A 251272-nucleotide genomic window follows, 5' to 3' on the forward strand; every position below is an offset into this window, starting at 1 on the left:
GGCCTATGTACACATATGTAGATATTCCATAAAAAATCTGCCGTTTCCAGCTACAATAGTAATTTACAACATTAACAATATCTTCACTGTATTTCTGATTAATTTGATGTTATTTTAATGAACAAAAAAAATGTGCTTTTCTTTCAAAAATCATAGTCGCACACCTCATGTAGCCTAGCCCATAGGCCTATATGTTTTGTATCACAACTAAAGTTGCAAAATAACTTCTTAAAATTAAGCACATTAATCCACTTTATACGGGGTTTAGAGACTAACTGGCATCCATAAGTAGCGCATGAGTTTCAAGTTTGGGGACGATAATTCTCACCGTAAAAAATGCACCTTTTATAATAAAAGCATTACATGCATAATTGCATTTGGTGTCACTTTTGATAATGGTGTTTTCCTGCTAATGGAACATTTGCGCTTATAGCCTACTGCCATTTGTGCATTGCTGCACTAATAATTTGAAGAAATAGTTTAGCAACATTTTAAGCTAAATGTTCTGATCTGTTGCGTCAGCCACATTGCGTAAAAAAGTTGAATGCTAGTGGTTGTATTAATTTGGGATCTATTGCATCCCACAACTGTCCCAGACTGTTTGGAATATTTATTTCTCGTACAGAATAGAATAGGTCGACTTTTGTACAATGGGGGATCGTAGATTGATATAGGCTAGTGCTTCTGCTGTTTGTTAGGCCTACTCATCTTGTTGGCTGTCGAAAGTAAATGTGGACAGTTCTTCCAATATCTTCAATATCCACCTAGGTATTGCATAAGGACGCGCATAGTCTTCACTTGTAGCCTGTGAGAAAGATCCGATTACGTGATGGAGAGCCATGTGAGTGAGTGGCAGCACTCAGGGAGAAGGGCATAACGCAGCAATCCGGGCCAGGAGCACAACGGCCAATGGCCGCAAAAGGCATGGATTTTCTTTAGGGTGGATTATAGTGACAAAGGGGATGCAGTCGGGAAATTCGAGGCATTATCAAGTGCTTGTCAAATTGTGAATGAGAGACTAATGAAGTGTGTACAGCCTGGCAAAAAAACAAAGCTGAGCTCATGCCTTTCTAGCAACTTTTTTCAAATCATCATTGGAGTCACATCATGCAGCCTTACAGTGTATTAAATATCAAAACATATAGCCCAACGTTTGTAGAACAGCTAACGTTACATTAATAACTCTAAATTAAGCAAATAGAATTAGCTATTTATGTGTTAACCTCTCAACACAGAATAGCTGCATGTGCGCACTCCCTCAAATCCTTTGGAGAAAATATTTATATTGTATTCTTCATACTATAAAATAATGCCATGGGATTATGAGCAAATCTTGTCTGCTAAAATAACTAATGTAGCCCACAGCCATTTGGCAAAGCCCAGACCTCAGGACAACTCAGAGTATGCTATTCTGTTCTTCTGAAATAGACTACATTTTTCTCATATCATGCTTCTTTAGACCGGTCTAAAATAAATAATGGATTTATTGGGAAGGTGTAGGCTATACTACATGGATTTATTACTTTTTAAAATGTAGATGTTCCAAAAGGTCTGCATCAGTGGCTTGTAGTGTGTGTGGAAGCCAGGAGATGCTAAATGTATTTATGTTAATTAACGGTAAATTACTGTGAGTCTGACAGTTACTGTATTTGCTTGACAATCACCGGCTGACGAAATTTCGTGACAACCACAGCCCTAGGCACGCCTTTTTCTTCATTCACAATTGGTGATTACATAATTATGCATCGTTTGCCTCCCCCCGCTCATCAACTCATCCATTCTCCCCATCATACTTTACTTCATTTATTTAATATGTTTTATGTATAAAATAATTTTTTGGTTAGGTTCAGTTTCAAGGCACTTATTGAGGTGATTATCAACTGGGCACAGCACAATCCACTGTTTCGAAAAGGAGTGGAGCAGGCCCTACTGTCAGGAGAAAGAGGGGCAAATGTGGATAACCATAAAAAAATGTACCTCATTAAACTGGTTATAACTCCAGTTTGTGATATTAAGATTCGAACAATGGCAGTGTGTCATAGACTTATTTAGGAAAAGTTAAGGACGGAGGGGGTGATGACTTTAAAAATGACAGAGCAATAAAAACGTTCAATTCATGAGCAGTCAAAATGACTGCTTTAGCAGTTCTAGTGTTAAGAGCACATTAATATTGCAATATGAAAGGAAAGGGGATATCTTATCAGTTGCACAACTCAATGCATTCAACCAAAATGTGTCTTCTGCATTGAACCCAACCCGTCTGAATCAGGGAGACACTCATGGCTCATCCATCGATTGATCTATTAATTCACAGGAACACAAACACTTATTCCTGTCACTTGTCGCACTACATACAAGACAAGATACTTATCCAGAAACTGTGGGTTTGCACAACCAAAGAATTTCTGCTCAGACTGTCAGAAACCGTCTCAGGGAAGCTCATCTGCGTGCTCATTGTTCTCACCAGGGTCTTGACCTGACTGCATATCGACTTCGTAGCCAACTTCAGTGGGCAAATGCTCCCCTTCAATGGCCACTGGCATGCAGGATAAGTGTGCTCATCACAGATGAATCCTGGTTTCAACTGTACTGGGCAGATGGCAGATAGTGTGTATGACGTCGTGTGGTGCCCCATGGTGGCGGTTGGGGTTATGGTATGAGCAGGCATAAGCTACGGACAACAAACACAATTGCATTTTATCGATGGCAATTTGAATGCACAGAGATACCGTGACGAGATCCTGAGACACATTGTCGTGCCCTTTATCCGCCGCCAACACCTCATGTTTCAGCATGATAATGCATGGCCCCATGTCGCAAGGATCTGTACACAATTCTTCCACGGCCTGCATACTCACCAGACATGTCACCCATTGAGCATGTTTGGGATGCTCTGGATCGACGTGTACGACAGCGTATTCCAATTGCTGCCAATATCCAGCAACTTTACACAGCCATTAAAGAGGAATGTGACAAGGAGGCCACAAACAACAGCCTCATCAAAACATTCCACAGGCCACAATCAACAGCCTGATCAACTCTATGTGAAGATATCTCGCTGCATGAGGCAAATGGTTGTCACACCAAATACTGACTTGTTTTCTGATCCACGCCCCTACCTAAGTTATCTGTGACCAACAGATGCATATCTGTATCTCCAGTCATGTGAAATCCATAAATTAGGGACAAATGCATTTTTTTTTAATTGACTGATTTCCTTATATGAACTGTAACTCTGTAAAATCTTTGAAATTGTTGCCGTTGCGTTTATATTTTTGTTTTTGCCATTTACACATCAATATAAACACCCAATCGCTGTTTGATGCCTACATCTTCCATTCATTTGGGCCTGAGGCTCATAGGTTCATTTACACAACAATGTATTGGAGTGTGCAGTTATGCATAACATATTTTGGAATGCTGGTCTTTTGATTCAAGGTTTACAAATGGTATCATCTAATTTCCCTATCAATCTCTCTATGCCAATCCACTATTTAAATGTACAGGCTGCAAGTCAATGAAGGACTTTCTGGTCTTTTGGAATCTGGGTCGGAATGTCTTCCTGCCAATCTTGTACACTGGTGTTGAGAGGACTACTGGCAGAAGTCTTAAAGCGATGTCACCTTGTGTATCTGGAGAGAAGATGTTTAGGGAATAACTTGATTGTTTCAGACTAAAAATGAATGATCGTCTGAGGCACCACCAGCAGGGTGACTTCAAACTATACCTGCACTTCCTAGACAAGATCTTGGGCCTTGTTCTCTCGGCTGGCGAGGCAAAGTTTTTTGTCCTTGAAGACCGCGATCCAATTCACAGTGAGTTTCCCCGAGCAGTCTGGGTGTAAAATGGAGAAGTCCTGTGCAATCTGAAATAAAGCAGACAAACAATTACTTTTCCATTGCAGTTAATTGTTATTTTAGCTAACACCTAACTCTCGAAGTCCCCCTAACCTCATTCTGGAATGGCTCTTTGATGTTGTCGGCATAATGAAGGGGGCTGTGCTTACTGCTTGGCTCTCCTCTGTCTTTCTCACTCAAACACCCACACACAGAGCCACACTCAGCCTCCGAGCACCACCCCCTTCTATTATAATGTTTGGATTTTCAAATCCAAACAATGAGAGGTCTGAGACGTCTCAACCTCTGAGGAAAAAAAAACATTTGAGAGAACCAATCAAACCCTGTCTCACAATCTAGGAGTGAATATTGCATTAACAAACAGCCTCCTTTCCAGACAGGTGAGGTCAGCCCTCTCACATTTGACTCTGTTGTGAGCACAAAGTACTCAGTTAATTATTTTTAACAATCAGTTTTCAAAATACACAACCAATCTTTCAACATATACCTAGCAAGACCCGGCTACTGCTCAAGCTTGGTGTGTCCAGGGTCCTATGTATTAATATATGGGTCCTGAGGACCTCCTTTTGTGTATAAAAAAAGGTGGCGTTAACAGAATAGTGAAGTTTAAGTTATTTTTATTGTCCCAATTGGGAAATGTGTTGTGCAGTCATGGTTCAACAATTGAATCCTACAGACGAAGAACCATATATGTGACATTAAAAAAAAAAAGAGAGAGATATACATGAAAAATCATTATTGGACACCCTTTTTCTATAGTGAACCGGTTTCACAAGCTTTCCACGCGCTAATTAACAATCATTTTAAAAGATAGGCTCTCGTGGAATAACCGTTTATGTGCACCACTCAGAATGGACGGACAAGCGTACAACTTTTCTGCTGCTGATGAAAATCGCCGAAATGTGGGAAAAAAACGTAAAACAAAACTAAAAGAATGGAAAGACAGGCAAAGGAAGATCTTACGGGATGCGGGAAAACCCTATACAAATCGTAAGGGTCAAGAAATGCGGAAGAACCGTATATCAAACAATCAAACAATAGCTAGCTATAGAGTACAGTAACTAACATGTATGTTCTGGGTTGTCTAATTTGTAACTATAGAGAAAACATATTAGCTAAAGTTCGTCGGCTACTAATTTATACATTATCGTTACAAATGTTATTGCTAGATTCTAGAAGAAACATAGCTAGGTACTTTTTCTCCATCCACCAGATGATTCGACATGGCTACAGTAGCTAGCTAGTTATATGTAACGTTACACTCTATCCTGCAGGGAAGAGCGTGTTCCACGACGTGCAGAAAGGATTGTGGAAAGTTGACTGATGAGCGCAAGCTGCATCTGTTCAACAGTTTCTACACTGTCCCATACGAGAAACAACAAGCGTTGATTCTCTCCGGCTTAGAACAGGTTAGAAATAAGACAAAACGCCTATTATTATAATAGCTATATTGAACACTTGCATAGTTTAACTTTGACAGTAATGATACGTACATGAACTCTAAAAGTGCAGTGTTACACAATGGTGCAATACAAAGTCATTTTGTGTATAGGTTGGGAGTGTGTGAAAGATGGAGGTCCTGATCAAGCAATACCCTGAATGTGCTACAGTATTGTAATGACCTGACTAGATCATGAAGGAACAATTGTCCAGACAGAGGATGGAGTTCACGAATGGACGGTTTATTAACCCAACTTAACACAGGCTACTGTTTGGCCGTAGCCCACGCCAAATAAATGAAAGGTACATTACAAAACGAACCGTGACCTTCTCTTGTGAAGCCCAGACGTAAGAGAGAGAACAATGGCTTAACATGGTCTTAACTTCCAATGCTCCATCCCCCTGCCCAACCCCCCTTCACGCCACTCCGCCAACCACCAGGCTGCCCGGTATCCGAACATTCCAGGCAATCCCGTGATTGGCAGATAGCAGGTTGATTGGCATGACCCCGCGAACACTGGTAAGTATGACACAACCCACTAATAGCCTAACACATAACCCACAGCTGTCTGTGCGGGTTGCTACACAGCCCCCCCACCACAAAGTCCCTCGTCCCCGAGGGAACAAACAAAGTCTCTGAAGCGACCCGGAGGTCTCCTTTGCCTGCGTGGCCGTGATGGTCACAGAGTGTCCAGATGTGAAACAGGGGGCTCCATCCGTGGCAGGGAGCTGCCCCTCTGGGACCCAGGGGATGAAGGAAGGGATATGGGGGACAAGGAAGCGGGAACGGGGAATACAGTCCGTGGCACCGGGGAACCACGCGGTGACACAGGGAGGGAGACAGGGGGAGTGGGCCGTCTGGAGCCTTGTCGACGGCCCCTGGGGGTGGGTGCCTGGAGAATGTCCTTGCCAGAGAGGGGAATTGTGGGGGTCCCTGCGGTTTGGGGAGAAGCGGCCCCTCTGTATGGGGCTAACCTGTCCCGGTGCAGTGCCACCTTTCTCCCCCTGGAAGGAAGCTGCACCCGGTACACAACCTCCCCTACCCTCTCCAGGATGCTGCAGGGCCCCACCCAGTGACTGTCCAACTTGGGGCATCTGCCTTTTTTCCTTAGGGGGCTGTAGACCCAGACCAGCTCCCCAGCCACAAAGTGCCTTCCTCGGGTGTGCACGTCATAGTTCCTCTTCTGCCTCACACCTGCATTCACCAGCTGCTCTCTGGCGAAGTTGTGGGCTGTCTCCAGGCGGTCCTGGAGTCTCCGGGCATACTCCGGCCCCGGGGGAACATGAGGGCTATCCAGGGGACGACCAAACGCCATCTCCGCAGGGGTGCGGATCTCTCTCCCCAGCATGAGGAGGGCAGGCGTGCAGGAGGTGGAGTCTTGGACAGCGGAACGGCATGCCATGAGGACCATAGGTAGGTGCTTGTCCCAGTCACGCTGGTGTTTGGCAGAGACGATGGCCAGCTGCTGTCCAAGCGTTTTGTTGAAGCGCTCCACAAGGCCATCACTTTGAGGATGGAGAGGAGTAGTGCGGGTCTTGTGCATACCCAGCCTCTCACACATGGTGGCGAACACACGGGACTCAAAGTTTCTGCCTTGGTCGCTGTGGATGGACACCGCAGCTCCAAACCTGCTGAACATCCCCGCTGTCAGGGCGTCGACGATGGTCTCTGCCTCCTGGTCAGGCAGAGCATAGGCCTCAGGCCATTTTGTGAAATAGTCCATAGCTGTGAGCACCCAGCGGTTTCCACTGTCTGTGGTGGGGAACAGCCCAACTACATCCACTCCCACCCTCTCCATGGGAGCCCCCACTGGGAACTGTTGGAGCTGAGCATGAGAGCGGCCTGGGGGGCCCTTTCTCGCTGTGCAGTTGTCTCAGCGGCGGCAAAAGTCCTCCACATCCCTCTTGTGCTGCCCCCAGTAAAAGCCCTGACGGAGGCGGCGGAGTGTTTTTGTGACCCCAAAGTGTCCAGTCCCCACCCCCCCATGAGTACTCTGGAGCACCGCCTCCCGCAGTGCTTTTGGGACCACCACCTGCCACCTCTCCTCTCCCGTAGCTGACTCCTTCCATGCCCGCTGTAGCACGCCATCAGCCAGCCGCAGTCTCTCAAACTTTGACCACAACCCTTTGGTCGCGAGTGAGAGCGCTGTCACCTCTTCCCATGGTGGCCTCACTTGTGCCTCTACCCACTGTAGCACTGGCTGTAGGTCTGTGTCCCGTCCCTGCTGCTGCCCCCATTCAGCCACGTCGACAGTCTGCAGCTCACTGCAGACAGGGCCGCTCACCCGACACACTGTGGCACAGACCCCCTCCTCTGCACTCAGCGCTCTCTCCCGTCCCTCTCTCTGTTCACAGTGGCGGCAGCCATCCGCAGTACAGGGCCGACGGGACATGGCGTCGGCGTTGGAGTGGCGTGCCACCTGCCCCTCTGGTTCTCTGAACGACATGAGCCACTGGAGAGCAGAGTGGTCAGTCCTCACAGTAAATGGCAGGCCACCCAGGTAGTACTTGAAGTGTTTGATGGAAGCCACAACAGCCAAGAGCTCCCGCCGGGTGACACAGTAGCGGCGCTCATGTTTGTTAAATGTTCTGCTGAAGTACGCCACCACTCTCTCCCCCTCTGGCCCCACCTGGGCCAGCACCCCACCCATGCCCACATTGCTCGCGTCTGTGTCCAGGATAAAGGGCAAGGTGAGGTCAGGGGGGGCGAGCACAGGGGCCTCGATCAGTGCACATTTGAGGGTGTTGAAGGCCTCCTCACACTCCCCTGTCCAAGTGAAGGCCTTGTCCTTCGGCAGCAGGCGGTTCAGGGGAGCAGCGACGCTTGAGAAGCCCCGTACAAACCTCCTGTAGTACGAGGCCAGGCCCAGGAAGCTCTTCAGCTGACGCTGGTCGGTGGGGGTGGGCCAGTCCCCACCTTATCCTCCATGGTGCTGATCCCCTCCTTCCCCACTCGGTGGCCCAGGAAGGACACCTCTCTCCTCATGAAGTGGCACTTCTCGGGGTGGAGCTTCAGACCTGCAGCAGCCACCCGCTCCAGCACACTCCGTAGCGCCACCAGAGCTGACTGGAAGGAGCTGCCATGGGCCAGGATGTCATCGAGGTATACCAGACACTGCTGTCGGGGGATGCCATCCAGCACCCTGTCCATCAAACGCTCAAAAGTAGCTGGAGCGTTGCACAGGCCGAAGCACAGGACCTTGAACTGCCAGTGTCCTCTGTTAGTGGAGAACGCAGTTTTGGCTCTGGCCTCTGGGGAGAGGGGCACCTGCCAGTAGCCACTGCGGAGGTCTAGTGAGGAGAACCAGGAGGACCCCCTAACCAGGTCCAGCGACTCATCGATACGTGGTATGGGGTATGAGTCCTTCCTGGTTACCTCATTCAGCCGCCTGTAGTCCGCACAGAACCTCAGCTTGCCCCCCTTCTTAGGAACCATGACAACCGGCGCCGCCCAGGGGCTGTCTGAGGGCTCGATGAAGTCTGCCCGCTGCATCTCCAACACAGCCTTGTCTGCCGCCTCCTGGCGTGCCAGCGGGATACGGCGGGGACGCATCTTGATGGGTCGAGCATCACCTGTGTCGATCTCATGCTGCACCAGATGAGTCTGACCCACCTCTCCCTCACTCAGCGCAAAGCTGTCTCTGAATTAAACAGCAACTGCCACAACCGTTCCTGCTGCTCAGGGTCAAGACCAACACAGTTCCTCCCCCATATCTCCCTCACTGCAGACAGTGTCCTCTCCTCTCCCATCTGGGGTAGCTGGGCTGGGGGGGTGCGGCCCGGGCTCACGGAGGGCTGTGTCGTGGGGGTAGCTGGGGGAATGTAACACACAGCCGTAGGTGACAGGGGGGCTGGGGAAAAGTCACACACAGATGTGGAGGAGGGGGGGGCAGCCATGAGTCTCTGCTGCTTTAACTGTTGGAGTAAAGGGTTTGTTGGGTTGAGTGTATGTGATATTAGGGGGGGCCATGATGACTGCAGGCCCTCCCTGGAAGCTCAGTGTGCCCCCATTTAGGTCTAACTGGCAGCCTGTGCTCCTAAGAAAGTCCAACCCCAGGATACAAGGGTCCTGCACAGCCGCCACCCACACGGGATGACGCACAGTCCTGCCCCCTACTGTCAGAGTCATTATTCCCTTCCCTTTCATGGGTGCCAGCTCACCTGTGACTGTGCGGAGCTGCACAGTTGTGGGCTCACACTGAATCCAACCTGGTACAATATCTGGCCTCACCAGGGTTACTGTGGACCCAGTGTCCACCAGGGCAGAGCAGGGCACCCCCTCCACAGTGACAGGGACATGACAAAAGTCCCCAACACAGGTCCGGCCCACCACGACAACAGGCTCCGTCCGCTTGCCCACGTCTGCTTCTGGGGGAAGTGGAGCCTTGCTTCCCCGTCTGGGCCGGTGGGCTCCTCCTGAAGAAGATGGTGGTGGTTTGGATAGAAAGCCAGGGGTCCGCACTACCCGGTCAATGCGGACCCCGAGCCGTTTCCCTGAGCTCCGGGGAACTTGGGGCAATCTCGACGCAGATGGCCTGTCTGGCCACAACCCCAGCAGACCCGGGGACACCGGCGCGTGTTTCGTTCCACCTGTAGCAACACAGCACGAATGAGTTCTGTCATATCAGCCACGCATGCAGGCTTTTCCGGCTCTGGGCTGCTCTGCCCCCCAGCTCTCCCAGAGGGTCTGCCTCCCTGCGCCCCCACCAAAGACCCAGCTGAAGCCCCAGCCCACACCAGCCCCCTCCGCCTCTCCAAGGCTATCTGCAATGACTCAGGATGAGCCAGCTGGGTCTGTATGCGCAGCTCCGTAGGAGAAAGCGCCTGTATGAACTGGTCCCGTGCTAGCTCGCTCTGCACGTAGGGGGGCATGTGAGCATATGCCCGCCGAGAGAGGCTCTCAATGTCATTAGCTAGCACCCGTAGAGGCTCTCCAGGCTGCCTGCGTCTATTACTCAGTTCGGAGCGCAGCAGCCCGGGCTGTACACACTGTCCATAGCGCCTCCTCAGTGCTCCCACTAAGGCACCATAATCGCGTCTGTCCCTCGGGGCTAATCAATAACAAACAGGCCAGAGCATCATCCGTCAGGCATAAAGCCAACTGCAGTGCCCTATCTTCATTCGACCACCCCCTAAAATGAGCTAACAGTTCAAACTGAGCATGAAAAGCTTCCCAATCCGCCTTACCGGAATACTTTGGGGTCTTAACGGATACGGACGCAGCCGGGGGCTGGGCGCCGCCATGTTTGTTTACATTCCGAGCCCCAGATTCCTCGTCCCGCCGCGTCGACGTCACCCCTTCGGTCCGCCCACCAGAATCCGCGCGAAACACGTTAGACGAAGCACGCATGCCCGCTTCAGCCGCCATCACTCTAACGTCCTCCCTCAAGCGGCCTCTGGGATCCGACGCCCTGGCGATCTCCTCAGCCAGATCCTCCGACGTCCATGCACACGCACCTCCTTGGCCATAACCGTCCCCTACCTCCACCGTCACTTTTGGATTCCCTTGAAGCATTTTCAACCCCGTTCTCACCCACGATAGCTAGCCACCGACGTCAGCTAGCTGGCTAACTTCTATACACGTTTTTACTTCTGACACCAGTGTAATGACCTGACTAGATCATGAAGGAACAATTGTCCAGACAGAGGATGGAGTTCACGAATGGACGGTTTATTAACCCAACTTAACACAGGCTACTGTTTGGCCGTAGCCCACGCCAAATAAATGAAAGGTACATTACAAAACGAACCGTGACCTTCTCTTGTGAAGCCCAGACGTAAGAGAGAGAACAATGGCTAAACCCGGTCTTAACTTCCAATGCTCCATCCCCCTGCCCAACCCCCCTTCACGCCACTCCGCCAACCACCAGGCTGCCCGGTATCCGAACATTCCAGGCAATCCCGTGATTGGCAGATATCAGGTTGATTGGCATGACCCCGCGAACACTGGTAAGTACGACACAACCCACTAATAGCCTAACACATAACCCACAACTGTCTGTGCGGGTCGCTACAGTATATTAAATTCTGAATTTATCATTGTCAATTTGTATTGCAGCATGAGGTGAAACGGAGACGTAAACCTGAGGATACAAAGGAGAATAAACGACGGAAACAAACCTTCAAATACCATGTTTCAGCAAGCAGGCCAGAGATTGAATGTGTGCAAGGGCACTTTCATTAAGTTATTTACATGAAGGGCATCTGTACTTGAAAGTACTTAAAACATCATATCAGGTGTTAAAAAAGGACATCTTACAAGTGACATGCAAAATGTCACATATACTCTTCTTCCACAAACTGAAATCATCACTGGAGATATACTGTTTTTCCACATTCTAAAAATTAAAACAGCAATAAAAAAAGTATTTTTTGAAATAACAAAAAAATATCAATTGTTGTTGGAAGATATGAGTATGGTGAATTATTTGTCAACCATAAAACACCTAATGTGGTACACACAATTATATAAAAATAATTGATTATCTTAAAATTGAAAAATTGTCACATATATGGTTCTTCGTCTGTAGGATTCAATTAAAAACAGTGAAAACCATACAAGATCGATAAAAAGGAGCAAACATTGTGCAAAAGTGCAGCAATAAATAGACATTTCATTTCATGTGCAGATTCAGAAAGTTTATGACCTGTGGGATAAAAGAGTTCTTGTATCTGTTGCTATTGAGTTTGGAAAGTCTAAAACAACGATCTGTGTAAGTCTGATGTTCTTTAATTTCAGGCTTAGGGTTGGGCGATTTGGCCCAAATATCATTTCAACCTATTAAACCAATGTTAATTTTTTTTTAAATAAACAACCAAAGTGAGTGTTGATAAGTATTTCCTAGGTGACCCTAGGATTAGCATTAGCGGCTAACAACATTTAGGCCCAACTTGCTGAGAAAATAAACTAGCTGCATGGGGAGAGCGGAGAGAGATGACTCAAGTAGCAAAGTGAACTATAAAAATGTATGTTACACACAGCGTATCACATTTAACAAACCAAATATTCTAATACCATTATAGAACGTAAAGTAAAAACCCAAACCGCATTAACACCGGTATATCGTAAAATATATGGTATTTTTTTTAACCTTTATTTAACTAGGCAAGTCAGTTAACAACAAATTATTATTTTCAATGACGGCCTAGGAACAGTGGGTTGTTCAGGGGCAGAACAACAGATTTTTATCTTGTCAGCTCGGGGATTCGATCTTGCAACCTTTCGGTTACTAGTCTAACGCTCTAACCACTAGGCTACCTGCCACCCCGGTATACCGCCCAGCCCTATGAATCAGGCTATAGTGGAGTCATCCAAAAGCAAGAGCGTTTCCTGGTCTATCTCATCCACTGCAAAATAGAAAGGGGATACCTAGTCAGTTGCACAACTGAATGCATTCAACCAAAATGTGTCTTCCACATTTCACCCAACCCCTTTGAATCAGAGGAGCGGAGGGCTGCCTTTATCGACATTCACGTCTTCCGGGCATCTGTGGAGCAGTTGTTGTTGGGGGTTAACTGCTTTTTCCACCTTGCTGACTTTAACCGCTACACTTAACCGCTCGGGAGGAGATTTTAAGGGATAGTTTCACCCATATTTCTACAATAAATTACATACTTTGAGGGGCGAAGGGTTCATAAGAAAGGTCAAATAGTTGAGCAAAGGAGTGAGGAAAGAGCAAAAGTAATAGGGGCGGCAGTAGCTTCGAGGTTAGAAAGGGAGACCAATAACCGTCGGGTTATCGGTTCAAACCCCAAGCTGCCTGCGGGGAAATCTGCAGGGAGTGATCCAGAGGGTAACCAGCTATAACTATTGTTCTCTCCTGCAAGTTTGTATAACTGTACATGCATGGGCTTGGTCTCACGAGTACAAGGTGTTGACATAGGCAGTTACATCACTAGGGGTTGACTGCAAGCATATTAAAGCAACTTGGACCTAATTTTATTTTGCAGAACTTACTCGGAAACATGCGTGCTATGTTTCCGTTGTCAACTTCTGTCTGCAATTGCATTAATAATTCCTTTCCCAAGATGGCGTAGCAGTTCAGACGTCCTTTGTCTTCCTCTTGTCGTGTCCCGTGTGTATGTATATATATATATAATATATATATATATATATATATATATACCGCTCAAAAAAATAAAGGGAACACTTAAACAACACATCCTAGATCTGAATGAAAGAAATAATCTTATTAAATACTTTTTTCTTTACATAGTTGAATGTGCTGACAACAAAATCACACAAAAATAATCAATGGAAATCCAATTTATCAACCCATGGAGGTCTGGATTTGGAGTCACACTCAAAATTAAAGTGGAAAACCACACTACAGGCTGATCCAACTTTGATGTAATGTCCTTAAAACAAGTCAAAATCAGGCTCAGTAGTATGTGTGGCCTCCACGTGCCTGTATGACCTCCCTACAACGCCTGGGCATGCTCCTGATGAGGTGGCGGATGGTCTCCTGAGGGATCTCCTCCCAGACCTGGACTAAAGCATCCGCCAACTCCTGGACAGTCTGTGGTGCAACGTGGCGTTGGTGGATGGAGCGAGACATGATGTCCCAGATGTGCTCAATTGGATTCAGGTCTGGGGAACGGGCTGGCCAGTCCATAGCATCAATGCCTTCCTCTTGCAGGAACTGCTGACACACTCCAGCCACATGAGGTCTAGCATTGTCTTGCATTAGGAGGAACCCAGGGCCAACCGCACCAGCATATGGTCTCACAAGGGGTCTGAGGATCTCATCTCAGTACCTAATGGCAGTCAGGCTACCTCTGGCAAGCACATGGAGGGCTGTGCGGCCCCCCAAAGAAATGCCACCCCACACCATGACTGACCCACCGCCAAACCGGTCATGCTGGAGGATGTTGCAGGCAGCAGAACGTTCTCCACGGCGTCTCCAGACTCTGTCACGTCTGTCACGTGCTCAGTGTGAACCTGCTTTCATCTGTGAAGAGCACAGGGTGCCAGTGGTGAATTTGCCAATCTTGGTGTTCTCTGGCAAATGCCAAACGTCCTGCACGGTGTTGGGCTGTAAGCACAACCCCCACCTGTGGACGTCGGGCCCTCATACCACCCTCATGGAGTCTGTTTCTGACCGTTTGAGCAGACACATGCACATTTGTGGCCTGCAGGAGGTCATTTTGCAGGGCTCTGGCAGTGCTCCTCCTGCTCCTCCTTGCACAAAGGCGGAGGTAGCGGTCCTGCTGCTGGGTTGTTGCCCTCCTACGGCCTCCTCCACGTCTCCTGATGTACTGGCCTGTCTCCTGGTAGCGCCTCCATGCTCTGGACACTACGCTGACAGACACAGCAAACCTTCTTGCCACAACTCGCATTGATGTGCCATCCTGGATGAGCTGCACTACCTGAGCCACTTGTGTGGGTTGTAGACTCCGTCTCATGCTACCACTAGAGTGAAAGCACCGCCAGCATTCAAAAGTGACCAAAACATCAGCCAGGAAGCATAGGAACTGAGAAGTGGTCTGTGGTCCCCACCTGCAGAACCAGTCCTTTATTGGGGGTGTCTTGCTAATTGCCTATAATTTCCACCTGTTGTCTATTCCATTTGAACAACAGCATGTGAAATGTATTGTCAATCAGTGTTGCTTCCTAAGTGGACAGTTTGATTTCACAGAAGTGTGATTGACTTGGAGTTACATTGTGTTGTTTAAGTGTTCCCTTTATTTTTTTGAGCAGTGTATATATTTACATATTTTCTTCGCATATCTTTTTACATATTTTTTTTCTAAAAACTCAACTTCAAAACACTCTCCTGCAACCCGCCTCACCAATTTAAAAAATAAAAGTATTATTTACCTCAAATCTTAAATCCACAACAGAAGCTAGCCAGAGGTTAGCCAGTTCACTGGCTAACGTTGGAGTTCAGCTAGCCACGGTTAGCGGTCCTCAGCTATCCATTAGCTCGAAAAGCTATTGGCAATTTTTGTACATCGCGACTCAGACCAGAGCTTACCGGACCTATTCTCTCTCCATATCCCCGGATTTCTACCGCAGGCTCTGGACGTTTACACCTGGATCTTGCAGCTAGCTAGCTGCTACCTGAGTGACTATTGGCAACGTTGGTCCCGGAGTTAACATAAATTATTCCGGAGCTAGCCAGCTGAAGAGTTCCATCAGCCACTCCTGGGTTATTCCGGAGCTAGCCAGCTGAAGAGTTCCATCAGCCACTCCTGGGCTACAATCACCTATCCGGACCCGTTTTACTGACGATGCGGAACCCCATCGGGCCTTCACGACTGGACCACCGACGTTATCTGCCCGAGGGAGTTATCCAACTGGCCCCTCCGTCGCGACTTAACCCGAATGCCCATCTGCGGCCTGCTAATCGTTAGCTGTCTTATCGGCTGCTATCTGAATAGGTCTATCGGACAATTTTCTTGGGCCACTATAACTAACTATTTTGCCAATTGGACTGGTCCCCCCCTACCACACGGAACCCCACTAATCTACAGACGGAATCGCACGAGGTGGCTAAAAACAGACCTCCTCCATCTTCTACCAGCTTGCTACCTATGGCTCGGCTAGCTATCTAACTGGACCCTTTGATCACTCGGCTAAGCATGCCTCTCCTTAATGTCAATATGCCTTGTCCATTGCTGTTCTGGTTAGTGTTTATTGGCTTATTTCACTGAAGAGCCTCTAGCCCTGCTCATTATACCTTATCCAACCTCTCAGTTCCTCCACCCACACATGCTATGATATCTTCTGGTTTCAATGATGTTTCTAGAGACAATATCTCTCTCATCATCACTAAATGCCTAGGTTTACCTCCACTGTACTCACATCCTACCATACCTTTGTCTGTACATTATACCATGAAGCTATTTTATCGCCCCCAGAAACCTGCTCCTTTTTCTCTCTATTCCAGACGTCACAGACGACCAATTCTTATAGCTTTTAGCCGTACCCTTATCCTCATACTTCTCTGTTCCTCTGGTGATGTAGAGGTGAATCCAGGCCCTGCAGTGCCTAGCTCCACTCCTACTCCCCAGGCGCTCTCTTTTGATGACTTCTGTAACCGTAATAGCCTTGGTTTCATGCATGTTAACATTAGAAGCCTCCTCCCTAAGTTTGTTTTATTCACTGCTTTAGCACACTCTGCCAACCCGAATGTCCTAGCCGTGTCTGAATCCTGGCTTAGGAAGTCCACCAAAAACTCTGAAATCTTCATCCCTAACTACAACCTTTTCAGACAAGATAGAACGGCCAAAGGGGGCGGTGTTGCAATCTACTGCAGAGATAGCCTGCAGAGTTCTGTCCTACTATCCAGGTCTGTACCCAAACAATTTGAACTTCTACTTTTAAAAATCCATCTCTCTAAAAACAAGTCTCTCACCGTTGCCGCCTGCTATAGACCACCCTCGGCCCCCAGCTGTGCTCTGGACACCATATGTGAACTGATTGCCCCCCATCTATCTTCAGAGCTCGTGCTACTAGGTGACCTAAACTGGGACATGCTTAACACCCCAGCCATCCTACAATCCAAGCTTGACGCCCTCAATCTCACACAAATTATTAATGAACCCACCAGGTACCACCCCAAAGCCGTAAACACTGGCACCCTCATAGATATCATCCTAACCAATTTGCCCTCTAAATACACCTCTGCTGTTTTCAACCAAGATCTCAGCGATCACTGCCTCATTGCCTGCATCCGTAATGGGTCTACGGTTAAATGACCTCCACTTATCACTGTTAAACGCTCCCTGAAACATTTCAGCGAGCAAGCCTTTCTAATCAACCTGGCCCTGGTATCCTGTAAGGATATTGACCTCATCCCGTCAGTAGAGGATGCCTGGTTATTTTTTTTAAATGCCTTCCTCACCATCTTAAATAAGCATGCCCCATTCAAGAAATTTAGAACCAGGAACAGATATAGCCCTTGGTTCTCCCCAGACCTGACTGCCCTTAACCAACACAAAAACATCCTATGGCGTTCTGCATTAGCATCAAACAGCCCCCGTGATATGCAACTTTTCAGGGAAGTTAGAAACCAATATACACAGGCAGTTAGAAAAGCTAAGGCTAACTTTTTCAAGCAGAAATTTGCTTCCTGCAACACACATTCAAAAAAGTTCTGGGACATTGTAAAGTCCATGGAGAATAAGAACACCTCCTCCCAACTGCCCAGTGCACTGAGGATAGGAAACTCTGTCACCACCGATAAACCCACTATAATTGAGAATTTCAATAAGCATTTTTCTACGGCTGGCCATGCTTTCCACCTGGCTACCCCTACTGCAGTCAACAGCACTGCACCCCCCACAGCTACTCGCCCAAGCCTTCCCCATTTCTCCTTCTCCCAAATCCATTCAGCTGATGTTCTGAAAGAGCTGCAAAATCTGGACCCCTACAAATCAGCCGGGCTAGACAATCTGGACCCTTTCTTTCTAAAATTATCTGCCAAAATTATTGCAACCCCTATTACTAGCCTGTTCAACCTCTCTTTCGTGTCGTCTGAGATTCCCATAGATTGGAAAGCAGCTGCTGTCATCCCCCTCTTCAAAGGAGGGGACACTCTTGACCCAAATTGCTATAGACCTATATCCATCCTACCCTGACTTTCTAAGGTCTTCGAAAGCCAAGTCAACAAACAGATTACCAACCATTTAGAATCCCACCGCACCTTCTCCGCTATGCAATCTGGTTTCAGAGCTGGTCATGGGTGCACCTCAGCCACGCTCAAGGTCCTAAACGATATCGTAACCGCCATCGTTAAGAAACAATACTGTGCTGCCGTTTTCATTGACCTGGCCAAAGCTTTCGACTCTGTCAATCACCACATCCTCATCGGCAGACTCAATAGCCTTGGTTTCTCTAATGATTGCATTTCCTGGTTCACCAACTACTTCTCTGATAGAGTTCAGTGTGTCAAATCGGAGGGCCTGTTGTCCGAACCTCTGGCAGTCTCTATGGGGGTGCCACAGGGTTCAATTCTTGGGCCAACTCTTTTCTCTGTATACATCAATGATGTCGCTCTCACTGCTGGTGAGTCTCTGATCCACCTCTGCGCAGACGACACCATTCTGTATACTTCTGGCCCTTCTTTGGACACTGTGTTAACAACCCTCCAGACGAGCTTCAATGCCATACAACTCTCCTTCCGTGGCCTCCAACTGCTCCTAAATACAAGTAAAACTAAATGCATGCTCTTCAACCGATCGCTGCCTGCACCTGCCCGCCCGTCCAGCATCACTACTCTGGACGGTTCTGACTTAGAATATGCGGACAACTACAAATACCTAGGTGTCTGGTTAGACTGTAAACTTTCCTTCCAGACTCACATCAAACATCTCCAATCCAAAGTTAAATCAAGAATTGGCTTCCTATTTCGCAACAAAGCAGCCTTCACTCATGCTGGCAAACATGAGTGAAGGATGCTTTGGCGATGTCATTTACAAAATAGCCTCCAATACCCTACTCAACAAACTGGATGCAGTCTATCACAGTGCCATCCGTTTTGTCACCAAAGCCCCATATACTACCCACCACTGCGACCTGTACGCTCTCATTGGCTGGCCTTCGCTTCATAATCGTCGCCAAACCCACTGGCTCCAGGTCATCTACAAGACCCTGCTAGGACCCCCTTATCTCCGCTCACTGGTCACCATAGCAGCACCCACCCGTAGCACGCGCTCCAGCAGGTATATCTCTCTGGTCACCCCCAAAGCCAATTCCTCCTTTGGCCGTCTCTCTTTCCAGTTCTCTGCTGCCAATGACTGGAACGAACTACAAAAATCTCTGAAACTGGAAACACTTATCTCCCTCACTAGCTTTAAGCACCAGCTGTCAGAGCAGCTCACAGATCACTGCACCTGTACATAGCCCATCTATAATTTAGCCCAAACAACTACCCCTTCCCCTACTGTATTTATTTTATTTTGCTCCTTTGCACCCCATTAACTCTATTTCTACTTTGCACTTTCTTCTACTACAAATCTACCATTCCAGTGTTTTACTTGCTATATTGTATTTACTTTGCCACCATGGACTTTTTTTTGCCTTTACCTCCCTTATCTCACCTCATTTGCTCACATTGTACATAGACTTATTTTTCTACTGTATTATTGACTGTATATTTGTTTTACTCCATGTGTAACTCTGTGTTGTTGTATGATGTCGAACTGCTTTGCTTTATCTTGGCGAGGTCGCAATTGTAAATGAGAACTTGTTCTCAACTTGCCTACCTGGTTAAATAAAGGTGAAATAAAATAAAAAATAAATAAAGGTTTGATTGATTTACTTAAAGATATTGTCTGATTGCTGATTTCACCAATAAGCCAATGACTGACAAGGAACCTACCCCAACAACCCCTAAGTGCCCATGAGCTGCTCCCAGCCTGTGATGCGTGTCAGGTTGGTCACTGTGACAGAATATCTGTGCAAATGACCTAAAAAGAAAGTCTAGCCTTCATTTTACCATACTATCTATGGTAGCTGTGCATGTAATGTATCTAGTCCCAAAGTGGCTTCATGGTTCTAAGATGCTATGGTGAAGTTAAAGTCTTTCAAGTTTCCATTAAGGTTGTACTATTGGTTATCGATGACAATGTGGAAGACGTAGATGCTGTTTTATACCGGGTCAATGAAAATCTGTGTTTTTTTACCCCTCTGTCCCCACTCTCAAAAAGGAATTTCTCTGTTTTACTTACCCTCAAACTATGGAATCAAAGAGGCCAGGTTCCATTCATTCAGCATACCCTTTACAAAGCTGTCAATTGGCCTTGACCCCTCTGCATTTAAGTACATAAATTAAGAAATGTAACCCAGTTAGTATAGCTAGATAGCTGTTTCTAACATCACATTTAAGGTAAACGTTAGCCTGCTAACAGAATTGGCATCCATCCTCAACTTCACAAGTCTGACTAAACGTCACTGTTAGAAACCATTGAAAACCAGTACAGTAACGCTAGCTAACTCAATCAATCACCATGCAAGCATGAGATAAGCCCGCCAAATAGCTTGGTTAAATTAACCCAGATGGAGATTATGTAAAATCGAACTATGGTAATTTAGCTAGCAAGCTAACTTAGCTAACGTTAACTAATGAGTGAAACAGTGTCCGAGACAGTCCAGAAGAAGTGTCAGACTTACAGTAGCTAGCTAAGGTAGCTAACTATTTAACTTTAGCTAGCTACAAATAGACACTGACATAGTTACCTACCAAAAAAAACATACATTTAGCATTTAGCAATATTCCAGAACAACGTTACCACAGCCAGAGATATTAGCACAGAAAAGGGCTAGCTAGCTAACGGTCATTAGCTAACGCTCAAGCTAACATTAGCTAGCTACCTAATTATGATAGGACAACCTATTTAACCTGCATGACCATCAAATGTTTAATTCGTAATGTTTGTTAATTACCGTTTTCAGTCAGCCAAAACAGCCTTAGTCTGTCGAAATAACATCATCCATTTTCCACTCAGTCACACTAGAACTAGAAGACTTGCAAGTTGCCACATACTATAGAGGCACTTAATAGGTTAGAGGACAAACAAAATTAATTGGAGATACTTATTCAAGAATGATGAAGTGTAATTTATTACAAAAGAAAGCGAATTTGATGGAAAATTTTGAAAAATTCACAATATTTATTGAATCTTCAACATAGTAATGCTACCAAAAAGAATTTACATAAAAACTCCTTACAAATGGAGTCATCCATGATTCATGAAATTATATTTTGAAAGGGAAAGCAAAATATTTGAAGTATGTATGTTTTATTTTCAGTCTCCTCTATTTCCACTGAAGGATGTTAACTGTATGGATTCCTTCCTAATAATAAATGTAAAATTAACACATTTACAGAACGATCTGTGTGAAGGCCAACTTACAGAGGAGGAACTTTTTGAGGCAATTCAATCTTTTCAGTCTGGAAAAACACCAGGGCTTGATGGTATACCAGTAGAGGTATGTCAGACCTTCTTTGATGTACTCAAATATCCATTATTAGCATGTTTTAATTACTCCTATAAAAGTGGTAGACTTTCAGGTTCTCAACAAGGTCTGATTTAATTACTACTGAAACAGGAGCCAAGTGGTAAGTATAAAGATCTAATCCATTTAAGGTTTCTTACACTTCAATGTTGTGATGCAGAAATCCTGGCAAAATGCATAGCACATAGAATAAAAAATGGTTTTACCAGATATTGTTTTACATGGAAGATATATTGTAGATAATATACAACAATTACTTGAAACAATTGAACATTATGAAACATCAAAAGATACCAGGCCTGGTCTTCATAGCAGATTTTGAAAAGGTGTTTAATAAAGTACGACTAATTTTGTATATAAATGCCTGGATTACTTACATTTCGGTGAATCTCTTATACAATGGGTTAAAGTTATGTACAGCAACCCCAGGTGTAAAATAGTAAATAATGGTTACTTCTCAGAAGAAAGTATTGAACTTTTAAGAGGAGTAAAACAAGGCTGTCTGTTGTCTCCATATCTATTTATTATGGCCATTCAAATGCTAGCTATTAAATAAGAAAAAACTTGAGTCATCGGCATACATTGACACTTTTGTTTTTATCCCCTGGATTTCTAACCCCTTGATGTTCTTGTTGGATCTAAGTCCGCAATCTGGATCCCTGCACATTCTTATTGAAGATCTTGATCACTTTTCTAGCCTCTCTGGACTAAAACCCAATTATGACAAGTGTACCATATTACGTATTGGATCGTTAAAAGACAGTGTTTACACTACCTTGTAGTTTACCAATAAAATGGGCGGATGATGAAGTAGACATACTTAGTATTCATAGCTCAAAAAACATAAATTAACTTACCACAATCAATTTCAATAGAAAGTTTGCAGAAATAGACAAGATTCTGCAACCATGGAGAGGTAAATACTTGTCTATTTATGGAAACATCACATTTACTTTTTTAAATCATATGAGAAAAAAAGATTTCATTTTATTTGGAATGCTAAGCCAGACAAAATGAAACATGCCTATTTACAGTTGAAGTCGGACGTTTACATACACTTAGGTTGGAGTCATTAAAACTCGTTTTTCAACCACTCCACAAATTTCTTGTTAAACAACTATAGTTTTGGCAAGTCGGTTAGGACATCTACTTTGTGCATGACACAAGTAATTTTGGCAACAATTGTTTACAGACAGATTATTTCACTTAATCACAATTCCAGTGGGTCAGAAGTTTACATACACTAAATTGACTGTGCCTTTAAACAGCTTATAAAATTCCAGATAATGATGCTATGGCTTTAGAAGCTTCTGATAGGCTAATTGACATTTTTGAGTCAATTGGAGGTGTACCTGTGGATGTATTTCAAGGCCTACCTTCAAACTCAGTGCCTCTTTGCTTGACATCATGGGAAAATCAAATGAAATCAGCCAAGACCTCAGAAAAATTTTTGTAGACCTCCACAAGTCTGGTTCATCCTTGGGAGCAATTTCCAAATGCCTGAAGGTAACATGTTCGTCTGTACAAACAATAGTATTGTTGTGTCTTTGGGGTACCATTAAACTGAAGACATGTTTATCAATTAACGCCCTGTAATTATTATCACGCGATCAAACTGATTCATCGTTTAATTGTAATTAACTAGGAGATCGGGGCACCAAGGAAAATATTCAGATTACAAAGTTATAATTTTCCTAATATAACTTTCCTATATTATAACATTATATATTATATTCTATTATAGTATAGGCCGATTATCTTCTGGTTTAAATGGTGTATTTTACCTCGCGTCCAGTCTCATTCCAAACGTCGTAAATTGTTGTATCTGCACGAACCCAGTCTTTACTAAGAGTCAATACATCAATTGTCTTAAAATCATTTATTTACTAAACTAATTAATTCACAGAAAGTATACAAACAGTAATTATCATCACAAATAATTGGTAGAGTAATGTGCCCTAGTGGGCTAAAACAGGCATGGCTGGTGTCTTGTTAACAATGGGTCATAAAGGGCAGCTGAGAAGGTACACAGAGTTCATTAATATTAACAATTGACAATTGAACGCTCACTCATTCGGGAACAATTGCAATCAATATATATTTACGCTCAGTGTGTCGTCGGAATCCTTGTTGGAGCGTCGTTCGGTTGGAGAGTTTTGTCCTTGTTCTCTCGCTCTCTTGCTCTCTCGCTCTCTCGCTCTCGCTCTCTCTCTCTCGCTCTGTCTCGCTCTCTCTCGCTCTGTCTCGCTCTCTCTCTCTCTCGGTTAGAATGGATCTTTCAAAGCGACATTCATTAATGTCGTCATAGAATGGATGTTTCGTTGGTCTTCGCGTTCAATGATATAATTTACTTAGCTGCAGACTAATAATTAATATCAAAGACTTGTTCTTATTCTGTCGGTATCAATAGTCTAAAAGTTAACCACGTGGTATAGTTCACTTTCAGTAGAGTACTTGGATGGTCAAACCTATTGGCCAACTCGCAATGGAGTGGAGGCCGGGTCTGAAGCAAGTAGATCAGGCTATGGTTTTATAGTGAACATGTCACATGACACCTGGTTCTGTCTGTGTCCCTGGGGCGTGCCGATGACTGAGTTAAGCCTGGTACAGAAATATAATTATATCACATTAACATCAGTACATAGCATCTCAATGTATTACAAATAGCTTTATCCTTATTAATACATTCTATACAACCATGTTGATGCAAGTCTCATCGCTGAGGCTATTATATAAACAGTTTTATGGTAATATGGCTATATTGTCTCTTCTGAGTATCACAAAATTGTACCAAGCGGACCAGTTCGTAGCTGGATTCTTCACCAGTCTTCCATACCTTCTCCAGAACACAAATGTCGCTTGGCTCCCCAATTCTGTGAGTTGGAAGAATTTCCTGTGTCTCTCTATGGACCATGTGGCCAGAGACTCTCCTGGAATTTTACCACTCCTTCACACAGGGACTGGGTGGGGGATGGTGCAAAGGGGGGGAGGGGGTCAACTGTCCTCCCTGTACTCAAAGAGGCCAACGTCATGACATACCCCCCCCCCCCCTGGTGGTTTGGATCTTGTTTATCCTGCAAGTTACAAATCAACATAAAATCATGACCACGTGATGTCCCGTTGGTAGATCATCGTTGCAGTCCCCTCTGGTGGTTGAACTGTTATAGGCTCTCTGGAAGCGGAGCAGTCCACCACAAGGATGGGCAGTTGATGTCCGGTTGGTGATCGCCGTTGCGGTCTCCTCTAGTGGTGTACCTTGGTAGGTTCCCTGGAAGCTGCAGAGTACCCCATGAAGGGCCAGGGGATGTCCTGATTGTTGATCGCCGTTGCGGTCCCCCCCTCTGGTGGTTTACCTTGGTAGTCTCTCTGACAGCGGGCATGCCGCCACAAGGCTAGGCCGTGGGTGTCCGGATTTGGGGTCGCCGTTCCGGACCCGTCGTCCAGACTGGAAGATCTGGGCAGTAACTTAGGCAGATGTTAACAACGCACACACACTCATGAAATATATATAATTACATTCATTCCCCAATGAGCGGCGTTGTGGCACTAAGTGATGGTTGTATGGGGACTTTGTTTATGGCTCTATCACTTCCTAAGTGTCAAAGGAACTGAACCGAAAAGGAATGAAAGCATAAACAAAAAATATACAAAATATAGTTCTCACACAAAAATCATCTAATTGGACTGTATTCTATATACGTCCAATGTTCTGGCAAAATGATTATCATGGCATTGTCTCTAATGCCATATCTAGGGTTTTTCCTACTTGGTGTGTTGCTTAGGCGCTATCCTAAGTTGATAACTATATGATAAGTCTACAGCTGTAATGCACTAGTTTTGGGCAGTCTACAGGGATGACCTATGGACTTCTGGGAAGAAAACTGGTGAGTGCTGTAGAGTCAAAGGCCTAGAAGTAAATGTTCAACTTTACTAAGGCTGGTATATTGCTTGGGCCCTTAAGTGGTCCTAGCATAAATCCTAATTGGATGTTCCGTTGTGCATGTGCGCTTATGCTTACACAAGCGCGCATGTCAAGGGAAGAAAACCAATTATCCGGGCAGATTACAACTTGTTCAGAATGAGTCTGACGTAGTCAGGTAATTTTCAGGTCAATGCCTGGAGGTCAGTCAGAATTGGTGTCAAGGGAGTCTGTAGTAGTTTTCTACAAGTCACTGTGTCTTCCACTTTTGTAGTGGCGATAGGTATGAAGTCTATTTCATAGCTATGTTATCCACGGAGGAGCTAACCTCACGACGGAAGTACTCTTTAAGTATTGGACCAGTCATACGTGGTGTGATCATGGTTCATGACTTCTAATAATTTTCCTCCTGAATGGAGGGTCCTATTTATTAGTGACATGTGTGTTAACCATTGGAAGAGTGCACTGGAGATTCCCCTCCACGTGTTGCACTCTGAGTGACTCCTATGTCGCTGTTGTCAATGGTAATTTGATTGGTTAAGTCTCTAACATTCTTACTGATTGTAGCTGGACTGACTGTTGCTAGTATTGGTACTGGTACTCAAGGGGACCAGTTATCCTACCGATTTATTCTGAAATATTATCTACCGGAACACATGATTGGAGCATTTTACTAGTTGTATTGTAGTTGAACCTACACATGGCAAAGAATAACTATTGTTGCCATTTGTTTTGGAGGTGGACAAGTCCACTGGACTTCCTTTACGACCAGTGTGGTACACCTCAGTACTATCTTAGATGTCTTCTAAGATAATCCCCGTCTAGGGGCCTGTCTGCTCCTCACTGTTCTCATAGGAGAGTTTACAACTAGATTTGATTTATGCTCTGGCGGCCTCGTACGGTGTTGTCCGTAGTCTCGACCCCCCCACCGGCCTCGATGAGGCTCATCATGGGTCTGGGCTACTATTCCCCCCCTTTGTGCCTCGGGACGCCCCCACCAGCGGGTGGTGTTGGTGTCCGATGCGCAAATGAAAAGGTCGGACCCTATGTACGAGTTGTCAGCGGCCGCGTTTTTATGAGAGTGGCTGTAACCTTTCAACCAAATCTCCTGGTGTTTGTGCTTCAAAACGCTCAGTGGCTGTCGAGGCATGTCAGTCACCACCGCGTCCGCGTGTGGCAACCTCTTCATTACCTGCGAACTGAGACGAGGATATCGGTCTGTGATATCGCAAAGTGTTTCACCAGTGGGAGTCATCGGGTCAGTTGCTGGACTGACGCCATTAGTGTCATTGTAAGGGGTGACAGTCCCCAACAAAGCGGAAGGTGTATTATCGGAAACAGAGTATACTCTGCGCATCAATGTTTTTCTTGCTGAGACGGCCGCAGTGCTTGCGGAAGTGTCCAAAGGGCAAGAGAAGTTCATCTCAACTATCGTATTGCACGACTGCAAGGAGGAGGGAAGTTGCTTATTCACAGAGACAGCTGGCTCGAAATCATGAAAAGAATGGTCAATCAGGTTGGCTGATGGAATGTGTCGAGATATCGTACTATCTCCGTGGATCGGATTTTGTACCAAGAGGTTTCTAAACGTCTTTTTCTCAAGGGGTGCTTTCGACAGATACCCCTCGTGAAGGACTGCGTTGCAGCTAGCGTTAGGGGGAGACGGTGTGGTCAGTGGAGAAGGCACTGTGGCCTGTGACCATACCTGGTTGGTTTTCCAATCCATCAATGGGAGTAACCGATCCATCAAGTCTGCTCCAAGTAGCAGGGTTACAGTTTCGAGGCTGGTAACATACACAGGGTGAACGAGCGATACGTCCTGGAAGTGTAGTTTCAGCATGACTCTCAATGTGAGAGGCGAGGTAGTCTGAGTGACCCCTCGAAATTTAGTGTCGCATCGTTCCACTTTTAACCAACAACCAGCTTCAAAGCCCTTTTGAGATCATCAAACAATGTTTGAGAGATGAGTGATATTGTCGCACCCGAATCAATTAGCGCATGACAAGCTAAGCAGTCCTCCAGGACTGTTTCCAGGTATGGCCGTTTAGATTCGTGGTTAGTGGACATATTCCCCACAAAGTGGAGTGGTCGTTCGCAACGACGTGATGTGCCATGTCTGTTCAAGATGGAAGCAGATTGACTTTTCCGATTTTGAGAGGGCTTGGCTTTAACGAAGCGTTTGACCTTTATCTTCGCAACTTTTGTATCGGAGTCTATAGTCTATTGTTTCTTGATCAAGCCGGCCCTGGATAGGGTCTTGAATGAGAGCGGGAGAAATTTGAACTTTAACGTCCATGCTATGGGTGTTAATTCCTGCGGACCTGGTGTCCGGTAATTCCCCGTCTAGTCCTTGTGACTTATCTTTTACCCTTTTCTCAAATTGTTCTCGCTTAAGTTCTTCCCGTAGTGGGACTTCTGGAAAACATTGGTCTACGTTTTGGTCGTCCTTCAACCCTTTGTTACCCTTGTGCTCTGACACTTTTTGTGGTTGGGTGCAGGAACGTAGCGAACGGGTCGATTGTAGCGGTAGTCATGTTGATGGCTACGTACTTTACAGTTATTTCGACCGCGGAGGTTATTGGAATCATGGTTTCGTGGTAGAAACTGTTGTTGTGCGTCATCTCTAGACGCTCCAATACCTGATAATGCACCCTCTAACTGGAGTGAGTGCTCCTGGTTAAACTTCAAAACTGAGTGGTCAGGGCTCTTAGCGTTGTGAACTTTTGATGCCTCAAAAGCTGTGCTTGCAAGCTCTCTGAGTTGTAAGATAGGCAAGCCAACGTGGGCTGCAGGGCCCAAGTAGGTAATGAAGGTGGGATACATGTTCGACAGAAACATTTGTTTGAATGGTAACAGCTCTTCCATTCCTGTTTCTGTGAGTAGGCCAAAGTAAGCTGAACGAAGCCTATGATAGAAATCTTGTGGGTGTTCGTTCCGAGCTTGTTTGACGGTGTTAGCCAGTGAGCTATCGTGTTTGCGAGTCGCAGAACCACTGAATTCTAATTTCAAAGCTGTGGCAAGTTTAGCATAGTCATTTAGCACGTGTTGCTGTTGTAGACGAATGAACCTCGTCACGTGTCTATTCGACGTTCGCTTCAACAGGTAAACCCTGTCAGAACCCGTAGCGTTCGGGTAGCCACCCAACGCGTCCTATGTCAGCTAGGAACGTCTCAGTATTGTTTGGCTGACCTGGAACGGGGTCAAAGGTGGGGAAATTCTTGACGAGTTTGTCAAGGTATTCTGCGCCAAGCGGGCGGAGAGGGTTGGCTTCATCCTGTGGAGAAATTGGGGCCGAAAGGCCAAGAGAAGAAGCCAAGCCTTGTTGTTGTTGGCCAAGAGGCGCCATATTACTCAGTGCCGAAGGGCCAAGAGGAGAAGGCTGATGGACACATGAGGGAGGCAAGGTCTGAAACCTATTGTCTTCACTCCTGTGAGTACAGGGCTCCGGTTGCTTGGATGGGAAGTCGCGCTGTAGAGCGTGACCATTCTGGATTTCCTCCAGATGGTACCTAAGGGTGGAATTCTGCTGCATTGCAGAGTCCACTTGAGCGCTTAGAGTACTGATTTTGGACATGTGAGTGTCACACCTGCTCCTTTCGGTCTCAAACTTATCTGTCATGGTTTGCAGATATGTGAGTAACCGATCCATCAAGTCTGCTCCAAGTAGCAGGGTTACAGTTTCGAGGCTGGTAACATACACAGGGTGAACGAGCGATACGTCCTGGAAGTGTAGTTTCAGCATGACTCTCAATGTGAGAGGCGAGGTAGTCTGAGTGAACCCTCGAAATTTAGTGTCGCATCGTTCCACTTTTAACCAACGTTTAGTTGGCTTCAAAGCCCTTTTGAGATCATCAAACAATGTTTGAGAGATGAGTGATATTGTCGCACCCGAATCAATTAGCGCATGACAAGCTAAGCAGTCCTCCAGGACTGTTTCCAGGTATGGCCGTTTAGATTCGTGGTTAGTGGACATATTCCCCACAAAGTGGAGTGGTCGTTCGCAACGACGTGATGTGCCATGTCTGTTCAAGATGGAAGCAGATTGACTTTTCCGATTTTGAGAGGGCTTGGCTTTAACGAAGCGTTTGACCTTTATCTTCGCAACTTTTGTATCGGAGTCTATAGTCTATTGTTTCTTGATCAAGCCGGCCCTGGATAGGGTCTTGAATGAGAGCGGGAGAAATTTGAACTTTAACGTCCATGCTATGGGTGTTAATTCCTGCGGACCTGGTGTCCGGTAATTCCCCGTCTAATCCTTGTGACTTATCTTTTACCCTTTTCTCAAATTGTTCTCGCTTAAGTTCTTCCCGTAGTGGGACTTCTGGAGAACATTGGTCTACGTTTTGATCGTCCTTCAACCCTTTGTTACCCTTGTGCTCTGACACTTTTTGTGGGTTGGGTGCAGGAACGTAGCGAACAGGTCGATTGTAGCGGTAGTCATGTTGATGGCTACTGTCATGACGTTGGCCTCTTTTGGTACAATTTTGTGATACTCAGAAGAGACAATATAGCCATATTACCATAAAACTGTTTATATAATAGTCTCAGTTTAAGACTTGCCTCATATGGGTGTATGGAATGTATTAATAAGGATAAAGCTTTTGTAAGACATTGAGATGCTATGTACTGATGTAATGTGATAGAATTGTATTTCTGTAACCAAATCTAACTCAGTCATAGGCACGCCCCAGGGACATATACAGGACCAGGCGTCATTTGACCAGCCTGTTCGATGGGCACTATAAAACACTCCCTGATTTACATTTCTGGAGACCAGGTCTACACTCCGTTGGCCAAATAGGTTCTATCATCTAATTCCTCTACTGAAAGTGAACCATACCACGTGGTTAAAAGTGTGGGCAGACCGTATGCGTATTTGTAGTTAAGTACCATGTCGCTCCGGTCAACATAAACGCTAGCAGAATATGCTGAATGGGGTTAAGGTGAGACGTCACTAGAAAACCCACCCTTTCCATAAGTGAAAGGATCCTATTTTGGTGCTTGGAAGGATACTCCTGAACCAAGTAGCAATAGCTTAGCATTACGGGTAAGCTAACAGAGAGGGAACATTTTACCCTCCACCGTAACACGTTTAAAATTTCTCCGCTAGCGCGACGGAAGTCCGACCTTTGTACTTCCGTTTAAATTTCAGCATTCTGCACCCTGGTGGTGAAGAATTGCCAGTACATCTCTAGGGGAAATTCAAACGTGGAGCACGTCTCATTCAATTTAACTAACAAGTGAAATTGCCAGATTTACCTTTTCAAGTGGATCTTTCAAATAATATCCAAAATTGATTGGGCGTCTACAATGAGACATGATTAACTTTTTCCAAACTTAACTTAGATGAAGCAATGCTCTCAGGTTAATTGAAAGTTAATTCCAAGATAGCCTATACAGGTTTGATATATCATAAATAGATTAATCAGTAAAATCTGCTTTAGCAAGGCACAGTCAGTAAAACCCCTTTACGGACGTTCAGCCCCAGGGAGGTGCGTACCCTAGTGGTGAAGGGTCCCAACATTTGAACTACGGTTTACACTTATGATATCCAATCAATGGAGATTGTATGGATTATCGTCTCATTCAATTTATTTAGTTAAATTGTCGAACATACCTTTCTAGGTTCTTCCAATTAAATGAGACAACTTAAACTTTGCATATTAACCTGGATGAAGCAACCTCTCAGGTAATTCAAGTTTAATACCCAGATAGCCTACCCAGGTAGGACTAATCATTGGCATTGATTAATTCAATTTGCTTTTGCAAATTCATTCACGTCCAACTTCCACAGTACTGTACAGTACTGATGGTTCATTAACGTCTATAAATAGATTAAAATCGTCTTTGCAGTTTTCCACATTCCAAAACCAAATTTTGGAAAATTAGGAAAAACAATTTTTTCCTTTCAAATGTTCTAATAATGTGCAAGCTATCAGAGGGGGTGGTTCCCACTCGCCCGCTAATTAGTGAACCTCCACCCGTAAATGGATTTATCTCTGACCTCAGCAGCGATAACAACCCTAATTATGCCATTAGTGGAAAAACAGACAACAATGTTTTCCAAAATCAACCATCGGGCGCAGGCCTCGTAAAGGTTCTCTCCAGTCTAGCTCTGATGTCTTGCCATCCGAGATTGCCATCTGTCCAATACCGCAGTGCACAGCTGAAGCACGAGCAGGTAGCGGTAGACATAAAGGGACAGGTGGAGAGTCTATCTGCAAACCATGACAGATAAGTTTGAGACCGAAAGGAGCAGGTGTGACACTCACATGTCCAAAATCAGTACTCTAAGCGCTCAAGTGGACTCTGCAATGCAGCAGAATTCCACCCTTAGGTACCATCTGGAGGAAATCCAGAATGGTCACGCTCTACAGCGCGACTTCCCATCCAAGCAACCGGAGCCCTGTACTCACAGGAGTGAAGACAATAGGTTTCAGACCTTGCCTCCCTCATGTGTCCATCAGCCTTCTCCTCTTGGCCCTTCGGCACTGAGTAATATGGCGCCTCTTGGTCAACAACAACAAGGCTTGGCTTCTTCTCTTGGCCTTTCGGCCCCAATTTCTCCACAGGATGAAGCCAACCCTCTCCGCCCGCTTGGCGCAGAATACCTTGACAAACTCGTCAAGAATTTCCCCACCTTTGACCCCGTTCCAGGTCAGCCAAACAATACTGAGACGTTCCTAGCTGACATAGGACGCGTTGGGTGGCTACCCGAACGCTACGGGTTCTGACAGGGTTTACCTGTTGAAGCGAACGTCGAATAGACACGTGACGAGGTTCATTCGTCTACAACAGCAACACGTGCTAAATGACTATGCTAAACTTGCCACAGCTTTGAAATTAGAATTCAGTGGTTCTGCGTCTCGCAAACACGATAGCTCACTGGCTAACACCGTCAAACAAGCTCGGAACGAACACCCACAAGATTTCTATCATAGGCTTCGTTCAGCTTACTTTGGCCTACTCACAGAAACAGGAATGGAAGAGCTGTTACCATTCAAACAAATGTTTCTGTCGAACATGTATCCCACCTTCATTACCTACTTGGGCCCTGCAGCCCACGTTGGCTTGCCTATCTTACAACTCAGAGAGCTTGCAAGCACAGCTTTTGAGGCATCAAAAGTTCACAACGCTAAGAGCCCTGACCACTCAGTTTTGAAGTTTAACCAGGAGCACTCACTCCAGTTAGAGGGTGCATTATCAGGTATTGGAGCGTCTAGAGATGACGCACAACAACAGTTTCTACCACGAAACCATGATTCCAATAACCTCCGCGGTCGAAATAACTGTAAAGTACGTAGCCATCAACATGACTACCGCTACAATCGACCCGTTCGCTACGTTCCTGCACCCAACCCACAAAAAGTGTCAGAGCACAAGGGTAACAAAGGGTTGAAGGACGACCAAAACGTAGACCAATGTTTTCCAGAAGTCCCACTACGGGAAGAACTTAAGCGAGAACAATTTGAGAAAAGGGTAAAAGATAAGTCACAAGGACTAGACGGGGAATTACCGGACACCAGGTCCGCAGGAATTAACACCCATAGCATGGACGTTAAAGTTCAAATTTCTCCCGCTCTCATTCAAGACCCTATCCAGGGCCCGCTTGATCAAGAAACAAGCCCCCGGGCTCTGTCTATAGACTCTGATACAAAAGTTGCGAAGAAAAAGGTAAAACGCTTCGTTAAAGCCAAGCCCACTCAAAATCAGAAAAGTCAATCTGCTTCCATCTTGAACAGACATGGCACATCACGTCGTTGCGAACGACCACTCCACTTTGTGGGGAATATGTCCACTAACCACGAATCTAAACGGCCATACCTGGAAACAGTCCTGGAGGACTGCTTAGCTTGTCATGCGCTAATTGATTCGGGTGCAACAATATCACTCATCTCTCAAACATTGTTTGATGATCTCAAAAGGGCTTTGAAGCCAACTAAACGTTGGTTAAAAGTGGAACGATGCGACACTAAACTTCGAGGGGTCACTCAGACTAACTCGCCTCTCACATTGAGAGTCATGCTGAAACTACACTTCCAGGACGTATCGCTCGTTCACCCTGTGTTTGTTACCAGCCTTGAAACTGTAACCCTGCTACTTGGAGCAGACTTGATGGATCGGTTACTCCCATTGATGGATTGGAAAACCAACCAGGTATGGTCACAGGCCACAGTGCCTTCTCCACTGACCACACCGTCTCCCCCTAACGCTAGCTGCAACGCAGTCCTTCACGAGGGGTATCTGTCGAAAGCACCCCTTGAGAAAAAAACGTTTAGAAACCTCTTGGTACAAAATCCGATCCACGGAGATAGTACGATATCTCGACACATTCCATCAGCCAACCTGATTGACCATTCTTTTCATGATTTCGAGCCAGCTGTCTCTGTGAATAAGCAACTTCCCTCCTCCTTGCAGTCATGTAATACGGTAGTTGAGATGAACTTTTCTTTCCCTTTGGACACTTCCGCAAGCACTGCGGCCGTCCCAGCAAGAAAAACATTGATGCGCAGAGTATACTCTGCTTCCGATGATACACCTTCCGCTTTGTTGGGGACTGTCACCCCTTACAATGACACTAATGTCGTCAGTCCAGCAACTGACCCGATGACTCCCACTTGTGAAACACTTTGCGATATCACAGACCGATATCCTCGTCTCAGTTCACAGGTAATGAAGAGGTTGCCACACGCAGACGCGGTGGTGACTGACATGCCTCGACAGCCACTGAGCGTTTTGAAGCACAAACACCAGGAGATTTGGTTGAAAGGTTACAGCCACTCTCATAAAAACACGGCCGCTGACAACTCGTACATAGGGTCCGACCTTTTCATTTGCGCATCGGACACCAACACCACCCGCTGGTGGGGGGGTCCCGAGGCACAAAGGGGGGGAATAGTAGCCCAGACCCATGATGAGCCTCATCGAGGCCGGTGGGGGGGTCGAGACTACGAACAACACCGTACGAGGCCGCCAGAGCATAAATCAAATCTAGTTGTAAACTCTCCTATGAGAACAGTGAGGAGCAGACAGGCCCCTAGACGGGGATTATCTTAGAAGACATCTAAGATAGTACTGAGGTGTACCACACTGGTCGTAAAGGAAGTCCAGTGGACTTGTCCACCTCCAAAACTAATGGCATCAATAATCATTCTTTGCCATGCGTAGGTTCAACTACAATACAACTAGTAAAATGCTCCAATCATGTGTTCCGGTAGATAATATTTCAGAATAAATCGGTAGGATAACTGGTCCCCTTGAGTACCAGTACCAATACCAGCTACAATCAGTAAGAAGGTTAGAGACTTAACAAATCAAATTACCATTGACAACAGCGACATAGGAGTCACTCAGAGTGCAACACGTGGAGGGGAATCTCCAGTGCCCTCTTCCAATGGTTAACACACATGTCACTAATAAATAGGACCCTCCATTCAGGAGTAAAATTATTAGAAGTCATGAACCATGATCACACCACGTATGACTGGTCCAATACTTAAAGAGTACTTCCGTCGTGAGGTTAGCTCCTCCGTGGATAACATAGCTATGAAATAGACTTCATACCTATCGCCACTACAATAGTGGAAGACAGTGACTTGTAGAAAACTACTACAGACTCCCTTGACAGCAATTCTGACTGACCTCCAGGCATTGACCTGAAAATTACCTGACTACGTCAGACTCATTCTGAACAAGTTATAATCTGCCCGGATACTTGTTTTTCTTCCCTTGACATGCGCGCTTGTGTAAGCATAAACGCACATGCACAACGGAACATCCAATTAGGATTTATGCTAGGACCACTTAAGGGCCCAAGCAATATACCAGCCTTAGTAAAGTTGAACATTTACTTCTAGGCCTTTGACTCTACAGCACTCACCAGTTTTCTTCCCAGAAGTCCGTAGGTCATACCTGTAGACTGCCCAAAACTAGTGCATTACAGCTGTAGACTTATCATATAGTTATCAACTTAGGATAGCGCCTAAGCAACACACCAAGTAGGAAAACCCTAGATATGGCATTAGAGACAATGCCATGATAATAATTTTGCCAGAACATTGGACGTATATAGAATACAGTCCAATTAGATGATTTTTTTTGTGTGAACTATATTTTGTATATTTTTGTTTTGTTTATGCTTTCATTCCTTTTCGGTTCAGTTCCTTTGACACTTAGGAAGTGATAGAGCCATAAACAAAGTCCCCATACAACCATCACTTAGTGCCACAACGCCGCTCATTGGGGAATGAATGTAATTATATATATTTCATGAGTGTGTGTGCGTTGTTAACATCTGCCTAAGTTACTGCCCAGATCTTCCAGTCTGGACGACGGGTCCGGAACGGCGACCCCAAATCCGGACACCCACAGCCTATCCTTGTGGCGGCATGCCCGCTGTCAGAGAGACTACCAAGGTAAACCACCAGAGGGGGGGACCGCAACGGCGATCACCAACCAGGACATCCCCTGGCCCTTCCTGGGGTACTTTACAGCTTCCAGGGAACCTACCAAGGTACACCAATTGAGGAGACCGCAACGGCGATCACCAACCGGACATCAACTGCCCATCCTTGTGGTGGACGGCTCCGCTTTCAGAGAGCCTACCAAGTTCAACCACCAGAGAGGACTGCAACGATGATCTACCAATGGGACATCACGTGGTCATGATTTTATGTTGATTTGTAACTTGCAGGATAAACAAGATCCAAACCACCAGGGGGGGGGGGTATGTCATGACATTGGCCTCTTTTGGTACAATTTTGTGATACTCAGAAGAGACAATATAGCCATATTACCATAAAACTGTTTATATAATAGACTCAGTTTAAGACTTGCCTCATATGGGTGTATGGAATGTATTAATAAGGATAAAGCTTTTGTAAGACATTGAGATGCTATGTACTGATGTAATGTGATAGAATTGTATTTCTGTAACCAAATCTAACTCAGTCATAGGCACGCCCCAGGGACATATACAGGACCAGGCGTCATTTGACCAGCCTGTTCGATGGGCACTATAAAACACTCCCTGATTTACATTTCTGGAGACCAGGCCTACACTCCGTTGGCCAAATAGGTTCTATCATCTAATTCCTCTACTGAAAGTGAACCATACCACGTGGTTAACTTTTAGACTATCGATACTGACAGAATAAGAACAAGTCTTTGATATTAATTATTAGTCTGCAGCTAAGTAAATTATATCATTGAACGCGAAGACCAACGAAGCAACCATTCGATGACGACATTAATGAAGGTCGCTCTGAAAGATCCATTCTAACCGAGAGAGAGAGAGAGAGAACGCGGACAAAACTCCCCAACAGAACTACTCTCCAACAAGAATCAGAACGACACACTGAGCGTAAATATATATTGATTGCAATTGTTCCCGAATGAGTGAGCCTTCAATTGTTAATATTAAATCACCCTGTGTAACTTCTCAGCCGACCTTTTATGACCCATTGTTCAACAGGCCGACCTGACTGTTTAGCCAGTAGGGCACATTCCGATACCAATCCTTTGTTGACGATAATTACTGTTTGTATGTTTTTCTGTTAATTACTTAGTGTAGTAAATAAATGATTTTAAGACAATTGATGTATGGATGATTTTAGTAAAGACTGGGTTCGTGCAGATACAACAATTTACGACGTTTGGAATGAGACTGGACTAGAGGTAAATACACCATTTAAACTAGGAGATAATCGGCCTATACTATAATAGAATATAATATTATAGTATAGGAAAGTTATATTAGGAAAATTATAGCTTTGTAATCTGAATATTCTCCTTGGTGCCCCAACCTCCTAGTTAATTACAATTAAACGATTAATCAGTTTAATCGCGTGATAATAATTACAGGGAGCTAATTGATAAACATATCTTAAGTTTAATGGTACCCCCAAAGACACTACACTACGTACTTTACAGTTATTTCGACCGCGGAGGTTATTGGAATCATGGTTTCGTGGTAGAAACTGTCGTTGTGCGTCATCTCTCGACGCTCCTATACCTGATAATGTACCCTCTAACTGGAGTGAGTGCTCCTGGTCAAACTTCAAAACCGAGTGGTCAGGGCTCTTAGCGTTGTGAACTTTTGATGCCTCAAAAGCTGTGCTTGCAAGCTCTCTGAGTTGTAAGATAGGCATGCCAACGTGGGCTGCAGGGCCCAAGTAGGTAATGAAGGTGGGATACATGTTCGACAGAAACATTTGTTTGAATGGTAACAGCTCTTCCATTCCTCTTTCAGTGAGTAGGCCAAAGTAAGCTGAACGAAGCCTATGATAGTAAGCTTGTGGGTGTTCGTTTCGAGCTTGTTTGATGGTGTTAGCCAGTGAGCTATCGTGTTTGCGAGTCGCAGAACCACTGAATTCTAATTTCAAAGCTGTGGCAAGTTTAGCATAGTCATTTAGCACGTGTTGCTGTTGTAGACGAATGAACCTCGTCACGTGTCTATTCGACGTTCGCTTCAACAGGTAAACCCTGTCAGAACCCGTAGCGTTCGGGTAGCCATCCAACGCGTCCTCTATGTCAGCTAGGAACGTCTCAGTATCGTTTGGCTGACCTGGAACGGGGTCAAAGGTGGGGAAATTCTTGACGAGTTTGTCAAGGTATTCCGCGCCAATCGGGCGGAGAGGGTTGGCTTCATCCTGTGGAGAGACTGGGGCCGAAAGGCCAAGAGAGGAAGCCAAGCCTTGTTGTTGTTGGCCAAGAGGCGCCATATTACTCAGTGCCGAAGGGCCAAGAAGAGAAGACTGAGGGACACATGAGGGAGGCAAGGTCTGAAACCTATTGTCTTCACTCCTGTGAGTACAGGGCTCCGGTTGCTTGGATGGGTAGTCGCACTGTAGAGCGTGACCATTCTGGATTTCCTCCAGATGGTACCTAAGGGTGGAATTCTGCTGCATTGCAGAGTCCACTTGAGCGCTTAGAGTACTGATTTTGGACACATGAGTGTTACACCTGCTCCTTTCGGTCTCAAACTTATCTGTCATGGTTTGTAGATAGAGGTCTGAGCGAGAGTACGGAGCGAGAGATTGAGTGATGAGATTTCCTCTGCTTGCTTAGAAATCAATATTTCCATCCTCATCACCTGAATTCTCCCATCATTCATTTGGTCAGCGACTTCAATAAGTTCTGCTGATTTATCATCCAACTTTGTCACTGTGTTCATTAACTGATCGTCTTTGGTCTGCAGCGCTTTGAGGAGAACTGTGTTATTTTGAGTAACATTCAACACAACAGCATGCATGTTGTCAAGTTGAGCGCTCTTGTTTGTAGATAACGCTTCAGATTTATCTAGTTTGCCGTGGACATCATCGTATTTAGTTTTGGCTAAATCGAGTTGTTCCTGTAGCATATGATTTTGTTCCTGTAGAAAACGATTTTGTTGAAGAGCTTGTGCTTGTTCATCGTCATACGGATTTGCAATTACATTTACTTGTTCAGTTTTCGAACGCAGTTCCATAGCTAGCAGAATTTTTCCCTTGTCTGCATTGGTCATTGGTTTCCCGGTTCTCTCCACCTGTCCCTTTATGTCTACCGTTACCTGCTCGTGCTTCAGCTGTGCACTGTGGTATTGGACAGATGGCAATCTCGGATGGCAAGACATCAGAGCTAGACTGGAGAGAACCTTTACGAGGCCTGCGCCCGATGGTTGATTTTGGAAAACATTGTTGTCTGCTTTTCCACTAATGGCATAATTAGGGTTGTTATCGCTGCTGAGGTCAGAGATCAATCCATTTACGGGTGGAGGTTTGTTGATGCAAGTCTCATCGCTGAGGCTATTATATAAACAGTTTTATGGTAATATGGCTATATTGTCTCTTCTGAGTATCACAAAATTGTACCAAGCGGACCAGTTCGTAGCTGGATTCTTCACCAGTCTTCCATACCTTCTCCAGAACACAAATGTCGCTTGGCTCCCCAATTCTGTGAGTTGGAAGAATTTCCTGTGTCTCTCTATGGGCCATGTGGCCAGAGACTCTCCTGGAATTTTACCACTCCTTCACACAGGGACTGGGTGGGGGAAGGTAGGTTGGGTGATGGTGCAAAGGGGGGGAGGGGGTCAACTGTCCTCCCTGTACTCAAAGAGGCCAACGTCATGACAGTATGCAAGTATAAACACCATGGGACCACGCAGCCGTCATACCACTTAGGAAGGTGACGCGTTCGGTCTCCTAGAGATGAACGCACTTTCGTTTGAAAAGTGCAAATCAATCCTAGAACAACAGCAAAGGACCCTGTGAAGAGTGCTGGAGTAAACAGGTACAAAAGTATCTATATCCACAGTAAAACGAGTCCTATATCGACATAACCTGAAAGGCCGCTCAGCAAGGAAGAAGCCACTGCTCCAAAACCGCCATAAAAAAAGCCAGACTACGTTTTGCAACTGCACATGGGGAAAAATATAGTTATTTTTGGAGAAATTACCGTCCTTATGTTTGGTGGAAAAAGGGGGAGGCTTGCAAGCCAAAGAACACCATCTCAACTGTGAAGCACAGGGGTGGCAGCATCATGTTGTGGGGGTGCTTTGCTGCAGGAGGGACTGGTGCACTTCACAAAATAGATGGCATCATGAGGTAGGAAAATTATGTGGATATATTGAAGCAACATCTCAAGACATCAGTCAGGAAGTTAAAGCTTGGTCACAAATGGGTCTTCCAAATGGACAATGACCCCAAGCATACTTCCAAAGTTGTGGCAAAATGGCTTAAGGACAACAAAGTCAAGGTATTGGAGTGGCCATCACAAAGCCCTGACCTCAGTCCTATAGAAAATGTGTGGGTAGAACTGAAGAAGGTTGTGCGAGCTAGGAGGCCTACAAACCTGACTCAGTTACACCAGCTCTGTCAGGAGGAATGGGCCAAGATTCACCCAACTTATTGTGGGAAGCTTGTGGAAGGCTACCCAAAACGTTTGACCCAAGTTAAACAATTTAAAGGCAATGCTACCAAATACTAATTGAGTAAATGTAAACTTCTGACCCACTGGGAATGTGATGAAAGAAAAAAAGCTTAAATAAATCATTCTCTCTAATATTATTCTGACATTTCACATTCTTAAAATAAAGTGGTGATCCTAACTGACCTAAGACAGGGAATTTTTACTAGGATTAAATGTCAGGAATTGTGAAAAACTGAGTTTAAATGTATTTGGCTAAGGTGTATGTAAACTTCCGACTTCAACTGTATATAATGAATATGAGTTTGGGGGGCTACAGTTAATAAATGTTAAAGCTTTAAACCTCTCACTAAAAGCTTCACTCATACATAAGTTATACTTAAACCCAAAATGGTTCTCCAGTGGAATATAAGAAAGGCTCATCCTATAATGACACAGGAGAGACCCAAATGCAGACACAAAGGGCAGATGATTTGAGTCTCTGATATTTATTAATAGACAAGAGGCAGGTCGAGGACAGGCTTAAGTTCGTAAACCAGGTCAGAGTCAGGTGCAGGCGGGCTCAGGGCAGGCAGAAAAAGTCAGAACTAGAAGGACTAGAAAACAGGAGTACGGGAAAAACACGGTGGTATGCTTGGCACAGACAACCAGAAACCACCAGTATAAATACACAGGGGATAGTGGGAACAAATTGGAGACACCTGGTGGGGGTGGAGACAAGCACTAGACAGGTGAAACAGATCAGGGTGTGACACATCCTTTGTTCAAAAATTGCCTTTTTGCCTTTATACAGATTACAACTTCTCATTTCTGATGAATTGAAACTGAAATTTTGTTTAACCTCTCTGGGCTAGGCGGGACGAATTCGTCCCACCTACGCAACAGCCAGTTGAATCCCGTGGCGCGATTTTCAAATACCTTAGAAATCCTATTACTTCAATTTCTCAAACATATGACTATTTTACAGCATTTTAAAGACAAGACTCTCGTTAATCTAACCACACTGTCCGATTTCAAAAAGGCTTTACAACGAAAGCAAAACATTAGATTATGTCAGCAGAGTACCCAGCCAGAAATAATCAGACACCCATTTTTCAAGCTAGCATATAATGTCACCTAAACCCAGAAGACAGCTAAATGCAGCACTAACCTTTGATCTTCATCAGATGACACACCTAGGACATTGTTATACAATACATGCATGTTTTGTTCAATCAAGTTCATATTTATATCAAAATCCAGCTTTTTACATTAGCATGTGACGTTCAGAACTAGCATACCCCCCGCAAACTTCCGGGGAATTTACTAACAATTTACTAAATTACTCACGATAAACGTTCACAAAAAACATAACAATTATTTTAAGAATTATAGATACAGAACTCCTTTGTGCAATCGAGGTGTCCGATTTTAAAATAGCTTTTCGGTGAAAGCACATTTTGCAATATTCTCAGTAGATAGCCCAGCCATCACGGCTAGCCATTTAGACACTGACCAAGTTTAGCCCTGACCAAAGTCAGATTTACTATTACAAAAGTTTGATTACCTTTGTTGTCTTCGTCAGAATGCACTCCCAGGACTGCTACTTCAATAACAAATGTTGGTTTGGTCCAAAATAATCCATCGTTATATCCAAATAGCGGCGTTTTGTTCGTGCGTTCCAGACACTATCCGAAATGGTAAATCAGGGTTACGAGCATGGCGCAATTCGTGACAAAAAAATTCTAAATATTCCATTACCGTACTTCGAAGCATGTGAACCGCTGTTTAAAATCAATTTTTATGCAATTTTTCTCATAAAAAAGCGATAATATTCCGACCGGGAATCTCCGTTTAGGTAAACAGAGGAAAGAAAACAAAGCTTTCGGTCGACGCGGGCACAAGCCTGAGTCTCACAGTACTGTAACCAGCCACTACCCAAACGCGCTACTTTTTTTCAGCCAGAGCCTGCAAAGCCACGATTCAGCTTTTTGCCGCCTTCTGAGAGCCCATGGCAGCCGTAGGAAGTGTCACGTAACAGCAGAGATCCTTTGTAATGGATAGAGATGGAAAAGAAGGCCAAGAAATGGTCAGACAGGGTACTTCCTGTACAGAATCTTCTCAGGTTTTGACCTGCCATTTGAGTTCTGTTATACTCACAGACACCATTCAAACAGTTTTAGAAACTTTGGAGTGTTTTCTATCCAAAGCCAATAATTATATGCATATTCTAGTTACTGGGCAGGAGTAGTAACCAGATTAAATCGGGTACGTTTTTTATCCAGCCATGTCAATACTGCCCCCTAGCCCTAACAGGTTAAAGTATTGCCCTTTTTTAAACAAGCCATACAAAGCTGGTTACAATCTGTTTTTTTCCTCCAGAAAAGATAACAAATATCTATGGTTAAGCTCAAATATACTGATTAAAAACATTCTTTCTGGATTTTTTAATTTTTTAAATGGTATATTTATTAATGATATTATGAATAGAATATGCAGCTAATGGAAATAAATGGGAACGTCTGCTATATCCAAACTTATAACCAACTGATTGCAGCATTACCACAAAAATGGAGGAGGCAAGTGGAAGAGGGAGAAGGTAGGGAACTTGTTTGTCTGCCATTATTTAAAGATACAAATTGGCTGAAAAGAACTGGCATAAATAGAAAAATATACCAGTTTAATTTGAGGACAAAAGTGTTGACAGCTGCGCCTTACAGATTGCAAAATAAATGATGTACCAATTCCATGGCACATGGTCTATGAACTGATACAAAAAAACAACACTTGATTCAACACTTCGAGTTTTTCAATTTAAATTATTATACAAAATTCTTGCCACCAACAGAATGCTACATACAACAATCTCAGCTCTGTAGATTTTACTATGAAGAGACAGAATCACTATATCATTTATTATGTAGCTTGTTTCTGGTCACAGATTCAGGAATGGATAAAACGTCACAACATTCACTTAAAATTAACCTTACAAATAGCAGTGTTAGGCGATTTGGAAAGCCATAGTAAGTCAATAAATAATACTCATAGGAAAGGTTTTCATCTTTGGCTCACAATCTGTGGATACTATACGATTATAAAGTTTAAAAATGTATGTAAAACATCACAGCACAATTGAAAAATATATGGCACATGGAAACCAAACGAGGGTGGTCTATGGTGATGGGTGGGATGGGCTGAGAGTGGCTGAGGGGTGAGATGAAGGAGCTTATGTTCAGTAATGTATTATTGTTATATGATTTCTGTATATAAAAGTACCATGTATGTAAAATGTGTATGCAAAATGTATATGTAAAATGTATGTATAAGTAGCAGAAAAGCTGTAAAAAAAAAAAAGATGTGTCCTCCAAAGAGGGGGGGTGGTAGATGGATTAATAAAAAATAAATACAAAAATAAAAAGTTGCCACGTCTTCACAATTGCTCACATTCTGGTGGACTTCACGAGCTGGTGGCGGGAGAATTAACCCATTGGCTGGGTTAAATATCCATAACACAACCTTAATAACCCAGCACCAACAATCCAACCTTGTTGTTTTTACAGAAAACAACCAAACTATTGACCCAATGCCAGCAACTGGGTCATCCAAACAACCAAGCATTTTTTTTAAATGTAACTTCAATTTTAAAGCCATGCATACATATTTCTCTGTCCTTAGTTAGATTGGAGGCCTCAATCTGTATTTTTACCTTGTAACTGATTTGATTCTAAAACGAGATAAGGAACAACACATGATCAAGATGAGCTAGCTACTAGTTTAAATAAATGAAAGATCTAATTGTTACAAAGAATGAATGTATGGGCTACATTTATGAGAATTATACATGCATTTGCTTACCTTATCAATGTTGAAGAAGATACACTAATTTATCACTCAAAAAGGTGTTATGAGTGCACCGCAAATATATTTCAAGGGTGTTGTGCAAAAATATGGTTGTTAACATTAGCTAGCTAAGCACTAGCCAGTCAGTGGCACTGACAGATTGAAATTGGTATCAACAAAATGTTTCACTCTCTCATAAAACATGACAATGCTAACTAGGCATCATTTAGCTAATAAGATGTTAAAGTTTATTAGCATGTTTAATTAATAAGTTAGACACTCACTGGGCAACTTTTGTAGGTAGCTAGCTAGATAGCTTGGTTTCCATTTTTCTAATCCCCCTGATTGGTCATCAATGGTTACTGGTCTTGGAACTCGTGTTCACCAGAAACAACTTCTGGTAAACTGTTTTGTAAGGAATCTCTCTAGGAGCTGATGTTATTATTGTGAAATAATTGTAATGTTAAGGTAAGATTGGAATTGAGAAAGCTTAGCGACAGGTGTTTTGGGAAACGCGTGTTACATCTTCGGCCATTGTAGGGAAGATGACTCCTTAAAACACACATCAGCCTAAATTCCATTGCTATGGGGAAACCTGGCACTGAATGTGAAAACGCCTTGTGCATGTTTACCTTAAGTGTGTGTGTGGAGTCAAAGGTCAATTCCATCAAGACACTAGTGAGTACGTCAAAACTAGACAGTTATAGATTCAGTCAAAGGTTACCTTGGTTTTATGACAAATGGCATTAAGGTCATAAACAACTTAAATGAGTACCAAACTCTTACTATGGTGATAGGATGTCATCTGTATGTGTTCCATTGTTGTACTACTATGTACTGTTTAGTCTTTTAGTAGACATCCCAGACTTTTACACAGTAAATGCACCAATCCGTCCCCTTTGCTGATTGTAGGCATGGGAGTAATGGAGGGACAGTCTATCCAAAGGCACACAGGAATTCAAAGACAAGTTCTGGGAGTTCTATAAGCTAAGTACTACAGTCTTGTATGATGTGTAGAATGTGTTTGTTGTTTAATTATGTAACATCCGGTTATTTAGATTGCTTATGTTTATAAGAACTGAGGTCCGGGCATTCGTATACTTTAGTTTAACTTTACTCAGAAGTATGCTGGCATTACATAGTTCACATATCATATCCCTCCCACCGTCTGGCTGCAGTAAAACATGGAACTGGAACACCACAGTACAAATGCATGGACTGGATTATGGCATAAAGTTCACTACATTACAAATAATACCACTTTATATGTGATATTGTATCTGATGACAGAGAATATAGAGGGTTGATTTGACTGAGATTGTGACATATGGAATCCTGGGGTCTGATTGTAACCGTTTGTTTGTTATGTCTAACTATAGGCTGATTGGTGAGGTCTGATTGCCCTAGTACTGAACTCAATACTGAACTCCAAAGAGTTGAAGATCAATGTTTCATTCTTGGAACAGTTGTCTCTTGCACACTGCAGGGTGTATAATTTAAATGTGTGTATGATTATATGTGCATTTTTATGTATTGCAGAACTTTTCTGGTGTAATATTCACATAATGGTATCCTACTGGTTAAGATACCAATCTTGCCCTTGACCCGTCTTTCAGAGCCCCAGCTGTTTTAAGCCCCACATTTTTGGCTTGCCTGATTTGCATGTTAATTTGGCATTAATATGTGTCACATATCAGTTTGAAAACAATGTAAAATATATATATATATATATATATCGTTGAGTTAATAAAGAATACAACATGGTCTCTTTTTTGTTTTCTTGAGTAAGGCAGCTCCAAAATGCAGTTGTTTCAGCCTAGCTCAGTGCTTTCTGTGGTGTTGGGGAAAGCCAACAGAAAATACAGAGCACTGCGCCGTGATTGGCTCAGTGTTCTGTCGCTCATGGGGACACTACGTCACCGCCAAGTCTTAGGTTAGACCTCGAAAATTCTAGCCCCTTGGATGCTGCCATAGAGTTACATTAGAAGTTCCCATCCAAGAAGGCTCAAGGTCATTGGCCACAGATAATATGATGTCAAATCACGTTATATGTACAGTAGCTTTGATTGGACTGATCATGTCAACATCATACTTTCAAAATCTTAGCTAGCAGTCATCATCATGAATCAATTCGACAATCTACTGGCAAATCCTTGTTAATCCTTGTCATATGAAGAGAAATTATAGATAAAACATATCAGTGCTCATCGGCCATTGGACACAAACATTACACAACAAGTTGGAAATCACAAATTCAACAATGAGCGGTTTGGAAGGAATCAGTGATAGTGGCTGTGTGGTCCAAAATCTGGGATTAAGGGGCTCTTGAAAATTATAAACGATCAACATTGGCCATGCTGTCAATGAAGCATGATTTGTGCCGTGCACAAAACAACTGATTGAATATGCCAGGGAGATATGTATACTGTAGCTAAGAAAGTGTATGTTGTGCAGTAAGATGTTAGTAGCCCATGTGCCTCACCCTAATAATTTGATATATTTACCCCTCTTAATTTCACCTACTGTTCTGACTTGGTGGTGCACATGTAGCCTATAACCTGTTTTAGAGAAATGTAATCATCGAATATTTACATTTACATTTTTTTTTTACATTGTAAGAGCTTTCATTGTCTGCTTATATGCCCCATTTATTTATCCTACGGTTCGGACTTGGTGTACAGGGAGAACACTGTAAGAACGGCCCATGTTCTGAATTCTGTCGCTGTACATTTCAAAACTGTTAAACAAATAGTCATATAGACTACGTCTGTCCTAGCTCACTCATTAATGTCTTAAATCGAAATTACAGATTGCCTCATCCACTTGTCGCCTGCCTAATGCCATAGTTTGTACATCTCAATTGTCATTAAAAACCACATTTGTTTAAGCAAGTCAACAATATCAGCTATGTTTTTTTAAAGGCAGTAAATGCGGCTGAATGAATTGTTTCGCTGCCAGACAAGGCTCCGCTGATAGCCAGGTGTAGCAGTGGTAAGATGTTGGGACTGCTGTTGAGACAGCTTTATGTAGGCCCTGACAGTTTGTGGGCGTGTTATTGTGCAATTCATGTATTGTTTAGTGTTGTGTAGTGGCTTTGCTGGCATGCATTCCACTTTTCTTTTTTTGTTTGCTCCCACCGAGATTTACATGCTAAAATCGACACTGGAAAGGATTTACAGAATCAAAAGTTAAAGGAGGAATGTGATGTATTTATTACATAGTTGGTCATTTATGGCAAATGTGTTGAAGAATGGAAATTATAGATTATGCACAGTCCGTCCATAATACATATAATTTGATGATCTTGTATTAGCGTAGGAACATGGAAAAAGTTCAAGTTAAATGCTGTAATTAACATTTTAAACATGAATAACATGTAATGTTATTTTTGGGAGAAAATACATAATTGAAAAAATATATGTGAAGTTGTCGTACCTTCATAATACATTGCACTTCTACTTATATGAATTTGTATGCGTCACGACTTCCGCCGAAGTCGGCTCCTCTCTTTGTTCGGGCGGCGTTCGGCAATCGACGTCACCGGCTTTATAGCCATCGTCGCTCCATTTCTCATATGTCCATTTGTTTTGTCTTGTTCCATACACACCTGGTTTTCATTCCCCAATCAATCTACATGTATTTAGTCCTCTGTTCCCCATCATGTCTTTGTGTGTAATTGTTTATTGTTACGTGATTATTTTTGTCAGGCGCTGCATTTTTGGATTAGACCGTGTTTGTGGCACTACTATGTTTTATGTGCTGTCGTTGTTGACCGGTATTAAAGTGCACCTGTTTATCATACTCCGCTCTCCTGCACTTGACTTCGCCTCCCATATACACACACCTAACAGTATAAAAGGGATCAAAGGGTCGATGTGACACAGATTTAAAACCCCACATTTTTGGTATGACCAGGGGTTATAGATTCAGTATAACATTTAATCCATAAACACCCTTGTGTAGTGAGGAATTCCTCCGCCTGTTGACTAAGAATCCTAAAACAACGTTCAACTTCCTTATCCACTAAACCAGTGTATTTCAAACAGGAAGGACCCAAGAAGCCTGTGAAATCCTACGCAAGTAGTTTCTCTGATTACTCAATCATTTACTTTTGTCAATGTTCTACTAATCTACGTACACTGTTGTGGGATGAGCAGAATAAATGTAATCAGTAAGAAGGGACAGCAAATTATGTTAAGGGTCCTCATGTTTAACTGTGATTATCTTCTCAGACAATGCAATGCTGCTTTATTTTTGTGTGTTTTACTTTTATTTTTAGGAAATCAAGTGGCTTTATATTTTTTCTAATCATTTTAGAACGGTAGATATTAAATAATAGGTGACGGAACTAAATATTCATTAAGAAAGTTATCCTGTGAATGGTTGCTTGAAGGATATGAATTGTTTTGTGGAAAAATGTATCCCACTTTAATGCCTCTTGACTGTAGGCTGCCATTCAACTCCCTCAGCTCTAAGGGTGGTTAGCTTCAGCGGACCATTTCATTATTGAGCAAACATACTTGTTCAAACAGTGACTCACCAGCTCCATGCATTGAATATGCACTGAATAAAAGATGCAGACCTCCCTGGCCATTCACCAACATCCTGCTTTCAAGGATGTATTGTTGTGGGCATGCTGTCAAGTTAACCATCACGTCTACACCTCTAGGGAAACATGGCGGGAGCAATGAGTGTCACTATATTTCTATCTTTTGTTTTGGTAGCCGTCACTGTAGGTAAGTCAATATTTAACATTTTGTTCGTAAAACCTATTCCCTTAGAGAATAACTTACCTAAACCATATGGAGAGCTCCATTGTGCCTGCAAAATTATGCAAAACAGGGAGGTTATGGTCACACCGTAAAACAACCATGACCAGGAAATATGTGTTTCACACAATACAGGAGGACATGGTGGTTTCAAGTCAAGTGATATAGATTTATTTTTGTATATTGCACATACAAGCAGCTACAAAGTATTATATTAAAGATCTGAATTGAATCAATGGATTTTCTTACGCCATAGAACATTAGGTCACTAATGAAGAAAGTTGCAGCAAAAACTAAAGGGCCAGTGGTGTGTCTCCAAGCAAATATGAGTATGGGATGAGTTGAATCGATGGTTGTCTGTTAAAGTCCTGCTCCAGAACTTTGGCACTCACTAAGTATTTTTTTAAACATCTTACTGTTTTAAATCAAATCAAATGTAATTTGTCACATGCGCCGAATACAACAGGTGTAGACCTTATAATGAAATGCTTACTTACAAGCCCTTAACCAACAATGCAGTTAAGAAAAATAAGTGTTAAAGTATTTACTAAAATAAACTGAAGTAAAAAAAATTAAAATACTAATAATTAAAGAGGAACAATAAAATAACAGTAGCGAGGCTATATACAGGGGGTACCGGTACAGAGTCAAGGTGCGGGGGCACAGGTTAGTCAAGGTAGTTGAGGAAATATGCACATGTAGGTAGAGGTAAAGTGACTATGCATAGACAATAAACAGAGAGTAGCAGCAGCGTAAAAATGGGGGTGGGGGGGTCTCCTGAGGGGAAATAGGCATTGTTGTGCCCTCTTCACGACTGTCTTGGTGTGTTTCGACCATGATAGTTTGTTGGTGATGTGGACACCAAGGAACTTGAAGCTCTCAACCTGCTCCACTACAGCCTCGTCGATGAGAATGGGTGCGTGCTCGGTCTTCCTTTTCCTGTAGTCCACAATCATCTCCTTTGTCTTGATCACATTGAGAGAGAGGTTGATATCCTGGCAACACAGGTCTCTGACCTCCTCCCTAAAGTCTGTCTCATCGTTGTCGGTAATCAGACTTACCACTGTTGTGTCGTCTGCAAACTTAATGATGGTGTTGGAGTTGTGCTTGGCTATGCAGTCATGGGTGAACAGGAAGTACATGAGTGGACTGAGCACGCACCCCTGAGGGGCCCTGTGTTGAGGATCAGCGTGGCAGATATGTTGTTACCTTCCCTTACCACCTGGGGGGCGGCCCGTCAGGAAGTCCAGGATCTAGTTGCAGAGGGAAGTGATTAGTCTCAGTATCCTTAGCTTAGTGATGAGCTTTGAGGGCACTATGGTGTTGAAAGCTGAGCTGTAGTCAATGAATAGCATTCACACATAGGTGTTCCTTTGGTCCAGGTGGGAAAGGGCAGTGTGGAGGGCAATAGAAATTGCATTATCTGTTGGGGCGGTATGCAAATCGGAGTGAGTCTAGGGTTTCTGGGATAATGGTGGTGATGTGATCCATGACCAGTCTACAGACGTGAGTGCTATGGGTCAATAGTTATTTAGGCAGGTTACCTTGGTGTTCTTGGGCACAGGTACTATGGTGGTCTGCTTGAAACATGTTGGTATTACAGACTCGGTCAGGGACAGGTTGAAAATGTCAGTGAAGACACTTGCCAGTTGGTCAGCGCATGCTCAGAGTACACGTCCTGGTATTATGTCTGGCCCTGCGGCCTTGTGAATGTTGACCTGTTTAAAGGTCTTACTCATATTGGCTACGGAAAGTGTGATCACACAGTCGTCTGGAACAGCTGATGCTCTCATGCATGCTTCAGTGTTGCTTGCCTTGAAGCGACCATAGAAGTAATTTCGCTCGAATGGTAGGCTTGTGTCACTGGGCAGCTCATGGCTGTGCTTCCCTTTGTAGTCCGTAATATTTTGCAAGCCCTGCCACATCCCACGAGCGTCGGAGCCGGTGTAGTACAATTCAATCTTAGTCTTGTATTGACGCTTTGCCTGTTTGATGGTTTGTCGGATGACATAGAGGGATTTCTTAAGTGTACGGGTTAGAGTCCCGCTCCTTGAAAGCGGCAGCTCTACCCTTTAGCTCCGTGCGGATGTTGCCTGTAATCCATGGCTTCTGGATGGGGTATGTACATACGGTCACTGTGGGGACGATGTCATCGATGCACTTATTGATGAAGCCAGTGACTGATGTGGTGTACCCCTTAATGCCATAGTAATTTAGTTTTAGTTTTTGCTTGTAAGCAGGAATCAGGAGGATAGAGTTATGGTCAGATTTGCCAAATGGAGGGCGAGGGAGAGCTTTGTACACTTCTCTGTGAGTGGAATAAAGGTGGTCTACAGTTTTTTTTCCTCTGGTTGCACATGCAATATGCTGGTAGAAATGAGGTAAAACAGATTTAAGTTTCCCTGCATCAAAGTCCCCGGGCCACTAGGAGTGCCGCCTTTGAATGAGCATTTTCTTGTTTGCTTATACAGCTTGTTGAGTGCGGTCTTAGTGCCAGCATCAGTTTGTGGTGGTAAATAGACAGCTACGAAAAATATTGATGAAAAATTCCTTGGTAAATAGTGTGGTCTACAGCTTATCATTAGATACTTTACCTCATGCAAGCAAAACCTTGAGAGCTCCTTAATACTAGAGTTCATGCAACAGCTGTTATTTACAAATAGACATAGACCGCCACCCTTTGTCTTTCTGGAGGCAGCTGTTCTATCTTGCCGATGCACCAAAAACCTAGCCAGCTCTATGTTATACATGGTTTCGTTCAGCCACGACTCAGTGAAACATAAGATATTACAGTATTTAATGTCCCGTTGGTAGGATAATCTTGATCGGACTTCATCCATTTTATTATCCAATGATTGCATGTTAGCTAATAGGACTGATGGTAGAGTCGGATTACTCACTCGCCGTCGGATCCTTACAAGGCACCCCGACCTAAGGTCCCCGATATCTCCGTCTCTTCTTCAATGCAAATGACGGGGATATTACTTTCATTATATGCAAATCATGTGAAGTGTTGTTCTTCATTAGAAAAACAGAAGGGAGCTAGACTTTTCCACATTACATTTCTTTTTGACACCCCAGATCCACCCAATTGTGCTACTCAAATGCTAATCTCAGCACCAAGTACAGAACCAAATGTTGCTTTTGCGCTGGCCAGTAACAGTCTATCACGAGAGACTACCCAAATGCATACCAGGTTTTGTTTCAATGTGTTTAACAACAAAATAATTGTCTCAAAACATTGAATTCCGATACAGATTTGTTATCAGGGATGACCAAGTTACAGAGCATAACTAAAAATGATAAATAAATGTATGCATGCCTAGTTTGTAAATGTGAAATGATCCAATAATAACACTCCTTTAATGCAGGGTCCACTGAATCCCCAACCTTGTCTTCATCGAAGGCTACCACCAAGACTACCCCAACATTGCCTGTCACCACCACAGTGGTCCCCACCTCAAAAGCCAGTAAAACAAGTCTCATAGTCAGTGAAACACCTGATTCAGCTCCTACTGGTAACACTGGAGTCTCATTGGAATCATCACCAACAACTGAGCCTTCCCAATCCTCTCAGACACTGACTCCATCACAAGCATCCGATGGCAGCACCACCACTACAGGTTTTACAGCTGACACTTCTACAAATCAGACCCTAACTGGAACAACTTCTCGTGACTCCACATCCTCAAACTTCTTGTCAACTTTGTCACCAAACTCTGATTTTACCTCAGGGAACATGAGCTCAAGCACAGGTGTGTGTTTCAGATTCAAATAATATATTATTGAATTCATCAAATGAATCCCTGCAGACAGTGAGTCTTAGCGGTAAAGCTGTTACTAATGGGCACCTAGGTTCTATTATAATTAAGCTTTCAAGAGAACAGCATTTTCCTGTTTTGTAAATGCCACCGGATTAATCAATTCAGTTGACTTTTAAGACAACTGAATCATATATTTGCGTAACTATACTTTTTCACTGTAGCTTTACAAAGTGATGGGAGCCATGACTTATCAAGGAGCCCGGGTCTTGTAGCAGTCCTATGCATATTTTGCATCTGTCTGGGTCTTCTACTGGCTGTTGGGATTGCAAAGTTCATCACTTCCAGAGGTTCAAAGTTTGAGAGGCTCGAAGATGTGCCAATGGTGAGTAGATTTTTCTGTGAGGATAGCATACGACAGATATTGCCTTGCAAAAGAGCTTTCTGTTGAATGTACAGGACATTCAGATATGGAAGTGATATAGAAGAAATGCTGTGTAACACACAGGAAACCAAACCAAAAAGGATTTTAACACATGAGAATTAGGAGAACTTATCAGATAAATGTAATTCTATGCAAAGATGGTTTCCTTTTCTATATGTTGTGCTTTAAGAACTTTTTATGCTCCAAGTCCTTTTTCTCTCTCATACAATGTGTTCAAAAGGTAGAAATCTTTGAATCCAAATGAATTCTAACTCCTTTTTATTCCTATTGTCAGGGCAAGATGAATGAAGAGTCTCCGTTTGCCCGTTATCCAACAAAACAATCCTGAAAGATAACACATCATAAGACAAAGCCATTGACCCAGAAGTGATAGATTGTAAATCAGTCTTTCGTTTGGGTTCAGATGGTGTCGTTTATGACATGTCATCCACCATCATGTTTTTTCCTGTTTTTGTTTGTTTTGTCTGGCTGCTGGAAAGTGACATATGTTTGAAAGAAATCAGTATAGCCCAAGGGCTAAAAGCAACCCTGTAATTTAGTACGAAATATCTACTCTGAGGTTGATCAGCAGCATACTAAAGTCGATCATTGACCCAAGGTGAAGTACTATTCTATCACAGATGGATGGATGCGTCAAGAACCATAATGTAGAAGATGCACAGACAATGGCTGCGTTTACACAGGCAGCCCAATTCTGATCTTTTGTCCAATTATTGCAAAAAGATCTGATCTGATTGGTCAAAAGCCCAATTATTGGCAAATGTACATAATTGGGTTATCTGGAATTCTACGTTGAGCAGAAACTGTTTGGATAAGGAAAGTTTCCTCTCACAACCTCTACAAGCCAGCATGTTAAATAAAACAACATTTAAATATACTCAAACTAGGGGTCACGGCCAGATTAGAAAATGGGGTCCTGAGAGAAACTCAAATGTTTTATTTTTTTTAATTGGGCTTGGTACATAGAACCATGGTTATGTCAGTAACCTCCAGTAGCCACTAGATGCGTTTCTAATAAACAGAGCGGTTTCTGTTTTCTTCCTACAAATGTGGCTCTTTTGAACCGTTTAAGTTACAAAACATTATCACCCATCACTGAAAGATAACACTCTAACCTATATGTCTTTGCTTTCCCTCTACAATGGCCACAAGCAGGACTCATTAGAACACAGTTGACAAGACTATGCACTAAATCAGACTGGGGGAAAAAGAGCATCAATGAGTGTTATTTTTTACACAGAAGAGCATATTGCCCAATGGTCTTCTGAACTTCCCAATACCTTTTTGATGCATTCCAGTCACTTCAAACCATACTTCCTTCAGATTTGAATAATGTCAAAAGCACTGTCCAACTGATTTGTAATAGACTGTCATAACTCCAATTAAAAAAGTAAACATTGGCTGTTTTCTTTCTTTTTTTAAACATTACCTTTTTTCTTTCTTTTTTTACAAAATGGGGTAAGCAGCCTAAAAAGTTTGGGAACCCATACTCTACCCGTTGTTACCGCTGTTGGTTCTTCTGACTTTAGGAATGCGAGTATAATCCAATAAATTTGCCAACGGACTGGTAGTGCGTTCTGATTTATATCATCCTGAAGCATGCACCGATCTATGTAAACGCGTGCATGAGCTTGGCAAGTATCATGCATGTATTTGCATCTTGTGGCATGCTTCAAGTGATTATAGAATACTTAACGCTCTACCAGCGCTTTGAAACGTTTATTTAATTATACTTTACTGTGGATGTCTCACAGTCCTACCTGCAAAAAGACCACCGGTAAAGTATTTTAAAATATCATTTTATTCACCAATCTAGCTTGTAGAGGTCGTGAGAGGAAACTTTCCTAATTCAAACGCTCATTCAATACAATTCAACGTCAGGTTTCCAGGCAAACGCCTCAAACACACCGACTGTGTTCCCACGTTTTGGTACACCTGAAGTAGGTTAATTTCTAACGGAACGCTGCGTTTTCCCTTGCAGCGGCAGTTGCAGTGCGTTTTGTGTGGAGCATACTTTGGATTTATCGAACGTAACTGTATGAGTTGACTGCTTGACAGAAATGGTGGTAGAATGTTGAACTGTTGTTGACCACATAGCCAGATGACGCTGGGTACTATTTGACGCAAGAACACTATCGGTGTGATCAAGGCGAAAGGACTGCCTGGGGTGTGTGTAAACATTATGCCGATTCTGTTGCAAAACATTTCGCAACAGAAACCGTTTACTCCAAACGGAAGACGCAAACGATAGTTTCTATCGGAAAATTCGGGTATTCGTTTCGTTCCTTTTGCACTGTTTGCTACCGTTTGGTTTTAAATGGTAAACGGTTTCTATAATGAATACGCCCCTGTGTAAATGCAGCCAATGTGTCAGGTATCACTAGAAATAAAGCTGCTCCAAATACTCTGCTTCTTGAAATACTCCATGACCAATAGGCCTAATTTTTGTATGGTTTGAATTAAATAAATCATTGAATTATGTTTTCTGTTCTCCAGATGTGTTTATATATTGCATAAAGACATGCTTTTTAATTCAGCTTGTAAATTAATGATTATATTACCATTCATTATGATTAGGGGTAGGGTTATAGAATAATGTCTTAGAATAACAATTATAAGTGACCCACAAACAGCTAGTCAATAGCCCTATTTTTTTTTTACCTGTTTGTTTACCTGCGTTAACTAAAGTAATGCTATGACAACAACCCGAGAAAACTGACAATAATAGGCCACTTTCTCAATAACCTCCAGGCTTGTTGTCATTGACAAGACGCTGAAGTTAGAGCGTAGAAAAGAAAACGATTTAGCTGCTCACTGTTCAGCTACCAGCCTCCCATAATTTGACTGAACTGAGTGTCCTGCTTGGTTGCACGCGAACATTGTTTACAGCCACAAACATTTCCTGGCATGTGACTGAACGCCATTCGCAACGAAAGCAGTACGGACAGAGTTTCAAGTCTAAAAAGCAATAAAAAAAATGTTACGGTGAAAAGACAACGAACTTCAATGAAGAAACAGAACTACATTTTCCTTCATAACCTGCAGTTGTGGTGTCTTTCTTATCTGAAATATTAAAGTCGACCAAAGGTAAGAAAGTGAAACTTTTCAAATAACGTTACATGGTGACGGCAGGAGACTTTTAAAAAGGAACACTACATTTCGAAAACAGGCAGTGAAATGTGTGATTACATTTGTCAAGGAATTAAATAAAGTATGTTTTGATTGTAATTGGCTATATCCTACAATGCAGGGGGAATAACTCAATAATGGCTCTCTTAAACTCTTTTAATTTCCAAAATGTGTCTTCCACTAACTGGAAATCTTAAAGTTTAGCCTACGTGCCTTACTCAATTCTGGCAGGTGTGTCACTTGTGTCTTGTCTTTATCCAGTTGTTTATACAGGGTTGGGAAGGTTACGCAATCCGTTTGTTACAAGTTACCTGTCCAAAATTGTAATCCGTTGTGGAAAAAGTCCCCAAATGTCATACTTTAGTAAAAGTAAATAGAAAATGACTCAAGTAAAAGTGGAATTCGCCCAGTAAAATACTACTTGAGTAAATGTCTAGAAGTGTTTGGTTTTAAATATACTTAAGAATCAAATGTAAATGTAATTGCTAAAAAATACTGAAGTATAAAAAGTAAAAGTATGATAATTTCATATTCCTTAAATTAAACAAACCAGATGGCACAATTGTCTTGTTTTTATTTATTTATGGATAGCCTGGGGCACACTCCAACACTCGGACATAATTTACAAATTGAAGCATTTGTGTTTATTTACTCCGGCAGAAGAGATGCAGTAGGGATGACCAGGGATGTTATCTTGATAAGTGTGTGAATTTGACCATTTCTATCCTGCTAAGCATTCAAATTGTAACAAGTACTTTTGGGTGGCAGAGAAAATGTTTGGAGTAAAAAGTACATTATTTTCTTTAGGAATGTAGTGGAGTAAAAGTTGTCAACAATATAAATAGTAAAGTACAGATACCCAAAAAACGACTTAAGTAGTACTTTAAAGTATGTTTACTGAAGTACTTTACGCCACTGGTAATCAGTAAAGTAAATGTTGGATTACCCAAACTCAGTAACGTAATCTGATTACTTTCAGTTACTTGTGGATTAATTTATTCTTAAAGCATTAGAGGAAGACAAAGGATCCATCAAACACATTTGGTGTGTCATCATAGTGGTCCCTGACTTGTGTTCAGACTCGCTCAGGTGGAACATACTTAAACTTGTGCCTTTTTTCAGTGTTTAATTGAATATCATTGAGAAAACTGAAAGGTGTCATAATGTGTTTTTTAGAAAACATCCTTTCTGAATTTAAACATAATCATCTAGTTTGTCAAAAGTATCTGTAATCTGATTACAATATATTTGCTGGAAATTTAACTGATTACAGTTAATTTTCTTGTAATCAGAATACTCCCCAAACTTGTTTGTCAATATTCTCTTGGTATTTTAATAGGATTGTAATATAGACCTATCTATTGGTCCAATAATTGTATTTTTATTTCTAGGTAATCTTGTTCTATTATTTATGTAGCCTACATGGTGTAGGCCTAGCTATAAATGAATTAGGCATCAGTGTAATTGATCATATATTAACTGTAGCTAGTGAAGTTAACACATTTCGGACTAGTTGTTCAGGAAACTTCTGAAGAGTTTTTCTGAATGTCCTTTCGTATCTGTTCCTTCATTGTAACTTGGGCCACATTATTGTTCAGGCTATTCCAATTTACAAAATTGCTAAGAAGTTCAGAGACTTTAGATTGTGCAAGCATGATTATTATATTTGGCAAAGAAGACTGTTTACCTTATGTGTACTGGTACAGAACATTCAGACGTTTTTATGAACAGCGCTTAATGGCTGTTTGGAAGTCCTACATTACCATATGAATTTGGAATGAATTTCCCAGAAAATATTTATACAATCTTACCCTCCTCTCGTTATCTTCCCCTCTTCCTGTTCAACTAATTTATCTCTCTGTCCCTCTCTCACACACTCTCACTCACTCAGTCATGCTATCAAACTTACTGCTGATTGAGTATAAATAGAAGGTCCTCAGCCTCTGCTGGAGTTTGCATGCAGTGCCAAGAAACTAAGCTAACAATTGTAACCTCTTATAAATCTGTATCCCATTCAGACGTTCATAGTAGCTCTTCTGCTCAGTCAGTCATGGGTAGACAGTGTGGGACAGCATGGTCGGTGGTATGACAAAAATGCGTCCCTTCGCATCCTGTACAAACATTTCACATGGAGTCACATACATACGTAGTTAACAACAATTTACTGTTTCACAGACATAATCCCCCTGTCTGGTCTGTATACTGTCTGTATGTTATTGTAGTACCTTTTGAATGGGGAAATGTTTAACAGCTTAGATGTAAAGCACTCTGTTGACAAGCGCTTTACAAATAAAGATTATTTTTACAGTAGTAGCCTATACGCAGTACTTAATGATTGTGAGGGGCAGTAACTAGAATGCACAGTGTATGGTAGTCTTCTGATAAAGATTACTTTTTGTGTCCTGTAGATGGGGTACTACTGCTTTTCAACAGATTTTTTCCAATTGCCATGGAACAAAATATGCAATCTGAGCTTGACTGACGCTTAGAAAATATTTACAAAACTGATGCCCAAATATGCAGTGTTTGTAGTTTGGCAGCCTGTGTGACAAGCTGTATAATGAAGATAAACATTTATTTGGTTTCATTGGATACGTCAGATTCAGTTTGCATACACTACTTGGAAATTGATGTCAATCACAACAGCAGGCTTTAATTTGATACAGAGATGTAATGTGGGAAAATAAACCACAATATAAATGCATGGTATGACAAAACTGTATTTTACGTAACTTGGGTTACTTACAGTGGGATAGGACAGAGGGCACTGTTTAGGCCCAAGATGTTTCTAAACAGCTTCTACCCCCAAGCCATAAGACTCCTGAACATCTAATCAAATGGCTACCCAGACCCCCCCCTCTTTTACACCGCTGCTACTCTCTGTTTTTATCATCACTTTAATAACCCTACCTACATGTACATATTACCTTGACTAACCGGTGCCCCCGCACATTGACCCCTGTGTATAGTCTCGCTATTGTTATTTTACTGCTGCTCTTTAATTACTTTTTACTTTTATTTCTTATTCATTTATTACTTTTTTTTAAACTACATTGTTGGTTAAGTGCTCGTAAGTAAGCATTTCACTAAGGTCTACACCTGTTGTATTCAGCATATGTGACCAATAAGATTTGATTTCATCATGGTAATTTCAGTGCCAATCTTAGGGTGTTGTCCTTATCTTTTCTTATCACTGTATCTTTCTCAGCCCAAACTTTGATACACATACGCTAATTCTATTTGACTTTAAACCTTATTAATAATGGAATTGGCTTGGCTAAGTTAACTTAATTTAACAAACATTTGAATCTATCCTTAGGAGTCATACAGTATCCAAAGAGTGTGAATGCTTGTCCTGTTAATTATTCAAGACGTTGGGCATGTTTTTCTGTTCTTATCACCTTCCAAAGGTTTTATAATTTACATGCAAAAGTTAGCCCTCTTAGGATTCAACAAGCATTACTGCTATGAAACCGTAGTGTGCGTCACTATGCAGAGAACTTCAAAAGAGGTCCTGTGTGTATTTTTATGACAGTTGTTAAAAGAGCACACGGTTAATAACAGAGAATTCAGTATTATGCACTTTATTTTATAGACTGAGATAGGCCTAGATGTTTTGCGATAAGTTGTTTTGATGTTTGGGATTCACAGTATGACGTATTAACTCACATTCCAAGGAGCAATCAAATCAATGCGTATCATGACTCATAGGCAATATTAACATTCACTGCTATGGGAACACATTGAAAAACAAATCACGTATTTAAAGAGAATGTGCACTGTACTTAACTATATTATGAGCCTCACTGAAGTGACACAGATGTATGTAATAACGGTCCGTTCTGGTTCATTAACCACTTTTTCTTGGAGAAAAAGGCCCCCCAGTGAGAGAGAGGCCCACTATTCACTAGTGTACTTATTCCCTAGAATGCATTGTGAAAGTTTGTTGAACAGAATAGCTCATCCTGAGCTATGTTGAGGTTCTTGTGGAATAATAATATATTCTGCACTGGTAAAATAGGTATTTTCTTCAGCTGTATAAGTAAGATCTGAAAAAATGAGGGTAGAAAAGTGATGACAAGGTATCTCAACCCAACTCTCTGTTTGCCTCCCTCAGCTGCGGTCTTGCCACACCGGGTGAAGGCGTCCCAGAGCTTCTGTGTCAATGTCTCGGCTGTTGGCTGAGGTAATTAAGATTCAAAGCTGTGTTCCCTCCCACCACACCCCAACCACTTCCTTACCTTATCGCCCCAAGAGGTATGGCTGTGACGGTCATGGAATTTTGGAGGATGCTTATTTGTCAGCCAAATGACCAACTCACCAAAATAACCCAGCTAACATTTCCATGTGGGGCCTATATGGTTAATGGAGGGCTGTTTCACAGGCCCCATGAGGGAAACCCAACAGGGACAAACAAGGTTTTGTCCTCCGTATCCACATTTGCCCCACATGTGGTTGCCATGTTGGGCTTCATAAATTGCCCTAGTGATTTACCCAAATGGGTTACAGTGCATTCGGAAAGTATTCAGACCCCTTGACTTTTACATTTTTTTGTTATAGCCTTATTCTAAAATGGATGAAATTGTTTTTTCCCGTTATCAATCTATACACAATACCCCATAATGATAAAGCAAAAAAAGGAAATATCACATTTACATAGGTATTTAGACCCTTTACTCAGTACTTTGTTGAAGCACCCTAGGCAGCGATTACAGCCTTGATTCTTCTTGGGTATGACTAGTGTTGCAAAGGGTCAGAAACTTTCTGGTAAATTTACGGAATTTTTCTGGACATTTTCCATGGGAAGTTAAGCCTGGGAATTTTGCTTAAATTCATTAAAAAAAGTAAGCTAATAACAGTGAACCTTTTTTGTGGGATATACATAAGGCAATTCTAGGTCTTGTGGCATATTTTGGTTAAACTATCCCCAATTCAATTGCATGCGAGGTGCATTCTTCCATCACATGTACAGCTGTCTCTCAAGATCTTGCACACTAATGAGATGCTATTGAGCCCACGCTACTACACTGTCTGAGCCAAGGACTACATGCTTTCTGGTAAGTTTTGATTACAATACTGGGTGGGGTGAATATATTGTATATGACATACATGATTTTTTTGTTATTTAGTAAATAGTAGCCAACAGCAAAGTATGTTTAAATCATTTGTAACTTGTTAATTTCTGCTAGTTAGTTTTTCCTACCTTCACATCACACCCATTGGCTGTGCTGCTCATGCATTGAATCTGCTCCTCAAGGACATCATGGCACTGAAAACAATGGATACACTCTACAAGAGAGCCAAAGAAATGGTTAGGTATGTGAAGGGTCATCAAGTTAAAGCAGCAATCTACCTCACGAAGCAAAGTGAGAAGAAACAGAACACCACATTAAAGCTGCCCAGCAACACCCATTGGGGTGGTGTTGTCATGTTTGACAGTCTCCTGGAGGGGAAGGAGTCTCTCCAAGAAATGGCCATATCACAGTCTGCTGATATGGACAGCCCCATCAAGACGATCCTCCTAGATTATGTATTTTGGGAGAGTGTGGTAAGCAGCCTAAAACTCCTGAAACATATAGCAGTAGCCATTGCACAGATTTAGGGAGACAAAGCCATCCTGTCTGATGTTCAGACTCTTCTTGCAGATGTAAGATAAGAAATCCGTTCTGCCCTGCCCACTTCACTGTTGCTCCAAGCAGGGGAAACTGCAGTTCTGAAATACATCAAAAAGCATGAAGACTTCTGCCTGAAGCCCATATACGCCACAGGGTACATGTTGGACCCCAAGTATGCTGGCAAGAGCATCCTGTCTGGTGCAGAGATCAACAAGGCCTATGGTGTCATCAATACCGTGTCTCACTACCTTGGCCTGGATGAGCGCAAGGTTCTTGGCAGTCTGGCGAAGTACACTTCCAAGCAAGGGCTTTGGGATGGAAATGCAATATGGCAGTCGTGCTGACATATCTCATCAGCCACCTGGTGTACGGGACTTTGTGGATCTGAGGCTCTCACCTGATGCCTCCATCCTCCAAATCACACCAACATCCCCCTCAGAGCGCAACTGGTCCTTGTTTTGGAACACATACACCAAAGCACGCAACAGGCTGACCAATGTAAGGGTTGAAAAATTGGTGGCCATCTGGGCAAATTTGAGGCTTTTTCCAGCCTGACAACGAGTCATTCGCATCAAGGTTGGAAAGTGACAGTGAAGATGAGGCCCAGAGTCTGATGTTCAAGAGGTGGAAATTGAGGAGGTCCAGGGAGAAGACATGGAAGCCTGAGAGGAAGACCACCAAAGCCTTAGTTTCTAGACCATCATTTTACAGATGTATGTTGAAAACGTTTTTGGGAGATGCGATGGATCATTGGGGATCATTCAATATTCCCTTTCTTTTGTTGTTCAGTGAAATCACCCCATCTGAAGAGTCAACTCATTTAACTAAATTGCTTTTTAAAAATTTATATTGGAAGGATTGAATCATTTGCAATGATGTCTACTTACGATAAGGTAAAGGTTTATGTTTCACTCTCCATATGATATGGTAAATATATCCAATGCAAAAAAACATCTACATTTAAATGGTATTAATATTAATTTGCATATATTCCTGTTAATTCCCATATTCCCACAGAAAGTTTCCACCTCTGAATATTCCCCAAAATGTGCAACCTTAGGTACGATGCTACAAGCTTGCACACCTATATTTGGGGAGTTCCTCCCATTCTTCTCTGCAGATCCTCTCGAGCTTAGTCAGGTTGGATGGGGAGCGTCGCTGCATAGCTATTTTCAGGTCTCTCCAGAGATGTTCGATCGGGTTCAGGTCTGGGCTCTTGCTGGGCCACTTAAGGATATTCAGAGACTTGTCCCGAAGCCACTTCTGTGTTGTCTTGGCTGTGGCTTAAGGTCGTTGTCCCGTTGGAAGGGGAACCTTCGCCCCAGTCTGAGGTCCTGAGCGCTCTGGAGCAGGTTTTCATCAATGATCCCTCTGTACTTTGCTCCGTTCATCTCTCCCTCGATCCTGACTAGTCTCCCATTTCCTGCCGCTGAAACAAATCCCCACAGCATGATGTTGCCACCACCATGCTTCACAGTAGGGATGGTACCAGGTTTCCTCCAGACGTGATGCTTGGCTTTCAGGGCAAAGAGTTCGATCTTGGTTTCATTAGACCAGAGAATCTTGTTTCTCATGGTCAGAGTCCTTTAGATGCTTTTTGGCAAACTCCAAGCGGGCTGTCATGTGCCTTTTTATTGGTCACTGAGGAGTGGCTTCTGTCTGGCCACTCTACCATAAAGGCCTGATTGGTGGAGTGCTGCAGAGATGGTTGTCCTTGTGGAAGGTTCTCCCATCTCCACAGAGGAACTCTTGAGCTCTGTCAGAATGACCATCCGGTTATTGGTCACTTCCCTGACCAAGGCCCTTTTCCCCCGATTGCTTAGTTTGTCAATGCTGCGGTCATTTTTTTGGAACCCTTCCTGACCTCATGACTTGGTATTTGTTTTGACATGCACTGTCAACCGTGGGACCTTTTCTATAGACTGGTGTGTGCCTTTCCAAATCATGTCCAATCAATTGAATTTAGCACAGGTGGACTCCATCCAAGTTGTAGAAACATCTCAAGGATGATCAATGGAAACGGGATGCAGCTGAGCTCAATTTCAAGTCTCATAGCAAGTGGTCTGAATACTTACAGAAGTTTACATACACCTTAGCCTAATACATTTAAACTATTTTTTTCACAATTCCTGACATTTAATCCGAGTACAAATTCCCTGTTTAGGTCAGTTAGGATCACCACTTTATTTTAAGAATGTGAAATGTCAGAATAATAGTATAGAGAATGATTTATTTCAGCTTATATTTCTTTCATCACATTCCCAGTGGGTCAGAAGTTTACATACACTCAATTAGTATTTGGTAGCATTGCCTTTAAATTGTTTAACTTGGGTCAAACGTTTCGGGTAGCCTTCCACAAGCTTCCCACAATAAGTTGGGTGAATTTTGGCCCATTCCTCCTGACAGAGCTGGTGTAACTGAGTCAGGTTTGTAGGCCTCCTTGCTCACGCACACTTTTTCAGTTCTGCCCACACATTTTCTATGGGAATGAGGTCAGGGCTTTGTGATGGCCACTCCAATACCTTGACTTTGTTGTCCTTAAGCCATTTTGCCACAACTTTGGAAGTATGCTTCGGGTCATTGTCCATTTGGAAGACCCATTTGCAACCAAGCTTTAATTTCCTGACTGATGTCTTGAGATGTTGCTTCAATATATCCACATAATTTTCCTACCTCATGATGCCATCTATTTTGTGAAGTGCACCAGTCCCTCCTGCAGCAAAGCACCCCCACAACATGATGCTGCCACCCCCGTGCTTCACGGTTGGGATGGTGTTCTTCAGCTTGCAAGACTCCCCCTTTTCCCTCCAAACATAATGATGGTCATTATGGCCAAACAGTTCTATTTCTGTTTCATCAGACCAGAGGACATTTCTCCAAAAAGTACAATCTTTGTCCCCATGTGCAGTTGCAAACCGTAGTCTGTCTTTTTTTATGGTGGTTTCGTAGCAGTGGCTTCTTCCTTGCTGAGCAGCCTTTCAGATTATGTTGATATAGGACTCGTTTTACTGTGGATATAGATACTTTTGTACCTGTTTCCTCCAGCATCTTCACAAGGTCCTTTGCTGTTGTTCTGGGATTGATTTGCACATTTCACACCAGAGAACGTTCATCTCTAGGAGACAGAACGCGTCTCCTTCCTGAACGGTATGACGGCTGCGTGGTACCATGGTGTTTATACTTGCGTACTATTGTTTGTACAGATCAACGTGGTACCTTCAGGCATTTGGAAATTGCTCCCAATGATGAACCAGACTTGTGGAGGTCTACAATGTTTTTTCTGAGGTCTTGGCTGATTTCTTTTGATTTTCCCATGATGTCAAGCAAAGAGGCACTGAGTTTGAAGGTAGGCCTTGAAATACATCCACAGGTACACCTCCAATTGACTCAAATGATGTCAATTAGCCTATCAGAAGCTTCTAAAGCCATGACATCATTTTCTGGAATTTTCCAAGCTGTTTAAAGGCACAGTCAACTTAGTGTATGTAAACTTCTGACCCACTGGAATTGTGATACAGTGAATTATAAGTGAAATAATCTGTCTGTAAACAATTGTTGGAAAAATTACTTTTGTCATGCACCAAGTAGATGTCCTAACCGACTTGCCAAAACTATAGTTTGTTAACAAGAAATTTGTGCAGTGGATGAAAAACGAGTTTTAATGACTCCAACCTAAGTGTATGTAAACTTCAGACTTCAACTGTATGTAAATTGGGTATTTTTGTTTTTATTTTTAGTAAATGAACATACATTTATAAAAACCTGTTTTCGCTTTGTCATTAGGGGGTATTGTGTGTAGATTGATGATTTTTTAAAATGTATTTTAATCCATTTTAGAATAAGGCTGTAACGTAAAATAGTCAAGCAGTCTGAATACTTTCCGAATGCACTGTACATCTGGGTAAAGGATGGGTGTATAGTGAGACCCATATGGGCAATAACTAGGCTGTGAATGTGATTTTCAATTGGGCTGCCCACCTGGGACAAACCTGTGTTTGTTCTCAGTCTCCATGCGGGCCCCCGATTCTGCTGCCCAAGCAAGCTTTCTTGCTGTTGCGGCTGGGGGTTCCGCTAGCAGAACGTTTCTACAACATCCGGTGATACAGTCTGGTTCGAATCCAGACTGTATCACAACCGGACGTGATTGGGAGTCCCATAGGGCGGCGTACAATTGGCCATGCGTTGTCCGAGTTTGGCTGGTATAGGCCATCATTGTAAATGAGAATTTGTTCTTAATTGACTTGCCTAGTTAAAAAAAACATATCCATTGTTTTTGTCATAATTGCTGAAGTGCAGTAAATGTGGTTGGAGAACTGATGGACAGCAGTATTCAAACTTTATCTCAGATTTTTTAAGCCAATTTAAGTCAGGGCTTAGACAGGACCACTCACGAACACTCAGTACCTCTTGGAAAGCCATTCTGGTGTGTTTTTGGCATTAAAATGTGTGTAATTGTAATCCAGATGAAAAAGGAAACTATCCCAGGGTTAGGTATTCAGAGGACTGAGGCCGGTTTCAAAATAAATATGAAAGGAGCAAAGCCCAGCTAAAAAGTTAGTGGACACACCCGGCCTAAGTCTTCTGAATATATATATATATATATATATATATATATATATATATATATATATATATATATATATATATATATATATATTTTTTTTTAATGTAATTTTAAATCAGCAGATGTGAAGACTCTGCCTTCAGAAAGTATTCATACCCCTTGACTTATTCCACATTTTGTTGTGTTACAGCCTGAATTCAAAATTGATTCAATTGTTTTTTTTTCTCAACCATATACACATAATACCCCATAATGACAAAGTGAAAAATGTATTGAAAATGGAATGCAGAAATATCTCATTTACATAAGTATTCTCACCCCTGAGTCAATACATGTTAGAATCACCTTTGGCAGCGATTACAGCTCTGTCTTTCTGGGTAAGTCTTCTGGGTACACCTGGATTGTACAAAATGTGCACATTATTTTCCATGTTCTTCAAGCTCTGTCAAGTTGCATGTTAATCCTTGCTAGACAGCCATTTTCAAGTCTTGCCATAGATTTCTAAGATAATTTAAGTCAAAACATTAACTAGGCAACTCCAGTGTATATTTGCCGTTGTGTTTTAGGTTACTGTGGTTTTGCCTGTGCTTAACTCTATTCTTTGTTTTTATCCTAAAAACACTCCCTAGTCCTTGCCGATGACAAGCATACTGTACCCATAACATGATGCAGCCACCACCATGCTTGAAAATATGAAAAGTGGTACTCAGTGATGTGTTTTGTTAGATTTGCCCCAACATAACTCTTTGTATTCAGGACATAAAGTTAATTTCTTTGCCACATTTATTTCCGTTTTTAATTCAGTGACTTATTTCAAACAGGATGCATGTTTTGGAATATTTTTTATTCTTTACAGGCTTCCTTCTTTTCACTCTTGTCATTTAGGTTAGTACCATGGAGTAACTACGATGTTGTTGATCCATTCTCAGTTTTCTCCCATCACAGCCATTAAACTCTGTTTTAAAGTCACCATTGGCCTCATAGTGAAATCCCTGAGTAGTTTCCTTCCTCTCCAGCAACTGAGTTAGGAAGGACGTCTATCTTTGTAGTGACTGAGTGTACTGATACACCATCCAAAGTGTAATTAATCACTTCACCATGATCAAAGGGATATTCTTTGTCTGCTTTTTTTATGTTTACCCATCTACCAATAGGTGCCCTTTGCAAGGCATTGAAAAACCTCCCTGGTCTTTGTGGTTGAATCTGTTTGAAATGCACTGTTCAACTGAGGAACCTTACAGATAATTGGATGTGTTGGGTACAGAGATGAGGTAGTCCTTTAAAAATAATGTTAAACACTATTGCACACAGAGTGAGTCCATGCAACTTATTGGGCTCTATTTTAACAAACCTATGTGTTGCCTTGGAATCAACTCCAATTCTAATGTTAGTCCGTTATAGTTTGTTAAATGGCTTACAGAAACGAAATAACAAAATGTAGACCTATCTTTGCTAAATACATGAACCCATTTGCAGTCCATATTGTTCTAAGTAATTGCATGGCTTCAGTAGCATTCACACTGATATACAGTAGGGTCTAGGCCTACTGTAAATTACATTATGGCTCACCATGGACATGCCTGACATTGTCAATAAGCAAAATTAAATTAAACATTGATCAGGCCTGAAAGAGAATGAATTATTCAATCAAATTCTAAACTAAACAAAACAACACCTTGTTTTAAATAGTCTGTCACACTTACAGGCACCATCATTTCTCCCTGTGGGCATATAATATTAAAACAATGCAGACTATTGAGGGTTTTATGCGCATCCAAACTTGACAAAGTAGCTGGACAAAGATCCAATATAAAGGGAGAATGTTTGCTCACCGTTAAACTCTTCCCAAATTGGCCTATGTTTTATGAACATAATCGGAACCATCTCCTGAAGTTGCATTGCAAGCGCGGCAAGGACGTTGTCACTGTAATACCAGAAAGGTGAATCATTCTAATAAAGTGGGTTGGAACATCATTTTAAACAACACCATATAAATAGTCAGAAAATTGCCAGGATAAAAAAGACAGTCATTGCTGTTGAACCAGTCTTCATTATTACCATGGCCTTTTTTGCCTTCCTTATCTCACCTCATTTGCTCACTTTGTATATAGACTTATTTTTCTACCATATTATTGACTGTATGTTGGTTTTACTCCATGTGTAACTCTGTTGTTATATGTGTCAAACTGCTTTGCTTTATCTTGGCCAGGTCGCAATTGTAAATGAGAACTTGTTCTCAACTTGCCTACCTGGTTAAATAAAGGTGAAATAAAATAAATTATAGTAGGCCTAAGGGAGGGCTTGTGTTTTGAACGTATGAAACGGAAAACAAACAGTTGTTACAGGTTACAGAACTTGTAAATATGAGGTTCACTGGTATTCACCGAGGTTCTCATCTCTCGTTTCATGATGGGCATGTAGCCTACATCATGGAGGGGGTTTTACCCACAACCAAAACGGGACCTGCATGGCTAAATTAATGTGGGCCTTCCTACAATGCATAGATTAAAAGGGAATGTCGGCTCACTGTTTTACTCCTCTCAAACTTGATACTTTAGTAAAGCTTTGGTGATTTAAGATGTATTTGCAAGTGGTCTCAGTAGCCAAACCCTTTATCGGCTTCGCGATTTCATTGGGCAGACATAAATACGAAGTATACAGGCACCAAAAGCACATTAGGCTACTCTTGTTCAATGTGCATATGGGTAGTGTGCGTCATGGCTGGATATGCTGCCTTTCCACTGTCAAAAGTCATGCCATAACCAACTGCGTTACTGGTTGGTCTTAAATATCACTAACACCACTGCCTGAAATTATCACTTTGGATCATGTTTTTAGGAATGCACCTCAAATATTTCCACCCCACCTATCTGGGCGCAAGTGAGCTGATATAAGACAGGTAAATTGCTGGAAAATGCCAGTGTGACAGTATTTGCATGACGAAATTGCAAACTAACGTGCATTTAAAACTAGTGCCGCCGAAACGCCAGCCAAAAGTAGAGCCTATTATGTGACTTGTGAAGAACATTTTTACTTAGGCTTGCCATAACAAAGGGGTTGAATACTTATTGACTCAATAAATCTGTAAAAATGTCTAAACACATAATTCCACTTTGACAATATGGGGTATTGTGTGTTTCTCAGTGACACAAAATCTAAATTTAATCAATTTTAAATTCAGGCTGTAACACAACAAAATGTGGAATAAGTCATGGGTTGTGAATTCTTTCTGAAGGCAGTGTATATATATATATTTTTTTAAACAGTTATGAGCAGTGCTTAATTTGACCTCTGTTTTGGACTGTTTTGTTCCGGAACACATTTGTCAGGATATGGCACATCTCGTGGCATGAAAAATATTTTGCAATGTAGAAATCCTAATAAAAGCAATCACAGTTCATCCAACTTGACTCCTCTGTAATTCTCCTGGCTGCCTCCCTAAAAAAAGTAATGTGAAAATAGTGCCTGATATTCTAAGAATTTATTTGTGTTGGTCTTCATGGTTTGCGCAACACTGTAGCCTGTATAAACCAATGCGTGGCCATTGCAGTGGTGAGAGAGAGAAGCAAGCCTATATCTCTCACAGAACTAGAATGAGTAACTTTATTTGATCTCTCTCCCCCTCTTCATAATTTATTTTATTAAATTGAGATACATTTGCCAAAGTTTTAGAATCACTGCTGTCTATTCAAAAATAAATTACATCATTCAGAATACTACACCAGGAGTAGGCCTATAATTTAGCCACAGATGATCAATAGGCTATTTTTTTTTTAAAAGATGTTATCTGTGGATTGTGTGTAGCCCAATCACAAGGCACGCTTACAGTCGGGAACGTGTGGCAAATCTGTCAGTGAACAGCATGCAGCCTAAACAGGCCTTTCGTATTCTTTTAAATACAATCAAGGGAAAAGAGAGGTTGGAAAGCAAATGGATCCTGATTAAAAGAAAAGACTAATCTGTCTGTAGGCTACCAAGTTATCAACTTCTAAACAGGAGAGAGAAGCTTTTGGCACGAGTGCATCGGCCACCGCCTATGAGTGAGCTGCACATTATTGGGTGAGTCAGTGAAACTGGAAAGGTGTTTTTTTTATTATTTTATTTTTTATTTTTTTGGACTAACTACCTACTCATTGTACAATATGTGTGTCTCCACACATGTAGGCCTAGGCTATTGATGGAATCAAGGCAAGGTTGTTTTTATTGATGTCAGATTCTCAGTTTGTCAGTGTCAAACTACAATGCATTCAGAAAATATTCAGAACCTTTGACTTTTTACACATTTTGTTACATTACAGCCTTATTGTAAAATGGATTAAATAAAATAAAATCCTAATCAGTCTACACACTCAATAATACTCAATGACAAAGTGAAAACTGTTTTAAAAAAAACCCAAACAAATGCCTTATTTACATAAGTATTCAAACCCTTTGTTATGAGACTCGAAATTGAGCTCCGGTGCATCCTGTTTCCGTTGATCATCCTTGAGATGTTTCTACAACTTCATTGGGAGTCCACCTGTAGGAAATTCAAATGATTGGACACAATTTGGAAAGGCACACACCTGTCTATATAAGGTACCACAGTTGACATTGCATGTCAGAGCAAAAACCAAGCCATGAGGTCAAAGGAATTGTCCGTAGAGCTCCGAGACAGGATTGTGTCGAGACACAGATCAGGGGAAGGGATCCAAAAAATGTCTGCAGCATTGAAGGTCCCCAAGAACACAGTGGCCTCCATCATTCTTAAAACTTCTTATGGCTTGAATCCCGTTAGCGGGATCGATATGACGACAGCCAGTGAAAGTGCACGGCGGCAAATTCAAAACAACAATCTCAATTAACATTTCTCAAACATACAAGTATTATACACCATTTTAAAGATAAGATTCTCCTTAATCTAACCACAGTGTCCGATTTCAAAAAGGCTTTACGGCGAAAGCAAAACATTAGATTATGTTAGGACAGCACCTAAACAAGAAAAACCACACAGCCATTTTCCAAGCAAGCAGAGGCATCACAAAAACCAGAAAGTCAGCTAAAATGAATTACTAACCTTTGATGATCTTCATCAGATGACACTCCCAGGACTCAATGTTACAAAATACATGTATGTTTTGTTTGATAAAGTTCATATTTATATCCATAAACCCCATTTTACATTGGCGCGTGATGTTCAGAAAATGTATTCCCACCAAAACCCCCGGTGAATGAGCACATCAATTTACAAAAATACTCATCATAAATGTTGATAAAATTTACAACAGTTATTGAAAGAATTATAGATATACTACTCCTTAATGTAACCGCTGTGTCAGATTTTAAAATAGCTTTTCGGCTAAAGCACATTTGTCAATATTCTGAGTACGGAGCTCAACCATCAAAGCAAGCTATACAGATACCAGCAAAGTTCTGGAGTCAACTAAACTCAGAATTAGTATTATAAATATTCCCTTACCTTTGCTGATCTTGGTCGGAATGCACTACCAGGACTCCTACATCCACAAGAAATGTTATTTTTGTTCGAAATTGTCACGTCCTGGCCAGTATAAGGGTTAATTGTCATTGTAGTTTGGTCAGGACGTGGCAGAGGGTATTCGTTTTATGTGGTTCGGGGTGGTGTGTTTGTTGAAGGGGCATTTGATTTAAGTATTCCGGGGTTTTTGGCCACTGTTTGATTTTCATGTATTCTATGTTTAGTCTAGTGTGTCTGTTTCTATGTTTGGTTAATTGGGGTTGGGACTCTCAGTTGAAGGCAGGTGTTGTCTATTTGCCTTTGATTGAGAGTCCCATATATTAGGGTGTGTTTGTGTTTGTCATTGGTGGGAGATTGTTCTGTGTTTAGCCTTGTGCCTTGCCAGACTGTTTTGTTGATCGTTCGTTCTTTTGGTGTTCATTTTGAATATATTAAACGTCAAGATGAGCATAAACATACCTGCTGCATTTTGGTCTCATCACTACGACAACTGTGACAGAAATACTCCATATTTATGTCCAAATACCTCCGTTTTGTTCGTGCGTACAGATCACTATCCAAAGGCATAACACGTGAGCGTAAAATAAGAGACAAAAAGTCAAATAGTTCCATTACCGTTCATAGAAACATGTCAAACGATGTTTACAATCAATCCTTAGTGTCTTTTTAACATAAAACGTCGATAATATTCCAACCGGACAATAGCGTATTCATTACAGAAGAAAAAGAATGAGCGGCGTGCCAAACGTGCCCGCGCAGTAAACAACTCACTGGTCCCAGGCAGTCCACTGATAGACTGAGCTCCTATTCTCTGCCCAGTAACAGGAGACGCATGAAACAAGTTTCTAAAGGCTGTTGACAGCCAATGGAGGCCTGAGGAAGTGCAAAATGACCCCACAGACACTGTAGTTTGAACAGGGATTAGATAGAAGAACTACAAATCACTTCCTGGTTGGATTTCTTCTCGGGGTTTTGCCTGCCATATGAGTTCTGTTATACTCACAGACATCATTCAAACAGTTTTAGAAACTTCAGAGTGTTTTCTATCCAAATCTACTAATAATATGCATATCTTAGTTTCTGGGAGTGAGTAGGAGGCAGTTTACTCTGGGCACGTCAGTCATCCAAGCGACTCAATACTGCCACCATCCATAAGAAGTTAAATGGAAAAAGTTTGGAAACACCAACACTTTTCCTAGAGCTGGTCGCCCGCCCAAACTGAGCAATCGGGGGAGAAGGGCCTTGGTCAGGGAGGTGACCAAGAACCCGAAGGTCACTCTGACAGGGCTTCAAAGTTACTCTGGAGAGGGGAGAACTTTCCAGAAGGACAACCATCTCTGCAGCACTCCACCAATCAGGCCTTTATGGTAGTGGCCAAATGGAAGCCACTCTTCAGTAAAAGGCACTTGACAGCCCGCTTGGAGTTTGCTAAAGAACTCCCAGACAATGAGAAACATGATTCTCTAGTCTGATGAAACCAATATTGAACTCTTTGGCCTGAATGCCAAGCATCACATCTGGAGGAAACCTGGCACCATCGCTACGGTGAAGCATGGTGGTGGCAGCATCATGCTGTGGGGATGTTTTTCAGCAGCAAGGACTGGAAGACTAGTCAGAATCGAGGGAAAGAAGAACAAAGTACAAGGAGATCCTTAATGAAAACCTGGTCCAGAGTGCTCAGGACCTCAGACTGGGGCGACGGTTCACCTTCCAACAGGAAAACAACCCTAAGCGCACAGCCAAGATAATGCAGGAATGGCTTCGGGAATAGTCTTTGAATATCCTTGAGTGGCCCAGCCAGAGCCCGGACGAACCCGATCGAACATCTCAGGAGAGACTTGAAAATAGCCGTGCAGCGACGCTCCCCATCCAACCTAACGGAGAAGATCTCCAGAGAAGAATGGGAGAAACTCCCCAAATACAGGTGTGCCAAGTGTCGTAACGTTGGCTGTCATTAAATGTCAAGGCTGTTATATTATCAAATCAATTCTCTATGTAATTATTCTGTGATTTAAACAAATCACGGAATAGTAATTAACTAGGAATGTTTAAAGAGTTACTATTTCCAGAATTTAACTCTCTTCAGATATTTTCATATCTTATCGATTACAGTCACTTATTAATGTCGCAAACCCTTGGATATCGGCACGAACCCTAGCATAAATTGGCTTAACTAACTAAATAATCACACACAGAATTATATAAACACACACACAATAGGTCATACATTGGTTACTAACATGATACAAAGAAAAGTCCCTAGTGGATGAAATCGATATGACGGCTTGGTAGACAAAGGAAAGTGGTGGGGACAGCTCAAGAGCGGGAAAGGCAGAGTGGACACGTACATACAGTTGATAACCACGCTCATGGAAATGCTAACCCTTTTGCACATGAACAGCCATTCATTCAAAAATAAATTGCATTTTACATATTTACGAGTGTATGCCTTTGTCCCTCTCTGTGATCACCGGTCCGTCTTCTGGATAGTCAGTCGACAGAAAGTCTCTGGTTCGTCCACCAGTGATCAAAGTCTTTCGTAGTCGTAGCTTGTTATAATGAATACGTCAGGCGTACTAATTGTCGTTCGATAGTGAAATGTTCTTTAGAATGGATCTTTCAGAGTACCGTTTGATCGGTCGCGTTTACCAGACTAAAGTACTCCAACAGCTGCAGACTGAATGCATAGTCTTCAGTTGTAGAGATTTTCTTCTTAACCATTTGTAACGTATGGACTGCTTCCCTACGTCCTCTGGTCTGTATTTAAATTGCCAACCATTTCAACATGTCGCTACCGCTCCATGCTCTCTGGTCTCAATGGTTGATTATTCAGGTCATAGCTAGAACCACTTCACACACCGGCAGCAACCCGGCATGTTTTGGTCTAATCTACGTTTCGCCGAAAGTGGGTTTTATACTAGAGTAGAGAAGGGGCTTCCATGACGCCGATGTAAATGTCTGTGCTCATGGGGGCGTGGCCACTGAATGACCATAAGTTACTATGAAAAACAATTCTCATTTAGAAGACAAAAAATCACATCTTTCCAAAAGTATTCTTATAGTTAATCATTTATTCTATACAACATTCAGATGCAAACCCCATAATTGAGAAGTGTATACAAACAAAGATACAGTAATGTGGGTCTCCTGTCTTTCACGAGGTCACCAAATGAAACAAATTCGGCAAGGTCATTCCTTGATTTCCCACCGACCATTCGAACCGTCCGGAAATACAGAAATACTGTTTCATCATTCAACCTTTTTTGATGTTAAAGGTTGGCCAAGTCTCTCTCTGTGTCCCACAGTCAGACATTCCAATCCCAATACTACAGACCCAGAAGCAGCATATTTAGGACCATTATAAAACTGTGGTGAGAGAGAGAAAGGGGGAGCGCTATGATCTTCCCCTCAGGGGCACGTCATGACACAAGCTTGTAGCATCATACCCAAGAAGATTCGAGGCTGTAATCGCTGCCAGTGTTTCAACAAAGTACTGAGTAAGGGTCTAAATACTATATAAATGTGATGTTTTTGCATTGTTATTATGGGGTATTGTGTGTAGATTGATGAGGGAAAAAACTATTGAATCCATTTTAGAATAAGGCTGTAACATCACGAAATGTGGAAAAAGTTAAGGGGTCTGAACATGCACTGTTGCCTGTCATTTCAATAATTTGTGAGGTAATAAAAAAAGGTGTAGAATTGCATGAAATGTATTTATAAAGGCCACACTTTTCCCGGACCCTAGGCTTCAATTTCTTTTCCCCATGTGTACAACTTCTGCAAGCACCTCTCTCTACTCTACTGCTCTATGTCAGCACACAAAAGCGAAGATAATGCATGCAATGCTTTATTATAAAAACATTTTTATGAGTTCTCGTACCTCAGAGCCCCCCCAGGTCACCCCCCTCTCACGCTCACTTTTGGTTCCGGCACCTTCCAATTTATAAATTAAGCACAGGTTATGGTGGTTATTTTATTTTCATGACAATCTTCACCCATAACCTTCGGTTACACGGTTATATGGTAATTGTGCCAGCCCTACTGAGAGGCTCCTTGTGCGATAAACTTGGGCCATAAGCACAAAGCATATAGCGTCACTGGATGCAATTTGTCCATGTATTAATGCTTTACTATCTCTGTCAAATGTCTTGTTTAAGTATGTGTGTGATTGTGGGTAGACTTGAAAGGCCCTTCCGTCATAGTCTTAGGCATTCCTCATTCTTGACATGGGGCTCTGCTCTGCTGTCTCAAAGCATGCTCACACATAGCGCTCTGAACCTCTGGGGTCCAGGGTGAAGTGATTTTACCAGACTCAAAGGCTGTTATGTCAACTTTGAGGTGTCGGAGGATTGTGTTCTGTACCGGAATATTTTCAGCTCCATGTTCTATCGAGGAAAATGTAATTATTCTGTTCTTGCTAGCATAATTAAATGGGGAAAAGTTATTTATTTCAGATTTGGAGAGGATGAGAGCTGTGAATTAATGTGTTGAATTCTCGTAAATAATGGTGATTTCACATTTAACACTGATGTGCCCAGCTCTTGACGCCACAGCTCATGTTCTCATTATCAGTCGTGTTTTTCATTCCTACTTATAAAATCAATTATTATGATTGTGATATTTAGTTAAGAGGCCTCCTGCTGATTTCCCCAGAAAGTGGAGCTGTAAGAGTGAGGGAGACACACACACACCATCAAAACACTATTTTCCCTAACCCATTAACCTAACACTAACTCCTAAACATAACCCCTAATTCTAACCCTGAGCCTTTTTTCCTTGTGGGGCTGGCGAAATGTCTCTCTTATGGTCCCCACAAGGATAGTAAAACCAACAACACACACACACATACACACACAATGGTACTGAGACAAACAAACCCACTGATTGAACAGAACTCTCTTTGTACATTTAGTCAAGAGGCCTCCTGCTGATTTCCCCAGGAGGTGGAGCTGTAAGAGAGAGCGAGACACACACACACACACACACACACACACACACACACACACACACACCATCAAAATCCTATTTCCCAAATTAAGGCTGTGGAGGTCATGAAATTTTGTCAGCTGGTGATTGTCAAGCAAATAACTGCCCGTCTCACGGTAGTTGACCATTAATTAACATGAACACATTTAGCATCTCTAGGTTTCCACACATATCCTACAAGCCACTGATTTAGACCTTTGGAACATCTACATTTTAAAAAGTCTCAATCCATGTAATATAAATCCATTATTTATTTTAGACCGGTCTAAAGAAACATGATATAGTCTATTTCAGAAGAACAGAAAAGCATACTCTGAGTTGTCCTTATGTTAGGCCCTGATCTGGCTATGCCATATGGCTGTGGGCTACACTGGGTCATTTAGCAGACAAATTTGCTTAGAATTCTGTGGCATTATTTATAGTAGGAAGAATACAATTGAACATAGCTGACTAAAATATAATGGATATTTTCTCCAAACGATTTGAGGGAGTGCGCACATGCGGATATTCTGTGTTGAGCAGTTAACAAAGAAGCAGGTCCTCTTATATCTTTAATTTAGAGTTATTTATGCAACATTAGTTGCCATCAAACGTTGGGCTATATGTTTAGATTTTTAATACATTCTAAGACTGCATTATGCGACTCTAATGATGATTTGAAAAAAGTAGCATAACAGGCATGAGCTCTGCTTTGTTTTTTTGCGCAGGTTACACACACTTCATCAGTCTCTTATTTACAATTTGACAAACTTGATAACTTGATAATGCCTCGAATTTCCCGGTGGCATCCCCTTTGTGTGGCCATAATGCCTCTAAAAACATCCATGCTTTTTGCAGCCAGTGGCCGTTGTGCCCTTGGGCTGAATAGAATAATGATAATTCCCTTCTCCCAGCTGTGTGCTCCGAAGTACCTCTCACTCACATGGCTCTCTCAGATATCTCATTTCTTATTACCCAATGCCAGTCACGTGATTGGGTCCTTCTCACAGGCTACAAGTGAACACCGACACATCGGGGATGAAACTGCGCATCCTTATCCAATTCCAAGGTGCATATTGAAGATGTTGAAAAAAACTGTCCACATTTACTTTTCATCAGTCAACAGGATGAGTAGAACAAACGTACAGCAAAAGTACAGCAAAAGCACTAGCCTATGTCAATCTACTATGCCCCATATTACAAAAGTAAACCTATTCTGAGCAAGAAATAAATATCCTAATATAGTCTGGGACAGTTGTGGGATGCAATAGATCATAAATTAATACAACCACTAGCATCAAAAACGATTTTAAAAGCGATAAGGCTGACGCAATCGATCAGAATGTTTATCTTAAATTATCTTCCCCAAACGTGAAACTCGTGCTGCGTATGTATGCCATTGTAAAGCGAATTGATGTGCTGAGTTTTAAGAAGTTATTTGGCCACTTTAGTTGTGATACAATCCTTATCAAAACAAATAGGCCTATGGGCTCGGCTACATGAGGTGTGCGACTATGATTGGAAAAAGTTGCAAAAAAGGTGTGTTTTTTTATTGCCTTACTGTACATAAGCTGGGCATCATTCACAAGTGATAGGCTAATATTGTCACCCATCAGACTATACTTGATTTAATATTGTCTTTACATATACTAAATCATACAGTACCAGTCAAAAGTTTGGACACACCTACTCATTTCCAGGGTTTTTCTTTATTTTTACTATGTTCTACATTGTAGAATAATGGTGAACACATCAAAACTATGAAAACACATGGAATCATGTACTAACCAAAAAAAGTGTTAAACAAATCAAAATATAGGTGTGCCTTGTTAACTTTTAACTTAATGCTTTTGAGCCAACCAGTTGTGTTGGTATACAGATGATAAGATTAAACTAAAATTGTATTGGTCACATACACATATTGAGCAGGTGTTATTGTGGGTGTAGTGAAATGCTTATGTTCCTAGCTCCAACAGTGTAGTAGTAGCTAACAATTCACAACAATACACATAAATCTAAAAGTAAAATTATGGAATTAAGAAATATATAAATATTAGCATGAGCAATTTCGGAGTTGCATAGACTTAAATACAGTAGAATAGAATACAGTATATACATATGAAATGAGTAAAGCAGTATGTAAACATTAAAGTGGCCAGTGATTCCATGTCTATGTATATAGGGCAGCAGCCTCTAAGGTTCAGGGTTGAGGAACTGGCTAGTGATGGGTATTTACAGTTGCAAGAAAAAGTATGTGAACCCTTTGGAATTACCTGGATTTCTGCATAAATTGGTCAAAGAATGTGATCTGATCGTCCTCTAACACAACAATAGACAAACACAGTGTGCTTAAACTAATAACACACAAATTATTGTATTTTTCTTGTCTATATTGAATACATCATTTAAACATTCACAGTGTAGGTTGGAAAAAGTATGTGAACCCCTAGGCTAATGACTTCTCCAAAGATAGTCAGGAGTCAGCTAACCTGGAGTCCAATCAATGAGACGAGATTGGAGATGTTGGTTAGAGCTGCCCTGCAATATAAAAAACACTCACAAAATGTGTTTGCTATTCACCTGAAGCATTGCCTGATGTGAACCATGCCTTGACCAAAAGAGATCTCAGAAGACCAAATATTAAGAATTGTTGCCTTGCGTAAAGCTGGAAAGGGTTACAAATGTATATCTAAAAGCCTTGATGTTCATCAGGTCACGGTAAGACAAATTGTCTATGAATGGAGAGTTCAGCTCTGTTGCTACTCTCCCTAGGAGTGGCCGTTCTGCAAAGATGACTGCAAGAGCACGGTGCTGAATGCTCAATGAGGTTAAGAATCCTAGAGTGTCAGCTAAAGACTTACAGAAATCTCTGGAAAATGCTAACATCTCTGTTGACGAGTCTACGATACGTAAAACACTAAACAAGAATGGTGTTCATGGAGGACACCACGGAAGCAGCCACTGCTGTCCAAAAAAACATTTGCTGTACGTCTGAAGTTTGCAAAAGAGCACCTGGATGTTCCACAGTGCTACTGGCAAAATATTCTGTGGACAGATTACACTAAAGTTGTGTTGTTTGGAAGGAACACACAACACTATGTGTGGAGGGAAAAAGGCACAGCACAGCACACCAACATCAAAACCTCATCCCAACTGTAAAGTATGGTGGAGGGAGCATCATGGTTTGGGGCTGCTTTGCTGCCTCAGAGCCTGGACAGCTTGCTATCATCGACGGAAAAATGAATTCCCATGTTTATCAACACATTTTGCTGGAGAATGTAAGGCTATCTGTCTGCCAATTGAAGCTCAACAGAAGTTGGGTGATGCAACAAGACAACGACCCAAAACATAGTAGTAAATCAACAACAGAATGGCTTCAACAGTAGACTGGTTGGCTCAATACGCCATCTGGAGTGGCCCAGTCAGAGTCGTGACCTCAACTCGATTGAGATGCTGTGGCATGACCTGGAGCGGTTCACACCAGACATCTCAAGAATATTTCTGAACTGAAACAGTTTTGTAAAGAGGAATGGTCCAAAATTCCTCCTGACCGTTGTGCTGGTCTGATCCGCAACTACAGAAAATGTTTGGTTGAGGTTATTACTGTCAAAAGAGGGTCAACCAGTTATTAAATCCAAGGGTTTACACACTTTTCCCACTGTCATGACGTTGGCCTGTGGGTTAGGTTTATGCCCCCCCCCCCCCATAAATACCTTTCTCCCTTCCCCTCTCTGAATCTACTGAAGGACGTGAATAGCCTGTGTTAAATATAGAGAGTCTGGGAACATCAAACAAATGGGGAAAGGTACCACATATTTTGTTAATAAAACCAGTTGGAAATATGCTTGGGAACGTAATGAGTATGTATGTCAGTTCGGTTGTCATCTGAGACATTATGACTGATGACAGGATGACATAAACTGTATCTGAGAAAGTATACGCCCTCTAGTTATCAGAGTCACATGGAATTGTTATGCAATTGAAATGTTTGATATTGAAAATGTTTGTTAGGAGATGAAATGTAATTTTAGCTTCCGAATGAGAGATTTGGGTTTTCATAAGGAAAGTGCCCTGCTCGATCAGTGGCCCAACCCTGTGAAGAGACAGGGGTTATAAACGATGAAACACCTCCCTCCCCCTCTCCACTATATAAGCTTTGACGAAAAGATAACAAGTGGTTCCAGTACGGGAGGTCTGCAGCCTCTACGTTAGAAGGACACACATGTCAAGAACAGAACTAAGCCAACCTCGGCGTGAGCTTTGGTGGCGAATGGTATGAACTTTGAGCTTATTCACTACAGAAGTGCTACTTCCTAGCCGTTGAGTTAGCAGCGGCCGCTGCTTACGTGGGCTAAGAAAGGACGGACGACGGATCCAGTCTAACAACCAGACGAAGATACCACCACGTATCCAATTGACCACCATTGACATTCTTCCGAAAACAGGGAGATCTGTTGGCCAACCCGGCCAGCATCTACGACCAATCTACCGAAGCGCAGCTCAGAGTAAATATTTATTGCATTTTCCTTTTCCAAATGGGCGGTAATTTAGAATGCATAAGATAATGTATTTACGATAGCATAGCTGCTGTTTCTGTGTTCCTAAATCTTCCCGCTCTTTCATTCAAGCCCAACCCCCTTTCCTTTGTGTAACCAGCTTTCATACAGGTTCCATTCACCAGGGGTGAATTCTGTATGACATCATTGTATTCTGTGTATTTGTAATTCTGTGTGATTAGTTAGGTATTTAGTAAATAAATAATTAAACCCAATTTTGTATTGCTGATTCAACTTGTTAGCCAGGGTTCGTGAAGATAGCCAAGAATTTACAACTTTCAATATGAGACTGAAAATAAGACAAGGGTTAATATTGACTGTTATCGATGTAAAATATTACAAAGTATTTTAAGAGTTTATTCGGAAGATAACGGCTCTATAAACGTTCTTCCGTGGTGCCCCGACTTTCTAGTTAATTACATTTACATGATTAGCTTAATCAGGTAATATTAATGACAGAGAAATCATTTTATAAGTTAGCATGTCATATCACTTAATCCGGCATAGCCAAAGACACGACACCACCCTACACTGTGGATGTTTACATGGTGTGTTCAATAAAGACATGAAAACATATAATTGTTTGTGTTATTAGATTAAGCAGACTGTTTGTCTATTGTTGTGACTTAGATGAAGAAGAGATCAAAATGTATGACCAATTTATGCAGAAATCCAGGTAATTTCAAAGGGTTCACATACTTTTTCTTGCCACTGTACCAGTCTGATGGCCTTGATAGAAGCTGTTTTTCAGTCTCTCGGTCCCAGCTTTGATGCACCTGTACTGACCTCACCTTCTGGATGATAGTGGGGTGAACAGGCCGTGGCTCATGTCCTTGATGACACGAAGTTCCTTAGGAGCTGAAGCAGAGCTCACGTCTGTCGACCCCATCTTGCTAATAGCCCTATTTGGTAAAAGACCAAGTTCATATTATGGCAAGTACCGCTCAAATAAGCAAAGAGAAGCAACAGTCCATCATTATTTTAAGACATGAAGGGCAGACAATCCGGAAAATGTCAAGAACTTTGAAAGTTTCTTAAAGTGCAGTCGCAAAAACCATCAAGCGCTATGATGAAACTGGCTCTCATGAGGACCACCACAGGAAAGGAAGACCCAGAGTTACCTCTGCTGCAGAGGATACTGTAAGTACATTAGAGTTAACTGCACCTCAGATTACAGCCCAAATAAATGCTTCACAGAGTTCAAGTAACAGACACATCTCAACATCAACTGTTCAGAGGAGACTGAGTGAATCAGGCCTTCATGTTCGAATTGCTGCAAAGAAACCACTACTAAAGGACACCAATAAGAAGAGAATTGCTTGGCCCAAGAAACACCAGCAATTGACATTAGAACGGTGGAAATCTGTCCTTTGGTCTGTTGAGTCCAAATGTGATATTTTTGCTTCCAAACACCATGTCTTTGTGAGATGCAGAGTAGGTGAACGGATGATCTCTGCATGTGTGGTTCCCACCGTGAAGCATTGAGGACGAGGTGTGATGGTGTGGGGGTGCTTTGCTGCTGACACTGTCTGTGATTTATTTAGAATTCAAGGCACACCTAACCAGCATGGCAACCACAGCATTCTGCAGCGATACGCCGTCAGTCCCACTAAAAGCAAACTAGGTCAATCATTTGTTTTTCAACAGGACAATGATCCAAAACACACCTCCAGGCTGTGTAAGGGCTATTTGACCAAGAAGGAGAGTGATGGAGTGCTGCATCAGATGAACTGGCCTCCACAATCACCCGACCACAACCCAATAGAGATGAGTTGGACCGCAGAGTGAAGGAAAAGCAGCCAACAAGTGCACAGCATATGTGGGAACTCATTCAAGACTGTTGGAAAAGCATTCCTTGTGAAGTTGGTTGAGAGAATGCCAAGTGTGTGCAAAGCTGTCAAGGCAAAGGGTGGTTATTTTTATTTGTTTAACACTTTTGGTTACTACAGGATTCCATATCTGTTGTTTCAGAGTTTTGATGTCTTCGCTATTATTCTACAATGTAGAAAATAGTAAAAATAAAGAAAAACCCTTGGATGAGTAGGTGTGTCCAAACTTTTGACTGGTACTGTATGTGTGTGGAATGTTTTATTTATTTAGAATGGACCATTATCATGCACCTCGAAACGGGGGGAAAGAATACATGTTATCTATGCAGTTAAATAGTGAATGGAGGACGCTTTCCCGTGGTTCATTTTCATGCCAGCCAGGTAGGCTATTCTCCTGTTGTAAAGAGAATCAATGTGCTTAATATTAGGAAAGTTGAGAAATAAATATAGTAGGCCTAGCCTATAGAAAGCTGATGGGATCCTCCTCTTTTTAATAGCAACCGTCACTATAGAAAAGAACATGAGCTCTTGGGCTCTCATGAAGTGTTGGATTAGATTTTTGATTACATTTGCATTGATGTCAGAGTGAATAGAGAACAATACAGTGCTGAGTACCAGGCAGTTAGTGAGTTTGGTAGGCTACTAATGACCATCAGCAGCATCAGAGCTCGGAGATGCCTAATTACTGTGACTAAACGGTCACATGGAATTTGACTGCTGTCATGACTCCTGACCACCGGTGTGGCGGTAATTACGGTCACCGTAACAGCCCTAACCCTTAACCCTAATCATAACTGATAATCCTAAAATAGCTTTTTTCCCACACACAACACAACACACATACATACATACATACATACACATACATACATACATACACAATGGTCCTGAGACAAACAAACCCACTGATTGAACAGAACTCTCTTTGTACATTTAGTCAAGAGGCCTCCTGCTGATTTCCCCCGGAGGTGGAGCTGTAAGAGGGCGTGCGCACACACACACACACACGCACACACACACTTAAAATAGCTATATGAGGATTTATGTACATTTTCCCATTAAATCCATAGCTACCAGTTTAAGTCTTTTACCCTCCGGATGCAGGAGTCGTTGTAAATGCAGGTGAGGGTAATCATTACAAAAAGCAAATGGTTCATGTCAGCCTCCTTGTGGCTGTAGTTAAATAATTTGGAGCACACTGGTTATCTCATCTCTCAAAACGTGATGATTTTAAGAATCAATATTTATTTTCTGAATTAAGACCGTTTCACACTCTAATGCTCCCAATGGTGATATCAAGTAATCAGAAATGCAGCTGGGAGAAACAAACAAAGTCAACTACTTTGCTTTAAGGTGTGCAATGTTTGGTTTTGATGTTAAATGTGTTTTAGGTGGCTTATTTTAAACTGTGTCTCTGTCTTAAATCATCATAGCTATTTTAAGGGGGGGGTGTGTGTGTGTGTGTGTGTGTGTGTGTGTGTGTGTGTGTGTGTGTGTGTGTGTGTGTGTGTGTGTGCGCGTCCTTGTACATGCAGTGCATTTGGAAAGTATTCAGACTCCCATTCTTGGAAAGTATTCAGACTCCGTTTCTCCCATTCTTCTCTGCAGAAACTCTCAAGCTCTGTCAGGTTGGATGGGGAGTGTCGCTGCACATATATATTTTTAAGCCTCTCCAGGGATGTTCGATCGGGTTCAAATCAAATTTTATTGGCCACATAATAGCAGATGTTATTGCGGGTGTAGCGAAATGCTTGTGTTCCTAGCTCCAACAGTGCTTGTGTTTCTAGCTCTAACAATTCACAACAATACACAGAAATCTAAAAGTAAAATAATGGAATTAAGAAATATATAAATATTAGTACGATCAATGTCGGGGGGTGGCATTGACTAAAATACAGTAGAATAGAATACAGTATATACATATGAAATGAGTAACGCCGTATGTAAACATTTATTAAAGTGACCAGTGATTCCGTATGTATGTACAGTTGAAGTCGGAAGTTTACATAAACCTTAGCCAAATACATTTAAACTCAGTTTTTCACAATTCCTGAAATTTAATCCTAGTAAAAATTCCCTGTTTAGGTCAGTTAGGATCACCACTTTATTTTAAGAATGTGAAATGTCAGAATAATACTAGAGAGAATTATTATTTCAGATTTTATTTCTTTCATCACATTCCCGGTTGGTCAGACGTTTACGTACACTCAATTAGTATTTGGTAGCATTGCCTTTAAATTCTTTAACTTGGGTCAAACGTTTCGGGTTGCCTTCCACAAGCTTCCCACAATAAGTTGGGTGAATTTTGGCCCATTCCTCCAGACCTAGCTGGTGTAACTGAGTCAGGTTTGTAGGCCTCCTTGCTCGCACACGCTTTTTCAGTTCTACCCACAAATTTTATATAGGATTGAGGTCAGGGCTTTGTGATGGCCACTCCAATACCTTGACTTTGTTGTCCTTAAGCCATTTTGCCACAGCTTTGGAAGTATGCTAGGGGTCATCGTCCATTTTGGAAGACCCATTTGCAACCAAGCTTTAACTTCCTGACTGATGTCTTGAGATGTTGCTTCAATATATCCACATAATTGTCCTACCTCATGATGCCATCTATTTTGTGAAGTGCACCAGTCCCTCCTGCAGCAAAGCACCCCCACAACATGATGCTGCCACCCCCGTGCTTCACGGTTGGGATGGTGTTCTTCGGCTTGCAAGCCTCCCCCTTTTTCCACCAAACATAACGATGGTCATTATGGCCAAACAGTTCTATTTTTGTTTCATCAGACCAGAGGACATTTCTCCAAAAGTACGATCTTTGTCCCCATGTGCAGTTGCAAACCGTAGTCTGGCTTTTTTTATGGTGGTTTTGGAGCAGTGGCTTCTTCCTTGCTGAGCGGCCTTTCAGGTTATGTCGATATAGGACTTATTTTATTGTGGATATAGATACTTTTGTACCTGTTTCCTCCAGCATTTTCACACGGTCCTTTGCTGTTGTTCTGGGATTGATTTGCACTTTTCGCACCAAAGTACGTCCATCTCTAGGAGACAGAACGCGTCTCCTTCCTGAGCGGTATGACGGCTGCATGGTCCCATGGTGTTTATACTTGTGTACTATTGTTTGTAGAGATGAACGTGGTACCTTCAGGCGTTTGGAAATTGCTCCCAAGGATGAACCAGACTTGTGGAGGTCTACAATTTTTTTTCTGAGGTCTTGGCTGATTTCTTTTGATTTTCCCATGATGTCAAGCAAAGAGGCACTGAGTTTGAAGGTAGGCCTTGAAATACATCCACAGGTACACCTCCAATTGACTCAAATGATGTAAATTAGCCTATCAGAAGCTTCTAAAGCCATGACATCATTTTCTGGAATTTTCCAAGCTGTTTAAAGGCACAGTCAACTTAGTGTATGTAAACTTGTGACCCACTGGAATTGTGATACAGTGAATTATAAATTAAATAATCTGTCTGTAAACAAATGTTGGAAAAAGTACGTGTGTCATGCACAAAGTAGATGTCCTAATCGACTTGCCAAAACGATAGTTTGTTAACAAGAAATTTGTGCAGTGGATGAAAAACGAGTTTTAATGACTCCAACCTAAGTGTATGTAAACTTCCGACTTCAACTGTATCTGTGTTAATACCACACGCTCTCATGCTTTGCTTTGATCAGATTGCAATCTGAGTGTGAACATCATGTTCAGCTGAGGCTTTAGTCTGATGTTTGGACTGTTGGGTTCATGAAATAATATAAATCCATTTTAAGATTTCATAATATAGGAATGATTATTATCTTATGAAATAACACATAGACAATATGGATTAGTTTCGGGGTGCTATTTAAAAAAAAAAAGTATGTTCTTGTACGTTGTGGACAATTGTCTGACGTGTTGTATGTTCTGAAATGCAGGCAATACAAATTAATTATTTGAAATCCAACATTTTATCTTGATTGTGTGTTGGAAGAGGGTGGGATGGTAGGGCAGATGTCAGGGGCGTCGTAAAGAACAGACCAAGGCGCAGCGGGTATAGTGCTCATCTTCTTTTAATTTTAATGAGATAACACTTTTACAAAAAAATAACAAAACCGACAACCGACAGTTCCGTCAGGTACTTACACAAAACGGAAAACAACCACCCACAAAACCCAAAGGATAACAGGCTGCCTAAGTATGGCTTCCAATCAGAGACAACGAAAGACACCTGCCTCTGATTGGAAACCACACTCGGCCAAACCTGGAAAACGAACCTAGAAAATAAAAACTAGAACCAAAATCCCCTAGACCAAAAACCCCAAAACACCCAAAACAAACACCCCCTGCCACGCCCTGACCATACTACAATGACAAAAGACCCCTTTACTGGTCAGGACGTGGCAGCAGACAAAAATATAGTTTACGGAAGTTTACATACACTTAGGTTGGAGTCATTAAAACTTATTTTAGAGTTTTGCAGAGTTGCAAAGAAAAAGTAATATCTTAGACTGGCCAATAAAAATAAAAGATTAAGATGGGCAAAAGAACACAGACACTGGACAGAGGAACTCTGCCTAGAAGGCCAGCATCCCAGAGTCGCCTCTTCACTGTTGACGTTGAGACTGGTGTTTTGCGGGTACTATTTAATGAAGCTGCCAGTTGAGTACTTGTGAGGTGTCTGTTTCTCAAACTAGACACTAATGTACTTGTCCTCTTGCTCAGTTGTGCACCGGGGCCTCCCATTCCTCTTTCTAGTCTGGTTAGAGCCAGTTTGCGCTGTTCTGTGAAGGGAGTAGTACACAGCGTTGTACGAGATCTTCAGTTTCTTGGAAATTTCTCGCATGGAATAGCCTTCATTTCTCAGAAGAAGAATAGACTGACGAGTTTCAGAAGAAAATGCTTTGTTTTTAATTTCTATTCATTTTAATTGCAACAGATCTCAACTTCTCAAAGCAAGAATATATTGTATTAGACATATCTATGTATTTCCCATCCGTATGTTCCCATTTTGCAACCACAGGCTCAAAATAACACCAGGTAAAAATATATCCAGATGGTGCAATAGAAATGGAATAGTATATTCTGGCAGGCTACTTCACACCAGCCAATTTAACCCGTGCACTGTCTAGCACAGGAGGTTGGTGGCACCTTAATTGGGGAGGACGGGCTCCTAGTATTGGCTGGAACGGAATAAATGGAATTGTATCGAATTCATCAAACACATATTAAATATGAATTACTGCTTTAAAGCTGCAATATGTAACTTTTTGGACCACCCCCCCCCCCCCCCCCCCCCAAAAAAACAAAAAAACAAATGGGTACACCACAAACTCACACAGATGGCTTGACTTCACTTTAAAACCCTTCATTGATGGGAATCTAGATTAATACCAGGCTTAAGGCAGTTAAACATTCAGGCCTCAGGTGTTAACAACAAGGCAGGAATCAATACTCGTCCGCTCCCTGAATTCTCACTCCTTAGAACACAAGGAGACCAGTCAAGCATGGTTTGGGTTAGTGCACTCAATAATTAGGAAATGTACGTATTGAGCTGAGTCCACTTTGTCACTCTGGTAATTGTGTTTTTGGCATTGGGTGAAGATGTGTTCATGTGTGAGGCTTTTTGTGTTGAACTTGTGCCACACATTCGAAATGGTCTGACACATCACATCAACTCATTCTCTGAGCCTTGTTGTCCCACATGTATACACAGAGGCCTGTTACATTCACTGGTTCCAGTTGAGTTGATACATTTAACCCTTGCAGTTATTGCCCGGTTGTGAGAATCCATTGTTTGGTGCCTGAGTGTCGTCATGCTATTTGTCAGGACGCTGTACCTAGCTGCGGTGGATCTTACACTGAGAATTGTATTACTTTGTGGTCCAAAGAAATGACATTTTAGCTTTTCATAAGTTTTAGCTTCTCATAAATGCAACAACATTGTGATACCCTGGACAAGGTATTGCTTCTGTCTCAAGTTTTCCCGCCACATGTAGATGTTCATAGAGTTCTGAAATTCCCTTGATATTTTACTCAACAATAAAAAAAAATCTAAGTGATTGCTTTTCCTGAAACGTAGCTAAATAATATCCCTTGCGTACAGAAATGTCAAGAGAAATATGTCAAATCCTTTCTAAAATGATTATATAATTGATCAGAATACCTGTCCTCTGATAGTATTTTGTTTCCTCCACAGAGTCTGAGGGACTCTTTACCCACGGCCAACCTCAGCTATGCAGTGCGGCGGCGTTTCTCAGGGACAATACTGCTGCCCCCACTGTCTCGGCGCCACTCCACCCACACCCAAGACCACCGCAGGCTGCTGGACCTGGAGGCCCACTACAGGAATGCCCTTGCCAGCGTGGCTGCCAAGAGCCTGGAGACCATCAACAACTCCAAGTCAGTGGAGCAGCTTGTTACTCTTTCAACTATGTCTCTGTAATGCTCTGTTTCCATCTCTTTGTTTTTCGTTCTCTCTCATTTCATTAGAAACACTCACTCTGTCGAGAGCTGCCTCTCTTTATTTCTGACTCTGTCACTCGAGTACTCACAATCTCAGGGTTTGGTAGTTTACTTTCTAAATGTAATCCGTTAGTTACTAGTTACCTGTCCAGAATTGCAATCAGTAATGTAACTTTTTGATTATCAAACTCAGTATTGTAATTTCCTTACTTTCAGTTTCTTTTAGATTACTTTCCCCTTAAGAGTCATTAGAAGAAGACAAAAATTCATATTACCAATTGAATGACGTCTATTGCAGGATAAATCAATGTTAGAGTTTACTAGCCATAAATTGATGTTGCATTTTACTTTATGGGCTGGTTATGTAGGCTTCTTTTAACCAATTGCTTTCTACTACAGATAATAATATGAATTGTTATATATTTACATTAAAAGCAAAGTCTGTCAGATTTCCAGTCATTCCAATTAATTTAATACCCCTTGATCTTCAAGAATAGGATTTGGAAATATGGAAGTATAGATTAGACAGATGGTTCTACCTGGGCATAACCCCACAACTAAGGACCTATTAGCCTACTGTGTTGTTTATGATTTAGTTGTCCAGATGGGAAAGGGCAGTGTAATAGAGATTGCGTCACCTGTGGCTCTTGGATGATGGTGTTGATGTGAGCCATGACCAGCCTTTTAAAGCATCTCATGGCTACAGATGTGAGTGCTACGGGGCGATAGTCATTTAGACATTTTACCTTGGTGTACTGTTAATCCGTCGGAATGTTAACCTGTTTAAAGGTCTTACTCACATCGGCTACGGAGAGCGTGATCATACAGTCGTCCGGAACAGCTGTTGCTATCATGCATGGTTCAGTGTTTCTTGCCTTGAAGTGAGAATAGAAGACATTTAGCTCATCTGGTAGGCTCACATCACTTGGAAGCTCGCGGCTTTCCGTTTGTAATCCATGGTAGTTTGCAAGCCCTAACACATCCGACAAACATCAGAGCCGGTGAAGTAGGATTTGATCTTAGTCCTGTTGACGCTTTTCCTGTTTGATGGTAGATTTCTTATACGCGTACGGATGAGTGTCCTGCTCCTTGAAAGCGGCAGCTCTAGCTCAGTTCGGATGTTGCTTGTAATCCCTAGCTTCTGGTTGGGATATGTATGTACGATCACTGTGGGGACGAGGTTGTCGATGCACTTATTAATGAAGTCGGTGACTGATGTGGTAAACGCCTCAATGCCATCGGATGAATCCCGGAACATATTTCAGTCTGTACTAGCTTAACATACGCTTCATCAGACCACTTCTGTATTGAATGGGTCACTGGTACTTCCTGTTTGAGTTTTTGCTTGGAATCATGAGGGTAGAGTTATAGTCAGATCTGCCAAATGAAGGGCGAGGGAGAGCTTTGTATGCGTTTCTGTGTGTGGAGTAAAAGTTGCACAGGTGACATGATGGTAGAAATTTGGTAAAATGGATTTCAGTTTCCCTGCATTAAAATCACTGGCCACTAGGAGCACCGCCTATGGATGAGCATTTTCTGGTTTGCTTATGGCCCTATACAGCTCGTTGAGTGTGGTCTAAGTGCCAGCATCAGTTTGTGGTGGTAAATAGACAGATATGAAAAATATAGATGAAAACTCCTCTTGGTAAACACTGTGTACGGCGACCGAAGTCAGCGTGCATGCGCACGGCCCGCCACAAGGAGTCGCTAGAAGGCGATGAGACAAGGACATCCCAGCCGGCCAAACCTTCCCCCTAACCCGGATGACACTGGGCCAATTGTGCGCCGCCACATGGGTCTCCCGGTCGCGGCCGCCTGCGACACAGCCCGGGATCAAACCTGTGTCTGTAGTGACACCTCTAGCATGGCAATGCAGTGCCTTAGACCGCTATGTCACTCAGGAGGCCCATGCGGTATTTTAACACAGGTGAGCAGAGCCTCGAGAGTTCCTTAATATCAGAGATTGCACACCAGCTGTTGTTAACAAAGAGACACACACCTCCCCACTTGAGATTACCCGACACTGCCGTTGCATAGAAAAAACAGTTAGATGTTCAGTATATTATCCATGTCCTTGTTCAGCCACGACTCTGAGAAACGTAGGGTATTACAGTTCTTCAGGTACCGTTGATAGGATAGTCTCGAATGGAGCTCGTTCAGTTTGTTCTGCAGTGATTGTTCTCCAATGATACATTCACCAATAGAATGGAGGGTAGAGGCGGTTTATGTACTCACCAATGTATTTTCGTCAGGATGCCCGTGATCGGCCTCTCTTACTCCACCTTTTTCTTTTTCCGAGTCTCGGGGATTAGGGCCTGGTCCGGGCTGAGCAGTATGTCCTGTGCCTCCGACTCGTTGAAGCAAAAACCTTCATCCAAATCGAGGTGAGTGGTCGCTGTTCTGATGTCCAGACGCTCTTTTCAGTCATAGGAAACGATGGCGGAAACATTATCTACCATACGAAGTTAAGATCAGCGCAAAAAAAACACTTAATGGCTGCTATCCATTGCAGCGCCATTTTTCATGTTCTCGTGGAATGGCATGCTTTGAGTACTACCGAAAAGTGCTATTTGCATGTGAAAAATGTATGCCATGTGCTGTTGGTGACACTTTGATATCTCGATCATTTGCAGCTGTTTCAAGGGCAAATCCACAGTTGAAACAACAACAAAGCGAAAACCCGTCTCTGTTTTGGTAAAAAAAACTGCGGGATGTTTCTGGACAAATGTATCTAAGGTAATAGACAGAGCTATGGATGCAAGGACTGACCATCCATGATATCAAAATGATTGTTTTAACCATGTTCTGAGGCTATATACGGTTTGTTTACATTTACAATGTTTATTAACATTGGAGAAAAACAATCTTATATTTTGGATTCTCATGTGGTGTGACAGTTGAATTAGTGAGGCATTGTTAAGTTCACTTCAACCATTATTGGGTTAAAATACACATATACATTTGTGAACAGCCATCCTCAACAACCACAATCCGTAAGGCACAAATAGCTAAATGAGAGAGAAGCAGTGTGATTCACATCATTGCACTATGTAGATATCAACAATAAGTGATATCCGTATCACCCTTAGGCTACACCACCGCTGGTGTCCTTACCTCCAGGCATTTATTCAAGTTGGATAATCTTTGGATGCCGACAGCTGTTGCACCATTGGAAGACATAGCTTGGACTGTAGCCTAAAAATGCCTATTCCTGCTTTTTTCCTGTGATCTATCAAACACGTACTGTGTCATCGTAATGGTCTCCGACTTGTCAGACTCGCTCCGTTACTCCCCCCGAACCCGCACAATCTCTCGTTTCTCTCCCTCTATGTGCTCAACAAGCCATGAGCGGTCCGCAGTGTGATTCATTGAGAAGGCGACTGTGTGATATTTAAGTCTGCTGCAAGAGTTTGAATTTTCTCCACACTTTCTTTCAAAGCAGTCAAATTAGTTGGGATGGAAACTGCACCTGTGACATTTGGTTTTCAAATCAAGCTAATCTAGCCAAGGCTGAGGGAAGCGGAGACTGACTAACTTTTGTGGATATGTGTGCGTGTGCTTGGACGTACAGGTAACTTCCAAAATAAAGGAAACCCCAATACAAAGTGTCTTAATAGGGCATTGGGCCACCACAAGCCGCCGTAACAGCTTCAGTGCACCTTGGCATAGATTCTACAAGTGTCTGGTATTCTATTGGAAGTCTATCTATGCGACACCATTCTTCCACAAGAAATTCCATAATTTGGTGTTTTGTTGATGGAGGTGGAAATCACTGTCTCAGGCGCCACTCCAGAATCTCCCATAAGTGTTCCGTTGGGTTGAGATCTAGTGACTGAGACACACACATAAACACACACCTTTTAAACCCCCTATGCTCCTTTGAGACCCCTCTATCAAAGTCACTGAGATCTTCTTCTAGCCATGGTAGCCAAAATAATGGGCAACTGGGCATTTTAAACATGAACCTAAGCATGATGTTAATTGCTTAATTAACTCAGGAACCACACCTGTGTTGAGGTATCTGCTTTAAATATACTTTGTATCCCTAATTTACTAAATTGTGTTTATTTTGGCAGTTATCTGTATGTCTGTGTTTGTCCCAGTGTTTATGCACTCACTCACACAGCGTCTTCCAATCACAGCTCCCTGCCCCTATTTATCTTTGTGGCCCAGATTCAGCTCAGTCAATAATATGAAGGTGGAATCTCTCTAAGCCCAGAGGGGGTTAAGAAAAGCCTTCTGTCTGACGGCTGCTTCCCGCCTCTCCCTCTCCCAGCCTCAGGTCAACGGAGGTCACCTGCTTTATTGTGTCTGTGTTTGTTTATCCACAAATTTCGTTATGGCCCGGCGGTACATGTATCCTCTCTGAGCTGACGCCTCTACCGTCTGCTTCTCGGCATCGCAGGCCTCACGGAGGCCAGATGACAGGAAAGGAGGCAGGATTCTGTATGACGGGGCTTTTGTTGTTGGTTGTTGCTGTGTTACAGGTATTAATGATTCTCCTTTCTCCTTATGAATTGACGGGTAATTACTGGAATGGCCCTGAAGAGGCAAGTGGGAGAAAGGTCAGAGAAGATATGGGGAGGGGGAGAGTCTTGCCTGGTTCTCTCGCTCTCTCTATGTCTGTTTGTCATGTCTTTCTCTCCATTTTTCTCCCTTTTTTCTTTCTTCCTCTCTGCCCTCTCGTTTTTCTCTCATTTTTTAGTTGTCTCATGTCTTTCCCTCTCTTCATATGGCTTGCGCTTTCTCTCCTATTCCAATAAGAGCCCATCATGTTTGCAAAGCCGGGAAAAGGGCACAGTGACATGCTCAGATCTAGAGAGAAAATGAATGGCCGAGTCCTCGGTAATTCATTTGAAAACTTTGTGCAATTATGCAGGGCTTTTTGGTACAGACTGTATTCGAAGGTCTATTACTGTCAAATAAAAATGACTGGATGTCATGGCTATGTGGAGTGTATGGAGAGTGTTATTGCCTTTTTAATGTTGAGCATCACAGGGTATATAAGTCTGTAGAGGGCTATATCAACTCTGAGTCATAGTTTATCAATACTAGAATACCATCTTATTCATAGCAGTGACCATAAACTGATAATGAGATGAAGAAACGATGTTATGTCACAGTCCAATGGTTGTATCATGGTGAAGGAAATGAAAGAGAACAAACTGGAACTGCAAGTGCAATTAATTGTATTCTATCTATCTTGTAGGGAAATGAAAGTTCAATAAAAACGCTTCCTTTTTTATTGAAATCATTTACCAGCCTTATAAAGAAACACATTTAAAGAGGAATGAACTGACTTTCTTAAACTTTCCTTGCCAACCTTGACTGACTGCATATCTTTTGTAGTTTGTTTTTAACTGAACAAAATACGGAGATTTTTTTTTTTAACATAATCCCTTCAATTGTATCACAGAAAACTGGGGGCAATTTTCACTTTAATGATTTGAATCCCAGAAGAAGCTAACTTGAAAGTGTCCAAAGTTGATAACATAACAAATCAATGTTTTATTTCACAGAAGGATTAGTCATTTACAGAATTCCTAGTCAATGTCGCTCACTCGGTGATGTAATGTGATGAATACCTCGCGTCAGTCGTGCTCGCTCAGTCCCAACAGTTGGCTGAACTGCTTCATAACGCGCGCAGATGGGAGCCCAACAACACAAGCAGTGGAGTGAGTTCACCTATCGAATAATGCTACTCTCACTCCGACGTCCTTCCGTTTGAAGAGTTTTCTGAAATGGGCAAAACAAGTAGTTTTCTTTTACTCCTTGTTATACGCACATGTAGGCTACATTGCGAGAGCTAGGATTGCAAAAACATTTTTTGCCAACCGATGACTCTCCATAGATTGAAAGGCAGCGATAGAAAAGAGTATCAAATGAATAGTTTGGTATAATATTTGAAGAGTTAATATTATTTGTTTGTGGCTTTTATATCCACTGGGGTTATGTCGATATTGACGCAAAAGAACTTTCCTATCTGACGTTCCCTCGTTTCAGCACCTCGGCTCGTGGACAGCGCAATGTGCCACCGCCTGTAGGCACATTGAAGTTTCATACGAAGAGGTAGCCTACTGATGTTGGAGGGAACAACCGAAAAGATGGAGTGCACAGGTCTAAGTAGAGAAAGTGCTGGTTCCGCCAAGGCACCCAAACACTTGTGGCGACAACCAAGAACTCACATCCGAATCAAGCAGCGTTTTCACTCCGACACAGAGCATTACCTGACTCGCAACAGAACTATGGAGAAGGACCGCCCTGGGCTGAAAAAGCCACGAATGTCGTGGCCATCCGCATTGAAACGGTAATTGTAATGCGTCATTATTAATGGTGTTTTAAATAGCCTTACTAACCTCCTGATCTCTTTTTGCAAATGCCTTATTGTCACTTCCAAAGTTCATAATAAATGAGAGGGATAAAAGTGCTCAATTGAATGGCGGTGTCTCAGCAAGCAACTCCACTTAATTAGAATGTCAATATCCTCCCCACACTCTCCATTTTGTGTGAAGTAAAGTCAGTCAGGATGCACTGATTTAGCTCTTAACACAGAAAGGTATTGAGCTCATGCTGATTTGAAGTGTGTGCATAATTCCAGAAAAAAAAGGAACTACCTCTTTGCCCAGACTGGGCTCATTGGAAAAACGTTTGGTATTTTACGTAAATCCTTGCACCTCCAATAAGTGTAATATGTTAGTTTGGTATGGTTACCAAAGACAGGTTATTGAAGGCAGAAATGATTGAAGGGAGGTTGGTCAGTGGAGGATGGGTGGGTGTCAGTGGAGGCTGGTGGGAGGAGCTATAGGAGGCTGGGCTCATTGTAATGGCTGGAATGGAATAAATGGAACGGTATCAAACAGATCAAACATATGGAAACCGCATGTTTGACTCCATTGCATTGATTCCATTCGAGCCATTACAATGAGCCCGTCCTCCTATAGCTCTTCCCACCAGCCTCCACTGGTGGGCGTGTACCCAATGCCCCGGGGTTCTGGTCTAGAAGCACACTTTCCACTGTGCTCAGAGGACACTTTCTGTATTGTAGTTTAGTCGAGCCTAAAAATACAATTCCCATAGACTGCCCCATAGAGAAGTCTCAATTTTAAATAAAAATTAAAATACACTTTTTTTCATCACTTTTGTGGCAAAAAAATATTCATTTACTTATTCAAGTAATTGTCTTTGATTCTGATTTGTTTTCCGTCACTCACAGAGGAAAATATGGACATTTTATATTCATCCAATGTCTGTCATGTTTCTGACGTGATGATGTCGTTGTTGCTCGCACTGCTTCAGTGTGCACTGAGTGCTAGTGCGCAGGCGTTATTGGCTCTGTAAAGCAGATGGCAACCAGCATGACACGGCGTATGCGAACGTGAGTAGATTACATTACAAGCAACAGTCTGCCATCTTGGAAGCGTCTCCAGTTCCTATGTACCTCAGTGCTTATACTTCAACAGTCTAGAAATCCAAAGGTTGTGTGTTCTAGTCGCATCTGGGCCAACTGTAGCATTTTAGCTAACCCTTAACCTAACCCTTTTTCTAACCTTAACCCAATTCACCTAACCTTTTACATAAATTCTCCAAACCTTTGGTGTTAGTTCTCCTAACCACCAACGTAAATTCAAATTTTCCCTGTAATTATCTTTTGTTGTTATGATGCAACAAAAGAGACTTTTATTTTTTCATTACTTAATTTTATACGCAGACACGCACACAAACACACACTGGGTTGCTGAGCATGAAAGACAGTGTGGCTAGGGGTAGTTTGTGCTAGAAGAGCGTTGGCCTACTAAAGTGAGAGGATATTGCAAAGGGACCTTCCTCCTCTCTGTGGTCTATGAGGTCATCTCAGTCTGCAGTCTAAGTTTGATCCTGGGGGACATGTTTCTTGTTGTTTGGTTGCTTTTCATTAACTGTCTGTAGATATTGGACTAACCAGCGTGAGAGGGTGTTGTGTTGTGGCTGAATCCCTTTCTTCTTTAAGCCATATGTAGGCAAACATTACATGGTCACTTTAAGATAAGATCAGACAATCATTGACATCATCATCCATCATCATCATCATCATCATCATCAATTTACATCAGATTGAAGTGATACCTTCAACCCATTCAGTTGTGATCTTTGTGACCCTGGCTTTTTAGGCTGGAAACATTTTGTACTGGGGTCAGTGATGGTTCATGACTGGGGCCTACCATTATAGCATCGCAGTGTTTCACGTCACATTTCACCTCAGTTATCCACTCTGGAGGCCCACCGCCATGAAAGCTGCCTACTGACTGCCGCTGACTGTTTGGCATTGAGGATAGTATGGCATTGAAATCACTGCAGGCTTCAGGTAGGAGTAGAGACGTGACTCACTCCCTGCATTCTGCCTCCCCAGCGCCTCGTATTTATGTATGAATGAATGCAGCTCTCCTCTATTGTCCCATGACATTTTTATCCCACACCGATGACTCAGTTCACATGGACAAGGTAGAGAGAGATGAACGGACTGCTCTGTGGCTGAGGTGTGAGGGATGCTCCTGACTTTGCTGATGAAAACTGTGTTGTTTTTATGGTTCTGATTAGATAAGGCCCTAAGAACAGCATTTGTTTGAGGATTGAGTTGTGTTGACAAAATGGCGCAAATCCTCAAATGTTCCTGAATGTAGCCTACTTCTTGCTGTCTACCCAAGCCGCTTGCCGGTGTCTCCATGCCGTTCACGTGTTGGCCGTGAGGAAACAGAGCCTTTAATAAAGGTCTGTGTTAGTGCTGCTGAGCTGCGCCAGGCCGGCTGCCTGTGGGCAACCCCAGACGCTGTCTCTCTGTCAGTGCCCCCCAGCCGGGCTGTATGAGGTCATGCTTCTGGGAAGAGTGACCCATATGTGGTCAGTGCTGCTGCCGTTTTACTCAGACGCTCTGTTTGCTTTTAAAGCACTTTTAACACTGAGACAGTGGAAGGATTAGCCATTCCATGGATGATGTTGCCATGGCACCCATCTGTTTTCGAGTGATAATGGCTAAAGGTCTGTGTTGGAAAGGGGTTATCAAGCCCCAGTTTTAAATCTACTGGTTTATGATAAAACTAGCCAATGTTAACATTGAGCATAGAAATGGTTTCAGTGTGCAGGATTTGTGTTATATTTGAGAATTTATAAAAGCTTATGGGTGCTATGTTCTAATAGGGTTACCTGCAAATGCCAGCCATTGCATTACTGATTTGGATGTCCTGGTACATAGGGCTGGGAATTGCCAGTCACCTCACGATATGTATTTTGATTCTCATGATTCTATATATATTGCGATTCGACACTGCGATTTTATTGTGATTTGATGTTCCCGAACATATTGCTCACTATACTGTATGTCTGCTACAGAGAGAACATGAGAAAATGAGTTTTGATCAGTCAGGGAAATAAGTGCTGAAAACATGTTGGCTCACTATTTACAAAGAAGATGGAGAACAAGCTATAGGATGAAAAATACTGCTGTTAAGGAGTTTATTTATTAGTACAAATCGATACTTTGACTCATCAATAGAATAGAATATTGTCCCCCAAAAATATTGCAATATGTAACTTTATCAATTTTTCTCCCCCGTCACTACTGGTACATGCACTGGTATTTGACATGAGCCTTGTATTATAATACTGGATGCTGATTTGTTAAAACCCCATTCCAGCCAGTGTCTATTCCAGAAGTTACCACCGACAAAAGCTATGATGTTGAAATGCCTATTTACTCTGTTCCATCTCACTGCGCAATCCACAGTCTCATCAGCCCTGTCAGATCATTTATAAACTTGATCTCCGCTGTAAAAAGAACCTAGACATTATCTCCAATTTCTTTTAGACTAGCAATTGGTTTTCAATGGTGGAGATTTGTATAAACCTTGCGGTCTGTCTCTCGAGACGGGCTGGCAGGCAGCTTTTCTCAGCCAGTCGAAATCATGAATCATCATCATTACAGTACCTGTCAAAAGTTTGGACACACCTATTCATTCAAGGGTGTTCCTTAATTGTTTTACTATTTTCTACATTGTGGAATAATAGTGAAGACATCACAACTATGAAATAACACATATGTAATCATGTAGTAACCAAAAAAGTGTTAAACAAATCAAAATATATTTTATATTTGATATCCTTTAAAGTAGCCTCTCTTTGCCTTGATGACTGCTTTGCACACTTTTGGCATTCTCTCAACCAGCTTCATGAGGAATGCTTTTCTAACAGTCTTGAAGGAGTTCCTACATATGCTGAGCATTTGTTGGCTGCTTTTCCTTCACTCTGCAGTCCAACTCATCCCAAACCATCTCAATTGGGTTGAGGTCAAATGATTGTGGAGGCCAGGTCAACTGATGCAGCACTCCATCACTCTCCTTGGTCAAATAGCCCTTCCACAGCCTGGAGGTGTGTTTTGGGTCATTGTCCTGTTGAAAAACAAATGATAGTCCCACTAAGCGCAAACCAGACGGGATAGCCATGCTGGTTAAGTGTGCCTTGAATTCAAAATAAATCACAGACAGTGTCACCAGTAAAGCACCATCACACCTCCTCCTCCATGCTTCACGGTGGAAACCACACATGCAGAGATCATCCATTCCCCTACTCATTCACTAACACTTTTTTTTGGTTACTAAATGATTCCATATGTGTTTTTTTCATAGTTTTGATGTCTTCACTATTATTCTACATTATTGAATGTGCGACATTGTAGCCTATAGACCAACGTGTGGCCTTTGCTATGGTGAGAGAGAGAAGCTCGCCTGTATCACACCCAGAACTAGAATGAGATTCAAGGTCTATGATCTCTCTCCCTCTCTCTGCTCTAATAGACATGAGCCTGCGACTCTCATCTCTCCAGCGTTGCACATCATTTATTTCCTTATAGAATCATAGCCACAGGAAGGGTGTCGCAGCACCCCTGAGAAATTGAAATGCATTTGCCAAAGTCTGTTCAGAACAAAATGAAATCCTTCAGAATACTACACCAGGAGTAGGCCTATAATTGACCCACAGTAGCGTAGCTGTGGATTGTGCGTAGCCCAATCACAAGGCATGCCTACAGTCAGGAGCAAGCGGCAAGTCTGTCAGTGAACATCATGCAGCCAAATCAGGCCTTTTGCAATATTTTGAATACAGTTGCGGAAAACACAGGTTGGAAAGCAAATGGATTCTGCTCAACAGAAAATACTTATCGGTCTGTAGGCTGCAACATATTTTTATCAACTTCCAAATAGGCCTATTGAGTGAACAGCATTGTTTTACAAGAAAGAGATACTGTAGGCTTTTGGCACTTTGCGCATCGACCATCGCTGGTGAGTGAACTGCACATCATTGGGTGACTGAGTGAAACTGGAAAGCTTTTTTTGTTGGACTAACTTCCTCCTCATTGTACAATATGTGTCTCCACACAGCTAAGCCTAGGCTATTGAGGGATTCAAGACAGGGTTATTTTTATTGATCTCAGTTTATCAGTGTCAAAGCAGCCTGTCATTTCAATCATTTCAATAATTTGTGAGGTATTAGGTGTCCTGCTAAAGTCTCCAGTCATCTAAAATGATGTAGAATTCCATGAAATGCGTTTATAAAAGACCACATTTTCCTGGACCCTCGGCTTAAAAAAATCTTCCCTTTGTGTGCAACTTCTGTAAGGGCCTCGGCTATACTGCTCTATGCCACTACGCAATAGCGATGATAAGGCACTTTTTGTTCCAGCACCTCCCAATTTACAAATTAAGCACTGTGTCGGACGGAAGCCAGCCGAGCATTAGGAGATTAAGGAGGAAGCCTCTGCTTGATCACAAGCCAGATGAGTAGGAACGAAAGGAAGTCCAGTGCGCTGTCAGAGAGCGAGGTCAGGATGGGAGGTTGTAATGTCGTACTGTTATTCTCGCTGGGTCCCAAAATGGTCCATCTCGCCAGAGCAGTTTCTCTACAAATACTGGCCTTAGGTGTCTCATGCATACCTTGTTCCCCCCTCAGAAGTGGTCATCATCAGAGAGAGAATTTCTCATTTGCTCTCCGATTCTCTCATTCATGGCAGGTCGGGAGTTTTTTTTCTGATGAGGTGCAAATTAGGTTCTAATCCTTGCACATTAAGCCCATTAAAATGGTCATTCTCAAAGCTTGATGAGGTTCTAAGTTCATCCACTTGAAAATATGTGTTTGCATTTATATCAGCGTTTTTGTAAGGGGCTTAGGTCGCCTTGTCTTAAGCGTTAGCACCGTTTGTCTTCTTCTTTACTCATGGCCATGGAAACGTTCCAGGTAATTATTGGATTAGAATCCCTCCCATTGTCTCGTGAAGGCTAGGAGTTAATGCACATCATTTGTTCTACTCTATCAAGAGCTTTCCGAGACCCAATGCGTTGTTTATTTTTCTTATGTTCTTTCTGTTGGCTTTTGACAAAGCAGTGCAATCAAAATGCTAATGATTCAGGTTTTATTGTCTTTATGTATGGGTGAACCAGGACCTCTAGTGATTCAGATTTGTTTGGTGATATTTGTTTCCCTGGGGTGGCAGCCTAGTATTATAGTATAGCAACAAAAAAAACTGTCTCTTCATTCTGTCTCTTCACACCCAAGATACATTGTTTTACTTCAGTTTATTTTAGTAAATACTTTCATTAACACTTTTTTTTCTTTAAAACGGCATTGTTGTTTAAGGGCTTGTAAGTAAGCATTTCACTGTAAGGTCTACACCTGTTCTATTTGGCGCATGTGACAAATAAAATGTGATTTGATTTGACGATTTGTGACGAGAGAAGACTGTGGAGTTGCCCTGAAGCTGTACAGAGATCCACATTCAACATTACAGTGTTTGCTCACCACCTACCAAGTTGTCCAATTGCTCATGGAAAAATCTGTACCTGGTAGCTATAGTACTATTGTTTTGTCTGTTTCTATCTTATGACTCAATATGTTATAGATACCTGTATTCAGATTACTTTTATGTTGGTACTTTGACATAAATTGCTCGTCGTTCAAGGATAACCAAGAACCACTCATAAAAAGGATGCCTATCTTCAAGATGGGTCTGTCAAATATGAAACTAAACCCCCCTTTCTTAATTCTCTCAATGAAGGCCAGGGTTTGTTTTCCCCACCTTTCCAGCCAAATGACCATGGCCCGTAGCTGTAAACATGCTGATTTCTTAGCCGGTGAGTCAGCCTGGTGTAATAGATTAGAACTTACCTTTGTGTCACCTGGACAACACCATTGTCTCCATAGGCAAAAATATTGAACCTTTTTTTTTTTACTGAATTATCTCATTAGCAACAGAGACCTGGACATGAGAGCAAAGCCTAGTTATCCTCCTCTTGTTGACCCAAGTCTTTTTGGTGCTGATTTCTTTGGAACGTCGAAGGCGTCAGCCCGCCCAGGAGTGTGTGATGAATGCAAAATGGGGGCCTGGCAGGGTTATCAGTGAGCACTGTGTTGTGCTTGCATCAACCAATAGACCATGCTGTGATGAGTAGGGCCGGGAGTCCACAGGGAGCACTCGTGATTCTGGGGAAAGGAAATGGAGCTCTGTTTGCAGGGGGGAGAGAGGGATGATGACATTCTATATTAGAAGCTCACTTCAGAGGGTGTCCAACGACGGCAAAACCATGGAGTTTTTTTTAAACAATATATATCATTGCTGAACACTGCTTCCCCCGGCAACAAGCCATCGTGTATTTTTTTTTCTTCGGATGATTATACAATTATTTTTTTTTACACCAGATACAAACATACACATACAAACAATAATTTACAGACGCGCACAAACAACAACTACGTCTCATCTCCCCAGACACACATGCTCTCACCCCCATCTCTTGTGACTGCATTATTGTTTGCCACATGGCCTCAAATTGCACCAATTCGTTTTTCTCGGTCGCCCATGTTATTTCAATAATAAATCATTTGATTATTCTGTTGTGTTAATGATGGTGGATTGATAGATTTTCCACGTTTTTAGTATACGTTTTTTTCTTAAATGAGTGATGAGAAGAGAATCGTCCAGCCCATTAGGTGTCTCACTACACCCACATATGCCGCGTCTTGAAATAGGCATACAGACCGATTTTAAAAGTAAGTTACATTGTAATACTTCTGACAGCCAACATAGCATTCCCAGAAAGAATGGATTATTTACTCATTGTTACTCATTTGTATCTGGTGTAAATTTTTTTTTAAAATAATACGATAAAAAAAATACACCATGGGTTTTTACACCAGCTTCAAACTGCTGAAAATCCAATACTTTTGCTTATGGAAAATATATTTCACAACGGTTTAGATGGTACAATGATTCTCTACACAATACTTGCTTATTTTGTTGCATAAACTGAAATTAGGCAAACTATTAATATTTTAGCAACCAGGAAATGGCGGAGCAACTTCTGCGCAGTGCATCTTTAAATAACATAATCTTGAACAGTGCTATGATTTCATCAGCCATGATTTCATCATTCTTGGATATGTGCAGCAAACTTATGTGAGATACATGAACAGGGCCCGGTTTCCCAAAAGCATCTGAAAGCTAATGCCCCGTTTATTGTGATGTATTTTGCCGTACTTCATCTTCATGCGATCTCGTTCCACTACTGGATGGAGAGCATGGAGGAGAGTCTCTCGTCAGGGATCGCATTTATTTTGGGAGATTGCAAAAATATGACCTTTTCATTCAAGACAGGAGAAAGATATTGTTTCAGTTGATAATAAAACGTGTTTAGTTTAACTACTTTTTCCTCAATCTATTACTTTCTAGCAAGTCAAGCTAGCTTACAGAGCAGCTAGCTAGCTAAAAGCTAGGCTATTCTGTAGCGAGCAACCTCCACCTAATAATTATCATCCATCACAATAAACTAAAACGGGAGGCAAGTCATAAAGTATAATTGGCTTAACAGCCAATGTGTGTTATTTATGCGGTGTCCGTCTTGCGATGGAGCCTTCAACCGCAAGGAGGTGTTACAATTCCACTCCATTGTGGATGGTCACCAAATGAATGACATCCGGCGCAACGTAACGGAGTGCTTATGGTTATTGTGAATGGGGCATAAATTCATGGTTAGAACCTTTGGTAGGAGCATCGTTAACCTCTCCAGCGTCTCATCCCGTCAGCGGGATCAAAATCCAGCGAAAAATCATATCGCCAATTAGCATTAAAAAAAATCATAATTAAAAAAATATATATATATATTTTTTTTTTTTATAGATACACCTCTCCTGAATCGACCCACGTCGTCCGATTTCAAAAAGGTTTTACAGGAAAAGCAAATCATTAGATTATGTTAGATGAGTCCATCGTAAAAAGCAGCAACATAGCCATTTTCCGACCAACCACTTGCATCACATATAACCAAAAAACAGCTAAATGCAGCACTAACCTTTTACAAACTTCATCAGATGACACACCTAAGACATCATGTTACACAATGCATGCATTCTTTTGTTCAATAAAGGTCATATTTATATATAAAAACAGCATTTTACATCGGCGTCTGACGTTGACTAACGAATTTCCCCTCAAATGCGTCCCGGGAAACAATGCTACAATTCCCTAAATTACTATCCTATAACGATTTTTTACATTTATATTGTCAATCTAACATTTATAGATGAATATCTATTGAGAAAACCTGTCATACCAGATTTTAAATTAACTTTACTGGGTAATCACACTTTGCGATAAAAGGAGATGCGATACTCAGAAAATGAGCTAATATACAGAGCTCGGCGCCATCTTGGAACAATCGCATGTCACATCTCATCTTGTATAATATTGTCAATAATCGCCTACCTTTAGTTGTCTTCATCAGAAAGAATCCCAGGTCCACAACAGATGTATTTTCGGTCGAAAAAGTCCATACTTCACGTTCCATTAGCCTGCTGTTGGTAGCGCGTCCTTGGGCTCTCTCCAAATTCTCCGATGTGCGCAGGGCTGAAGTTTCGGATAAAATGATTCTCCCGCCTGTAGGTTCGTTCAAACATGTCAAACGTTGTAAAACATTAATCTTCAGGGCCTGTAACACCAAGAGAGCCAATAAGATTCGAGGGGGATGATTTAATTGTCTTTCAAACCGTTTCCAAAGGTGGGGGTAGACATGGCCGCCGGCGTCATAATGGTGATGGCCCATCCCCTGTGACCAATTTCCAATGAGTCTCATTCACTGAGTTTCGACTGTATAAGGCTCAAACCACTGTGAAAAGACTGGCGACATCTAGTGGAAGCAATAGGAAGTGCTCACTGAACCATGGTTAACGGTGTGATTTATAGGGAAAGATGAGAAGTCGAGTCCACAATTCTGAATTCCACTTCCTGTTTCAATCGGTCTCGGGGTTTTGACTGCCATTTGAGTTCTGTTATACTCACAGACACCATTCAAACAGTTTTAGAAACTTTAGGGTATTTTCTATCCATATATAATAAGTATATGCATGCCCTAGCTTCTGAGTTTGATTAGTAGGCCGTTGAAAATGGGAACGATTTTTTTTCAAAATGCGCTGTGGCGCCCCCTATCCTAGGGTATCCTCAAGAGTTAAGTCGCCGAGCTGTTTTCCCAAAACCATTGTTATTAACGTTGCACTTGAAAACACTCGGAATCTAACTTTTTAGCTTTTTTGCCCTCCCACATCACTTTATACATAGAATATGTCCACTAAACATAGAATAACATGGTTTATCGATCTCTCTATGACCTCCGATAACTTCCGAACTAAGTTGCCAATGTATTTGCAATTGATACAAACAAGTGACGTATAAAAATATGCTTTAAATGAAAACCGAGATGACTGCATTAAATATAAATAGCCTACTATAGACTATAGGCCTAATTCATTCTTATTGAAATACATTTAATGTTTAATACAATTTAATTATATTTTGCTACTTTTGTCTCAATTTGTCTCAATATTATTCATGATGTGTAGCCTAACTTGCACAATGATGTGTCAAATCGGTGATTTAGTTTAGTAAGCCGCCTCAATATTTGCTGCCGTAGGTGGTAATATCTCTATAGGAGCTGATCCGTCGTCAGTATTGTGGAATGATTCTAATGTTCAGATAAGATTTGAATTGAGAAAGCTGATCCGAGAGCAGCGCTGTTTCTTTCCATGCTATCAGTATCGACACATGCTTCAATGACGCCCTTAGCGACTGTTCTCTCTACGTGCTGTTTTGGGAAACGCATGTCCGCTACATCTTCGGCTGTTGTAGGGAAGATGCGTTGTTTAAGCACTCGTAAGCCTAAGTTCCATCGTTATCGGGAAACTGGGCCCAGATTTATTGAAGTTGTTATTTCTGTCATTAGCTAGGTTTCCATCCAATTGGCAACAGATTTTAATGCAAATATTCTAAAATCCATAAGAATGCGGTTATAGCCTACTACCCTCTAACTCAACTCTGGACCTCGAAGCCAGTTCCACTGCATTTTTTCATTGTTCCCCTCTAATCAGGGACTGATTTAGACCTGGGACACCAGGTCTATGCAATTAATGATCAGGTAGAACAGAAAACCAGCAGGCTCCGGACCTCGTAGGGTAAGAGTTGAATACCCCTGGCTTACATGATGAGATTATTATGGACAAAAGAGCAAGATAATATTTTTTGGGTCAAATGGCAGCCAAGCATCGATCATCATGTCACCAGAATTAGACCCTAGATATATATTGGAAAAGAGCATCAAGCTCATCACCTTGCACTTTCACCACCCTGTGAATTTCATGACTTTTCCGAGTCGCAGTGGGAGGACCACACAACAGACACAAAAATATCACACCTTGTCTAGCGTATTTTGTTTTATCTACATTTGGAAAGTTTACCGACAAATTTGCTGTTTCCATTTTTTTTGGAAACCTGGTTAGACACTCAAGATAAAATGTAATGTAGGGAAATTGATCTCAGAAATGTGTTTTGAAAAGACTTAGATTTTTTTTTTAAAGGTGCGTTTTGAAGCCTTCGATTAGTTATGTATTACAATGAGATCCCTACATATTTTTGGGCGAAGATTCTAGCCGCATATGTTTCAGTGCATTTACAGGCCCATTACTTTTGCCTTTGCAGTGCATTGACCTGCCCTGGAAGAGAGGAGATTTGTGTGGACAGTTTTTAGGGCCGGTGTAGTCCGCTCTATCAGATACAAACACAATTAGAATTTTGGTGAAATTGCAGAAAACGTTTAGTATAAACAAGACCCTGGTCCAATACCATACTTTTAGCTCTGATAAAATATGTTTTGGGTCACAAACCCTAATAAAAAGCATGAGCTGGCGCACACCCAGAGAACATTATTTAGTGTAGAGGTGCTGACTAATGGAGAATAAACTATAAGCTATAAAAACAGTCACACACTCCATATGTATAACCTCCCAGTAATTTATTGGGTAACAAAAACAATGTTTCGGCATCACTGTGCCTTCTTCAGGGTTGGAAAACCCAACAATATCAATATGTCAACTAATATTCCTGCACTCAGTACTATAATGTTTTTGTTAAAAATACTAAATACTCTACACACATAGGTCTACCGTTCACATGCGTGCGCGCGCACACACAAACACAAAGCTCTAACTGTTCACATGTGCCCACAAGCTTCACAACCGCTGTAATTACGTTTGTTTGACCTGTACCTTGTAAGGCCAGGTCATGCTGATACCAATCTGCCTGCAAACAGAAGGACAAAATTACACAATTCATCAGTGTGCCCTACGGTTGAATATTTTCCCGGTATTTTACATATGTTCCATCCCGAGAATAAATCATTTTTCTCCCAGGTAACCCAGTATTTACCGCCAAAACCGGAAGTGTCATTTTAAAGCATATACATATGTCTGGATTCGATTCGAGCTTTGATCGGCATGATAATCCTGATTCTACCTGAGACAAATGAGCCGTACATTAAATACATTTTATGAGCCCTACATTAGACATTTTATGAGCTCAAGGCCAAAAAACGCCAAATGATTGTGCCGTTATCCAATAGGATAGGTTATAGGCTACAGCACATTACGCAAGGCGGAAAAACATAAAAGCCCATAGATGTATGCTCGCTTGGGTAAATGAATGAAACAAGCTCCAGTAGTCTTTTTGAGTGTGGACTGTATTTCTGTATTCTATTGTACTGTATTATATGGACTTGAATTACGCACCTCATTCAAACCATGAAGCTGGGAGAGAACACACAATGCTGATACAGGACATAAAATCAAAGTTTATTGGTCGCGTACACAGTTTAGAAAGTGTCATAGTGGTGCAGCGAAATGCTTATGTTACTAGTTCCTAACAATGCAGTCAAATGTCAAACATCTCAAATGTAAAGAAAAATACAACAAAATTAAGTGAAGAAATCAAGAGCGGCAGAATGAATCCAATTAACAACCCAAATAGCACTGTAGCAGTATCAAAATGCAATCTATACATACAGTATATACACCGAGGGAATATGTACAGCAGTAGATATATTAGAATGAGCTACATCAAGAATTCAGTACATAAATAAATATGTGGTGTGTATAAACAGTGTAACTAAAATACAATGTACAGAAGAAGAGGTATTAGCATAAGCTATGTTTGGGATACAGTATTTAAATAAACAGTGTGAAACAGGGATGACCAACACACAGCGTGTCAGGATGCTCTCAGGGGTGCATCTGTAGAGGTTTGTAAGGGTTTTAAGGGCCAAGACAAATTTATTCAGCCTCCTGAGGTTAAAAGAGGCGCTGTTGCGCCTTCATCACCACACTGTCTGTGTGAATGGACCATTTCAGGTCATCAGTGATGTGCACCCCGAGGAACTTGAAGCGTTTCACCATCTCCACTGCAGCCCCATCAGTGTGGACGGGGGCGTGCTCTCTCTGCTGTTTCCTGTAGTCCACGATCAGCTCCATTCGTTTTGTTGACATTGACATGCGGCCTACTGTTACAGGTTTTGGTTTTTCCATTTATGTTTTGAGGTTGGACTTTTACCACGTATAGCATTTTAGCACATAGGGCACACAGATTTGTGTCACCTCGTCAGTCATCATGTGTTACAACCTTAACTTCCAGTCACACTCTGTAAACGATCTGTGAAAACTTGAGAGTGATTGGATGACTCATACGAAGGCTTCACTTTCTCACCCATTTTCAGTCAAGTCTCTCTCTGTCATCCCAGACAGACTGATACACTCGAGCTACTGGCAGGTATTCGTTATCTGCATTGGGTCTCTTCTAACACACGCACGTACACACACACACACACACACACACACACACACACACACACACCAGAGCTGCAAGGTATAAGATGAAATGTAAGTTACCTTGAATACTACTGTATATTTTGGCCGCAGTCTAAGGCAATCTGAGACGAGCTCAAAGAAAGAACTGCTCTTAAACATCTTTTAACCCAATCAGTTCAACCGTATCGCCTGCTCATTTTGGACTTCTAACCCCTTTTAAACATTGTGTGTTTGAGCTACAGGGTTATACCATTGGATTTGTCTATTTATTCTGCACCCGTAGATACCAGCTATTAGTCTGTGTGATTAATGGAGGCTGAGCTAGAGCGGTGTTTGTGAGACGAGGACGGATCCCGAAGGGGCCCGGGGCCAGTTATTTTATACAAACATTTCTGTAGAGTCAAAATGGTTAGAGCTACAAACTATTAAGGCACTGCATTGCAGTGCTTGTGGCATCACTACAGACCCGGGTTCGATCCCAGGCTGTGTAACAACCGGACGTGACTGGGAGACCCATGAGGCGGCGCACAATTGGCCCAGCATCGTCTGGGTTAGGGGAGGGCTTGGCCGGCCTGGATTTCTTTGTCCCATCGTGTTCTAGCAACTCCTTGTGGTGGGCTGGGCGCCTGCAAGCTGACTTTGGTCATCAGCTGGACGGTGGTTCCTCTGACATATTGGTGCGGCTGCCTTCCGGGTTAAGCAAGCAGTGTGTCACGAAGCAGTGCGGTTTGGCAGGGTCGTGTTTCGGAGGGCGCATGGCTCTCGACCTTCGCCTCTCCCGAGTTCGTAGGGGAGTTGTAGCGATGGGACAAGACTGTAACTACCAACTGGATATCACGAAGTTGGGGAGAATAAGGGGTTAAAGTACAAAATATATATATATATACATACACTACCTTTCAAAAGTTTGGGGTCACTTAGAAATGTCCTTGTTTTTGAAAGAAAAGCTAATTTTTTGTCCATTTTTAAAATAACATCAAATTGATCAGAAATACGGTGTAGACATTGCTAATGTTGTAAATGACTATTGTAGCTGTAAATGGCAGATTTTTCATGGAATATCTACATACGCGTACAGAGGCATACAGAGGCCCATTATCAGCAACCGTCACTCCTGTGTTCAAATGGCACGTTGTGTTAGCTAATCCAAGTTTATCATTTTAAAAGGCTAATTGATCATTAGAAAACCCTTTTGCAATTATGTTAGCACAGCTGAAAACTGTTGTTCTGATTAAAGAAGCAATAAAACTGGCCGCCTTTAGAATAGTTGAGTATCTGGAGTATCAGCATTTGTGGGTTCGATTACAGGCTTAAAAGGGCTAGAAACAAAGACTTTCTTCTGAAACTCGTCAGTCTATTCTTGCTGAGAAATGAAGGCTATTCCATGTGAGAAATTGCCAAAAAACTGAAGATTTCGTACAACGCTGTGCACTACTCCCTTCACAAAACAGAGCAAACTGGCTCTAACCAGAATAGAAAGAGGAGTGGGAGGCCCTGGTGCACAACTGAGCAAGAGGACAAGTACATTAGAGTGTCAAGTTTGAGAAACAGACGTCTCACAAGTCCTCAACTGGCAGCTTCATTAAATAGTACCCGCAAAACACCAGTCTCAACGTCAACAGTGAAGAGGTGACTCCGGGATGCTGGCCTGCTAGGTCGGAGTTGCAAAGAAAAAGCCATATCGCAGACCAGCCAATAAAAAAAAAGATTAAGATGGGCAAAAGAACACAGACACTGGACAGGGGATCTCTGCCTAGAAGGCCAGCATCCCAGAGTCGCCTCTTCACTGTTGACGTTGAGACTGGTGTTTTGCGGGTCCTATTTCATGAAGCTGCCAGTTGAGGACTTGTGAGGCGTCTGTTTCTCGTTAGAAGGTAAGGAGTTCTTCAACATAGGTAATTGGAAATCCCAGGGCATAGTGTCTATAATTCTGTATTAAGCTCACATAATCGCTGTCACAAACTCCACACAGTTGTCTTCGACTAGTTGGATATTCATTTCCCAGTGAGAAAAAAATGATGTACTTACAGCACTAATATAAATACCTTTTTATTAGGTTTTTGCTGTCGCGGAATGTATTTTGATATTGACATTTGTCAAAACTCACGAATGCTACTGTTTATGTCAAATTGTTTTGTGTTCTACTTGTAGCCCTTGTTGTCCTGAAAAGAAAATGGTGAAACATTGTGAGGCTAAATATAAGGGCTGGACATCAATGAAAGTCAGATAAATGAAAACCTGGGATCTCGGGACTGATGGGGTTAACACTTCCAAATGTGTTTGTTTATTTATTGATGACAACTTGGCAACCTTTTTGTCTTCCTGTCTTCACCCTGAGACCAGACAAAGACTATGGTGGACACATCAAGCAACCACCTTCGGGAGAGTTAAAACAGTGTACAGATGTGTTATTTTTATTTTCTTTAACCTGCACCGTATCATTCAGCTTCTGTGAGATGAGCATGTCGAACCTCTATTCATTGAAAAGACAGACCTCTGTTTGAGTCTTGAAATAGCAGGAAATTCATGGAGGCATCTAAATGGCACTGTCATTGTCAGCTGCTTGTTCTGGCATGTCTCAGAAACAATTTCAAACATGACCTTTATGCAAATCTCTAATCTTGCAGAGACATGCCACTCTAATATTTTGTATGTTTATCTATTTGGGTCATATACAGTGCATATGTGTTTCCTTTCGGACTGATATGTGCACCAGACCAGCACTGATCACTCTAACAGTAGCTATTTATTAACAATAGATTTAATGCTGTGTATGTGAAGTACTAAAGAAATTAAGTGGAAATGGTATCCGCTTAGGGAAGCCATAATTAAGATGAACTTAAAGGTCCAATGCAGCTGTTTTTTTTAATCTCAATGTCAAATCAAAACAGACTGAAATTCCAGGTGGTCTTTTCAAACAGCTCTTACACTAAAAGGGCATTATCATAATCTTCACAATTTCACAGTATTATTCCAACCTCATAGTGTGGAAATATACCGTATATAAAACACAGGAAAGTCAAGTTTTTGACCGCACCGAGAGGTTGGTTTAATTTCTGTAGTCGGTGGAACATGTAGTTCGAGCAGATGTTTTTTTCAGTGTCCATGCATTTGTAAATTAGCGCCTACTCCCCATATCTTTAGCAATCGAAACCCACTATCCCCAGTGATCACACCTCATCCTGACAAACTGTGAAAGTACTATCAAGACGACTGAGGTACTTATTACTGGAGCCAAAGCACAGAGAGAGAATCTGCCCGCTCATTTTAATTCACGGTCATTTCAGATTCTGAACTCAGTTTCAAATATCACAATAGAAATGGTACCAAAATAGCTTTTTACCTCCTGAGGAACATTTCCAAGGTGCGGGCGTTTCTATCTCAGGCTGATACAGAAAGACTCTTCCATGCTTTTATTACAAGCAGACTTTACTACTTTAGTGCTCTCCTGTCTGGTCTACCCAGGAAAGCCATTGGTCAACTGCAAAACATACAGAATTCTGCAGCATGGGTACTGACCAAGACCTGACGGAAAGCACACATTACACCAGTTTTAAAGTCTCTGCACTGGCTGCCTGTGAGTTTTAGAATTAATTTTAAGATTCTTCTATTGTCTTTCAAAAATCAATCCACGAGTGTGCACCCCAATACATATCAGACATGCTTTTGAGTTATGTACCCGGTAGGTCCCTCAGGTCCTCTTGCACTGGCCTTTTAACTATCCCAAAGCCTAGGACCAAGAGGCATGGAGAGGCAGCCTTTAGTTACTATGCCCCCTGCCTCTGGAATAGCTTGCCAGAGGACCTGAGTGGGGCTGAAACTGTGGACATATTTGAAATAAATCTTAAAACACACCTTTTTAGCTTTGCTTTTCTTTAGGGTGCTTTTTAGTTGTTCAGTTTGTTTGTTATGTAGTAAAGATGTATGTTTATATTTATTTTTTCCTGTGAAGGGCATTGCCCTTGCGTTCATGTCTGAAATGTGCTATATAAATAAAGCTTGCTTTGATTTGATATTCCCCATTACTTTCTCACATGCATATTTGCTCTTAAAATTCAGTAATAACCACCAGATGTCTTGAGTAAGGTCATATAGCGATCAATGCATCGGCTTTGTTTTCTACATCCCCTGTCTCTTGTCTCTGTTGTCCAAAAAGAGTGGTGCCAAAATGTGAATTTCATTATGATTATATTCCTGGGACTTTGATTTTGAGGGTATGCAGGCTAAATGCCATTTCCCAATTTGCTCCAATATAATGTGTCAGCCTTTGAGTCTAGTCACAAAATGATCTTGGCAGAGGCCTAGATTAATGTTGTTTTGCATGAAAGATGAACTCTCCAGACATGTTTTAGCCCCATATTGAGACATACAGCGTTCAGTTTCTCACACTTGAGAAACTTGTTTTGCTTCATTGCCGTCGAGCAAAGTAATGTATTTTCTCTAGTTTGTTTTCCAGAGTTGGCTCCAAATATGATTGCATTTTACCTCCTCTAAAGTATACATATAGACATTTACCCCCCCCCCCCCCCTAACAGCACCTTCAAAAGAGAGCCTTCTCTCAGAGGATGCATGGAGGACCACCTCCACAGCATGACAAGTCTCTTTAATAACCCCTCGCTGTGCTTGCCTCAGAAACATGTTCCTCCCCAGATATAGTGGAGTAATTTTTATTAACTTTTATTTATTCAAGAGAGCCCAATTGGGAGCCGAGTCTCATTTTCAATGGTGTCCCGGGGACATAAAAGAAAACATAAAACTAAAAGATACAAGATAAAATAACACGTACATAACATTAAGACATCACAGTCATCATAAACACGTTTTTAAAGTCAATCAATCAAAACAATTTCACACCTCGGTGAAATCAGCATCAGGGTTTTTAAAATGCCTTAGTGGCATCATGGAAATCCAAATGTAATTAATATTATAAGTGATTCCAAAACATGTGGAGCGTGTTTACCTAGTTTGGTGGATACCAAAGGAACTTGGACAAGTTAACCAATCCTGGTAGCTTGTATGGTAGAGCTTTGTAAACAGAAAGGGAGTAATAAAGTGATCTACGGGACTTTAATGAGGACCAGCCAACCTTTTGATACAGGAAAGGGAGGAGGTACGTGAACTGGCGTTGTGTCATGACAACCTTTTCCTCAACGTCAGCAAAATAAAGGAGCACATATACATTCATGCGACACACAGATCACAGCCGCTGCTACCAGACTCCTATTATACTGCTCAGTTTATACACTGTACCTGTGGCACTGTGATATGGGTGGGAAAGTAGAAAGGATGCCCCTGCAGCTACAAATCTACTGACTGTATGGTTCTTTTGTATGGAAGTTTCCCTTAAGATTACATGCACTCACTGGCCTTTTTTTGCAGTTGAATGAAAGTTTGTGTTTACAAATTTTAGCTTTTGATAACCACAAGGGGGCAGCAAGGGATGTAACATGTGAGCAGTAGGGAGAAAAGGCTTACTTTTTGAAATTCTCTGGATATACTTGCCGCTCTGAATATACGTGCACTCAGTGCTAGTCTGTTTGTGTACATACTGTAGTCGTAACCATGGTAATTATTTCCACAGTGCCGCACCATTCATCTGTACTGGGCACCCTTAAAGGAACAATCCACTCAAACTATATTTTGGTATTTTTTACATTAGTCCACTGTTGATACAGTCCCAGAATGTCACTTGATGTGGCAGTGGCACTTTGCTTCTTGAAAATCCTATATCTTGAAAATTTGATTGCTGACATGCCACACCTTTTAGGTGGACTAATTCAAAAAAACACCAAAAGATAGTTTTGTGAGCGGAGGGTTTCCTTTAATAGCACACTCGTTGCATATGCAGGTACAAGGAAGGTCACTGACATATCCTTAGCTCTAGCTGTCCTTTTGAATAAATACACACTTTTTGCTTTTGAGGAGCTGTTGGTTGCCTAGGAGATGTTGCAGAGTGTAACAGACAGTCAGGAGGATGTGATTATGCATGGTGAAGCAGGGTGAAGGCTGCTATGGTAGAGCATGCCTGTGGTGTGGTAATGACATCCAATTCTTCACAGTGTCTTGTAACACACCACCTACTGAACTCAATAATCATACTTTACTAAACATATGCACTGGTGCTATGTTTGTGCTCACTGATAACAGAGAGTAGTTAAAACGTTCATCAAAAAGGTGAATATTAAGCAAATACCTTACTTGTCCTGATTCAAGATTCTCCAATGAGAATGCTTTTTAGTCCAGGAGTAGATTCATCTGGCTCATATTTCATGGATAACCACTCCTTCGTGATGAAGCATTGGATAAAAAAATATAATAATCCCCACTTAACATAACAGGTGCACATTTTGTATCCACAATCTGGTCCACTGACTCTTCCTCTTGCGAGCATATACCCATGCCAAGGACAGCCGTGCCAGGGCTTGCCTGCTCTAGTCCATAGAGGCTTCTCTTTGCCATCTCTTGCTGACAGGCAGTGACACACAGACAGTTCTGTCCAAGTTCTTGTCTTTTCCAAAGGAGATCTCCGTATTTTGCACCCACTCCTATACCCTTGGTTCCAAGAGAGGATTTTACTATTATTTGATTGTTCCATCTGGGTTTTTACCTTGAAAGTTCTGTGTTCTGTACTTTTTTACATTTGCTGTACTACATTCTGAGACCAATCTCTTCCACTCCTTGATCTTTCTAAGTTACTCTTTAGCTACCATACACTGCTTTCAGAAAGTATTCACACACCTTGACTTATTCCACATTTTGTTGTACCGCCTGAATGTAAAATTGATTAAATTGAGATTTTTTTGTCACTGGCCTACACACAATACTTCATAATGTCAAAGTGTAATTATGTTTATAGACATTTTTACAAATTAATTAAAAATGAAAAGCTGAAATGTCTTCAGTCAATAAGTATTCAACCCCTTTGATATGGCAAGCTTAAATACCAATTCATCCCAAAGGTGTTCAATGGGGTTGAGGTCAGTGCTCTGTGCAGGCCAGTCAAGTTCTTCCACACCGATCTCGACAAACCGTTTCTGTATGGACCTGGCTTTGTGAATGGGGAATTGTCATGCTGAAACAGGAAAGGGCCTTCGCCAAACTGTTGCCACAAAGTTGGAAGCACAGAATTGTCTAGAATGTCATTGTATGCTGTAGAGTTAAGATTTCCCTTCACTGGAACTAAAGGGCCTGAACCATGAAAAACAGCCCCAGACCATCATTCCTCCTCCAATGCATTAGTGCAGGTAGCATTCTCCTGGCATCCGCCAAACCCAGATTCGTCCCGCAGACTGCCAGATAGTGAAGCGTGATTGCCAGATAGTGCAGCGTGATCACTCCAGAGAACACATTTCCACTGCTCCAGAGTCTAATGTCTGCAAGCTATACACAACTCCAGCCACCGCTTGGCATTGCGCGTGGTGATTTTCAGCTTGTGTTTGACAGCTCGGCCATGGAAACCCATTTCATGAAGCTCCAGACAAACAGTTCTTGCTTCCGAGGACAGACAATTTTTACTTGCTACACGCTTCAGCACTCTGTGGTCCCGTTATGTGACCTTGTGTGGCCTACCACTTCGCGGCAGAGCCGTTGTTGCTCCTAGACATTTCCACTTCACAATAACAATACTTACAGTTGAGTGGGGCAGCTCTAGCAGGGCAGACATTTGAAGAACTGACTTGTTGGAAAGGTGGCATCCTATGACGGTGCCATGTTGAACGTCACTGAGCTCTTCAGTTAGGCCATTATACTGCCAATGTTTGTCTATGGAGATTGCATGGCTGTGTGCTCGATTTTATACACCTGTATAAACTTTGGCTGAAACAGCTGAATCCACTAATTTGAAGGGGTGTCCACATACTTTTGGACTGTGTAGTGTATGTTCAGGAGTAAGCATGTACAAGTCACATAATAAGTGGCATGGACTCACTTTGTGTGCAATAATGGTGTTTAACATTATTTTTTTTATGACTATCTCATCTCTGTACCCCACACATACAATTATCTGTAAGGTCCGTCAGTCAACCACAAAGACCAGGGAGGTTTTCCAGAGTTCCTTTGTCCAGTGTCTGTGTTCTTTTACCCATCTTAATCTTTTCTTTTTATTGGCCAGTCTGAGATATAGCTTTTTTTTTTTTTAACTCTGCCTAGAAGGCCAGCGTCCCGGAGTCACCTCTTCACTGTTGACGTTGAGACTGGTGTTTTGCGGGTACTATTTAATGAAGCTGCCAGTTGAGGACGTGTGAGACGTCTGTTTCTCAAACTAGACACTCTAATGTACTTGTCTTCTTGCTCAGTTGTGCACCGGGGCCTCCCACTCCTAGTTCTATTCTGGTTAGAGCCAGTTTGCGCTGTTCTATGAAGTGAGTAGTACACAGCATTGTACGAGATCTTCAGTTTCTTGGCAATTTCTCGCATGGAATAGCCTTCATTTCTCAGAACAAGAATAGACTGACAAGTTTCTTAGAAAGTCTTTGTTTCTGGACATTTTGAGCCTGTAATCGAACCCACAAATGATGCTCCAGATACTCAACTAGTCTAAAGAAGGCCAGTTTTATTGCTTCTTGAACCAGCACAACAGTTTTCAGCTGTGCTAACATAATTGCAAAAGGGTTTTGTAATGATCAATTAGCCTTTTAAAATGATAAACTTGGATTAGCTAACGCAACGTGCTATTGGAACACAGGAGTTATGGTTGCTGATAATGGGCCTCTGTACGCCTATGTAGCTATTCCATAAAAAATCTGCCGTTTCCAACTTAAATAGTCATTTACAACATTAACTATGTCTACACTGTATTTCTGATCAATTTGATGTTATTTTAAATGGACCAAAAAATGTGCTTTTCTTTCAAAAACAAGGACATTTCTAAGTGACCCCAAACTTTTGAACGGTAGTGTAAATTAGATATTACTGCAAGCATTTCTAAAAACATGTTTTTACTTTGTCATTATGGGTTATTGTGTGTAGATGGGTGAGAAAATCCACTTTGAATTCAGGCTGTAACACAACAAAATGTGGAGTATGTCAAGGGGTATGAGTACTTTCTGAAGGCACTGTAATTGGACTTAAAAAAATCGAAACACTTGTACGGTTTTCTTCCACATGGAGACACATCTTAGGGAGCTAATGTACTGTAATTGGACTGTCAAGGTTATCCTCCCCTTGGGGTCTTTATTGAAACCGTGTATGTGTGTAAGCCTGTGAGTCTGTGGGAAACAGTGTATGTTTGTGATATGTAATGTACGTGTGTGTTTAGAACTGTGTGGGCTGCTATGTGTATGTCAGCATGGGTGTGTGGGTTTGAAACTCTGGGTTGGAAACTGTGTGTGGTATGTTGTGTTTGTGCAACAGTAAAGGGTGGCAGTTAAGTGACTTAGCATTGAAATGAATAGTTTAACGCGCATCCAGAGGTCAGTAATTTAGTGGACATAAGATCTGGTACAGTCCTCTGCATTCCTGCTGACTCAAAATAACCAAACAGCTGATAAATCCTTATTATCCTATTGGGAATCAGTCCTAGAAGGATATACAGCCCTCACAACCAAATAGGGCACTATGTACTGTCCTCAAAGGGCAATAGAGAAAGTCAATCTAATCTTAAAGGGATACTTCGGGATTCTGGCAATAAAGACTTTTATCTTCTTCCCCAGAGTCAGATGAACTCATAGATACCATTTGTATGTCTCTGCATCCAGTATGAATGAAGGTAGAGGCAGTTTCGTGAGCCAATGTTAACTAGTGTTAGCACAATTACTAGAATACTAACAGTAACCATATTCTAGTCATTGCGCTAACGCTAGTTAGCAACTTCCTTCAAACTGCACGCAGAGATTATTATGGTCAGGCCGTCATTGTAAATAAGAATTTGTTCTTAACTGACTTAAATAAAGGTTCAATAAAAAAATTATAATAATAGAGACATAAAAATGGTATCCACGAGTTTATCTGACTCTGGGGAAGTAGGTAAAGGGACAAATTCATTGCCAAAATGCTGAAGTATCCCTTTAAGCTGTTAATACTTGGTCATCCAATCACATTTGCTTCATTCTATTCATGCATATTGGATACACAACACACCATGATGGCCGCTAGCATTATTGATTCTTGCTTACATATGAATGAACACAGTACTCAATTTAATGGATTACCTTGTCCATAGTACCACCTTTAAAGAAATAACGGAAAAAACTATTACAGTGAGGTTATGCCATTGTGATATAGTATAAAACGTTTGTGCTCTAGTATTTGAAGTTAGCCTGGTCCTAGATCTATATGGGCGTTAGCCGACTACCATCAGAGGAGTTAAAACCCATACAGATCTGTGACCAGGCTATTGGAAGTCCCACATGCTCTTTATGGTGCTCTGTCCCTCGCATACATCTGCAATATTCAACGGTTCTAAAGTTGGCCTGTTGCGTGGGTCTGGTGTCTGTCATTAATTCCTCACAGACACACAGTATTTGTTTAGTTGTGATTCTAGAACCCTCAATCCTGCCTTGTGAGTGTTCCGGGCCGGAATGTGTTGACCGTAACGGCCCTGTGTGTGTGGAGGGGTGGGGGGCCTGTAACGGGGCTGGGAAAACTCAGAGTGCACCATCTGCTGGTTGCATTTGGCAAAGGTTCACACAGCAGCTGTGTGTGGATAAGTGAGCTCCTTCCAGTACGTTGACCCCCTGACCCGCGTGCATTAGATCAGCCCTGTCTAGGGGGCCCGCCTGAGACAGACCACGGAACTGTAGTAAGGCCACCTCATCACTTTTATGTTTCATAGATATTGACAACGAAGAGAAGAGCATTCAGAGTTGCGAATGACTGCAATATCTTCACTGCAACCCTGTCCACATACAGTATGAGTAGGTGGTAGAGAGAGCTTATGACAATGAGAGTTGGTTTTGGATTTTACCAGATGTTGTCATAGCATTAGCAATACAGACGAACATTGTTGGTAGGCTCAAATAATTATTTACTGTACTATTAAATCTTAAATCTCCTAAATTCCAGTAATTCAGATTTATGCTACTTTTCAAATATAGTATAAAAAGACTTTGGAGACAGTTGAAATTTGTACTTTTTAATTTAAATATTTGCATAGAATAGGATCACAATTTGTTTGACTAAAGAAAGATGATTAAATTCAGCCTTCTACATTCCTTTTCAGACTGAGCTTTCAGGAGTATTTTAGTCTAAGGGTCGTATTTGGATAGGTCTGATGCTGACTTATGAGTTGTAAATACAGTACTGTAAGCATCAGGACAAACTCTAATTGTAGACTTTTTCATTTTTCCCCTTAGCATATTCAGCCAATTATAGCCTGCTTTTTCCTGACCCTCTTTATAAAAGCATGTTTTTCTTTCTAGGTAGCACAGAATGTGTTATTTTTACTTTGTAATATAAAAGTCGTATTGTTCCTCATCTACCCTCCATATTACCTAAGTTACAAGATAGTGGTTAGAACGGGTGGGCACATGTTTTGGCTCCAGGGCCGCACATATTTGCATGTCAAAATCAATTTGCAGGCCAGACAAGGGTATTTTTCCTACCGCTGGGTTAGAACCATCACAGTTTATTAGTGATATTGTCTCTGCGGTGGTTGTGCTTATGCTGTTCTAGTATATTACTGATAGTATTCTGGGCATACACTGAGTATACCGAACACCTTCCTAATATTGGGTTTAACAGAACAGCCTCAATTCGTCGGGTCATGGACTCTACAAGGTGTTGAAAGCGTTCCACAGGGATGCTGGTCCATGTTGACTCCAATTCTTCCCACAGTTGTGTCAAGTTGGCTGGATGTCCTTTGTGTGGTGGACCATTCTTGATAAACGCGGAAATCTGTTGAGTGTAAAAAAAAAAAGCTGCAGCGTTGCAGTTCTTGAAACATACCGGTGCTCCTGGCTAGGGCTGTGGTGGTCATGAAATTTTGTCAGCCGGTGATTGTCAAGCAAATAACTGCTGGTCTCATGGTAATTGATTGTTAATTAACATAAACACATTTAGCATCTCCTGGCTTCCATGCATAGCATATAGGCCACTAATGCAGACCTTTGGAACACTACATTTTAAAAAGTGAAGGGGGGAAAAATCCATGTAATATAGCCTACACCTTCACAATAAATCCATTATTTATTGTAGACAGGTCTAAAGAAACATGATATGAAGAAAATGTAATCTGTTTCAGAAGAACAGAATAGCATATTCTGAGTTGGGCTCTGATCTGGCTATGCCAAATGGCTTTGGGCTACACTAGTTCATTTAGCAGAAAAGATTTGCTTATAATTCTTTGGCATTATTTAATATTTTTTCATAGTATGAAGACTTCAATTGAACATAGCTGAATTAAATAGAACTTCTAGACATCAGGATTGCGATTACTCACCACGGACTAGCAGAATCCTTTTTTTCCTTTCATGACTCTGCCTAGCTCGACGCAAAGGATATACGGCTTCCTCTGGAACAGGCCTCGATCCCCGTGATCTGCGTGAAGAGGAGGCCGGAGAAAGAGGGGCCGAAGGTCGGGCTTCCTTCTGAGAATTCGTAGACGATCGAATAAACCCCCACTTCCCTCCATCCTGCTAGCAAACGTGCAGTCTTTGAAGAATAAAATCAACGAGTTACGCGAAAGATTGAACTACCAACGGGACATTAAAAACTGTAACATCTTATGCTTCACAGAGTTGTGGCTGAATGACGATAATATCAACATACAGCTGGCAGGTTATACGATGTACCGGCAGGATAGAACAGCGGGTTCTGGTAAGGGGCGGCGGTCTATGTATTTTTGTAAACAACTCCTGGTGCACGATATCTAAGGAAGTCTCGAGCTATTGCCCGCCTGAGGTAGAGTATCTCATGATAAGCTGTAGACCACATTACCTACAGAGAGAGTTTTCATCTGTATTCTTTGTAGCTGTTTTACATACGTCCCGACAGTGACCGTACGTACATACACCAACCAGAAGCCATGGATTACAGGCAGCACCCGCACTGTGCTAAAGGCTAGAGCTGCTGCTTTCAAGGAGTTGGACTCTAACCCGGAAGCTTATTTGAAATCCCGCTATTCCCTCCAACGATCCATAATACAGGCAAAGCATCAATATAGGACTAAGATCGAGTCGTACTACACCGGCTCTGACGTTCGTCGTATGTGGCAGGGCTTGCAAACCATTACAGACTACAAAGGGAAGCACAGCCGAGAGCTGCCCAGTGACACGAGCCTACCAGACGAGCTAAACTACTTCTCTGCTCGCTTCGAGGCAAATAACACTGAAACATGCATGAGAGCAGACTTCGGAAGACTGTGTGATCACGCTCTCCGCAGCCGATGTGAGTAAGACCTTTAAACAGGTCAACATTCACAAGGCCGCAAAACCAGACGGATTACCAGGACGTTTACTCCGAGCATGCGCTGACCAACTTGCAAGTGTCTTCACTGACATTTTCAACCTCTCCCTGTCTGAGTCTCTAATACCAACATGTTTCAAGCAGACCACCATAGTCTCTGTGCCCAAGAACACGTAAGGGATTCTGCCTAGGTGACTACCGACCCGTAGCACTCACGTCTGTAGCCATGAAGTGCTTTGAAAGGCTGGTCATGGCTCACATCAACACCATCATCCCAGAAATCCTAGACCCACTCTAATTTGCATACCGCCCCAACAGATCCACAGATGATGCAATCTCTATTGCACTCCATACTGCCCTTTCCCATCTGGACAAAAGGAACACCTATATGAGAATGCTATTCATTGACTACAGCTCAGCGTTCAACACCATAGTGCCCTCAAAGCTCATCAATAAGCTAAGGACCCAGGGGCTAAATACCTCCCTCTGCAACTAGATCCTGGACTTCCTGACGGGCCGCCCCCAGGTGGTAAGGGTAGGTAACAACACATCTGCCACGCTGATCCTCAACACAGGGGCCCTTCAGGGGTGCATGCTCAGTCCCCTCCTGTACTCCCTGTTCACTCATGACTGAACGGCCAGGCAGGTCTCCAACACCATCATTAAATTTGCCGATGAGACAACAGTGGTAGGCCTGATCACCAACAATAACGAGACAACCTATAGGGAGGAGGTCATAGACCTGGTGGTGTGGTGCAAGGACAACAGCCTCTCTCTCAACATGATCAAGTCAAAGGAGATGATTGTGGACTACAGGAAAAAGAGGACCGAGCACGCCCCCATTCTCATCGATGGGGCTGCAGTGGAGCAGGTTGAGAGATTCAAGTTTCTTGCCGTCCTCATCACCAACAAATTAACGTGGTCCAAGCACACCAAGACAGTCGTGAAGAGGGCACGACAAAACCTATTCCCCAACAGGAGACTGAAAAGATTTGGCTTGGGTCCTCAGATCCTCATAAGGTTCTACAGCTGCGCCATCGAGAGCATCCTGACTGGTTGCATCACTGCCTGGTATGGGAACTGCTCGGCCTCCGACCACAAGGCACTACAGGGGGTAGTGCAAACGGCCCAGTACATCACTGGGGCCAAGCTTCCTTGCATCCAGGACCTCTGTACCAGGCGGTGTCAGAGGAAGGCCCTAAAAATTGTCAAAGACTCCAGCGACCCTAGTTATAGACTGTTGTCTCTGCTACCGCATGGCAAGCGGTACCGGATCGCCAAATCTAGGTTCAAGAGGCTTCTAAACAGCTTTTACCCCCCAAGCCTTAAGATTCCTGAACATCTAGTCAAATGGCTACCAAGACTATTTGCAGTGGCCCCCCCTCACTCCCTCTTTACACCACTGCTACTCTCTGTTGTCATCTATGCATAGTCACTTTAATAACTCTACCTACATGTACATACTACCTCAACTAACCGGTTCCCCCGCACATTGACTCTGTATCGGTACCCCTCTGTATATACTCTCGCTGTGGTTATTTTACTGCTGCTCTTTTATTACTTGTTACTTTTATCTCTTACTCTTATCCATATTTTTTTAACTGCATTGTTGGTTAGGGGCTCGTATGTAAGCATTTCACTGTAAGGTACCTGTTGTATTCGGCGATTGTGACTAATAACATTTGATTTGATTTGATTATATGCTTAATTTAGAGTTATTTATGTAACTTTAGTTGTGATACAAACATTGGGCTATGTATTTTGATTTTTAATACATTCTAAGGCATGTTTGCGGAGGTTGTACACTTCATCAGTCTCTCATTCACAATTTGACAAGCACTTGATAATGCCTCGAATTTCCCAGCGGCATCCCCTTTGTGTGGCCATAATGCCCCCTAAAAAAAATCCATGCCTTTTGCGTCCAGTGGGCTGAATATAAGAATAAAAATTCTCTTCTCCCGGCTGGGCGCTCTGAAGCACCTCTCACTCACATGGCTCTCCGTCACGTGATCAGGTCTTTCTCACAGGCTACAAGCGCAGACTCCCGAGTGGGCTCCCGAGTGGTACTGCATCTCAGTTCTCAGCGTCTTTAACCAATTCTGAGGTGCATATTGTTGGAAGAACTATCCACATTTACTTTTCGTCAGCCAACAAGATGAGTAGGCCTAACGAACAGCAAAAGCACTAGCCTACTATCCCCCATAGTACAAAGTTGACCTATTCTGTGCGAGAAATAAATATTCCAAACATAGATTTAAGCAATGATCCTGACGCAACAGATGAGAACGTTCTGCTTAAAATGTTGATACACTATTAGGCTATTTCTTCACATTGTAAGCGCAGCAATGCGCCCACGGCAGTAGGCTATAAGCGCGAATGTTCCATTAGCAGGAAAACAGCATTCTCAAAAGTGACCACAAATGCGATTATGCATGTAATGCTTTTGTTACAAAGGTGCATTTTTATGGTGAAAATGATCTTCCCCGAACATGAAACGCACACGATGCATATGTCTGCCAGTTAGGCTCTACACCCGTTCTAAAGAAGATTAATGTGTTTAATTTTAAGAAGTTATTTGGCCACTTTAGTTGTGATACAAACGTTGGGCTATATGTTTAGATTTTTAATACATTCTAAGACTGCATGATGCGACTCTAATGAGGATTTGAAAAAAGTCGCATGAAAGGCATGAGCTCTGCTTTGTTTTTTGCCCAGGCTGTACCCACTTCATCAGTCCCCCATTCACAATTTCACAAGCACTTGATAATGCCTCGAATTTCCCAGCAGCAAATATTTCATTCACAAATGATAGGCTAATATTGTCACCCATCAGACTATTCCTGATTTAATCTTGTCTTTACATATACTAAATAATATATGTGTGAAATGTGTTGATTTTAAATGGACCATTATCATGCACCTGTCTCAAAAAAGGAGCAGGGGAAAAATACATCTATGCACTTAAATAGCGAATGGAGGACACTATTCCCGTGGTTAAATGTCATGCCATCCTGTTGTAAAGAGAAGCAATGTGCTTAATATTAGGAAAGTTGAGAAATTAATATAGTAGGCCTAGCAATAAAAAGCTGATGGGATCCCTCTCTTTTTATTAGCAGCCATCACTCTGTTTTCTCATGCAATTGCATAGCCTAAAGAAATGTTGCACAACATGAGCTCATGGGCTCTCATGAAGTGTTTGATTAGATTTTCGATTACATTTGCATTGATGTCAGAGTGATTAGAGGGACAGTAGAGTGCTGAGTACCAGGCAGTTAGCACATTTGGTAATCTATTAATGACCATCAGCAGCATCAGAGCTTGGAGAAGCCTAGTTACCGTGACTAAGAGGTCACGTGGAATTTGACTGCCATCATGACTCGTGACGTCCAGTGTGGCGGTAATACGGTCACCGTAACAGCCCTACGCCTACAACTATACCCTGTTCAAAGGCACTTAAATCTCACACGTACACAATCCATGTCTCAATTGTCTCAAAGCTTAAAAATCTTTCTTTAACTCCGCCCCTTCATCAACACTAATTTAAGTGGATTTAACAAGTGACATCAATAAGGGGTCATAGCTTTCACCTGGATACACTTGGTCATTCTGGGGGTGCTTGGCCTATCCACAGGGGTACTCGAGAAGACTGATGATACCATAGGCTTAATGATAAAATGCACATGAGGTGGTATTTCAGGGTTACTCCGGGCAGAGCAAAATTCAGTTGATGGTAGAGTAACCAAAAAAGGTTGGGAACCACTGGTCTATGTCATGGAAAGAGCAGGTGGTGTTAATGTTTTGTGTTCTCAGTGTATATAGTGTTGCAGAGAAAATTGCCTAGCCCTTGTGCAGCTGGTTTCCAGAGACCTTGTGTGGGGTAGATGAGGAATGGGTCACTGGCCATCCACTGGGTCAAAAGAAGACACAAGATGGTGTATTTTTTTCCATCATCCACCAACCCCATGGGAGAAGGCAGAATCTCCATTTGAGACAGAAGCTTATGATCACTTGTGCTCCTCTACAAACTTTATCTCCCTCTCTAATTTTTTATGGTCGGAAGAGGCCCCCTCTCATGTAACTTTGCCTTGCTAACTGAGCATAATGAAGAACCAAACAGGCCTTGTCAGCTAAGACTTGTTCGTGAGCCTCATCACAGCAGCTCAGGCATGTGTTTGTTGAGGGAGAGTGAAAATGTGGCTCTGACTGGTTAATGTTTACAGACCGATTGACTGAGAAAGGAAATTATTTTAAAGTACTTCAACTAGTGTACAATTTTTATGATTTATGGACAAACTACAGCAACATATTTTGTGTTTTATTCAATAAGTTAGATGACCCGAGAATTTTATCCTGATTCATTTCAATAATGAGAATTTGGGGTGAAATGTGCAAGATTCAGGCATTTGAGAGTTTCAAGTTCCTTAGTGTCCACATAACCAATAAACTATCATGGTCCAAACACACCAAGACATTCGTGAAGAGGGCACGACAACACCTTTCCCCCTCAGGAGACTGAAAAGATTTGGCATTGGTCCCTAGATCCTCAAAAAGTTCTACAGCTGCACCATCGAGAGCATCCTGACCGGTTGCATCACCGCCTGGTATGGCAACTGCTCGGCATCTGACCGTAAGGCTCTACAGAGGGTAGTGCATACGGCCCAGTACATCACTGGGGTCAGGCTTGAATTATTATTATATTATTTTTAATTTCACCTTCATTGTGAATAAGAATTTGTTCTTAACTGACTTGCCTAGCTAAATAAAGGTTCAATAAAAAAATAAAAATAAAATTAAGATGCCAGATAGTTACCCCTTTCAATTCCCTATGTGATGCCAAGGAAGTCAATTGAGGAGCTAATAGGTAATGTAATAGGGCTTTGTTTTGGAGCCGTCACACTGCTAGCGCTTGTTGTTCCCGCATCATGTAGTTGTCATGGGGTCTGCTCACTAACGCAGCCTCCTGGCCTAGTCTGAAGGTAACTCCTGAGTCAAAATCATGGGTTAATGTCTCTTGTGTCGGCATCTCAATGAAGCCTTTTGTTCGCCTGTGTGGCAGACAAGCCTCTCGTCTTCTGCCTTAGGTGTTCAGTACTGTTCAGTAGGCCAGCCATAGGTCAGCACTGTGCTATGTGTCTGATGTACCGATGCCTTATCTACTTACCATCCTGGCAAAACAAAAGCAGAGACATCTCTTCACATTTTAATCGGTTTCTGTTATTGGTCTACTTTGATGCTACCCGTGATTTCTCTGTGATGTCAGCACAGGTGGAATGCCACTGGACAAATCATACTAACTCTACAAGAGCTATAGAGATAAAAGTAGCTCAGGAAGAACTTCATAGTTCACAAGAGCTATGGATGGCCACAGTGATCCAAAACAAGATTTCCCAAAACAATTAGCAGTCTTGTCTGGCTTTTGGTGGCGTCAAAGATGAATTTTTGATGGCCAGGGTCATAACCTGCAGGGGAAACTTAATGAAGCAAATAACACGAGCCAAACCCTCTAAAACCTCTCTTTACACAACATGCTACACCAATTCCCCTCAACTGATTATTTTTCCTGTACAAATGGATTTTAGTTCTTGAGTTTCTTTTAAAGTGATTCATGAACTGTCTACTTTTTTGGCATTTAATGAATGTATGTTTTCACAATCACTGTTGGCAAATACTTTTTTTGTGCAGTATGTATCATAGATTTCAGTTGAATTTCAGAATTTAGAGTCACCTACGAACGTTCACATCTGTATTTGGGAGGTTTCTCCCATTCTTCTCTGCAGATCCTCTCAAACTCTGTCAGGTTGGATGGGTAGTGTTGCTGCACAGCTATTTGCAGGTATTTTTAAGAGATGTTCGATTGGGTTCAAGTCCGGGCTCTCACTGGGCCACTCAAGGACATCCAGAGACTTGTTCTGAAGCCACTCCTGCATTGTATTGGCTGTGTGCTTAGGGTCGTTGTGCTGTTGGAAGGTGAACCTTCGCCCCAGTCTGAGGTGCTGAGCGCTCTGGAGCAGGTTTTCATCAACGATCTCTCTGTACTTTGCTCCAGTCATCTTTGCCTCGATCCTGACTAGTCTCCCAATCCTTGCCGCTGAAACACATCAGCATTATGCTGCTACCACTATGCTTCACCGAAGGGATGGTGCCAGGTTTCCTCCAGATGTGATGTTTGGCATTCAGGTCAAAGAGTTCAATCTTGTTTTCATCAGACCAGAGAATCTTGTTTTTCATAGTCTGAGAGTCTTTAGGTGCTTTTGGGCAAACTCCAAGTGGCCTGTCATGTGCCTTTTACTGAGGAGTGCCTTCCGTCTGACCACTCTACGATAAAGGCCTGATTGGTGGAGTGCTGCAGAGATGGTTGTCCTTCTGGAAGGTTCTCCCATCTCCACAGAAGAACTCTAGAGCTCTGTCAGAGTCACCATCGAGTTCTTGGTCACCTCCCTGACCAAGCCCCTTCTCCCCCGATTGCTCAGTTTGGCCGGGCAGCCAGCTCTAGGAAGAGTCTTGGTGTTTCCAACTTCTTCCATTTAAGAATGATGGAGGCCACTGTGTTCTTGGGGACCTTAAATGCTACTGACATTTTTTGGTACTTTTCCCCTGATTTGTGCCTCAAGACAATCCTGTCTCTGAGCTCTACGGACATGGTTTGGTTTTTGACATGCACTGTCAACTGTTTTTGACATGCACTGTCAACTGTGTGACCTTTTTATAGACAGTTGTGTGCCTTTCCAAATCATGTCCAATCAATTGAATTTACCACAGGTGGTATTCCAATCAAGTTGTAGAAACATCTCAAGAATGATCAATTGAAACAGGATGCACCTGAGCTCAAATTTGAGTATCATAGCAAAGTGTCTGAATACTTATGTAAATAAAGTATTTCTGTTTTTTATTTTTAATACATTTGCTAAAATAAAATAAAAATCAGCTTTCGCTTTGTCGTTATGGGGTATTGTGCTTAGATTGCTGAGATTTTTTTTTCTTAATCCATTTTAGAATAAGGCTGTAACGTAACAACATTTGGAAAAAGTCAAGGGGTCTGAATACTTTCCGAATGCACTGTAAATGCAACAATTTCAAAGATTTTGCTGAGTTACAATTCATATAAGTTCATATAAGGAAATCAGTCAATTGAAATAAATAAATTAGGCCCTAATCTATGGAGTTCACATAACTGGGCAGGGACACAGCCATGATGATGCCGCAGGTGAAGAAGCCGGATGTGGAGGTCCTGGGCTGGCGTGGTTACACGTAGTCTGCGGTCGTGAGGCAGGTTGGACGTACTGTCAAATTCTCTAAAACGACGTTGGTGGCGGCTTATGGTAGAGAAATTAACATTCAATTCTCTAGCAACAGCTCTGGTGGACATTCTCGCAGTCAGCATGCCAATTGCACCCTCCCTCAAAACTTCAGACATCTGTGACATTGTGTTGTGTGACAAAACTGCACATTTTAGAGTGGCCTTTTATTGTCCCCAGCACAAGGTGCACCTGTGTAATGATAATGCTGTTTAATCAGCTTCTTGATATGCCACACCTGGATAAAGGATAAAATGCTCACTAACAGGGATGTAAAGAATAAATAAAATAATGTTCTTGTGCATATGGAACATTTCTGAGATCTTTTATTTCAGCTCATGAAACATGGGACCAACACTTTACATGTTGCGTTTATATTTTTGTTCAGTGTATATATGAACTTGAGACAGTGTCCGAGATGGCCGAACGTTGTTTTCAACATAATCTACTCACGTTCGCATACGCCGTTTCATGGCGGTTGGCATATGCTTTACAGATCTGAGAACGGTAGTGCACCAGCACTCAGTGCGCACTGGAAGCAGCAACAACGTCATCACGTCATCCAGAAACATGACAGACAGTGGATTGATATAAATGTTAATATATTCGGCTGTGAGTGATGATGAAGAAAAGAATTGTCCTCGAGACAATTACTTGAAAAATTCAATGGATATTTTCGGCACAAAGGTGGTAACGAAAGTCTCTTTTTAGGATTTTTTAAATTGGACTTCTCTATGGGGCCGTCTATGGGAATTGTCCTTTTGGGCTCGACTTCAGCTAAACTGCTGTACCGAACGTGTCCTCTGAGCACAGTGGAAAGCGTGATTCCAGAGCGGAACCCTGGTCCTCTGGCTTTTTAGCATGAAATTGTTAAAAGCAGCGGCCAATGTAAAATGGAATGATCTGTGCTTCTTTGCCCATTATGATTCACAGATGGGCCAGGATTAATTAACACCGGAGTTTAGGTTGATTACACAGAGGGGTGTACTGGGCCATCATCACAGATGAGAAACATCATGCAGTTTCCTCACTTGCTCTTCTCTTTATCTACTTTGGAACCTATTCGTTCCAACCAAGTAAAAACAGTGTTCTCCAAAAACATCCTCCAAAACAATGTTTACCTTGGAAACTTGGATAGTAGTTTGAATTGTTTTAGGGTTTAATGTATTACTCTTTTGACAATGCTGACAATCCCTAGTTTGTGTATTAGAGAGAGTAGCCTTTTGTGCAGGTCTTCAAGCCACAAGGTTAGGAAAAATTACAACATTTGTGCATCAGGAAACTTGGCATTAAGCAGATGATGAGACACGCAAGAAAGCTAGCGGCTGGTATCAATTAACTCGTTTTAACGTCACAGAAGATAGATTAAACCTCTGGCAGTGCATGGAGTGTGTACTGTAAGGCCTTGCAGAAGATAAACACAAGGGGGAACCGTCATAAGGTATGTGTTGGCAGCCGAGAGCTTTCAGCGATTGCCTTTCAAGAGAAAATGCTTCAGATAAGCTGCATTTGTCTAGAGCTCTTTAGATTCTCTTTCTGTTCCGGTCAGACATTCACCAGACAGTGTTTACGTAATAGGGCTGATTAATGCTGCAGTTATGATGGCAGCCTTTGTATCTAACATATTTTTCATACAGAACAGAATTCTTCTATGCCATTTTATATGTGACTTAAATCTGTGTAATGATGACTTCTTAATTCCTGCAGAAGAGGCTCGTTACTACTCTGTAGGCCTACACCTTTTCTACTTGGTTGTCGCACCCAGATTTGGCCATCTGTGAACAGTTTTACAGATGTTGCTCATATTCATTCTTTTTGCTATTACACTCACAGCGACCAAACTCTACACACACCTTGCACTTGCTGTGACAGGCACTCATGTCCCTGCCAGGCCTAACAAGAGGACAGAACACGCACTCACACACTTTTTGGGAGGCAGGCACATGCTCTTACATATACAGATGTACAATATAGTATTTGAAACCAGGTCTGTGTCTAGCCCCATGCCACGTCCATAGTTCCATCTGGTCTCCTGGTTTAATATCTGGCCTCCCATGTTCTCTTTGACAGCGGCTCCAACCTACAGACTTCCCCATCCTCTTCTCCTCTCTCTCCCCCTCTGACTGTTTCCCCGCTGTAGCCGATTAACAGATCGAATAGCATGTTTGGTGTGTTTCATGCTTTAATGAGGCTGTCTGACGGGGGCCTGAGGGCCTAAGGGGTCTGTTCTGCCCTGTTCTGACCCAGGGCCATGCAGGGGAGGGGACACACTCTGACACACTCCAGGGCTCAATCCCAATACCCCCCGCTTAGCCCTCCCCTTTTGTTTTCGAGTGTCTCTCGTGGGGGTAGGCACTCAAAAACGGAGCAACTAGTGATAGGGAGAGCTAAATTAGGCCTAGGGAATGGGACATCACCACATCACACGAGCCTTGTGTTTTTCACAATGCCTGTACTGGCAACAGTCCTTATATTTCAATGTTTCCCCTAGTTTCATTTAGCAGCGACGGGCAGCGCTGGGGGAGGATACATTTTCGGGATGGTAAAATGTTTTCAGTGTAAACATATAAACAACTCAAACCAGATATAAAGTATGTAGAAAAGATAATGGCGCTGTATATTGTTTTAAAAAGATCTTTGAGAACTAACAAGCACCAAAATAAAAACTAGACAGTCGGTGAGAATTCAAAATTCAAAAAATGCCTTATGTAACAAATAAGCACCATATGAGCAACAAATGAGAACATCAGAACAACAATGTACCCAGCCTTTGGCTGTGGTTCAATGTGGAGTAGTACTGAAGCAGGACTTTCATTCCGTAGCAGTTTGAAATGTAACAGTCACATTTCCTTCACTCAGTCATTACCAGTGGAAGCGTTGTAGCTAGAACAATTAAACCCCTCTGTTCTAAACTAATATTTATACCAAACGGTTTAGGGTCCATGCACAGATCGGCTACATAGCTACACATCCATAGCATACAGGTATTTTAATCCTCAGCTATACAATAAGCATAAAATAGTTAGCTACTGCTACGTTACCTGCATTGGCAAATATCTTCAATCTCTAACGTTACGTTACTACTTATAAAGAACAATGACAAGTGATTGACTTGGAAATATTTTTTCATGAACAACAAGGCAAGCTTACAAAATTGTACATTCAATTTGCAGCAAATACATTAGCTAACCCTGGTTTGCTCAGGGGCTGGGACGGGACAGCGGTATTGGGATTGATCCCAGGACACCCCTTTGGCCACTCCTGATAATGGTCACAAGTGTAAAATTATAATTTTAGAATTTAGCTGTCACACTGGCCTGTATTGTATTCTTCCTGCCCAGATACAGCTGATACGAATGAGCTCGATAATGAACGATGGTTAATCATCTCTGCCCAATAATAGTTAAAATAATAGTTACTTGGATATCTGTTTATTTACCATGGAGCGTGTACAACATACTGTAAACATTGCAGCAGGGTTGGATATTACTGTAGCTTATTTCCAAAAAGAAAACATCCTGAACGACTAGAGATGGTCTTGCAGGGACATATAGTGTAGGCAGGCCAATTCAAATGAAACCAAACATTCCTTGCTGAACATTTTAACAACACAGCTCATTTTTTATTTTTTTTTAACCTTTATTTAACTAGGCAAGTCAGTTAAAAACAAATTCTTATTTTCAATGACGGCCTAGGAACAGTGGGTTAACTGCCTTGTTCAGGGGCAGAACGACAGATTTGTTCCTTGTCCTCTCAGGGATTCGATCTTGCAACCTTTCGGTTACTAGTCCAACACTGCCGCCCCATTAGAGGTGAGATCTCACTCCTTATCCCCCAGTCACCTGCACATAGGTAAAGGAGACTGTCGTTAGATAAAAGTTCCAGATCTAACACGTTTATTTAACACGGTTAGGTGTGTGGTGTCTTGGAAAGCGGTGAGGTGAGGGAGCAGGTTGTGTTGTAGCTGACAGAGGTTGTGCATAGTACAATCAAGGGTTGATGATTATTACTGTGCTGTTTTAATGAGTACCTGCAGGTGGTGTGATTATGAGTTTTCCTGAGATTGCCTGTTCTATGAAACATGGAGAGCTACTGGGTCTGCAGGCTTTTATTCCAGCCATGGCATGTCTGTGGCACAGTGCAAAAAAGTCTGTCTCAATTACAGTGTCATCTACAGTACATAAAATGTGTTATGTACTGATATTGGTGGACTCACTTTGAGCAAGAGTGACATTGCATACTGTGTGTTGTGGGTAGCAGTTTCCTGGAGTCTCTCAACTGCAGTGCTTGAAAACATTTTTGTAATGTACATTTTTGTAATTTATCCGACACACTTATTCAGAGCGACTTACAGTAGCAATAAGGGTTAAATGCCTTGCTCAAGGGCACAGCAACAGATGTTTCACCTAATCGGCTCGTGATTCGAAACCATTCACCTTTTGATTACCGTTCCAACGCTTTAACTGCTAGGCTAACTGCCGTCCAGTGATGTTTTTATCTCTGTTTTTATCACTGACTGCAGACTGCGTATACTTTTCCTGTGTGCATGTTTCTATGCGTGTTTCTGTGCGCAGGTTTGTGAGTGTGCTGTGCTGTGCTAGACCCTAGACCCCAGGAACTACATCTGAGTGCCCCCTTGCTACCCCTTATTCGTGGAAGCTAACAATACACAATGTCATTATTTAGCTTTAGGGGGAACGAAGGGCGTGCCACATTGGGAGGCATGTCGATCCCACGTGTCGGCCTGTGCTAGGTTAGGGCTGCCAGTCACCAGAGAGACCCAGTAGCAGAAGAAACCCACAGACAAGTCCAGACGTACAAAGCTAGTCTATGGCAACTAGATCAGAATGCATCAGAAAACCTTTAAACTGTTATTTTTTTCTATTCAGTATAAAATAATTATCCATGCACTTGGGAATATGGTAGGTATGAGAGTTATATCTTTCTAACTTGACCATTTGCTTCTGGCATACTTATCTGAAGTCTTCAGTTCTCCTTTCCTCGGAAGATGCCAACGCTTACTCAATTTCATCAAGTTCCTCCTTAACTGAAGGCTTGTGTTTGCAGGCTGTTTCACTTTTACTGTAGATATTCAAAAAATATCTCTAAACAGTTGTGGGGACTTGGATGGGCCCTGGGTGCAGCCCCCACAGCCAGAACCTCTGGGGACAGCGCAAGCTCTCCCACACTGCGGAGAGAGGTCAACGCTTGCTCTGCCCTCCGCGCTCAAACCTCATTCCCTTCTCCCTCACATTGGTTACTGTATCACTCAGGATTTCCCCTTTCTGTAGAGACAGACAGAGAGGCTGAGAAAGACACTGTGAGAAACTTTGTGTTTAAGAACCGGTCTCTGAATTTTGGACGACAGAAGAGATGGAATCCTAATACAGCAATTCAAGAAAGCTATCTGGAGCACTGAATACCACTGGTCTTGTTGAGACCTGCGTAGCCTACAGCACTTGGGACTCCTACATTTTCAGCCTCTCCCCTTCTCCTGATCTACAGTTACCCCAGTATCCCCAGCATACCTGCGATCGGGGGACACCCACCTACCCACCCACCGCTCCCCAAGTCTCCCCAGGCAGTAGCAGCATGTGGCGGGTACAGCCCCGGCAGGAGAGCCCTTCGGAGAGGATGAGCTCCACCTGAGCTCCAGCTCGTCTCCCAGCTGTTGTTGTGGGTGTGTAGCCTCTTTTTCTTTGTTAGCCCAGCAAGTCATAGACTTATAGCAGCCAAAAGCTTTGACCCACAATGAACAAAGATCACCGATTCCCCAGGAAGGGGAGCCAGTTCAGCTATGGCCCCAACAGCCACGGTCGAAGACACTCCTGCTTAGGGTATGTATGCAGAACTAGATCTTGTGTGGGGTTTGTGAGTATCTTGACTGTTTTATTCAGTCTTTGTTTTTTATTTCAAGTGTTGTATCCTTCTGGTTCATGTACAACGCAGTGGCTGTACAGTAACATGATGTCAGAACTCTGACTCTGCCCTTCACAGAGCTGTATGTGTTTTGATTGATAGCCGATCTGAACTTGAGGGCCGCACAAGACAAGAAGTTGCCACCATTTCTCCCGCTAATTGGGCAACTTTTGCAAATGTTTTGTCTGAGTGAGAGAAATACTGTAAATTAAAGCTGCAGTATGTAACTTTTTGGGTGGCCTGACCAAATTCACATAGGAATGTGTGTTGTAGATCTGTCATTCTCATTGAAAGCAAGTCTAAGAAGTGGTAGATCAGTTCTATGTGTGCTCATTCAATGCTTCCCATTCTTGTGTTTGGTTTTTGCGTCTTTTACTTTTGGGATTGTACAGTACACCAGCTGAAAATACAATATTTTTGGTTATGGAAAATATATTTCACAGCGGTTTAGATGGTACAGTGATTCTCTACACTATACTCGCTTGTTTTGTCACATAAACTGAAATTAGGCCAACTTTTACAATTTTTGCAACCATGAAATGGTGGAGTGAATTCCGCATAGTGCATCTTTAAGAGGACTCTATATATTTTGAAAGATGAGATGTTGAGGATTATCATAAATAGCGCTTTGATGTCCTACAAGCAGTCCAAATGTGCAGTTTTCCATGTCATATACAGTGTCAACGTTTATGATCACAATGTTCAATGTTCAGCTACAAGATTACATGGCGTCATACCCTGGGTTGTTCTGAATGTTTGTCTATTGTCTATTCTAATTTGCCACGACACGCACCTGAATGCACTCATGACTCCTTTCTATGCGTACCACAATAATGATCTCTTTCCCTGAATTGCATTGTGAAAGCCTACCACTGTAATATTGTATTTGATAACAGGCTTTCAAATGATACCCACCTGACCCAGGTTGCAATTTATAATGGAAGTTTTGAATTATGTAAACAACAACAGTAATTGTGTAACGGCGAAGAAGCAGGGCCGTGTTCAAAAGAAAACAACTACAAGTGTGCTTGCTCTAGTTCCCCAATGGCACAGCTAGGAGAGCTCAGAAAAGCACCTTATAGTTGAAGACTCTTCTTTGAGTGATAAAAGTGCATTGAAATGACTTAGGAACTGTGTACACTTTGGAGAGGTGTGTGGCCAATTGGAGACAGCAGTTAGTTCTCACTCCAACTGTAATTTCTTTGTCTTATGTTGTACCTAACCCACATTTTCCAGAGATATTCTTATCATGTTTCTAAATGTATCCAGAGAATTTTAGAGTTTGTTATTAACAAATGCAGTAAAAAATACAGTGAATGTAAAATGCACATATCAGTAGATTGAGTCTTTCCCATAATCTCCAAACTGTTCCCTTCTAATTGTTACCATGGTTATGCATATACTTTTCATATTTCTTCTGTAAGAAAAAATTGAATTTAGACCTATCAATATAGGTCAATTCCCATGAGTATAAAGGGTTAAGACTGTCGCCAAGTGACTTCCTGTTTTTTTGTGGTTAACTGGAGCAACACTGTAGAATTTGTTGTAATGTGTTCAGCTTGAGAAATGACTGGTTTTGTGTTGTCGCAGTGTATGTTTCAATACACAAATGTGTTGGGTGTTTCGGTGTCACGGTGTGTACCAGCTCTGCTGTGTGGACTGGATATCAGATGTGTCTGTGAATGCATGGTGTATGTCACGTTTATGTTTAAATGTCTGGGCATAAGTGTTTGTATAATTGTGTAACCGACGATTATGTCATGAAAATAAAATAAGCATACATTTTTTAGTTAAAAAAAATATTGTGTGGAGCGAACAGCTGACTGAAGATGGGACAACCGGGCATTGAATCAGTTTCCGCGGTAACTATGGACTCTTTACAAAGTAAAGTTCCAACAGCTGGGCCTAAAATAGTATATAAAGATTTTGCTGTGACTCTTATGTGGATGATGTTAAAACATATTTGCTGGTCTAATGTGATTAATGAGGAGCATCCAGACGCTGCACTTGATGAATTTATGAAATTGCTTCTTCCAATTATTGATGAACATGCACCTGTTAAGAAACTGACTGTTAAGGCTCCATGGATTGATGAGGAATTGAAATACTATATAGTTGAAAGAGATGGGGCAAAAGGAGTGGCTAATAAGTACATCTGACTGGCTTACTTACTGCAAATTGAGAGATGTGACTAAACTCAACAAAAAGAAGAAACTTTATTATTGTAACGGGCGTCGTAAGGATTGGACCAAGGTGCAGCGGGAACGTGTATACTCGTCTCCTTTATTAAATCAAAAAAAGGAAAAACTAACAAATCACATACAAAACAACGAACGCCACTAAACAGTCCTGTCAGGTGCACAGACAAAACAGGAGACAACTACCCACAAATCCCATTACAAAAACACCCCTATACATAGGACATTCAATCAGAGGCAACGAGGAACAGCTGCCTCCAATTGAAGGTCAATCCAATGAACTAAACATAGTGTATTTCTATGTTCAGTCTAGTCTAACATAGAACATAGCCCAACAAACCCCAGAATACTAAACAAACACCCCCTGCCACGTCCTGACCAAACTATAATAACAAATAACCCCTTTACTGGTCAGGACATGACAATTATGAAGCCAAGATCAATGATATAAAGAATGATGGAAAAAAACTTGAGTACTTTAAATGAAATTATGGGCAGAAAGACAAATTCAACTCCATCTTTCATCGAAATGCCCACGACAAACAGTGAGCAATTATATTCATGCATAAAAAACTAATAATGAAAGAAAAGCAGTGCAAGTGTCACGTTGATATGAAGAGATTCGGGAGACAGGTGCAGGAATGCGTAATAGTTTTTTTAATTAAGCCCAATTTACGGCGTGCCGTGTAAAGGCACAGGGACGAAGACCAAACAAATGCGTAACAAAACACAGGGTAGAAACCCAAAACAAAAGAGCGAGGAGTACCTTGAATAAATAACACACGCGCACAATGATTAACACACGGGACGATCCCGTAATCATCTGCGCAATCCACAAGGGCACGAAAGCCCAAAACACACAGCATGTCACAACCTGACCTGAGAGAGACGGTTTGTTTCTCTATGTGGTTAGGTCAGGGTGTGGGGTGGGCATTCTATGGTGTCTATTTCTTTGTTTTGAGCCGAGTATGGTTCCTAATCAGAGGCAGCTGTCTATCGTTGTCTCTGATTAGGAATCCTACTTAGGCAGCCTTTCCCCACCTGTAGTTGTGGGATCTTAATTTTGTACTGCTTGTTAAGCCTACAAGACATTACGGTCGTATTCATTTTGTTTGTAGTGTTCTGATTTAAAATAAATACAAAGATGAACACTCACCACGCTGCACCTTGGTCTACTCCGTTTGACGATTGTGACACAGCACAGGTACTCACACGCACCAATGGACATAGTAACAATAATCGATTGCCCAATGGAAACCAAAGGGCACATATATACAAATACAATCATTGGGAATAGGGGACAGGTGTGCGTAATGAAAGTTCCGGAGGGATCCGTGACAGTACCCCCCCAAGACGCGTTGCACTAGCAGCGCAACGACACCGGTCTCGAGGACGATCACAGGAACGCAGTGCGGATTGATCAGGACCCGATGCAGCTGCCGAAGTTACGTCATCATCGGACAGGCCAGTTGCCGCTGCCGAAGTTGCGACGGCGTCAGATGGACCAGTAGCAGTGGTTTCGGACGGACCGGTTGTGGCGGCGTCGGATGGGCCAGTTGTGGCTGCTGAAGTTGCATCGTCGGACGGACCCATGTGGCGACGTCGGATGACCCAGTTGCAGCTGCCGAAGTTGCGGCGGCGCTGGACGGACCAGTCGTAGTCCTGCTGTCTCCCTCAATGGTCGATTATTCTGTCACGTTGGTATGAAGAGATTCGGTAGGAAGGTAGGCCTTGAAATACATCCACAGGTACACCTGTAATTGACTCAAATGTCAATTAGCCTATCAGAAGCTTCTAAGGCCATGACATAATTTTCTGGAATGTTCCAAGCTGTTTAAAGGCACTGTCAACTTAGTCTATGTAAACTTGTGACCCACTGGAATTGTGATACAGTGAATTAAAGTGAAATATTCTGTCTGTAAACAATTGTTGGAAAAATTACTTTTGTAAAGTTAGTGTGGTAGAGGTGGAAAAATTATTGTTAACGATCAATAATGACAAACCTCCAGGTATTGACAACTTAGATGGAAAGCTAATGAGGATGGTGGCTGACTCCTATCTGTCATATTTTTAATCTGAGCCTAGAAGAAAGTCTTTGTCCTCAGGCCTGGAGGGAAGACAATGTAATTCTGCTACCCAAGAGTGGTAAAGCAGCCTTTAATGGTTCTAACAGCAGACCTATAAGCTTGCTGCCAGGTCTTAGCAAACTGTTGGAAAACATTGTGTTTGACCAAATACAATGCTATTTCTCTGTAAACAAGTTAACAGACTTTCAGCATGCATACTTTCAGACTTTCAGCGTGTACTGCACTGACACAAATGACTGATGATTGGTTGAAAGAAATTGATAATAAGAACATTGTGGGAGCTGTACTGTTAGATTTCAGTGCAGCCTTTGATATTATTGACCATAACCTGTTGTTGAAAAATCTTCAGTGCTATGGCTTTTCAACTTCTTCCATATTGTGGATTCAGAACTATCTATCTATTAGAACTCAAAGGATTTTCTTTAATGGAAGCGTCTCTAATGTCAAACATTTAAAGTGTGGTGTAGGGCAGGGCAGCTCTCTAGGCCTTCTACTCTTTTCTATTTTTACCAATGATCTGCCACTGGCATTAAACAAAGCATGTGTGTCCATGTATGCTGTTGATTCAACCATATACGCATCAGCAACCACAGCTAATGAAGTCACTGAAACCCTTAACAAAGAGTTGCAGTCTGTTTTGGAATGGGTGGCCAGTAATAAACTGGTCCTGAACATCTCTAAAACTAAGAGCATTGTATTTGGTGCATATCATTCCTTAAGTGCTAGACCTCAAGAGGAATCTGGTAATGAATGGTGTGGCTGTTGAACAAGTTGAGGAGACTAAATTACTTGACTTTACCTTCTGCAGGCTCTGGTTTTGTCTAATCTTGATTATTGTCCAATGGTGTGGTCCAGTGCTGCAAGGAAAGACCTTTTTAAGCTGCAGCTGGCCCAGAACAGAGTGGCACTTTGTGTTAAATTGCTCTTAATTGTAATCAGAGGGCTGAAATAAATACTATGCATGCCAGTCTCTCTTGGCTAAGAGTTGAGGAGAGACTGACTGCATCATTTCTTCTTTTTATAAGAAACAATGTGTTGAAAATCCCAATTTGTTTGCATAGTCAACTTACACACAGCTCTGACACACGCACTTATCCCACCAGACATGCCACCAGGGGTCTTTTCATAGTCCCCAAATCCAGAAAAAAATTCAAGAAAACGTACAGTATGATATATAGAGCCCTTATTGCATGGAACTTCCATCTCATATTGCTCAAATAAACAGAAAACCTTGTTTCAAAAAACAGATAAAGCAACACCTCTCCCCTATTTGACCTAGATAGTTTGTGTGTATGCATTGATATGTAGGCTTCGTGTGCCTTTTTAAAAATGTATGTAGTTCTGTCCTTGAGCTGTTCTTGTCTAATGATGTTCTGTATTATGTATGATGTTTAATGTTTTGTGTGGACCTCAGGAAGAGTAGCTGCTGCTTTTGCAACAGCTAATTGGGATCCTAATAAAATACCATATACCCCCTAAAGACAAAGTAAAAACAGGTTTGTAGAAATGTTGCTACTTTATAAAAAAAATAAAAAAAACATTTCTATGAGACTCGAAATTGAGCTCAGGTGCATCCTGTTTCAATTTATCATCCTTAAAGATGTTTCTACAACATGATTGGAGTCCACCTGTGGTAAATACAATTGATTGGACATAATTTGGGAAGCTACACACCGGGTCTGTATAAGGTTCCACAGTTGTGCATGTCAGAGCAAAAATCAAGCCATGAGGTCGAAGGAATTGTCCGTAGAGCTCCGGGAAAGGATTGTGTCTAGGCACAGATCTGGGGAAGTGTACCAAAAAGTTCTGCAGCATTGAAGGTCCCCAAGAACACAGTGGCCTCCATAATTTTTTAATTGAAGAAGTTTGGAACCACCAAGACTCTTCCTAGAGCTGGCCACCCGGCCAAACTGAGCAATTGGGGGAGAAGGGCCTTGGTCAGGGAGGTGACCAAGAACCCTTTGGTCACTTTGACAGAGCTCCAGAGTTCCTAAATGCCAAGAGTCACGTCTGGAGGAAACCTGGCACCATCCCTACGGTGAAGCATGGTGGTGGGGATGTTTTTCAGTGGCAGGGACTGGGAGACTTCCCACTCTTCTGGGAAGGCTTTCCATTAGATGTTGGAACATCACTGCAGGGACTAGCTTCTGTTCAGCCACAAGAGCGTTAGTAAGGTCGAGCACTGATGTTGGGCGATTAGGCCTGGTTCGCAGTCGGTATTCAAATTCATCCCAAAGGTTTTTGATGGGGTTGAGGTCAGGGCTCTGTGCAGGTCAGTCAAGTTCTTCCACACCAATCTCGACAAACAATTTCTGTATGGACCTCGCTTTGTGCACGTCATGCTGAAACAGGAAAGGGCCTTCCCCAAACGGTTGCCACAAAGTTAGAAGTACAGAGTCGTCTAGAGTGTCATTGTAGGCTGTAGTATTAAGATTTCCCTTCACTGGAACTAAGGGGCCTAGCCCGAACCTTGAAAAATAGCCCCAGACCATTATTCCTCCTCCACCAAACGTTACACTTGGCACTTTGAATTGGGGCAGGTAACGTTTGAACACACTTACTCATTGTAGAATAATAGTGAAGACATCAAAGCTATGAAATAACACATATGGAATCATGTAGGTTAAGTGTGCCTTGAATTCTAAACAAATCACTGACAGTGTCACCAGCAAAGCACCATCACACCTCCTCTTCCATGCTTCACGGTGGGAACCACACATGCGGAGATCATCCGTTCACCTACTCTGATTCTACTCAGCCAGCTAACACTTGCTAGCTGGCTAATTAGCTTGCTAGCTAGTTGTTTTGGTCTACCGGTGTCTCCAGTTAGCACAAACTGACATTGCATGATACTTGCTTGCTAACCATCTAGTTAGCTCACGTATCTAAAGTTAGATTATCAGCCGCTAACGTTAGCTAGGTTAACTGAAATCGACTTTCTACTGTCAGTTTGATAAGCTAGCTAATTTAGCTAGCTGCGTGATCAAATCAAATTGTATTTGTCACATGTGACAAATACAGCAGGTGTATACCTTACAGTGAAATGCTTATTTACAAGACCATAACCAACAATGCAGTTTTAAGAAAATCCCCCCAAAAAGTATGAGATAAGAATAACAAATAATTAAAGAGCAGCAGTAAATAACAATAGCGTGGCCATATACAGGGGGTACCGGTACAGTGTCAATGTGCAGGGGCACCGGTGTTGAGGTAATTTAGATAATTATGTACATGTAGGTAGAGTTATAGACTTGGCGCTCCGGTACCGCTTGCCGTGCGGTAGCAGAGAGAACAGTCTATGACTAGGGTGGCTGGAGTCTTTGACCATTTTTAGGGCCTTCCTCTGACACCGCCTGGTATAGAGGTCCTGGATGGCAGGATGCTTGGCCCCAGGGATGTATTGGGCCGTAAGCGCTACCCTCTGTAGTGCCTTGTGGTCGGAGGCCGAGCAGCTTTTATACCAGGCAGTGATGCAACCGGTCAGGATGCTCTCGATGGTGCAGCTGTAAAACCTTTTGAGGATCTGAGGACCCATGCAAAATCTTTTCAGTCTCCCGAGGGGGAGACTTCACAACTGTCTTGGTGTGTTTGGACCATGTTAGTTTGTTGGTGATGTGGACGCCAAGGAACTTGAAACTCTCAACCTGCTCCACTGCAGCCCTGTCGATTAGAATGGGGGCGTGCTTGGTTCTCCTTTTCCTGTAGTCCACAATCATCTCCTTTGTCTTGATCACGTTGAGGGAGAGTTTGTTGTCCTTGTGTAACAGTGTAGGTTCCGTCCCTCTCTTCACCCCAACCTGGGCTCGAACCAGGGACCCTTGCACACATCAACAACTGACACCCCACGAAGCATCGTTACCCATTGCGCCATAAAAGCCGCGGCCCTTGCAACGCAAGGGGAAACCCTACTTCAAGTCTCAGAGCGAGTGACGTCACTGATTGAAATGCTATTAGCGCACACCACCGCTAACTAACTAGCCATTTCACATCGGTTACACTCACCCCCCTTTGACCTCCTCCTTTTCCGCAGCAACCAATGATCCGGGTCAACAGCATCAATGTAACAGTGTAGGTTCCGTCCCTCTCTTCGCCCCAACCCGGGCTCAAACCAGGGACCCTTGCACACATCAACAACTGACACCCCACGAAGCATCGTTACCCATCGCGCCACAAAGCCGTGGCCCTTGCAACGCAAGGGGAAACCCTACTTCAAGTCTCAGAGCGAGTGACGTCACTGATTGAAATGCTATTAGCGCGCACCACCGCTAACTAACTAGCCATTTCACATCGGTTACACTTGCACCACACGGTCAGGTCTCTGACCTCCTCCCTATAGGCTGTCTCATCATTGTTGGTGATCAGGCCTACCACTGTTGTATCATCAGCAAACTTAATGATGGTGTTGGAATCGTGCCTCTGCGTGCAGTCATGAGTGAACAGGGAGTACAGAAGGGGACTGAGCACGCACCCCTGAGGGGCCCCCATGTTGAGGATCAGTGTGGCGGATGTGTTGTTACCTACCCTTACCACCTGGGGGCGGCCCGTCAGGAAGTCCAGGATCCAGTTGCAGAGGAAGGTGTTTTGTCCCAGGGTCCTTAGCGTAGTGATGAGCTTTGAGGGCACTATGGTGTTGAACGCTGAGCTGTAGTCAATGAATAGCATTCTCACATAGGTGTTCCTTTTGTCCAGATGGGAAGGGGCAGTGTGAAGTGCAATAGAGATTGCATCATCTGTGGATCTGTTGGGGCGGTATGCAAATTGGAGTGTGTCTGGTGTTTCTGGGATAATGGTGTTGTGAGCCATGACCAGCCTTTCAAAGCATTTCATGGCTACAGACATTAGTGCTCCGGGTCGGTAGTCATTTAGGCAGGTTACCTTAGTGTTCTTGGGCACAGGGACTATGGTGGTCTGCTTGAAACATGTTGATATTACCGACTCAGACAGGGAGAGGTTGAAAATGTCAGTGAAGACACTTGCCAGTTGGTCAGCGCATGCTCGGAGTACACGTCCTGGTAATCCGTCTGGCCCAGCGGCCTTGTGAATGTTGACCTGTTTAAAGGTCTTAGTCACATCGGCTGCGGAGAGCGTGATCACACAGTCGTCAAGAACAGCTGATGCTCTTGTGCATGTTTCAGTGTTACTTGCCTCGAAGCGAGCATAGAAGCTATTTAGCTCGTCTGGTAGGCTCGTGTCACTGGGCAGCTCTCAGCTCTCAGCTGTGCATCCCTTTGTAGTCTGTAATAGTTTGTAATAGTTTGCAACCCTGCCACATCCGACGAGCGTCAGAGCTGGTGTTGTACGATTCAATCTTAGTCCTGTATTGACGCTTTGCCTGTTTGATGGTTTGTCGGAGGATTTAGCGGGATTTCTTATAAGCTTCCGGATTAGAGTCCAGCTCCTTGAAAGCGGTAGCTCTAGCTCATTGCGAATGTTGCCTGTAATCCATGGCTTCTGGTTGGGGTATGTACGTACAGTCACTGTGGGGACGACGTCCTCGATGCACTTATTGATAAAGCCAGTGACTGATGTACTGGTGTACTCCTTAATGCCATCGGAAGAATCCCAGAACATATTCCAGTCTGTGCTAGCAAAACAGTCCTGTCGTTTAGCATCTGCTTCATCTGACCACTTTTTTATAGACCGAGCAAGCCAGCCAGTACTACAGTAGCTGTTTTTAGTAACGCGGGTGTACACGGATTAGATACACTAGCGTTGCTTTCAATTGCACAAAAACAGTCCGCAGGAAGCCAGAAGTTAAATACAGTTCTGTTTCAACTTAGCTACTGTGCTGGTGGGGGGAATTTGAGACAATATCAAAAGGATGGTATTATTAAACAGGCGTTCCAAATGTGGGTCTGTTGTAGACCCAGTTCCTCTCTGCTTACCGCTGCTCTAGAGGCGTCACTACAGACATGCTGGTTCGAATCCAGGCTGTATCACAACCGGCCGTGATTGGGAGTCCCATAGGGGGGCTCACAATTGGCCCAGCATCGGTCCGGGTTTGGCCGGTGTAGGCCGTCATTGTAAATAAGAATTTCTTCTTAACTGACTTGCCTAGTTAAATAAAGGATAAATAAAAATATAAATAAATATAGTTTTTTTTTTTGCTATTTAAACGATTATAACGGTGACCGCGGTCATTTGGCTTACCAATAACCGTCATCCAAAATTCTGTGACCGTCACAGCTCATGTGTGTGTGTGTGTGTGTGTGTGTGTGTGTGTGTGTGTGTGTGTGGTGTGTGTGTACGGGTGTACGTGTGTACTTTGACTGCTCTGTGTACTGTGCTGTACCAGCCCGGGGGAAAGGAGAATAGGATCGATAGCACCAACCCTGTCTGCTGATTTCACAACTGGGAGGGGGTGCAGTGAGTAACACTGGTGGAGCACACTTTGCTCACTGTGTGCGTGTGTGTGATTGGTGTGTGGTTACGAGTGGGTGTGTGATTAGCCACACCATACTCCTATGGAGCCTTCCTGCACACTGGTTTGTATTCGTATACTGAATGTGCTTTCACCCACACGTCTCCTATTAGGAGGGAGGCACCACTGGGATGGGTGGTACAATGTGGTATTAGCCTCTGCAGATCAACAGTTGGCTGGGGTCACCAGTAACTCGCCCACTGATCATAGATTCTAACACCACCACCACCACCACTGAGAGAGGCCTGAGCAGAGTAGTCTGAAAGTGCCCTCAGGTTCAGATGGGCAGTATTCTGGGATTATGTTTGTGATTTGTTTGTTTTCGTCTATTCTGTTTTTTTTTTCATTCCCGGGCTACCATAGAGTTTCAATATCTTACTTTGTTAGTACTGTGTCTCTATAGTGCAAATCTGTTCACACATTTCTTCTGTGCCCCTCATATGCTTCCATTATTTACTTTATGTGTAATGCTAAGCAATGGCCCAGACGATATATGGATCCCTTATAACATTATCATATGATCAGACATTTGGAGACGTTCAGATCATCACACTATTCCTCTGAGACCCCCCCCCCCCCCCCCCCCCGAACACCCCCGTCGTCTTGGTCAATACCTGAAGGTCCACCCCACCAATGCTTTCCAGATGTGCTGATGTCATCATCACATGAGCGTTTGAGAGAGCCCATTCAATGCCAAAGCCACTGACCGATGTGAAGTACCAAATAACTATGGCCACGACAGTTATGATCTTCACAGGAGGGCTGCCCACATTCCAGCAGATGCAAAGCTATAGGGGAAGTACAGTGGTGCCATTTTCAAATGTGCACTGAGGAAGAGGGCACATAATAACCCTCATACTTTATCATGCTTAGCAGTTATGCCATTTGTTTAATCAGTTACAATAAACAAGGGGTCAGGCAACTGCCAGTCACATCATTTGGTGGCAGTGGTGGGGTACTTGATGGAGATTGACGTTACATGTTTCAAAGAAAAACACAAAGTTTGTGCTTCATCAACCATCTGACCCCACATTGTTTATTTTTCAATTCCTTTGAATGGTTTTGCCTCGAGTGTGACTCAATAATGAGAGGCTTCAACTAACGAAGCATGGACTGTAACTTGTCTCTCCCTGGCCTGCAACCCCCCCAAAGCCTCTATCAGTGCCCAAGTGGTGTTCAGACACTACTGCTATCACTGCTAATACAAGCTGTGGTCTCGTCAGTGTCTCTGGGTGCCTGTCAGTCTGATCTGCTGACTACTGCCACACTGCGAGAGACCCAAAGCATGTCATCCAGGTAGCACTGGGCACTGGAGAATCTCCAGACTGAGATTACAGTTAGACCAGAGAGTTCGTCAATGTCATATCTCGATCAGCCATTCACGTTTCAAACAGCCCCTTCAAGTCTAGTTTTCCACTAAGAGAGAGAGTGGTTGCATGCATAATGTAGCAAAATGCTTTGAAACAGAACATTGCACTCTGTGTTCTTATTGGACAAGTTCACGTTCGTGCCTTCTGAACACGACCCATGCTCTCCCAGGCAGCCACGCAGCCCAAAGAGAACTGGAATGCTAATCAAGGCAGCAATAACACAACAGTCCCGGTCTGTCCCCCCAAAATAAAGCCCCGAGCCTGGAATAGTTCCCAGACCCCACCAGGGGGGCCGCAACAGTGGCTCATGTGCGTCACTACTCCAGCTCCATGTATTCAGCATGACCGCCCTTCCCCATCACCCTCCTCCCCCTCCTCTTACTCCCAAAAACCTATTGATTCCTCCATGCCCGGCTCTAGGAGGTGTGTGTTTTATTATTCCATGGTTTTGATGTTTCAGAGGGCCATTGAATATTGTGTCAGGGCGAGGTTATTATTTAGTATTTTGGTATGGAGTGACATCTACTGGTTACAGCCTCTTGGTTTACGTTTCACATGAAAGCATAGGTCAGTTCCAAAGAGGTTTTGAGAAGTTTAGAAATGTGAGATGTTTTGAAAGGCAGACTCACAGGAATCTCAGGGGAGTAGCATCAATTCCAGTGAGTGTTTTCATTCGTAACTTTTGGAAGACTCTTTGCGATCTTAGTCAACTGTCCATCTTTACTTTCTAAAATGAACCACATTTCTGAGAATAGTAATATGCTTTTCCAAAAACACAATGTAGAAAGTATACACATTTCCTATGTAGGTGTACTGTTAGTTGTGAATTGATCTCCATAAAAGGGTGCTAGAACATCAGTACCCAAATGATTAGCCTTTAATAATTAGCCTTTAATAATTAGCCTTTTAATAGTTAGACTTTGTCATTAAAACAACAGAAATAAAACATTCCATTGTCAAGCAATTGAACAAAATAATGGGCTTCGATTTTTGGATGAAGGGCACGTACGGTTCGCTCGACTCAACTCGATTAGGCAGGCACATGGTGATCCAGTGCCTACCCAACGGTACTCCAGCCAGTCCCCGGAGGGTGACAATGCATAGCAGGGAGCACTCTGATCTAGATGTGGTTCCTCATAGCGGAGGGAACGCGGCATGGCACAGAGGCACATTCTTTGAAAGCCACCCAGCCCAGTGTCTTTTTCAAGACCCAGCACGTTTGTCAGGCACGTTGCGCAATGATCAGAGGGTCCGATGTATGCAGCTTACGTATGTCCCTGTCTATCATAGATTGTCCAGATCTATAAGATGCCTTCAACAGTCATGCTAACTGGAATGTATTTACCCTCAGTGCTCCACTGCTGCTGATGGCTTTAGTTTTCGTTGACGTTTCAGGAATGTCTCTTACTGTAGGTCAGGGCTTCAATGTTCGGACCAATTCCATTTCAATTCAGAGTTGATTTTATTGAATTGAACCCTGACTAGATTTGATTAAATGAAATGTAATTGAACCCTGTAGAGCTTTATGGTATTAGCTTTGGATATGTATTTTATATCTAGTTTTTTTGTGATAAACGTTCTCTCCCGGTTTTCCCCAGATGGCTGGCAGTACCAGCAAGATTGCAGACAGGGAAATTCTATTTTAATCGTTCAGCACTGTGCCTGTCATTGGTGTGTGTGACAGATTTATGTCGTCGTCGTTCCCATCTCCTTAGCAGAGAGAGAAGGTCAGAGGTCATATACCTGGGTTGTGTTCATTAGGCCCTGAACGGAAAACATTTTGCAATGGAATACAAAAATGTGTGTTTTTTATAACACTATGTTTTCACACTTGCGTGACATTCAAAAGGCTCCCCTTTTCAATTCCCCTCCGACATGTCTGCCAACATGCTGCCCCGGGCTCTGTGCCCTCTTCCCCAGTGGACAAATATTTACCCCTGATTTCATTAGTGACGATTTGTGAGCTCATGGGCCATTTCAGTCCACTGCTTTCTCTGACCTTAGTGATCTGGGCTCTGGCTCTAGGTCTGGGCAGATGACTTTTGGAGATTTTCTTGTCTGGGATCAGGTGAAGACCTGTCGCTGTGTGGGCTGTCATGTAGTAAACATGCTAAAACAGGAGTGGGTGATCTCCCCCTGTGAGGGCTGATATGGGTGCAGGCTTTTTCTCCAGCCAAGTAGTAACACACCCCATACTACTAATCTCAACTAATCATTGTCTTCCATTCGGGCTTTTGTTAGTAGAAACTGTTCTCAGTTTTATTGTGACACGCTTCAATGTGTTACTGTCATAGTGTCTTTTTCTCTCTTGAAGAAAAAAGACAGAAGTCTAAGCAATGTCATTGATATATTAATATGTCTGTAGGCACATATTTCAGGAATTTATGGTATTTAGATGCATGGTATATAGTATATAGAGCATTTAAAGAGTTAAACCTGGAGACACTGAGAGGGCAGGAGCCATGCTGCCTCTGAGACCGCCCCTGCTTTTTCTGACCTCACAGTTCAACTGACATACACAGGAAGGGAACACTAGCACAGACACATGATATATTACGAGACTTGCACACAAACAGACACTTATTGAGTTTTCAACAGGGTCCATGTCTTCAGCTGTCAGAGGGAGTTGAGACTTGGAGGTGGAAGACTGGGTTTAGAAGAATGCAGAGGAGAGAAAGACACTGATGAGGAGTGAGACAGAGGGGAGACTGGGAGAGCTTTCTGATCAAGCCTTCATGTAGAGATTGTTCAAAAAGACAGTGAGAGCCAGACATAGGAATGGAAAGGACAAAATCAAGCTAGTTAATCTGCATTTTGTTTATTTTGACCTTCATCTGGATAGAAAAGGAATTCCATATTGGCAGTTTAAGGGAGCTTCACTCTTGCTTCTACGACTGTTGAACATGCGCTTGGTGACAAACTGAACTTGTTCTGTCCCACAACCACATCTAAGGATGTTACCCGGGAGAAAAAAATTGACTTTTTGAAACACACAGCAGCTTTTCAAGAGGCGGATTTTTCAATGTTTTTGACAGGAATGTTGGTGGGAAATACCAAGGAGGATTTCCCTCAAAGCCTCAGACTTTCTCCCAGATTCTCGCAGGGATTGTCTTGCTGTTTTGGCTTTTCTTGTAATTGCGGCATCTTCGGTCCTCTCTGTTTGACATATCATTCATTTGAGCGGCAATGGGAACCAGGTGCGGCGTGAGGAAAGCAGCGGGGTCGCGCGAAAGGAGACGGACAAGAGCACTCTAATGTTCCCACCGTAGCTTTCAAAAGAAGAAGGAAACTAAGGAAAGCAGAGGAAGAAGTAGAAAGGGGGGGAAAAAGAGGGAGCGAGAGGAGTGAATAAAGGGGGGAGAAATATGAGTTTGCCAACAAACTGTGTATTCATGGCCCCCTCCACGGACCGGTCGTTCACAGTGCGGAATGGGAATATCTGTGGATCCCCGTGCGCAGTCAACCGGCCCATTGACATTGTCCAGAAGCGCAGGCGGTAAATGCACCACGTTTTTATTCCCTCTCAACTATTCTCCAAGATGCTGCATGTAATAATTTCCATGTAAAAGGACCAATGAAGACTAACGTGAAGTTTATAGGAGCATGTCAAATGAAAGATAAGAGTTCGTTTTTTTTTTAGAAATGAAGGCATATATAAATGTTTCAACCATGTTCTATCCTAAATATTAGGAATAAGCAGAGGCTTTGATTTCTGGTCAAACAGATAGAAAAGCGGTCATAGAAAACATCTACCAGAAAACATCTTAGAAGGTATTAGAAATACATCAAAACACAATAATGCTGAATTAAAGACCCCTGCCAACTAATATCAACACTTATATTTCGTTTTGGAGAGATGACTTGCCTTGTTTAATTTTTAGAAACATTGCCCTGTACCTTGAAATTCTGTTACCAAAAACCCACATATCTTTAAGATATTTTCTAATTTCTCTCCTTCATCAGGAGGGAGGATAATGAAAGTTCACAGAAGTAACAAGTAAAGGTTGACGTAACAATTAGTTATTGTGTTTTTAGGGATATCTATTTGGTTTATGAATTAAGTGAAATTATGAATTATTAAATTAAAACTTGAAATTCCGTTACTAAACTGGTAACGGAATTTCAGAAAAATCTGTAATGGAATTACTGCAAGTGAATTGGCTACAATGAGAAATCATAGTAGGCACAAACCACAGTTGGGTCACCTGCTACAGTCCTCCCTTCCACTGGCATACTGGTACTGTATGTTCAGCTCATAACTGTTTTCTTTCTGTTTCTGTCATCTGGTGTTCAAAGCAAGAGTGTAAAGAACCGTCTGGACAACCCCTCCCTCCCTCTCTCCTTCTCTCTCTCTCTGCCTCTCTCTTCTCTCTCTCCAGTTAATGTCACCTCTCCCAGCTCTTACTCACACCTACCCATGACCCCCTCTCTTTCCATTTACTGTAACCAGCATCCTTACCGACTGACACTGTACTTCCATGAACATTGGCCTTGATTCCAACATACACAGACATTGTTTTTTTTTTGTTATTGTCCGGACCGGACCAGTTTTAAATTCAACACCTACAGATGTTGATTTTTGGTCCGTTCCGGACCGGCCTTGATATGGCCCAAAGATAGACATCCATGATTCGTTCAGATTTGTCTCAGTTGGACCGGACCAAATCTGAACCAATCATAGATGTCTATGTTTTACAAGTGTGGGAGCACAGTAGAGTACAGTGAAGTAAAAACAAAAAGAGTTGAGTACAGTTCAGTAGAGCACACTAGAGTTGAGTACAGTATACTGTACTGTATTGTACTGAACTGTACTCTACTGTGTTTGATGTGCAAACTTGTAAAACATAGACGTCTATGATTGGTTTAGATTTGGTCCGGTCCCAAATTTGGTCTTGTTTGGGGGCAAAGCTCATTAAAATAACAGCCATTGCATATAAAAATACCCAAATATGCAAAGGAGGGTATTGCATATTTATACCTTTTGTACCTATTTAAGATACATCACCATGAAGAGTAACGTTCATATCCATAATTATGCCTTTCTGGGTAGTACAGATCAGGAACACCTGATGAAATTCCATTACCGCAATCCATTACCAGGTGTAAATCCACTTCACTTACTGTAGTTCAATAACCAAAAGAGAACAGGTGTAAGGTCATAGCTGACACCCCATTTTTTCTGCAGACATTTTTTTTATCTTAATTCGGAGCAGATATTTAAGAGTTTTTGGAAAACGTGGTAACACAAAAAAAAATGAAATTCTGTTCCCAAACTTTGATCTGCACAATTCTTCCAGTAAATGTGTTTTTGTAAAATGTTCTGTTCAAGTTGTTAAAAGTAGTCCTTATCGGTAGAGTTGTATGGTTTGTTAAACTTTGAAATCAATGGATTTTGTTTGGCATAAATTGAAAGTGAGTCTCAGCGCAATTCCTTTACCCTGGAATTGTCCATGTGTCTGTAATGAACACGATAGGAGACAGAGCTGGTTTCAAGTGCAGAGCGCAGCAGGTGTTTATTGGAAGAGATCATAGGAGTAGGCAGGTAGCTGGGTCCAGGGGCAGGCAGAAGGTCATACACGGGAGGTCCAAAATTACAACAGTACAGGCAAGGAATAGGCAAAAAAGAGTTGTGAGTGAGGCATGCAAAAACTATTATCTCAAAACAAACAACACTCCCACAGTGATGGGGTGCAAGGAACTGAACTAAATAGTGTGTGATGATGACATGCAGGTGTGTGAACAGGTGATTAGAATTCTGGTAATTGGGATCTGGAGAGTGAGCTGGAAAGTGGGCTGCGTTCCAGGGATCTAAATGTTTGGGAGTGTGAGTTGGACGCAGACGTTACAGTTTCATTTTAAGCACCCACACACATCTGTGTGCTTTTAGGCCAGTTACACTTTAACACAGCTCTTTCATCCTATCTTGGTGGTGGTTTTGTGTCACCCTTTGTTACCACAAGCTATGCTGAATCTTAGAAGTCGTGGGAGTTTTTTGGTTTTTGAAGTTTTTATGACTTTGTTTGGTATTAGGATGTTTCTCAGTGACGTAGCTGTGGATATAGCCATGACTGTGACTGGACTATGACTGTCAGGCTAGAATGATGTGGCCAGAGGGTTTCTTTTAATGAAGAACACATGGCTTCTCAGCACAGGTGAAGTCAGAGGTCTTCTGGTCTGTGACAGACTTATTACCACTACAGGCATTCACACCACACACACACGTTCACGTGCGGCTCACACCACACCACACCACACTCAACAGATGGCAGTATGTAAGAGAGACCATTATGTTAGCTACATAGTTTGTACACCGGGGACTCGCGTTCACGTTAGTCTCAGTGCTCCAGTTTAAAGAAGCAAAATGGAAATATGACTAATTCTGTATCTGACATTTGAAAACGCATGACGACAAACCCCTTCACCGCGGAAACAAAGTCTGTTTATAATGTCAGGCCCAAATGTTTAAAACACTTCAAAGGCAACGTCTAATGAACGTTGAGTCAGGCGTATTTATAGGACGGCGTGGTGGCCCGATGAATTGAACATATGCAACTAATAACACAGTAAAAATCTGTTTAGACAAAAACTATGTATACTGTATAATCTTCCAAATCCTCTAACTAGCATCTCATCATTTTAGTTTCCGCTAATGCCAACAAGCAGCCCTCCTTCCAATGCTGTGCTTTGGGCACAACTTCATTAAGCCATGAGTAGGAATAGATTATTTATAGTTAATGCTGTGGATATGATTTATACGCACAGGAAATGCGGGTCCTGACGTTTGTGGCTGCTGAAGAGAATGGAGTGTCAGAATGCCGCCTCCTCTCTCCTAGTTGGGTTCAGTCTTTGGCAAGCATCCCTCATCTTGTCTCACCTTGTCCAAACTTGTCTCATGTCCAGTTCCACACTGGACCTTCTCTGTCTTTGCTAGAACATTCTCCTGATCCTATTAGTCTGTTTTCATCTCTTATATTAGTATATGCCAACAATACTATTGCATGACTGTATAGGTAAGTTTTGCTTAGACTATGAACATTACCAAGTTCTATTGTAGAATAACCCGGTCTGATGAGTAATGTGTGGTGATATTGGATACATCCCATAATGAGCAGCCAGCTCACATGTGATTCAGATGAAAACCATTTGACTACCTTTTCATAAGCTGCTGCTTCCTGCTAGACCTCAATGATGTGAATGTGGTGAGCAGAAGCATGAGTGGTAACCAAATGATGAACTGAAAATTATTGGACACAATAAACATAAACAGGGCTGGATATTAGCAGGTAGGCATGGGTAACTGAAATAACTGAGATAATTATTTTAAATGTTTTATTTAACCTGTATTTAGCTAGGCAAGTCAGTTAAGAACAAATTCTTATTTACAATGACGGCCTAACCCGGGCGACGCTGGGCCAATTGTGCGCCACCCTATGGAACTCCCAATCACGGCCCGTTGTGATACAGCCTGGATCGAACCAGGGTCTGTGGTAATGCCTCTAGCACTGAGATGCAGTGCCTTAGACCGATGCGCCACTCGGGAGCCCCCTTTAGAAGTGAGGTGTTGTGTTGGTTGCATGTCCACGTCTGTTTGTGACTAGGCTCCTGTGGAATATCCCATGTACTTGCAGCAGCTTATTCCAACGGCAGTCTGAGTCACAGAGAGTATAGTGCCTTCAGAAAGTATTCATACCCCTTGACTTATTCCACATTTTGTTGTCTTACAGCCTGAATTTAAAATGGACAAAAACAAAAAACAAACTCACCCATCTCCACACAATACCCCAAAATGACAAAGTGAAAACATGTTTGCAAATGTATTGAAAAGGAAATATAGAAATATCACATTTACATACACTACCGGTCAAAAGTTTTAGAAAACCTACTCATTCAAGGGTTTTTCTTTATTTTTACTATTTTCTACTTTGTAAAATAATAGTGAAGACCTCAAAACTATTAAATAACACATATGGAATCATGTAGTAACCAAAAAAGTTTTAAACAAATCAAAATATATTTTATATTTGAGATTCTTCAAATAGCCACCCTTTGCCTTGATGACAGCTTTGCACACTCTTGGCATTCTCTCAACCAGCTTCACCTGGAATGCTTTTCCAACGCTCTTGAAGGAGTTCCCAGATATGCTGAGTACTTGTTGGCTGCTTTTCCTTCACTCTGCTGTCCAACTCATCCCAAACCATCTCAATTGGGTTGAGGTCGGGGGATTGTGGAGGCCAGGTCATCTGATGCAGCACTCCATCACTCTCCTTCTTGGTAAAATAGGCCTTACACAGCCTGGAGGTGTGTTGGGTCATTGTCCTGTTGAAAAACAAATGATAGTCCCACTAAGCCCAAACCAGATGGGATGGCGTATTTTTACTAGAAAGTAGTCAAAATAAAGAAAAACCCTTGAATGAGTAGGTGTTCTAAAACTTTTGCCTGGTAGTGTAAGTGTTCACACCCCAATTTCTTTTGATCATCCTTGAGATGTCACTATAACTTGATTGGTGTCCACCTGTGGCCACTTCAATTGCTTGGACAAGATTTAGAAAGAAACACACCTGTCGATATAAGGTCCCACAGTTGACAATCCATGTCAGAGCATAAACTATACCATGAAGTTGAAGGATCTGTTTGTAGATCTCTTAGTTATAATTGTAATGATGCATATATCTGGAGCAAGGTATAAAACAATTTCTAGAGTGTTGAAAGTTTCCAAGAGCACAGTGGTCTCCATTGGGAAATATAAGAAATATGGAACTTCTCAGACTCTGCCTAGAGCTGGCCATCTGAGCACCTGGCAAGAAGGACCTTGGTCATAGAGGTGACCGAGAACCCAATGACCACTATGACAGAACTACAGAGTTCCTTGGCTGAGATGGAAGAACCTGGCAGAAGGACAACAGTCTCTACAGCACTTCACCAATCTGGCTTTTATGGGAGAGAGGACAGACGGAAGCCAATCCTGAGAAAAAGGCACATGACAGCACGCCTGGAGTTTGCAAAAAGACGTGAAAGACAAAAATTGAACTGAACGCAAAGCTCTATGTCTGGAGAAAACCAGGCACAGCTCATCACCTGTCTAACACCATCCCTACCATAAAGCATGGTGGTGGCAGCATCATGCTATGGGGGTGCTTTTCAACGGCAAGGACTGGGAGACTGGTAAGGATAGAGGGAACAATGAATGGAGCCAAATACAGGCAAATCCTTGATGAGAACCCGCATCAGGGTGCAAACGACTTTAAACTGGGGTGAAGATTTATGTTCCAACAGGACAATGACCCCTAGCATACAGCCAAAGCAATGCTGGAATAGCATCAGAACAAGAATGTGAAAGTCCTTGAGTGGCCCAAATGCAAACATTTCTAAAAACATGTTTTAACTTTGGGCCCGATTCTGACGTAGGAAATTACGCCTTTCAAATGCACACCTTTCCTGCGCACTTCTCAGTAGTTGGTATTCAGACTTACCTTATGAAGGTGTGTAATGGGTGTACATTAGTGTACTGTATGATTATGATATATTATATAATTATAATAGGGAGAATAGTGTACTATAGTAGATTATACCCTCGTCTGTTGCCTGCACTAACCATGGAACTGTGTGATGACACAAACAAGTATTGCACCGTGTCGCGTTCAAACTGTTACTGCTTGGTCTGCACTTCGCTCCATAATGATTTAATTAGCCTAAATGTATTTTTTTTATCAACTGTTACTAATGATCCTCAGCAACAACCACATGGCCGCGACGCTGTTTACAAAGGAAGCAATTGAAGGTAAACAAAACAATGTAATTAAATGTAATGATAATGTATGCTGAAGGGAACTAACAGTAAATAATATTTAACATGATAGAAATAGGAAACCGAGAAAGCAGGGGTAGGCTATAATTAAGACATTTGACAGTGCCCATCCCTGCAAGTTAAAAGTCTACAATTTAAATTATGCATAATGGCACAGATTTCATAAACTTTACTGTGGGAAAGTTGATATGTTGATATTCTTCAGTTTGCTGCCATATGACTGGTTTCACATTTGTCTCCAGCTATTTTCTTCGCATTTTGTTGTGTTAGAAAGTGGGATAAAAATGGATTTGTTATTTTTGTCAACAATCTACACAAAATACTCAAAAGTGGAAGAAAAATTCTAACATTTGAACAAAATGTATGAAAAATAAAACACTAATATATCTTGATTACATAAGTATTCAACCCCCTGATTTAATACATGTTAGAATCACCTTTGGCAGCGATTACATCTGTGAGTCTTTCTGTGTCAGTGTCTAAGAGCTTTGCACACCTGGATTGTACAATATTTGCACATTATTCTTTTTACATTTCTTCAAGCTCTGTCAAGCTGCTTATTGATCAGATCAAATCAAACTGTATTTGTCACATGCATCGAATACAACAATTGTAGACCTTACCTTGAAATGCTTACTTACAAGCCCTTAACCAACAGTGCAGTTCAAGAAGAGTAAGAAAATATTTACCAAATAAACTAAAGTAAAAAGTAACATAATAAAATAACAACAAGAAGGCAATCTACAGGGGGTACAGGTTAGTTGAGGTAAATTGTACATGTAGGTAGGAGTGAAGTGACACTGCATAGATAATAAACAGAGAGTAGCAGCAGCGTACAAAACAAATGGAGGGGGGGGGGGATTCAATGTAAATAGTCCGGGTGGCCATTTGATTAATTGTTCAGCAGTCTTATGGCTTGGGGGTAGAAGCTGTTAAGGAGCATTTTGGTCCTAGACTTGGCGCTCCGGTACCGCTTGCCGTGCGGTAGCAGAGAAAACAGTCTATGACTTGGGTGACTGGAGTCTCTGACAATTTTATGAGTTTTCCTCTGACACCGCCTATTATATAGGTCCTGGATGGCAGGAAGCTTGGCCCCAGTGATGTCCTGGGCCGTACGCACTGCCTTCTGTAGCGCCTTACGGTCAGATGCCGAGCAGTTGCCATACCAGGCGGTGATGCAACCGGTCAGTATGCTCTGGATGGTGCAGCTGTAGAACTTTTTGAGGATCTGGGGACCCATGCCAAATCTTTTCAGTCTCCTGAGGGGGGAAAAGGTTTTGTTATGCCCTCTTCACGACTGTTTTGGTGTGTTTGGACCATGATAGTTTGTTGATGATGTGGACACTAAGGAACTTGAAGTTCTCGACCCGCTCCACTGCAGCCCTGTCGATGTTGATGGGGGCCTGTTCAGCCCGCCTTTTCTTGTAGTTCACTATCAGATCCTTTGTCTTGCTCACGTTGAGGGAGAGGTTGTTGTCCTGGCACCACACTGCCAGTTCTCTGACCTCCTCCCTATAGGCTGTCTCATCGTTGGCGGTGATCAGGCCTACCACTGTTGTGTTGTCAGCAATCTTAATGATGGTGTTGGAGTTGTGTTTGGCCACGCAGTCATGGGTCAACAGGGAGTACAGGAGTTGACTAAGTACACACCACTGAGGGGCCCCAGTGTTGAGTATCAGCATGACAGACGTGTTGTTGCCTACCCTTACCACCTGGGGGCAGGCCCGTCAGGAAGTCCAGGATCCAGTTGCAGAGGGAGGTGTTTAGTCCCAGGGTCCTTAGCTTAGTGATGAGCTTCGCAGGCACTATGGTGTTGAATGCTGAGCTGTAGTCAATGAACAGCATTCTCACATAGGTGTCCAGGTGGGAAAGGGCAGTGTGGAGTGCGATTGAGATTGCATCATCTGTGGATCTGTTGGGGCGGTATGCAAATTAGAGTGGGTCTAGGGTATCCGGAAGGATGCTGTTGTGATCCATGACTAGCCTTTCAAAGCACTTCATGGCTACCGACGTGAGTGCTATGGGGTGCTAATTATTTAGGCAGGTTACCTTGGCTTCCTTGGGCACAGGGACTATGGTGGTCTGCTTGAAACATGTAGGTATTACAGACTCTGTCAGGGAGAGGTTGAAAATGTCAGTTTAGACACTTGCCAGTTGGTCCGCGCATGCTTTGAGTACACGGCCTGGTAATGCGTCTGGCCCCGCAGCTTTGTGAATGTTGAACTGTTTAAAGGTCTTGCTCAGATCGGCTACCGAGAGCGTTATCACACAGTCATCCAGAACAGCTGGTGCTCTCATGCATGATTCAGTGTTGCTTGCCTCGAAGGTGCATAAAAGGCATTTAGCTCGTCTGGTAGGTTCGCGTCACTGGGCAGCTCGCGTCTGGCTTTCCCTTTGTAGTCCGTAAAAGTTTTCAAGCCCTGCCACATCCGACGAGCATCAGAGCCGGTGTAGTAGGATTCAATCTGAATCCTGTATTGACACTTTGCTTGTTTGTTGGTTCGTTTGAGGGCATAGCAGGATTTCTTATAAGCGTCCGGATTAGTGTCCTGTTCCTTGAAACCGGCAGTTCTAGCCTTTAGCTCGATGTGGATGTTGCCTGTAAAGTCACTGTGGGGACAACGTCGCCGATGCACTTATTGATGGAGCCGATGACTGAGGTGGTATACACCTCAATGCCATTGTATGAATCCTACAACATATTACAGTCTGTGTTAGCAAAACAGTCCTGTAGTGTAGCATCCGCATCATCTGACCACTTCCGTATTGAGCAAGTCACTGGTACATCCTGCTTTAGTTTTAGCTTGTACGCAGGAATGAGGAGGATAGAATTATGGTCAGATTTGTCGAATGGAGGGCTGGGGAGAGCTTTGTATGCATCTCTGTGTGTGGAGTAAAGGTGGTCTAGAGTTTTTTTTTTTCTCCCTCTGGTTGCACGTGATATTCAGGTAAACAATTTCATTTGCCTGCATTAAAGTCCCCAGCCACTAGGAGTGCCGCTTCTGGATGAGCATTTTCTTCTTTGCTTATGTCCTTATAGAGTTGGTTGAGAGCGGTCTTAGTGCCAGCTTCGGTTTGTGGTGGTAAATAGATGGCTATGAATAATACAGAAGAGAACTCTCTTGGTAGATAGTGTGGTCTACAGCTTATCATAAGGTACTCTACCTCAGGCGAGCAGTACCTCGAGACTTCTTTAGGGGCAGAATCGTAGGTTCATCAATTTTATTTTCCAATGATTGCATGTTAACCAGTAGAATGGGTGGAAGTAAGAGTTTACTCGCTCGCCTACAGATTCTCAGAAGGCAGCCCGACCTGCACCCCTTTTCCTCTGTCTTTTCTTCACACAAATGACTGGGATTTGAGCCTGTTCCTGGGAAAGCAAAAAATCCTTCTCGTCGAACTCATTAACCCCTGGTCGGGCCATTAGCATAACAAAATGTAATATTTTCTTTTTTCAAATATAGGACTATGTTATATCGTTTTATAGATACACCTCTCCTGAATCGAACCACGTTGTCCGATTTCAAAAAGGCTTTACAGCAAAAGCAAAACATTAGATTATGTTAGAGGAGTATATCGTAAAAGTAGCCACATAGCCATTTTCCGACCAACCACATGCATCACAAATAACCAAAAAACAGCTAAATGCAGCACTAACCTTTGACAATCTTCAGCAGATGACACTCCTAGGACATTATGTTACACAATACATGCATTCTTTTGTTCGATAAAGTTCATATTTATATATAAAAACAGCATTTTACATCGGCGCGTGACGTTGACTAACTATTTTCCCTCAAATGCATCCGGTGAAACAGCGCTACAATTTACTAAATTACTATTCGAAAACATTTTTAAAATGTAATATTGTCATTCTAAGATTTATAGATGAATATCTCTTGAAAGCACCTGTAATGCCAGATTTAAAAATAACTTTACTGGGTAATCACACTTTGCGATAAGGCTACCGTTACAGGTCAGCGCCATCTTGGAACAATCGCATATCAAATCTACTCTTGTATACCATTGTCAATAATCCCTTACCTTTGATTATCTTCCTCAGAAAGCACTTCCAGGAATCCCAGGTCCACAATAAATGTATTTTAGTTCGAAAAAGTTAATCCTTTACGTCCCAATAGCTTGTTCTTGTTAGCGCGTTCTGAAGGCTGCTCCAAAACTTCCGTCGGCTGCGGGACTACTCTTTCAATAAAATGCATTTTTTTTAAATTTAGGTTCGTTCAAACATGTCAAACGTTGTATAACATAAATCTTTAGGGCCTTTTTCAACCAGAGCTCCAATAAGATTTAAGGGGGATGATTGCATTGTCTTTCAAAACGTTTTGAAAGGGGAGGGTAGCCAGGGGCGCCGGCGTCATAATGGTGATGGCCCTCCTCATGTGACCACTTTCCACAGCGTCTCATTCAGTTTTCACAGTAGAAGGCTCAAATCACTTTGTAAAGACTGGGGACATCTAGTGGAAGAAATAGGAAGTGCTCAATGAACCATTGCTCACTGTGTGAATTACAGGCAAAGTGGTGAAGTTGAGTCCGCAATTCAGAATTCCACATCCTGTTACGATCGGTCTCGGGGGTTTGACTGCCATATAAGTTCTGTTATACTCACAGACACCATTCAAACAGTTTTAGAAACTTTAGGGTGTTTTCTATCCACAAGTATTAATTCTATGCATATCCTAGCTTCTGAGTTTGAGTAGGAGGCCGTTTAAAATGGGCACGAATTTTTATCAAAAATCGCTGTAGCGCCCCCTATCCTAGGCGACCGTCAAGAGGTTAAAGGAAAAAGTTTCTTCCAGTTCGTGGTGAGTAATCGCTGTTCTAAGAGATGGTAGCAGCAACATTATGTACAAAATAATTGTTAAAAATAAGTTACAAACAACGTAAAAAAAATAACAAAATAGCAAAGTTGGTTAGGAGCATGTAAAACGTCAGCCATCCTCTTCGTACTACCATCGTACTATGGCGCCGAAGAGGATCATTGCTAGACAGCCATTTTCAAGTCTCGCCATAGATTTTCAAGCTGATTTAAGTCAAAACTGTAACTAGGCCACTCAGGACGTGGTACAAACGGGATAGATGTTTTGGAATATTTTATATTCTGTACAGGCTTCCTTCTTTTCCCTCTATCAATGAGGTTAGTATTGTGGAGTAACTACAATGTTGATCCATTCTCAGTTTTCTCCTATCACAGTCATTAAACTCTGTAACTGTTTTAAGTCACCATTGACCTGATGATGAAATCCCTGAGTGGTTTCCTTCCTCTCCGGCAACTGAGTTAGGAAGGACTCCTGTATCTTTGTAGTGACTGGGTATATTAATACACCATCCAAAGTATAATTAATAATTTCACCATGCTCAAGGGATATTCAATGTCTTTTTTTAAAAACTTTTTTTAACCAACTTCCACTAGTGGTCCTTCTTTGCGAGGCATTGGAAAACCTACTTAGTCTTTGTGGTTGAATCTGTGTTTGAAATGTACTGCTCGACTGAGAGACCTTACAGATAATTGTAAGTGTGGGGTACAGAGGTGAGGTAGTCATTCAAAAATAATGCTAATTAAACACTATTGTTGCACACACCGTGAGTCCATGCAACTTATTATTTGACTTGTTAAGCAAAATTTTACTCCTGAACTTGCCATAACAAAGGGGTTGAATACTTATTGACTCAAGACATTTCAGCTTTTCATTTTTTTATCATTAGTACACATTTTGGAATACATAATTCCCCTTTCACTTTATGGGGTATTTTGTGTAAGCCAGTGACCAAAAATCTAAATTTAATCAATTTTAAATTCAGGCTGTAATACAACAAAATTTGGGAAAAGTCGAGGGGTGTGAATACTTTCTTTCAATGCCATTCCCTCTATATCTTCTTGACTGAAGGCTCTACTCAGTCAAAACCAATACCTTAGCTTTTAGGATGAGACAAACACTTGCATCAAAATGTCTGAATTTCAAAGAAGATATTGAGTTTTCTTTTGTTCACCTCTACAGTCATTGTTTTGTTGAGTACATTTGACTCATCCAAGCTACCTGCTTACTGGTTTTGGACAGAATGCGTTGACGTCACCAGTTCCGTTTTGCATAACAACAACTAATTTGGTAGCAAACAATGTCCCATGCTGACTGGGTTAAAACCTGTGGAGTGGTCTTATCTGGCCCCACTGTGCTAGTTTATCTGCACAGCCTTGCTCCAACGACTCAGAAACCACTGGTGACGTCAACGCACACCCACTCTCAGACGCCTCAACCTCTGTGGTCAATGACTTGGGCCTCTGGCACAGATAGGGAAACAAGTAGGACTGTGAGAAAGTGTGTGTGTGCATGCTTGTGTGTTGATGTGTGTGTGCGGATGTGCTTGTTTGAGAATATAACAACACACACAAGCCACCGCAGCCTAGCCTCTCTGTCTACACTTTCTGCCCAAACCCTCAACACTGTCACCAACAATAATATTCTCTCTAAACTGCGCGCATGCGCAGCCGCACACCACCTCCAGGACTGCCACCCAGAAGAAATGCCATGCCGCGCAGAGACGCATGAGATTGAACTTCACTGAGTTCGCCCCATTAGTTTGCACTATATTGATCAACGTTTTTTCTGTGATCGAATCAACATTATAACAGCCACTTTTCAATGCAACAAACCAAAACGAATCTAACTTTGCAAGATTGAGTCTGTGATTTTGTTGTAGGCAGAGCCAGAGCGCAACGGAGTAGAGTAGATTTCTATTGGCCGGTGTAGCCCACGAGCGGTCTGTCAATCACCCGCGAGTGAATGCGCTTTTCAGATCAGAGCCGCGGGAGTGGACATTTGTTGATTTTCTTTGCGAGTTATTAGCCCAGTTATAGATAATTATAGGTCCGCAATGGAGAGTTACTGCTTCATACAAGAGCACAAAACGTGTAGGCTACATTTCAAGCTTTATTTGAAAAGCCAGTCAGATAAAAAGCTTATTCTTAATTAAAGCAGTAGTGTTGTTTTTTGAGACAGGCATGAATATGCAAATAAGCCAATAGACAGAGGGGTAGCCTACATTGTCTAATTCGCTGTATGGTAGTAATAATAATACATTTAATTTTTTTAAGTGGTTTCTTGCATCATATAACACTATACAATGCAATTTGTATGGCCCATGGTGTTACAGACCAAGTCAAAAATCATTAGTCAAGCCCTTCATTATGTAAAAACGTTTCTAAAACTCTCATGCAATGTAGGCCTGCATTGAACACCGCATATACTGTAGGCTATTGTAGGCTATTTCATAGAAATCAAATGCTATTTCCGTGTGAAAATGTTATGTGATTTGCTCCATTGGTTTTGTTGGTAGGCCTACATTATGATTAAATAGCCACAATAGCCTATTGGCTTCTGTCTAAAACTGTAATGGTACAGCCTCAATGTTCACTGTAAACGTGCTCCGGAAGTTGTACAAAATTCTTACAACATTCAAGTTTCCACTCACAAGACCAAACATTCTCACAGAAAGGGGACAGACAATTTTATGTTTCCTTCCTAAGAGACACCAGGCACATGTGACAAGAGGACATCATGCCCAGTGTGCCTCAGTCTTCCTCTTCTTGGCTGCAAAGTCTTAATGTGAAAAGGAAGTGGAGGAACCTGCCTCACACCAGGGCTCAATCACTTGCTTATTGAAAGGCACCTATTAAAGCCATATGAGTCTTGTTAGAGGAGAGCACCCCTGCTCCCCTGAGCTTGTTTGTTCCATGGCGAGCCCTGCTCTGAGTCCTTCTCTGCCCGTTGAGCGCTCATGTTCCATGGCCCGCCTGCCTAATTGTGGCCGCTCGGGGGTAGATGCAAAGGGGGTCGATGCAAAGGGCCAAATCAAGACCTGGCCCGCTGGGGCCCTAATCAGACTCAGCTGGCAGGACGCAGAGGGTGTGTGTGTGGGGGGGGAAGGGAGGTTTTGTGTGTGTGCGCGTGTGTCTATTCTGAGTACATGGTTGGGGGGTTTACTCAATCAATATAACTTGTGGGAAGAGGGCTGCAGGTTTCTGATAGGGCTTAATTAGTTTATGACCTGAGCAGTCTAACCCATGTATCATCCCTTAACCATTCAGCACAAGTTAATGGCAATCACCTCATCCTTACATGGTGTGCCATTAGATTAAGAGTTTCCATATTAGTGCTAATCAGTTCCCCACGTACCGTACCCAACATAATCAATAAGATGAGTCAGGCCTACTTACACTACATGACCAAAAGTATGTGGACACCTGCTCGTCGAACATCTCATTCCAAAATCATGGGCATTAATATGGAGCTGGTCCCCCCCCTTGCTGCTATAACAGCCTCCACTCTTCTGGGAAGGCTTTCCACTAGATGTTGTAACGTTGCTGCTGGAATTTGCGTTCATTCAGCCACAAGAGCATTAGTGAGGTCAGGCACTGATGTTGGGTGATTAGGCCTGGCTGGCAGTCGGCGTTCCAATTCATCCCAAAGGTGTTTGATGGAGTTGAGGTCAGGGCTCTGTGCAGGCCAGTCAAGTTCTTCCACACTGCTCTTGACAAACCATTTCTGTATGGACCTCACTTTGTGCATGGGGGAATTGTCATGCTGAACAAGGAAAAGGCCTTCCCTAAACTGTTGCCACAAAGTTGGAAGCACAGAATCGTTTAGAATGTCATTGTATGCTGTAGCGTTAAGATTTCCCTTCACTGGAACTAAGGGGCCTAGCCCGAACCATGAAAAACAGCCCTAGACCATTATTCCTCCTCCATTAAACTTTACAGTTAGCACTATGCATTTGGGAAAGTAGCGTTTTCCTGGCATCCGCCAAACCCAGATACGTCCGTCGGACTGCTAGATGGTAAAGCGCGATTCATTACTCCAGTGAACACGTTTCCACTGTTTCAGAGTCCAATGGCGGTGAGCTTTAAACCACTCCAGCCGACGCTTGGCATTAAGCATGGTGATCTTCGGCTTGTGTGCTGCTGCTCGGCCATGGAAACCCATTTCATGAAGCTCCCGACGAGCAGTTCTTGTGCTGACGTTGCTTCCAGAGGCAGTTTGGACAGACGATTTTTACTCGCTACATGCTTCAGCACTCGGCAGTCCCGTTCTGTGTGCTTCTGTAGCCTACCACTTCGCGGCTGAGCTGTTGTTGCTCCTAGACGTTTTCACTTCACAATATCAACAGGTACAGATGACCAGGGCAGAAATTTGACGAACTGACTTGTTGGAAAGCTGGCATCCTATGACGGTGCCATGTTGAAAGTCACCGAGATCTTCAGTAAGGCCATTCTACTGCTAATGTTTGTCTATGGAGATTGCATGACTGTGTGCTCGATTTTATACACCTGTCAGCAACGGGTGTGTCTGCAATAGCCGAGTCAACTAATTTGAAGGGGTGTCCACATACTTGTTTACAGTTGAAGTCGGAAGTTTACATACACCTTAGCCAAATACATTTAAACTCAGTTTTTCACAATTCCTGACATTTAATCCTAGTAAAAAATTCCCTGTTTTAGGTCCGTTAGGATTACCACTTTATTTTAAGAATGTGAAATGTCAAAATAATAGTAGAGAAAATGATTTATTTCTGCTTTTATTTCTTTCATCACATTCCCAGTGGGTCAGAAGTTTACATACACTCAATTAGTATTTCGTAGCATTGCCTTCAAATTGTTTAACTTGGGTCAAACGTTTCGGGTAGCCTTCCACAAGCTTCCCACAATAATTTGGGTGAATTTTGGCCCATTCCTCCTGACAGAGCTGGTGTAACTGAGTCAGGTTTGTAGGCCTCCTTGCTCGCACATGCTTTTTCAGTTCCCACAATAATCTACCCACACATTTTCTATAGGATTGAGGTCAGGGTTTTGTGATGGCCACTCCAATACCTTGACTTTGTTGTCCTTAAGCCATTTTGCCACAACTTTGGAAGTATACTTGGGGTCATTGTCCATTTGGAAGACCCATTTGCGACCAAGCTTTAACTTCCTGACTGATGTCTTGAGATGTTGCTTCAATATATCCACATACTTTTGCTTCCTCATGATGCCATCTATTTTGTGAAGTGCACCAGTCCCTCCTGCAGCAAAGCACCCAAACAACATGATGCTGCCACCCCCGTGCTTCACTATTGGGATGGTGTTCTTCGGCTTGCAAGCATCCCCCTTTTTCCTTCAAACATAACGATGGTCATTATGGCCAAACAGTTCTATTTTTGTTTCATCAGACCAGAGGACATTTCTCCAAAAAGTATGATTTTTGTCCCCATGTGCAATTGCAAATCATAGTCTGGCTTTTTTTATGGCGGTTTTAGAGCAGTGGCTTCTTCCTTGCTGAGCGGCCTTTCAGATTATGTCGATATAGGACTTGTTTTAATGTGGCTATAGATACTTTTGTACCTGTTTCCTCCAGCATCTTCACAAGGTCCTTTGCTGTTTTTCTGGGATTGATTTGCACTTTTCGCACCAAAGTACGTTCATCTCTAGGAGACAGAACGTGTCTCCTTCCTGAGCGGTATGGCGGCTGCGTGGTCCCATGGTGTTATTACTTGCGTACTATTGTTTGTACAGATGAACGTGGTACCTTCAGGCGTTTGGAAATTGCTCCCAAGGATGAACCAGACTTGTAGAGGTCTACAATTCTTTTTTTGAGGTCTTGGCTGATTTCTTTAGATTTTTCTATGATGTCAAGCAAAGAGGCACTGAGTTTGAAGGTAGGCCTTGAAATACATCCACAGGTACACCTCCAATTGACTCAAATGATGTCAATTATCCTATCAGAAGCTTCTAAAGCCGTGACATAATTTACTGGAATTTTCCAAGCTGTTTAAAGGCACAGTCAACTTAGTGTATGTAAACTTCTGACCCATTGGAATTGTGATACAGTGAGTTATACGTGAAATAATCTGTCTGTAAACAATTGTTGGAAAAATGACTTGTGTCATGAACAAAGTAGATGTCCTAACCGACTTGCCAAAACTATAGTTTGTTACAAAGAAATTTGTGGAGTGGTTGAAAAACGAGTTTTAATGACTCCAACCTAAGTGTATGTAAACTTCCGACTTCAACTATATATAGTGTATGTAGTCATCAAAGTCCTATCCCTGTAGCTGAAACCCCTTCAGATTGGCCAAGACCATAAGCACTTGGTTCAGGCCCATTTCAACACATTGAAATATCCTATTTCCAGTTGGAAAGGGTATTGAATTGAACAAACCTCAAGGTTTGCGTCTGACTACATCGTCAACTCGTACTACCCCCGAAGTGTGTGTGCTGTATCTTAGTGGGTGTCTAAATGTGCCTATGAGCAGCTGGCCTGCTCTCTGGCTTACGTCTGTGGCTTTACATGACGACGCGTCCAGATGTGATTGACGTCAGTCTCACGACATACAAGCCACCTTCAAACGGGAGTCCCTGCTTACAGACAGGACACACACACTCTCTCTCCCTTTGATGTGGGAGCAGAGATCAGAGCCTCCCTGCCTTGGCTCTCCACCCCTCCCTCGTTCCCTCCACCCCACCCCTCCCTCCCTTCCTCCTTTAACCAAATGTTTACCGCTCCTGTTTTCTTTCCCTCATATGCCTCCATGCAGCCAATGCCACAACCTTCATTTTTTTCCTTTCTTAATTTTCTTTTACAAGGGAGTGTTTTTTTTCCACACAACATATTATAAACATTCCTCCCATAGACTGCAAAGACAGGGAAATCGCTGGAAATACCCCATATTCAAGAAACAACTATTTGCATTTTCTCTCATGGCCAGCGCTTTCACTTCCACTGATCACATCACAGTCTGTCAAGCTTTGTGTCATTCACACTGAGGGCTTGACAGATAAATACTTGTCTTTTGCCTGATGAGCCTTTAATGAACTTCCATTTTCCTCCAAGAATGGCTGAATATCTCTCGCCGATCCAGTTTGTTCTTGATTTTATGCACCTTGTTTGGACTGCGAGGTAGCAACAGTGTGATTTTTCCCTTTCCATTGGGAAAGAGCATGTTGATTCCATTCTAAAAGGACAATAATGAAACACGGGAGAGAAAGAAAGGGTCATACCACAGAGGTCAAGCCAGGGCTGGTCTCCTCTGACGGAGAGATTTGAGAGGACTAGCACTAGCTAATTGCTAACAGATACCCAGCACGCAAGCAGAGTCCTACCGGCTAAAGTTCCATACTGTAATACCCACCTGTAGAGATAGGGGAAAGGGCTCATGCTGGAATACCACTTTTTTCACATCATGACACTTCATTAATTTTATGCCTTCTTGCCTCCTCGCCTAGGTCATGGGATTGAGCAGAGCTGATGGTATCATATTAAGTAGTCATGAGTTGCAGGTTGGCAATGTCCCAATGGGTAATGTTTGTGTCATAGCAAATGAAGGCAAATGGTAATACAGATGGGTGGTGGTTTGGGTGAGTTACTGTCATAGAAGAGCACTTCAAAACCAAGAGAAAAGCACTTCAGGTAAATGCAAGTCTTTTAAAGAGCTTGGACTTCAATTTTCACAGAAGTTTCTTTCAACTGTCAACATTTGAGGGGGGTTATTTCCTCTCCAAAAGCACAAGAGGCCACAAGAGGCAGGGGTGAAAGTGAGTCCACGAGAGGCAGGGGTGAAAGTGAGTCCACGAGAGGCAGGGGTGAAAGTGAGTCCACGAGAGGCAGGGGAGAAAGTGAGGCCACGAGGGGGAGAAAGTGAGGCCACGAGAAGTAGGTTCCACACTAGATGTGAGAGAATTGAGCTGTGTAGCCGTTGTAGCACTCTTGACAGGCCTGAGCAGGGCCCACCACAGTAGCTTATCTACCTCTCCCAGTCGTCTGTCACAAGCGCCTCTGACGTCACGGCCCCGGCCAGAGTTTATGGGTATACGGATGGTGGCATTCTGGAGCCGTTGTGGCGCTCATCTGATACATGGCTGCTTGTGTGTTACTACAGGACCACTGCTGGATAGGATAGGATCCTCCAGTTCCCCTTGGAGTAAGTGAAGCCAAAGCGTGTGAGTGGGTGTGTTTGTGGGAGGTGGGGTGGGTGATACTGTACGGGTGTGTGTGTGTGTGTGTGTGTGTGTGTGTGTGTGTGGTGTGTGTGTGTGTGTGTGTGTGTGTGTGTGTGTGTGTGTGTGTGTGTGTGTGTGTGTGTGTGTGTGTGTATTTATTTGTATCTGTTATATCAGTTACTTCTATACTCTCACTCTTCATGTATACATCCTGTATATTTTTGAAGCGGTTTTAATAGCTGAAGTTTTTTTACCTCTGATTCTTGTTGGCTGGTACAGAGGCTTGTTCCGGTAAGAGTTCAGCCACAGTACGGAACAGTATCGTCAGTTGGCGGTGAACAAAAGCAAAGAAGGCCTATCTTTTGGCTTTGCTGTGGAGATCTTTCCAAAAGTTTCTCAGTTCCTTTAGTTCTTAACATTTCAGTTTATTTATGATTAATGTGAGACAATATGGGTTCTATTATCTTATTGGCTCAAGTGGTACATCCAACTTGTGTCCAGCTGTGCCTCACCAACTTACTAGGCCAAACACTCCCTTTTTTAAACCGCTAAATGTCAAAAGCTAACATATTTGTCATATTAGGTTAAACTGCTTATCTGGATTACAATGTTTATAAAAATGATGATTATTATAAAAAATGATATTATTCTTAATCCATTTGATCAAGCCAGTTAAAGTCCCGAAGTATTGTTGCTCTGATATCAGGAACGTTTGTTTGTGTGCGTGCATGTATATGGAGGGTGGAACATGTATGTGTTCAGAACTTCCGAACTGCATGTTACCAGTAAAGTTGGGTCTCTCTTACCCTGTTGACAGCGAGTCAAGTTGTGGTGTTCGGAGAGTCGCTCAGAGAGAAAAAGAATCAACAGACGGGTCTCTGATGACTCCATGTCTGTTCTCGTGCAACGACTTCTCTTCATGGGCTATTTTTAGAAAACATATGCTCATGGCTGTGTCTTATGTCGTTGTACACAGAACGTTTTTCCCTTTTGGTCAACTTGTATGAATTGATACACAGTGAATGTGTTATGTTGTGGGGTTACATTTTGTTCGGCTGTTGAGATGATAAATAACTTGTATAACATGTTTATCAGTATCCAGAAATGACTTATAAACACCAGAAGCTAGACCAGATAAGAGAAGAATAGTCAGTAACCTATCTAAAACACCTTTGGCTAGATCCGGTACAAAAGTATACAGGGCAAAGAGCCTCATTTACAAAGGACAGCAAACGTTAACCATGGAGTTTGGGTTCAAAAGTTGAGTGTTTGACATAGGTTTAATAGGAGGTGTTGAAATTGTTTACTCTAGACTGGCACATGGGACCTCAAATAAAAAGTCAGTTTTGCGCTAATGCTCTGTCTTCATACATAAGCTGTGTTGAGATATGCAGTTTCAAATACATTCTTTTTTCCCCCTTGTTTTTGGTGGTGCACTGCGTTGTTTTTGTTACGGGTGAGAGTTGCAACACTAACATCCCCCTTTCCCAAACCAGGTGCCCCCTTTCCCCCCAGTAGAAAGCTTACGCATCCCCAGGAACACACACCAAAAAAGGTCCACTCCTCTCTTTTCCTACATTCTCTGCCTCCACTCCCTTCTTTCCTGGTGTGTAAGGGCTGCGGGAACTTCCCCGAGACAAACACACACACTTTGATTGTCATAGGTCAGCGAGGCCCCCGGAGCTGGTTCTCACGCCACTCGGAAAGAAAACAGAAGGGGGATTGGACTTTTTATTAGCTAAAAGCGGTATTTGGGGAACGACAATGTCCATTCTTCCTTTGTCTGAATGACACAGACCTGAAGGCTTCTTTGAGTTTCCTCTGAATCACTACTCACTTCACCCCTACCCCCTACCTCCTTGTACAAATGACCTCGACTAACCTGTACCTCCTGTATATAGCCTCGTTATTGTTATTTTATTGTGTTACTTCTTCTTATTTTTTACTTTCGTTTATTTGGTAAACATTTTCTTAACTCTTTCTTGAACTGCACTGTTGGTTAAGGGCTTGTAAGTAAGCATTTCAAGGTAAGGTCTACACTTGTTCTATTCGGCGCATGTGACAAATAAAGTTTGATTTGATTTGAATCCTGAGGGGGGCATATCCTTTTATCCAGGAACTAATGGATTTGCTCTTTTTCCCACAATTGAAGAGGAAAGGAAACACGGAGGGTTATCTTTGTGTTTGTGGAGATCAGATGACGTTTCGATATCACCATTCCCGTTCAGTATAAGATAGTCATTTAGTGATTAGTCTGCACCAAATGGTTGTGTGTGTGCGTGTGTATATGTGCCAGTGGTCTCCTCGGGAGAAACCCCAGAAGGGTGTGTGCCACAGTGGGACACAGGGAGGCCTGTCTCCCACGAGTTCTGATGGTAGTCCAGACTCAAAGAGAAGGGAAAGGAGACACTGACTGACGTCAGAGCCTGAGAACAATGACAACACCAAGGTCACTATGGCCATTTATGACCTACCAGACAAAGAGCACCTCATAGAACATCACCATAATAAGAGATGACTGATTCAAAGGTTTATTCAGTGGAGTGGCACAATTGGTTTAATGCTTGTGTGTCAAGTAACTACATGATACGTATCCTCCGTGTTGAGTGTAGTGTCTGTGTAACATCAGATTTTTTTATTATACTTTTTTTATTCATTTACAGTAGCAGACACACTTATCCAGAGCAATTAGGGTTAAGTACCTTGCTCAAGGGCACATCGGCAGATTTCACCTAGTTAGCTCAGGGATTCGAACCAGCAACCTTTCGGTTACTGGCCCAACCTCTTAACCACCACCCAGTCCACATTGAGGCACAAACTCATCTTACATGTTCTCTGGCTGACATTTAAGATGCATGTACTTTAAACAGTGGTCGCATTGCTCTGTGCTCTCTATAGAAACACTGTTGTGCTGGGGAACATGCACTGACTGGCACAGTGATGAGTTATATTTCTGTCTCCAATAGATGGTGCTACCTGACACTCAGAAGCCCATTCTGTTTCCACTATTTTTTATTTAACCTTTATTTAACTAGGCAAGTCAGTTAAGAGCAAATATTTTTTTTTAGAATGATGGCCTACCCCAGCCAAACCCGGACAATTGTGCACCGCCTTATGGGACTCCCGATCACGGCCGGTTGTGATACAGCCTGGGATCGAACCAGGGTCTGCAGTGATGCCTCTAGCTCTGAGATGCAGTGCCTTAAACCGCTGCGCCACTCGGGAGCCCAGTAGAGGGAACTAACAGTATGAATACCACTGTTTATGGACACTTGTCCACCCACTCAGTGTGATAATCCCAGGTTTTTCCTAGTGGCATTTCTTGTGAGTGGGAGCGTTGTTGAGAAGAGAAGCTGCCTGCAGCTGGGAAGGAGATAGCCACAGTCCATAAGTGTACTCTGATATCTCCAAGCCTCAGGCTCTGATAGTTTACTCAAACATGAACATTTCATGTGAATGACGTGGATTTCAGTTCTAATGGGTGAGTTTTGTTTCACGTGTGAGTGTTTTTGGGGGTTAATTCAGTTATTTTGGATAGAGCTATTCATAGCTGCTGACGCCATTGGCCCCGTGATTGATGACATCCCACCGTCAGAGCTGGCCCAAATCGCTCCGAGGGGACGGACGCATCTTTGAAAATTAGATGAAGGGAAGGGTGAGAAAAAGGGAGGGAAGGGAGGAGGAGAGGTGGGGTAATAAGGCAAGCCCCTCCCCCTGGGGCTCTCCCCACCAATCAGGGAGGAAAGGGAGGAGGAGAGGTTGGGTAATAAGGCAAGCCCTGGCACTGATGCGTTTATACTGCACCTCCTCTCTCTCTTGATCTCTCTCTCTCATTGTTTCTGATTAATGATGTCAGCCACTGCCCGAGTATGGTGCAGGTTTGTTTTTAAATGTTAATTTAGGTAAAATACTGAGCCTCGTTGTATTTAGGGTGCATACGACACAACACAACACAGCCCATACAGAGGCATGCAAGTTCGACTGCTGTTGTGAGAGGAGGGAAATGCACTCGTTCATCCACAGGTGGTTGTTGCAGGTGCCTCGGAGACGTTCAGCAATAGTTTAACTCAAAAGAAATTCGCACGCCACACAGTGCTGGCAAATAATCACTTGTTTGTCGAAAGCATGACAAAAAAAAATCTGCAGCACTTTCTATTCATAACGTGTCGAACTTGAAGTCGAGTGAAAGGGTATGTACCGTATGGGGTGAGGGTTTCAGCCTAACGTAATTATATGAGACTCCAGCCAGGGGGGGTGTGCTGTATGTTTCAGGCTATGTATAGCCCTCTCGCATGTACCTCCATCAATGATAGAGGGCTATTCTTAGAACCACTCTCTCCAACTCCACCTCAGCCTGACCTTGCAGCTGCCGCCTGTATACCGTGGCACCGCCCTGGAACAACTCCACCTCAGCCTGACCTTGCAGCTGCCGCCTGTATACCGTGGCACCGCCCTGGAACAACTCCACCTCAGCCTGACCTTGCAGCTGCCGCTTGTATACCGTGGCACCGCCCTGGAACAACTCCACCTCAGCCTGACCTTGCAGCTGCCGCTTGTATACCGTGGCACCGCCCTGGAACAACTCCACCTCAGCCTGACCTTGCAGCTGCCGCCTGTATACCGTAGCACCGCCCTGGAACAACTCCACCTCAGCCTGACCTTGCAGCTGCCGCCTGTATACCGTGGCACCGCCCTGGAACAACTCCACCTCAGCCTGACCTTGCAGCTGCCGCCTGTATACCGTGGCACCGCCCTGGAACAACTCCACCTCAGCCTGACCTTGCAGCTGCCGCCTGTATACCGTGGCACCGCCCTGGAACAACTCCACCTCAGCCTGACCTTGCAGCTGCCGCCTGTATACCGTGGCACCGCCCTGGAACAACTCCACCTCAGCCTGACCTTGCAGCTGCCGCCTGTATACCGTGGCACCGCCCTGGAACAACTCCACCTCAGCCTGACCTTGCAGCTGCCGCCTGTATACCGTGGCACCGCCCTGGAACAACTCCGCTTCTGGAGTTCGATTGGACAAAGGAGAGTCACACAGGTCAGACGCACGGTCACGTATTCCTACCAAAGAGCCTAAAGGAGGAGGATATTGTAGTATTATAACTTTGTAAGCATTCACCTGCCGACTGCGGTATGTATAAAGTCCCTGTTGTATTGGATATACTTTGCTCATGCAGAGCCTGTGGTTGATTGGTAACAATTCCGTCTCTTGACCCATACTGTAGCTTAGATGACTTCCTTCCAGAGACTGGGGTTCAATCCCCACATCCAGCATTCTCGCTGTATCTCCCACTTGCCTTTCTCCCCCTCCGATCTCCTAACTGAACATCTGATTGCATTCTCAAAATATGAAAAGGGGAGAGAGAGGAGTTCCACTGTCCCATCAAACAGTCAGCCCTATTATGAGATTGGATGGCTTTGGACTGATCACCCTGACATTTTGGGGTCAGGGTCTGGCTGCAGAGGTGGAGAGGTGCCAGCAGCACCATTTGTTTTAGTGGTGCCCAAGGCCCTGACAGAGACGGTGGACTTTGGCGATGCTGACGTACGTGGGGAAGTCAGTGCTGACACTAGCGTGATTGCGTTCAAATAAATGGTGTGGGGGTTGTAGGGAATGGCTGCTGCTCTAGGCCTGCTATCACTAGGTCAGCTCTTTTCTATTCTCAATATACTGTGTATTAGCTATGAGGCAGGCAGAGATTGGTCAGTGGTGTTCTTTGATGACGATAACTACAATGATGATTTTGGATTGAAGATTCACACATTTTCGGACTTCCATACATCTGTCGTCACACTGGACAGAATAAAGGAAGGGACAATGACATCTTGTCTTCCTGCTCCGCTGCTCCAGACACCTATTCACAGGAATCTTCCCTTCTCTCTCTCTTCTCTCACCCTAAGTTTTGATGTGGAGAATGGGCTGCCGGTGGGACGCAGCCCTCTGGACCCCCAGGCCAGCCCCAGCTCCGGCCTGGTCCTGCAGGCCAACTACCCCCACAGCCAGCGCCGCGAGTCCTTCCTCTACCGCTCCGACTCAGACTTCGACCTCTCACCAAAAGCCATGTCCCGCAACTCCTCCATGGCCAGTGAGCTGTAAGTACCATTGGACCAAAGTGATGCATGACCCTCCTAACCTTAACCCTTCTCCAGGCCCTTTCCTTTTCCCACTCTCTCTCTCTCTCTCACTCTCACTCTCTCTCTTTCTGAATTGTTTTTTCTGACCTTCTGTCTCTCTTTTTGCCGTTGTTGCTCTCCCCCCACCCTTGCTGTTTCACTAACCAATGTCTACTCTCTTATATTTATACTGTCATAGCTAACCCTTCAACTATGATTCCCGCAGAGGTCCCTAAAAACGTAACCTTCCTGTCTCGTATTGTTGATGTTTGTTTCTGGAGATCGGAGGCCATGTCACAGTCTGTTTACCCATGTCAAGTCTAGCTTAGTCACTGGACTCTCGCTCTGTCTTTAAAGGGAAGAGGGCTTGAAGCACTGGGAAGTCGGTTGGCTGCCGCGGTGAGAGATGCGTGTGACACATTTTTTCTATTTAACTTCCCCTTTAAGGACCCACTGCGTTTGCAGGTTTCAGACACTTCCTTCCCTCACAAACCCCTTAACCCCTCCACACACCCCCACCCACCTCCTGCCCCAACACATAACCTTTAACCCCCCTGCCCATACACACACACATGCACACATCCCTTACCCCATTTTCCTCCTGAACCATCCCCAAAAGAAAAACCCCACAGACCTTGCATCTGGGTTGAGCCTGCTGCTGTTTGTGTGCTGCATGGATAGCCTGAGGCCTATAATCTTAACAGAAAGGCTCGACCACAAGACCACACATTATGTGCATGATAATGCCCCCACAGCACAGTTTCAAAGGTTTTTGTTTGTTTTTCCCACAGTTCTTACAGTCAGTTGTGTGCATGTCACTTGTTTCCTCTCCATGTGTCCAATGTGTTAACTGGATACAGGATATATGGGTGTTAAAGGCTGCATTTAGGACGCCCATTGCTTTACACTCAGGGCGTACCATAGAGCCCCAGTATACAGTATATTATATCAATATTGCCCTTGTAAGATGGTGATATTCTGTTCTTCACCTATTTGTTGAAGATGTAGTATCTAACCCAGTGTTTTTGTTTTCTTCTGTCCTTTTAGACATGGAGAAGACATGATTGTGACACCATTTGCACAGGTCAGTGCTATGTTCCTGCGTTTTCTCTTTAAGTGTATGGTAATACACTGCATTATTGTGTGCAGTACAGTGAGCCAGCCTTCTGTACTTCTTGCGTGGAAAATCATGTGATGCACAGTGCTGTCTTGGTGGTGTTTTAAGAGTTAGGGCGCCATTCATTACACACAAACACACACACATGAAATGCTTTATTTCAATCCACAAAGCACATTACAGTCGGGAAGGATTCAAACATTTCAAAGGTCTGTGCGCCAGCGATACTCTTCCAACCCAGACCACCGGCTTTTGCTGCAATAACCCATCTGCACGGAGCGCGTGTCATTGTGTGTCACAACTCAACTAGGGTTACAAAACATGTGAGGAGTCCAATATTGACGTGCGTCGAAGCAGAGCCGGAGATCTTTTATGGGCCGACTGCCCCCAGATTTTTTCACCGGGGTGACATTTTGAACTCGGAGCAGTATTGAGTTGCAACATGAAGGCACACGAAGTACCTGAGACAGGTGTTTAGGGATGTTTTGTACCCCTGCGCATTTCAGTGTCTCACTAGAGCTCACGTGTGTGATAGGTGTATGATGCCTGAGTGGCGGCAGGTAGCCTAGCGGTAAAGACTGTTGGGCCAGTAACCGAAAGGTCGCTGGTTTGAATCCCCAAGCTGTCGATGTGCCCTTGAGCAAGGCACTTAACCCTAATTTCTCCTGTATGTCGCTTTGGATAAGAGCGTCTGCTAAATTACTAAAATGTACAATTATGTAGGACCTGCACATGCCAAAGACAGAGACATTAGCCTGGTCCCAGTACTTTTTGTGCAGTATAGCCAACTGGTCATTGTCACGATAGGTGCAGGCTATACAGCCCAAACAGATCTGGCACCAGGCTACAGAGCCATAGGCAGAGTTTGATCAGCTACCCTCTATGCTGGCATCAAAGTTCCAAAACCGTAACATTCTGATTTTCATTTGATTGTCTTGGGACAGACATAGCTCCCATTAAAAATCGAAAAACCCAAACGAGATCTTATGTTTTAGGAAATCCGGATATTGTGCGTAGAATATCATGGGCATAATGCATCATACCACTAAATCAGTGTCCCCTTCCACCCTCTCTCTTTAGGTGCTCGCCAGTCTCCGAACAGTCAGAAGCAACTTTGCCGTCATAACTCATCTGCAGGATCGGCCCAACAGGCGGCCATCAGGCAGCAACCCTCCCTCAATGCCTACTCATACCAAGCCAAGCATACCAGGTCAATAGGTTACGCATCTGATCATAATTCTTACATTACTTCACAACAGTTGGTTTTGTTGTTCCCTAGTGTCTGCTGTACTCTGTGAATATAATAAGTTCACAAGAACTGAAAATACAGCTTGGCCTACGATCAAACCATAAGATTGGTTTGATGTTACTGCCACAATTGCAAGTATTGTTTATCTGTCAGCTTTACGTTGGTAAGGGCAGTGCAGTGAGAATGCAAAGATGTAAAGAGACATACAGAAAAAATATCTGTTTCTATCTCCATCCTTTTGGGGGGGGGGGGGGGGACAAATGTAGACACTGGTCCTATTTTCTTTGGCAATCCAAAATGCCATAGCTCAATACAAGTACTCAGGAGGACATTTGTAGTATTTGAAGCTGCCATGGTTTGATAATTAGTTTCCACTGATAACAAACCAGAGAAAATCTGCAATAAATGTCTAGAAAATTAATTGTATAGTCTCTGGTTTGAAAAGGAGCCGTACAGTCTAATGCCAGATAACTGAACACAGGGGTCAGGGCCACAGTCTGTGGGACTAGGGTAAAATAAAGAGAAAGTGATCACGCCTGCATAGCCGTGTGAAGTAGGGGTGCTGCAGCACCCCCTGAAAAATCTGATGAATAAAAAAAAAGTACAAATTAAAGTAAATATTTTTTCCACAAAAGCGGACCGATATAGACATCTGTAGCGGGCAAAAAATGTTTTCACCATTTTTTGAAAGATAATTAAGATAGTTATCTTGCAGGGGTCAACAGTTGGAATTGTAAGAGTTGTTGCCCTGTCCTTTTCTCTGTGATCATCATTCTAATGGAATCCAGAAAGAACAAAACTCTGTCCTCAAACATTTACATCAAAAGGTTCAAAGTTATGGGAAATGACCCAAAACATCCACATCAAATTCAATATTTTTCTTGATCAAATAACATGGAAAACAATCACTTTTTGATCAGGATTAATTTATCATCCTTACAAACCACTTAATGTAAATGTACATTACTGTATTGTACATAGGCTGGTCATCTAGGTTTATAACTGTAGACGTTCCATCACCATGAAGAAAAACAATGCACAATACAGTAATTGAGACATCAAGTGGTTTGTGATGATGTGGCGCAGTTGGTAGAGCATGGTGCTTGGAACAGTAGGGTTTTGGGTTCGATTCCCGCTGGGGGACCAATATGAAAATGTATGCACTCACTACTGTAAGTTGCTCTGGATAAGAGTATCTACTAAAATGGAAAAGGAATGAATTTACTATTTCAGTTTCCACATAGAAATAAGTTGCATTTGCAAAGTACTGTATTTCAAGAAACTAGAAAACATAAGCTATATGAAGCAGGTATTATCAGATTAACTGTTTTCTACAGATAATTATCAGACTCAAATGACAAATTCTGGTAAACACTGAAATACAATACATTTAGTTTATTTAAAATCCCCCCCCCCCCCCCCTTGTTTGAGGGTTTGGACATGAACCAAAGGATCTGGGGCTCAGTCTAGACTAGGGCCTGGATGGGATGGTCTCTGGTGGTCTCTCTCAGGGCTTTAACATCATAATGACCTTTGACCTCCTCAGAGGAGCCCTACCAGAAGCTGGCCATAGAGACACTGGAGGAGCTGGACTGGTGTCTGGACCAGCTGGAGACCCTGCAGACCCGTCACTCAGTCAGCGAGATGGCTTCCAACAAGGTGAGCTGTGTTGCATTTGAACTGAGCCTCATCTACAGTAAAAACCTGGGAATGATTGCTTAAAGCAGTGGTATTCAAACTTTTTCAGCAGGGACCCCATTTTTTCCACTCTAATTTCTCGCAACCCCACCCCAAATTGATGACACAACCGTAAAATTGGTCAATTTTGATTTTTACATCAACAAATAACCTTAAATTCATTGCATTTGAATCTCTTATCAAAATTAAAAGAAACCAATAAATAGATTTTTACTCAATAAAATTGTATTTTTTCTAATTATCTTTCTCAAAAACAGTTGTATATTATCCCATACAATAACGTGGCCCCACTGCACTTCCCCCGTGAACCCACTAAGGGTCGCGAACCCAAATTTGAATACCATTGCCCACAGCACCTTTCATCGCTCTCATCAGTCTCACATTGCCCTGTGTTCATGTCGATCACTTGTCTTATGTTTAAGATTTACAAAGTGATGTTATTCTTTACCTGTACAGTATATTAGATTGGAGAATTCAGTTCCTGGTGTAGCATATGCTGTTTTCCTTAATGCATCAAGACAGTGGTTGATTGAAGTGATATGATGCTTTTGTTCGCTATGCCATCTCAATAGCTTTTGAAAATGGCACAGTATACAGTGCATTCGGAAAGTATTCAGACCCCTTGACTTTTTCCACATTTTGTTACATTACAGCCTTATTCTAAAGTGGATTAAACTATTATTTTTCCTCATCAATCTACACACAATACACCATAATGACAAAGCGAAAACAGGTATTTAGAATTTTTGAAAATGTATGAAAATTAAGGTATTCAAGTATTAAAACCCTTTGCTATGAGAATCGGAATTGAGCTCAGGTGCATCCTGTTTCCATTGATCATCCTTGAGATTTTTCTACAACTTGAGGTCCCACAGTTGACAGTGCATGTCAGAGCAAAAACCAAGCCATGAGGTCGAAGGAATTGTCCGTGGAGCTCCGAGACAGGATTGTGTCGAGGCACAGATCTGGGGAAGGGTACCAAAACATTTCTGCAGCATTGAAGGTCCTCAAGAACACAGTGGCCCCCATTTTTAAAAGGAAGAAGTTTGGAACCACCAAGACTCTTCCTAGAGCTGGCCGCCCAGCCAAACTGAGCTCAGGGAGTTGACCAAGAACCTGATGGTCACTCTGACAGAGCTCCAGATTTATTCTGTGGAGATGGGAGAACCCTCCAGAAGGACAACCATCTCTGCAGCACTACACCAATCAGGCCTTTATGGCGTGGCGAAACGGAAGCCGCTCCTCAGTAAAAGGCACATGACAGCCCTCTTGGAGCCAAAGGCACCTAAAGGACTCAGACCATGAAAAACAAGATTATCTGGTCTGATGAAACCAAGATTGAACTCTTTGGCCTGAATGCCAAGCATCGCGTCTGGAGGAAATCTGGCACCATCCCTACAGTGAATCATGGTGGTGGCAGCATCTTGCGGTGGTGATGTTTTTCAGTGGCAGGGACGGGGAGACTAGTCAGGATCGAGGGAAAGATGAAAGGTGCAATGTACAGAGAGATCCTTGATGAAAACCTGCTCCAAAGCTCTCAGACTGGGGCGAAGGTTCACCTTCCAACAGGACAACGACCCTAAGCACACAGCCAAGACAACGCAGAAGTGGCTTCGGGACAAGTCTCTGAATGTCCTTGAGTGGCCCAGCCAGTGCCCGGACTTGAGCCCGATCTAACATCTCTGGATAGACCTGAAAATAGCTGTGCAGTGATGCTCCCCATCCAACCTGACAGAGCTTGAGAGGATCTGCAGAGAAAAATGGGAGAAACTCCCCAAATACAGGTGTGCCAAGCTTGTATCGTCATACCTAAGACTCGAGGCTGTAATCACTGCCAAAGGTGCTTCAACAAAGTACTGAGTAAAGGGTCTGAATACTTATGTAAATGTGATATTTCAGGTTTTTTTGTTGATACATTTGCAAAGATTTCTAAAAACCTGTTTTTGCTTTGTCATTATGGGGTATTGTGTATTGATTTAATCCATTTTAGAATAAGGCTGTAACGTAACAACATTTTGAAAAAGTCAAGGGTCTGAATACATTCTGAATGCACTGTAACAGCTGGAATGCCAAGGTCAAGGAAATGTCTAATAGACATAATAATAATAATAGATTTCATTTGTATAGCGATTTTCGGTTCTGGGTGGAAGATCTTCCACAGTCATCCACAGAGGGAGGTGGAAGTCCAACGGGTCACATCATATGTCTGATCCACTCTCCATGCGCACCTTCCTCACCCGCACCATCCATTTCTCTTCCAACTGAGGCCCAGATGAAGAGTGGAGGACCAGATGAAGGGTTGAGCTGGGGGGAAACGATGGTCAGATCCAGGGGGAAACTAGTCAGAAACCAGGCCACTTCTTTCCATCCCCTGTCGTAGACTCCTTGGTAAACTCCTCCGAAAACATGTAGCACCCACATGGGTGAAGCCATGCGGCCACTAAGCTTGAGGCGCTTGAAGCTCACTACAGTCAACACTACAGTCCACCTTGAAACAAAACCATTGTGGAAAGACTTTAGTGATCCTCTGCCATATTCAACAGTCTTCAAGCCTCTGCCATCTCGTTGTTTCAAATGAAAACAGTCAGTTCAGTTGGTAAAATAACTGACTTACCAGTCTTGCACTACTGTGGATCAATATATAAACGCAACATGCAACAATTTCAAAGATTTTACTGAGTTACAGTTCATATAAGGAAATCAGTCAATTAAAGATACATTCATTAGGCCCTAATCTATGGATTTTACATGACTGGGAATACAGATACATTTACATTTAAGTAATTTAGCAGACGCTCTTATCCAGAGCGACTTACAAATTGGTGCATTCACCTTATAATATCCAGTGGAACAACCACTTTACAATAGTGCATCTAAATCTTTTAAGGGGGGGTTAGAAGGATTACTTTATCCTATCCCAGGTATTCCTTAAAGAGGTGGGGTTTCAGGTGTCTCCGGAAGGTGGTGATTGACTCCGCTGTCCTGGCGTCGTGAGGGAGCTTGTTCCACCATTGGGGTGCCAGAGCAGCGAACAGTTTTGACTGGGCTGAGCGGGAACTGTGCTTCCTCAGAGGTAGGGAGGCGAGCAGGCCAGAGGTGGATGAACGCAGTGCCCTTGTTTGGGTGTAGGGCCTGATCAGAGCCTGAAGGTACGGAGGTGCCGTTCCCCTCACAGCTCCGTAGGCAAGCACCATGGTCTTGTAGCGGATGCGAGCTTCGACTGGAAGCCAGTGGAGAGAGCGGAGGAGCGGGGTGACGTGAGAGAACTTGGGAAGGTTGAACACCAGACGGGCTGCGGCGTTCTGGATGAGTTGTAGGGGTTTAAAGTCACCCAGAACTGTGAGAGGTGAGCCATCCTCAGGAAAGGAACTTCCCTGTAGCCTTCCCTGTAGCTCAGTTGGTAGAGCATGGTGTTTGCAACGCCAGGGTTGTGGGTTCGATTCCCACGGGGGGCCAAGTACGAAAAATAAAAAATAAAAAAATAAATAAAAAAATGTATGAAATGAAAAAAATGAAATGTATGCATTCACTACTGTAAGTCGCTCTGGATAAGAGCGTCTGCTAAATGACTAAAATGTAAAATGTAACTTATCAAGGCGTCAAGCTCATTGATGAACTCTCCAAGGGAACCTGGAGGGCGATAAATGATAAGGATGTTAAGCTTGAAAGGGCTGGTAACTGTGACAGCATGGAATTCAAATGAGGAGATAGACAGATGGGTCAGGGGAGAAAGAGAGAATGTCCACTTGGGAGAGATGAGGATTCCAGTGCCACCACCCCGCTGGCTCGATGCTCTAGGGGTATGCGAGAACACGTGGGCAGACGAGGAGAGAGCAGTAGGAGTAGCAGTGTTATCTGTGGTAATCCATGTTTCCGTCAGCGCCAGGAAGTCTAGGGACTGGAGGGTAGCATAGGCTGAGATGAACTCAGCCTTGTTGGCCGCAGACCGGCAGTTCCAGAGGCTGCCGGAGACCTGGAACTCCACGTGGGTCGTGCGCGCTGGGACCACCAGGTTAGAGTGGCAGCGGCCACGCGGTGTGGAGCGTTTGTATGGCCTGTGCAGAGGGGAGAGAACAGGGATAGACAGACACATAGTAGACAAGCTACAGAAGAGGCTACGCTAATGCAAAGGAGATTGGAATGACAAGTGGACTACAATCTCCTTTGCATTAGCGTAGCCTCTTCTGTAGCTTGTGTCTGTCTATCCCTGTTCTCTCCCCTCTGCACAGGCCATACAAACGCTCCACACCGCGTGGCCGCTGCCACTCTAACCTGGTGGTCCCAGCGCGCACGACCCACGTGGAGTTCCAGGTCTCCGGCAGGTCACAGATACCTTAAAAAAAGGTAGGGGCGTTGATCAGAAAACCAGCCATATCTGGTGTGACCACCATTTGCCTCATGCAGTGCGACACATCTCCTTCGCATAGAGTTGATCAGGCTGTTGATTGTGGCCTGTGGAATGTTTTCCGACTCCTCTTCAATGGCTGTGCGAAGTTTCTGGATATTGGCAGGAACTGGAACACGCCATTGTACAGGTCGATCCAGAGCATCCCTAACAGGCTCAATGGGTGACATGTCTGATGAATATGCAGGCCATGGAAGAACTGGGAAATGTTCAGCTTCCAGGAATTGTGTACAGATCCTTGTGACATGGGGCCGGCTGTGCATTATCATGCTGAAACATGAGGTGATGGCAGTGGATGAATGGCACGACAATGGGCCAATTGCACGCTCCAAAACTTGAGACATCTGTGGCATTGTGTTGTGTGCCAAAACTGCACATTTTAAAGTGGCCTTTTATTGTCCCCAGCACAAGGTGCACCTTTCTAATGATCATGCTGTTTAATCAGCTTCTTTATATGCCACACCTGTCAGGTTTATGGATTATCTTGGCAAAGGAGAAATGCTCACTAACAGGAATGTAAACAAATTTGTGCACAACATTTTTGAGAAATAAGCTTTTTGTGCAAATGGAACATTTCTGGGATATTTTATTTCAGCTCATGAAACATGGGACCAACACTTACATGTTGCATTTATATTCTGGTTCAGTGTATATACAATCAAAACTTAATTAGCTAACAAAATAAAAATAAATACAAATTCTGTCCAAAAACACCTAAAACTATTAAAATATGTACAATATTTACAGAGCTTTCTGCGTATGCAACCTCACGGCGCCATGGTAACCACAGATTCACAGATATGACCACTTATTATTTGGACCCTCCACCAAGTAGGTCTTGTAGGCAGTTGAACTGCTGCTGCATTCTCCCTCTGCTTAAAATTTGGGCAGACAAAGAGGATTGAACTGATGCACACGCCCTCCCATTCAGACACAAACACACACCAACACATGAATGGAGCCCATACTTCCCATTGAAGGAGTTAACCAGTCGCATCGATTCCCATCCCTTCTTTCCACTCCACTCCTCCTGGATGCATTATGTATCCTCCTCTCTCTCTCAGCCTCCACCTCTCACCCTCCCCTCCCCTTTACACCCACAACCAATCAGATCCCTCGCATCCCTCCAGCCTCTGTAGCTGATTGGCTAGGGGGCATCCCGCATGTAGGCAGTTCAAGGGGAGATACACACAGGGAGGGAGAGACTTTCCTCGCTCATACTCTGCCCATCCCTCCCTCCCTCCTTCTATCTTTCACTCCTTCCTCTCGGTCTCTGTGTTTACATTGAGAGTGTGATGGTGGATGAAGGAGCAGCAGTCAGCCATGCGCTCTGGTGTCCTGCACCTAGCTGGACTGTCTGTCCCCTTGCCCTGCACCGCCTGTCCCCCATGTCCCCTCTGTGCCCTCTGTCCTCCTTACTCAGCTCAGGGCTACAGGCACACCTCGTCTTTGGCTGACGACTGTTAGATCTTTTCCCCTCTATCAATCTCGGACCTACGGACTGTCAGGTTGTGACGAACCTGTAGACCCATAGAATCTCTTGCTGGATTTTATTCACCCGAGTTGGTTTTTACTGCTCGCTCGTCTTTGTTTTTGATTGAACATGTGTCCACTGGGTTGCCCGAAGTCACTTTGTTCTCTGTGTCTTGGACACTCATACAGGTGAGTGCACGGGAATGTGTGTGGGCTCAAGGTGTAAGGCTGTCAGAATTTCATTTTCTGTTATTGCATTGCAAACTTCTTAATGGGTCTGCATAACGATAAGTGTGCTTTGGTGCACTGTAGAACAGTATGTTTTTGGATGTATCTGTGTTTTAGCATATTATGTCAGTGAGATGGTACACTACAAAAGTATGTGGACACCTGCTCGTTGAACATCTCATTCCAAAATCATGGGTATTCATATGGAGTTGGTCCCCCCTTTGCAGCTATAACAGCCTCCACTCTTCTGGGAAGGCTTTCCACTACATGTTGGAACATTGCTGCGTGGACTTTCTTTCATTCAGCCACAAGAGCATTAGTGAGGTTAGGTATTGATGTCAGGCGATTAGCCCTAGCTCGCAGTCGACGTTCCAATTCATCCCAAACGTGTTCGATGGGATCAGGGCTCTGTGCAGGCCAGTCAAGTTCTTCCACACCGATCTCGACAAACATGGGGTCAGGGCTCTGTGCAGGCCAGTCAAGTTCTTCCGAACCGATCTCGACAAACCATTTCTGTATGGACCACACTTTGTGTATAGGGGCATTGTCATGCTGAAACAGGAAAGGGCCTTCCCCAAACTGTTGCCACAAAGTTGGAAGTACAGAATCATCTAGAATGCCATTCTATGCTGCAGTGTTAAGATTTCCCTTCACTGGAACTAAGGGGCCTAGCCCGAACCATGAAAAACAGCCCCAGACCATTATTCCTCATCCACCAAACTTTACAGTTGGCACTATTTATTGGGGCAGGTAGTGTCCTCCTGGCATCCGCCAAACCCAGATTCGTCCGTTGGACTGCCAGATGGTGAAGCGCGATTCATCACTCCAGAGAACCCGTTTCCACTGCTCCAGAGTTCAATGGCAGAGAGCTTTACACTCCAGATTGCATGTCTGTGTGCTCAATTTTATACACCGTAACAAATAGCCGAATCCACTATTTTGAATGGGTGTCCACATACTTTTGGCTAAGTAATGAATAAAACTGCCTATTATTGTCTAGACAAGTTATCACATATTGTGTGTGTACACACATGCCTGTTTCCCTGTGAGTACACTACACGTTCCATCCTGTGTGTGTGTGTGTGTGTGTGTGTGTGTGTGTGTGTGTGTGTGTGTGTGTGTGTGTGTGTGTGTGTGTGTGTGTGTGTGTGTGTGTGTGTGTGTGTGTGTACATGCACCATCTCCTTTAAGACCATATGGTGGTTTGTATGGCTGGCGTTGTGCGCTCCGCCATCTCGTACCCACGTGATTACATAATTTGCTGAGCCCAGCTGAAGACGTTGTGCCCTCCCTTCCCAATGCCCTACTCTCAATGAACCATTCACTGAGCACGGCTGCCTCTGTGTACCAAGATTCGCCATGGCAACCACACTGCTCTGTTTAAAAAATAATGTCCCCCTTCTTTCTGTCTGGACTGTCTGCTGCACTGTCTGCAAGTGATATGGCTATATTTCTCTGGTTTTTCCATTTATCCCCATTCATGGAATGATTGTGTCCCTGCAGATGGAAAATACCCACAGAGCTAATTCAGCTAAACATGGTGCAATATTTGTTGTGCATGTGTTTAGTATGAAATAAACAACAACAAAATGTGTGATGCACTGAAGAGACTTGGGGTTTGTATGAGGTTGTGTCATGATAGAAGTTACTGATTCAGTTTCTGGTTTTATTGATATAATTGTGTCTTACTTGACTACTATTAGTCTATTGATATCTAATTTCACACATTTTATTTTTGATGTGATCAAGGAAATCACTACTGTCATTTGATTTACTCATTAGTTACTCCTGACACTTAAATGTGTGGTGTAAAACAATCACACCAAACATCATGTTAATGCAAAAAGAGATAAGTCAGTCATCCACATTAAAGTGTGAGAAGAACTCTAATGCTGCTAAACTTGTTCTACTGAGGCATTTTCTACTTTCCACATGGAACAGTATATCCATGTATGAACTTGTGTCACTGATGCCTGGTGTCTGATCTTGTCCCCCAGTTCAAAAGGATGCTGAACAGAGAGCTCACCCAGTTGTCAGAAACCAGCCGGTCAGGAAACCAAGTCTCAGAGTATATCGCCAGCACTTTCCTTGGTGAGTGACAACAGCACTCCTGAATGGCTCCTGAACATGCATTAAAATGGCCACGCAAGCTATTTATTTTGACTCTACTGACAAATAGGAATTGATGTAAAGCATTCATCCTGCTCAAATTCTTTTACGCAATACAATATTTATTTGCTTTATAAGGCGTTATACAGCCTTGGTCATAATGCTTTATAAATGTAGTCAAAGATGTTCATGAGTTGTGCATTATTATGAAAAGGGTATTCATAGGAAATTGTCACGGACAGGCCGTATCTATGAAAGGAATCACAGGATCATGTTGTCTGATGCAAAGTTTAAGGGATATTTATTACAAGTACATGGCCAGGCTGAAAATAACAAACACATGGTACGGGTGGCAATAAGAAGGCCTCCCAACAGACACACCTTCACTCATGTTCTCCCAGGCCTTGAACCAGGAGACTTGAAGCCCCACCCCATAGCACTCCACTATATACTATTCCCACTGGTCACAGGTGCAGTTCGTCACCTGTGATGAGGGAAGAGAGAGAGGGAAGAGAGAACAAATGATAGCACGACATAATGACATTTCATCTCACATTCATGCAAATACTTAAGAATAATGTATCAGGGTGAAATTATGAAAGTATGCATATAACTAACTGTACGTTGATGAAATATGGATTCTGGTACTGATCAGTAAAATAAAGGACAAACATTCATACATCCACTCTCATACTCAGCGCCCCCTTCTAGATTTTTATTTTTATTTAACTAGGCAAGTCACTTAAGACCAAACTCTTATTTACAATGACGGCCAAACCCGGACGACGCTGGGCCAATTGTGCACCGCCCTATGGTACACACAATCACGGCTGGATGTGATACAGCCTGGATTCGAACCAGGGACTGTAGTGACGCCACTTGCACTGACTGTTGCGCCACTCTAGATAGAGATAGCAGGCACCCATAAGTATTCAGACCCTTTACTCAGTAATTTGTTGAAGCACCTTTCGCAGCGATTACAGCCTTGAGTCTTCTTGGGTATGATGCTACAAGCTTGTCACAGCTGTATTTTGGGAGTTTGTCCCATTCTTCTATGTAGATGCTCTCAAGCTCTGTCAGGTTGGATGGGGAGCGTCGCTGCACGGATATTTTCAGGTCTCTCCAGAGACGTTAGATCAGGTTCAAGTCCGGGCACTGGCTGGGCCACTCAATGACATTCAGAGACTTGTCCCGAAGCCACTTCTGCGTTGTCTTGGCTGTGTGATTAGGGTCCTGTTGGAAGGTGAACATTCACCCCAGTCTGAGGTCTTGAGTGCTCTGGAGCAGGTTTTCACCAAGGATCTCTCTGTAATTTGCTTTGTTCATCTTTCCCTCGATCCTGACTAGTCTCCCAGTCCCTGCCGCTGATAAATATCCCCACAGCATTATGCTGCCACCACCATGCTTCACTGTAGGGATGGTGCCAGGTTTCCTCCAGACGTGATGCTTGGCATTCAGGCCAAAGGGTTAAATCTTGGTTTCATCAGACCAGATAATCTTGTTTCTCATTGTCTGAGAGTCCTTTTGGTGCTTTTGGCAAACTTTTGGCTGTTATGTGCCTTTTACTGAGGAGTGGCTTCTGTCTGACCACTCTACCATGAAGGCCTGATTGGTGGAGTGCTGCAGAGAAGGTTGTACTTCTGGAAGTTTCACCCATCTCCACAGAGGAACTCTAGAGCTCTGTTAGAGTGACCATCGGTTTCTTTGTTACTTCCCTGACCAAGGCCCTTCTCCCCCGATTGCTCAGTTTGGCCGGGCGGCCATCTCCAGGAAGAGTCTTAGTGGTTCCAAACTTCTTCCATTTAAGAATGTTGGAGGCCACTGTGTTCTTGGGGACCTTCAATGCTGCAGAAATGTTTTGGTACTCTTCCCCAGATCTGTGCCTCGACACAGTCTCAGAGTTCTACAAACAATTCCTTTGACCTCATGGCTTGGTTTTTGCTTTGACATGCACTGTCAGTGAAATAATCTGTCTGTAACAATTGTTGGAAAAATTACTTGTGTCATGCACAAAGTAGATGTCCTAACCGACTTGCCAAAACTATAGGTTGTTAACAAGAAATTTGTGGAGTGGTTGAAAAACGAGTTGATGACTCCAACCTAAGTGTATGTAAACTTCCGACTTCAACTGTATTCTTATTTATAATAAAAGTTGTGCCCTTGCATAGGAGTACACAAATATGCATATTTAGTCATGCATGTCTACTAGCCTATTAGCATGGCATTCCTGGACACATTGTGTGGCATTGCCATGGAGACCATAATATTATTAGACTGCCTTTTGCGTCAGGACGGGTATGATCGTAAATTCCCTCTGGAGTGCCATAGGACGCGTTCGTAAATTCAGAGCTTATTGATCCGAGATTTCTGACCTTACAATGGCAGTCAGGCACCTAAGCTAACTGGCTAGCTTGCTAGCTACTTCTCGACACAAATGAGAAAACACCTCACTCTGACCATTTTACTCGTCCTAGTAGAGCTGGTTAGGCTGTTTTCATATTGTCTAGAGCGTAAGTGGCTGTAACCATGCTGCTGGCAACAATTTAGTTACGTTTTTCTGCTGACGTTTACTGATAGGTCATATTCAATGGGATGTTGCTCGTTCGTAAATCCATCAGTTATTCTGCGCTCTGAAATCGGAGTAGATAGCCAGAGCGAATTTACGAATGCACACTTTAACTAATAATGTGGCAGAACAACTGCCCCCTCTCATTGCAGCCACGGAAGTTCAAAACCGACCGTGGTAGTGCAGCCATTGTTAGCAGAAGCAGAAAAATTGCAATCATTTTGTGTAATAAAAACATTCTAAATAAATACAAATCAAAGACAACTCTAATTCAAGTGAACAGGAGCTTTCACACTAAACGATAACTACAAAAAGAGTGGAGGACGATAACAATAGCTATCATTTGGATCATTTTCTGAGTGATTCCCCCGACGATAAAACATTAACAACCAATCAAAAAGTTGTTCTATAGAAGCATTATTGGTTCCTGGAGCACGAGGCGAGAAGGCAGAACGCACGGTAAACTTGCCTGATATAGGATGAATTGAGAGAATGATGATCCACAACAAACTTGCATATCAGTATGAGAAGGCCATATTTTCAGATAGTGTATTTTTTCTTCTTCTTTTTCACATTTTAAATTGCATTTTATTATACATCTCCCATTTGGCATCTCTTTTTTTTGTTGTTATTTTGTAATTTATTTTATTCATAATTCAAAAATCAACTTACATTGCTACATCGAACATGTCTAACAAAACACAGGTATAAACAAGAAAATTCTCACAACATACAAAAAATATAAATAAAATAATACAAAAAATAAACAATTTTAGTGCAATTGTATTCACTCAGAAAAAATCTTATTATAATGATTCAGGAAGATGTTATTCTTGTTGTTATTCACTAGGGTTAATGTTTTAATAAGATAGATGAATTCAATCAGAAAAAAATTGTAATTTTGGTATAGAATTTTTGAATTTTTGTTTGTGTATGAATAGTGTATGTTAACGCACGATACATCCTGACAAAATACGCACAATGACTGGCCTGCTAATGTGCCTTTCTAGACCTTGTAAACTGTCTAAAAGACTAGGCTAGATTATTATTATTTCCTAATGAAACATGCGTTCAAAACGGTTATTGAAATGACATATTCAATGCAGTTAACAGCCTAGAGTAGAATGATTTACTCACTAGAAAAAAAATCAAATAAAATGTATTATTGTATTGTGTTGATATAGCCTATGTATGATAAGTTTCTTGTCCCCGCAGCCTGGGGAGCACACAGTAGCCTATCCCTGGCTACTTGTCATTTCATCATCTGATAAAAAAAAAAATTGCACTGTGTAAAGTCATTGGGTAAAGGCTATTCACTGTAATATTAGGCCTAATATTTAGCTAATTCATTTAGGCTACACTTTTGTAGTCTGTCTTCATGGGTCCTTTCAGCTACAGGCAGCTATTCTTTAGCTCTTGGAGTCCCAGGAAAAGCTAGACTACATTAGCTTGAATGATTAGTCTGCTAATGTACCTTTCTGGACCTTGTAAACTGTAGAGAATAGATCCATAACTGATCCAAATGGTTGCAAAATCAGGCCTAGGCTGGATGCAGTTATTTCAGCATGAAGCATTCAAAACAGAACGCTTGAGCGGTTATTCAAATTAGCCTACATAGCCGTGGTTTACAGCCCTAGACAATAATTGTGTACTCAATTGATAACAATAAAAAAAAAAGTCCACATTGCACTGTGTTGCAGCCTAGGTAGAAAATGGTATTGTCTAAAAAACGTAGGCCTAATCAATAGTGGAGCTTTGCGTGCCCGGGGACTGCAAAGCGCAGCCTGGATGAACACACTGATCTGCCATTTTATAATCTATCAACCTTTTTTTCTTTCACTTTGACAGGTAAATATGTATAGCCCTAGTATTTAGCTAATGAATGGCCTGTCTAGCTAATATTTAGCTTCTTACTTCGGCTACACAACTCTAGCCTCTTTCTCTTCCAGCCGTTCCCGTGTGCAATTGGCTATATGGAGGCAAGCCTCTCCGCTATTCCTCTTCTCTTGAAATCCCAGGAAAAGCTATAGGCTACAAAAGCTATAAGATATTCAAGATATTTTATACTATGCCTAGTAGCCTTTTTGTGGAGAGAAGCAGGGCTGCTGATTGCTGAATGTAAAATAGGTCTAGGCCAAATTAACTGTTGTGGACATTTTAGGAGTGCGCGTTGGTGTGATCTTTGGCCAGTGACGATAGCATTATTGCACTGATGCGTTGCAAATGATTGCACAGGATATACAGAGAGATGAGCACAGTGAAAAAGATGATTCAAACGAATTGACAACCATTCGAAAAACGGAAATCACATCCAACCGCTTAAGCAACGAGGCAAGCAATAACATGATGTAAAAGATATATAGGCTAAACCGCATTTGTTGTTAAATTGCTACATTTAAATACGAGTTTCTATATTATTTTTTGTTACATTTACATTGAAGGACAATTTGCAGTTGTCACTATGACAATGAACACACACTGAATGGTCTGTGTTACCACATTATTAATATGCCTACAGCCTGCAGTAGGATGCGTTGATCAGTTGATTGACAGGTGTAGGCTACTGCAGAACAATCAATGCTAAATGGCCCACTGTTGTGGATGCTCACCAACGTTTATAGTTCTGTATAATGTTTTGTTATACAGTGCCTACAGAAAGTATTCATACCCCTTGACTTATTCCATGTTTTGTTGTTACAGCCTGAATTCAAAATGGATTAAATGGGTTTCCTTCTCACCCATCTACACACAATGCCTCATAATGACAAAGTGAAAATGTGTTTTTTGAAATGTTTGCAAATTTATTGCAAATAAAATACAGAAATCTAATTTACGTAAGTATTCACACCCCTGAGTCAATACATGTTGGATTCACCTTTGGCAGCGATTACAGCTGTGAGTCTTTCTGGGTAAGTCTCTAAGAGCTTTGCACACCTGGATTGTAAAATATTTGCACATCATTCTTTAAAAAAATTCTTCAAGCTCTGTCAAGTTGGTTGTTGATCATTGCTAGACAGCCATTTCAAGTCTTGCCATAGATTATCAAGCCGATTTAAGTAAAAACTGTAACTAGGCCACTCAGGAACATTCAATGTCGTCTTGGTAAGCAACTCCACACCACAAGAGCTCTATTTTCATGTCGTCTGACCATAGCACCGGTTCCAATCCAAATACCAATGCCATTTATCAAACTCCAGGCGGTGCTATGGTCAGATGACATGAAAATAGAGCTTGTTATATTTGTCACTGTCTGACTACCAGGAATCATTCTTGGTTGAGAGATTACATTTGCTGCAGAGTTATCGGTCGAAGCCGTATTCCTAGTCCTAGTCTAATTGATTTCTCACCTGATTTGTGATGGAAAAACATTAGATTAGCTATAGTTATTAATATTAACAATCATCAACTGTGTCCCCCTATATTGGTTGAAAGAAATCTCTCTCTCTCTGTCTCTCTCTCTCTGTGTCTCTCTCTCTGTGTCTCTCTCTCTCTCTCTCTCTCTCTCTCTCTCTCTCTCTCTCTCTCTGTCTCTCTCTCTGTCTCTGTCTCTCTCTCTCTCTCTGTGTCTCTCTGTGTTTGTAGAAAAGCAGCAAGATGTGGAGATTATGTCTGGGCCTCTTAAAGACAAGGACAAGAAGAAGAGGCCCATGTCCCAGATTGTTGCGGTGAAGAAACCTGCCCTCAGCCCCAGCCTCGCCCCTACCCAGATCCCCCGCTTTGGGGTCACCACCCTCCATGAGGGTCTACTGGCAACGGTGGGTGCCAAGCCCACACACACTTACACAGACGGGCACAAACACACTCCAAGCTCAGTGGGTTAGAGCATGGTGTTGGCAGTTTAATGGTTTGTTTCCCGCATGGAGGACAGACCTTTGGATAAAAACGTCTGCTAAGTGACCGTATTATTATATGTGAAGAAAAACACATTACAGTCTCAAGTTTTATTGTCACATTCACAGGATACATCAGGTGTAAAACAGTACAGTGAATTGCTTAAATATAGTAATAAAGAAACAGTTATATACTGTACAGGTCTTGTATACAGGTCAGTGCAGTGCCAGTAGCGTTATTACAATGTGCAGGGGTACTGAAGCGAATGAGGAAGGAATGTACATGTAAAGTCGCTGGTAGCAGGATAAATACCAATGGTAATAATAATAATGGTAATAAACAATATAGCAGCATCGAATGGTAATCACTATAATTAATCAATACATTTTGGCAGCAGCGTATGTGGCGTGTGCATGGTAATGAGTGAGTGTGCGAGGTGTCAGTTTGGATTGTGTGAGCATGAGTACGTCGGTATGTGTGAATGTGAAGAACGTCAGTGTAGGTGTGTGTAGCTGAGTGGTAGAGACCATTACTTGCTTTCACACTTCAGACATACTACAAATACTCTAGGAATCTCTTCATTCCATCCCTAAAACATTTTAGCGTTTTTAATGACTGGAGGGCTTACAATAGTCGTAAACATGATGGTATAAAAGCTACTGGCCACAGGGCCTTTATTTAGAAAAACAGCAATAAATGATTTGTAATGGGTTCACCCCTCTCATTATGACCATAGGATTGTGGTACATGAAGGCACTGTTTTATGATCTGTCAATACTGTAATGTATGAGTGATATTGCGTAGCTACTGAGTTTGTTTACCCTATGTTACAGTGAAGAATGGATAAGTTACAGTACTTTAATGCTTATTGCTTGACCGTTAATGGTATTTATGTAATTCAGTTATCATCTACTGCCGTCAGTGACGTGTTATAACGCATTATAACTCGTCACATCATCTGCCCTCTGGAGGATTGCAATTGGAAAAAGTCTGACTTTTTTGTGCCATTTTCATGTATTTTGCTATGCATGTTAAAAAAGTTAAATAAATAAAATATTTTTGCCATACCAGACTTTTTCTCACTGAATGTTGTGTTGTCGTTCTAGGAATTTGAAGACATCAACAGATGGGGTCTAGATATTTTCAAGATAGCTGAATACTCGGGGAATCGGCCTTTGACGGTGGTGATGTACTCCATTTTCCAGGTATGAGTCTCCCATTACTTGTAGCATTTTCTAGCATTCTCACCAAGGCGTTTGAATCTCTTAGTGTATTGTTTGAGCCCCGGTCTTGGCTACCCCGAATTCACTGCAATACTTTACCCCTATGTTTCTTACGTATTTGGTTTACTCTTCTGTGAGCCTGGTTTCTGTTGCTCCCCAAACTCAGGAGCGAGAGCTGCTGAAGAACTTCAAGATCCCAGCCGACACCTTCATCACCTTCATGATGACCCTGGAGGACCACTACCACACTGACGTGGCTTACCACAACAACATCCATGCTGCCGACGTGGTACAGTCCACTCACATCCTCCTCTCCACCCCTGCCCTGGAGGTATGGGACGCTCCATTATGAGGAAGATTACAGGATGATGTTCAGTCATATTCTATATTCTAATCCAGTTAGTTGACTTGCCCTGTGCATGGCTTTGGATTTCATCAACTTTATCAATGTATATTGAGGGAGAAGGCATTTGTTCATGGTTTTAATAGTAAAGATAAGGTCAAAAAAAAATTCCCCACGTTAAGTGTTAATACTTAGTAACACTTTTTAAAAATCTTTATTTAACTAGGCACTTAACAGGCACTTAACACTAGTAGTAACACAAAAGTTTGTGTTGATTGTTTTCAGGCTGTCTTCACTGACCTGGAGATCATGGCTGCTCTGTTTAGCAGTGCCATACACGACGTGGATCACCCCGGAGTGTCCAACCAGTTCCTCATCAACACAAGTCAGTTCCATCCCTCACTAGCAATCTCACTGATTAGATATAAAGGATATGTCTTTTGGAGCAAAATGTGTCATGGATCTACTACTGTGAAGACTGTTATAGCATCTGTAAGGCATTACATCACTGAATACAGGAGTGCCTTGGAATTGTTGTTGCTTTACTAACGGTGTGGGTGTTCCTACTGTAGACTCTGAGCTGGCTCTGATGTACAACGACACCTCGGTCCTGGAGAACCACCACCTGGCCGTGGGCTTCAAGCTGCTGCAGGAGGACAACTGTGACATCTTCCAGAACCTCAGCAAGAAACAGGGACAGTCCCTCAGGAAGATGGTCATCGACATGGTGAGACACTGACTGAATGAATTGGAATCAGATATAAATAACATTATATCTACACAACTCCCTGTTATCATAGTTAAACATGATAAGGAATTAGCTAACATCATAATACCATGGCCATTTAGCAAAACCTTTTTCCCGAAGTCACTTAACGGTACATTTAACACACACAAAACATTAGGAACTTACTCGTTCCATGACATTGACTGACCAGGTGAATCAAGGTGAATGCTATGATCCCTTATTGATGTCACCTGTTAAATCCACTTCAATCAGTATAGATGAAGAGGAGGAGACAGGTTAAAGAAGGATGTTTATGCCTTGAGACATGGATTGTGTATGCCAGTCAGAGGGTGAATGGACAAGACAAAATATTTAAGTGCCTTTGAACGGGGCATGGTAGTAGCTGCCAGGTGCACCGGTTTGAGTGCGTCAAGAACGACAATGCTGCTGGGTTTTTCACGCTGAACAGTTTGCCATGTGCCTCAAAAATGACATCTGGCTAACTTGGCACAACTGTGAGAAGCATTGGAGTCAACCGTTCGGAAACACTTTCGACACCTTGTAGAGTCCATGCGCAGACCAGCTGGCTGGTGTGTTTATGGACATATTCAATCAATCCTTATCCCAGTCTGCTGTTCCCACATGCTTCAAGAGGGCCACCATTGTTCCTGTTCCCAAGAAAGCTAAGGTAACTGAGCTAAATGACTACCGCCCCGTAGCACTCACTTCCGTCATCATGAAGTGCTTTGAGAGACTAGTCAAGGACCATATCACCTCCACCCTACCTGACACCCTAGACCTCACTCCAATTTGCTTACTGCCCCAATAGGTCCACAGACGACGCAATCACACTGCACGCTGCCCTAACCCATCTGGACAAGAGGAATACCTATGTAAGAATGCTGTTCATCGACTACAGCTCAGCAGTAACAACATCTCCACCCCGCGGATCCTAAACACTGGGGCCCCACAAGGGTGCGTTCTTAGCCCTCTCCTGTACTCCCTGTTCACCCACGACTGCGTGGCCATGCAGTCGTGGGTGAATCATCAAGTTTGCAGACGACACTACAGTGGTAGGCTTGATTACCAACAACGATGAGACGGCCTACAGGGAGGAGGTGAGGGCCCTCGGAATGTGGTGTCAGGAAAATAACCTCACACTCAATGTCAACAAAACAAAGGAGATGATCGTGGACTTCAGGAAACAGCAGAGGGAGCAGCCCCCTATCCACATCGACGGGACAATAGTGGAGAGGGTGGAAAGTTTTAAGTTCCTCGGCGTACACATCATGGACAAACTGAAATGGTCCACCCACACAGACAAAGTGGCGAAGAAGGGGCAGCAGCGCCTCTTCAACCTCTGGAGGCTGAAGAAATTCGGCTTGTCACCAAAAACACTCACAAACTTTTACAGATGCACAATCGAGAGCATCCTATCGGGCTGTATCACCGCCTGGTACGGCAACCGCTCCGCCCAAAACCGTAAGGCTCTCCAGAGGGTAGTGAGGTCTGCACAACGCATCACCGGGGGAAAACTACCTGCCCTCCAGGACACCTACACCACCCGATGTCACAGGAAGGCCAAAAAGATCATCAAGGACAACAACCACCCGAGCCACTGCCTGTTCACCCCGCTATCATCCAGAAGGCGAGGTCAGTACAGGTGCATCAAAGCGGGGACCGAGAGACTGAAAAACAGCTTCTATCTCAAGGCCATCAGACTGTTAAACATCCATCACTAACATTGAGTGGCTGCGGCCAACATACTGACTCAACTCTAGCCACTTCAATAATGGAAAATTGATGTAATAAATGTATCACTAGCCACTTTAAACAATGCCACTTTATATAATGTTTACATACCCTACATTACTCATCTCATATGTATATACTGTACTCTATACTATCTACTGCATCTTGCCTATGCCGTTCGGCCATCACTCATTCATATATTTTTATGTACATATTCGTATTCATTCCTTTACACTTGTGTGTATAAGGTAGTTGTTGTGAAATTGTTAGGTTAGATTACTTGTTAGATATTACTGCATGGTCGGAACTAGAAGCACAAGCATTTCGCTACACTCGCATTAACATCTGCTAACAATGTGTATGTGACAAATACAATTTGATTTGATGCCCCGACAAATTGAGGCTGTTCTGAGGCCAAAAGAGGCTGCAACTCAATATTAGGAAGGTGTTTCTAATGTTTTGTACACTCAGGATATATTCAGCATGTGGCCCATATGGGAATCAAACCCACAACACAACCCTGGATGTGGGCAGCACCATGCTCTAACCCACTGAGCCATTGTACTTAGTGACTGAAGTAAGTGTGATGAATGGGTATTGTCCTCTGCAGGTGTTGGCCACTGACATGTCCAAGCACATGAATTTCCTGGCTGACCTGAAGACCATGGTGGAGACCAAGAAGGTGACCAGTCTGGGAGTGCTGCTGCTGGACAACTACTCAGACCGCATCCAGGTCAGAGGTCATTCCTAGATTAGTAGATGCCACGGGCAGTGGCGGACTTACCATTAGGCAACTCAGGCAACTGCCCGGGACCTCATATCATTAGGGTTCTTGTGAACTTGGCATCATTTTGTTTAATAATACATAATTTCTCTGTTATCTTAACTTTTGAACACTTGGGTCTATTAGCTATTATGACCCCATTCCTAAAACCTAAGACTCTTTCTATTTCCCTCTACAAAACTCATTAAGCTGGAAGGACACATTAGAAGGGACTGTGAGAAAACCACAATTGAAAACAATGCATATCTTTTTTTTCTACTCACATTATTACCATGATTATATTTTCCCAAACATTATATTAGCATACCTTTCTGATGCATTTCACTCATTTTTTATGCAAATAGAAATGTACACCTTTCCCATACTCAAGTCATTTGACATATATTCTGAAAGTTGGTTGCAGTTTGTATATGTGCTAGAATGGTTAAGAATGGTTAGGCCTCCCGAGTGGCGCAGTGCTAGCGGTGCCACTAGAGATTCTGGGTTCGAGTCCAGGCTCTGTCGCAGCCAGCCGTGACCGGGAGACCCATGGGGAGGCGCACAATTGGCCCAGTGTCGTCCGGGTTAGGGAAGGGTTTGGCCGGCAGGGATGTCCTTGTCCTATCGTGCACTAGTGACTCCTGTGGCAGGCCGGGCGCAGTGCACACTGACATGGTCGCCAAGTTTACGGTGTTTCCTCTGACACATTGGTGCGGCTGGCTTTCGGGTTAAGTGGGCATTGTGTCAAGAAGCAGTGCGGCTTGGTTGGGTTGTGTTTCTGAGGACGCACGGCTCTCGACCTTTGCCTCTACCGAGTCCGTACGGAAGTTGCAGCGATGAGACAAGACTGTAACTACCAATTGGATACCACGAAATTGGGGAGAAAAAGGGGTAAAAAAAAGGCCATAAAATGTAAAAACAATATTTATCGGTTAGTTATTAGTCGATATTCCAACGAAAATATCACATATAGGTATTGGCCCCAGAATTTCCACATCAGTGCATCCCTAAAACGAGATAGAAAGTATGTTGAAATGATAAAGAACCTACTGTTTTAAAAATAACTGCCCTTTTATGGCCTGCAAATCTGTCTGGAAAAAAATCTGTGCGGTCCACTGTTGAATTCTGAAAACCCGATGTGGCTCGAGACAAAATGATTGGACCACCCCTGTTCTACAGTATGTGGTGATACAAAACCTTTACTAGTGAAGGACATTAAGTGTTTTCAGTTAGGCTTTTCATTCTGCTCCGTTCACCTAAATGAGCCGACTCCAAACAGCTCTTCGTTCAGTAGCCATGATTTTGTTGAATAGACATGGGGGTGCCTCAGACTGGCCTCTGCATGGGGCCTCCAAATCACTAAGTCCGTCCCTGACTAGTGCTGAGCAATTTTTGCTTTTTGAAGTCGGTTCGGTTTTGGTTAGATTATTAAAAAATAACCACGTTTTTTTAATTTCGGTTTTAATTTTTTTATTAATTGCACGATGCTTTATGTGGGCTGAATGCTGCAACAACACAGAATAAAACAATTAATAAAAGTCCCATGATGGCAGTGGCTGCCCATTTCTACTTAGCATTTATTAACCATAATTTATTCACGTTACTTTAATAAAATATTTCAGTTGTTGCATATATTACATTTGTTTTATTTGATGAATGTAATATTTCATTCAAAGTCATCAAATAGTCTATATAGAGCTGCTGCCTATGCTGTCTGACAAAATCACAATTTTAGTAGTTCTTCAAAGTAAATAAGGCATACTTTTAAGACTGCTGAATACCAACTATCAATCACTTAGACTTAAAGACTGTAACATTAACCTACAGTTTTGTAGGAATGAGGTTTGTGCGGTAGGTCTAATACATTATCACAGGATATTGGCTATATGCCTGGCCTGCCAATATTGTTATTCTCAGACCATGTTATAAACTCAGCAAAAAAAGAAACGTCCTCTCACTGTCAACTGCGGTTATTTTCAGCAAACTTAACATGTGTAAATATTTGTATGAACATAACAAGATTCAACAACTGAGACATAAACTGAACAAGTTCCACAGACATGTGACTAACAGAAATGGAATGTGTCCCTAAACAAAGGGGGTGTCAAAATCAAAAGTAACAGTCAGTATCTGGTGTGGCCACCAGCTGCATAAAGTACTGCAGTGCATCTCCTCCTCATGGACTGCACCAGATTTGCCAGTTCTTGCTGTGAGATGTTACCCCACTCTTCCACCAAGGCACCTGCAAGTTCCTGGACATTTCTGGGGGGGATGGCCCTAGCCCTCACCCTCCGATCCAACAGGTCCCAGACGTGCTCAATGGGAGATCCGGGCTCCTCACTGGCCATGGCAGAACACTGACATTCCTGTCTTGCAGGAAATCACGCACACAACGAGCAGTATGGCCGGTGGCATTGTCATGCTGGAGGGTCATGTCAGTATGGGCCTGCAGTAAGGGTACCACATGAGGGAGGAGGATGTCTTCCCTGTAACGCACAGCATTGAGATTGCCTGCAATGACAACAAGCTCAGTCCGATGATGCTGTGACACACCGCCCCAGACCATGACGGACCCTCCACCTCCAAATCCATCCCGCTCCAGAGTACAGGCCTCGGTGTAACGCTCATTCCTTCAACGATAAACGCGAATCCGACCATCACCCCTGGTGAGACAAAACCGCCAGTCCTGTCTAGTCCAGCGACGGTGGGTTTGTGCCCATAGTCGACGTTGTTGCCGGTGATGTCTGGTGAGGACCTGCCTTACAACAGACCTACAAGCCCTCAGTCCAGCCTCTCTCAGCCTATTGCGGACAGTCTGAGCACTGATGGAAGGATTGTGTGTTCCTGGTGTAACTCGGGCAGTTGTTGTTGCCATCCTGTACTTGTCCCGCAGGTGTGATGTTCAGATGTACCGATCCTGTGCAGGTGTTGTTACACGTGGTCTGTCACTGCGAGGATGATCAGCTGTCCATCTTGTCTCCCTGTAGCGCTTTCTTAGGCGTCTCACAGTACGGACATTGCAATTTATTGCCCTGGCCACATCTGCAGTCCTCATGCCTCCTTGCAGCATGCCTAAGGCACGTTCACGCAGATGAGCAGAGACCCTGGGCATCTTTCTTTTGGTGTTTTTCAGTCAGTAGAAAGGCCTCATAAGGTTTCATAACTGTGACCTTAATTTCCTACCTCTGTAAGCTGTTAGTGTCTTAACGACCGTTCCACAGGTGCATGTTCATTCATTGTTTGTGGTTCATTGAACAAGCATGTGAAACAGTGTTTAAAACCTTTACAATAAAGATCTGTGAAGTTATTTGGATTTTTACGAATTATCTTTGAAAGAAAGGGTTCTGAAAAAGGGACGTTTCTTTTTTTGCTGAGTTTATTTCAAAACTCGAACTTTGATAACCGGTCGATCACGATTGACTGGTCGATCTTCAAGGCATTCCTAGTCTATCACCAAACACTTCTGTTGAAACGCCAACGATGAAGGCTTGCACTCCTTTTGGGGCAGGTAGCGTGCCAGATGGTGAAGCATAATTCATCACTCCAGAGAACGCGTTTCCACTGCTCCAAAGTCCAATGGCGTCGAGCTTTACACCACTCCAGCCGACGCTTGGCATTGCACATGGTGATCTTAGGCTTATGTGCGGCTGCTCGGCAATGGAAACCCATTTCATGAAGCTCCCGATGAACAGTTATTGTGCTGACGTTGCTTCAAGAGGCAGTTTGGAACACAGTAGTGTGTGTTGCAACCAAGGACAGACGATTTTTACGCGCTGCGAGCTTCAGCCCTTGGCGGTCCCGTTCTGTGAGGTTGTGTTGCCTACCACTTTGCGGCTGAGCCATTGTTGCTCTGAGACGTCTCCACTTCACAATAACAACACTTACAGTTGACCGGTACAGGTCTAACAAAGCCGAAATTTGACTAACTGACTTGTTGGAAAGGTGTCCTCCTATGATGGTGCCACGTTAAAAGTCATTGAGCTCTTCAGTAAGGCCATTCTACGGACAGTGTTTGTCTATGGAGATTGCATGGCTGTGCTCAATTTTATACGCCTGTCAGCAACGGTTGTGGCTGAAATAGACAAATCCACTTATTTGAAGGGGTGTCCACATACTTTTATATATATAGTGTAAGTCAAGACATAGTGTCATGTAAATGTAGGTTTCTACATAAATGCCTGAAATAGAAATGACAAAATATAGAGTACCGGTCAAAAGTTTTATAACACCTACTCATTCAAGGGTTTTTCTTTTTCTTTCTTTTTCCTATTTTCTACATTGTATAATAATAGTGAAGACATCAAAACTATTAAATAACACATATGGAATCATGTAGTAAGCAAAAAAATGTTAAACAAATCAAAATATATTTCAGATTCCTCAAATAGCCACCCTTTGCCTTGATGACAGCTTTGTACACGCTTATCATTCTCTCAACCATCTTCACCTGTAATGCTTTTCCAACAGTCTTGAAGGAGTTCCCACAAATGCTGAACCCTTGTTGGCTGCTTTTTCTTCACTCTGCGGTCCGACTCATCCCAAACCATTTCAATTGGGTTGAGGTCAGGTGATTGTGGATGCCAGGTCATCTGATGCAGCAGTCCATCGCTCTTCTTCTTGGTAAAATAGCCCTTATACAGCCTGAATGTGTGTTGGGTCATTGTTCTTTTGAAAAATAAATGAAACTAAAAAAACAAACAAGTCCCACTAAGCCCAAACCAGATGGGATGGCGTATCGCTGCAGAATGCTGTTGTAGCCATGCTGGTTAAGTGTGCCTTGAATTCTAAATAAATCACAGACAGTGTCACCAGCAAAGCACCCCCACATCATAACACCTCCTCCTCCATGCTTTATGGTTGGAAATACACATGCGGTAATCATCTGGTGACCCTCACCGCGTCTCACAAAGACACGTACTCCAGACCAGAGGACAAATTTCCACCGCTCTAATGTCCATTGCTCATGTTTCTTGGCCCAAGCAAGTCTCTTCCTCTTATTGGTGTCCTTTAGTAGTGGGGTCTTTGCATCAATTTATTTTGGCTGCAATCTGAGGTGCAGTTAAATCTAATGAACTTATCCTCTGCAGCAGAGGTAACTCTGGGTCTTCCATTCCTGTGGCGGTCCTCATGAGAGCCAGTTTCATCATAGCGCTTGATGGTTTTTGAGACTGCAATTGAAGAAACTTTTAAAGTTCTTGAAATGTTCCGTATTGACTGACCTTCATGTCTTAAAGTAATGATGGGTTGTCATTTCTCTTTGCTTATTTGAGTGGTTCTTGCCATAATATGGGCTTGGTCTTTAACAGATAGGGCTATCTTCTGTATTCCCCCTACCTTTTCACAACAACTGATTGGCTCAAACGCATTAAGGAAAGAAATTTGACAAATTAACTTTTAACAAGACACACCTGTTAATTCCATTCCAGGTGACTATCTCATGAAGCTGGTTGAGAGAATGCCAAGAGTGTGCAAAGCTGTCATCAAGGCAAAGTGTGGCTATTTGAAGAATCTCAAATCTAAAACGCTTTTTTTGGTTATTACATGATTCCATATGTGTTATTTCACAGTTTTGATGTCTTCACTATTATTCTACAATGTAGGTGTTCTAAAACTTTTGACCAGTAGTGTAAATGTAATAAAAAAATATTCTGAAAAGATCAAAGCAATAGATTAATGGGGCCCTTTGTGCTTGTCTCAAGGTCCTGCAGAACATGGTTCACTGTGCTGACCTGAGTAACCCCACCAAGCCACTGGACGTCTACCGCCAATGGACAGACCGCATCATGATGGAGTTCTTCACCCAGGGGGACAGGGAGAGGGACAAGGGCATGGAGATCAGCCCTATGTGTGACAAACACAATGCCTCTGTCGAGAAGACCCAGGTACTGTACTGTACAGTGCATAGCATACAAGTAGTGTGCTCGCAGGTGAAGGCGCGCAGGCTCTCTCACTCATGCAAATCTGCAAACCCACCCGCAGATCTTTGGCACTGCTTAACAGACCCAGTTGCTTCCAAGTTATTGTCGTACTGTCTGTTTGAACCCATCAAAAGAGTGTGGGGCCATACTCGTGAACTTATGCTAAAACCATTGGTTTAAATCATTGGTCTTACATTTCTAGCTGCTAGATTTTCTCATAGGCCAACCTGGCAAAATTTGCCACGATGCTGGGGATGGCCAGCTGAGCAGATAATTCGATTCGGAAACCCTCATAAGGAATCAACCTTAAACGGTATAGCCACCATCCAATTGTATTTGTTAAACAGGTCAACTTGGCCACCAGAGGGAGATTGTTAAACCATCCAACTGCTTGGTTAAGTGGAGTGTTCCAATATATTTTGCATGATGCTTCCATGGCTAAGCTATTGATGCTCCACAAAATTTGAAAGGCAGTAAGGCACATTTCTGCATATATGACCAAATTCCAAGTTTTTTCTTACCGTTTCATACACATGTGCTTTTACGGAGATTATACGTTTATATTTTTAGCTACATCGATCGTAAAAATAAATCGAAGATGGAGGTCTTGTCAACTGGTTGTATTTTTTCCCAAACCATTATGACTGATTGGGGGCACAGTTCGCTTAGACAGTTGGCTCAAAGTTCAATGGATACTTAGTGAGAAAGTATTAGGATCAGATCCAACTACGTAGACAATTTTAATTGGCTGATAAGAATTTTGTTACTAGATATTGAATTGTGGAAAATTTTGTCCGCATGGTTTATGAGAAAAGCTAGCAACTAGCCGTTTGAGACCAATGGTTTAAACCAATGGTCTTAGCAAAAGTTCACAAGTATGGGTCTTTGTGCATTTACATCTCTCATATTTACTCCCCCCTGCAGGTGGGATTCATAGACTATATTGTCCACCCTCTGTGGGAGACGTGGGCTGACCTGGTCCACCCTGACGCCCAGGACATTCTGGACACGCTGGAGGACAATCGGGAGTGGTACCAGAGTATGATCCAGCGCAGCCCCTCACCCACCCTCGAGGACAGGGACCTTGACGGGGGGCCAGGGGCCCTGGAGGCCATGGCGGGTGCCTGCTGCACCTCCACAGGGGACAAGTTCCAGTTTGAACTCACTCTGGAGGAGGAGGAGGAGGAGGGCGACGTCGAGTCAGACCTGGAGAGCCCACCCGAGGAGGAGATGTCACAGGGGGGAGAGACCTCTAGGAAGACCCCGGCCCTGTCTCAATCCCCAGAGCCCAGCAGCAGCACCAGACACCGGCCACCCTCCCCTCACCCTGGCCGGGCCCTCAGTCTGACCACCATGTCAGTTAGGAGCCCTGGCCATCTCAGGACGTTGAGCCCCGGGCTGGACGGGGACGACAGAGATGATAGGGACAGAGGACTGGGTCAGGAAGGCAATAGTGTAGCGTACCTACGGCTTGGCACGTAACACCAACCCTAGCCCACCCAGCACCTCATTCAGTCCCTGCCTTGGTTCGTGGGTCCCAGCAGCAATTGGACGTGCAGGGTGGGCTTTTTGACAACAGTCTGTAATGACAACAGTCCCTTTACACTGAAGACACCTTTAACCTGACCGCTTTCCCTCTGTTTAATCTTGTAGAACAAGAAGTATCGTTATATCCTCTTTTTTTTCTCCTTTGTGCCAGATGGGACTTTTTAGTCCTGCTTTCTGTAGTTGATTCTGTAAAGTGTCAGAAACAGACTGCTGTACATGTCTAGCTGATCAAAGGTAGAATTAATTACATGTCTAACCAGTCTCACCAACGTCTCCTGATGGAGCAAGGAATTCTACTGAGAAAATGTCTTCCTCAAAATGGAATATAGATCTATTCAATGGAATATTGTAAGGATTGTGATCAATTTACATGGTCTTAGAACTGTTTCACCATACAATTAGGCGGATTATATTTGTTTGAATTCAGTAAGCATAAACTAGTATATTTTATTTAGTTTCTGAGAGTTCTGTGAATGATAAGTTTAACCAAATCCAGTATGTACCTGAATAGTGAGAGAATTGTGACTTAAACCTCAGGGTATGGAGAGAGAAATGACACAGACTTCTTGGGTACCCCTTAACCTAGACTGCCTGTTTCGAGTTTTGTCGCAGACGACAAACGTTTCTTAGAACTTCAAGAGGTTCAAGTTACGCAAAAATACATAACTGATTGACATGTGCCTGGCGCCCTCTATTGATCTAAATGAAAAGTTTGAGTTTGAGAACTAAAGCAAGTTAAGTATGGAGTATGAAACAAACAGTACCACTGTAATTATATACAGTGGGGTCTGAAATGATTGACACCCTTGATAAAGACTAATTTATAGGAATCTTTATGGGTGTCAATAATTCTGACCCCTACCCTTTAGGGGGAAAAAAATGTCATTTTTTTAGCACACAATATAGCTCAGTATTTTTATTATTTATTTTATACAGTCAGTATTGCTATTCTTTATCAAGGGTGTCAATCATTTCAGACCCCACTGTATACAAGTCAAGCATTTAAACATTTCCTGAAGTATTGTGGTTGATTGGGTTGTTTTAAATCTAGACAAACACCACTTACACGCATATTTGTAAAATTGTATTTGTTTTTATGGGATCATGTTTTACGTTTGTCACATTTTTAAATATGATATGGTTCTGTTTTCTTGTATATATTTGGGATGTCCTCACTATGTCTGTTTGTCTCTGTGCTTTGTAAGCATAGTTATTCGGGTGCCTCCACCATCCAGTAGCACTTTACAATCTCTGTTGTAAATTAAGCCCATTCAGTTCTGAAGTGCTTGAGCCAAACCATGATTCTACTGGACAGCTTACTGAAGGTCGTGTAGATCTGAGAGGAATGGATAGGTGTAATAAATGTGGTAAAAATTCCACCTAACCAATCAGAGTGGTTAAATTGTGGTTAAAATATCAGGTGGTTAAATTGTCATGTACTGTAGCTTAAACCTATGAAATCCTTTCAGATCTCCACAAGTGTCTAAGGGTTAGGGGCTATGGGTTGTTTCTGGACAGGGCCGTAGAGTAGACTAATAAGGGTTTTTGTCCAGTAGGGTGCGATGCTTTGAAAGTTGCAGATAGAAATGTAATGAACAGAGTTATGATTCCCTGTAATACACAACAGAAAATCATGTTTGTATTGACATTTGATAACTTCCCATTTGCCTGAATAAGCCCCTAATGTCTTGTTTAATTTGTTCTTGAGGGAAACAAGTTTATAGGGAAAATTGTGCGACAAGTGTTTGGAATTTGAACCAAAGCATCTGCCAGCCTAAGTCGTTATGAAATGTTTAACACAATGTTCTCTCTGAACTGTTGATTGTATTCATGTTATTTTATCAATTATGTTAGAATTATGCTAATTTTTTACATGGGAAACGTCGCACCTTAATACGTTGGATGTATTGCTTCGACTTAAATGCTACATTCAATTTTGTCAAGTTGATCAATGTTCTGCTCTTCACAGGGATAAAGCTTTTATATACAGTATGCGAATGCCAATTGAACACAGCAAAACACTGAAACATCCATTTTCCACCAATACTGTACAACTTTTAATTAACAAGTATGCTACAGGAAAGGACCAACAGGAATAAAGACGCTGGAGAATATACTTGTACCCCAGATGTACAGTACCAGTCAAAGGTTTGGACACCTTCTCATTCAAGGGTTTTTCTTTATTTTTACATTGTAGAATAATAGCGAAGACATCAAAACTATGAACACATATGGAATCATGTAGTAACTAAACAAATATATTTTAGATTCTTCAAAGTAGCCAAGCTTTGCCTTGATGACAGCTTTGCACACTCTTGGCATTCTCTCAAACAGCTTCATGAGGAATGCTTTTCCAACAGTCTTGGAGTTCCTACATATACAGTTGAAGTCGGAAGTTTACATACAGCTTAGCCAAATACATTTAAACTCAGTTTGTCACAATTCCTGACATTTAATCCTTGTCAAGATTCCCTGTCTTAGGTCAGTTGGGTTCACCACTTTATTTTAAGAATGTGAAATGTCAGAATAATAGTTGAGAGAATTATTTATTTCAGCTTTTATTTCTTTCATCACATTCCCAGCATACTATGCTTGGGGTCATTGTACATTTGGAAAATACCAATTTGCAACCAAGATTTAACTTCCTGACTGATGTCTTGAGATGTTGCTTCAATATATCCACATACTTTTGCTCCTCATGATGCCATCTATTTTGTGAAGTGCACCAGTCCCTCCTGCAGCAAAGCACCAACACAACATGATGCTGCCACCCCCGTGCTTCATGGTTGGAATGGTGTTTTTTGGCTTGCAAGCCTCCCCCTTTTTCCGCCAAACATAACGATGGTCATTATGGCCAAACAGTTCTATTTTTGTTTCATCAGACCCAAGGACATTTCTCCAAAAGTACAACGTTTGTCCCCATGTGCAATTGGAAACCATAGTCTGGCTTTTTATGGTGGGTTTGGAGCAGTGGCTTCTTCCTTGCTGAGCGGCCTTTCAGGTTATGTCCATATAGGACTCGTTTTACTGTGGATATAGAAACTTTTGTACCTGTTTCCTCCAGCATCTTCACAAGGTCCTTTGCTGTTGTTCTGGGATTGATTTGCACTTTTCGCACCAAAGTACGTTCATCTCTAGGAGACGGAACGCGTCTCCTTCCTGAGCGGTATTTTGTTTTACCTTTATTTGACGGCTGCATGGTCCCATGGTGTTTATACTTGCATACTATTGTTTGTACAGATGAACGTGGTATCTTTAGGCGTTTGGAAATTGCTCCCAAGGATGAACCAGACTTGTGGAGGTCTACAATTCTTTTTCTGAGGTCATAGCTGATTTCTTTTGATTTTCCCATGATGTCAAGCAAAGAGGCACTGAGTTTGAAGGTAGGCCTTGAAATACATCCACAGGTACACCTCCAATTGACTCAAATGATGTAAATTAGCCTATCAGAAGCTTCAAAAGCCATGACATCATTTTCTGGAATTTTCCAAGCTGTTTAAAGGCACAGTCAACTTAGTGTATGTAAACTTCTTACCCACTGGAATTGTGATACAGTGAATTATAAGTGAAATAATCTGTCCGTAAACAATTGTTGGAAAAATTACTTGTGTCATGCACAAAGTAGATGTCCTAACCAACTTGACAAAACTATAGTTTGTTAACAAGAAATTTGTGGAGTGGTTGAAAAACGAGTTTTAATGACTCCAACTTAAGTGTATGTAAACTTCCGACTTCAACTGTATATTCGGAGCACTTGTTGGCTGCTTTTCCTTCACTCTGCGGTCCAACTCATCGCAAACCATCTCAAGTTGGGTTGAGGTCTGGTGATTGTGGATGCCAGGTCATCTGATGCAGCACTCCTTGGTCAAATAGCCCTTACACAGCCTGGATGTGTGTTTTGGGTCATTGTCCTGTTGAAAAACAAATGATAGTCCCACTAAGCGCAAACCAGATGGGACGGCGTATTGCTGGAGAATGCTGTGGTAGCCATGCTGGTTAAGTGTGTCTTGAATTCTAAATAAATCACAGACAGTGTCACCAGCAAAGCACCATCACACCTCCTCCATGCTTCACCTTGGGAACCACACATGCGGAGATCATCTGTTCACCTACTCTGTGTCTCATAAAGACATGTCAGTTGGAATCAAAAATCTCAAATTTGGACTCATCAGACCAAAGGACATATTTCCACTGGTCTAATGTCCATTGCTCGTGTTTCTTGGCCCAAGCAAGTCTCGTCTTATTATTGGTGTCCTTTAGTAGTGGTTTCTTTGCAGCAATTCGAACATGAAGGCCTGATTCACGCAGTCTCCTCTGAACAGTTGATGTTGAGATGTGTATGTTACTTGAACTCTGTGATGCATTTATTTGGGCTGCAATCTGAGGTGCAGTTAACTCTAATGGACTTATCCTCTGCAGCAGAGGTTACTCTGGGTTTTCCTTTCCTGTGGCGGTCCTCATGAGAGCTAGTTTCATCATAGCGCTTGATGGTTTTTGCGACTGCACTTGAAGAAACTAACAAAGTTCTTGACATTTTCCGGATTCATGTCTTAAAGTAATGATGGACTGTTGTTTCTCTTTGCTTATTTGAGCTGTTCTTGACATAATATGGACTTGGTCTTTTATCAAATAGGGCTATCTTCTGTATACAGCCCCTACCTCGTGACAACACAACTGATTGGCACAAACGCATTAAGAAGGAAAGAAATTACACAAATTAACATTTAACCTGTTATTTGAAATGTATTCCAGGTTGCTACATGATTCCATATGTGTTAATAGTTCGTCTTCACTATTATTCTACAATGTAGAAAATAGTACAGATAAAGAAACACCCTTGAATGAGTAGGTGTCTAAACTTTTGACTGGTACTGTACATGGATAAGAATCAGTGGAGGCTGCTGTGGAGAGGACGGCTCATAATGCTGGCTGGAACGGAGCGAATGGAATGATGGAAACCATATGGAAACCATGTGTTTGATACCATTCCACTTATTCCGCTCCAGCCATTGTCACGAGCCCGTCCTCCCCAATTAAGGTGCCACCAACCTCCTGTGATAAGAATACCTCCCATTTTAAAGCTATAGGACAGTGAAATTTGAAATGAACAGTACTTCCAAAAAAGTTAAACAGCTCCAGCTTGGTAAACTTGCCTGGGATCTAACACTAAAAAGTATTCCACCTTCATCTTTTCCTGGTAAGGCAGGAGAAGAGTACATTAGTATTTATACATACTGTATTTTGACAGTATTCCATTCACTCAGCTGTTTGGTCATGAATAAGCAAACAGCTGAAATAAGAACCTTAAATTGTGATGGGGAGGAGCTCAACTGTATTGAGGGTAAAACGTACATAAATCAGTGCCATTCAGTGTTAAACGTTGTTGGCTGAGAAGTTAGAATGGTGATAATTTGTTCCCTTTATTGCTTTGCTCTGAAACAGTGACACACGATAGTATGCCATTACTGTTGTACTTTAGTTCTATGTCCATATTTCCATCCTCAATGTTGTTCCAAGTCAGATATTTATTCGTAGTATATTTGTGTCTGTCAAAATGTAAGTACTGTAAAAAGAGATCTTAACGATAGAATCCGTAGTTGTGACATGCATTTTTGGACTAATATATACCCATCAGAACCCCGAATATATAAGCTTGTTTTACTCCAATGTTTGTAAACAATGTAAATGTAAACAAACACTGTATAGCCTCAAACTATAATTTTGATATCATGGAGGGTCAGTCCCTTGCATCCATAGCTCAGTCTATGAATTAGAGTGTGGGTACATTTCTCCAGGCCCATTCCCTTTTATTTTTTTATTTTTTTTATTTAGTTTGTTGTTTTAATTAAGGATTCTAGCTTTCAATACATCTTTTCTGGAGCACTAAAAAAAATCAACGTATACCTTTCAAAATGTATACATCTACCGCTCCAATATTTGTTTAGAGAATTTGCTTCGTTTTGTTTATCATTTTTAAAGCCCAACGTTTCTGGAGTTCAAGTTGTTCAAAGTGAAAATGCCAATAAATATGGAAACCTGTATGCCTATTTAATGTATCATTTTTGTGCATATTCTTAAATCTGTCTGTGCGCAAATAGTTCATTTCCGTTTTATTGAATCGCGGCCTAATCTTTGATTCAAGCATTAATCTACATGTTAATATACTATTAATATACTACATGTCAATTTGAACGCGGGATATTATCGGCAATGCAGCTTTTAAAGGCAGTGTTCCTGCGTGTGCAGAGATCAATCACCGTGAACGCTGCATGTGTCGGCTCAGCGTTAACCGACAACTGCATAGCAGACCATTTTTTTAAATTAAGTCATGTCAGAAATGTTAACTTCGTTGGAGCTGTCAAATCCAAAGCGGTTCTCGCGTTATACCCATCGAAGACGTTGCCATTAGATGCACCAAGTCGCATTAGTAAAAACGGAGAGGAAGAGGCGAAGCGAGAGGGTTTACTCCGCCCCAAATCTGTCCACGAAAATAAGACCACGAAGCGAATTTTTTTTTGCATGGAGTTCAACGAAACATGCAATTGATAATTTGCTACGTGGGGATTTTTTTTGATCGAATAGAGTAGACGAGTCGGAATAGTTAGATTGTTACGAATGCACTGATATAAGTGGACGCGCATGGCATTTCGGCAACTTTGAAAAAACGACTTTACATTGCAGTTGTGCCTGCTCTCATTGTCTAGAATGGTCCCACCCAGTGGCGATTTTAGAATGTAAATCTTGGTGGGGCAAACAACAAACAAGTGGGACGCATGCCAGCAAAACCACTACACATAAAAACATATATGGGAGACTTGCTTAAATAAATGTGGTTTCTACTGACAATTGAGATGTACACACTATGGCATAGGGGGATGACAAGCGGATAAGAGGCCATCCGTAATTTCAATTAAGACATTCATGAGAAAGCGACGACGGACGTAGTCAATATAACTATTAGTTCAGCACTTTTAACCCAAGGGGTTAAAATTTAAAAGCTCTAACCTTAGAATTGGGGATGACGTACTGTCCCATGAGTGACAGAAAACGGAGCCAATCAGGTGCAACGCTCTGTATTTTCTGCTGGTTAGCCCCACCACCACCACAGAAAGCACTGATCTAGGCTGAAACACTTGCATTTTGGAGCTGCCTTACTCAAGAAAGCAAAAATAGACCATGATTGTATGCGGCTTAATTAATTAAATTATTCATTTTTTTACATTGTTTGCAAACTGATATGTGACATGTATTAATGGCAAAATAACAAGCAAAACAGGCAAGCCCACCTAAATGATGAGTTGCCACTGGTCCCACCTGATCTCTCCTCCTACTGCCTGCCTTCCATTTTTGAGGACATTTCCATTGTTAGAGCCATCACTTCGACTATCTTCAATATAATACATCTTGGTTGGGTCTAGATTTAGGGCTCTAAAGAGCAGGGTTTCCCAAACTCCGTCCTGGGGCACCACCCTGGGGGCACGTTTTGTTTTTTGCCCAAGAACTATACAGCTGTTTCAAATAACCAACCACAGTATGAGTCATAATACCCATAAAACCTAGCAGTCAAACAAGGAAATGTTTCCAATCATTTTTCCCCATAGAGGATTTTAGAAACACTTATACTGAACAAACATATAAAACGCAACATACAACAATTAACGATTTTACTGAGTTAGAGTTCATAAGGAAATCAGTCAATTGAAAAAATTCATTAGGCCCCAATCTATGGATTTCACATGACTGGGCATGGGCACACCCATGGGTGGGTGTGGGTGTTATTTAGTTTGTTGTTTTAATTAAGGATTCTAGCTTTCAATAAAACATTTCTGGAGCCTAAAAAAAATCAAGTATACCTTTCAAAATGTATACATCTACCGCTCCAATATTTGTTTAGAGAATTTGCTTCGTTTTGTTTATCATTTTTAAAGCCCAAAGTTTCTGGAGTTCAAGTTGTTCAAAGTGAAAATGCCAATAAATATGGAAACCTGTATGCCTATTTAATGTATCATTTTTGTGCATATTCTTAAATCTGTCTGTGCGCAAATAGTTCATTTCCGTTTTATTGAATCGCGGCCTAATCTTTGATTCAAGCATTAATCTACATGTTAATATACTATTAATATACTACATGTCAATTTGAACGCGGGATATTATCGGCAATGCAGCTTTTAAAGGCAGTGTTCCTGCGTGTGCAGAGATCAATCACCGTGAACGCTGCATGTGTCGGCTCAGCGTTAACCGACAACTGCATAGCAGACCATTTTTTTAAATTAAGTCATGTCAGAAATGTTAACTTCGTTGGAGCTGTCAAATCCAAAGCGGTTCTCGCGTTATACCCATCGAAGACGTTGCCATTAGATGCACCAAGTCGCATTAGTAAAAACGGAGAGGAAGAGGCGAAGCGAGAGGGTTTACTCCGCCCCAAATCTGTCCACGAAAATAAGACCACGAAGTGAATTTTTTTTTGCATGGAGTTCAACGAAACATGCAATTGATAATTTGCTACGTGGGGATTTTTTTTGATCGAATAGAGTAGACGAGTCGGAATAGTTAGATTGTTACGAATGCACTGATATAAGTGGACGCGCATGGCATTTCGGCAACTTTGAAAAAACGACTTTACATTGCAGTTGTGCCTGCTCTCATTGTCTAGAATGGTCCCACCCAGTGGCGATTTTAGAATGTAAATCTTGGTGGGGCAAACAACAAACAAGTGGGACGCATGCCAGCAAAACCACTACACATAAAAACATATATGGGAGACTTGCTTAAATAAATGTGGTTTCTACTGACAATTGAGATGTACACACTATGGCATAGGGGGATGACAAGCGGATAAGAGGCCATCCGTAATTTCAATTAAGACATTCATGAGAAAGCGACGACGGACGTAGTCAATATAACTATTAGTTCAGCACTTTTAACCCAAGGGGTTAAAATTTAAAAGCTCTAACCTTAGAATTGGGGATGACGTACTGTCCCATGAGTGACAGAAAACGGAGCCAATCAGGTGCAACGCTCTGTATTTTCTGCTGGTTAGCCCCACCACCACCACAGAAAGCACTGATCTAGGCTGAAACACTTGCATTTTGGAGCTGCCTTACTCAAGAAAGCAAAAATAGACCATGATTGTATGCGGCTTAATTAATTAAATTATTCATTTTTTTTACATTGTTTGCAAACTGATATGTGACATGTATTAATGGCAAAATAACAAGCAAAACAGGCAAGCCCACCTAAATGACGAGTTGCCACTGGTCCCACCTGATCTCTCCTCCTCCTGCCTGCCTTCCATTTTTGAGGACATTTCCATTGTTAGAGCCATCACTTCGACTATCTTCAATATAATACATCTTGGTTGGGTCTAGATTTAGGGCTCTAAAGAGCAGGGTTTCCCAAACTCCGTCCTGGGGCACCACCCTGGGGGCACGTTTTGTTTTTTGCCCAAGAACTATACAGCTGTTTCAAATAACCAACCACAGTATGAGTCATAATACCCATAAAACCTAGCAGTCAAACAAGGAAATGTTTCCAATCATTTTTCCCCATAGAGGATTTTAGAAACACTTATACTGAACAAACATATAAAACGCAACATACAACAATTAACGATTTTACTGAGTTAGAGTTCATAAGGAAATCAGTCAATTGAAAAAATTAATTAGGCCCCAATCTATGGATTTCACATGACTGGCACCGGCCCACCCACTTGGGAGCAAGGCCCAGTCAATCAGGAGTTTTTCCGCACTAAAGAGCTTCATTAAGGACAGAAATACTTATAAGCTGTCCGGGGGGCTGGTCTCAGACAATTCCCGCAGGTGAAGAAGGCAGATGAGGTCCTAGGCTGGCGTGGTTACATGTGGTCTGCGGTTGTGAGGCCGGTTGGACGTACTGCCAAATTTTCTAAAACGACGTTGGAGGCAGTTTATGGTAGAGAAATGAACATTCAATTCTCTGGCTAAAGCTGTGGTGGACATTCCTCTCAACTTGAGACGTCTGTGGCCTTTTGTCCCCAACACAAGGTGCACCTGTGTAATGATCATGCTTGAGACATCTGTGGCATTGTGTTTTGTGACAAAACAGCACATTTTAGAATGGCCTTGTCCCCAGCACAAGGTGAACCTCTGTAATGATCATGCTGTTTTATCAGCTTCTTGATATGCCACACCTGTCAGGTGGATGGATTATCTTGGCAAAGGAGAAATGCTAACAAATGTGTGCAAAAAAAATTAGGTTGTGCCCTTTCTTTTGGCTACCATTGCTAGAAAACGAGATTAATGGCTTTGAAAGAGGGATCTCAAAAGGACCATACGGTGTTTAAAGGGTGTGTCAGTCACAAGATCAACGCAATAACACTTTTTGGAGATTTTGAAGCAGCACCTAAAATAGCATTATCAACCAAACTATAGAATTACTTGTAGAATCTATCTCAAGGCGCATTGAAGCTGTTCTAGTGGCTTGTGGTGGCCCAAAACCATATTTAGACACTATGTTGGTGTTTCCTTTATGTTACCTGTACTTTTGAAAAAAGCTGCACATAAAAGGAACATTGTTCTCCAGAATATGCTAATTAATTTTAAAACAAGTCAAACGTTTTTCCACAGATAACATTACATGTCTAATAATGTTGACAAGAAGTTGATATTCTGCCATGGTTGTTGCTTTTTCCAAAAGCTTCTTCTTGGGGTCAAAATGACCCCAGTTGGTAATCGGTGCATGTCAAACATGTTGGTAGCTTGAGGGTTAAGCTTTTTGGATGAAGGCTTGAAAGATATTTACAAATTGTTCATACAAAACAATGAACCTCAATTTATTAGCATTGGGTTTATTTATCAATACATAGGGAGTTATTTAACACAGTATTGTAGAATCATACTGACAAAATGTCATGTCCTGACCAGCAGATGGAGCTGTTGTAGTAGTTTGGGGGTCAGGACGTGGCAGTCTTGTGTGTCTTGTGACTCCTGATCAGGAACAGCTGGGAATCGTTGTTCCTGATTGGGAGTCATATATGTAGGAGTTGTTTGTCACTGGGGTTTGTGGGTGGTTGTACTTGCACTGCGTTTTGTATGCCTGCAAGACTGGCACTGTTGTGGTTAGTGGTTATTCAGTGGATGCTTTACTCTTTTTTTGAAAATTAAAATATGAGTATCCACAATCCCGCTGCGCCTTGGTCCTCTTCTCTACATGACAACTTTTGTGACAGAACCACCCACCAAACCAGGACCAAGCAGCGGAAGAGGAAGGAGCAGCGACAGGAGAGAAAAAGGGAGGAATGGACATGGGAGGACGTCCTGGACGGCAAGGGAGCCTACACCTGGGAGGAGATCCTGGCCGGAAGGGATCGCCTCCCATGGGATCAGGTGGAGGCACTCAGGAGAGTGGAGGCAGCTGGACAGAGGAACCATCGGGAACGTTACGCTGGAACACGGTTGGGTAGGAAACCCGAGAGGCAGCCCCAAGATTTGGGGATGCCAAACCTGCAATCAAGACCGCCAGCGCGCCCTTTCGGTCCGGTGTTTCCCGCCAGACGCACTAGCATGGAGGTGCGTGTCTCCAGGCTGGCACGTCCTATACCAGCCCCACGCATCAGGAGTCTAGTGTGTCAGCCCAGCCTCGCCAGTCGTAAGTCGCCAGGGCTGCCCGCCAGTCGTAAGTCGCCAGGGCTGCCCGCCAGTCGGAAGTCGCCAGGGCTGCCCGCCAGTCGTAAGTCGCCAGGGCTGCCCGCCAGTCGTAAGTCGCCAGGGCTGCCCGCCAGTCGTAAGTCGCCAGGGCTGCCCGACTGCCCGGTTCTGCCAGGGCGGCCAGACTGCCCTCCGGCCCAGCCCGAGGGGCCGAGATGCCCTCCGGCCCAGCCCGAGGGGCCCTCCTGTCCCCCGGCCCAGCCCGAGTGGCCCGTCTGCCCGGCGCAGCTATCGGCGCCATCAAAGTGGGCGACGCCGAGGGTGGAGCGAGGTCCACGGCCTGCACCTGAGCCACCTCCAGGAGAGGTGGGTTGGGGAGGGAGGGTGTAGCACAGTGCCGTCGGTGACACAAAATCTAAAAAAATAATCTTTCAATTCATGAAATACAGTTCAGCAACAAGAGGTTAGCAACTGATGTTTTTGAAAGACCATTCAAGTTCATTGGGGAAGCTGGTACTTATATATTGTAACAAAATATATTTCAAAAACATGACTGTTGGTTTCAGCACAAACTCCTGTCCAGTTTCTTCTGTGCCCCAGTACAGGCAGGGGGCTTGCCTCCCTGTGGACAAATATGGGTGATCATTACATTTTAGCTCAGCCCATGACCAAGTACATGTTGATCACAGTTTCCGACTTTAAATGTAATTAATATTAAACCTCAAACAAGGACCAGTAACCCCCCTGCAACTCACCTTGAACATTTTGCAGACCAAGTTGAAAAGCGATGACATTGCTTTGTCCTGAAAGTCATCTGTGTATTCCTGCAAAGCAGCAAAGGAGGAGGAAGTGGAATGTCAATGTACAGGCTTGACGTCGGCACATAGTGTTCGATTGCATGACCGGCTATACACTTAAGAGTTTTAAGTAGCACGGTATCCGCTCAAAAAGCATGACTCAGTAACCCCATTGTTGATAAACAGTAGATACTCACCCCTGGCTGTACTATAGCCATGTTATCTACATTGTGCATCTAGTTTCAGTGCCGGCCCGGTCTTCTTACCCCATTAACAGTCACCCAGGGGATGTGTGTTTTGGCCGGACTGAGAGCTTTGGTCTTCAGGGCGTTCTCATGCATCAGTTTGAAGCCGAGCTCTCCCTTTACACAAGATGTGACACTGTCCCACATCATGGAGGGGACGTGCAGCTGTAAGCACTAGAGGAGAACAGAATGCAACCGGAGCCCTTGATGCAAACAGGTGCACAAATGCATTTTGAATGACGAAAAATGCAACAGCTGAAACATTACGTTAAAAACAGTACAATACTCACAGGTTGGGCAGCATCAAGAACGTTAGCTGCAGATTCCATGCAGTAAATGACTGGGAATGCTGAGTACCGACACACTGAATGTAGAATACATGCCTAAGCGGAAGGTATGAAATCACAAATGAACAATATTTCAGGTTACAAGCAGTTCAGACATTTGATTGGCAGGCGCACCTCAATCATGTTGCCATGACACTCTGGTTCTCCATGTTGACAGGTGAAGGGAGAATTCCCTGAGGGAAGCTCCTGTGAAAGAACACCAGGAATAAGGCTGCAGCATTAACACAACACAATATTTACTGCTGTAATTACTGTTGATTTCTCTAATGTTCTTATTCATTCAATAGTCTAACTGAACATTGATCTATCAAAAGGCCTGTACTGAGGTACAACCTGAACTTCACTTTAAAAAAAAGAAGTGCCCTACTGAACATGACACAGTGCTCTCCACTTCGAGAAGAGGCCTACCTGTGCATTGCCGTAGGGCACCAGTTTGACGTCCATGATGTCGTGGAGCATGGCCCAGGTGGGAAAGAGCTGCTGGGTGAGGAAGGCCCTGCAGCCTGGACACAGGCTCTCATAGTACAAGGTCACCTCCACTCGGGGTACTGCCAAGTTGGGCCTAGTGGCATTGAGCTCTAGACCCTGCTTCTGAACCTAGACAGGATACATGAACATGTGTGATACATGTTCAGAAAAAGCACGTGTCGTGGAATTATTCTAATCAAAAAGGAGAGACTTACATTTCTTCAAAACAAGTCAACTTTATTATTTATTTACTGCAGTAATGGAGCTTGTCAAAACTAGCCCCCCATTGGTGATTCATTGAGAGCCCAACCAGCAGGACTATACCACAGCATTTTATAGCAATATCCCTCCTCCTGGATGTTCATGACAAACAGATGTATGGAATGGGTCACAAGGTTAAAATTCGTATGAAAGATACTAATAATTGACAGCATCTGCTGTAAAAAAAACTGTTCTCAATGTGTAAAAACCAGAGTCTGACCCCCAACTCCATACTGGAGCCATCTTCCCCGGTACCCCAGTACAGAAACATTAACTCATGCTATGGAATGCAGTCTTGTTTGGCTTATCACCCAAATACATCATAAATCTTCCAGAGGCCCATCTTCAGTAGAAGACACACAGATTAAAGTGTTCTAAGAACTCCCTATTCTGTTGCATAAAACAACCATTTGATGCAATAACAGTGTTATAATATAATCTTGCAATTTCTGTTCTCACACACGGCAGGCTTACTGTTTCAATTAGACAAATAATGACTTGCCTGGAATTCACCTGAGAATGAATATTGTGGGAACCAAAACCACTTCCGACCGCCAGTTACATTTTGAATGTTTAGAAATCATAGTAAAATGGAGGGCTTTAAAATTCTCATGAAGACAAATTTAAGGTCTTAACTTGAACCGAAACAAAACAGCTTGTTGGCGTCACATTCTCATCGAGGTTTGGCTTCAGTCACATGCCCTCACGAAATGTAGGACCTCTGATGCTGAATTTCAAAAGCATGACTCATTCAATCATGGACAAGGAACTCTTTGAACATCAGTTTAAACTGAACCCACAATCCTGTAAAACAATGTTTGGGAATATGGGATATACACTCACATTTACATATATTGCAGGAGAATGTCTTAATACTTGGTGATATTACACGCATAGGACATGAATAGATTTGATAAAACAAAACTAAACTGAGCCCAGCAGTTGTCATTATAAGAATGTCTCAGTGCAGTTATTCAAACTTGATGATCCAAACTTACCCTACATTCTACTGCAATTTCCAAACTCCTACACCACTGCGAAGGGGGGGGGGGGGGGGGGGGGGGGGTATTCACAGGCCGGTTTGGGCTTCGACTTTCCTTGGGATTTCTTGAAAGTAGAGCAGAAAAAGAAGACAAATACAGGTGCAAACTTCATGTTGCTTACAGGTACTGAAGCCAAAGCCTTCCTTGACACTTATCTCAGACAACACTCTGACCAATTTGAAAAGCCAGTGGGTTGGAGCTCCTCCCACCAATGATTACTATCATCCTCAGACGTGCTAATGAGATGGATTCCTGTGACCACTTGAGAAGCCAAACTCTCTCATTGGACATCCCACAACAATTACAACAGCCATATCATCTCTTCAACCACTCCTCTTTACGTAGAGACAAATTGGTTGGCAAACAGGCATAAGAACAAACGTAAAACTTAGGCCAGTGTAAAAGCCTTCTTAATTGATTGATTCATTATCTAATAGATAATTAATAACATATATACAGTCACAACATCAAAGCAGTACCTAAATAAAGCAGTCCATCATCAGTAGTGACTAACTTCACAGAAAATTGCCAAGACAACAGTGAGGAACATCATAGACCATCTGACCACATTTTGACAGTAGATGTCACAATTCTCCCAACGTTTACACTCAATTGCCTTCTGAGCAAGGGATTACTTATCTCAGAAAACTGTTGGTAAAAACGTCAACAAAAAGGTATTTTGACAACTATACTCTTTTTAATAAATGGTTAATTTAGTCCTATACAAAACTACCAGTCAAACAAATACAACATGAAAATATACCATTGTTTATGTGCAGCCAGAAAGTAATGCAATAACAATTTTACAGAGTTGGACTAATGTTGCTTACAGTCAATTTTAAAGTGCATTTTGCAATGTTTTGGGGGGTTTTCCATGTTTCAAAGTACTTAACTCCAACCTATGTCAAGGTTGTATAAATTACAGTTTCACAAATACAAAAGTTTAAAACCAAGCAGTCTTAAAAACATTTGAATGTCAAAATACAACAAACACTATGACAGAATTTCATTCTAAATAAGCTTTTGAGCAGACAAATAGATTGTTTTTAATCTATTTGGTTATTTAGAGATTGTAAACACATTAAATATAAATGTAAAGAAGATCAAAAAAATTCACATTAGCTTATTCAATTAAATCTGTTCAGGTTATGATGAACGAATAACAAAAACACTGAAACAGACGGGTTTCACGGCCTTTCATAAAAACACATTTCAAACAGACCCTTCAAAGTGCCTCTTCAATGATGCCATCCTTGTCTTACAATGAATGAGATGTCCACTATGAGGAGTGTTTCTGACCTATCATAGCCGGTTATTGTAAATAAATGAGCATGTTCAAGTCCAATTGTAATAAAACTCCTGAAACATAAGCTCCCTATTCATGTCTTTGTCGTGCATTTACAGTTCCAGATTTAAACATTTGGCAAGGCAACCTCCCTACTCAAACCTCAAACGTTTACCCACTCACACTCTCTCACAAGCTGAAGAAGCGTTTGGTGTTTTATGTTGCACCGTCATAACAGTCTGTGGGGCAATCAAGCATAGCTTTAGTCATAATCTCCAATATGGGCCCAAGCCCACAGAAAAGGCGAGGGGAAAGACATAACAATTCCTCTGAGCCTGGCTCACTGTGAAAAGACTGTCTACACTTTGGAGGACAAGCATAGTCTTACACTGCAAGTGCAATTTACATACAGCACTCTCTCACATGCCAAAAACCCCTGCAATCTCACAGTTTTCAAAGATCCTTTGACCTGAAGGGTAGCCTAACTGAACAGGGCTCTGGTTGAAATGCTATGTTCAGTAAATAGTACACAGACTATTAATCTGTCATCTCTCTCCAAGGAGACCTTTTCTCCTAACTACCATATAAACATGAGAAACGGGTTTACCAGATCAACATAACAAACAAAACAAACAATGTTGACTGTTATAAAACGTACATTTTCACCAATCCCAACATGCTGGGCAATTGAATCACTCCTAATAGTGAGCAATAAAATGCACCAATGCAATGTCATCATAATATGTAAAACATTGTCCACTTTTAGTACCAATAACCCCATCACCCCTGCTTCTGATAAAGGTTAAGAACATGATAATGATACTATACAAGATCTCTAAATCAAGTGAGATTCTTGCGTGCAAAAGCTAATGATTTATGACCTTCTGTGTCCCTGACATTGGATTTCTACCTCAACACCTCCTGTAGTCTTGTAAAAAAGGTCTGATTCATACACAAGAAATGTGAGGGTTATCAATTTCGATAACCAGGCGTCATCAAGTTGTCTCCTAACTCGCTGCGTAGTACTAATCAGTTTGTCAAAGTAGTTTGTTCGAAATCTAACAAGAATATCTTGTGCGTGTTAGCGTTACAAAACAGATTTGGGAGCTTGTGTCCTGAGAAATAAGTGCATTCATAAAGTGTGTCAGGTAAGGTCCAATGAAAGAAAATGCATTTTGAATCATTGAAATAGGCTACTTATTCCTTAACGTGGGACTGACAAATACCTCAGTTCATACAGCATACATAACCTAATGTCAACTGCAAGCAACTCATCCCCCCACAAGATTTACCAATGATCGACTCGAAAAATGTGAACAAAAATCAATTTTCAACATGGACAATTCCAACACCACCATCATACACACACTAATGCAGGGGTGGGCAAGATTCGTCTTCATAGTGTCTTTCCTTTAAATCAGAAACTGATTGAGACCTGGGAAACCAGATGTGTGCACTCTGAGCAGGCGGTGGCAGTAGTGCCAGGTACAACTCTGAGGGAGTTGCCCATCCCTGCTGCTCTAAGGTCCATTTCAGATTTCCAGATTCACACACAGTGCTGTACAAAACACTTGGCATCTGATTGGGGCCAGGCATCCACACGGACTCTGATTTACAGAGAAATAATGGAACACAGAGGATTAGAACAGAAGGCACTTTCACCACCAAGTGTTCTACCATGTTCTACTGTGAAAGGGCACATAGCATGAAAGGTTACACAGAGAGCAGATAGAATGCTTTCTTTGTGTGTGTGTTCCCCAACGCTGTGGATTTTTTTGTTTGTATTAATATGAACTTGAAGTAAAGAAATAAAGCACTGACAGTTAATAATTACTGTTTAACCTCAATTAGCCACAAAATCCCTAGTTTGAAAGCAACTGTTTTTCTGGAAGCTGTGCTGCGCCATTTCCCCAAAAAATTTCCCCCACCTGTGCCAGCCCCCTAGTAATTTGAGTTCAACCAATGAGCTTCAGCCCCTCGCCATGTCAGTAACAGCTAGCAAGTTGCAAATGAGCGAGACAGAAAGGAATGACGTGGTGCACATGTGACGTAGTATGCAATTTTGGCTTCTTTCAGAACTACTGGCTAAAAAGTAGTCAAAAGTACCGTAGAATCCCTTTAAGCATTTTACCACAGTGGACAATGTGAGCAAGGCTTAATGTAAACAGAAAAGCACTTCTAGGTCTTTTCGTTCTCCATGTCTTGAATATCAAACCCTCTCGCAAAAAGCCCCTCTTTAACTCTAGAAAAAAGTAACAGAAAAATAAAGAAATACATTTCAAAGTCGATTTCAAAAGAATCTACAGCAATTACTTTGAGAGATTTAAATGTTTCTCCAAAAAAACTGTGTAGTGTTGTAGAGATTTAACAAAAATAGAACATGTAAATGTGCTCCATGTCAAAATCCACTCTGCCCTTCCCCTCCTCTCAAACCCAACGCGCAGAAAGCTGTTTGCTTTTTTGTTTTCTTGTATGGGAAAAGTGAGGGTTTGTGGTCTTTATGAGTTCTGTGTGTTTCCTCTGTGTGTGCCAGGCCCTGTCCGGGTTATCTTGCGTCTCATCTGGGTTGCTGCTGGGTTAGGACAGGACATGCCAGAGTTACATTCAGCAAGTCATTGTGCTGGATCAGGGAGGTGTGTCTATAGTGAAGCACCAGCTCTCTCAGGGAGCTGTACAGGTTGTAGGGTTTGGCGAAGCCGTAGCCCGTGGAGGTCTTGAATATCACACAGTGCTTGACGTCCCCGTCCACACTGCACGTATTGATATGTGAAGTCAAGAACAGAACCTTTGGTTAGCCGAAACACAGCAGTAAAAGTGATATTTCACCCCAAAATCACAGTTTGTCAAATGGTTCTCAAGACCTCAGAAGTGGACTATTATCAAGATCTACACACCATAAATGTTCCTGCTACAGTGGTTCCTTTTGCTGCAACATGTTTGTGGTAGATGGTGGCAGATTGTGGTAAATTACCTCATTCTGTCATTGCGCCACACTATCACAAGGGGGAGTTAGAACGCTGGTTATGCTTTTGGTTTCTCTCCCCTGCAAAATTAATTGCTTTATTTACCACAGTGTTTTCAAGACCTGAGCTATTTATTAATTTACTTATGAACTGTACTAGTTTATTTAGGCAATTAAATGTATGTTTAGGTTAGGCATATTTTGTAGGCTATTTTGCAGCACAAAACTATATTTGTCAGCATGAAGCTGAGTGACTCACTCATTCGTGGCTTTGGATCAAAATAAATAAATACCGACATTCTTTATGCATCATTCCCAAATGTTCTGGAATCCCATAGGTTGGACGAGCTGAATCAGTTGTGTTACTGCTTGCTGGAACAAAAGCCTGCACCCATAACGGCCCTTTGAGGATAAGATTGGCCAACCATGTTTTTAGATGGTCCCTATATTTCCTATGCATTTGAGATTTTCAGCATCTCGGCAGGTGAGGCCGGAAAACATCTGATAAACCTGGCTAAACCCCACCCAACTGTCTAGCCGTATTCCAACCCAAATCATTCTGTATTCACTAAAGACTTGTTCACACGGCAAGCCTTAATGGTCAAATCAGTTTTGTTTTTCAAATCTGTTTTGGAATACTGACTGTCAAACAGCAAGTTACATGTGACCAAATTGCATTTGCTGACATGGCTATGCTAGTTGTAATCCTAATGACGGGTATGTGTGCAGTGGTGTAGGCTGATTGGTGGTGGTGCTCGTGCTTCCTATCACTCAGAAATGATGGAGCAAGCTAAGGTGGTGACAACAATGCCTGCCACGGACGTCTCCCAGTTGCTTTGAATGTTCAAAATGATAGTGTAAGAAAACATGTAAAGCCTCGAAAGGATAAGATGAACTTTCAAAACAAGTCCTTTTCTGGATAGCCACAGCAGTCTGTTTAGCTTTCTAGCACATTTACTAATTTGTTTGTAAACAATTAACAAGCTAGTTAACTACCACATGTTCTTGTCAAACTGTCAACAGAGTAGTTAGCAAGCAATAAGATATGCCAAATAACAGTCTAAAAACCACTTGAGGGCAAATAAATTACATTTAACCGTTCAGACACAAGTTGCATGGCTAGGAATCAGATTGGTATTTGATTTCAAACCACCTACGAAGGTGGTTTGAAATGTGGTTTGAAATATCTGATTCCATGTGCTTTTTGGCTGTTCACACTGCAGGGGGGAAAACGGATTAAAATCGGATATGCAATACAGATTGCGGAACAAAATCAATAGTTACATATCGGATATTTTTTTGGACGATATATTGTACCGTTTTGACAATATCGCAATATTATGTTCGCGCTAGTTTTCTGTACCTGCACCAAAATGGCAGTATTCTTCCTTCATAGCTTGTTCTCCATCTTCTTTTAAATAGGGACCCAATATGTTTTCAGCACTTTTATTTCCATGACTGATCAAAACTCGTTTTCTCATGGCTCTCTTGCCACTCTGCAGCAGTAATATTTTGGAACATTGAATCGCAATAAAATCACAGTATTGAATCGCAATACATATCGTATCGGCACCTAACTATCATGATAATAATCAGAAATTCCCAGCCCTAATATGCAAAAAAAATTGGATTTGAGTCACTTCAAACTGCCAGTGTTAACAAGGCTTTATAGACCCCAGGTCAGGCTAACGGGACTCACACTACAGAGCAGGCGTAGGAGCCCTTCTGGGACTGGCTGTCTCGGATCAGGAAAGTGCCGTCACCCTTTCCCCTCAGCAGCTCCTCGGCTTGGCCGCGCTTGATGTCGCCCATGTACCAGGTGCGCTCATCGAGGTGCGGCACGTCTTCCTCCTCATCCACCAGAGAATACAGGCTGGGAGGTAGAGGGGAAGAACGGCAGACATGGGAAGGAAACCAGTATCAATACGATACACAATACGACATGATAACACATGGTAATACATTACAACTGGCTGATGGCCACATTGGTTTCACTCACTCTTCCATGTCGTTTTTGATCCCCAGCCACTCGTTAATCTTCTTCTGTCTGGTGCCCTTCTGATTGAGCCACCTGGGACGTTAACACAAGCAAACTGTTAGACTGCCATGTTCCTAAATATTGCAGTGTGTGTGTGTGTGTGTGTGTGTGTGTGTGTGTGTGTGTGTGTGTGTGTGTGTGTGTGTGTGTGTGTGTGTGTGTGTGTGTGTGTGTGTGTGTGTGTGTGTGTGTGTGTGTGTGTGTGTGTGTGTGGTAGAAGGGTATAACTTACACCAGGTACTGGTCTCGGATCTTCTTCAGCTGTACGAGGTCCGTTTTCAGGCTGCTCATCTTCTTATCAATCTCTCGGTTGTCCGTCGCATGCTCCTTCAGGTCCTGCCCTAGCTTCCTCTTCCTGTCATGGATCTCAGTCACCTGCGACTTCAGCTTATCCCAATTACTTTGGATTCTGGAAGATGGAGCGACAACATTGGTAGGTCCCCCACTTTAACTACCAGCTTCATAGTGAATCAGAGGGCTAGTTCAAAGCCTGTATCACAACAGGAAAATCCTAGAGCAAGCAATGTACTGTGGATACCTCTCAGTATCTTTGCTGTTTCCCTCCATGAGGAACTGGTCAGTGTTCTCCTTGCTATAGCATTCTTGGGTCTCGCACTGCTCCTCGGCGATCTTGATGGTCTCGTTGAAGGCCTCGATGGCCGTGCGCTTCATCTGTAACTCCTGAAGTACAGGGAAAACAGATGAGATTGTGCTAATTTCAAGTGCTATGGAGCCCAGACCCAAATGTGACAGTGAAAACATAAGTGTTGGATATGTACCTGAGAGGTGCGAGTATACTCTTCATACAAGACGTCATATTCCCGGCTCTTCTCCTGGCACTGTTCGTGGTACACCTTCAGTTGCTCTCCTACTGCTTCCACGTTGTCCCCTTTCACCACCTGATCCTGGAAATAACAAAGACCACAAGTCACTAACTGACCACAGCACTTGAGATGTTGAGATAAAGTACATTCAATATGGGCTCAGTGTATTTCAAATAGAGAAGGGCAGCAAGCAAACTGTTCGAGCCTAAACAGAATTGTTTGGTGACATTTCAGACAAGCTTAAGTGCTCTTGGGAATGCCATGGGTTATTTTCCTTCACGCATATGCCATAAGAAATGTAGGGCCTTCCAGAAAGCATTGGGGTGCTGTTCGAAGGCTGCATTCCTTCTCTCTTATAACATCTCTATTTAAAAACCAAGGAGTCCCATTAAGATATGGCCCAGAAGCCAAACCAAGACTGAGGCCCTTCAGAACAGGATACAGAACACTATAATAATAATAATAACAGAATGAGCCTACCTGCTGATATTTGGAGATTGGGTACAGTAGCCGTGAGTCCAGCTTGGGGTTGTACTGGGCCAGCGACTCGTGGTGATAATACAGGATGAGTTCCACCACAGAAGCAAAGGCCAGCGGCTCAGAGAAGCCGTACTTGCCTCCTTGGTGGAAGATCTTGATCAGCTGGTTGTTTCCTCCTTTCCTAGAAAAGTCCCGAGACGTTGTGCAACATTACTGAGGTTCTGTGAAAGACTCTGGAAGCTATCCATAGTGGTAAAATGCCATTGCACTTCAAATGAGTGACTAGGCAAGCGCAAACTTGGAGTGTATTTTAGGAGGGACAAAATAGTCACTTTTAGAAAGACTTCATTATTAATACCCTTACCTGAGAGTCAATGTATATTCTCCTTGCACCTTGCTTGAGGCATCTCGGACCAAGAAAGTGCCATCTGGTGTGTCTCTCATCTTGTCATTCACCTCATCTCTGGAAAAATATATACAAATATATAGCATGATTATGTAATTAAAGATGGGTGAGTAAGACGAGTGACAATATTTTCTTCTTGAAACAGAAGATCGTGTAAATAACTAAGTGTGGATATCCATTATTTATACATTTTACCTGGAAATGTCTCCCCAGTACCACTCTACGTCAGCCATCTTGCTGCCATCCCCACTGATGACAGAAGATGCCATGGCATTGGTTTTGGAAGGCTTGGGAGGTAGGGCTGTCAAAGGAACCAATAGGTGGTGGTGTTACAAAACAGCGGGACATCCAATCAAAATTTACCCAGGAGGCAAAGATGGCTTTTTAGTGTAATAACCTTGTTAAAACCAAGTATAGAGTTCATTTGTTATATTTAATTGGTATTAGATTTATAAGGTGATCGAATTGCTCCTGAATTGTAATGTCATTAATGCATTTATTTTAATAAATATTTATTTAATGTACAAGTGAATAGGTTGGTTTACTTCTAAGTTTAAGTTTTGACCAATAAGGTAGCTTGTTAAGCTGTGGCCAATGGAAGAGTTGACCTGGTTAACAGGAGGCCTGGGAAAAAGAGACGTTGAAAAAAGAGGGAGAGACGTTGACAGACAAATGTAGAGACATTATCAGTGTTGGTGAAGAAAAACTATGAAAAAAGACGATAAAAATAGAACAAAGCCCATATCTACCGAGTTTTGAAGGGACATACGGATTTGATTTTACAAGAGTTGTTATTATTTTTGTTAAGAAACACTTGGAGGCTGAAGCTACCGTCGCGTCGTGGAGGTATTTGACAGCTCGACGTTAGCCTAGCATTGTGCGTGACCTGGAGGGAATTGCTTGTGGAAGATTAACGAGTTCATGTTTCCATGGGATATCTGTTGCTGCTAAGGGGTACTGTCGGCATTGATAGCTGTGCTTGCTGTGGATCTTTTGAGGACACCTGCTGGGAACTGCTATACTTCAGCGAATAAATATCAACGAGTAGTGAGCAACTACAACGGTGGGGCTTATCGGGACTTTATGTACGGCATAATGTTTTTGGAGCTCCAACGCGCGCCAACGGGTTTAACCAAGCTTGCAAGTAATTTGGACATGGGTCACGACTCATTGGGGTTTATTATTTTTTATTTCTTTTGATGTAGTACATTGAAAATGTGATAATATACATCTTTACACTTATGTCTGTTATATTGGTGGAGTCATTTCCTGTTTCAGTTTAATTTAATGCATGGGAAAGCATATCCTTATATAATAACATAAATCTATAATCATTCTATCTGAAGTTAATACTCTAGTTGTCATAACCTTAGCGAGTTTACCAATAGGGATTCTTATTGGAGATGTCTTTCTCACCTAATTTCCCATGCTGTTCAGATATTCTAAATAAGGTAATATGGTGAGAGTCACATTCGAGCCTGGTGAGGGGGTTACATTAGTGAGTGTGCTAAATTGTTGTGAGCTTGTGTGTTTACCTGATGACATCTGGTCCAGCTCCCAGGCCCTCGCCACCAGCAGTCTCTCCAGCACTTGAACCTGGGCAGGAACCTGATGACCTTCTTCTGATCTGGACACAAATAAATACACTCATGCGTAAGTCATTCAGAGTACGGTGGAAAGCTTTGCTGTTACAAGTAATTAAGGTAGAGAGAGTTGTTCAATGCGATAAGGAGGGGGGAGTCATATTTTACATTAGTACCAGATGGATGGGTGCCATAATAGGACTTCAGTTACTAACATGTGGGACATTGGAAAGGTGCTGAGGGGATGTATATATTCTGTTGACTATAGAGAATAGTGTCCTTCCAGGAAAACAGACAGGTGTTATGGCTTCAATCTCTTTCTGGCTCCATCTGGGGCCCATTCCTACAGCCAGAACTCTGTAGACTGACAACAGCATGCGCTCTTGAGGATGCTGGCACTGTTAATGCATTCTCTTCCTCTCTATGTCTGTTGGCTGGCCAGTGTGTCTCTCTCCCTCTCTCGCTGGCACAACAAAGCCCTCATAAAAGTGGCAGAGGGACCTGCCGCTTATGAAGATGGCAGGTTTTTATCTCCCTTCAAGATTAGTCTAAATTTGAGTTTAAGTAAAAACAAATATTTTGTCTGAAAGTTTTATGACCAACATAGGTTCAGTATTTGTTTAAATGTGAAACTGACTCAGTGGTGAGCAGAAGAGGGCTGAAGAGGAATGCGAGGGTGTGGGGGTCCAGGCCGTTGTGGGCCGAGCTCTGGCCCACTCGGTCCAGGTGTCTGAGCAGGTAATGCAGGGTAAGCAGGCTCAGCAGGGGCACAGTCGGGGGCTCCAGCGCCTTCGGCAAACGCCTGCCTGTCTCCCCGACGGACAACTCTTGGATACAAGAACCAGCAAGGAGATTGAGTGACAATCTTAGTGCCTTGGCTGTGAGACACAATGGTAAGTAAGCAACATTATTTTCTATCCAATGCCAAATTAACATATTTTGCGTTTGCATTTCTACGTGATTCCAAAATGTACACAATTCTTTTGACAGTCCTGAAAGTGTGCTTCAATGATGGCCTTTAACCTGTTGGGGCCAGGGGGCAGTATTTGCACGGCCGGATAAAAAAACGTACCCGATTTAAACTGGTTACTACTCTTGCCCAGAAACGAGAATATGCATATAATTAGTAGATTTGGATAGAAAACACTCTAATGGTTCTAAAACTGTTTGAATGGTGTCTGTGAGTATAACATATCTCATATGGCAGGCCAAAACCTGAGAAGATTCCATACAGGAAGTGCCCTGTCTGACAATTTGTTGTCCTTCAGTTGCATCTCTATCGAAAATACAGCATCTCTGCTGTAACGTGACATTAAGGCTTCCATTGGCTCTCAGAAGGTGCCAGAAAGTGTAATGGGGTGTCTGCTGTCTCTGGGCGAAGAACAGCAGGAGAATTTGTGAGTGGTCAGCCTGGGGACAGTGACACCGGAGATGCGCGTTCATGAGAATTCTAAAAAAAATTCTATCAGCCTTTGAATGAATACAACGTCGCCCGGTTGGAATATTATCGCTATTTTACGAGAAAAATAGCATAAAAATTGATTTTAAACAGCGTTTGACATGCTTCGAAGTACGGTAATGGAATATTTTGAATTTTTTTGTCACGAAATGCGCTCGCGCCTCACCCTTCGGATAGTGACCTGAACGCACGAACAAAACGGAGGTATTTGGATATAACTATGGATTATTTGGAACCAAAACAACATTTGTTGTTGAAGTAGAAGTCCTGGGAGTGCATTCTGACGAAGAACAGCAAAGGTAATCCAATTTTTCTAATAGTAATTCTGAGTTTGCTGAGGGCCAAACTTGGTGGGTGTCAGAATAGCTAGCCGTGATGGCAGGACTATGTACTCAGAATATTGCAAAATGTGCTTTCGCCGGAAAGCTATTTTAAAATCTGACACCGTGATTGCATAAAGGAGTTCTGTATCTATAATTCTTAAAATAATTATGTATTTTGTGAACGTTTATCGTGAGTAATTTAGTAAATTCACCGGAAGTTTGCGGTGGGTATGCTAGTTCTGAACATCATATGCTAATGTAAAAAGCTGTTTTTTGATATACATATGAACTTGATTGAACAAAACATGCATGTATTGTATAACATAATGTCCTAGGAGTGTCATCTGATGAAGATCATCAAAGGTTAGTGCTGCATTTAGCTGTGGTTTTGGTTTTTGTGACATATATGCTTGCTTTGAAAATTTTGGTAGGGTACTCTCCTGACATAATCTAATGTTTTGCTTTCGCTGTAAAGCCTTTTTGAAATCAGACAATGTGGTTAGATTAACGAGAGTCTTGTCTTTTAAAATGGTGTAAAATAGTCATATGTTTGAGAAATTGAAGTTATAGCATTTTTTAGGTATTTGTATTTCGCGCCATGCGATTCCACTGGCTGTTGACTAGGGTGCCCAGGGAAGTTAAATTGTTTTCCTTAGTTTTGTTTGCCACCAAGTAGAATATGCTCCTTGCATCAGTTCTTGATGAGATGCATGTGAGTGCTAAAGGTGCTGTTACCTTCTTCCTCTTGCAGGGTAGTCTTCAGGCTGGGATAGATAGACTTTGGGATGACGGGGGGTGGCAGGTCCTGCAGGAATCCCATCAGGGCCTCTGAGAGAGCCTGGGTGTCGTATTGGCCCATCTCAGGCCCAGAGAGCTCTGTAAAAGACCACTTTAGTCGTTAATTCAGACACCGCAGAGTCCGTTTGTGTACATCGCTGGTTCTCCTGTTCTGTGGTAAGGTCTCCAGAGAGTGTTGTTGTGGTGTGGCAAGTGTTACTGGTGTGGCTAAGTGTGCTGTCTGGGAGACAGTGTCCAGACTAGTCCTACGACAGGTGACAGTGTCTGAGTGCCTAAAATAATGTCCTCCTCCTCTTCCACCGCTGCGAAAGGCAGGCAGGCCAGACTGGCTGGGTGCTGTTTACTGCTCCGTCACGCCTCAGCTAGCAAACAACAGCTGTCTGAAAAGGCCTGCCTGGCTCGGTCGAAGTCTCTCTATCTGAGCAGATAGACTGTGGGGAAAGTGTCTGGCATGTGTGAGCACAGGGAGGGGAGAATCTGAGTTGTTCTGTCTGTGTCATGTTAAAGGTATGTGTGGGTGGGTGGGTGGGGGGGTCTAGCTTACACTTGTTCTGTCTGCACATGCAGCAAGTCCCAGGTCACATGAACTCTAGGAACAGCCTCTCCAAGTAAACCGATCTTACAAAACACAGTGTTCACTTTCTCCAGTCGAAACAAACTGTCATGCAATTATAGATATAACAATCGGAACATGAACTTGTAAAGACAATGCTATTACATTTAATGCAATCGTACTGCCAATTTTACTGAGTTCATGTGAGGAAATCAGTCAATTGAAATAACTGAATTAGGCCCTAATCTATGGATTTCACATGACAGGGAATACAGATATGCATCTGTTGGTCACAGACACCTTCTTTTTTTTTTTTTTTTTTAGTTAAGTGCGTGGATCAGGAAACCAGTCAGTATCTGGTTTGACCTCCATTTACTTCATGCAGCGCGACACATCTCCTTCACATAGAGTTGATCAGGCTGTTGAATGTGGCCTGTAGAATGTTGTCCCACTCCTCTTCACTGGCTGTGTGGAGTTGCACAATGCTATACACGCTGTCTGCCATCTTCCCAGTACAGTTGAAACCGGGATTCATCCGTGAAGAGCACACTTGTTCAGCATGCCAGTGGCTATTGAAGGTGAGCATTTGCCCACTGAAGTTGGTTACGACGTTGAACTGTAGTCAGGTCAAGATCCTTGTGAGGACGACGAGCACGCAGATGAGCTTCCCTGAGATGGTTTCTGACCGTTTGTGCAGAATTTGTTCGGTTGTGTAAACCCACGGTTTCATCAGCTGTTCGGATGGCTGGTCTCAAGACGATCCCGCAAATAAAGAAGCCAGATATGGAGGTCCTGGGCTGGCATGGTTACACGTGTTCTGCGATTGTGAGGCCGGTTGGACATACTGCCAAATTCTCTAAAACAATGTTTTATTTAAAACAATGCTTAGGGTAAAGAAATTAACGTTCAATTATCTGGAAACAGCTCTGGTGGACATTCATGCAGTCAGCATGCCAATTGCATGCTCTGTCAAAACTTGAGACATCTGTGGCCTTTTATAGTCCCCAACACAAGGTACACTTGTGTAATGATCATGCTGTTTAAATAGCTTCTTGATATGCCACACCTGTCAGGTGGATGGATTATCTTGGCAAAGGAGAAATGCTCACTAACAAGGATGTAAACAAAAGTGTGCACAACATTTTTGAGAAATAATATTTTTGTGTGTATGGAACATTTCTGGGATCTTTTATTTCAGCTCATGAAACATGGGACAAACACTTTACATGTTGTGTTTTTATTTTTGTTTAGCATATAGCAACCATTTTTTACGCTGTTTGGACTTAGGCGACCCGAAAAAGTATTTCAATGGAAGTACCCAAGTATTTCAATGGCAGGAAAATCCCTGGATTCTCTTTAGAGGGGAGAACAGCAGGCTGGCCTATTTCTCTACACAAACATAGGCTGTGTTATTGGCCCAATGTTGAAATAGAGTAAAGATAAATGGAGCATGCAGTGGATCCTCCAGGAGTGGGAGTCACAAGGGCAGCATGGTAATAACCCCCGAGTTAAGTTGGAATTCGACCTATTCAACTGAACTTAATATGCAAGGCTATAGTATGAACAGCACCACAGATCACTGAAGTCACAGGGTTGGGAGTAAATCCCTTTTTATCCCATTGGAATGGATGACTCTATCTGACCATGGCAACAAACTATATCAACTTGTATAGCTCAGCAAAAGATGAATGTAAGAACAATGCATGCATGCACAGACATAAGGTGCAAGAGAGGAAGTGGGTCTTACCGACATTCAGGCTCTGTCTCTGACCGCCAGCAGCCAAGGAGCCAGCTGGCCTATACAGAGTCTCACACTCCAAACCTGCACGAGTTTCCCACACACAAGTTAACTCACCCTTCTGAAATAGTCTCTTCTCTCCTGGCATGCCTGGATTAGTGGGTCAGTAACACATATAAACATACAAAATACATCACCCGGAGCTAAAAATACATGGGCGAGATGCTAATTGGAACATGGCGCGTTTCAACGCTAACCTGGCCTTTGACAAGCTACCTAGAGGCCAAGGAGCCCCTTTTAGGTGTGCTAAGTCTGAAGGATCTAAGACCAGATGGCGGGAGGAAAGGTTGACTGGTATTCAGGAGTAGAGGTGTGACCAGAAAGGTGAATTCCTATCAAATCCCAAGTGTCTCACCTAGCTGATAAACACTTTCAAATGTCACTGTTTCGATCATGATCAAATCTAAATAAATATATGTATACATATGTCATGTCATGCATAAAATATCCCATACCAAAGCATTGGTTTACATGTAAGTATGGATAACTGATTTATTCATGCCAAATTGAATGCATTACGTGGCATAGCTGCTATTTATCTTGGCAAATTACTTGTACTTAACACCTCAGATTCAAGTGTTCTGATATTACAGCCATCTTAATATGTGCCATGGGATCTTTAGTGACCACAAAGAGTCAAGACACCAATTTAACATCCCCTCCAAAAGACAGCATCCTACACAGGGCTACGGCCCCAATCACAGCCCTGATACATTGGGATATTTTTTTGACCAGAGGAAAGGATGCCTCCTACTGGCTCTCCAACACCACTTCCAGCAGCATCTGGTCTCCCATCCTGGGACAGACCAGGACCAACCCTGTTTAGCTTCAGAAGCAAGCCAGCAGTGGGATGCAGGGTGGTATTCTGCTGGATAGGCCTTGATGTTGTTTAAAATCAATGAAAACTATTACATCGTAGCGCTTGATGGTTTTTGCAACTGCACTTGAACAAACTTACAATGTTCTTGAAGTTTTCCGGATTGACTGTTCTTCATGTCTTAAAGTAATGATGGACTTTAGTTTCTCTTTGCTTATTTCAGCTGTTCTTGACATAATATGGACTTGGTCTTTTACCAAATAGGGCTATATTTTGTATACCACCCCTACCTTGTCACAACACAACTGATTGGCTCAAATGCATTAAGAAGGAAAGAAATTCCACAAATTAACTTTTAACAAGGCACACCTGTTAATTGCATTCCAGGTGACTACCTCATGAAGCTGGTTGAGAATGTGCAAAGTTGTCATCAAGGCAAAGGGTGGCTACATTGAAGAATCTCATATAAAATATATTTTCATTTGTTTAACACTTTTGGTTACTACATGATTCCATATATGTTATTTCATAGTTTTGATATCTTCACTATTATTTTACAATGTAGAAAATAGTAAAAAATAAAGATAAACCCTTGAATGAGTAAGTGTGTCTGAACTTTTGACTGAAACTGTATGTGTTTTAATCTATAACGACACAGCCTATTATAGGCCTATAATAAACTTCTATGAAGATGCGCTTATTATTGCAAATAGCCCTATATTGCGTAGCCTATTTGAAGGTCAGTCGGCAATATAATAAGTTGTTCCCTGTTACAAATGGTAACAGGAGCCCTGCTTGGCCTTAACAGTACAACATTGTATCAGCCCCTTCAAAACTCCCTAATTCTTCATAACATCCCTCACACAGGTCCACTGATGTCGGAATTTGCCTACATATTCAATCTAAGTATTTGCTTTTCAAAATGCAATATTCCCATCACTTTTGCTTATTGTTTTCTCATAACTCATTAGGCCTACTAAAGTGGTTCAGAACAATCCACTGCTCATAACCTATATCAATCAGCATTGTGCCAGGTGTCTATCTTAGTAGGCTATAGTTTGAACTTTATAATGTAAAATTCTATATTTTGTTTATACCATGAATATATCAATTGACATCAATTAATTTTTGTAAAACAACTAGTACATCATATGCTGCTGTAAATAGGCAACCTACATTATTGTCCTTCATCAGCCAGTAAGCTTTAACAGGACATATGTCCTACCTTTTGAAATGATGGTGTAGAGTACAATGCACTGCTGCAATATATGGGTTGGGCAACAGTACATTCCACTCAATATCAGATTAGCAAAATGGTGTTGTACTTGCAATGTTGCAAGGGGCAGCAATGGCTCTGCAGCAATGGCTTGCAGCAATGGCTTGCAGCAATGGCTTGCAGCAATGGCTTGCAGCATGCTCCACCAACACTTTTTATTACATCAAAATAATGGATGGATTGAAACACACTCAGAGCTGTTAGTGATTAATGCGTTTATTAATTAACAAGTAACTGAACGTGCATAAAGGCTCTCCTAACCTGTTTTGTATGGTTAATAAATACTTTCATAAACTTAAATAATCTACAGATATGAATATTTAGATGGATTTCTTTCATTGATCACAAATATTCTGAATCTATTCTCTCGATATATTCTATTGAGTCTGTCAACAAAATATTTAAAGGGATGGCTCAAGATAAATGTACTGTAAACTCCAAGAGAAAATCTGTTGGCCAGCAAGTGGGAGGGTTTTCAGCATTTGAATTAGATTTATTCAGCACATGCAAGAGAACCACGCATACAACCCTTACGCACCGTCAAAAGGTAAGTCTGCCCTCCAAACAAAAGGCATTGAAGAAATTTACAAAACTAGAAACAAACTTTTATCTGTGGATTATTTGTTGGAGTAGAGGACCTTGTGTATTTAAAGTAAAATAACAACCCATTGTTTATATCCCAGGACAAATTAGCTAGCAACAGCAAGCTATCGTGGACTTCAGGAAACAGCAGAGGGAGAAACCCCCTATCCACATCCACGGCACAGCAGTGGAGAAGGTGGAAAGTTTTAAGTTCCTCGGTGTACACATCACGGACAAACTGAAATGGTCCACCCACACAATCAGTGTGGTGAAGAAGGCACAACAGCGCCTCTTCAACCTCAGGAGGCTGACGAAATTTGGCTTGTCACCTAAAACCCTCATAAAACTTTTACAGATGCACAATTGAGAACATCATGTCAGGCTGTATCACCACCTGGTACGGAAACTGCGCATTTACGAGCGCAAGCGGTCAGTTCAGCATGTTAAGAAAAATATAGTTTACTTAACTAAAGTTACTTTGAAAAGGGAGTTCACGACATCCAAACTTCATCGTTATAAATTATTATATCTAAATCTGAAATGTGATAGAATACAAATTGCAACAACAGATCAGGTTGTGGTCATATATTAACAGAATGTGTAATTTAGCCCATTAAACGTTTCAGTCAGACATTCACGCTTGCCATACAGAGTTGAAATATCTAGCTAACATTTTGAATTGAATAACGTTGCTCGTAAACATCAGAGCTGTAACGATTTGACACTTTGGCTTTGGTTAAAAGCAAGTACAAACGCATATAGTAGTCACAACCCTGTACTATATATACAAATGAGCACAATGTTTTATGTACTGAAAGCAAACTTATGCCGCATCGAACTCAACACCAGATGCCGCTAATGGCACACCCCTTCTGAATCCCTTTAAACTCGATGCGCCCTGAGTTTGTGTTATTAGTACAAATAAACATAACCGCTTGTTTGGTTGAAGCTAGCTAGCTATTTTACAGTGAGAACGAGGTAAGTTATTGGACAAGTAATGACAAATAGTCTAGTATTTTCTGTATTTCAGCCCGCATATTTGTAAACGTATTTTATTTCAATCAGTTACGTATTGTACCGACCCTGGGTTTATAAGCGCGGAAATCGACTTTGCCGCTTGAGCATGCTTTTGCGGCACAGTCAATAGCGCGCCGGACTTCGGGCTTAAAGGTCGAGAGTTCGAGACCTGCTCTCTCCCTGCTGTTTCATTACAGTATATTGGTTCATCTTCTAGACAGGAAGTGATCTTTTTCGGTCTGGCCAGCAGTATCTTGTATGCTAATGTTAGCTTTTTGGTTCCCTCCGGTTGCAACCCCAGTGAACATTGGGCCTTTTTAGCTAGCTGCTCGGCGTTATAAATTATGTAAAAAGACAATAACATCTATCGTGTAAGCACATGTAAATACTTTTTAGCGAATTATTGAGGTATTTATTTCATGATTTAATTTTAATCTCAGATATATTTCCATTATATGTTTGATTTGAACAAATACTTTAGGATCAGAAAGAGCGAGCTGCAAAGCGACAGTTACCTGCTCCTGCCACTAGCCTTGCCCCTGTCCAATGGATAGAGAGAGACAGCAGAGGCAACATAATTCACCAAAGACCTGGACTAAAAGGTCTAAGAAGGCCTCAAGCCATGGTAAGTGTTATGTACCTATTTAGTTGTGTGTTTGTTTACGCATGTAAAGTGTAACCATTTTTTTCTAAATAGATAACATATGCCATTCCTGGCTGCCTCATGTTAATTGTATATTATTGTCAGTAAAAGTCTCAGCGGAGGACATGGACCCTCCCGGAACAGGTGACCATATTGCAGCTAATGGCAGGGGTGAATACTGTCTTAAATAGAGCTTAACCTTGGGGCATCTGACCTTAAAACAGGGTTTCCCAACCCTCTCCACTGGCCCCCCCAGAAGTTTTACATTTTTGTTTTAACCCTAAATTACCATACCTGATTTAATTAGTCAAAGGCTTGATGATTAGTTGACTAATTGAACCATGTGTGCCAGTTAAGGGTTAAAACAAAAAAATGGAAACGTCTGGAGAGGTTTGGGAAACACTGCCCTAAAGGAACCCCAAGGGAGATGCCAAGAGTGAAATCTCCATCGGGGGATTTCTTAACAGACTTATCAAGGCTAGGATCGTTACACTACTCCCTCGGTTCAGAAAACACAACCTGTGCTTCTCTATCACAAATCCCTCACGCCTGAACAGGATACAGTGGGGGGAAAAAGTATTTGATCCCCTGCTGATTTTGTACGTTTGCCCACTTACAAAGAAATGATCAGTCTATAATTTTAATGGTAGGTTTATTTGAACAGTGAGAGACAGAATAACAACAAAAAAATCCAGAAAAACGCATGTCAAAAATGTTATAAAATGATTTGCATTTTAATGAGGGAAATAAGTATTTGACCCCTCTGCAAAACATGACTTAGTACTTGGTGGCAAAACCCTTGTTGGCAATCACAGAGGTCAGACGTTTCTTGTAGTTAGCCACCAGGCGGGATTTTGTCCCACTCCTCTTTGCAGATCTTCTCCAAGTCATTAAGGTTTCGAGGCTGACGTTTGGCAACTCGAACCTTCAGCTCCCTTCACAGATTTTCTATGGGATTAAGGTCTGGAGACTGGCTAGGCCACTCCAGGACCTTAATGTGCTTCTTCTTGAGCCACTCCTTTGTTGCCTTGGCCGTATGTTTTGGGTCATTGTCATGCTGGAATACCCATCCACGACCCATTTTCAATGAGCCTGGCTGAGGGAAGGATGTTCTCACCCAAGATTTGACGGTACATGGCCCCGTCCATCGTCCCTTTGATGCAGTGAAGTTGTCCTGTCCCCTTAGCAGAAAAACACCCCCAAAGCATAATGTTTCCACCTCCATGTTTGGCGGTGGAGATGGTGTTCTTGGGGTCATAGGCAGCATTCCTCCTCCTCCAAACACGGCGAGTTGAGTTGATGCCAAAGAGCTCCATTTTGGTCTCACAACACTTTCACCAGTTGTCCTCTGAATCATTCAGATGTTCATTGGCAAACTTCAGACGGGCATCTATATGTATTCTTCAGCAGGGGGACCTTGCGGGCGGTGCAGGATTTCAGTCCTTCACGGCGTAATGTGTTACCAATTGTTTTCTTGGTGACTATGGTCCCAGCTGCCTTGAGATCATTGACAAGATCCTCCCGTGTAGTTCTGGGCTGATTCCTCACCGTTCTCATGATCATTGCAACCCCACGAGGTGAGATCTTGCATGGAGCCCCAGGCCGAGGCATATTGACAGTTCTTTTGTGTTTCTTCCATTTGCGAATAATCGCACGAAATGTTGTCACCTTCTCACCAAGCTGCTTGGCGATGGTCTTGTAGCCCATTCCAGCCTTGTGTAGGTCTACAATCTTGTCCCTGACATCCTTGGAGAGCTCTTTGGTCTTGGCCATGGTGGAGAGTTTGGAATCTGATTGATTGATTGCTTCTGTGGACAGATGTCTTTTTTACAGTTAACAAGCTGTGGTTAGGAGCACTCCCTTTAACAGTGTGCTCCTAATCTCAGCTCGTTACCTGTATCAAAGACACCTGGGAGCCAGAAATCTTTCTGATTGAGAGGGGGTCAAATACTTATTTCCCTCATTAAAATGCAAATCAATTTATAACATTTTAGACATGCGTTTTTTCTGGATTTTTTTGTTGTTATTCTGTCTCTCACTGTTCAAATAAACCTACCATTACAATTATAGACTGATCCTTTCTTTATCAGTGGGTAAACGTACAAAATCAGCAGGGGATCAAATACTTTTTTCCCCCAATGTATGCTTTCAACCGTTATACACTATCCTACTTCTGCTCATCAGAGTAGCGAATGGTAGGAGGGGGTATTGACCTGAGGTAGGCTTGAAGCCATGTTGCTTGACCCTGAGGAAATCACACTACACACAACAACCCCAAGAGAGTAAGGGCCTCATCAAGGCTAGCGTCGTTCAACTTGTCAGGCAGCATGACTACCTTGTTAGTACATTTCTAACTAGTACTAAATGCAGTTGCAATATACTGACCAATTTTAGCTGGCTCACTGGCTTTCATTTCAATGTGGGATTAAATACAATGTAGTGCTATAAAACTTTAAAATCCTCTGACCGATTGACTGTAACCTAAGCCTCTGTCTTGCAGGCATGAACTCTTGGGTTGCATGTATTGAAAATAGATTCAAAATGTTATATTACTCTCAAAATAAGAAGAACCACTGCTAATGTACATTGAAACCACATAGTTATGCACATGTAATTTAATGACATATCTAATATAAGGATGCACAGGACACGTATATCATAATTTTATGACATATCTGTCCCAATCAACACAGTTATACTAAGTTATACTTAAGTTGCGTTGATGAAGACATATAACACCATTTTTATTTAATAGTTTCCAGTACCAGTACCCATCCTCCTGCAGTACCTTGCTCCTGCACCTATCCCCACAAGATTCAGGTACAGAATGCTAGAATGCCAAACAAATACCATGCTAACTTAAAAAAAAAATTGAATACAGCCAAGCTATTCTTTTCATGATTTTGTATTCAATTTTTTTTTTATCTCCACAAGACTCCCCGATGCAGAACCTACAGGAGCTGATGGGGAGTTTCACGGGGCCAGATTGTCACGTAACCCCAAAGGTGACCTGGGCAGAGAGGCAGACATAAGTTGGGGGAAAAGAGTGAGGCAATGGTGGACAGCATGCTCTCTGCTGAAGGTACTGTGTTGGGCTAGTGTCACTATTGAAACAGTGAGGATAGCCTGCCCAGGCATCTTCTCTGTGCCGCATGTGACATAGCCACCCATAGCAGGTTTTGCACAACAGGAGTCTCTGTTTGAAGGGTTTTATCGCTCCTTGTCCCCAACCACCGTAATTCATCAGGATGATGAGTGGTCCCTCACCTTCCAGGAGCAAGGTGTGTTTATTGTTTTGGTGTTTCAAATTAAATCTGATAGCACCTCCTGCAATACATACGTTTTAGTCAAGCTGCACAATTTTTGAGTTTAACTGATGATGCTACGATGATGTGATGTAATGTTAATATTTTGTATCTTACACAACTTTAATTGCAATCTTTATGTTGATTGGTTAGGCACATTATTAGAATAGCTGACTGAAGATGGGGTTTTTTTTGGTGGGGGGGTGGGCTTTCATAATATATATATTTTTTTTATCTGTATCTGCGTTCTCATTCTTGTTTATCTATTTCTACATGTCTGATCTTCTGGCTCAGCTTTTAATTATTTTATTAGACATCTTGATGTAGGAAAACTGTATACATTAAAGTTAAACATTTTAGTGTGATTCACTTGACATATTAAAACCTTCACATATGTTATTCCTTAATGGAATTGTATTTTTTCAGAATGTCAAAAGACTGAAAGAGACGACCAGCCTCCTTGAAGAAAAGTGGGCGGAGCTGGGCATCAACGACGCTGTGCTTCAGGAGTGGGTTGCTGAGGTCCAGCAGTGGCCTGAAAGTATGTTAGGTTCTGAACAAATAGAGCAAAAACTGAAACGGACAACCAGAAAAAACTCCAAATCAAGTTTATTCTACCCATAAGCATATATTTATACCTTCCAACTAGGCGGAGTAGCCACCTTGCATGTCAAGATAAACACTCCTTCCCTGTTGTTAGGCAGAAACACAATATGTTCCTTTTACTGGTATTGTCATGGGCTGCCTAAGTCTAGGACCCTCATGGGGGTGGAAGTGTTTGTGTATGGGATAGGACTGTAGTCAGATGGTTTTCGGGGTGGGCCCCTATGGCCCCTTCCCAGCAGTGTCTTCTCTCTTCAACTGCTGACCTTATCTCGAGTTGAGTTTCACATCCCTCCTTGTCCTAGTTCCACAGCCTCTGGCCTGCCTTATCAGGAACTAAAACCAAACTGCTACCCTTTGCCTCCTTCCTTAGAAATATTAATATTCAGCAATAACATGTTTGAACAGAATATTAACTTTCTGACCCTCCCATAGTGTCACTCAGTAACTTTCCATACCCAAAGTTCCTATTCACCCTTCGTTGACCCCCAACATGTACAGTTGAAGTTGGAAGTTTACATACACTTAGGTTGGAGTTATTAAAACTCATTTTTAAACCAGTCCACAAATTTCTTGTTAACAAACTATAGTTTTGGCAAGTCGGTTAGGACATCTACTTTGTACATGACACAAGTAATTTTTCCAATAAACTATCAAAATAAAGAAAGTCGCACACTCCATGTATAATCTCCCAGCAATTGAATGGGTATTTACAAGTAATTTTTCCAACAATTGTTTACAGACAGATTATTTCACTTATAATTCACTGTATCACAATTCCAGTGGGTCAGAAGTTTACATACACTAAGTTGACTGTGCCTTTAAACAGCTTTGAAAATTCCAGAAAATGAAGTCATGGCTTTAGAAGCTTCTGATAGGCTATGGAAAAATCTAACGAAATCAGCCAAGACCTCAGAAAAAAATTGTAGACCTCCACAAGTCTGGTTCATCCTTGGCAGCAATTACAAAACGCCTGAAGGTACCACATTCATCTGTACAAACAATAGTATGCAAGTATAAACACCATGGGACCACGCAGCCGCCATACCGCTCAGGAAGGAGACGCGTTCTGTCTCCTAGAGATTAATATACTTTGGTGCGAAAAGTGCAAATCAATCCCAGAGCAACAGCAAAGGACCTTGTGAAGATGCTGGATGAAACAGGTACAAAAGTATCTATATCCACAGTAAAACGAGTCCTATAAACAACATTACCTGAAAGGCCGCTCAGCAAAGAAGAAGCCACTGCTCCAAAACCACCATAAAAAAGCCAGCCAACGGTTTGTAACTGCACATGGGGACAAAGATCGTACTTTTTGGAGAAATGTCCTCTGGTCTGATGAAACAAAAATAGAACTGTTTGGCCATAATGACCATCGTTATGTTTGGAGGAAAAAGGGGGAGGCTTGCAAGCCTGGCTCAGTTACACCAGCACTGTCAGGAGGAATGGGCCAAAATTCACCCAATAAGTTGTGGGAAGCTTGTGGAAGGCTACCCTGAACGTTTGACCCAAGTTAAACAATTTAAAGGCAATGCTACCAAATACTAATTGAGTGTATGTAAACTTCTGACCCACTGGGAATGTGATGAAAGAAATAAAAGCTGAAATAAATCATCCTCTCTATTGTTATTCTGACATTTCACATTCTTAAAATAAAGTGGTGATCCAAACTGACCTAAGACAGGGAGTTTTTACTAGGATTAAATGTCAGGAATTGTGAAAAACTGAGTTTAAATGTATTTGGCTAAGGTGTATGTAAACTTCCGACTTCAACTGTACATTTCGTATACATGTAAAGTAATCAATACGTTCTAATATGATGAAAGGAATAAGTATATTTCAAGCCAGAATCCAACAGGCAGAAAAGTGAATGTTTCTGTCTCTCAACTTCAGAATTGCGTTGATGTCAGTGGAGTCATGTTTGTAACTTGCTCTATGTTTGACAGCCACACTTCAGGATAGTCCGACAGGGCAGACACGGCATCTCCAGAAGAAGACTGAGGGGCTTGACAGTGTGAGACAGAGGAAACACTACCTCTACCGTTGGACAGGTAAGCCCCAACAACAATATGACCTCAAACACATTATTAACGAAGCAGTAAAACTGATTTGTGAAAGAAAATGCATTAGTCATACACATCAGACCATGTTGATGATCAAATGTAGGCATGACCTGTGTTATTAATTGATCTAATGCAAAACATGTCATTAAACTGAGAAATTACGTGACCATAAACAACAGATCAACTTGTGAGCCACAACTGTGCATGCCTTGTATAATGTTATAACTGCATGACAACAAATGCTTTAGAAATGAGTTGATTGATTTGTACTCGTTTGTGCATCTATAGTAGCTTATACTAATGTAATATATCTGAATGATTATTTATTTAACCTTTATTTAACTAGGCAAGTCAGTTAAGAACAAATTCTTATTTACAATGACGGCCTACCCCGGCCAAACCCAAACCCGGACGATGCTGGGCCAATTGTGTGCCGCCCTATGGGATTCTCAATCACTGCCGGTTGTGATAAAGCCTGGAATCTAACCAGGGTCTGTAGTGACGCCTCAAGCACTGAGATGCAGTGCCTTAGACCGCTGCGTCGCTCGGGAGCCCCCAGTCCGTCTAATCACCCCTTTTTATTCAGACGGCAACAAGAGGAGGCATCAGATTCGGATACAAATTGTTCAGGACAAGGCCTTGACAGCTGCCATTGTTCAACTTCCCAAGCAGCAGGCAGAGTTTAGGCTCCCCACAGTGGATGAGCTGCTCAATACTGACAACTTTGTGTGGTCATGGGAGAGACTTGGCAACAGTAAGTGTAGGATTGCAGAAGGTTTCTATTGTGATAGAATTTTCACCTTCAGCGTAGGCTGCAATCATCGCTGTTCCGTTATATACCTCTGTGAGCTTACATCTCACAGGCAACAGCCATCTTGCAATCAAAAAGGCAATCTTTGACAGACTGATGTTGGTGAACAGACTGCAAGAGGAAGAGAGGATCCTGGTGCAGGAGATGAAGAGGCACTGGGGAAGCCTACAAAGAGCAGTTAGAACTCTGGCGGCACTGTCCCTGCAGCTGCAAGATCAGAGTAAATTGAAGTTTATACTATTTTTGGACTGAACTTTTTGTCTTGCTATACAAATACCTTCCAAACTATTTTGTGTAATGGAATTGTAAATAATTTAGTGCTTTAAATGTGACTTTTAGGCAATGCAGTGGAGTTTTCAGAGGGAGGGAGGAATGTCCTTCTCTGCCACCTGAAGAGAAGATTGAGTGACCTGACACAAGACAAAGTCAACACCAGGAATACCTACCACAAGCTCATTCTGGGAGAAGGGGATATTTTTGATGACTCTGTAGATGAGAACTCAAATGAAGATAGAAGTCCTATTAATGAGAGCTCAGATAACGACTGCTATGCTTTCTGAAATCATACACCACCCCTGCTTCCTTCTCTCGGTCTCGCTGTCTCCTACAGGAGAGGGAGAAGGCTGCCACCTCCTCCCTTGGGAGCAACCTGGTCTCTTGACGTTGATCCATTACCTTCTGAACCCATCCAGGGTAATGTAGTTTGCCTGATGACTCGCTAGTGGAGAAGGAATGTCTCATTTCAGCAGCATTTGTTTCCATGTTTCCTCTCCTCACCTCCGTTTCTTCCGGTCCTAGACTATGGTGACGTCATCAGCACAAGACTGTTGTTTGAGGACCTCTTTACTGAGGAATGTGGTTGTTCTTCATATTATTTTTTTTTATTGGAGTATTTTTATTTTTAAAAAATGTAGTTAACAGTAAAAAAAACAAAAAAAAAACAGTTAAGAACAAATTCTTATTTACAATGTTAGCCTACCCTGGCCAAACGCTGGGCCAATTGTGCACCCAGGATCGAACCAGGGTCTGTAGTGACGCCTCTAGCACTGCCTTAGACCGCTGCGACACTATATATAATGCCGTGATTGGGATTTTGGTGTAATTGTGAGTTGCAAGAGTCCTTGGTCTCAATGGGACTGCTAAAATACACAAATAATGGTCTTAACGTTGGAAGATTAGCGTAAATATAATTATAATAGGGACAATAGTGTTGGCAATAGTGTTAAATCTCAGACATGACATCTTCTGCGAATGACAAACCTACCGCTCTATACCCTGCTCTATTGCCTGTACTAACCCTGGAACTGTGTAATGACAGCCAAGTATTGCGGCGCGCATAGGTTTCAAACTCGGCTTGGTCTGCGATCGGCTCCGTAATGATTTAAATTAGCCTACATGTCTTTTTTTAAAATATGATCAACTGTTACTAATGATCATCGGCAACAACCACATGGCGGTGACAGCGTTTACAGAGGAAGCAAATGAAAGTAAAGAAAACAATGTAATTACATGGAATAATAATCTGGGCTATACCAACTGAAGCGAGCTAAAAGTAAATTGGCAGTTGGATATGTGTGGTTATTAGGCCTACTGACAGTCAATACTGAATATCTACCTTGGTAGAAATAGGAAACAGGGAAAGTCGGGGTAGCCGATAATTAAAACGTTTCGAGTGTCCATCCCTGCAAGCTAAAAGGCTGTACAATTTAAATTATGCATAATGGCACAGTATTTCATAAACTTTACTCTTGGACAGTTGATACGTTTATATGCTTCCGTTTGCTGCCATATGACTGGTTTCACATTTATCTCCAGCGATAAGGTAAAATGTATCTAAAACAAGTGTCATTTATATTTACAACTCCCTTATCCAAACGGATTACTCATTTACATAGCTGTTATCGTAAAAAAAATAATATAGATGCTTTTTCCATTTGGTTCGCTAGACCTTATTCATGACTTCCTTGCGCGTAAAGGAAGTGGAATTATTAGGGGATTAAGTCAAGGTCAGAATACGGTATACAGTATCAGCCACACAATTTATTCCATCTCCACCCAAAACGAATAGCAGGTGAACAGCATGCTATTCTCATGCTTAAATTCAAGCTCACAATAAGCATTGCGAGAAAAGAGCAGACAAAGGGAATTACGTTCCATTTACACATGCTTAACTCTGTCTGGAATCACACCCCATATGAGCAATGAGCATGTGTCTGGTTCGTTTCTCTGTCCTGTTAATGTTGAACGAGTGCGGTCGGAAAGTGCCCATTTGGGGATGTCTGATTTCTGACCACCACTACTAATAAGCTGAGCTTCTCAGTCATTTTTGTAACCGTGTGACAATGTTTTTGAGAAACGAAAACGTAATTATTGAAATGAAACTGTGACAAGAAAAATCATAACTGGCACGCAGATCGGTAGGATAAATTCTTAGCTTCCCCAAATGTGAAATGTAACCATGGCCAGTAGAGAGGAAAGGAAAATGAGCTAGGAAAGGAAATAAGAAAAGGGAGATAGGGTAGGAAGCTAGGAAAGATGGAAAGGAAGCTAGGAAAGGAGGAAAAGAAAGGGAGAGATGAAAGGAGAAAAGGAAACTAGGAAAGGAGGAAATTAGCGAGGAAAGGAATTAAGGAAACAGAGTTAGGAAATGGAGGTAGAGAAAGAAACGAAGTTATCAAAAGGAGGAAAGGAAGCTAGGACATGAGGGAAGGAAAGGGAAAGGAATCTA

The 251272-nt window shown here is 42.5% G+C and overlaps 3 protein-coding genes and 1 long non-coding RNA gene across 9 annotated transcripts in view; 1 reads left to right on the forward strand and 3 right to left on the reverse strand.

Annotated features, from left to right (window-relative positions):
* Positions 1-3861, reverse strand: part of LOC106613632 (uncharacterized) — a 5854-nt gene extending 1993 nt beyond the window's left edge. Inside the window, exon 1 of the long non-coding RNA XR_001330530.3 lies at positions 3728-3861. This is a non-coding gene — a long non-coding RNA (uncharacterized LOC106613632). The remainder of the gene's footprint in view (positions 1-3727) is intronic.
* A 44012-nt stretch (positions 3862-47873) lies between these two features.
* Positions 47874-214172, forward strand: LOC106613633 (3',5'-cyclic-AMP phosphodiesterase 4C). 6 transcript variants are annotated; one of them, XM_045687395.2, is made up of 20 exons: positions 47874-48639; positions 52044-52427; positions 52658-52818; positions 53153-55965; positions 60125-60193; positions 89181-89383; positions 176971-177162; positions 177541-177582; positions 178231-178267; positions 179381-179510; positions 181096-181208; positions 189351-189444; positions 195611-195783; positions 196966-197064; positions 197249-197413; positions 197711-197810; positions 197998-198152; positions 200515-200637; positions 206367-206549; positions 207510-214172. In XM_045687395.2, the coding sequence occupies exons 5-20, from the start codon at positions 60173-60175 to the stop codon at positions 208065-208067; spliced, it is 2388 nt and encodes a 795-aa protein (XP_045543351.1). In that variant the 5' UTR covers positions 47874-48639; positions 52044-52427; positions 52658-52818; positions 53153-55965; positions 60125-60172; the 3' UTR covers positions 208068-214172. The 6 variants fall into 6 exon arrangements, with proteins under 6 accessions (XP_045543351.1, XP_045543352.1, XP_045543358.1 ...); XM_045687396.2 differs by lacking the exon at positions 177541-177582 and having other exon boundaries at positions 47876-48639; XM_045687402.2 differs by lacking the exons at positions 47874-48639; positions 52044-52427; positions 52658-52818; ... (1 more) ...; positions 60125-60193; positions 89181-89383 and adding an exon at positions 135069-136115.
* A 5708-nt stretch (positions 214173-219880) lies between these two features.
* LOC106613467 (gamma-interferon-inducible lysosomal thiol reductase-like) lies at positions 219881-224169 on the reverse strand. Its single transcript, XM_082956588.1, has 8 exons — positions 224141-224169; positions 222874-222982; positions 221555-221743; positions 221261-221332; positions 221090-221182; positions 220821-220973; positions 220513-220581; positions 219881-220379 (listed from the first exon to the last, which is right to left on the reverse strand). The coding sequence occupies exons 1-8, from the start codon at positions 224167-224169 to the stop codon at positions 220320-220322; spliced, it is 774 nt and encodes a 257-aa protein (XP_082812714.1). The 3' UTR covers positions 219881-220319.
* On the reverse strand, positions 222938-235359 carry LOC106613635 (phosphatidylinositol 3-kinase regulatory subunit gamma). Its single transcript, XM_014216093.3, has 12 exons — positions 235014-235359; positions 233134-233323; positions 232449-232540; positions 231109-231214; positions 230872-230970; positions 230508-230688; positions 229983-230108; positions 229742-229884; positions 229436-229612; positions 229165-229236; positions 228865-229038; positions 222938-226953 (listed from the first exon to the last, which is right to left on the reverse strand). The coding sequence occupies exons 1-12, from the start codon at positions 235135-235137 to the stop codon at positions 226761-226763; spliced, it is 1677 nt and encodes a 558-aa protein (XP_014071568.1). The 5' UTR covers positions 235138-235359; the 3' UTR covers positions 222938-226760.
* Positions 235360-251272: the final 15913 nt, after the last annotated feature.

The sequence above is a fragment of the Salmo salar genome, chromosome 10 (genome assembly GCF_965601325.2).
Source record: "Salmo salar chromosome 10, fSalSal1, whole genome shotgun sequence".
Classification (NCBI taxonomy): Eukaryota; Metazoa; Chordata; class Actinopteri; order Salmoniformes; family Salmonidae; genus Salmo; species Salmo salar.

What these genes read in the sequence shown, in the direction of transcription:
- LOC106613633 (XM_045687395.2), top strand. Translation starts at nt 60,173, where the DNA reads ATGTCTCGGCTGTTGGCTGAG. An exon ending in GGAAGATGGTCATCGACATG is followed by an intron (nt 198,153 to 200,514) that starts GTGAGACACTGA and finishes TGTCCTCTGCAG; the next exon opens with GTGTTGGCCACTGACATGTC. An exon ending in ACTACTCAGACCGCATCCAG is followed by an intron (nt 200,638 to 206,366) that starts GTCAGAGGTCAT and finishes GCTTGTCTCAAG; the next exon opens with GTCCTGCAGAACATGGTTCA.
- LOC106613467 (XM_082956588.1), bottom strand. Translation starts at nt 224,169, where the DNA reads ATGGCATCATTGAAGAGGCACTTTGAAGG. An exon ending in TTCTTGATGCTGCCCAACCT is followed by an intron (nt 220,974 to 221,089) that starts GTGAGTATTGTA and finishes GTTCTCCTCTAG; the next exon opens with TGCTTACAGCTGCACGTCCC. An exon ending in CCTGGGTGACTGTTAATGGG is followed by an intron (nt 220,582 to 220,820) that starts GTAAGAAGACCG and finishes GCTGCTTTGCAG; the next exon opens with GAATACACAGATGACTTTCA.
- LOC106613635 (XM_014216093.3), bottom strand. Translation starts at nt 235,137, where the DNA reads ATGGGCCAATACGACACCCAGGCTCTCTCAGAGGCCCTGATGGGATTC. An exon ending in TACTGGGGAGACATTTCCAG is followed by an intron (nt 230,971 to 231,108) that starts GTAAAATGTATA and finishes ATATTTTTCCAG; the next exon opens with AGATGAGGTGAATGACAAGA. An exon ending in ATCCGAGACCAGTACCTGGT is followed by an intron (nt 229,237 to 229,435) that starts GTAAGTTATACC and finishes TTAACGTCCCAG; the next exon opens with GTGGCTCAATCAGAAGGGCA.